Source organism: Tursiops truncatus, chromosome 12 (genome assembly GCF_011762595.2).
Source record: "Tursiops truncatus isolate mTurTru1 chromosome 12, mTurTru1.mat.Y, whole genome shotgun sequence".
In the NCBI taxonomy this organism is placed as follows: domain Eukaryota; kingdom Metazoa; phylum Chordata; class Mammalia; order Artiodactyla; family Delphinidae; genus Tursiops; species Tursiops truncatus.
The window spans coordinates 45,811,371-46,029,743 of record NC_047045.1 but is presented as its reverse complement, the minus strand read 5'-3'; the positions used below and the strand labels follow the sequence as shown (position 1 = coordinate 46,029,743).

Here is a 218,373-nt window from a genome sequence, read left to right as displayed (position 1 = left end):
ACGTGTGCCAGGTACTTCCATCTGTGTCTCATTTTACCCTCACAGGCACTGATGTCAGTATTACTATGTTCATTTGACTGATGAGGAAACAGAGGCTCAGAAAGTTGAAGTGAATTTCCCAAGATGTAATGGCTCAGACCACATATGATTACGTTGTCTGTTATCAAATGCAGGCTCTTCCACTAAACCACTTGGCCCATACTAACTTTTCATATCTAAAGCCCCACTTACAGTCTGTGTCCTGGTCTCAGATGAAAGTTATCCTCCATTCATGCTCCATTGACTTTTGAAACTGATGATTTTTACATATCCCCTGAGTTACCTTAAACTACTGTTGGGCTGCACCCTGCAGGCCTGCAAGCCTTGTAGTTGCCCAGCCTGGAGACCAAAGAAAGAGCTTGGAAACAGTGACAGAGACATCAATGGTTTATTGGACAGGGGATCTTAAGCAAAATGTCCTGGAGGGGCACCCCACTGCCTACAACAGACAACATGGCAACAATCTTCTCTACTCAAGGGAGGAGGCTACTATTTATAGGTGGAATTGACATCAGGTGGGCTCATCAGTTACAGGGACAAATTAAGCCCTATAATTATGAGGTTGGATAGTTGTATGAGAGAATCAGGGACTGGTCCAGCAGGAGATGTACAGGGAGCCAGAGAACAGCCATCTTGAATGGCCTAACCATACAACTACCCAAGGTGTCCCTTACACCTACCAAACTATAGCACTATTCTCTGAAATTACAAAAATGATTATTAATTTTTGCCACATGAATGGATGAAATTAGAAGTTTGTTCTTTACTCAGAGTTATGGAATGGCTCAAAATTTTAAGCATTTAGTATTTTTCTTAAACATGGCTTTTGAGAATTGTAAAGAAATCTGGACATCACTGAGGAATTTAGAAAATAAATATTTATTGAGGTGTTTTTAATTGGGTGATTCAGGTGCTTGGGTAGTACTTAATTCCTCTCTTTTTACCAAACTCTGGCTTTTTCCAGAAAAGTACAACTAGGGAAGAATTGTGTTAAGAAGTTTCTGAGGACAGGTTCACGGCCCAGGAATCTGATTGCCAAATGTCCGTGTATTGTTATGGTCTGTTATTTCAAGAAATAGCCCAATTTCTCTCTTCATACACCCCACTCACAGCCCTGCTGAAGTAGTTGAGTTCATGCCAGGTTTGCACTAGTTTGGAAGCCAAACCTTATGAGGCTTTATGCTCATGTATTTGGGAGACCATAAGGAGTTATTCAGGCAGTATTCTGTAGTAGAACTCTAACCCTAAGGCTGCATATTAGCGTCACCTGCGGGAGTACCTAAAACACACCAATGCTCAGGCTTACTCTCAGAAATTCTTATTTAATTCTTTCTAGGATGACGTCCAGACATCCCATATTCTTTTTAAGATGCCAGACGGTTCCAGTATGTAGCCAAAGTTAGAACCAATACTCCATAGCAGTGCTTCCCAAACTTTGCTGTACTTTAGAACAGCCTGTGGGCTTTTAGAACTTCTGATGCTCAGGCTGTAGCCTGTACCAATCAAAGCATAATAACAGGGTGTTTAAAGCCCTGTGATTCCAATGTATAGAAAGCTTGGAAACCACGGGTCTACAGGAGTATTACTCAATGGGCACTTGAATCAAATGAAGCATTAGATTTAGACGATAGGTTTATTTGCCACACTTGTACTGGTTTAATAATGATATAAAATATTGTGAAGATTGGTTTTCATTTATACCAGTTCACTGATATATTTATTTCTAAATACTTTTGTTGGATATGCAGTTTGGGGAAGTATTACTTGATTTCAGTAATGGCTGAACTAGTGAAGTTGCTTTCAGAATATAAGGTTTCATTTCACATTTCTGCTGCCCAAGTATTATAAATAATGAATTCCAACACCCAGGCTATGCGGGCTTTTTCTTCTACTGGTGAGATTAACTGTATCAGGCAATGAAAATCTTGTCTGCTTTGCATTCATAGTATCTTTTAGATAAGGAATAATTGACAGTTTGCTGATATTAAACCTAAGTATGTGATCCAATGGCATTTTTCAATATCTTTTTCTAACCTGATTCCAAATAATACAGACTTGTTTCTTCTTCTGTGTTTTAAGTTTTAAGACTTTTTAAAATGGTGCAATTTTTGAGTGGCCATTTTTACCCTTTGTGGACAAATGGAAACAAAATTTAAAAGCCCAAGTACAGTCTAACAGAAAACCAGCATTCCTTAGAGGCACTTATGATCTATGAAGCAAGGTAAAAAGAACCTTGGAATAATACCAACCCTTTCCTTTTACAAAGAAACTGAGGTTAACATAGGTGGTGATTGTTACAGTCCCTGCCGCTAATTACTGGTAGAGATAAGAAGTCAGTCCTCTTGGTTCCTAGCCAAGCTTCCTTTCTCCCACTTCTCCATGCTGCATCACTGGCCAAGAAAGTACAACTAACTTCTTTTGAGATTCTCATATCTTACATTAACTGTGGCCATTTATTTAAAAATGTCAAGATACATTTTTTTCCATTAACAAAAGGTCAATGTGTAAGGAGAAATAAGCCTTATTTTAGGGAAAATCAAATGCCTACTCAAAATGTACACAAGATAGCGTGTTTCCTTTATCACTGTTAAACTTGACGGTGTATATTACTTGTGATATAATTTTCCACCGAGTTATGGGCAAAGTAAGCTCAGCACCACATACTTACCAAACCAAGCTCCTGTCCTTGAGGTGAAATTTCAGTAAAATTCTACCCATCTTGGTCATTTATCCTCATTTATGCCTGGGGTTTGTTAAGGCATTCAAAAGTCTTAAATTTTCATCTTTTTATTGCATGAATCAATTTTCTAAGTTTCCTGCTATTATACAAGAAGCATAATGCTAGATAGCAGTGTTTCTGTTCATGGTGAGCAAATTAATATTGTGGTGTGAAGGTCAGCCACATGTATACTCATATACATGTATATGTATATATATAAAATATCACTTTCTATTCAGTCTTTAAGCATGTTGCAACAAATAACAACTGTTATGAAGCAGACGAGGGGCACAGACTACAACATTCTTGGATTGTACTATAATGGAAAAGGCACTTAAAATGAATCTGCCAGAATTAAGCAAATTTTAATGTTGTTTGGGGAAAAATGAGTGGCTTAATACTGGAAACTGAGAGTGCTGGGTTCTAGGACTGTGTCTGTCAAATACCAGCTATGTGAAGAAATTCTTTTTTTCTCCTATAAATTTGCAAAATTCAGCAATAGCATACATGATAACTTGGGCAAATCACTTAACCTGTTTGAGTCTCAGCATCCTAGTCATAAGTTGAAGAAGCTGGTCTTGATCTGTGGTTCTCAATCCTGTCTATACACTAAAATCACCCAGGAAATGTTAAAAAATAATGACGCCCTGCACTACCCTCAGACAAATTAAAAAAGTTTCTGGGGTATGTGGCCTAGACTAGTGGTACTCAAAATGTGGTCCCTGGACTGCTAGCATCAGCATTACGTGGCATATTAGTCAGCTTGGGCTGCCACAACAAAATACCAGAGACTGGGTGGCTTAAACAACAGAAATTTATTTCTCAAAGTTCTGAACCCTGGGGAGTCCAAGATCAAGGTGCCAGCTGATTTGGTTTCTGGTGAGAGCTCTCTTCCTGTCTCCTGTCTTCTTGCTGTAACCTCACATAGCCTTTCCTTAGTGCATGCACATGTAGAGAGAAACAGATCTCTTTCTCTCTTCCTCTTCTTTTAAGACCACCAGTCCTATTGGATTATCACCCCACCCTTACGACTTCATGTAACTTTACCTCCTAAAAGCCCTGTCTCCAAATACAGTCATATCGGGGGTTAGGGCTTCAACATATAAATTAGGGCTGGTGGGGGGAGAAACAATTCAATACATAGAACTTGGGATTTTAAAATTTTTAATTATTTTATTGGGGCATAGTTGATTTACAATGTTGTGTTAGTTTCAGTTGTACAGCAAAGTGAATCTGTTATACATATACATATAGCCACTCTCTTTTAGATTCTTTTCCCATATAGGCCATTACACAGTATTGAGTAGATTTCCCTGTGCTATAAAGTAGGTCTTTATTAGTTACCTATTTTAAATATATCAATAGTAGTGTGTATGTGTCAATCCCAATCTTCCAATTTATCCGTCCCCCCCCATCCCCCAGTGACCATGGGATTTTTTAAAATGTCAGTTCCAAGCCCAGGCTCTGGGAGTAAAGACCAGGAATCTATGTTTTAACCAACTCTACAGGTGGTTCTTATGCACAGTGAGTTTGAGGGTTACTGGCCTAGACCACTTGTTCTTACACTAGGCTGCACATTGAATCACCTGGGGAATTTCTAAACATTTGATGCCTGGGGCCCAATCCCAGAAATTTCGATTTGTTACAGGATGCTCACTCTAAGCAAGTTTTAAAGCTCTGCAGGTGACTCCAATCTGAGAACCTCTGGTGTAGAAGGTCTCTAAGGGTCTTTTCAGTTCTAAACTGGTGTGGATTTTAATACAATGACATATACACATATATATGATATATGTAATATACATAATCTAGATAATGTACATCAAAATGAGGGTGATCAGATAGCTCTTTCTATTTTGTAGTTTCAGATACAAACCATTTGTTAGCCTCTTTTCATTAATCACTTGATTATATGATGCAATAAACAGGAACTTTTTTGAGAATTGCTTTTTTTTTTTTTTTTTTTTAGCAATACGCGGGCCTCTCACTGTTGTGGCCTCTCCCGTTGTGGAGCACAGGCTCCGGACGCACAGGCTCAGCGGCCATGGCTCGTGGGCCCAGCCACTCCGCGGCATGTGTGATCTTCCCGGACCAGGGCACAAAGCCGCGTCCCCTGCATCGGCAGGCGGACGCTCAACCACTGCGCCACCAGGGAAGCCCGAGAATTACTATTTTGATAGTACTATTTTACTAGATATATGGTCCTTTATTCTTCATAAGAATCAAAGATCTATTTGATGGTCAAATGTCTTTCCACTGTATAAAACTAAATGAGGGTTTGGATAGTAGCCAGATGTTTATGAGATATTTTAAAAGAATCTTACAAATTTAGAGTCCAGGGGTAATTCTAAAAAAACAAACATAATGTGATTATTTTGTAAATCTCAAAAAGTTTATTCAACCATATAAATAAAGGAAATATGGGTATTTCTTAGTATTAAAACTTACATTCAAATATAAGTTTATATATATAAACTTATATATAATTTTAAAATCTCTTTTGATACCAGGGTATAAATGGCTCTAGGATAAAAGTTGTATGTCATTTACCCCCAAAATGTACAATAATAGCTGTAGAAAAGTGACATTTTAAAATATCTCAAATCACCAGAGCTCTGACCAGTGAATTTAATTTTAATACTGTCAGCATAAAAGTTAGCACATAAAAGTAGAAAAACACAACCCCCTAAAATACTGTCATTTCTCTTCAGGTACATGAATTATTTAAAAACTTCAAATTCATCAGAGAGGAACAAGTAACTAATGAATAAAAATTAATAATCTTCCTAATAATATTGGGGTTTAATAGAAGAGTTATTAAGAATAGTATTTGAGCACTTGGCTTGATTATAATTCTGTTCTGATGAGGCCAAGGGAGCAACATTTTCAAACATATGGACATGTTAAATATCCATACTAATGTTCACAAAGCACCTGGGGAAATTAACACTAAATTGGTACATCCACTCAAAAATTCATGCTCTATTAAAAGTGGGATAATGGTGTCACCTTTGTTTACAAGTCCTTCAAAAATTAGCTTTCAAATATTTTCTGCATCTTTCAACAAGTAAAAACATTAACAGGAAAACTACAAATGAAATATTAGAAAACATGTCAAGATGTAACTTCCTTTCCACATGCAGATACATGACAATATTCCTTCTCTACAGGCAAGTTTATAAGTAGAACATAATCTGCTGGAGAATTGTTTGAAAACAATGCTGCCGTATTACTTTTGCTTTTATTGGATACCAGTAAGAATGACCATGACCTAGCAATTTAACCTAAGAGATCTTGCCTCACAAGTCAAGAGATACCATTTTATGAAGAAAGCAAACTAAACCAACACTTAGAACCACAGATGAGCTGAGATTAACAAATGCTTGCAGTGAAAAGGAAGTATTAGAGTTCTGATTTGTAATAATAGTGCAAAACTCCCAGCTGTTTCCACTTAACCACATCATCTGTTATCTATACTGTATTGAAATGAAAGATCTGTATTACAGAGTTTCTATTCTGAGTGTGAAAGAATAGTACTAACTTTTGTAGGTCCATGATCTGTCAGATGTCATTCTCTGGAAGCCAAAAAGCTTCTGAACTTCATAGTTCAGGATTAAACTGTATTTGCTAAGTATCAAAATACTATTTGCTATATATGGGAAATAAAATATATGAATATAGTAGCTTAGCCAAAATTATAGACAGGAAAAAGAATGTATTTAAATTTGATCATGATGGTTGACAATGACTACTGAAATCCATAAAATCCTGGTAATAATGGTTGTTAAATTGTATTTTATTACTAAGAATCTGGGTAATATACACTGTTCATTTTCAGTGAGGAAATTGATAAAATGCCACTCTAAACATAATTTTTTTGTTTTATTGAAAGAAGCGTTGTCAGTTAGAACTATATGTTTTTTCTTAGTTCAGAAATATATAAGAAAGTCTTATTTGCCAGCTTCACCAGGAACTGACAGCAGTGTCTGTGTCTTCCTTTCCCCAAGAAGCAGAATAGTTCTAATGAAGGATAAACCAGAAAATATAAATTATTTTTGGCCTCTATCTTTGTAGGTGACTTTTGTTGCTTAGACATTGAGATGACAAATGACAGCTCTATTATTCTGGATTGACAATCAAAGAAGTACCAGATTCTATACCCAGAGTGGATGACCGAAGTGTCAAAATTGCATAGGGAAGCAATATTTCACATGATATCTACTCCTTTAGAAATTATGCTCTGCTTTTCATACCATTGTAAAGTTTTCACTTTAAATTTCTGTTTCTGGTTTGGTGTTCCTATTGCTCAGAAGTTTAAACAAGTCTCATTGGCTATTGACCTCCAAGTACATTCATGAAGAATGATACATGAAAGACTGTTTGAACAGGTGCCTGATTCCTCCACAACCTCTTTCATTTAATGCCCCACTGACAGCCAGTGCCCACCAAGACAAAGGCTTCAAGGAGCTGACATTTTACCTGCCTCTTCTGCTGGATGGCATCAGTGAGGAGGAACAGAAGCTGGATCTGGCCCAGAGAGCTTGGAGCCAGGATTCAAAGGCCTCTAGTAATTTTTCTAGATGTCTTTAAGAGTTAGTATTAGGGCTTCCCTGGTGGCACAGTGGTTGAGAGTCCGCCTGCCGATGCAGAGGACGCGGGTTCGTGCCCCGATCTGGGAAGATCCCACATGCCGCGGAGCGGCTGGGCCCGTGAGCCATGGCCGCTGAGCCTGCGTGTCCGGAGCCTGTGCTCCGCAACGGGAGAGGCCACAACAGTGAGAGGCCTGCGTACCGCAAAAAAAAAAAAAAAAAAAAAAAAAAAGAGTTAGTATTAATCATTATTAATGTCCCTACACACAGTTTTAAAAGGCCAAAAAAAAGAAGTCCCCAAAACTCCCCCCAAAAAATCCAACATGTAGCTCTGGGAGGAAGAAGTTATGAAAGGAGGACATCATCATATACGCAAACTCACAGGAAGTGTTCCCTATTTAGCATAGTAAGAAATCATAAGAATTGTCACAGAATCTAATAATCTATTTCTGACAGTTCCCACAAAACAGATTTTCTTCAAAACTCTTTTTTAACTAGAAACTAATATAGATAGAGAGATGACAGAAAAGAGATGATACATAATAGACAAGCTAGGTAGATAGATGATAAAGATATAGAAATAGATATATATAAAACAAAGTTTCAGAAACCAATGTTTACATTTTTTATTTTAGTCGATTTCATTAAAAAAGAAAGATTTTGATTGCTAAATAGATTTCAAAACTCACTAATGGATTGCAACTTGCAGCTTAAAAACATTGCACTGGGGTTATTATGTATGTGTAGAGAGAGATTGTTCATGTTTTGTTTCAAAGTTTGAGGATGTAGACCTCTAAGAAATATGAAACTGAAACTGTGGCTTCTGCATTCTTTCTAACCTACGTAAATCTGGAAGATGTCTTGATGCTTTAAATAGAGAAGTAGAGACAACTCTGCTTAAAAACAGATACCTTGTGACATTGAGAAGCCTGCTCATAGTAGCAGGAGAAGAAGGAAACAGTAGCAACATAGATAATGTTTAAAGCAATACACTACCTTTGAGATTTTCCCAAGGGTCACATAGATTTTTTTTTTTTTTTTTTTTTTTTTTTGCAGTACGCGGGCCTCTCACTGTTGTGGCCTCTCCCGTTGCAGAGCACAGGCTCCGGAAGCGCAGGCTCAGCGGCCATGGCTCACGGGCCCAGCCGCTCCGCGGCACGCGGGATCTTCCCGGACCGGGGCACGAACCCGTGTCCCCTGCATCGGCAGGCGGACTCTCAACCACTGCGCCACCAGGGAAGCCCCACATAGATATTTTAACAGGAAGAGTGTGTGTTTTTGAGGTACATCAAGAAAAGTTGCGATTGTTAGAGCTGTAAGGCACCAGAGTTTTCCCACACCTTAGAAGTCATCAGTTCATCAAGGAGAAAGTGCACCTGGATGATCATAAATCATCAATCCCTGCCACTGGGAAGAAGGCTTCCAAGGACGCCACATCCCAGACCACACCCACCATATTCCCTCACTACCTCATCTCAGGTTTTTTATTACTAAAGAATAGCTCTTCCCCTCAACAAAGCTAGAGACTTTCAAAAACTCTTTCCACCTCCTCCATTTATAAATAATTGTATGGTAGCATACATACCAGCATAGGCTGCAGCCTGCTGTTGCAGATGGTGTTGATACTGTCATCTCTAAACATGTCATCCATTGATTATTATTCTTATTTCTTTTCACATAGTGACTATCTCTATGGTCAGAAAGAATCAGCAGCAGTGAAAGACATCTATAAGTCACGAGGAAAATAGGGCCATAAAAAGAAATTTTTGCTGTCCCGCATACAAGGGCTTTGGAGTCAGGGAAGGAGAACTTGCCTGCTTTCTGCCAGCAGCAAGGATTCAACTAAATAGTAATGGACTGAAGTTAGAAATCATGTTGTGACCTAGTTCTCAGAAATTCTAAAACCAGATTTATTTACCTAGCTTTATTTTCCTGGGGCGTTTTAATTTATCAGTGACTTGGGTTAATTACTCTATAAAGTCTACACTTGACAGCTCAGCTTAAACCTAAGGAATCCAGAAGAAAAGACATCAAAACGCAAAGACATCAGCCAGGTGTTTCTCTGTGTCTTCACTTTGACACACATATACACACATCTTGGAACATGTACGTACATGGACCTCAACCAGCTTGGAATCATCCGGGAAAGTGGGTCCCTGGAATGCACCATTCAGAGCAGCAGATAATCCTGTTGCAGGGCAATGGATTCTAGAAATATTTTGTATGCTACCTATTAACATTATTTGTTTACATTTCTCAAATAATTTATTAACAGATGAGAAAGAAGGAAAAATATTTTTTAGCTTAAAAAGAAGTCTTATATAAGAAAGGCTATGTTGATGTCATTAAAAAAAAACAAAAAAAAAAAAACCTTGTTTTTATGGCTAAAGGGCAGAAGCCAAGGAGTGGCTCACCACCCATCAGCACTTCATCCTTCTGAAGAGTGAACTACTACTGGAGAAGGAACATTGTTTTGTGGATGCCAGAGAAAATCAAGATGTAGTAAACTTTGGGGGAAAAAATTATTAATGAATTTCAAAGGTTCACACTTCTCAATTAGTTAGAAGGGTTTGTTTTTTTGTTGTTGTTGTTGGTTTGGGTTTTTTGCTTTTGTTTTTCCCAGCCATGCTTTGGAAAGATACCAAGACTTTACTGAAACCACAGCTCCCTGTGGAGTCAAAGCTAGTAATTAATGTGAGATGATGAAAAGGGGAGAAGTTGACTTAAGGCCCATATATGGCTTTTTAGTAATGAATTTGGAAGTACCAGCTAGGCAGACAGGATCTGGTGAGCAGAGACTGCAGCAGGGGCTGAGGGTAGTAAGCCTTTTCATGCCCCAGTGTTGTAGGGACCCGGAAACACTCAGTGTGGCAACTGCAGCCAAACACAGGCAGCATGGGAGGGAAAAGCTACCGCTCAATGGAGATCCAGTTATGTACATCCTGGCTCTACCACCAAGTCAGGGACCTGAGTAAGTCGCAGCAGCCACCTTGGTGCCTGTATCCTCATTTATGAAATGAAAGGTTGTATCATCTACAAGATTCCTTGTATGACTCAAAATTCCTGAGCTGTGGTACAGATGCCTTCCAGATAAGGACAGTCCAGAAGAAATCTAATGCAAGTCACATATGTAATTTTAAATGTTTAGTAACTACATTAAAATATATGAAAACAAACAGGTGAAATAAGGTTTTATAAAAATTTTTACTTAACCCACTATGTCCGAAATACTGTTATTTCAACATGCCTTTGAAATCTCAAGTAGCCATGTAACTTCAAGCGCTCAATAGCCCCGTGTTGGGAGTAGCTGCCATCTACCATTTTGGACAGCACAGCTATAGACAGTAGTGTAAATTTTACAAGACAGAAAGGAAAGGAGCTACATTTCTCTTTGATGCTCTGAGTCATGATTCCAAAGTCTGGCTATTCACCAAGATTACTAGAGGAACTTAAAAAAATATTTCTGAGCACATCCCATTCCTTGAGCATGGGTCATGTCTTTAAAAATCTCCCTAGATAAACCTGATGTGCAACCAGTACATTCCAGTCTGCAGAGCAGTGTTTAAAACCTCTTCACTGACCTAATTGAGGCTTCATGCTGTTCAGAGGTAGGTGGAATAAGGGAAGCAGTGATCATGTGGTTAGCGGCCCCTCCAGAGACTCTCCAGAGAGTGGGCATGAGGACTATCTTCTATCTCCTATGTGAGCTGGAAGATTTCAACAGTAATCCTGACAGCATGGGGTGCTTTCAGTTATTGAGGGCAATTTAACTCTTTCAAGTTAAAATGTATTAAAAACAAAAAACAGTGAGCTGATGTTGCAAAACGAAGGAAGCCAGATTCTATTCTCCCAGGATGTGTCCAGCTGGTGACTTGATGGAGCTGCAGCTGTGGTTATAGATCTATTTTTGAGCCACTTAACATTTGTTTGTAGACTGGTTGCCCTCGATCTAAGACATTGTCACCTTCATATGTGTTCAACTGAGTGATAACAGAGTAGTTGGGAGAACTTATCAAAGTGAAGAGTCCCATAATACTTCCATTTTACTGACAGAAAAAAAATGGGTATACATATTAGAAGGCTCCCTTCTCGACTTCCAAAATCATTTAAGCATGGACAAAGGAGGCTACTAGGGAATTTTCAGAAAACATACGAGTTGAAATTATGTTGAATGAGCCCTAGCTAATGTTATTCCAAAGGAAAAGCAAAGGGGTCTCAAGTGCATCAATAGATGAGGGTATCTGTGGCCTAACTGGAGCAGATAATTTAAAAGTATCAGACAAAAAACAATAGGTGAGACCAAAATGGTGATGTAGGAGAATACAGCCTGCATCCCACCACAAAAATCAGCAATTAGACAGCTATCCACAAACAAAAACAGCTCTGGGAGAGCTCTGGAGTCCACTTAAGAAACCCTAACAGCACAGTGGAATGAAACACCTAAGAATAACAGCACCAGAAGAGAATGAAGACAGCTTCATTTTGCCTGTTATCATCCCATCCCCTGGCTGGCATTGCTCAGCACCAAGAGTGAACTTCCCAGCTAGAGGGAGTTCCCTTTGTCAGGAAAGGAACAGCTGCGTGAGCACCTTGCTTACCCAGCCTTTTGGAACACTACACAAAGGTCCCACTTTGGTTCCCCCTACCCAGGCAGGCAAAGTTGAGACACACAGAGACAGCTAGGAAACAAGGAAACAAAGCAGGGGCTACCAATGGCAGCTATGCAGTAGGAGCAATTGCAGTTACAGAGACCTGATATGCAGACAAACTCAGCTGATTTTGCCACTGAAGAAACTAGTGGCCAGCACAGTCACAACAGACCCCCTGCAGATTTCACTAGCTTTCACCCAACAGATGAAAGGTGTTCTCATTCATTGACGCCAGTCACCTGAGTCCCTCCCTATTACCTCCCCTCTCCCACCCCGACCAGAGCCCAGAAGGACACCAGCAACCAGCCCAGGCCTCTGCAACTCGTGAGTACAAGACTCCCACAGCTGCCCCCACTGCCGTGTGCACATTCAATTCTAGCCCCTCCAGCCATGCACTTTCACCCACTGGCCTGATGCCCATCACAAACCTCCTGAAGGGTGCATACCTAGGGGGAGATTTGGAGACACAGAAGAACATGCTAACAGCCAGGGCCCCTGCAGATTCCAGTGAACATGTCATTGGCTCCTGGCCCCCACCACTACACTACGTGTGTGTTTGCAGCCAACCCTTACCACTACACAGGTACCTGCAGGTGGCCCCCACAGCTGAGTGTGTGCACACCACCAGTTCCAGCCGCCACTGTTGCCTGCCCTGGTCCCTAGCCACTGGACCTAGAAGTACCACTGAGGACCCCAATAGCCCTTGCAGCCACTGTGGACCTCCTGCAGTACTCACTAAGCACTACACCATTGTCAGTGATGTGGACCCCAGCAGCCTGAGGCAAAGAGACATCATCTCCCCCTAAGAACCCAGTGCTGCTACATACCCTCACGCTTGGCACCCTGTACCACTAGACCTGGGGCCAGAGTACACTTCAGTGTGCCCCCACCCATAGGTGAAAGTCTTCCCTTAATGAAGTCAGCCCATAAAACACAGATAAAGTCAGCCCTTCTTCAAACACAGACACCTACCCGAGGCTACAGGGAATGCAAAGAATTAGGGAAACATGACTTCACCAAAGGAATACAGTAAAAGCTCTAATAACTGGCCCCAACAAAATGGAGATCCAGGGATTGCCCAACAAAGAATTCAAAATAATTATCCTACAGACGCTCAGAGCACTATAAGGCAACACAAATAAACAATTTAACAATATCAGGAAAACAATACAAGAACAAAATGAGAAGTTCAACAGAGAGATAGAAACATAAAAAAGAACCAAACAGAGGTTTTGGAGCTGAAGAATACAATGATTGAACTGAAGAACTGAATAGAGAACTTTACAGCAGTGTTGATTGAAAAGAAGAGAGAATCAACGAGTTAGAAGACAGATCAACTGAAATTATTCAATCTCAGGAGAAAAGAAAAAAGAATAAATAGGGGCTTCCCTGGTGGCGCAGTGGTGTAGAGTCCGCCTGCCGATGCAGGGGACATGGGTTCATGCCCCAATCCGGGAGGATCCCAAATGCCGCGGAGCGGCTGGGTCCATGAGCCGTGGCCGCTGAGCCTGTGCATCCGGAGCCTGTGCTCCACAACGGGAGAGGCCACAACAGTGAGAGGCCCGCGTACCGCAAAAAAAAAAAAAAAAAAAAAAGAATAAATAGGAATGAAGAAAGCCTATGAGATTTATAGGACACCATTCCAAGAAACAACGTTCATATCATTGGAGTCCCAGAAAGAGAAGCGAGGGAGAAAGGGGTAGAAAGCTTATTTAAAGAAATAATGACTGAGAACTTCCCAAACCTGGGGAGAGATTTGGACATCTAAGTTCATGAAGCTAATAGTTCACACCAAAATTTCAATCTAAAATCATCTTCTCCAAGACACATTTTAACCATCTAAAATCAAAGACAAAGAGAGATTTTAAAAGCCCAGCTAGGAAAAAAAAATTTCTCTCATATAAGGGAACCCCCATAAGGCTATTAGCAGATTTCTTAGCAGAGATCTTGCAGACCGGGGAGAAATGGAAGATATATTCAAAGTGCTGAAAGAAAGAAATTGCCAACCAAGAATACTTTACCCAACAAAGCTGTCATTTAGAAATGAAGGCAAGATAAAGACTTTTCCTAACAAACAAAAGCTGAGGGAGTTTACCTCCACTTGCAAGAAATGCTGAGAGTTTATAACCACTTGAAAGAAATGCTGAAATAAGTGGATACACAATATAAAAGTAATTTCTATTATAGGTAAACTATAATATCAAAAACATAAAAGGGTGGAATAAAAGGGTAGTGTTGTTCTATGCAATAAATGTTAAGTTGTTATTAGCATAAAATAGACTGTTATGTCTATAAGCTGTTTTATGTAAGCCTTATGGTAACCACAGAGCAAAAACTTATAGTAGATTCACAAAAGGTAAGGAGAAGAGTATCAAAGCATACCACTATGGAAAATTGTCAATTCATAAAGGAAGGTAGCAAAAGAGGAAGCAAGGAACAGGGAACTAGAAAACAGTTAATAAGATGGCATTAGTAAGTCTTTACCTATCAGTAATTACTCTAACTATAAATGGAATGAATTCTCCAATCAAAAGACATTAATGGATTAAAAAAACAAGACCCAACATCTTGCTTACGAAGGACTCACTTCAGCTTTTTAACACACATAGGCTCAAAGTGAAAGAATGAAAAAATATATCTCATGTAAATAGAAACCAAAAGAAAGCAAGGATAGCTATATTTATATCACACAAAATAGACTTTAAGACAAACATGATAACAAGAGACAAAGAAGGTCATTATATAATGATAAAGGGGTCAAGTCATCAAGAAGATATAACAGTTATAAATACACATGCACCCAACATTGGAGCACCTAAATATATTAAGCAAATACTAACAGACCTGACAGGAGAAATAGACAATACAATAATAGTAGGGGACTTTAATACCACACATTCAACAATGCATAGATCATCCAGGTAGAAAATCAACCAGGAAACACTGGATGTGAAACATATTTTAGGGCAAATAGACTTAATAGATATATACAGAACACTACATCCAATAGCACCAGAATACACTTCTCAAGTGCACACAGAACATTCTCCAGGATAGATCACATGATAAGTCACAAAACAAGTCTTAGCAAATTTAAGAAAACTGAAATCATACCAAGTATCTTTCCTGACACGCATGGTATGAAATTAGATATGAATAACAGGAGGAAAGTTAGAAATTCACAAATATGTGGAAATTAATCAAAACACCCTTGAACAACCAATGTGTCAAAGAAAAAAATCAAAAGAGAATTTTAAAAATATCTTGAAACAAACTAAAATTGAAACACAACATATCAAAACCTAAGGAATGCTGAAAAGGCAGTTCTAACCTATATTAAGAAAAAAGAAAAAAATCTCAAATAAACAAGCTAACTTTGTACCTCCAGGAACGAGGAAAAAAGGAACAAACTAAGCCCAATTTTAGCAGAAGGAAGGAAATAACCAATGGTCAGAGCAGAAATAAGTAAAGAATAGAAAAACAATAGAAAAGATCAATGAAATAGATTGAATTTTTGAAAATATAAGATGGACAAACTAGACTAAAAACTAAACTAACTAAGAAAGCAGTCTAAGAAAGTAGACTAACTGAAGAGAGAGAGAGAGGGAGACTTAAAGGATTAAATCAGAACTGAAATAGGAGACACTACAATTGATACTACAGAAATATAAAGGATCGTAAGAGACTACTGTGAACAATTACATGCCCCCAAACTGGATAACCTAGAAGAAATAGGTAAATTCCTAGAAACATAAAACCTACCAAAACTGAAGCATGAAGATATAGAAATCTGAACAAATTAATGAGTAAGGAGTTTGAATCAGTAATCAAAAACCTCCCAACAAAGAAAAGCCCAGGACCAGCTGGTTTCACCGGTGAATGATACCAAACATTTAAAAAAGAATTAATGCCAGAAAAATATTATCCTTCCTGAGGTGGAAAGAGTGAGTTTCTTGAGCTGCTTCCCATTCTGACAGAGTTCTAACTGAAGTTCTTGTAAGGCCTTATTGTACAGCAATTCCATACGCTTCATGGTTCTCTTATTGTGCAAACCTTCCATCCACTCTCTCTTAAAATAAGTTACCCCTTTTGAGATAGCAATGAGAGTGGCAACTCTGTTTCTTGCAACTGAAAGAGCCTGACTTGAGAATGAAAACTGGCCTGAACAGCAGCTGTAGGATCTACATGAGGTTATGTTGTCTAAGACCAAAGCAGCACATAGCACACAAAATGCTTTCAATCAATACATAAAAATTTACTCATTGGTTGGAAATAAAAACGTTTTCCAATCTCCTTAATTTTTTAAAAAAGGGATTTTGATAATTAAATTTATATAGTCTAGGTTAACATTTACTTAATGAATCTCCAATCCTTACCTCACTTCTCAAGGACAAACATGAGGAAGACTGTTCCTGTGTAGACTGCACTAAATATTATATTCATTCTTTTTAAGAGAAGGACTATATATCAGAAAATATTACCTCTACATATTGCTGTAAATATATGTGTATATTTAAAAGCTATCTGAAGTCTACATTCTAGAAAATGACGTTACATCACTTTTTAAAAGCAGATAACCACTATGATTCAGTATCTGAAGGCTGCTTCCATATACTCTAAAACCTTTTCTAAGAATCTAAGAAAACGTATCACTATGTTTAGATTGACTCTAAGACTTTTTAAACTTAAAATAATAATTATCAAATTATTTTACATTAGCCCATTAAAGTTCAGAAAAAACAAACATCTTGATAGAGAAGCCCTCATCAAAGGAGAAAAATTATAAAATAAGCCCCACATCTACCCGAGTCCCTCTATATCACAACGGCAAGTGTCCTATGGATAGAGACAATCAGATCTATGTTCAAGTAACAGCTGTACAATTTATTTGCTCTATAAGCTCAGGAAAATTACTTAGCACCCCCAAATCTCAGTTTTCTGGGGATATTAATGCCCATCTTGCAAGGTTATAAGGATGAATGTAAAGTGTTGGACACAATGCCAGACAGAGTAAATGCTCAAAAGTAGCTATTATTATTAATGAAACAAAGTCTATTTAAAGATTTTACTGATAAACATTTATAAGATTTTCTGGAAATTAAGAAGGCCTCCATGAAGAAAGATATTTATTCAGAGTAACTATCCATGACATAAACAGGTTAATTTGGACTACTACAAAGGAAAATATCCCCAAATTTTCCATTAAATATTACCTAACACACACTCACACACATGATTCGACACCCCGCCACACACACACCCTTAAGTAGTCTTTCCATTTCTCAAGAGGAAAAGTAGAACATAAAGTTCCTTCTGCTTAAACACAAATTAAAGGTCATTGTCAGGTCATTTGTAAAAATATCCATCAGTGTTTATACAAAGACAAACCCACAGAGATATACACTTCCATGTACACACATACACACAAACACATTTACTTATATGTATACTTGAACAATAAATTAGTAAAGACCTAGGTTTTAGTGCTTAGATAACGTAAATGAGTACGGTGGTGGGGAAGCCCAAACACTTATGATGACCACAAGACTCATGCCTCTCTTATTCTTAATCGTCCCGGATGAACTTGTCTGACGAACACATTCCACAATCCCACAGATTATTCTGGAGAAGGGGAAAGAGAGAGAGAAGGAAGAGAGAAGGAGGAGGGAGAGGAAGTGGAGAGGAGGGAGCATGGAGAAAGGAGGAGGAGGAAGAGAATAGAGGGAGGGTGGGAGGAAGGGATGAAGGAAGAAAGAACAGAGGAAAGGAAGGAGGAAAGAAAGGAAGATTCCATGTGTAGGGCATGTGCGTGGGTTGGTTTGGCAAGCCAGGTCAGTTTTGGGAAGCCAACTTTTTTGCCCAGACTTGCCCTAAGGTTATGTTGTAAAACGGGTAGTGATTTCTCTTCCAGGCATGTTATTGGAATGAGTGAAGTCCCAGACCTGACTAACATTTTCTTCTTGGCCCTCTTACTTCTTTAGCACAAACATGTGGGCTGTGGTGGTTTGAAGTGTTCTCCTCAAAGAATCCCAAAGTTCCTGCTTTTTGTTTCTCAATTTCCTACTACCCAGTTCCAAAGCTAGTGACTCTACCCTGTCTAGCACTGACTCTGTAGATTTTTAAGTCCTTTTGCCTTTCAGAACCACCATTCCTGGCACAGCTGCCTCCACGCAGAGCCTAGAAATTAGGATCAATTACCCATGCCAATTCAGTACCTATTGAGAGATTCTTCTAGGGCAGGTACTTTATCATCTGAGGCAGACCTGCGTTTGGGGAACCTTTATGATTGAGCAAAGAAATGGTTCTAACTGGTCATTTTAGTTGAACTTATCCTTGGACATAGTAACAGGGTAAGGTAAGGTCTGAAAAAACTGGTTGTGCCCAGGAAGCTATGTGTAGATAGATAATGTGTAGTTAGATAATAGCTGACTCACACAAAATAACATTCATCAAGGCACCACTGTTTATTGATACTGATTCCAAGAATATATAAACACCTAAAATCATGAAATGTTACAGCTAGACATCTAGTTTGACCCTTTTGTTTTACATATTTATGGACAGAATTGAGGTCTGGAGATTCTAACTTTTCCCAGATGATGGGCAGAGACTGGAATGAGCTTTGGTTACAATCCAGTGGAAACTAATTGTAACCAAGGAGGTTACACACAATTAGTAAAGGCTTAATGATGGGACTTAAAGTTCTCATAAACTAAAAAGCAGCACTCTGGAATAGGAGAACTGCAGTCACTAGAAAGGTGTGTGATAAAATGTAAGAGACAACTCTCCAGGTTCTACCAGAGTTGAGACGAACATTCAAGACCTTTATCTCATTCATAGCTTACTAGGGAGCTTTCTAATTACAAACTCAAATCCCTAAAGCCCTGAAATTAGAATCGGAGTACACTTGATGACAGAGAGGACTATTTTAATCAGCAAAGACTGATCATTTGAATTAAGTTGATAAATCTGTTTCTAAAATTATATACTTGAGGACACTGGATTCATGAAAAATTAATCCAAGATGGTCAATAACCCTTATTCTTTTTCTCTTTTTGTGGAACATTATTAAAAATTTCAGCATATATGTAGCTATTTCATAAGGAGGTAAAAATAATGAAGTTATTAATAAAGAACAAGCATTACTATAATAAAATTGTAGTAGAACGTAGTTGTGATATACTTAGCCAATAAGAATAATAATATTATAATCAGCTATAAAAATGGTTCTTAGAAATTTAAATGTTAATAAGGTTACCAACTTAACACTTTTCTTAAATAAAAAAATAAAAGTTTTAAAATGTGATATGAAGTATCAGATTTATTTTTATCTTCTACTATACTCAAAACACACTGTTTTCTCCCACAGGTACTAGCAAGGGTTACTCTGTTGCTGCCAGGAGATCTGGGTAAGGAACAGCCAAACTGAGATCAGATGACTATTCGGTTAAAATAAGGGTTCTAAGACTGTGGATTCATGAGACTGGGGATTCAGTGAGGAGAAAACATTCACATCTCTGTTACAGGAAAGTTATTAATGATGTTGACTATTTGGAAGAAAAAAGAAAGACAAAAAACCCCCCAAATTCATGCTCAATCACAGCAAATGTTCTACTAACCACTATGTAAAAACAAACTACAGTATTGGTAATATTAGCCAATTTGAGTAGCTTTTAACACAGGAATAAACATTCTTTTCTAAGACTGTAAGTTCTGTGTAAAATAATACAACACAGAACAGAGACTGGGATGTTTCGTGGGACTTTCAGGGCTTTCTTTCTTTCCTTTCTTTGAACAGAAGATATGCCAGGAAAATCATTATACAATAAATACAATAGTCTATCTTCATCATGTCTAAAGTCACGAAAAACACCCAGATATTGCTCTACCTTTTTTCTTTACTTGGAGGCTGATAGTAGTGTACGTGTTCAGTGAAAATACACATGTGGAACGTAACTCCTCTTTGAGAATACCATGACAACAGTGAGGACTTGCCTGATGTTTACAGAGCCCTATACTTTGCTGTTTAAGGACAGTCTTAAATATCATAATCACCAGTTGAATACAGTGTAAGACCTGACTGGATTCTTTGCTCTCTCTCAAAGAGGAGACAATTGTGTCAGTGGATATTTTTATGATTAATGGGCTAATGATGGTCTGTTTAACACTTTTCCCTGAGAAAATGTGGGAGAAGTCAAGACCCTGCAAGTTCTAAAAGTGATTTGCTTATCCAGGCTTCTCTCAAGAAAGCTTTTGTGATATGAAAAAGAGATTCAAGTTCCTTTCTCTGAAGAATGAGTTCTGATATAATCATCCTTCTTTAAAAGAAGTTTTTTTTGCCAGGAATTCCCTGGCGGTCCAGTGGTTAGGGCTCTGTGCTTCCACTGCAGTGGGCCTGGGTTCGACCTCTGGTTGGGGAACTAAGATCCCACAAGATGCATGGCACGGCCAAACAAAAAAGTTTATTGCCACAGAAGTTAGAGAGTGGAAGGTCTCTGCTCTGTGAGGAAGTAAGTATATTGATACTACATTGACCTTCATGCTAGTCCTCAGCTAATCCCCTTGAACAGTTTTTATTAATGCATTTGAAATGGCCTGATCACTTTACAATTTTCTTATTATCCTATTTCTTTAGGACACATTATATCACTTTGAGATAGAGAAAAAGTAAATTATAAAATTTTTAAATGAAACAGATTTGGGTGACTTAATCTCTTAAAACTTATGAGCTCAGAGTAATCTTTTAAAAATTTTATTCATGTAAACATGAAACAGAATTAATATATAATCCATTCTTCTTAAGGCAATAAATAGGTGTGGAGCTTCTAGTAATGAACACTTGAGGAGACTGATAAATCCTCTCTCCAAAAAGCAACCATAGAGCTAGATAAAATCGACAAAAACAATCATTGTAGCAGTACTCTGAAAACTGACCAAAGGCATACAACAATCTGTGAAGTGTTTAGGTTTGAAAAACTGCTGAACTTAGAGTAAGAATAATTAGAATCTGTGCCATTCTGTCCTAAAGGTGCTCCCACCCTGCCCTGCTCTCCTATTCCTCCCCTGCCTCCCACTCTGCCCTCAGTAAGGACAGAAGTTTTGTAGAGGCAGGGCAGCTATGAGGACTGGCAGCCTCTTTGTCAACCTGGAGTGGTGGCAGACAACCACTCCCAGCAGCATTCTCAGTGAAAGTGATCATCTCACTTAGGTGGGTGAACAAAGAAAGCTAAGAGCTCTACCAGTCTGAGCTTGTGGTCATGGTTGAGGCACATTCTTGGCTGTGTATATGTGGTGACTAGAGTGGGCCAAAGATAGTCACCCACTCCTAGCCAACCCTGGAGCTGTGTGCATGCACAGAGGAGATAAGAAAAGGCCCAGTGTAAAGTAAAAGCTGGAGCTGGAGCAGACTTGGCAACAGCCTGAACTTTGAATGAGCTCCCCTACACACACAGAGGTTCACTGGCAGAGGACAGAAGTCTTATGGCTTAAGGTGTTGAACACAGCCTCTGTCCAATCACTCAGCCTTTTGTAGACAAAAGGACATCCTTAGGAAACCAGGCTTAGAATAAAAATAACTGTGTGTGTGTGTGTGCATGTATGTGTGTGTGTGTGTGTTTGGGGGGGTGTAGATACACTATATACATACATATATAACTCTGCTCAGTTTTAAAATATGTATATACATACATAGATATATATGATATATATAATGTATAGATACATATAGATATACATATATTCTATATTTGTATACATACATCTATATATTTTTTAAATTGAGCAGAGGCATCAGCACACGCAAATGGCAGAGGAGAAAATTTTCACAAATTTAGCCCAGGCAAGTTACTTAAACAAGCAAACAAAAATCCACAGCAAAAATAACCTTCAGAAGTAAAAAAAAAAAATCAGAATCCAGACTCATTGAGATATATTGTCTAATACATCCAGTTATGTAGAGCTCTGTGGCACCATGGATAGAACACTGGACTTCTAATGTGTCCAGTTTTCAACAAAATGATTATGAGATGTGCAAAGAAACAAGAGTGTGTGCCCTATATTCAGGAAATAAAGCAGTCAATAAAAACATTCTCTGATTGCCACCAAATGTTGAATCTTGCAAACAAAAAATACAAAACACTTATTCTAAAAAAGCAGCTATTTAGTTCAAAGAACTGAAGTAAACTATGATTAAGAGTTAAAGGAAAGTATGATAGCAATGAATCAACAAATAGAAATTCTTAGTAGGGTGACAGAAATTAGTAAAAAAGAACCAAATGCATATATGCTGGATTTGAAAACTAAAATAAAAAATTCACTAGAAGGGCTCAATAGTAGATTTAATATGGCACAAGAAAGGATCAGTGACAGATTGGTAGAAACTATCCAAACTGAAGAACAGAGATCTGTGGGACAACATCAAGTGTGCCATCATCCAAGTAGTGGGAGTTCCACAAAAAGAGGAGAAAGAGAAGAGAGCAGAAAAATATTTGAAAAAATAATAACTGAAAACATAACAAATTTGAGTAAAAACATTAATCTGCATATCCAAGAGTCTCAATCAACTCCAGGTATATAAACCTTCTGCATGAAGCTCTCCTCCCTGGTTTTTTGTGGTTGTGTACTCTCATGGGTCCCCTCACACATCCATGACTATTCCTCTTGTGTACTTGTCTTTCTCAATCCTTTTTGTCTCAGTGAATGTATTTTAAAACCCCATGCAACTCATCTTTCTATACTACACACTCTCACATAGAAATTCTATCCATTTTCAAAAACTGTCAGTAAAGAGACTTTCAAAACTTCTAACTCCTGTATTTCCACTGCCTGGTTAAATACCTCTTCTTGGGTATTTCACTATCTCCCTAACTGCAGAATGGATATTCTTCTGTTGTTCCATATTTCTACAACAGCATTAGCACTAAGAGTGGGCAACAGGCAACCTGAAACCTCAGTTACCTTTGACTTTCCATCTCCCCCAATTTACTCAGTTGTTAAATCCTACCAATTCTACTGACAATTGTCTCCTTCCTAGTCATTTTCACTACTACTTCCTTAGTTAAGGATTTCATTACTTTCTCACCCAGATTGATCCTACAGCAATAACTGGCTTTCATGACCCTGTTCTCTTCTCTTTAATCCATCCAAAACACAGTAGTCAGATTACTATTTCTAAACCATAGCTCTGATCATTTCACTCCATGTTAAAACAACAAAATGATGGTTTCCCGTGGCTCACAAAATAATATCTGAGCTTGTTAACAGAACATTCCTTTCGAAACTATATTTACCACTTCCTTTCACCAACCTCCAATTCCAGTTGTGAAAAAAAAAATTTTGGAGACTGTTTTCAATTCAACTGAAATAAACAATGATGTTTAAAAGAGAAAAAGGAAAGTTTGTTTTTCAAAAAAACATGAAAAAAAGATTATTATTTGTGGGTGAGTGCATGTTCCCTGACAACTTGTAAATGTTCTAAGTTTTATCATTATGTAAGTTCTTGGAAGCGCGGAGTAGCCACATCAGCTATGGGAGAGGAAAAGTTTTGGACACGTGGCCATGGGATATGGTGAACAGATGGATGGGGCTGGGGTGGAGGATCCCATGCTGGGCTTTTTCAGCCAGTTATAGACAAGAAGACCAACTAATTTATCTACTGACAGAAGCAAGTTACTAGTAAATGGATACAGATGAACAGAGATTCTAGCACAGGGCACATGAGACAAATAAAGATTAGAGGAAATATTTCTGGAATACTCAGTTTTGCTATTTGTAATCATAGAGGAACGTACAGTTCCAGATGGACCTGGGCGAAGATGTCTAGGAAAGCCCTCAGAGGTCCAGACACACTTGACAAGGGGAAGCTGGAGAATCTTGATTAACTGGCAAGAAGCTGCTTTGTTTTATAAACATGCTGCTGCGTGTACAGTACTTTGCTGGAAAATGGAAAAAGCTTTCTATCACTCTACAGCTGTGTGCATAGAATAAGCTACGTGGATTTTGCAAATTAGGTAACAAAAACCCTGCAGATGCTGGTTGGGTGTGGGTCAAGTTGTTTAGCTAAGCTTTCCACTCTCTCTGTATTTATGCCAAAGGCAATTTTTCATTCAGTTTACGAATTATAATGATTTCTGAATTTATAGGATCAAAATTTAAAACATTTCACTATGAAAGGATGCATGTTAATTAAAGATAAATAGAGCCAGAAAAGTAAGGTTAATCAGGACACAAAACAGAGGTGTGAAGAAAAACAAAGCTCTTGTTTTACAGAAAGGAACTGATGAAGTCTACTCTCTGTGGTTATTGTTGTTTCTCTTACCTGACAGGATCAATGTAATTATAAAATTTCTGCTGCAATTGCTGAAGATAATCGTCACGGTTATGCCAAATTTTATTATGTCCCCCCAAATTGCTAAGGGTATTATTGAATACAGGAGTAAAAAGTCTCTATAAATCAGAGCAGACTTAACATATTTGATATCTTCAGAGCCACTTCTAAAAAATAAACCAAATCACATGGGACATTTTAGCTTACAAATAGTGATTAAGAAGTATGTGAAACCATTTCTTACCATGGGGTATCTGAAATCTCAGACTTCATCAAATTTTGTAAATCTTTAGCCTTTATTTGACCTCAGGACTCTCTCTAATCATCAGTAATACCAATGCTTTTCATTTTTTCCAGATTAATTCTGCAATAAGAGCATTTCTAATCTTAAATGATGAATAATGACACTGTTGAAAAATTTAGCTAAAGTAAATCCTGCACAAAGCATCTTTTCTTATATATGTTTTCCTCATATATATGAGGTACTGCATAGCATGTCAGTAGGGAGCAGGGGTTTCTGAGTCACTTTATTTAAATTTATGTAAGCTCTAGATAAGCTCTACCGCTTATCAGCTGTGTGACATTGAGCAAATATTTATTGTGTGTGCCTCAGTTTACTCATCTGTAAAACAGAGATAATGATAGTATTTACACCTCATAGGGCTACTGCATTAACAAAGATAAAATCTAAACTTCGACATTATCAATATATCACTATCATTAGCTTATTCTCTTTATAGTCATAAATATTCACATGTATCACATAGTCATTAATGTTTTTGCATCAAAGACTATGAACTTAGCATAAAATACATACATATTTTGAGCACAGTATAACGACACTAATAGAATTTGATGTTATTCTTTTCTTTAAAACATGCAAGTAAATACAGCAGACCACATGTCACTCAGGCATTTTAATATTAGTTTAAAAATAATGTTTCTTTCATTTTTTAACATCTTTATTGGAGTATAATTGCTTTACAGTGTTATGTTAGTTTCTGCTGTACAACAAAGTGAATCAGCATATGCATACATATATCCCTATATCCCCTCCCTCTTGCATCTCCCTCCCACCCTCCTTATCCCACCCCTCTAGGTGGTCGCAAAGCACGGAGCTGATCTCCCTGTGCCATGCAGCTGTTTCCCACTAGCTATCTATTTTACATTTCGTAGTGTATATATGTCAATGCTACTCTCTCACTTCGTCCCAGCTTACCCTTTCCCCTCCCCGTGTCCTCAAGTCCATTTTCAAGGTCTGTGTCTTTATTCCTTTCTTGCCCTTAGATTCATCAGAACCATTTCTTCTTTTTAGATTCCATATATACGTGTTAGCATACGGTATTTGTTTTTCTCTTTCTGACTTACTTCACTCTGTATGACAGACTCTAGGTCCTTCCACCTCACTACAAATAACTCAATTTCGTTTCTTTTTATGGCTGAGTAATATTCCATTGTATATATGTGCCACATCTTCTTTATCCATGCATCTGTTTTGTTGATGGATACTTAGATTGCTTCCATGTCCTGGCTATTGTAAATAGAGCTGCAATGAACATTGTGGTACATGACTCTTTTTGAATTATGGTTTTCTCAGGGTATATGTGCAGTAGTGAGATTGCTAGGTTGTATGGTAGTTCTATTTTTAGTTTTTTAAGGAACTTCCATACTGCTCTCCATAGTGGCTGTATCAATTTACATTCCCACCAACAGTGCAAGAGGCTTCCCTTTTCTCCACACCCTCTCCAGCATTTATTGTTTGTAGATTTTTTAATGATGCATTCTGACTGGTAAGAGGTGATACCACATTGTAGTTTTGATTTGCATTTCTCTAATGATTAGTGATGTTGAGCATCTTTTCATGTGTTTCTTGGCAATCTGTATATCTTCTTTGGAGAAATGTCTATTTAGGTCTTCTGCCCATTTTTGGATTGGGTTATTTGTTTTTTTTGATATTGAGCTGCATGAGCTGCTTGTATATTTTGGAGATTAATCCTCTGTCAGTTTCTTCACTTGCAAATATTTTCTCCCATCTGAGGGTTGTCTTTTTCTCTTGTTTATGGTTTCCTTTGTTGTGCAAAAGCTTTTAAATTTCATTAGGTCTCATTTGTTTATTTCCATTTCTCTAGGGGGTGGGTCAAAAAGGATCTTGCTGTGATTGATGTCATAGAGTGTTCCGCCTATGTTTTCCTCTAAGAGTTTTATAGTGTCTGGCCTTACATTTAGGTCTTTAATCCATCTTGAGTTTATTTTTGTGTATGGTGTTAGGGAGTGTTCTAATTTCATTCTTTTACATGTAGCTGTCCAGTTTTCCCAGCACCACTTATTGAAGAGGCTGTCTTTTCTCCATTGTATATTCTTGCCTCCTTTATCAAAGATAAGGTGACCATTTGTGTGTGGGTTTATCTCTGGGCTTTTTATCCTGTTCCATTGATCTATATTGCTGCTTTTCTGCCAGTACAATGATTCATTGTACTGGCAATCAATTACTTGATTACTGTAGCTTTGCAGTATAGTCTGAGATCCAGGAGTCAGATTCCTCCAGCTCTGTTTTTCTTTCTCAGCATTGGTTTGGCTATTCAGGGTCTTTTGTGTTTCCATACAAATTGTCAAATTTTTTGTTATAGTTCTGTGAAAAATGCCATTGGCAGTTTCATTGGGATTGCATTGAATCTGTAGATTGCTTTGGGTAGTAGAGTCATTTTTCACAATGTTGATTCTTCCAATCCAAGAACATAGTATATCTCTCCATCTGTTTGTATCTTTAATTTCTTTCATCCGTGTCTTATAGTTTTCTGCATACAGGTCTTTTGTCTCCTTAAGTAGGTTTATTCCTAGGTATTTTATTCTTTTTCTTGCAAGTGGTAAATGGGAGTGTTTCCTTCATTTCTCTATCAGGTTTTTCATCATTAGTGTATAGGAATGCAAGAGATTTCTGTGCATTAATTTTGTATCCTGCTGCCCTACCAAATTCATTGATTAGCTCCAGTAGTTTTCTGATAGCATCTTTAGGATTCTCTATGTATAGTATCATGTCATCTGCAAACAGTGACAGTTTTACTTCTTCTTTCCCGATGTGGATTCCTTTTATTTCTTTTTCTTCTCTGATTGCTGTGGCTAAAACTTCCAAAACTATGTTGAATAATAGTGGTGAGAGCGTGCAACCTTGTCTTGTTCCTGATCTTAGAGGAAATGATTTCAGTTTTTCACCATTGAAAATGATGTCGGCTGTGGGTTTGTCATATATGGCCTTTATTATGTTGAGGTAGGTTCCCTCTATGCCTTCTTTCTGGAGAGTTTTTTCATACATGGGTGTTGAATTTTGTCAAAAGCTTTTTCTACATCTATTGAGATTATCATATTGTTTTTATCTTCAATTTGTTAATATGGTGTATCACATTGATCGATTTGCATATATTGAAGAATCCTTGCATTCCTGGGATAAACCCCACTTGATCATGGTGTATGATCCTTTTAATGTGCTGTTGGATTCTGTTTGCTAGACTTTGTTGAGGATTTTTACATCTATGTTCATCAGAGACATTGGCCTGTAATTTTCTTTTTTTGTGACATCTTTGTCTGGTTTTGGTATCAGGGTGATGGTGGCCTCGTAGAATGAGTTTGGGAGTGTTCCTCCCATTGCTATATTTTGGAAGAGTTTGAGAAGGATAGGCGTTAGCTCTTCTCTAAATGTTTGATAGAATTCGCCTGTGAAGCCATCTGGTCCTGGGCTTTTGTTTGTTGGAAGATATTTAATCACAGTTTCAATTTCAGTGGTTGTGATTGGTTTGTTTATATTTTCTATTTCTTCCTGGTTCAGTCTTGGAAGGTTTTGCTTTTCTAAGCATTTGTCCCTTTCTTTCAGGTGGTCCATTTTATTGGCATATAGTTGCTTGTAGTAATTTCTCATGATCCTTTGTGTTTCTGCAGTGTCAATTGTTATTTCTCCTTTTTCATTTCTAATTCTGTTGATTTGAGTTCTCCCTTTTTTTCTTGATGAGTCTGGCTAATGGTTTATCAATTTTGTTTATCTTCTCAAAGAACCAGTTTTTAGTTTTATTGATCTTTGCTATTGTTTCCTTCATTTCTTTTTCATTTATTTCTGATCTGATCTTTATGATTTCTTTCCTTCTGGTAACTTTGGGGTTTTTTTGTTCTTCTTTCTCTAATTGCTTTAGGTGTAAGGTTAGGTTGTTTATTTGAGATTTTTCTTGTTTCTTGAGGTAAGACTGTATTGCTATAAACTTCCCTCTTAGAACTGCTTTTGCTGCATCCCATAGGTTTTGGGTCATCGTATTTTCATTGTGATTTGTTTCTAGGTGTTTTTTGATTTCCTCTTTGATTTCTTCAGTGATCTCTTTGCTATTTAGTACATTTGGATCATCTTTACTATCATTACTCTGAATTCTTTTTCAGGTAGGTTGCCTATTTCACCTTCATTTATTTGATCTTGTAAGTTTTTACCTTGCTCCTTCATCTGTAACATATTTTTTTGTCATTTCATTTTTTTTTGGATGGGTGGTGCTGTATTCCTGTCTTACTCATTGTTTGGCTTGAGATGTCCAGCACTGGAGTTTGCAGGCAGTTAGATAGAGCTGGGTCTTGGTGCTGAGATGAGGACCTCCGGGAGGCCTCACTCCGACTGATATTCCCTGAGGTCTGAGGTTCTCTGTTAGTCCAGCGGTTTGGACTTGGAGCTCCCACCATAGGAGCTCGAGCCCGACCTCCAGCCTGGGAACCAAGATCCCGCAAGCTTCGTGGCATGGTAAAAAAAAAGAAGAAAGACAGAAAGAAGAGCAGTACAATATCAAAGAGTAAAAAACAAAATAAAACCAGAAAGATAAAAAATATATTAGGAAAAATAAAACTATAATTGAAACAACTGCAATAAGGTAAAATAAAACCACAGCAGAAAAAAGAAAAAAAAAAGGGGTGGGGGCAACAAGCCAAAAAGAGAGATCACTAACAAACTATAAAGAATAAAATAAAATTAGAAAAACAAAAGATTTATTAGGAAAAATAAAAATATAAAAGAATCAACAACAATGAATCAGCAAGGTAAAACAGAATCCCAATCTAAAAGAGGAAAAAAGAAAGAAAAAAAAAGCCTTGGTTATGAGGGCAGAGTTTAGGTGGGGGTGGAACTTAGGCAGGGGCGGGGTTTAGGGTGGGGCAGGACCTAGGCGGGTACGGGTGACGTTTGAGTGTGGGGCGAGGCCTAGGTGGGGCGACGTTCAAATGTGGGGTGGGACCTCTGCTTAGGACCTGCATGTAAGGGGAGAGGCAGCACGTGGAAAGGAGGGCCTCTGGAGTGTGGGTTTCCGGAGTTTGGAGGTAGGGCCATGAGTGAGGGTGTAGGTGCAGGGCTTGGGTTCTGCGTGGCAGGAGGGAGGCTCTGAGGGTACAGGATTAGGCGGCCCAGGATCCCAACAGGCTTCCCAGTGCCTAAGTGGACAGGGAAAGCACTGCCCCGTTCCCTTTTGTTCCTTTGCACCCCTGCCCCACCGTCTCCCCATTTCTTTATTTTTAACACAACTTTTATAAGTTATAACATTCAGATGAGCAAGATTTTGGCTAAAATTAATTCTATCACATCATTTAGCATCTTGTAGCTTGTATATCATCTCCCATTCAACTGTTTATATGTCTAGGTCATCATGAACCTTTTCAACAGGAATGTATTTTCTGTTCATATACTGCAAGATACCCATTTTTAGATTTTTCTCCTATAAAAAGTTGACATCTGAATACAAATGTAGGACATACGCTGAACATAATTCTGAGAGAAATGTTTATGAGTAGGTGCACACAGAAGAGAAGAAAACAAAACTTTCAGTAAACTCTCTGGGTATAGTTGGTGAAACTTAGGTAGTATATGAATGAATAGAGCAACAAGAAGTGGAATTATTTGTGAATCACTTCAAATGTAAAGATGAAGTAGAATCCTTTATCTTTCAGAACATGATTTAGCTTTAATTCTGCTAGAAGGTAGTAGAGTCATTTCAATCTTTCTTTAAAAGAGAAAAAATGGGAATTTGCCCATTCTGAGTCAAAGTGTCAAGGATAAAAGTTCATTCATTCATTCAACAGACATTTGTGTGATATGCTGGGAATATAATGGCACAAAGATAAGAGATTTCTCTCAAAAATATTAGAATCTAATAATGAGACACACATGTGTAAACAGATTAGTGCAATAATGTTCACTAAGTAAATACAATACATTAAAAGAAAGCAGCAATCGTAGAGATCAACACAGCAAAGAAATGAACTTCTTTCACAGATCACACTATTTTCTAAACTGCATTGTCTTATCTCTGGGTAAGCAGAAAATGCATGAAATAATGTAATTAGAGTGATATGTTTTAATTTCTAAAAAGAGAAATTTATATATTTATTTTGAAAAAAGAGAGGATAGCATTTTAAAAGGATGCTTTTATAGATATACTGAAAAGAATATGGCGTTGAGAGTTGCAAAGACCTGGTGTAGATGCTGGCTCTTCCACTTAGTAATTTTATAGATTTACTAAAGATCTTTAGCTTTCCTGAAGCTCACTTTTCTTTTTTGTAAACTAGATATGGTACTTGTCCTGAAGGACAGTTGAGACACAGCACAGGTCAGTGCTTGCCATTTGAATGCATGAATGATATAAATACATGTTAATTCCATTCTCTTTTTATGGACAATTTATCATTTTTTCATTTTAACAGTGAATGAGAATTCTTGTTGCTCCACATCCTCACCCATACTTGGGATTATCCGTATTTTAAATTTTAGCTATTCTGGAGGAAATCTAGTAATATTTAACTGTGGTTTTAATTTGCATTTAATTTAATTTAATATGCATTTGCCTGACTACTAAAGAAATTACAGACATTTTCTTATATTTGTTGGCAGTTGGGGTACCCTTGTTGTGAAATGCCTGTTCTGGTCTCTTGTTTATTTTTCATTGGGTTGTTTTATATATTGATTTGTAGATGTTCTTTATATGTATGCTGGATACAAGACTCAACATATGTAATATATTCTTCTACCCTGTAACTTGACTACAGGTAATTAAAGGTGTCTTTTGATAAATGGAGGTTCTTAATTTTAACATGGTGTAATTATCAGTCTTTTCCTTTTATTGGTACTTTTCGTGTCCAGTTTAATATAGAGACAATTGATTTATTTCAAAGGTGCATCTCCTTCTGGACTCTGATTTGTGCCACTGATCTTTTTGTCTATTCTCACCCCAATACTACACTATCTTAATTATTACAGACATACAATACGTATTAATACCTAGTAGAAAAAATCCTCCTACTTTTATCCTCCTATTTGAAGAGTGTCTTGCCTGTACCCGGTCCTCTGAATTTTCATATAGATATCTTTAGAATATTTTTAAAGTTCCTTTCTCTCTCTACTCATATACACACACACATACAAATACACACACACTGGGGACATCTCTGGTGGTGCAGTGGTTAAGACTCTGCACTCCCAATGCAGGGGGCCAGGGTTCAATCCCTGGTCAGGGAACTAGATCCCACATGCATGCTGCAACTAAGAGTTCGCATGCCACAACTAAGGAGCCCGCAAGCCGCAACTAAGACCCAGTGCAACTAAACAAATACACACACACTTAAGCACACATATAAACCTACTTGGATTTTTATTGAAACTTCATTAAACCTAAAGGTCAGTTTCAGGAAAATTAACATTTTTAAATGCTGAGTCTTCCAACATGTGAATGTGGCATCGGGCTGCTTTAATTTGTTTTTTATGTCTCTCAGAAATGTTTTATGTTTTTTTCCCATAACTCTTTAATATTTATTGCTCGATTTTAAATATTTTTGATACAATTATACATTTTTTCAGTTTTATTTCCTACTGCTACTTGTCATAGAACTGTAATTTTTAAAATCTACAGGTAGATATTAGAATTAAATGAGCTTAACAAAGACAACCTTGTTAAACTCATTTATTCTAATATCTATCTGTAGAACTTTGGGATTTTACTATATACACAATCATATCAAATAATAGCAGTTTTATTTGTTTCTTTTAGTTATTTTTCTTTCCTTTCTACACTGATTAGGACCTCTAGCATAAGGCTGACCAGAAATGGTGATAATTCTCATACTTGTCTTATTCCTGATCTCAGAAGGAAAGCTTTCAATATTTCCATGGTGTCTGCTATTGGTGTTTTGTAGATAACCTCTATTAGATTAAAGAAATTTTCTTCTATTCTTAGTTTGCCAAAAGACATTTTTAATCATAAACAAATGCTGACTTTAATCAACTGCTTTTCTAGTAAGATGATCATATAATTTTTTCCTTTTATTCTTTTAATGTGGTAAATTCTACTGATTAGTTTTCTAATGTTAAACTAACATTGTGTAATTACAACAAACTCAATTTATTCGTGACATATTATTGTTTGTACATGTTGTTTGGTTAGCTGAAATTAAGAATTCTGATATATATGTTCATGATTGAGGTTGCCCAGAAATTTCTTCTTCATAATTTCCTGTTCATGTTTTGATGTCAAGGTTATGCTGGCCTAATAAATTAAGTTGAAGAGTGTTAAATATTTTTTTTTCTGTTTTCTGAAAAAGCATAAAAGATGTCTATTCGTTAAACATTTGCTAGAGTTAAATAGTGAAACTATTTGGACGTATATTGGAAGGTTTTAAATTAGAGATTTCAGTTGTTATGAGATATTCATAATTTCTATTTCTTCATGTCTAAATTTCAACAGGCTGTATTTTTTTCATCCTACTAAGCTTATATGAAATAGTTAAGACGTGAAGCATACATTTATTAGAAATGTAATTATTACCAAAATCTATGGTACATGAGAGCTGTACTTAAGGGTACTTCTATTTCTTATTAAAAGTTTGCCTTATTAAAATGAACTGCTTTCTGGCATAATTTTCAAAAACAAAGTTGTGCTACTAAAAAGATCAAGAATGTGTTTTATTTCTTTTGAGTTAAAATGAAAAGATGGTTGCAGTGGCACGCCTAGTGTATTTGACACCTGAAAGGGACCATTTTTAACACCTCTCCCCCTAAAATATTTTCAGTAATAATCATGAAATAAAATGAACAAAAATTATTATGTCCAGAAAAGAAATGCAGACAGTGCCCATTTTCATTTATTAAATTTTACATAAATAATAATGTTAATAAAAAAATAATAAATGCAAAAAAATAAAGTTTTAATACATTTAAGTACATTGATGTGTTTTTTGGAAAAAGGAGAAAAATATTCATACTTACATTTTGGTCCCCATGGTGGTGGTGATGAATAACTCCACTGTGCTTTCTGCTTTAAGCCTTCACTTCTGCAAATATGTCAGTGGCTTTGTCAAATTGATCTTCACATAGTCATGGTCAATAGAATTGGTGTGGCCTCACTCATGGTTGATTGAAGGACACTATTTTAATTTCAAATGTTTCTTTCACATGAAGAAATAGATACACAAGTAATTAGAAAAGCTTTAAAATAAAGATAAGTTTATCCGAGTTTCATAAAAATCCCACTTCATAGTAACTTTCAGAAACTGCAATACTGTCCAGGTCTTTGTTCTTTGGGATCAGCTCTAGCAGCTTTCAAATGTTTCTGCAGTTTAAAAATTTCCACTAAAATACCTTCACCAGAAAATTCATCATAAATTTCTGTTATATTCAGTAAAAGTCTCCAAAGTGTGTAATGGTTACGAATTATTTGAACTTGCTCAGGCTCAGTTCATATCTCTAACTGCTGTGGTACTACTATATAATCCTGTGTTTAAACATAGATTCAAACTAAATTATAGCACAGTGATTATGAAAATGAAAAAAACAGAACTTGGCTGCTTATTCTTGAAATAAACATGTGTAGCTGGGTCCACGTCCAGAGGAGTTAGATTTATTTCCATGTAGACTACAGTGTTTGTTAAAGAACAGGTAACCAAAAAAATGGTAATTCTCAGCTTACATATATATTATTAAATTTCAGTAATGGCAGCAGTTGTTTAGAATTTAGACCAACAAAAAATTTTTTTTCAGAGAGAAGTAGTATGATTGGCATTGCTTAGAATTGTCAGTGCATAGTGATAATAAAAAGTAGGCTGGGGCTTCCCTGGTGGCGCAGTGGTCGAGAGTCCGCCTGCCGATGCAGGGGACGCGGGTTCGTGCCCCGGTCCGGGAAGAGCCCACATGCCGCAGAGCGGCTGGGCCTGTGAGCCATGGCCGCTGAGCCTGCATGCCCGGAGCCTGTTGCTCTGCAACGAAGAGGCCACAACAGTGAGAGGCCCGCGTACCGCAAAAAAAAAAAAAAAAGCAGGCTTTTTATTATCATTATTTTATTTTAACCCTTTAAAATTTTCTACACACAAAGCATTCCCTTATTGCCTATACTAGGGGTGGACCACTTGCACCATCCCATCTTTGGTACACCACAGGATGGATGAGAAAAATAATGAGGGAAACTGACAAGGAACATTTTTTTCCTTTTAACCAGCAGGCCCAGTATGTTTCAGAATTAAGAGATTCCATGTAATTATAAGAGTAATAAAGTGGTTTGTTGTCCTATTTCTGGAAATACTCATAAATATACAAATTATATTTCCTTTTGCTCCTTCATTAGGCTTGTTTCAATCATTACACTGCCTCAATTTCTTATCTGCTGTCACTGACAGTGAAGTAATAGAATTAATCTGACGTAATGGGGTGGATAACCAACTAATATACTGAGATTAAAAATTTTGGTAAGGCAAACAAACCTCTGAAGTATTTGAGGTATTTCCTGGCCTTATCAGTCATTTTCAGAACCCTATTAAAAACTGAAGGGAGGCAAAATTATTCTGCTCAATATATGCACATCCTCTTGGATCTAGAGGGGAAATATCTGGGAAATGTAATTAAAAACTTGAGAATCATACTGTGAATCTCAATAGGCTGCAGCAAATGTTAAGTCGCTGGTTCACAGTTTAAAAAAGAAAAAATAACTTAAGATATGGTAAAATTCCAACATCCTAAGAATGTAGTATTGCATAAATTGTAGGAAGCAAAATGAAAACCAGCATTAAATCATTTTGCAGTCAGACTTTAACCAAAATGACTACACCTTTTATGTGTTCTATGCTTTACTGACAAATTTTATTCAAAGAACTAAACCACATGTTTCTTCATAGTCACAAAATAAATAGAAGAAATGTCTATTTGGTGCTTCCTGTTTGGTTCTGTTAATGGACTAATGTTCCCTCCTGCTGTAGCAATTGAGGATGTTTGTATTCTTGACCCCTCCCACAGGGAAGCAGGAAAGAACCTGAACTCTGATGACTAGCTGTACTTCTGGCTTTGATATACTGCTCTGGCCTCCGTGGAGGAGGAACAGACTTGAACTTGTACTAAAAGAAGTGAAAATGCCAATCAAGAGTCTGACTTTAGCAGCCATGTCTCTAAGCTTCTTGTGTAAGAACATAATTTCTTAATAACACACATAATGGTTTCAATCATCCTCAAAATTAGGCAGATAAAATATACAATAAGGCATTTTCTAAAAACTATGTAAAATGGCTAATGAGGTATGAAGCATACACCAATAATGGGCCCATTGATAACAAATAGAAATACTTACTGGGAGCATTCTGTAGTCAAGTATTATGAGAATGCTTTAAAGTTCTAAACTCTAAATACCCTGTAATCCCAATGATTTCTATCCCTTGGACACCAGTTATGGTTTTTCCAGCAAATCATTTGTCCAAGATCCTGATGATAAAATCCATCTTCCTCGAATTCTACCTCTTCTGGAACCCCAACACCATACAAGATCATTCAGGGTCAGTTATAAGCTCTCCAGGTCACATATGGAAGTTTAAAAGTTTATTCTAACCCTGTCCCTTAACCTAACCCTCCTCTTTCTTACCTGTTTCACCTTGTGATGGAAGAAAGGGAGAAATCCATGAAACACCTATTTTAATTTTCTACTAGGAGATAATCTCCTGAAGTCTTTAACTCACCTCTTTTAGTACCTAAGAGCTAATAGATTACTCTTTGCGTTGTGCTGGGTAACTAGGTAACTGAGGAAAACAGCGTCTGTTCTGGAGAAGATGGTACTATACCAGCTGAAGATACCTTTCCCTAACTTTTCCCTGTTCTTTCCTCTTCTTACTATCTGCACTGTAAACCCCTTTAGAATCCACCAATCCATTTTCCCTGGAGTGATAAGGCCTACGTAGAAGGCCTGCATATTTGAAGATCATATAAATGACCTCCAACATGAGTCTCAAGGCTACAGTTTAGTAAATGTGAACCGTCATGAAAATCTACCTCCCTGACTGTCATCATTTTGAAGAGTCTACTTAGGGTTATATTTCTATTTGGCCTTTCCCTTTTTCCACTGGAGTGGATTTAGGAAAATATATTTATTTTCTCACCTGTCTAGTAATTTTCTGCTTCATTTTGCTCTTACACCCTATTTCCCCCATTTAGATTTAGATATATTTTACTTTTCTTTCCATGAAGTCTCCATCCTAATTCATGCCCCATGCTCAGCAGTAAATTTTAGGGAGAACTCAATATCTACATTTGACAAATGAAGGCAGAATGTAACAGTTTCCTTGGCCAAGCAAGAGAGACAGAGTATGACTGCTGTGAGTCAGGATTTGGGCACCTCAGCAGCAGCCAAAAGACATCTAGACTGCCACAGCACTAGATGAAAGTACACGGCAGAGAGTGGGACAGATGGTCAAACAGGGTTATGCTGTCACCATTTAAATATTATCAACAAGACCTAAAGAAGTAAGAAGATCACAATAACTTCCAAAAGATTTCATCACATTGGCACAAACAGCTCCTAAGATATTTCAAACATCAAAGGTTTTTCTTTCACAGAAAGAGTTGAAGAGAACCCTTAACTCAGATTTTCCTTTCTTCTGTGTAGGCTCTTGCTTCTCAGGCTTCTGCTTTTGTGTCCTCTGAGCTCCTTCAGGATGAGGACTCTCTCCCAGTTACTATAGTGATGGGCCAGGAAAATATCTGAATGCATGCTGTAAGTCAGACAACAAATTATAAATGGGTTGGCATTTGACAAGGCAGAACTATAAAAACAGAGAGTAGTGGTCTTTACTGCAAGGCAGAGGAAAATTACATAACACGTATCAGAGCATCACACTGTGACAAAACAGAAGTCGTATAAACATCTTAACTTTTTTTTTTGCGGTACGCGGGCCTCTCACTGTTGTGGCCTCTCCCACTGCGGAGCACAGGCTCCGGACGCTCAGGCTCAGCGGCCATGGCTCACGGGCCCAGCCGCTCCGCGGCATGTGGGATCTTCCCAGACCGGGGCATGAACCTGTGCCCCCTGCATCGGCAGGCGGACTCTCAACCACTGCTCCATCAGGGAAGCCCTAAACATCTTAACTTTCAGGAGCCCACCTATCTCCCCCAGTTGCAACACAGTGCGTTAGGTTTTATCAAAAATGATGAAAGGGGCAAGGAATTTGATGGAGCGTCGGAGACAGTACCCAGAAGAAGTCATGATTAAACTGAGATGTGAAGGTGGAGTAAGATTTAGCTACTCTATGAAAAGGTAGGGACTGACTATCAAGTGCAAAGGCCAGTGAATGGGAGAGAAGGACATTTTCAAGAAGCTAGGAATTTACCAACATGTCTGGAGTGAAGAAGGTGAAGGGGAAAGAATCAAAAGAGGTTGAGAAGGTAAGTGAATCAGGCAGAGCCTTACAGGCCATGTTCAAGGTACTGCATATGCTCTATGGGCCACAAGAAGGCATTGTAGGATTTTAAGTAAGACCAAGATATGATCATATTTTCATTTCACATTCCCCATTTTCCCTCTCCGTTTTCTGTCACGGGCTTTTACCCTAATAATTTCTTGCACATTTAATCCTGAATTGGCATCCACTTTTTGTATAATTTATACTAACGTAAACTAAGAGAATTTTTAGAAGTAAATGAGTTAAGATATCTGCACAGTACTTTTTTTCTTAAGAAGCTCAATCAATTTCACAGGCACTTTTAAACACATTGGTTACTGTAATTAGTTTCAGGAAGTCACCTACAGCACAATCAAATACCAGTCTTCCGGGGCTGGATGTTATTTCAGGTCATTCAGCTCTATATTCGATTGCACTGTTGTGGTAAAGATTATCTGATAAATTGAAGGGATAATGCTTCACCAAAAAGTACTTTTCAAAAATTCTGTTTATCTAGTAGAGCGTGGATCATTAATTGAAAACTGTGTAAAAAACAATTTCTTAAGTCCAGCCCCAGGGGAGGGTTGCTGTCCATTTATTGTTAGACACAGATATCTGAAATGGAAGTATAAACTTGAAAATTATGAATTACTATTTTGATAAAAACAATGATAACATTTTCTATCAGAACTTTCCTTATCACTGTTACCTTCTTACTGGGATATTAGAGTAGTAATTTCATTCCTTTGCTGGTGCAAGATTATTGAATTCCTTGTAGACAAGACATAGTATATTCTATATAATAGGGTATTTAGGCAGATGGTTAAATCACTAATGGTTACACCACTGATTTTAAATCACGTAGATCATTATAAGTTAATGATCAGCCTATAGAAAGTCTCTAGTTATGAGTCACAGGCCAATCTGATGTAACATTTAGGACCAGTTGGAAAGTCTTTGTAGAAAGATCCATGATCTCAACCATGAACCCAACCATGAGCCAGATAATGAACCTAACTCAGAAGCAGGCTTTGGTCCTACTGTCTCCCATTTGACCTTCTATTTTCCAGACTCAGTCTGAACTACTTTCAGAATAAATTTCTAAGATTTATAAAATTAAGAGATTTATTGATATAAACTTTAAGCATTGAGTCTCAACTTTAGATGTAATTCAGTGCACTTGAAATTTTCAGACAGAATGTAGTGACTCCAAACCCACTAAAGGAGAATCAGAGTGTTTAATGGGGGATAGTGGCATCAGTATTTTTTAAAGCACCAGATATAATTCTGATGTGAAACCAGCATTATGAGACATGGCTTTGGAAGCTATCAGTTACCTAATTTTATGCAGTATAACATAGTGCTTTAGAGTATGGGTTCTGGCGATAAACAGCCTGGGATCAATTCCTCAGTCCCTTTTACTAGCTTCATGAGCATCAGTAAATTACTTAATGTCTCTGTACCTCATTTATTCAATATCCAGTGTATATTTGTTGAGTGGCAGGCTCTGTTCCAGAGGTACCAGTGAACAAAACAGATGGAATCCCTGCCCTGTGAGGTTTACATTCTAGAGTAAGGACACTTTGGTGGGGGAGGGGGATTGAGCGAGTATGTGAAGATTAAACAGATCTTATATGTAAGGTGCTTGGAACCGTGCCAGGCACAAAATGCTCAACAAATGCTATCTGCCATTTCCTTATTTTACCAATGAGGAAACTGATATCCAGAGAGGGGGAGGAATCTGCCCAAGTAACTAAGAGAGGAGAAGACAGGAGGCAAATCCAGGCTACCCTCACGTCACCTCCCTCAGCTCACTCCTAGAAGAATTTCAGTCTGGGGCTGCAAGACAGATGCTAAAACAATGGGGCCAGAACCTGCCTCTTGACACAGATTCCTGTACCTGAACGGAGCTCTTGCTGGTGCCATATATCAGAAGCAAATATTGCTAAATGCAACTTTTATTTGGCATCCCTGAGGACATGGAAGATAAAGCGCTAAAAGAACTCATCTTGTTTGTAGCACCAGCCAATTCTTTAAGACTCCTTATAACAGTCACTGAGGGGCTATCTACTGTTCTCCATTTATATTATGAATCAGTAAAGAATGACTAAGGAAAAATGTAAAAGGAAACTACAAAATGTATTTTTGATACCATTTAATATAAAACAATAATTATTAAAATCTCCCTCAAATAAAATGGTAATATCTTGTGAATAAAGCAAATCTGATGATTTCCCCTAATATATTTAAGCCAGAGCATTACTTTAAAGCATTTAAGAGTCAGATGGAACTTAAGAAGCTTACAGGAGACCAGAAGGAAAGCAATAATTGAAGAGGAGAAAATGTATTATTGGAATAACTTATCTGAGTCAAACTCTTATGAGACGTCCAAACATTTCTTCTAACCCTTTATTAGAATGACTAATATTTGTTTGCATTACAAGATAACTATAAAGATTAAAATCCATATGATGTGACTAAGCTCAAACTTGTTCTCATGACCCTCAAGTCTTAAAAAAAAAAAAAAAGAATTCAAAATTAATTAAGGGGCTTCCCTGGTGGCGCAGTGGTTGAGAGTCCGCCTGCCGATGCAGGGGACACGGGTTCGTGCCCCGGTCCGGGAAGATCCCACATGCCGCGGAGCAGCTGGGCCCGTGAGCCATGACTGCTGAGCCTGCGCATCCGGAGCCTGTGCTCCGCAACGGGAGAGGCCACAACAGTGAGAGGCCCGCGTACCACAAAAAAAAAAAAAAAATTAATTAAGAATTAAATTTAAAGTTGAGTAAAGTAAGGAGGGGCAATCAATTTAAACATGTTGCAATTCATACTAGAATCTATTTGAAAAACCTAATTTGTTCTGTCTTATGATAACACAGCAAAATTTTCTTTTATCCTTATTATGAAAGCACATGAACTGGAAAAGAAAAAGACAAAATAGTAAATCTTGTTTTAGTATAAGAGATTACGTTGACAGAAAAAAAATGGGGAAAAGGAAATCATCAAGGCAGTAGCTGAGAGCCTTGAAAACAAAGATAAGTAAAGTGCAACTTGATATAAACCATGAGAAAATTGCTCTGTACCTAGGAGGGTTTACATATATGTATCATTAATTTCTCTATGAATTTTATCTCTAATTCAGGATATGAGTTAGCAAAGTTATTGGGATAGTAAGTCCTAAACCTATTATTATAGTCAAGAGAGTAGGTATAATAAATAACCAGATGACAGGCATGTTCATGAACTTAAAGCCAAAAAGTTAGAGTCTGTGCTTTTTAAGAAAGCAATAACTAAATCATTTGATCAACTATACACAGAAATTAATGCTTCAACTAAGAGAAAAGGAAAAGAAAGCCTATTGAAGCTTGAGCTTTTCAACTAGAAAATGAAAACAGAAGGTCTATGTCTGAATCTGGTGGTTATTCACTCTTTGTGGCTTGAATTACTCCACCTCTGCTTGCAATTAATTTGTAAAGGATTTATGTGCAAAGAGCAGTTAAAGACGCTCACACATTTATGGGTGTTATGTAAGCAATCATTATTACTAACCAACAAAAAGATATAGGGAGAGCTCTAATCAAATTCACCAAGTGCTGCCTAAACCCATTTAGAAAGCAGTGTGATGATTTACTATGGTTGGGCTTCACTTAAAAATTGGGTTGTAAAAGTACAAACTATATATTATTTTTCCAGGGCTGCCATACAAAGTACCATAAACTGGGTGGCTTAATACAATAAAAATGTATTATCTCACAATTCTGGAGGCTAGAAGTTCAAAATCAAAGTGTTGGCAGGACTATGCTCCCCCCAAGCCTCCAGGGAGGATCCATTCTTTGCCTCTTCCAGCTTCTGGTAGCCCCAGATGTTCCTTGGCAGATAACTCCAATCTCTGCCTCTGTCTTCACAGGGCTGTCTCTTTAGAAGGACATGAGTCATACTGGCTTAGGGGCCTACCCTACCTCAGTATGACCTCATCTTAACTAATTACATCTGCAACATTCCACCTCCTAATAAAGTCACATTTGGAGGTACTAGGGGTTAGGACATCAACATATTTTTTTTAACACAATTCAATCCATAATAATCTGTAACTGCTGTTTGGCATACATATTCTGTCTACAGAAAAGAAAAAAAAAGGTTAATGTATATAAACCAGAAAAACATAAGAGAGTAAGTTTCTCCATTACTGGCTTTAAAGATTTATAGATTGATGTTCCAGTTTCTATTTCCAGAGTAAACCATATTACAGATGGCAATAGGTTTCTCCTCTTAGAGTCTCCCTCCTATACCTGGGTTACCCCTGTTCCCCCACCAACCACTCCTCACTCCTTCAGTGCTTTCCTGAAATACTCCTTCCTCTTCACCATCAGATCCTTTCTGTCCTTTAAGGGCCAGCTATGTCATCCTTCAGGAAGGCTGCTCTGACCAGTGACTGTGCCCATAGTGACTTACGTTCCTCCAAACCCTTACAGTGTTTATGCCCAAATTATTGAACTGGTTACCATCTTACTGATATTTTTCAAAATGTATTTATGTAGTTAAAACAAAAATGTAATACATTACATACTCCAAAGCTGAAAAAGTAAAAGAAAAAAAAGTCCTCTCATCCCTGAACCCCACATTCCCTGGACCTCCACACATCACCTGGCTCTCAGCTCTGTCATCTCTTCTGCAAAATCAAAACTTGGACTAGATGATCTCTAAGGTCCTTTTCATACTGAAAGCACTAAAGTCCTAACACAGAAGATTTTAAAAATGAGGGATAGCTCATTGTGGTGGTTGATATACTCTAGAATCAAACAGAAACTGACTTAGAAAACTCAGTTCTACCTCTTTCTATCTCATTTCTTGTTTCTAACTTCCGCCAGCCACTGTTCTAGGCCCTGACAATGCAGCAGCAAATAAAACTGTCAAGGTCCCTGCCCTCATGGTGATTACATTCCTGTAGGAGAGACAAACAATTTAAAAAAATACATAAATGTATGAGTAAATAATATGATTTTGGATGATAATTACCACACAGAAAAGTAAAGTAAGGCAAGAGATTAATGAATGAGGGGGTGTAAAAGATATTTTAAATAGTTTGTTGGGGTACATTCTCTGGGAAGTGCTATTTGACAGAGAGTGAAAAGGTCTGGAGAAGTGCATTTCAGAGAGAAGCAGCAGCATGGGTAAAGGCCCAGAGACAGGAAGGCAGATGGTCAGAGCACAGGTATGCTACTTACTCTTTTCATTTTATTTCAGAGATAGGTCATTGTGATCTTTTTCATTCTTTTATACAGGTGGCTTTTTTTTTCTATTGTATGCATGTTCCATGATGTTTTTAATAGTCCTCTATTGATAGGCATTTGGGTTGTTGCCAATCTTTTGTTGTTACAAGCAAAAAATTACAAACATGAAATTGTCAGCACAGCCTGCTGGAATAGAACAGACTCTGAGCTGGAAACAAAGCTCTGTCTTTCTCTCTCTTTTCTTGTCTCTCTCTTTATTTTGACTGTATTTCACTGACTGTTTTAGGTACTAGGAATATAGTAGTGAGCTAGATGTCCAGGTCCCTGCCTCAGGATACTTATATCCTGATGGGAGAGAGAGACATTATGAAAATGAACATACATGTAAAAAAGATATGGTTTTGGATTGTGACAAATGATGTAAAGAAAATAAAGCAGGACAAGGGAACAGTAAATGGCAAGGTTGTGGGTTCTCTTCCAGATATATTGGTCAGGACAGGCTTTGAGAAGGTGGTATTTGAGTAAGACACGAATAATGTGAAGGGACAGACATTCAAAAGCCTAAGGAAGAGCATTCCAGACAGAAGGAGCAGCACATGTAAAGACTTGAGGCAGGAAAGGGCTTGGCACACTGGGGGAACAGCCAGAAGACACAGTGGTTGGGAGCACACCCAGCCAGATGGACGGAAACTGGAGCTGAGGCTGGAGGCACAGGCAGCGTGGGGCACAAAGGCCCTGTGGCCATAGGGGACACTTGGACTTGTTCTAAGGAAGCCATGGAGAGAGCCATTGTAAAAAAGAATTACACGTTCTGATTCATGTTTTGGAAAGCTCACTCTGGCTGTGTGTGGAAAGGACACTATGAAGGGGATGAGTAGAACCAGGATACGCGTCTTGCTGAAGTCCAGGCAAGAGTTGATGGTGGTGTATCTTTATCTATCTATCTATCTATCTATCTATCTATCTATCTATCATCTATCTATCTATCTTATCTACGTCTATAAATAGTGTGGGTTTGATAAATATTGTGAGAAGTGTACACATTTAGGACAAAAAAAAGCTGTTGGTGGACTGAATGCCAGTAACAAAAAAAAAAGAGGGAAATAAAGGATGATTCCCAGGTTTTTTGTTGTGAACAACTGGGTGAATGGACTGAGATCAGGAAAACTGGGGTAGGAGCACAGCTGTAGGACACGGGTGGGAATACCAAAAAGAATATAGTTTAGAGTTAGAAACCTATTAGGCATACAGATGAAGTTTTTGGGGAATGGCTGGATATAAGAAGAGGACCTCGACAGTGGTGATCATTTCGTCATGGATAGAATGAGTACCCACAGGGAAAGGAAACAGTGAGGTAGAAAAGTAATTTGAGACCAGATTATAGGAAGTCCTGAGCATGATGCTGAGGAGCTTAAAATTTCTCTACATGGGCAGCGGGAAGCTGATGAAATTGTGTGCGTGTGTGTTATCAATAAAGTTTGGTGTTTGGATAAAAGTAATACACGTTTACTATTTAAAAATTGAATTTTTATAAGTTTTTAGGATGGAATAATATAAAACTTAGAGAAAGCAAGAATAGTACAAAGAACTCCTGTCTACCCTTTACCCTGATTTACCAATTATTACTATTTGCCACATTTGCTTTATTTTTCTCTTTTCTTTCTCTGTATAACATATGTATTATTTATATAGACATACAGAAATAGACACATAGATATGCATGTGTGTGTATACACACATACACATTTATATATACTCACATGTATATACACACATTTTTTTTCTGAACTAATTGAGAGTAGTTAATCCTTTTACCCCTTAATAGTTCAGTGTGTATTTTCCAAGAATAAAGGCATTCTCTTTTATTACCGAATTACAATCTTCAAATTCAGGAAATTTTAATCCATGTAATTCCAATTTTGTCAATTGTCCTAATAATGACCTTTATAATATGACAATTTTTATCTTGTAGAACCAAATCCAGGACCATGAATTGTGTTTCATTTTCTTGTCTCTTTCATGTCCTTTAATCTGCAAAGTTCTTCAGCCTTTATTTTTCACGACATTGACATTTTTAAACAATATGTTAAAAATACTTTATTATTGAAAAATCACTAAGGTCAATGAGAAGGAGGTGGATGGGTAAGAGACAGCATAAAATAAGGGGCAGAGAGGAGACCTGGAAACAGCTTGAGGTGATGAAGGCTTAGTGAGATGGGAGAGAAGGGGGCCCACATGGGAAATTCAACAGCATTTAGAGCCCATTATGTGTGAAAAGTATAGAAATGAAAGTTTGATTTTAGCTTGGGCCATTCAATGGATGGTGACAAGGATTATAAGTAATAGATTTTGTCCTTTGTTTGATTCTAGGTTGAAGGAGGATAACCAGTTTTGCTTTTGAGTGCTAAGTAGATCTATGTATTATGCAGTTGGAAATAAGACACAGAGCTCAGGTGAGATGTCTAGGATGGAGAAGGATTACCTAAAGAAGAATAAACCTAAATAGTCTATCTTCTGCTTAGCTTTCCATCTCCCAACTGAGCCCTGTACACAGCAGATACTTAGTACGGATTGTAGACTGACAACCATCTCATAGTAGCTTAAGGGAAAGGGAAGGGGTGGCCAAGTTTTCTTCCAGGCAGATGAGGGCTGGGAGGACTCTGGGGATTTCCCTGCAGAAATGAGGAAGCCCTGAGCAGATCAGGTCGGCTCCTCCCCTGCTGCTGAGAATCAAACAGGAATTAACAGGGTGCCAGAGGAACGAAGCTTTGTACCAGGTTCACGATTCCCCATCCAGAATTTCCAAATTGAAAAAACTCTGAAGATGTTTTTGTATCTCATTTGGCAGCAAAACTTGACCTGAAGTGATCCTGAGGCTCTTGATAGTGTTTATTTATCCCAGTCACTGTGAATATTCATACATTTCCCCACATGCCTATTAATGTATTTGATAATTAAGAAGTGCTGCCTCAGAACTCACTGTGTAGTACTCAAGTCATGGTATATCCGCCCTATATACCTCCTTTCTAAAAACCAAAAAACTCTGAATATCAAACTCATGGGACTGTAAAGGTTTCAGATGAGGAAATGTGGAAGTGTATTTAAAAAGTAGGGGTAAATACTTTGCAACCTAGACTGACACCTTTAAATGAACATTCCACCCATGAATGTGTGAGTGAAGCTCACAGAAGACTCCCCAGGCTTTGGCACAATTACATCTGGAACTACCGAGAGGACCTTGGTTTCCCCTGTTTTGACTCACTTCTCCTCACTTCAGCATCTTTGGCTCTTTGCTTGATTTTATCCCTTAGCAACCATTACAGGCCTGGCTCACCATTTAATCCAAAGCCCTCACTCTTCTTCAGGATATGGTTTTGGCTATTTGATCTCTGGCCCTCCTGAATTGTAACTGCCTCTAAAAAAAGGGGCTTAGACTTCCCTGGTGGTGCAGTGGTTAAGAATCCGCCTGCCAATGCAGGGGACATGAGTTCAATCCCTGGTCCGGGAAGATCCCACATGCCGTGGAGCAACTAAGCTCGTGCACCACAACTACTGAGCCTGCGCTCTACAGCCCGCAAGACACAACTACTGTGCCACAACTACTGAAGCCCGTGTGCCTAGAGCCCGTGCTCTGCAACAAGAGAAGCCACCGCAATGAGAAGCCCGTGCACTGCAACGAAGAGTAGCCCCCGCTCGACACAGCTAAAGAAAGCCCGCGCACAGCAACGAAGACCCAATGCAGCCAAAGATAAATAAATAAATTTATTTTTTTAATAAAAGGAGGCTTATCAGCCCCTCTCTGCATCAGCCCTCCTCCACCCTCATTGTTCTAAGCCTTATAGGACCCATCATGTACACCTGTCTCCTACTGTCCTGTCCCTCACATGGGGGGGCTGGGAGGGAGTGTGCAAAAAAGAATCAGACCATCCAGCTGGTCATTTGTTGGCTCATCGTTTATTCATTCATTCAAGAAATATATATTGAATGTCTACAGTGTGCCAGATGCTGTGCTAGGTTCTTAAAGTTTGGCAATTAACAGACATATTTGATGTCATCATTGCATTTACAATCTTCCAAGGGAAACATATTAAATAAATAATTAACTACAATTGTTAAGTGCTACAAATGGGGATGCAGAGTGCAGTGAGGGTGTATAAGGAGGGGGAGGGCCCGACTTGGTGTAGAGGCTCAAGGAAGTCTTCCCTTCCTCACAAGAGGAGGACTTGTGAGTTGAGATGAGAGGGTGAGTAGGAGGTAGCTGGGTGAAAAGGGTGAGGAAGGCAGAGAGGATGGGGTAGAGGGAATTCCAGGCAAAGCAAACTGCATAAAAAGGACCCAAGGCAGGAAGGAACTTTGCCTAAACGTGCAAGTGAAAGCCTTCACTGTAGCTAGAAGGGAGAGAGAGAGGGCCAGCAGTGAGGTCTTTATCCTAAGAGATAATCAGCCACTGGGCAGGTGTGGAGGAGGGGGGTTGGTTAACTAAGGATGTGAACTAATCAGCTACTACTTATCAGGTCTCTCTGGTTGTGAAGTGGAGAAGAGATTGGAAAATCAAGGTTGAATGTATGAAGAACAGAATAATACAGTTCTTCCCTCTTGGGACACATAGACATTTAATAGAAGAGGTAACACAGAAACATATTGAATGAGCATGACCCTGAGCAGGACTTGACCTCCCTGCTCCTGAAACGGTGAGTTACACAGTCTAGCTCCACATGGCTAAGGCCAGGGATTTCAGGAAGGCCTGGCCATCTCCAGGGAAGAAGCGGAACAAGACTCCCTCTCCAGGTGGGTCCTCAGGACGGCCTTTGACCTCCAAGGGAGAAGCCTGCCCCAGAACAGTTTGTCTGCTGTCTCCCTCTTTATGCTGGCACTTACGGCCACTCCAAAACCTTCAGCCTGACCACTTGAGTAATCCAACTACCATTCTACAACCAAAGAATGCTCTATCTCTTAGGACCTTGCTCCATATTTTGTATTTGCACAGTATCTGAATAAAAATCATACTTGGGATGATTTCACCTTTAAGTTTGCTGCCCATAATCACTCATCATTTAACCCAAGAAAAGATGGCCATGAAGTTTGCATTAAGAATCATAATCATATGTTATCATATATAAACTACTTCACTCAAATAGAGCAGGATTTACTCTGGCTTACTTCCATATTCCAAGACTTTAATGCTGCCTGTTGGCAATAGGAACACTGCTGGAATTCATTCTTGAACAGAACTTTTTCTGAACTGGAACTCTACACTAAAAAGCAGTGAAGAAAACTTGTTACCATTCATTTATTTTGGACTTAAATTCAAAGGGTGGGAGGAATGGGGGAAGGACAATAGTTCTTTGACACTAGCAAGTTAGTAGAAGGCCAAAAACCTCATTTTTTTAGACTTGATAGCCTGAGGCAGAATAGTCAGGAAAACATTCTTGCAAAGTAGATCTTCAGCAGGAAGGGAAAGATAAGATAAATATATGTAATGAAGCATATTAAGCAATTGCAAATGTTGTACCTGGACCCTCTGAATTCTAAAAATTCCCAGCTCTTCACTCATGTGGAATTTGATCAAAAAGTGAAAAAATTATATATTCAGAAGTTAAAGGAACTTGCACATTTGAAGTTGGACTTTTTGCTTTCATTTTTGCATTTGTATGAAAATAATATTCAGATATGGCATGAAATGAGTACTGTACTATTAAGGAATATTCAGTATTCCCAAAATAGTAACAGCCACTTAAAATATACTACTTGAAACTTGCTATTCAAACATGACTCTATTACTTTCACTTGTTCTCTAATTGTGACTTGAGGTCCCAAAGGACTACAGCAACCTCTGCAGTAGTTTAGTCTGAATAAAATGTCTTTCTGAAAGATGTGAAGGCGTGTCTACACTTTCTTAATACTGTACACATCTTCCTAAGAAAAATTTACACTTTTTTTTCTGGGCTAAGATTTAGGAATAACTGCCAAATTAAAAATAAATGGTTTGAACAAAAGCAAATTATTAGCAGACCAGCAGTTTATTAAAATTCCACAACTCGATTTCCATGTGATGTTCCACATTATGCCTGCCCAGAGCCAACCACTGCCAAAACACTAGCAATCTCAGAAAACAGCAAAATGTGCTAACTTTCTTTTAGACCATGTTAATTTTACTTTCTCAACTTCAATATTCACAGTATACTATGGAACTTATTTCGACATTAATAACTATTAAAGATATCCACTGAAGGATTACCTTGGACCTCTTAGGTGAGAAAAAAAAGAGTTGTGAATGGTTTTGTTCAAATTTTGGAGATTTTATTCGGTACAAGTTGAATGAGAGGAACCTCCCTCATCTCTCTGTCTCTGTCTCATCTCTGTCTTTATCTCTACCCCTATCCCTATACCTAATCTAGATCTATCTAGGTCTATATATTTATGAATTATGTCTTCTCTGCTTATAATGTCTTCTGACTCATTTAGGAAAAAGGAAGCAACTCACTCACATTCTAAAGTAACTTAAATACATGCTGCTGTAGCTGCTGCATTAGCTAAAAGACTTAATAACACCAAAGAAAAACCCCAGGTAAAAATGGTAACATCCCCAAATGATTTTTCCAAAGCATGAATCCAATTATGTCATCCTTATCCTACCAAAAACTCAGAGGTTCTCATCACAGAATAGAATCCAGCTTCCTTACAGCCGTCAAAGCCTTGCATGGTCTGCCTACCCCACCTCTCTGACTTCACCTCCTCAGTAAAGTTAGTTTACTACTCGAGACACCTACTCTTTGTTGATTAGACTTGTCTCAATCTTAGCTCTTTTGTTCCTTCTGTTAATGATGCTTTTCCCACCTTCTCACCATTCAGTTCTAACTCAAAAATCACCTCCACACAAAGGCCTCTTCTTACTACTTTAGCCCTAATCACTTTTTTTTAAATTTTGGCTGCATTGGGTCTTCTTTGCTGCGCGTGGGCTTTCTCTAGTTGCGGCGAGCAGGGGTTACTCTTCTTTGTGGTGTGCGGGCTTCTCTTGTTGCGGAGCATGGGCTCCAGGTGCGCAGGCTTCAGAAGTCGTGGCACATGGGCTTAGTTGCTCCGCGGCATGTGGGATCTTCCCGGACCAGGGATCGAACCTGTATCCCTTGCATTGGCAGGCGGATTCTTAACCACTGCGCCACCAGGGAAGTCCCAGCCTTAATCACTTTTGAAACTGACTTCCTTTAGAGCATTTAACAGTCACCCCGATTACCTTTTTATATGTTTTTATATTTATTGTCTCTCTCTGCACACCAGAAAGTAAACTCCTAATAGTCAGGGATTTGGCCTGCCTTATTCAAAGCTATATCCCCAGTACCTAGAACATACTAGAGATTTCAGAAATATTTCTTTACTGAAAAAATGTTTCCAAGATTGATGAGATTGAATGAAAGGGCTTATCTGTCTTACACATTGTAAGTATAACTCTAATATACCTTGTTTATCATTGGTTTACAATAATCATGAAGAGATGGTTTGCTAAGAAAAAGCAAAACTGATGAGATTATGGAAAATTTTTCATCAGTGGAGTCCTAGTTTATGGAATTCCACTTCTAAAGAGGTTTCTAATGATAATGTTCTAGCTATTTTTAGAATGAAAATAAAATGTAACTTCCAATTTTCTTATTCCCCTTAAGTAAATCCATTTGTAGCTTTGAGTTAAAATTGTTCTGTTCCAGGGTTTAGTCATGCATTGAAAAATAACTGAAACTAATGGTATCAAAAAACATACCAATTTACAGGAGATAAATTATTGTTTTCTGAAAACCTAAAAGCTTTTCTTGTTTAAATATTTAAATTAAGGCAGTTATATTTTATTTTCCATGTGGAGTTTCCTGCCTTTCCTTTCTACACATAGGCTAATTTAGCCATTGAATCACATCTCATCTTATATAAAGACCCTGAAATTAAAAAATGTTTGGGATAAAGTCAGCAAATTTTAAACAGGAAAAAATAAATGCATGCTGTCAGAGTTCAATAGGACGCCGATGGCAGAACACAGTACTTCACAGTGAGCCTCAAAGCCCCCCAAATACAGCACAACTCACATTCCAGCCTTCTTCCCTCCCCCTTCTTCCCCCTGCCCATGCCACTCAACTTTGTCTATACTTGCCCATTTCCCATCCTCTCCTCTAACACCTTTCTTCTTCCTTCAAGTCCCAGCTCGTGTCCCCTCTTCTATAAAACTCTTTCCAAACCCCCCAGGCAATCACTAGGTCTTTCCCCTGTGCTCAGCACTCAGACTGTACTTGGTAAAACATGCCTAACATTCACCTTTTCAAACTGCAGTGTAATGTCCTCCATCCCATTGGATAATCTCTCGAGCAGGAACAGTGTCTTTATCCTGGAAGCCTCCACACCTACACTTACTTACTGGGAAGTGCTCAATAAGTAGTTGGTATTCAATTCATTTCAGCATACTTCCAGGTTCTGAGAGGGTACGTTCTGCATATATTATTTTATTCTGCATTGGTAGCTGTTAATAAAGATGGGGTGGGAGAAGATTAGGGGAGGGACTTGTTATACTCCAGTCTCCTCTTTTCCTTATATTCTCCCTCTGGCCTCAAGATGGGGCCAGCGACCACTGAATAGACTCTGGGCTGAGGTTCTGACTTGCTCAACTACCTCTAACACCATGAGTAAGGTATTAGCTCTCAGGTCTTTTCACTGACATCTTACCTCCATTTACAAATACTTCTTCCATCTACTCTCAGTCCTCAAGGACTCTTGTACCCTAAAGCTTTTCAAGCCCCCTATTTAGGGCTTTCCTATTCCTTAACACTTCTGTTAATACATTTAGACCCCAAAGTTCAATCTAAGAAGGTTGGTTTAGTTATTTACGTTACTTTAACTAGTGTATAAATATAGGAGCCTTTATATTTTATTTTATTTTATTTATTTATTTATTTTTTTGCGGTACGCAGGCCTCTCACTGTTGTGGCCTCTCCCGTTGCGGAACACAGGCTCCGGACGCGCAGGCTCAGTGGCCATGGCTCACGGGCCTAGCCACTCCGCGGCATGTGGGATCTTCCCGGACCGGGGCACGAACTCATGTCCCCTGCATCGGCAGTCGGACTCTCAACCACTGCGCCACCAGGGAAGCCCAGGAGCCTTTACATTTTAAAAGGAATCGGTTACCTGCAATGAAATTCTAATAAATAATTTTTAACTTGGAAGCTAGCTGTGTTTTTGCTAACTGCAGCATCTCGCTTCTAAGCCTTCCATATAAAACAACTTTTTATAAAAAATAGACATACTTATTAACTATTCACTAATTACTAACTTGCATATTGTGACAGTTAATTTTATGTGTCTTTTGACTGCACTGCTTGACTAAACATTATTTCTGGGTGTTTCTGTGAAGGGTATTTCTGAATGAGATTAATATCTGAATCGATGAACTCAGTGAAATAGATTGTCCTCCCTAATGTGAGTGGGCCTCATCCAATCCATGGAGAGCCTGAATAGAACAAAAAGGAGAGGAAGAGGAATTCACTCTTTTTCCTGGGCCTCATGCTTGAGCTGAGACATCTCATATTCTTCAGCCCTTGGACTGGGATTTACACCATCCACTCCCCTGGTTCTCAGGCCTTTGGACTCAGACTGAATTAAGTAACTGGCTTTCCTGGGTCTCCAGCTTGCAGATGGCAGATTGTGGGACTTCTCAGCTTCCATAATCACGTAAGCCAATTCCCCCAAATAAACATGTCTATAGCTACCTCCTGATGTTTCTGTTTCTCTGGAGAACACTGACTAACATAGATATATTTTAAAAGATATACAGTACTTCAAACAAAAATTACTACCAAATAAATCACCAAGGTCACTTCTAGCTCATTGGTTAAAGCAACCAATACTCCATAATACAGAGGTTCATCTCAGCGAATTAAGTTTCTGATTGAGTTCCAGTTGTTTTAAATTACTCTCTAACCTATTATTGGCCTCATCTTCCAAATTTAAGCAAAAAAAAAAAAAAATCCTCCATTTACCTTGAAATCAGTATCACATTTTGAGCAAGTGTTTTTGCTTCAGCCTTTAAATACCAATCCAAAAAATTATCATAGCAAATATGTTAGTTTATGGTGTTTTCTTCTTTTGAGTGAATACTAAACTCTGTATTTGATCATATAAAGTTAAATTATTTCATCATTTTATGAGAGGGTTTTCTTTAATGTTGTTTGAAAAATATTTTAAATTAAAAGTGCAAATGTTATTCTAATGTCACCACCCCTCTTTAAAATTGCAGGAAGCAAGGAGTTAAAGAACACTTTTCCTTTTCTCATCCCCATTTCCCTGGAGACCACTACTGTTGGCAGCTGGGTACACATCCTTTCCATGTTTATATAGATATATGGGTATCAACTTATATTATTTATTAAAATACAATTATGATATATTTATCTACAATGTTTTTTGTATCTTTCTAATTTAACATGGATACTTTTCGAAGTCACTGCTTTGGATCCGTTTTATTCCTTTAAAGGTTATGTAATATTCAATTATTTGAACATGCCATAACTTATCCAACTTTTCTTCTACTGCCTTTTAGTTTGTTTCCATTTTTGTGTGGAGGGGGGCTGATGCAATGGATTGAATGTTTGTGTCCCCCAAAATTCATATGTTTAAATCCTAACCCCTAAAGTGATGGTGTTAGGAGGTGGGGCTTCTGGAAGGTAATTAGGACATGAAGGTGGAGCTCTCATGAATGGTCTTAGTGCCCTTATAAAAGGGACTCCAGAGAGCTCTTGCCTTCTTTCCATCATATGAGGATACAGTGAGAAGTCGGCAGTCTGCAAATGGGAAGAGGGCTCTCACCAAGCTCAACCATGCTAGCGCCCTGATCTCAGACTTTCAGCCCCTAGCACTATAAGAAAGAAATTTCTGTTGTTTACACGCCACCTAGCCTATAGTACTTCGTTATAGCAGCCTAAATGATTAAGACATCTGGTCTATCCCTACTTTAGTAAGGATATATGATTAGGACTTCCTTTAATTCCACTTCTTAGAAACTTTCTTCCTTCAACCCAACATCTCCCTGAATCAATCACATAGTCTTTCTCCTTTTCTGAACTGCCAATTATGAAAGAACTGGCCTCGCATGCTAGCTATATTTCTTCATTTCTCATTCACTCCTCAACTCTGTAACCATCCTGCCCCTCCACTCTTCTCAAACTGTCCTCCCTAAAGACACCCATGCCCACACGGTTGCCCAGTTCAGGAACTTTTCTTCCCAGTCTTCATCTCACTCAACATGGCTGCATCCTCTTAACCCTGGTTTCCTGAAGTCCATTTCTCCTTGCCTTCTAGGACAACACTCTCTTCTGGTTCTTCTCCTACCTCTAATAGCTATTTCTCAATTTTTCTCTGCTTGTTCCACCTCACCTGTCTCTCTCATGTTGGTGTTCCAGAGTTCTATCCTTGGCTCTCCTTTCCTCTCCTTCTACATGTCTTTCTGGTGTTCTCATCCTCTCTGATAGTTTCAACTATCACCCATACACTGAGGTCCCAATCTACCTGTAGAACACACTCTTCTCCTGACCTACAAATGCCCGAATTTATCTTCCCGTATCTCCAAAGGGCCACCTCAGATTGACAACAAAATTCTCCTTGTCTATAGCTGAACTCATGATTTCTCCCCTCTCGTCAAAACCTGACCCTCTGCATATATTTCATAACTTACATTTCCACCCAGCCCTGTGGTCCAAACTAAAACAAATCAATCTTCCTCAACTCCTTGCCCACCTTCATATCTAGTTTTTTAATCAGTTCTTTTATTATTTCTCTGAAGTCATCTGTTCTGTTACTACCACATTTCTAAAGATATATTCATTAATCCTTGTCTGAATCATTTCAACATTTCACAACTGATCTCCCAGCCTTTAACCATACAAGCTTCAAGCTGTTTTCTTGGCAATTAAGTTATTATCTGATATAATGTATGTTAGTCCCCTGTTTAAAGACCTCCAATATCCTCTAATATTCACAGGGTTTTAAAATGCATATATACACTATATGCATATAATAATGTATATTATACACACAAGTATATAAGAGACTGTTAGTCATTAGACTCCATTTCATTGAATCATCACCCCCACCCCCAACTAATTGCCCTCTCTTTCAGCCATTCCCCAAGCTGTCTGAGCTCCTACTTGAGTCCCAGGTCTTTGCTCAGGGTATTTCTTCAGCCTAAAATTCTCTCTCTCCCTCTTCTTATAATCCTATTTTTCTATTAGGACTCATCTCAAAACTGTCTCCTCTGTGAATTCTTACACAGCTCTCTTGTCAATTACAGGAACATAAACTTCCTGTTCTGTGAATCCACAGCCCTTGGCTCACACCACTCTTGCTGCATTTATCATCTGGCATTATAATTATCTACTTCTCTATCTTCTCCACAATGGCATAAATTCCTAATGAACAAAGTTCACGTCCTTCAGATCTTTGAATCCTATCACACAGTTCGGTGTCCTGCATATAGTAAACACCAACAAATATGTTTTGAGTTTACAGTTTAGAAAGACCAAATAGAGTGGTCAGGTCTCCAATCTATGCATCCAATCTACTGTGCTCCAAAAGGCAATGCAGACCAGAATGGTGACTAGAAAATTTAGCAAATTTAGATTGGGTGCTCTGTTTACTTTTTTGTATTAGTAACACAGTTCTAGGATCAGCATTTCATCAGCAATTCCACTGGGGATAAACCCAGAACACTCTCTCTTTGGGAGAGAAGAAAGCAGTTAAGATGATCCTGTTCGGTTTTTACAATCAGGGAAATGTTTCCAATAATGAGAGACTATATATGGGCAGATGAAATGCTAAGTGGGAAGGATGCAGATTACCACTCTTTTCTCAGGGTAAGTTAGAATTATTTTCAAACTGGACTTCATGCATTTCCTGATAACAAACCTTTACTTTCAAAATTTCCCCCTGAGTATAGTACAGTGAAAACTAATGAAATATTTACAGGCAGAGCTCTTTTTACCCTTGAGTTCATGTATTGCAAATGAACTCTTTGAACCCCACGTCTAAGAATCTGGAAATGCTGTTAAGTTACAAATATCAGCAGTAGCAGGCGGTACTGTTTCTTAAATCTGTCCCACATTTAATAAATGCTTCCACTGAGGGCACTTGTCTCCTAAAAGCCGTATGTTCTGTTTAGATTAATACATTACGGTTGCCATGGTTGTTAAAGCTGTATTTCAGTCCGTAATCATTCAATCAATGCAGTCAACACTGTAGGATGATACTCTGGGTGGTGGGCACTGAAAATATAAACCCTGGAAAAAGCAGTTATCAGGAAAGAGCCTGAGTTCCCTGGTTACCGTCAAAGATTTAAAAAAATCAGAAAAGCAACATGGCATAGCGGAAAGAGCTTGGAAGTCAGCCAAACTGGGTTTATATCCATACTACATTACTTACTAGCTATATAACTTTAGGCAAGTCACTTGATGTCTCTGAGATTTCCTGATCTTTCCAATAAGGTGAATTCTACCTATGTCATACAGGAAGATGAGATAATCTCTATTAATGATCAAATGAAGGAATGATGGTCTCCTTCCAAATCAACCATTCACATTTTTAAGACAGATGTGCACAGAATGGATTGCTTACAAACTCAAGGAAGTTGTAATATAGTCTTAGAGCCAAAGAATTCACAAGGCAGAGTTCTCAGGTAACAGATGAAGTGTTATGAAAGAAAACCAAAGTATCAAGTTAGACACTATAATACAAACTTTTCATATTGAATTAATTTTTATGTGCAAAGTATAAATGACCTTGATGAAACTTGCTTTAAAACAAGAGGGCTGTTTTTCATCATGACAGTCTGGTTGTTCCAATAAGGTTCTTTGACCGTGGGACTGTACTTTAAAAAATTACTGATATTTTTGTAACTTATATATGAGCTCTGGAGTTTTAATTAACAGCCACAGCACAAATTCATGGGAACAATGTTTAAGGAGTTTATCTAGAAAAGGCAAAGAAATATGTTCCCTTGTATGAAATTTCTTAACCTTAGGAGTTTGAGATGCTTTCAAATATAAAAATCATGTTTATTCAATGGGCTTTACTGTCAATTTTCGGTATTGTACCAAACAAATCCCTAAGATTCATAGTAAAAATTTTTAAATCTACATAACTATTTCCATTAATTATTTTTTTCATTTTATTAAAATTTTTTTCTTCTTACTAAAAATACAGTAGGAGTTCATTCACCAAGAACACATTTTATGGGTTATTTAAATGACTAATGTAATTACACAAATTTTTCAACTAACTCTTTCTGAATTTGATTCATTTAGCTTCAGTCCTTTCTCTGAAGGGTAATGGCTCACTTTGGTAAATTATTTTAAATCTGTAAGGTTTATAGTGAAGGACGTGGGTTGCATAATATTTGGATGATCTTTTTGATATTAAGTGAGCCAGTAGATAAGTACTTCCAGTGAGAATACTTACTCCCAATATAAACACACACAATTTTTGCTAAAAAAGTTAACTGAAAGCATGAATTTTAATAAATTTTTTTTTTTTTGCGGTACGCGGGCCTCTCACTGTTGTGGCCTCTCCCGTTGCGGAGCACAGGCTCTGGACGCGCAGGCTCAGCGGCCATGGCTCACGGGCCCAGCCGCTCCGCGGCATGTGGGATCTTCCCGGACCAGGGCACGAACCCGCGTCCCCTGCATCGGCAGGCGGACTCTCAACCACTGCGCCACCAGGGAAGCCCTAAATATTTTTTTCTAAGAACTTTATGAAGCATAAGCCTCTCTCTGTGGTATGGCATTTTAATTCTAGCAAGCCTTTTTTCTACCACCTGACGGTGCTGTATGTCTAGTACAGCATTGTCCAATATAACTTTCTGCCACAATGAAATGTTACACACTGTCCAGTACAGTAGCCACTAGCCAGATGTTGCTACTGAGAACCTGAAATGTGGTGTGACTGATTAAATGAATTTTTTATTTTAATTAATTTAAATTTAAATAGCTACATGTGGCTACTGACCATTATATTGGACAGTGCAGGTCTAGAATGTATGTTGAAATAACTGGAGTAGTGGACAAGTATGCTTACTATGTCCTAATGCCCCATCTCCTTCTCAAGCCCCTCAGCTCTTACCCATAGCAGGATACAAGTCAAGTGTGGTTTCTTCCATGAAGCTTTCACTGACTACTTTAATCCACATGGATGTCTTTCCCCTCTGAACTCCTAAACACTTATCTGTTTTATAATGGAATTTAGTACCCAGTTATTATACCATGGACAATAGTTTAATGTACGTAAGTTTTAGCATAAAAACAATACAAATAATAGTACCAGCTTCTATTCATTGAAAGCTTATAATGTTAAATATTTTACAGTATCTTATTTCATCTTTTTAATAGGCCTCTAAAGCATGTATTATAATCTCTATTTTATCTATGAGGAGGCTGTGACTCAGAAAGATGAAGTTACTTGTCCAGGTCAAACAGCCAGTTAGTGGCAGAGCTGGAACTTGAAACTGGGTCCATGACTTCTGTAATACAGGGTAGGGGCCTTGTCAGAGTAGGCAGGGTCATATGAGATACTTTGGCCTGATTTGATTATGGGAAGCCATTATAACAAACCTAAGCCTGTGTGAGAAAACTAACTTGTAACGATTACAGCTTAGAGGGAATAAAAGATTATGATTCAATCTCAATTACAAGAGTATTTCATTTATAGTGAGAGACCATTCCAAAGTTCTTCCATCATAGACTAGATATACCACTTTCTTAGAGACGAGTTGCTCCCTCTAGTGAAAAGCGATGGGAATACCGTACCCCCAAGTATTCAAAGCAGAAAATCTCTGTAGAAGCGATACCTTCCTAAGGGGTCTCTTGGAAATTTGTGGAGGTGAGTTTTAGATATTACAAAGAATGGAGGTTGTTATTGGCTTTCATTAGGTGGGCCAGGGATGCTAGATATCACACAGGAAGTCCTCATCAACAAGACACTGGTCTATTTCTGGGAGGGAAACCCATTTATATTTATCTATCTGAGCCTGGAATTTAACATAATTTTACATATAAAAACAAAGTATGTTTGCACTGTTTTACTATACAATGAATTTTCCAGGAAGGAAACTATGGCATTTCATCTGACAAAACACTGTCAGTTGTAAAACATAATATTACTTAAATATCACCAAGAATGAGAGGAAGACAGAGAAAAGGGAAAAAAACATTGCCAATAAACTATGACACAATGCATTCTTATACATAATTTTATCTCTATTTAAAGGGCTCCTTTAGACATATTTAGACACAAGTCAAACACACCTGGACACATATAAAAGAAAAAAAAAGCAAAATAAATGAAGGTATTTCTAAAACTTCTTTATATTCAGAAAATTTTTGACTCAGAGTTGTCAACATCCATGTTTTTCAAAACAAAATTATTCTCTTGCTATCGAGTATTTTGATGATGCTGTATTTCTTAAAACAGTGCTCAACTCGTGTCCAGGTTTTCTTCAAAGCCACTGACACCAATTTCGTATGTTTTGATTTTGGCACTTTTTGAGCCTTCCAAAGATATTGATGGAAAGTTTTCAGAGGAGAAAGAAATCCATGTGGATTAAAGTAGTCAGTGAAAGCTTCATGGAAGAAATGACACTTGACTTGTATCCTGCTATGGGTAAGAGCTGAGGGGCTTGAGAAGGAGATGGGGCATTAGGACATAGTAACAACTAGCGGTTATAACCATTCTTCACATGGTCTTCAAAGAGTCTGTCTGGAAATGAAATCGGTAACAGTAACCCGGTTTGCATATGTTCAGGCAATGACAGTAACAATGATCATTACTGACACCTGGCTGACAGTGCTTATAAAACACACCCTGCTTTCAGAGACGTGAAAACGTATTTCTTACAATGGAAGAACTACAGAGCTGGGCAAGCGAGGGGAACTTTTCCAGAACTTAACCAAGATTTAGTCACCATTTCAGAAAATCTCATCACCAAAAATAATGCTACTGATGATATCTGAGCCACCAGGAAAACCTACCTGTATCAGTCTCCATCCATGGTGATTAGAGCAACAGGTGTAACTTTCTAACTACTTTGTCATTTCTTATAGCTTAGGCATGTTAATGCCTTTACACGTTGAAACAGATACTATTATAAATTACTTTTATTTCTCTTTTATATCAGGTCGTCATTATATTGATGTTTTTGTATTTATATGTGTAGGTGGATTACATTATCCATGAATTTCAAGAAAGTAATGACTATTAGAAAATATCTGTTATAAAAGGGTGACATTGGGTCTGATAGGGTTTAGAAAATACTGAATTTAGGTATCACGAATAACTGGTTTTCCTCTAAACAGAAATCAAATTCTTGGGCACTTACCTAACAAATATTAATATGCTTGTGGATAAGGAAATGGGGGAGGAGGCATAAAATTGCATATTAATTTAACACTAAGAGAGGACAGTTTATGCTCTTATTTTAAGAAGTGACTTCTCATTTTGTTCAGAGAGCATGATCTCTTGAGTCAAACTATCCGGATTTAAATCATGGGTCTATCATTTTGTAGGTAATTTTGAGTGACTCAGTCTCTGCCTCATTTCCCTAGTGGGTAAAATGAAGTTCATAACAGCATTACCTCAACAGGGTTCTTATGAGAACTAAATGATACAATGGGATGGTGTTTACAACAGTGACTGGTACCTCAGAAGCAGTAAATATGTGAAAGCTTCATTAATTACAAGCATAAAATATATCATTCTGCAAAACAAAGATGTCTGAACTTCTGCTAAAATCATTACCATCCGAGAAATCTTTCCTGAAGAATCAATGATTCCTTGAAATATGGAGAATAATTTCATAGTTGTGTGAACGTTTCCTCACAGAACCATATTAGAATATATTAGATTCCTTGGGGTAGTGGGGTTTATTGCCAACTGCCCCACAACTGCTCTGTAGTGTACAAATACATCTTAGATTCCAAAGTGCAAGAAGGTAATATATGAAACGTAACCAAAATATATTCCCTCATCAAGTAAAATGTAAAGCAGTACAGACACACTGTTAGTTTTTGTAAGATCATCAAGGTTTTAATTTATTCAAATCAACAAATATCCTTAAGAATCTACCAAAATCTCAGCTCCATGCTATGTTGAGTAAATACAAAGGAAGAAGCAACTGGGCTCCTATCTCATGGGATGATGCTGGGATGCTGAGATGATGAGACTGACATGTATGAAACAACCAGGGTCACTAAGAGGAAGAGTATAATTACATCTAAATTGCATGGCACAGCTCATAAGAGTTGCAGAAGTTCAGAAGAGGAGTGGTAGAGTGGTAAAGGAACTCTACCTTAGGGGTAGAGTTAGGGACAGGGAGGCAAAATGTAGCGTATGATCTTGGTTAAGGCAGTTAACCTCTCAGCATTATTGTTTCCTCTTCTATAATGTTTGACAATTTAATGCATGTAAAATGCCTAGCACAATCTAAAGCAAGAAAGGTTTGTGGTGAGGTCTTACAGAATGGGTAGTATCTGCCCAAATAGAGTGTGTTTCAGAGAGCAGGATAACCTGCCTCATATAAAAGAGACACATATCCCTTTTAAGGTTTTAGGTTAAAAAAGGAAGAACTCACAAGGAATAGCCCTACTATAATAAGTACAATCTTCTGTGGCAAATAGCAACCACATTTCTTTTCCCTGCATGGCAAAATAACTCCTTTAGCATGTGAGACTTGGTGCAGGTTGAAATCCTAGACAGTTCCTTCTGACAAGCAGACGCTTTCTTTAAAAAAAGAAATGGCATAGAACACACAAAGCTGCTTTTCCTTCTAAATCCTTGCTTCTAGCTGCCCCTTCTCTTATTCAAAAGTGAGCACTTACTCCAAAGTGATCATAACCTCGGCCCTCCATCTTCTATAATAAAGAGTTATAATCACAATCACTTCTCTACTGTGATTTTCAGATAATTAAAATTAGAAGAAATTTAAGTTTGTCCTCATTCCTGATTCATTCAACCAAATAGCCCATATCATGGCCTTTTTCAAATGTACTGACAATAAGAGAAGGAAGGGTTCCCCCAAAGTGTCTCAATACTTTTGGGGGAAATTACACTCACCACAGTCCTGATTACATTTACATGCACCACCTATCACTGGAGTCTTTCCTAACATTATCAGTTAGAGTACTAATTAATTATACTTTTGGACATCATAATGGTGACTTGGACAAATAAAGCCACATTTTCTAGTACTGGTCAAAGCCTGATACTGTCTTCTGCTCAAAAACAGAAGGCATGTTAGTAATAAAAGCTTCCACTTTAGGCCAAATTAAATTATTCTAGTTCCAAGACAGAGGATGATTTCATAGTAATGAGGAAGAAGTGGGCCTTGTGGAAAATTTCATTATTCATTCTTATCTATACAAAAGTAATTTCAGCCATGCATTACAGGCTCATATCCATTTCTTGCAGACAGAAATGAAGTAAGGCTTGGAATCATTACCTTGGCTTGTTCAGAAATGAGAGAAGAATTGGAAATACAGTGCTGGTGGTTTGAGGCTTTGCTATGTAGCTCACCCAAATATGTCAGTCCTTTCAGTGTTTGTTTGTCATACAGTGTGACCACACAAATATACATTATTTGTAAAACAAAACTGTTTTCCCTGTGGTTTTTCTATGCTTTCTGAGGCTTTGATGCATATGTCCAAATTCATTCTGACTAGGATTTCGTTACTGAAGACAGTAGAGCAGTCCTCCGGTTTGCTGGTGGCTGACAGGGAGGAGAGCAGGGTGACAACCCATGTGCCCCTTACTTCTGCAAGCACCAAGCTGCAGGCAGAAGAAACCGTATTCTGTCCATCTGTTCCTTTGTTTAACATTCTAATAATCTATGCAACACTGTGGAAGGCAGTGTACCAGGCACTAGGTAAACGGTACTAAACAAAACCATGACCCTGTCCTGGAGTTCACAGTCTTCTCAAACATATTTTATGGTAGGTTTTGGGTTTAACTTTGCCTTTCTGTGTACATATTGCCTAAGTATATTTCTGGACTTGATAGCCAAAAAGACACTCAAGATATGATACATCGTAGCTGTTGGGAAGGACCTCAGGGGAAGCAATGGTGAGGTTGAAGGGGATGCTGCCAGGAAAAACTTGAGCCACACATAGACACAACCAAACCTCAACCCAAGGAGTGTTCATTTCATACTGTTGTAACAAATTACGACAAACTTAACAGCTTAAAACTACACAAAGTAATTATCTTACAGTTTTGGAGGTTAGATGAAATCAAGGTGCTGGCGCAGCTGCATTCCTTTGGAGGCTCTATGGGAAAATCTATTTCCTTCCTTTCCAGCTTCTAGAGGGTACCTTTATACCTTGGATCTTCGTTCCTTCCTCCATCTTCAAATCTGTTTTTTTCTTCTTTCTCCTTCTCACCTCTGCTCTGGTCATCACATCTCACACTTGACACTCCTGCCTCCTTCTTATCATCATAATTACACAGGATCCATCCACCCGAATAATCCAGGACAATCTTTCAATCTCCGGCTCCTTAACCAAATCAAATCTGCAAAGTTCCTCTTGCCACCTAAGATAACATACAGGTTCTGAAGGTTAGGACATGGACATCTTGGGGGGGCCATTATTCAGTCTACTATACAAGGCAAAGCAAATAGAAAAAAAAATGTTTGCCTCTTTTACACCTTGAGGCAACTAACTGAAAGCTGGCATTATGCAGTTTCTTTTCTACTTACGACCATTTTGGTTACCGTTTTAACTGGCTTTTCTTCATAAAAATGGCAGTGGGTGGCCCCTCCACCGGTATTTCTCTGAGGCCTCCTAACTCTCTAACACCAGTTTTCCTCACAACAAACTAAACCTGAGACACTGACATCCCTCTTAAAGTCGGCTCTATGAGCTAATTAACATGGATACTTCACCAAAGCCAACCTTTCCTACCTCCTTGCAGAACTAAACTCGTTAATAGATTAATAGTTTACGGGGCTGGAAATAGCTTTTGTATTTCCTGCAGTGAGGGGCCATGGAGCAAGATTTAGCAAATCGATCCTGACTTAATTCCTGCAGACATTACGCAGGACAAGCTCTTCTTTGATGCAGATTATAAAGGTAAGACTAGCAAGGAACAATATGCATCAGTTTCGTGGTGAAAAGTCGCTCAGTAGCTTTTTCTCCCAGTGATGTCAGAGGCCAGAATATTTTCATTTCACTTCTACTTGAGAAAAGGGAAACAATTTGCTATTCAACTTAGTTTAAAAATAAAGAGAAGATTTTTGCTCCTGGCCATTATGGAATAACAGGGAGTAGATTTACCTTCCTGCCTAGAAAATACCAAACACCAGAAAAACTTGTTTTCAGACGACAGCAGGCAGTGTAGTACTGGGATCCCTACAAGCTGGAGGTACTCTCCAGATGCATCGCAGGGAAGGTCCTCACTGCTTCAGCCTCTGAGTGCGAGCCACATTTATTTACGTAAGTCAAACTACCAGTCCACCCGATTAAATTCATAGGAATAAAACTAAGAAAACACGCTCGGATCGCAGGGTACCAGGTAAGCCGCGCCAGGACTTGCCAATTCTCGCGTCAGGGTGAGATCTACAGCCGTGACGTCACCCTCACGGAGAGGCTCGCGAGACTAGCGAGTGGGTGGAGAGAGCGGTGAGTTTTCGGTGAGAGCAGCGGGTTTTCGCCGAGCGCGGCTTCTGCGGGGAAAAGCAGACGGTAGCCTGACGTTTGTCTGGCTGCTGCCGACATGAGCGGCCCGGATGGGGTCGAGAGGACGCCTCTCCCTGAAACCCCCAGTCTCACCGTCCCCGACCGTGCCCCCGGAGACCTGGATTCTCCCAGGTGCCTGAAGCTCCGTGAGGAAACCGAGGCGTCACAGGTGATGGCGGAGACGGGTGAGGGGAGCTTCGAAGCCGTGGCGCCCGCACCGTCCCAGCTTCCAGAGGAGCGGGGCGCCCCCCGCGCTGCTCCCGCAGATCCGGTCTGTGACGGTAAGCCCCAGATCGGAGGCGGTGGGGATGGCGGTTACGTAGCGCCCGAAGCGGGGCAAGAGCAGGCCCCGCCTCCCAGTGAGAGACTGGAAACGGCGTTTGTATCCCTGGCGACGGACGGCAGCCGGGGAAATGGCTGCCGGCGGGGAGAGCCGCGGGGCCCGGGTGGGGAGAAGGCCCTAGAAACCTGTGGCGCAGAGAGGTTCGGATCTGAGCTGATGGCGGAGGCGAAGGCTGAGGAAGTGAAGACTGAAGAGGGCCCCCTCTTCTCAGTCGCAGTGGATGAGGAGGTGGCGGAGAAGGAAGGAGTGAAGGAGGGGGAGGGAGTGGAGCAGGAGATGGAGATGGAGGAGAAACCAGTAGGTGAAGAAATAGAAATGGTGGAGAATAGAGTGGTGGAGGAGGCAGGGCACCGGCCCTTGCGGATGGATCTCCGCATGAACCCTCTGGAGGCCATCCAGCTGGAGCTGGACACTGTGAATGCTCAGGCTGACCGGGCCTTTCAGCAACTAGAACATAAGTTCGGACGGATGCGTCGACACTACCTGGAGCGGAGGAACTACATCATTCAGAATATCCCGGGCTTCTGGGTCACTGCCTTTCGGAACCACCCCCAGTTGTCCCCCATGATTAGGGGCCAAGATGCAGAGATGTTAAGATACATAACCAATTTGGAGGTGAAGGAGCTCAGGCACCCTCGAACAGGCTGCAAGTTCAAGTTCTTCTTTCGAAGAAACCCCTATTTCCGAAACAAGATGATTGTCAAGGAATATGAGGTCAGAGCCTCTGGCCGAGTGGTGTCTCTTTCCACTCCAATCATATGGCGCCGGGGCCGTGAACCCCAGTCCTTCATTCGCAGGAACCAAGAGGTCGTTTGCAATTTCTTCACCTGGTTTTCAGACCACAGCCTTCCAGAGTCTGACAGGATTGCTGAGATTATCAAAGAGGACCTGTGGCCAAATCCACTGCAATACTACCTGCTGCGTGAAGGAGTCCATAGAGCCAGACGTCGCCCAATAAGAGAGCCAGTGGAGATCCCCAGGCCCTTTGGGTTCCAGTCTGGTTAAACTTTGCCCTTGGTAATGTTCCTGCATAAAGTCCCTTTCCGCCCCTTGCTGGACCTGTGCTTGGGCTACAGAAATGAGTATGCCTTCTACTTTTTTTTTTCCCCCTTTCTTTTTCTGACATTTCTGCAGCCTTTTTCCCTTGGACATTCAGTTCTCTCAGCCTCAAGATTGAGACCATCGTGACCACGCTCCACCACTTCCACATGTGCATTAATATCACATGCTGCATGGCCATGATTCACCCCACTCCTAAGCCAAGTTTGTGATGATGTAAATTGCACTGCCTTTATCTGCACTACTTGGACCCCGTTTGTTCCCAGGGCCTCCGGTCTGCCTCTTATACCTGGAATTCTAGATTTGTCTAGGAGCCCATTCTACCCACTTTGCTCTGCAGTACAGGCATATGGCCTGTGGACAGTTGCGGGCCTTTAATGATACCAAGGGAGAACAGCAGTGGACCACTTGGCCTGTATGATTTATGTGACTCCATTGCTCTTCTTGTGCCTCTGGTCACCGCCTGTCGCTGTCTGCTACTGGCTGTGCCCTTGGCTGCTACCTACTGGATGAACATCTTCTAGACCATTGTCAGCCCCACTCTGGTTTCTGGTAAACAGTCTCCAGGTTTCTTGCCGGCACACAAAAGACCTTCCATTCTCCCCAAAAGACCTCTTCTCTATTCCTCACCCCACCCCGCTTCCTTCCACTCCCTTCATCCAGAACCCTATTAACTGTCAGGCAAGCGGTTGAGGTGACAAGTTAGACTTGTCCTTGTGGCAGGATGGTCTAAGGCTGGTGTCCTTTCAAAGTACCAGGCTTTCTCAGCCTCAACTAGTGAATTCAGCCAAAACCTAGGTACCTCTTTGTGCCTCCTTTTCTCATCGGGAGCGTGATTAAGTGCCAGGGTGGCAGTACACTTTCTCCATTGTCTCTCTCCTGGCTCTTAAAAGAAGTGATAGCTCATAAACATTTGCAGAATCAGGTCTTTTAGTTTTAATTTGGCTCTCCATTATTTCCAGAGACAGGTTGTCTTGTGTAATAGACTACCAGAGCTCTTACTTCCCTCTGCTTTCTTCCCTATCCTCCACCCACTTTAGCAACATCTAGAGGGTTTAAAGGGAGACAGATTTATTAGATTAAATGAAAAGCGATATCTAGGCCCTAATGGATGGAAGAACTAAAGATACTGTGATGGGTGCCCAAAGCATGGGAAACTAAACAGAAGACCACAGGCAAAAATGAGCCAGGTAAAAATTGGGCCTAAAATTAAGACTGAGAGCCTTCAAGGAAGGTTCTTTCTCTGTCATTGGTGATGAGAGAAGTTATTTTTCTCAGGATAAACATGGGAGAATTGAAGGGGGTTGGAATGTTAAATATGTTGTCTAGAGAAGAGATCTTTAAAGAAATGCAACTCAACTTTGAGTGCTTTCTCTCGTTTTCATTTGACTGACTTTATGAGGAGGATTAACACTGTGTCTTTTATTTCATTAGTATTTAGTAAATCTTGTTATGTTATTTCTGCTTACTGGGAAAATTGAGCTGTACAGGCTTTATTTTGCTTTCAGTTGGGAACATTTGGAACAGTCTTATTTTCCTGTATGATATAGAGACTTAAGTGAATATCTATAGCGGATTTCAACTTGTTTCTGTTAAAACCGTATCCTTAGAAATATAATTTGAATAACTAGTTCTTGTCATATTATTAAGACTTTGGAAATTGTTGTCTTCGTGGAAAAATAACATACTAAAAATGTGTGGCTTGATTGTCTTGATAATTTCCCAGTTAACAACTTAGTAATTGATGTGTCTCTTTTCCTAAGTAGCATAAATACTTGTGAGGTTGCTCTGTCTCATTGAAAGTATACCATTGATATATTTGTCTTTCCTTATATGCATGATGGTAAAATAAAAGCATGTTACTCTGCTAGATTTCTTATTTCTCACCCTGCACATAAACACACATGAAGAAATTGTTCTAGGTGATGGCAGGTTATGGAATTATTAAAGTTCTTAAATGGATACAATAGGCGTTATCCCAAAAGTAAGAAAATGAGGAACACTACTGTACTTTCAGTAGGGAGGTTTGTTGTTTCTGTTGTTTTACTTTAAAATGGTAACAATTTCAACTTCTTACTCATGATTGCATTCTTTTCCATACAGCTTGTGTAACACTATCCCCCCTTCACTTCCTTAAAGCTTCCATTTCTGTCTCTATAAATGATATTCTCAGGTCATTCAGGCTCTCTTTATTCATTTGTGCATTTAGTAAGCAAACATTCATAGAGTTCTTATCATGAGTGATACACTCTTCTATCCTTATACTTTCTCAACTGTAGAAACTTGTTTACTTCAAACCTCACCACCTTCTGTGTCAAATCGCCCTGGTGGCGCAGTGGTTGAGAGTCCGCCTGCCGACTCAGGGGACACGGGTTCGTGTCCCGGTCTGGGAGGATCCCACGTGCCGCGGAGCGGCTGGGCCGGTGAGCCATGGCCGCTGAGCCTGCGCGTCCGGAGCCTGTGCTCCGCAACGTGAGAGACCACAAGGGTGAGAGGCCCGCGTACCGCAAAAAAAACAAAAAAATTGGGGAAAGACTGATGTCCAAATAATTGACACAGTGATACAGTAAAATAAAGAGATATACTTTCACATGTTTTTCACTTTCCCTTTCTTTCTAATTTGAAAGCTTTGTGAAAGCAGAGGTAGGGTGTCTTTTACCCTCATTGCTACATCTAGCATAATGTTTTGCCCGTACTTGTCACCAGATAAATATTTATTGAATGACAAAATGAATAACTCAAATGGAAAAAAAGAACAAAATAACTTAGTACCCAGAAAAGACTTTTGATGAGGTAATGGAAAGAAGAAAACAGTTTTCAAGGCATTTGTAAAAGTGATTGTCAACAAATTTGCAAAGCCTTTCTTAAATAAATTTCTTGTTTAATAATTAGAAAAGGTTTAAACACTATAACTAACTTTTCACTTGCTATTTTAACAGGGCATTAATTTTGGATCAACTTTTATGTGCTTTGTTTTTGTACATTTTAAGGTGACGATCACACTGGAGATAGAAAGGGGGTTAGACTCTATAGACATGTTCTGTCTAATACAGTAGCCACTTGTCACCAATGGCTATTGAGCACTTGAAATGTGGTTAGTCCAGATTGAGATCTGCTAAAGTATAAAATACATACTTGATTTCAAAGACTTAGTGTGGAAAAACAGAATGTAAAATGTCTGAATTTTTATATCGATTGCATATTAAAATATTTTTGATATATTGGGTTAAATAAATATTAATAAAATTAATTTCCCCTACTTACCCATTTTTAAAAAGTGGCTGCTGGTAAATTTTATATAGGACAGTGTGGTTCTAGACTTCTTGATGAATATGTCAAAGCATATAAAATATCTGTAGAAGTTTAACATGTTAATCTTTTCTCCCCATGAAATTTTTTGTGACTTTAGGGCAAGGTTTATCTAGCTAAAATTCAAGATGTGTAAAGTATAGCTAGAAGCCAATGGGTAAAAGGTAAAATGATATGTCTTTAATCAATTTGTTTTTGAGTACCTAAGATATACTCAGTACTTCATAAAACGTATTGCGTAAATTAATTTGGGGTATAAGTAGGGTAGATATGGGTGCCAAATTTGCACTTGTAACTGATAGTTACATTGGTTATTTAAGGTAGTCTCGGGCTTCCCTGGTGGCGCAGTGGATAAGAATCCGCCTGTCAATGCAGGGGACACGGGTTTGAACCCTGGTCCGGGAAGATCCCACATGCCACGGAGCAACTAAGCCCGTGTGCCGCAACTACTGAGCCTGTGCTCTAGAGGCCGTGAGCCACAACTACTGAAGCCCGTGCGCTTAGAGCCCGTGCTCCGCAACAAGAGAAGCCACCGCAATGAGAAGCTGGCGCACCACAACGAAGAGTAGCCCCCGCTCGCCACAACTAGAGAAAGCCCGGGCGCAGCAAGGAAGACGCAACTCAGCCAAAAATAAATAAATAAAAAATAAATAAATAGTCTCTAACAACGTTTATGACCTACAGCTTTGTATTTTTCTAGAATAAAATGGTCTGTATTTTTTGGTTTACAGATGTACATGAAGCTCAGAAAATAATTTCAGTCAGTAAACACACCATTTTGTGTATGTTATGTGGGCTCCAAATTTTAACAATTGGCCAGCAACAGAAAGAAAATATCCCAAGCTAGCTTTGGACCAAGTCAATTCAATGCTCACCACTTGAATAAGTATATTTTATTTTATTTTTTAATATTTATTTTATATTTTTATGTTCTCTGTACCTTCCTGAAAAGTGTATTTTAGTTTTGAAAATTAGTGTCGTCTAAAGTGTAGTGAAAATTACAATTTGAAGCAATTACTATTTTGTATTGGATACTATATTAAGGATTATATGGGATAGTAAAGTAAAGGTTGTCCTTGCCCTTGAGGAACTATCTCATTAAGGGGGTGCCATTCTTTGGATGTTTCCTCTTCAGCAAATTCACATCCTCAAACTAGTTATGTGCATAAGAAAACTCGGGGGCTTAATGTGGCCAGGAGGAGGTGTCAGAGATGATCAGGACCATACCCTCAGGGCCATCTTCCTCTCCCTCAATGTTAGTATATAATTGAAGTCCTAGATTGTATAGAAGTGACAGATAACAATCTTTATCCATTCATCAGAATGGGAGGTGTTTCACTTGTGAGCAGTACCAGCTCCATCTCCATGTTTGCTTGAAGTGAATTGTTTGAGCTCTGTAGGGTCACCTTGATCTATTTCCTCTGACTTCAGAGGTTCTCAAAACCTACAGAAGAATTTCCATGGGGCTACGTTAGGAAAACAATGTCTACTTCTTGGCTTCACTTTTTCAGGATTTGCATTCAATATAATTTCCCTGAGAACAGGCCAGGAAGAAATGGTTCTATTAAAAATGTAAAAGGTCAGTTAGGTAAATTGCTAATTTTTATAAATAACCAAATGTCTTATTAGCAACTTGAAGAGACAGGGAAGACAGGCTGGTTTTAAATTGGGATTAACTCAGTTTTACAGTCTACCACCTAGTGCATTAGCCAAAGTAAATACCTTCCCTGAGCCTCGGTTTCCTTGTCCGTAATGCAGGGATGATAATATCTTTATTATAAGCTAATATTCTCCCAGGATATATTTGGAGAATAGATTATATGGTTATAGAGAGGATAGTAACAGCAACCAATTGGGAGCTTACTATGTTCCAAGCACTGTGCTAAAAGATTCCAAGTATTAACATAGTTAATAAAGGTTAGAGTGTGAAAATGCCAAGCACAATGCCTGGCATATAATACAACTAAAAAATACTAATTTTCATTTACCTGCCTCTCATTTTAATTTCTTATTTAGTTCATATCCAGACAAGCAGTCATCTAGCTTAATATTTATCAAACCTGGCTGCCCATTATAAATAGCTGGGGAGCTTTGAAAAAATCCTGATGCTTAGACTCTCCCTGAAACCAATTAAATTAGATCTCAAGGTGCAGACAGGTTTTAGAATCATGGATAACCTTTCCTTGGACTCCTGAAGTGAGGGAATGCTCACTCGTTTTCAGTTTTGTTAAATTTACTCAGAAATCCACTGCCTTACAACATCTAGCTATTGTAAAGGGCCTGGCATATAGTTCCCTTACAGCACATTTGCTTCATTATTTTGACCCCTGTAGTCTTGCAGAATGGAATTAGCCTGATTCCACCAAAGAGTTCTAAGTACTTGAAGATCTTCATTACATCCTTGTCAATGTCCCCTCACCAACCTGGCTATATATCAGTTCCTTCGATGTTCCTCCTCTGTTTTGTATGCTAATTAAACAAGATTTATTATGCCAGTGCTCTTACTAAACTCGGTGCCCAGAACTGAACAAAATAACATCCAAATAACAAAACAGAATGAGATTTTTTTTTTCTGCCTTTATTATGAATAGTATATTTCTTTAAATGGATCCTCGGAGAGCATTAGCTTTTGGGGCAGCAATATTACCCTTTTACTAAACCCTTAAGTTTTAAAGTATTCACATGCTGCTGAGTTTGGCTTCACCATCTTACTGCATTTTATTGAACTTTGTGTCCAACACTTTACACGTATCTATACTAAATTTTATTCTGTTAGGCTAATTCTCCTAACTTATTCACATTTGGAGGATTCTTTCTAATGAGTAATTCTCCTTAATTTCATGTCGTTTGCAAATCTAGTCTGGTAGCCACCTCATTGTTGAACTTCTCCCTCCCGGGATCTTCCTTTCAGAGTGACATAGCATCTTTAAGACAGGATCTTTCCATCAACTGTAGATCCACCTGTTATCTTGTGTGTGTGTGTGTGTGTGTGTGTGTGTGTGTGTGTGTGTGTGTGTGTGTGTGTGTGTGTGTGGTTTTAACTTTGTTCTAGGGCATCAGCAAGCATACTTGGCACCTCTTAAGGAATTAGGGAAAGATGCCCCCTCCAGGCAGAGGGGTTAGAAAAGTGTGCCATTTCCTCCCAGATGCAGTCCATTATAGCAGATGTGCTTTGTCTTTCAAATTTCCTTGTCAAAAAAGAAAATGACTTCTTAGTGATCTTTTTTTTACCTCTATTGATCACTCTGCTTTTTTTTTTTGAAGGCAGTATTAATATTTTAATATTACTACTTCAACTTCTGTGGGTTTGAAATTTTTCAAAATAAAGTTGGAGAAATATTAAAAATGATGTTATAGAGCTTATTTTTAATCAGTCATCAAAATTAGAAAACAAATAACTACAGAAGTGCACAATTAAAAGCCTAGTTTATAGACCTGCTCAATTTCCATCAAAGTAATAAAAATAAATACTCATATTTAAAAGATTGTTCTATAATTAGAGACTATAAGAAGTAAGTAGGAAGCATATATTATTGTGAAGAGTTATTGGTGAAGGTGGGTTATTTCATACAGCTCTAGATAAGACCCAACATTGCCCCAAATTGACCATATATCTAGAAACTTATTTTGGGATTCATGTACTCCTTTACGAAGTTCTAGAAATATGGGTCTTAATGAGGGCTTCAGCACACATTTCTTGAGGTTGAGACCCACTGATGGATCAGAGATTGGCATTGCAGAATCAGCCACAGGTACTAAAAGCATGATTTGTACACAGAAGCCTGTGAATGTCTTCATTTCCAAGTCTTCATTTTTTTTAAGCTTCAGACTCTGATTCCAGAGTTCAGGAAAGCTTAGTATAGGAAAATAGTGTGTTCTCCGCTTGATTTCTAGTCAGTATACATATCCCATTTGAATCAATTTGCATTTCCGTGATCACACTAATAGTGGTTAACACTGAGTTTCAAATATTTAACCCCTACCACCTCACTGTTGTTTTTGCCTCAGCCATTCTCTTTGCTATTTTAAGTGACCAAAGATGTTACCTAATAATAGATTTTGTTTGTTTGTTTTTGGTATTTGTCTTTGTTTTCTTTCTTAAGGTATGATTTACACACAGCACAAGAATGTTCACAGCAGTTTTATTCACAATAGCTCAAAATTGGAGCAAACCAAATGTCCACCACCAAGTGAATGAATAAATTATGATGTATTCATACAATGGAACACTACATGTAGTGTATACTCAGTAACAAGAAGGAACAAACTTGATTATGCAGCAACATAGTTGAATCTCTAAATCATTATGTTAAGTGAAAGATGCCAGATAAAAGAGTACATACTGTATAATTCCATATATGTGAAGGTCACTAGCCCAGGAAACTTACGTATGGTGACAGAAATCCAAAAAGTAGATTGGGGAGAGTAACTAGAAAGAAGCATGAGCAAACTTTCAGAGGTGATAGTAATGCTCCCCGTCTTAATTTGGGTGATGGTAACACAGATGTATCCACTTGTCAAAACTTGCCCAACTGTACACTTAAATTTCATGCACTTTATGTAAGTTATAACCTCAATAAGTAGCAGATTTTAAAATTGCAGATTTTAAAAACATCTCCAGTGTTTTGGCTTCTCTCCTTCTGTGCTTAAAAGTTGCTGACTCTACTTGCAAGACTGTATTTGCAAGTTGTTCTCATGCTGTAGTATAATTCCAATTTTGGAATTACTTTTTTTTTTTTTAACTTTTTCTCCCTTAATTCCAGGCCAAAATTGATCTCTTTGGAGATACCCTTAACTTACAAACTAAGAGGTTCTGTTATCCTCTGGTCACTGAAGAAGTCCAGTCTGCTCAGGGCATATTGTTCTGTAGGTGATACTGATATACTCAGTAACAGTCTCCCTGGGGGCACCCTCAAGAATCCCCCTGAGCTTCCCATTCCATTTCTGCACATTCAGATGCCTACAAGATGCTTCTCTGACCTTCTTTTAATCACAGTTGAATTCCTTGTCCCATGAGTCACAATTTGAGCCTTGGGGATATCCAGTTCTCCTTCAAGTATACATCTCTGTCTCCATAACCTTCTCCACAGATTGTTAGAAATATCATGAATTTCCATGTATGCTCTTGTTTTAGGTTTCCATACCACTATTCCCATTTACTAATAAATAGGGAAATAGAGGCTCAGCAAATTGAAATGTATTCATCTAGATGTAAGCAGCACAGGCTGCATTCAATTAGGGTTTCTTATTTCAAGCTAGGGCACATTTTACCACATTGCAGCAGCTTGCAAGTTTGGCATAAAAACATACATAAAATCCTAGTTAAGTACAAGTATCTTGGCCTTAATTGAAAGTTAATCCTAATTCATTCATAAACGGTTTTAAAAAGGATATATTTATTTATCTTTATATATCTGTTTATCTTCATGTTAAACAATAGAAGGTATCCAGACCCCATCAGATATCTATTTCCTGTATTTTAAAATATAATTTTTGATATTTACTGTCTGAGTTAAATGCTTAGTTTTACTTTTCCTCAGAAGAGCAGAGTGGGCCAAATGTCAAATGTTTTAATATCATTCTGGAATTTGGCAGCTGAGATGTAAAGAACTGTTGATATCACTAAGAAATGTAGAGGATGTATATTTATTGAGGTTTAATTGAGTCAACAGAGTGATTACTTATAACAGATACTTAATACTTATCCTTTTCACCAAGCTCTGCCTTCTCTTAGCACGGTGCAATTACGAGTTGTGTTCAGATGGGCCTAAGAACTGGTGGGTATCTGGTAGTCTAGGTACTGTTGTAGTCAACTATTGTTAAGTAATGGCCGAATTTCTCAAGTTTACTCTTGGGTCAGTTTTGCTGAATCCTCTCCAATTAGCTATTAAAGGTATATATTTCACAAAATTTTTTTCCCTTAAAGTATTGTATAAAGTAATATTATGTGGAAGAATGAGGTAATGCATTTAGTTCCAGCAATAAACTTTTTCTATGAACTGGAAATATACTATATGTCTAGAATCATTTAGAAATAACTGGAACATTGCAGACAAGTATTATTACTACATCCTAATGTTTTATGTTTTTCTCAGATTATTCCAATTATATTTACTTTGTCCAATTCAACTGTCCTTTCTTTCACTTACTGCTTCACCCTTTATGGATTTCTTTCATCTTTGAACTTCGATATACTTATTGTTTCATAACAGAATTTGATGTTGATTTTGTACTGTCTGCAGTGTATTCAATATACGTAAAACAACATAAAAATAATAAAAATTACCAAGTCAGCTTTTATTTATTGAAAGCCCACTGGGATAAATACTTTACACATGTTTCATCTTCACAACAGTCCTGTAAATTAAGTTTTATTATATTCATCTTATACATAAGGAAATTGTGGCTTAGAGAAGTCAAGTGATCTGTTCAAACTGAACAGCTAGTAAGTGGCACAATTGAGATTTAAAGCCAGATCTGTCTGATTCCAACATATGTGTCTTTATTCAGCGTATTAGTAGGGTTTGCCAGAGAAATAGAAACAACAGGAAGAGACTTATTATAAGGAATTGGCTTGTGTGGTTATGGAGGCTGAGAAGTCTCACGATCTGCCATCTGCAAGCTGTAGACCCAGGAGAGCTGGTAATGGTATAATACCCATCTGAATTCCAAGGCCTGAGAACCAGGGGAGCTGATGGTATGATTACCAGTCCAAGGGCAGGAGAAGATTGATGTCCCAGCTCAAGTACTCAGGCAGGAAATAAAAGGGGCAAATTCTTCCTCTACCTTTTTGTTCTAGTCAGGCGTTCCCGGATTGGATGACGCCCACCCCAACTGGGGAGGGCAATCTACTGACACTTTCCTGAGTGCACCAATTCAAATGCTAATTCCAGAAAACATCCTCACAGACACCCCCAGAAATATTTAATCTGCCAAATTAATCCTGTCAAATTGACACACAAAATCAACCATCACACCCAGCATACAAAGGCATGAGGTCACTCAGGTCAGGGACCTTGTCTCTGATTTCCTTTATGATTGGTAAAAGCAAGGCTTTTTTTTCCTGGTGGGGTGAGTGGCTAAATGCTGTCACAGGAAGCCATCATAACCGAACAAGCTTGTCTGAGAAAATTTTAATTTTGTAACAGTGATAGCCTAAGTATAAAAACGATTATGATTCAATTTGAAAAACATATAGAGCATGAAACATTTGTTGAAAACTCATACCATAGTTCTTTTAATGAATGTATGGTTTATAAAATTGGCATAAATATTCTCTTTGGAACAGTTTAAACTTTAAAACCAACGACAAACTAGTCAGATTATTATTAATTTTTTGGTTCATTATTTGTTGTTTTTTTAAAATAATGAAGCCAGCTATTATATTTAAAATTGTCCTATAAAATATTTTAAATATAATAGATTATTTTATAGACTACTTCCTCCCTCTAGTGACCAGGAATGGGAATACCACATTCACAAGCATTAAAAAAACTGATTCTCAATGTGTTTGTGTACCTCCCCCTAGAGGATGCTTGGGAAATTTGCCAGAGTTATTTTGGTTATTATCAATACAATGAATGTGGGTGCTACTGGCATTCATCAGGGGCATTAAGGACGCTAGCATCCTGCAGTGTGATAGACGGTGCCCCATATAAACTAATTATCCATTGCTGAATATTCATGTAGTTGAAAAATTTATTATTTAAGCCTAGAACCTACCACTATCCTACATATGAAAACAAAAATTTTTTCCACTGTTTATACATTCCATTTTTAAAAGCAACTTATTCCATTTACAACATTGATTGTAAGATACATCATTGCCTAACAGTAAGAGTGAAAAGAACTGCCAATTAAACTCTGACACGAAGCTTTTTAAGGCTTATTTTATCAACAGTCAACAGCGTGGAAAGGCAACCTATAGAATGGGAGAAAATATTTGCAAACCATGTATCTTAAAAGAGGTTAATTTCCAAAAAATACACGGAACTATTGATTCTATAGGTATAGCCATCTAACTACTTCATCATTTAATTTAATATAGGCATACCCAAGCATTTACAAATTAAAATAGATATTTTAAGAATTACTTTCTTTTACTTTCCCAGATTTCCACAGCGCATGAAAGGCAGAGCTGGAACTCCAGCCCATGCCTTCTGTCCTCCTCTAGTAAGATGGGGTCTGTAGAACACCAATAACAAAAGAGGAATGTTATATCTAATGGGTTGAACTGTTGATTTAAGGCATGAAGTGAGGATCATGAATGCTTGTTTCTCTCCTTAGTAACTTAGTCTCCCCTTAGTAGTATTGTTGGGGCACTTCCACAACAAGAGTCACTACTTTGTGGATGTGGATGATTTAACATTAAATTTGGATATGATCTTATTTCTAAGAAAGTGCCTTCTCATTTTATATGTTGTGTAGGGTTGAAGAATAATATAATGAATGAGTGCACAGGTTCCTGAGTCAGATTACCTGGGTTCAGATTTTGGCTCTATCACTGCTGTGTGACCTTGGATAAACAACTCAATTTCTCTGTGCTTCATTCAATTCCTTCTGAGGTAGAGTCATTAAATGGAGGTGATAATATCATCTCTCAGGGGTGTTGAGAGGATTAAATGAGATAACACATTTAAGTGTGTAAGTGTCTGGTGTATAGCAGACGCAAAATAAATGTAAGCTATGATGAATATATACAGGCATACCTTGGAGATATCGTGGGTTCAGTTCCAGACCACCAAAATAAAGTGAGTATCTCAATAAAGTGAGTCATACGAATTTTTTTGCTTCTCAGTGCATACAAAATTATGTTTACACTATACTGTAGTCTCTAAGTGTGCAATAGCATTATATCTAAAAAAACAATGTACATACCTTAATTTAAAAATATTTTCTTGTTTAAAAATGCTAACCATCATCTGAGCCTTCAACGAGTTGTAATTTTTTTTGCCAGTGGAGAGTCTTGTCTCGATGCTGACGGCTGCTGACTGATCAACGTGGTGGCTGCTGAAGGCTGGGATGGCTGTGGGCAGTTTCTTAAAGAGATACACCAGTGAAGCCGGCCACACAGATTGACTCTTCCTTTCATGAACAATTTCTCTGTAGCACGTGATGCTATCTGATAGTATTTTATTCACAGTAGAACTTCTTTCAGAATTGGAGCCAATCCTCTGAAACTCTGCTGCTGCTTTATCAACTAAGTTTAAAGTCTTTTGTTGTCATTTCAACAATCTTCACAGCACCTTCACCAGGAGTAGATTTGGCTCAAGAAAGCACTTTCTTTGCTCATCCATGAGAAGCAACTCCTCATCCATTAAAGTTTATATTTATAACAAACTTAATAATAAAGAAAAAGTATGAAATATTTCAAGGATTACCAAAATGTGACAGAGACACCAAGTGAGCAAATATTTGTTGGAAAAATGGCGCCTATATACTTGCTTGACATGGGGTTGCCACAGACCTTCAATTTGTAATACCATCATAGCCATATTATACATTTTGGTAAAACATGTTTAAAATCTTCATTTAGATCATATCATTAAGTTTCACTAAAATCTATGAGATTGTCACCGGGCTACCGTATATATAGAGTAGATGCTAAAGAAGAAGCCACTATGCAGCCATCCTGTCTAGCTGGGATGAGGAGACTGATCTGCATGAAACAACCAAGACAGTTAAAGACAGAAGATAAATAAGTACAACTGGATGGCAAAAGCAACAAGAGCTATAGAATGGTAAGGTGGTTAAGGAAGGTATAGGAGATGAGAGGAGACAATCGGCCAATTAATACGTGTCCGAGCATGGATGAGCTAACTTCTCAGTGATTCCTGGGTCCTTATTTATGAAATTAATTCATTTAAAATGCCTAGTGCAATCTACATGAGGTAGGTTGAATGGAGTTTTAAAGAATGGGCAGGCTGTTATTAGTGGAAAATGATTCTATTGACAGGAATAATCAGAGACAGGGATGTTTCAAGTAGTGGAGATACAAATCTTTTAAAAAATTTGATATGTACCATACACCCCAATGTTCATAGCAGCAGCATTTACAATTGCCAAGATATGGAAGCAACCTAAGTGTCCATCAACAGATGAATGGATAAAGAAGATGTGGTATATACACACACACATACACACACACACACACACACACACACACACACACACACACACAATGGAATACTACTCAGCCATAAAAAAGAACAAAATTTTGCCATTTGCAGCAACATGGATGGACTTGGACGGCATTATGCTAAGTAAAAGAAGTCAGACAGAAAGACAAATACTGTATGATATCACTTATATGTGGAATCTTAAAAATATAACAAACTACTGAATATAACAAGAAAGAAGCAGATTCACAGATATAGAGAACAGACTAGTGGTTACCAGTGGGGGTGGGGGGAGGGGAAATATAAAGATGAGGGAGTGGGAAGTACAGACTATTGGGTGTAAGATAGGCTACAGGATGTATTGTACAACACAGGGAATATAGCCAATATTTTGTAATAACTGTAAATGCAGTGTAACCTTTAAAAATTGTATAAAAAATAGTCAAAAAAAATTTGGTACATACAACAAGAGCAAAAAGTTCACATGTAGTAGCCTTATGTAATTTTCTAATTTTCTGTTACAAATAGCAAACTCTTTCTTTCCTGCATGGCAAGTAACTTTCACTCAGCATTTGCTTCTCTGTCTATTGGCTCATGTTATAATCCAAGAGAATTAATCCTTCAACAGTGAAAAGATTCTTTAAGAAAAGAAACAAGGCAGAGTAGTGTCAAAGAAAAACTCAAAGTCAAAAAGTCACTTAATTGTAGCATGCCGTTTCCTTGTTTATAAGCAGGATAAATAAATAGATTGATTTCACCCCACAAAGGCAAAAACAGGATTTATTAAAAGAGGAAAGAGGAGAGAGAAAAATAATTATAGTCTGGGAAGAGTGAATCTTGTTTACACATTTTTTTTTTAATGGCATAACTGATTAGCTGGCAGCAGTCAATATGGACAGTCTGTCCTTGAATATCTTAAGTGTTTATGGACTCTCTGGAAAACCTTTGTGAGCTAAACTATGAAGCTGGATGACAGGCTGTTTCTCTGTAATGTCTGCCTGTATCTTTCCATCAGCACCTCATTATTAGCTGTACAGGTCTGCACTACTTCCTTCACCAGAAGTCTCAATATAACTGCTGATTTTCTCGAAATCCTTTGCCCCTAAATCTTTACTTCTAACTGGAATCTCTTCTGAGTCCTTATTTGAAAGTGATCATAATCTGGGGTGCTTTGTAGTGGAATTTCTATTACAAAAAGTTATAATCATTTTTCTAATATGAATTTAAGACTTTAAACAAAAATATGCAAATTTAAATTTTCCTTTTTTCTTGCATTTTCCTAAGGATTAACAGCAGTATTTTCACACTTCAACAAACAGAATAGATAGTAGTGATAACACTATCAAATGAAATGTTAGAACGAACTGACCCGAATAAACAAGTTTTCTTACTCAAATATTTTAACATTAACTTTTTAAATGTTACTTAAAATATTTTAATTAAGACAATTAGTAGCTCCGGTGCCTGCAAACAGTTGATCATGGCTTCTGCCCTGCAGTGAATTATCACAGAAGAAAAATTCGGCAGAATTGCTGGCTTCATGCCCACAGCCATTCTGAAGCAGGAACTCTTCAGATTACGATTACAACCCGAGGGTTAGCACTATATAATATGTATACTTTCAGAAATTAAAATCCCCTTTGATTACGTTTCTTCCAGTAATGCTTAATGGCTGAATTTGCACCCTTGCACGTGTGTGCGTCACCTCTAAGTGAGGAAAATACATTTTGTTACTAACATCAGTTGAAAATGAAAATATTGTCCAGTTGCTTCAAAGGTGTTTGCCAAAGTACATATACTTTAAAATCTGTAAGGCAAACTGAAATAATCCTTTATTATGTCTTCTTAGAATAAGAGAAACTTCCCTTTTAGCTGCTCCTAATTTTTTAAAATCATCACATTTAACACAGCAACACTTTCTTAGAAATCAAAACCTGCTCATCTCAATTCTTTGGTAACAGCAATGAATCCGTACGTTAAAGAAGGGCTGCGAACTGCTGAATCCACTTTACTATACAAGAGAAGCCCCATGAGCTGAACTGAATAGACAATAACCTTTCTTAGCAGTTAAGTATTTTATAAGACAGTAGGTGCCTTAGAAATTCATTCAGGGCCTTAGAAATCCACATTCACACGGTTCTCACTTGCTCGAGTTTGGTCTGTATCCATTTATGCAAGCCAAATCTTTTCCAGACTCACGAAATTCATAACATTTTGTAACAAAGACAAAGAAACACCCTTGACAGCCTAGCATAATCATAAGACGCAAAGAACTCTCGCGCGAGGTTGAGACGCTACCGCCTAACGTCACCGGTTGCCATAGCAGCATCCCTCAGAGCGGAAAAGAGGGGTGGTGCGAGGGGCGGAGCGCGGCTTCGGCGGAGGACAACGGACTTTCTCCTCCTGCAGGTCTGACTTCTACCAAAATGAGCGGCCTGGATGAGGGCGACAACCTCCCTGTCTCTAAAACCTGCGGTCTCGCTACTCCCGACCATGCCCCGGGACATCCGGACCTAAAGCAGTGTCAGGGCGAGGAAACCGGGGCCACCCTGGTGATGGCGGACACAGGTGAGGGCGGCTTGGAGACCGCCGCAGAGGGAGGCGCGCCCCGGGACCCCGCGGGCTGTGGCCTTGCGCTCCGCATTCGGGTTGCTGGGAGTCGCGGCCGCGTTACGACCAAAGCGGGCCAGAAAGAGGCTCCTGCTTCCACCGAGGGCATGGAAGCAGCCTCTGCCTCCACCTCGGTGGCAGCCAATAGCCAGAAAAATGGCTGTCAGCGTAGAGAGCTGCGCAGCCCTGCTGTCGAGAAGGCTCTAGAAGCCTGTGGCGCAGGGAGGTTGGGGTCTCAGATAATGCCTGGGGCGAAAGCCAAGGAAATGACGACAAAAAAGTGCGCTGTTTCAGCAGCAGCGGAAAAGGAGGGAGTAGTGGAGGCGGTGGTGGAGGAAAAGAAGGTGATGCAGAAGGAGAAAAAGGTGGTAGGAGGAGCGAAGGAGGAGGCCCGGGCCAGGGCCCCGAAGATCAATAACTGCATGGATTCGCTGGAAGCCATCGATCAGGAGCTGTCAAATGTAAATGCTCAGGCTGACAGGGCCTTCCTTCAGCTGGAGCGCAAGTTTGGCCGCATGCGAAGGCTCCATATGCAGCGCAGAAGTTTTATCATCCAAAATATCCCAGGTTTCTGGGTCACTGCCTTCCGCAACCATCCCCAGCTGTCACCTATGATCAGTGGCCAAGATGAAGACATGATGAGGTACATGATCAATTTGGAAGTGGAGGAGCTTAAACACCCCAGAGCAGGCTGCAAATTCAAGTTCATCTTTCAGAGCAACCCCTACTTCCGAAATGAGGGGCTTGTCAAGGAATATGAACGCAGATCCTCTGGCCGGGTGGTGTCTCTTTCCACGCCAATCCGCTGGCACCGGGGCCAAGACCCCCAGTCCCATATCCACAGGAACCGGGAAGGCAACACTATTCCCAGTTTCTTCAACTGGTTCTCAGACCATAGCCTCCTAGAATTCGACAGGATTGCAGAGATTATCAAAGCAGAACTGTGGCCCAATCCCCTCCAGTACTACCTGATGGGTGATGGGCCCCGCAGAGGATTTCGAGACCCAGCAAGGCAGCCAGTGGAGAGCTCCAGGACCTTCAGGTTCCAGTCCGGCTAACTCCTGCCCCGTGAGAAGCTCCTGCACAAGTTTCCTTACCACCTCCTCTTGGACCTGTGCTTAGCCAACAGCATGCAGTCTTCCATTTACTTTCTCTTCACACTGGATTATTTTGTCCTTTTGTCCTTCTAAATCCTCAAAAATCAGTGGCAAGATAATCGCTTATATGCCTATGCTCTTCTTCCTCTGAGCCTTCCTACTGTTCTGCATCGTTACATGTTCCAAGTGCACGGCCTTCCACTATTTCTATGCCAAGCACATGATACTGTAGATATGCACTCCCTTCTTTTGCATGCCCTTGGCTCTGTCTGACGATAGCCTTCTCCCAGTTTTTAAAGTGGTTGTCTACCACAAAGAAGCTTGATATACCTTTGCAAATACTTAGCTGGGCTTCATACTTTATGCAGGCTGTCCTCCTGATACCCATGTACTCTGTGGCAAGATCTTTGAGTTTCACTGCTGCAAGATGAAGCTTATGTAGATGATGCCAGTCATCAACCCAAACTGAACATTCCAGGCTACCAGTAACTGGTTTCCAACTGTCTTCCTGGGTCCATGCTATCCACGCTGCTGGTTATCGCAGAATCAGCAGCTGGCTGGTGGGTGGCTACTAGGCACGAATGAGGTAACAGATGACAGGTGTTCTGTGTTATCATGTTGGTCTTCTTATGCCTTTGGGCACCCTGCATTGTGATCACATACTGGTGAGTATGAAGGCCTATGATATGGCCCACCCGAACCTGCACTCAGCCTTCTGAATGAGCTTTGCACAGGCACCATCGCCTTCCTCTTCAGGAACTATCTGTAGACTTAAGCTCCTGAGTAGCACACAGGAACTATCCCCTTCCCTGCCCCCCAAATGGCTACCCATAAACCCTGTCAGGCAGGTTGGGCAGTCGTAATATCACAGCGTCCAAAGCAAAGCTGGTGGGGGGGGGGGGGTCCCTTCAAGCAGTTAGCCTTTTTGAGCCCTAGCTGACAAACCACCCTTAATCTAGGCAACTTTATTAGGCATCCCCTTCTCAACCCCTCCCGCACCCATTATGAACATGACAAAGTTGCCAGGGCGGGGGCACCGACGAAGAGGTCTTTCTAGTCTGTGGCGCCTGTTATACATCTGTCTCTGTCTTCGTCTCCCTCCCCGCCCCCCCCCCCCCCACCGCTTCTTCCTCTCAGAAGAAGTTACAGCTCAGAAACGGAAAAGAAAACTGGCAAAGCAGGCTTTTTGTTTAATTTGCTCTCCCTTTGATTGTGTCCAGAAGGAGAAAGGTACTGTGCATCAGACTCCAGATCTCTTATTGCTGTCTTCTGCCCTCATGTCTCCACCTCACTTCCTTTAGCAAAGTCTAAACATTTCAAAGGAAAACCTGTAGGTTAATTGCCTACTTATGGGCATTGTTTTTTGGGGCCAACTCTGACAACCCCATCCTCTTCCTCATCCATTTACCAAAACCTTCTGTGTGTTTTCTTGAGCTTTAGTGCGAGAAGCTGAAGAGAAGACAGAAGGGCCTCACAGTAATGGCTTCAAGACAGACCCAGAGCAGGCTGTGATCCAAGGCAATCAAAACATAGTTTCACTCCACCTTTCTAAGCATGGAAATTCTTTTTTGGGCCTTGGACCACTTAGAAATAACCCCAAGGCAGCATTTTGAGGGTCACTCGTGTCCTCTGTACTGTTCTTTGACTGCCCTGATGTCCCACAGCCTCCATCCTACTGCCTGGCCTTCTTGGCTCTCAGTCCTCAGCTTCTGCATTTCCTTCCCTGCTTCTGACCTAACAAATGAGGGAGCGGGCTGCAGACTGCATTGTGGGAGCTGCCAAGCCTCCCTCCTAGGGGGTAAGGGGGTGTGTGAAAGTCTGCTCTGCGGGGCTTGGGATGTCTGGACACAGAGCAGTGGGAAAGGTGTCCTAGGCTGTAGAAACTGAAAGCTCAGAAAACAAATGAGCTTGCTGTGGATTGGGCTTGAGACGGTAAACAGGAAAGACTGGAACCCTGTAGGGTCAGGGGTAGGAGGGGAGGCCCCTGAGGTTTTTCCCAGGAGAGGTGGGAGAATGAAAGTGGTTGATGTTTAAAGAGGATGGTGGGAGGAGTTCGTTTTCCTTCAGTTTTTCCTAACTCCTCGAATTCACCAGTAGTTTTTTGTACACAAAAATGCAAGTCTAAATGTTTTGTATTATTTTAGAATATGTGAACGATTAATGGTGTATGCTCCTTATTTCATTGTGTTTGAGTAAAGTCCTGTTAATTCCTTTCTCCATTTATGCTTTCTGGCAAAATTGACATTTACAGGCATGCTTTTTGCTTGTAATTGAGAATGTGTGCAAAAATATCAGGCTTGTTTCCTGTGCAGTATGAAGACTTCTGTGAATATTCACTAATATATCAGCTTGTTCTGTTCTCTCTTCTTATATAGCTCTATTCTTAGAAATATAATTGAATGTGACTTTTGAAATTGTGCTGTCTTGTGGAAGTATTCTCAAACAGAAAACCTAACTGTCGTCTTGATATTTCTTGGCCTAGCAGTAAATATTGTACTTGACCTCGTATGTTCCTAACCAGTGTAAGTACTTGTAGAATTGCTCTGTCAAACTAAACAAAGATAGTACTTTAGTCTTCTCCTATGTGCTCTAAGGAAAAATAAATCTGTTACTCTGCTGTATTTCTTGTTTTCACCAAAAAATAAAAATAAATAAGGCTTGTCTGTTTTGTCTAGGCTAATAAGTGGTTGGCAAATCATTAAAGTTATCAAGTCGTCACAGTAAGTATCATCCTGAACCTTAAAAAAAAAGGCAATAGTGCACATTCCAAGATTTTTTGTGTGAAAAATGGTAAGCCCAAGTGCATACTCATAAACATATTTCCTATACAGTCAGTGTAGGTTTTGGTAATTGAAACACCATATATTGATTTTTGTCCCTCACTTAAAATACTGTTTTCAGTGGAAAACTGTTCTCTATGCCCCATAATAGTTTACTTATATATTTATGTTAACTATGTCCCACCTTGGGCTGATTCTTTTATTTAATGAGCTTAAGATAGACTTTTGGAAGAATTAATCATTGGATATTCTTTAAGTACTACTTAAATTGTTTTCCTACAACTGTGTGGTGCTCTATAAAGAAAGAAAAAAAAGTTATGACAGATATAAAGTCTAGAAACATGATATCAGACATCACAATGTCAATTACCAGTAATGTTTTGCTTTTCAGCAGCTATTACATGAAGGTTTGGGAGATACATACTTCCGCATTCTCTCTAGCAGAGAGAACAATGAATGCTGCAAGGTCTCCATAAATGAATCACTGAATATTTTTAGCCATCTAAACAAAGATTTGACATAAATGCCCCCAAATTACTGATTTGAATTAGAGATTGTTAATTAAACATACAGTTAAAACAGACTTGCTGACTCTTGGTGCAATATTTATTTGCAAGCTCTATTTGCTGAAGTATAATTTTTCTAGACCTGGAGAACTTTAAGTATTAGAGAGCTAAGTTTTCTTTTGCATGTTTTATACCTATCTTAGTCCTAAATTCCCTATACAATGTTCATTTTACCTTTTCAATTCAGTGATTAATTTCTGCCTTGTCCACCATCTGTTTCAAGCATATCTCTTTGTCCTGTTCTGGATATAATCAGAAAATCATTTTTGTTGGTTTACTATCAGCTTTAGTCTAACCAGTAGTACTCATTTTTCTAGTAGGCTGATGCTACTCGTTTGTTACAGATTAACATGGTTTCTGTTCTGTTTAGTCTAATAAAATTAGACTCAGTTAACATTGTCTAGGATTCACGTACCACCCGATCGGTTAACTCATAAAGCCTTGCTCCATTTCTTTGCATTGCCTTTTTGTTTTTCTTCCTCAATTCTAGACCCAAATTATTCTTAAATCAGACCTCCAAACCAGTTAAAGAGTTTCTCTCATCCTTTTCACCAAAGAAGTATTACCATTTTGGTCTGCTTGGGCCATTATTGCCCTATGATTAATAGTGGCATACTTCATAATTTCCCTGGCATCCTCTTCTATTTTTCTGGGTATTCAGCTCAGGCCAGACACCCACAAAATCTTCTCTGCCCTTCCTTACCAGGCCCCCTACTCCTCCACATCACTCCTCCTGCTGCTTTTGCTTCTGCTTTACCTCCAGTTGACTCACGTTTCCTTACATCAGTTTTCATCATTAAAAACAAACCCCCCATAAATGACCGATATTCCTAATCATTGAGTTCCCAGTCTCATAGAGTCACAATTTAAGCCTTCGATACCCAATTTTGCGTCAGATATGCATTCCCTGGCTTGACAATCTGAAGAGATCTGAGGTGACAGTAGGTACTTCCATGTTTGTTCTTATGTTACCTTCATAATCCTGACAGTTTTACTGTCCCCTTTTAAACAGTTGAGAAAATAGGCTCAGAAAGTTGAACTAAATTGCCTAAGATGCAAATCACAAATTGTGCTTTCAAGCTAGGGTACCTTCCACTGTATCACAGCCATCTGTACTAAATTTGGCATAACCCTATTTATATGGGTATTCAATTGAAGGTTATTCTTAACCCATTCATGATGGTCTTTGAAGGGTTTTTTTAAAAATCACTTATTTAAATTAATACAGAATTCCATAGTTACAGATTAAAATACTCCTGAAGTTACATATGTAATCATGATGTTTGCTGCCAGATGAAATTAGCAGTTTGTTCCCTTCACTGAAGGGAGTAAATGTACAAAAAGGACTTTTATTTATTAAAATTTTTTTTTAATTGTATATTTTATTTTATTGTACTTAATTTCTGCTGTACAGCAAAGTGATTCAGTTATGCATGTACATTCTTTCTAAAAATTCTTTTCCATTATAGTTTATCACAGGATACTGAATATAGTTTCCTGTGCTATACAGTAGGACCTTATTGTTAATCCATCCTATATATATAATAGTTTACATCTGCTAACCCCAACTCCCACTCTACCCCTCCAACACAGCTCCACCCCTTGTCAACCGCAGGTCTGTTCTCTATGTCTGTGAGTCTGTTTCTGTTTTGTAGATAAGTTCATTTGTGTCATATTTTAGATTCCACATATAAGTGATAATCATATGGTAGTTGTCTTTCTCTTGATTTACTTCACTTAGTATGGTAATCTCTAGTTGCACGCATGTTGCTGCAAATGGCATTATTTCATTGTTTCTTATGGCTGAGTAGTATTCCATTGTATATGTATACACCTAATCTCCTTTATCCATTCATCTGTCAATGGACATTTAGGTTATTTCCATGTCTTGGCTATTGTAAATAGTGTTGCTGTGAACATAGGGATGTATGTATCTTTTTGAATTATAGTTTTGTCCAGATATGTATCCAGGAGTGGGATTGCTGGATCATATGGTAATTCTATTTTTAGTTTTTTTGAGGAACCTCCATACTGTTTTCCATAGTGGCTGCACAAACTTACATGCCCACCAACAGTGTAGGAAGGTTCCCTTTTCTCCACACTCCAGCATTTGTTTGTAAACTTTTTAATGATGGCCATTCTGACCGGTGTGAGATGATACCTCATTGTAGTTTTGCTTTGCATTTCTCTAATAATTACCGCCATTGAGAGTTTTTTCACGTGCCTGTTGGCCATCTGCATGTCTTCTTTGGAGACATGTCTATTTAGTTCTGCTGCCCTTTTTTTTTTTTTTTTGCGGTACGCAGGCCTCTCACTGTTGTGGCCTCTCCCGTTGCGGAGCACAGGCTCTAGATGCGCAGGCTCAGTGGCCATGGCTCACGGGCCCAGCCGCTCCGCGGCACGTGGGATCTTCCCGGACCGGGGCACGAGCCCGTGTCCCCTGCATCGGCAGGCAGACTCTCAACCACTGTGCCACCAGGGGAGCCCCTGCTGCCCATTTTTTGATTGGGCTTTTTGTTGTTGAGTTGTGTGAGCTGTTTGTATTGGGTTGGCCAAAAAGTTTGGGTTTTTCTGTAAGATGTTACGAACTTTTTGGCCAACCCAATATATTTTGGAAATTAAGTCCTTGTCAGTCTCACCGTTTGCACATATTTTCTCCCATTTCGTAGGTTGTGTTTTGTTTTGATTGTACTTTCCTTTGCTGTGCAAAAGCTTGTAAGTTTGATTCTGTCCCTTTATTTCTGCCTTTATTTCCATTGCCTTGGGAGAATGACCAAGAAATATTGGTATGATTTACATCAGAGAATGTTTTGTCTATGTTCTCTTTTAGGAGTTTTGTGGTGTCATGTCTTAAGTATTTATTTTGAGTTAATTTTTGTGTATGGTGTGAGGGTGTGTTCTAACTTCATTGATTTACATGTAGCTGTCCAACTTTCCCAACACCCCTTGCTGAAGAGACTGTCTTTTTCCCATTGTATATTCTCACCTCCTTTGTCGAAGACTAACTGACCTTAGGTGTGTGGGTTTATTTCTGGGCTCTCTATTCTGTTCCATTGATCCATATGTCTGCTTATGTGCCAATACCACGCTGTTTTGATTACTGTAGCTTTGTAGTACTGTCTGAAGTCTGGGTGGGTTATGCCTCCTGCTTTGTTCTTTTTCCTTGTTTTGGCAACTCTGGGTCTTTTATGGTTCCATAAAAATTTTAGGATTATTCTAGTTCTGGGAAAAGTGCCATGGGTAACTTGACAGGAATCACATTAAATCTGTATATTGCTTTGGGTAGTATGACCCTTTTAACAGTATTAATTCTTCCAAGATCATGGGATATCTTTCCATTTTGAATCATCTTCAATTTCCTTCATTAATGTTTTATAGTTCTCAGCATGTAAGTCTTTCACTGCCTTATATGCTGAGTCTTTCAGGTTTATTCCTAGGTATTTTTTTTTGATGCGATTTTAAAGGGGACTGTTTGTTTACAATCCCTTTCTGATATTTCATTCTTAGTGTAAAGAAATGCAACCAATTTCTGTATGTTAATCTTGTATCCTGCTACCTTGCTGAATTAGTTTATCAGCTCCTGTAGTTTTTTTTTTTTTCTTTTGTGGTATGCGGGCCTCTCACTGTTGTGGCCTCTCCCGTTGCGGAGCACAGGCTCCGGACGCGCAGGCTCTGCGGCCATGGCTCACGGGCCCAGCCGCTCCGCGGCATGTGGGATCTTCCCAGACCGGGGCACGAACCCGTGTCCCCTGCATCGGCAGGCGGACTCTCAACCACTGCGCCACCAGGGAAGCCCCAGCTCCTGTAGTTTTGTGTGGAGTCTTTAGGGTTTCCTATATATAGTATTATGTCATCTGCATGTAATGACAGTTTTACCTTTTCCCTACCAATTTGAATACCTTTTATTTCTTTTTCTTGTCTGACTACTGGTGCTAGGACTTCCAATAATATGTTGAATAGAAGTGATAAGAGTGGGCATCCTTGTCTTGTTCCAGCTTTTAGTGGGAAGGCTTTCAGCTTTTCACCATTGAGTATTATATTGGCTGTGGGTTTGTCATAAATAGCTTTTATTATGTTGAGATATTTTCCCTCTATACCCACTTTGGTAAGAGTTTTTATCATGAGTGGATGTTGAATTTTATCAAAAGCTTTTTCTGCATCTATTGAGATGATCATGTAGTTTTTGTCTTTTCTTTTGTTGATCTGGTGTATCACATTGATTGATTTGCGTATGTTGAACCATCCTTGTGACCCTGGGATGAATCCAACTTGGTCGTGGTGTAGGATCCTTTTTCTGTGTTGTTTGATTTGGTATGCTAATATTTTGTTGAGAATTTTTGCATCTATATTCTTCAAAGATATTGGCCTGTAATTTTCTTTTTTGGTAGTGTCTTTGTCTTATTTTGGTATCAGGACGATGGTGGCTTCATAGGCCTGTATGCTAATATTAAATTTAAGTCCTCTGTCCGTTAACACAATTTTCCTGCTTTCTTATTTCATGTAACTTTATTAAAGAATATACAGCTTTTCTTCTCTAATATTCTCTTTTAAATTTTAAATATACCATTTTTGATGATTATTTTTACTCTTCATATACAATTAGAAACACTTTTTAGAAACAAATAAAAAATTTTTAAAGTCTAATTACAGTCCAACAGAAGCACTGACTGACTCTGCTAGAAAAGTGGGAGGAAGCTTGGATATAAACTCTTAACCATCTTTTTCACAGGATGGAAAAAACTAAGGTCAGATTAGGTGGTAACTTGTTCAGATTTCTTTGGTAGCTGCTGGTAAAAGTAGGACTAGAACTTCTGACTTGAGTGAATTTTTTTGACTCTTCAGTGGCCAAAAAAATGCAATTAACTTCTTACCTTGGAGTTCGCATTTTTCATATTAACAAGAGCAGTTTATAAGCATTTAAAGATGTATTATTCTTTGCCATTGACAAAATAAACATGCATAAGGAAAAAGAGCTTTATTTTTAAAAGAAATCAAATGTCTACTGAAAGTTTACATGAAACAGCATCTTTCACTTAAGCCCTAAGCTTGATTATGTATGCTCTTTATTATATTCCAATAAGATTTTGGAATTCAATTTCAAAGACAATCACATTTATTAGTAGATATTGAAGAAAGCTACTGACTTTGAGGAAAAAAAATCAGTAACTGTTTACCTACCCTGAGATACTCATCCCCACAATATATTTGGGATTATCTGAGCACTTAAAAATTTAACAAAATACTTAACTTCATCGCATCCATCAATACGTTAAATTCTCTCCTACAATCCAAGTAAAATGATGGTGACCAGTGTTTTCTGATATGTCCATGATGGACAGGGTAAAATTACAGCATAAAGAGTAGCCAAGAATTTATATTGTAAACATTATCTGGGTCCAAACATCTTGCCCCAAACAGCTACTAATATGACTATACATTAGCACATCGAACACAATAATCCTGGATTGTAGTATAACTATAAAACCTCTTAAAGCAATTTTTCTCAACCTCTCTTTTCATTATCACCCCCCCCCCCGCCCTAGGAGAAAAATACTTAATAAATTTAACTTTAAATTACATTTCTCCCTAATGAGAGAAATTAATACTAAGGAATAAGATTTTATTGAGTAGGGTTGAGATATGGAGGACCATTATCCATTGCGTTATACTAAGATTTTTTTCACCCCAAGAACCGATTTTTGCCCCACTGAGAATACAAGCCTTAGAGTGAAGTAAACAGCCTTTAACATTATTAGGGAGGAAAAAAACCCTAATGGGTAACATTGGAGGCTGAAATAGTTGGCTTCTCTATCATCCCTGTCCCATTATGGCTGTGTAGTCTCAGAAGACATCATGTCTACTTCCTTGCTTTGGTAACCACAAAAATAGCATAGTTAAAATAATTTAATCTTACTAGACTTGGTGTTCTGAACTTTAAGTTGAAACAACAGGTGTAGATCAGTTGTTCTCAATTCTGGCTGCATTTTCCTGGGGCATATTAAAGACATCAATGCTCATCTGTATCCCCAGACCAATTAAACCAATGTCTGGAGGTTATGGTCTAGTCAATGGTTCTTGAACTTTAGTGTGAACCACACTGTAATTAAGCACAGATTGCTGGGTCCCATTCCCAGAGTTTCTGATTCTGTATGTCTGGGATGGGGCCTGTAAATTTGCATTTCTATCAAGTTTGCAGGTGCTGCTACACTAGTGGTTTGGGGAACACACTTTGAGAACCACTGGTCTAGGCAAATGTGTAAATATGCATGTGTATGTATGTATATCCCCAGGTGATTCTAATCTCAGAACTGCTAGTATAGAAAATATTAGTAAGATTCTTTTCAGTTCTAAGATACTGAGATTTTAACATAATGAGAGTTGTTGGGTATCAAGATGATCTCTATAGAAAGGAGACCTATGGAAAAACATACCAATTTCTTGGTCACTTCATTAAGAATTTGTTTCTATAAAGCATTTTACAGTAGTTTTTGAAAATTAACATTTTTACAGTACATTTGCTGTACATATAGTTCTTCACTTCATTTTTCAGTAAACATAGTTTATTTGGTTGTCAGTTTCCCATCATTTGATAAGACCAGTGGAGGGTTTGGATAATAGCCTGCTGTTTTTGAATTGTTTGAAGAGAAACTTGTAAATTTGTAGTCCAGGGGTAATTCTGGGGAAAAAAAAAAAGATTCTGCAGATTTCAAAAGAACTTTCATAAATATAAACAAATCGAAATTTGATAGTCATTGATAATAAAACATTTTTAGTTTCATAATTTTAATATTTCTTTTGTCACCTGGATAGGTTGCATGATGTAACTGGTAAATGAGAACTAATAATCTTCATAGCCCTTAGTAATAGTTACTAAGAATAATCTTTGAATGCTTAGCTAAATAAGAATTCTAATATGCACAATATGGCAACTTTTTCCATATGATAAGCATCACACACACACACACACACACGCACACACACAAACACACAGCCACAAGAGGGGGGAGAGAACATAAAATTCATACTTTATTGATGGTGGGACGCTGTGACATCTTCAATATAAGTATCTCAAAAGCTAGCCTTCAGATATTTTCTTCCCAAGCCTCTTCAAAGAACCATTACCAGAAATATTACAAGTGAAACGTTATATGTCATGTAATGATAGTCATTACACATGCAGATACTGGGTAGTCATCCTTATTTCACAAATTTCACAAGTAAAACATTATTTGGTAGTACTCAGTATTTTGAAAATGATACTAACATAAAAATTATACTTTATATTAAATGCCAGTAAGAGTTATTAAGACCCAAATAGTTAATCCTTATGAGGAGAAAACTAGTGCTAAAGATTGGGCAGAAGGAACACTGCCTTTCTGAGGCCAGAGAAAGCTAAGATTACTATAAACAGAAAAACATTCGTATTAGTGAATTTCACTGGTCTTCACTGCTTCAAATTAGCTGGAGCATATTTTGAGCCACTAAAAAGGCTCATTAAAAGGCATTGGAAAGTACATTGATAAAAACTGAGTTTCTAAAATAGTGCATCTGAGGTCCTGGATTTCTTATAAGCCACAAAAATGATACAGGCTGTGAGCTGACCCAGCCACCTCTTTCTCTGTATTTCCTACACACTTCCTAAAGTAAATGTTTTAAAAGCTGTTATAAGGTTAAAATGATTACATTATCAAAATGCTTATAAACCAACCATCATGGTAATGTATATTGCAAACTTTTATAACATCTATAAAAATACCTCCTAAGCATTTAAATGTCAATGAGAGAACCACATCTAACAGAATATTGACGAATAAAGAAACATTACATGAATACAAAAAAGGGGGAATATCAGGTTTGTTTTTCATTTCCTATCTCATTTAAAACAAAAATTTTATTCTCTCTCCCAGGTAGCAGAAAAAGTCTACTAAGGTTAAGAAATCTGGGTATGGAATAGCCCAACTGAGATCAGATTACTATTGTGTTTAAACAAGTACATCCAGATTGGGGATTCAACAAGAGGGAGACATTTGCATGTCTTAGAAAAGTCACTGTTGGGTGCATTTTGGAAGAAAAGAGAATGGTAGACAAAGAACCAAATTCTTGTTTACCACAATGATGTTCTGTTAAACTCTGTGTACTAAATACACCATAATATCAACCACATTATCTAATAATTAAATGAAGAGAACCAAAATGAACAAATATTCTTAAACAGTAAGTTCAATGTAAAACAACACATAGAGAAACAGAACAACTCTCGGGACTTTTTTTAAAGATACTGGCAGGAGTAGCCGCCGCTGAGCCCACTGCCACCGCTTCTGAGCAGAAGATGGCTGTGCCTCCCACGTATGCTGATCTTGGCAAATCTGCCAGGGATGTCTTTACCAAGGGCTATGGGTTTGGCTTAATAAAACTTGATTTGAAAACAAAATCTGAGAATGGACTGGAATTTACAAGCTCAGGTTCAGCCAACACCGAGACCACCAAAGTGACGGGTAGTCTGGAAACCAAGTACAGATGGACCGAATATGGTCTGACGTTTACGGAGAAATGGAACACTGACAACACACTAGGCACGGAGATTACCGTGGAAGATCAGCTTGCACATGGCCTGAAGCTGACCTTCGATTCATCCTTCTCACCAAACACTGGGAAAAAAAATGCTAAAATCAAGACAGGGTACAAGCGGGAACATATCAACCTGGGCTGTGACGTGGATTTCGACATTGCCGGGCCTTCCATCCGGGGTGCTCTGGTGCTGGGTTACGAGGGCTGGCTGGCTGGCTACCAGATGAATTTTGAGACCGCAAAGTCTCGAGTGACCCAGAGCAACTTTGCAGTTGGCTACAAGACTGATGAGTTCCAGCTTCACACCAATGTAAATGACGGGACAGAGTTTGGTGGCTCCATTTATCAGAAGGTGAATAAGAAGTTGGAGACTGCTGTTAATCTGGCCTGGACAGCAGGAAACAGTAACACTCGCTTCGGAATAGCAGCCAAGTACCAGATCGACCCTGATGCCTGCTTCTCGGCTAAAGTGAACAACTCCAGCCTGATAGGGTTAGGATATACTCAGACCCTAAAGCCAGGTATCAAACTGACACTGTCAGCTCTGCTGGATGGCAAGAATGTCAACGCTGGTGGCCACAAGCTTGGTCTAGGACTGGAGTTTCAAGCATAAATGAATACTGTACAATCGTTTAATTTTAAACTATTTTGCAGCATAGCTACCTTCAGAATTTAGTGTACCTTTTAATGTTGTATGTCTGGGATGCGAGTATCGCTAAATATCATGTTAGACTTCCAGGTTAAAGATGATTCAGCTTTAGAGTGTTACCCTTTCAGAGGTACAGAAGAAACCCAATTTCAAAAAAGTTCCTTTCAGCTGTAGACTTGAGGGGGAGCTTGCTGGCCCCTCTAGAGATGTCAGGTTTCTTTTTTACCTAGAAATGGCTGCAAGTGGAAGTTGATAATTTGCAGGCACTTTGTAATTTGTAAATTCGTATTGAGTAAATGAATGAAATTGTGACTTCCTGAGAATTGAACCTTGGTTTCCTACCCTGATTGAGGAGAAGCTGTTTGATGGTGTACACAAACTCATCTGAAAGGGACTTTTTTAGGCAGGGACTTTTTCCACCCCAATCCATCACCTCTTTTACACCAAAAGTAGTCTGCAGGGCGTGGTAGCTGTTTCTTTTGTGCCATTTTGGGGTGGAGAAGGTGGATGTGATGAAGCCAATAATTCAGGACTTAACTGTGTTTTTTCTCATGTTGTGTTTTTTTGCCCTTGCACCAGAGTATGAAATAGCTTCTAAGAGCTCCAGCTGCAAGCTGGGAAGAGTCTCTGTGACTGTAATCACATGGTGACAACACTCAGAATCTAAATTGAACTTCTGTTATATTCTCGCCACTCAGTTTATTTTTTAGCAGTTTAATGGGTACATTTTAGGGTCTTCCATTTTGTGTGGAATTAGTTCCTCCCCTTCAAATGCTGTAATTAACATCACTTAAAACTTGAATAAAATATTGAAACCTTAAAAAAAAAAAATAATAAAGATACTGGCAGGATAACATTTATATAAAGATCCTATCTTCAACATGTCTAAAGCCATGACCATCACACCATTTTTCTTTCAGCCGTTTTTCTTACTTGGGGGTCAATTACACAGTACTATCCAAATTTACTGAATATGTTACTGAAATAATAAATTTCAAATTCTGTGTGAGATATAATTTCCTTATGAGAATGTGATCGTAAGCAATGAGTGCTAAGTTAAAGAGAGACTAACACTTTGCTTTTTGAGGCAATGTCTTGGACATCAAAATCGACAAATCAAATATAACTTACCAACCCTCTAACTCTCCCCCCCACCCCAAATCGACTCCTTTAGCTTTGTTTGACTACTGGTGAGTCCAAGTATTTTGTCCTAAGAGAAGTTAGAAGACAAAGGCTCTGCCAAATTCTTTTCCAGGGTGCTGAGGAAGAAAGCTTCTGGAAAGTGAAAATGGGAGCCACAGATGTTATTACTGCTTCCTTAAGGAGAAGTGATTACCCCAGAAGACAGGGGATTATTTTCCCATTTTTTGAGAAATATTTAAATCCTGGAATAATGGAGAGTCACTTTTCCTTGGCTCTTTTACTATTTCACAACTATATCCCACTGAACAGTTTCTATCCAGGTACTTTAGAATAATTCAGTGACTTCTATAATCACACAACCCTACTCTCTCACTATAAATTTGAGTCACTTTGAAGGAAAGAAAGAGTGAAATATAAAAAATTGAAAATAATAGTTTAGTCCTGGGCCAGTCCCTCCCTTCAAGTTACAGGGTCCATTTCTTTAATAGGAAAATTGTATGTGAAAGGAAGAAATATATTCTTTAATTTTATGTGTGTAAGCATGGAACAAAATGAAAAAAAAATCTTTTGAAACTGGTGAGAATGAGATATTATTTCAGTGAGTAAGATATATTGACATACTGGATTTGTATAATGGCATAGAGGATGGACCTTTTGGAAGGTCACACATATCTTAGGGTCATCATCATCCTACCAATAAATATCAGATAAATATCTTACTTTACTTTCTCTCATATCCACCCTGTGAGGGTGGTATACCCAGTTTAAGGAAGAAGAATCTGAGGTTCAAAAAAAAGTAGACTTCCACTTCTGAATTGGAGCTGAGACAACTAGAAAAGCTGGATAAAATAAAAACATCAGAGTGAAGTTATTGGAGAGTTGAAGAGGCAAACACTTCCTGGGAAGTAACAAGCAGCAGTGAAGTGAGCCAACATTCTGCCACAGCTTTTCCCTTTAGGCACCAGAATTCTGGCTGGGGGCGGGGCAGAGGCAGTTACTAGCAGCAGAAAAACCAGAAGAGATTTTGGCAGTCTTGAAGGGCTACAGACACAAAAAGTGAGGGGCTGGAACCTGCTATAAACAAAGGGGTGGAGAACCGGATTCTAGACTCAAGCCCTTCAAGGGAACTTCAGGAAACTAAGAAGCAAACAGAAACATACCCCTCTAAAGCACAGTAGATTTTTCAGCAGTCTCTTGGTATTGAGAAAACAGGGAGGGATTAAATTCTGACCTGAGAGAAGAGAGGGTGAATACCTCGGACTTTCAGTGATACTATTTCTGAAACCAGAATTTTTTTATTATGAAGTGATTCTCTTTCAGTTAAGGGATTTTTTTTCCTTCACATTAATAGAGCTAACTCTAACTTTCTTTTGGTTACCATTAACATGGTATTGTCTCTTTCTATCCTGATATTCAAACTTTCTGCATCCATTTCTCCCCATTTTTCTCTCCATTTTTTTTTTGGGGGGGGTTTTTAAAATTATGTTACATAATTAGTTCGGTACATGTATCATTACAGTGCTTTTGGTAGTTATCTTAGAGATTACGAGATGCATTTTTGACTTAATATCTAACATACTCTCATCCTTTGCCATATAATAAAGGATGTTAGAACACATTTAACTCCAGCTGTCCCATTTTGTGATTTATATGCCATTGGTGCTATATGTCCTAAAATTCTTTATTTAAACCCCATAGGATTTTAAAAAATTGTTTCTAACTGTAAATATTCATTTTAATTTATTCATACATCCTTTTGTTGCTGTATATTCACTTCTTTCATCTCCAGTCTTCCAAGAGGGATCATTCTCACTTTTGCATGAAGAACAAGACCCTTTAGTATTTTCTATATAGTGCAGGTCTTCTAGAGATACATTTTCTCCATTTTTGTCTGTCTAAAAATATTTTTCTTTTATTCTTTAATGATATCTTTACTTGGTATAGAATTTCATCAATACTGACAAGCATTTTCTTTCAGCAATTTAAAGATATCATTCTACTGTCTTTTGGCTTCTTTTGTTTCTGGGAAGAGTCAGATGTCAGATGTCTAACACTCTTATGAAGTACTCCTTTGAAATCAATCTGTCTTCATTCTCTGACTGCTTTTAATATTTCTTAGTTATCTGGTCTTTGGCAGTTAACGTTGGGATTTCCCTTTATGTATTGTGTTTCAGTTCTTTGGGCTACTTAAACATTTGGCTTATTTTCTTTCATCATTTTTGGAAAGCTTGTTGTAGCTATTGCTTTTGGCCTATTCTCTCATCTCCTAAGTTTCTAATTATAGGAATCTTATTCCTTCTCATTATATCTCCTGTGTCTCTTAGTCCCTTTCCGTATCTTCCATGCTTTTTTCTCTTCAGGCTTCATTGTGGCTATTTTCTTTTGGCTTATTTTCCAGCATACTAATTCACTTTTCCTGTGTCTAATCTTCTGTTAAACCCATCCATTAAGTTCTTAATTTTTACTTTTTAATATTTCAATTTTAGAATTTCCACTTTTTACTAGTTTTTATATAGCTACCAAATTTCTCATTCCTTTCTTTTCTGTACTTGAACTTGGTTATTTCTGTTAGTGTAGTCTCGTACCCTTGTGTGCCTGGTTATTTTTCATTATGTGCTGAACCTTGTATTGTTTTTTGAAATAATTTGAGTCCTAGAATGATATCTTTCTCAAAAGACGACAGTCATTAATTCTTACCAGGTGTCTTGGGGCACTACCAATCTAGAATCTCCTCAATCCAGTTTTAGGGATTCAGCTGATTTAAAGCTGAGCTTCAATTCCTGTGAATGCCTATTTCTAATTCATCCTTCAGAGTCTCAACAGAGATTGAGAGAGTCCACCAGGCCCACCCCTTCTTTGGCAGGCCCTACCTTCTACTTTCTACCCCTGTAGGTTCATGAAACTACAAAAAGGCCACTCACTTCTTTGAGTGCCTTCTCCTGAGTTAGCAAACAGGGGGAAAAGTAGCCCCCAAAGTCAGGTTCACCTTACTTGGCTTCCTTAGCATCCTGTCCTGGTAACTCTTCCCTAGCTTTCTCCTATGACTCCAGACAGACTTAAAAAAAAAAAAAAAAGTACAGCATTTGTAGTTGGCTCCAGTGGACAGGCAGGTCTTAATTACCTAAACTGCCATATCTAGGTGTTACCCAAGAAAAATCTATAAATGCCATGGGAAAATTTTCTTCTTTTAAAGAAAAGAATTCTAGGGCTTCCCTGGTGGCGCAGTGGTTAAGAATCCACCTGCCAATGCAGGAGACATGGGTTCGAGCCCTGGTCCAGGAAGATCCCACATGCCATGGAGCAACTAAGCCCATGTGCCATAACTACTGAGCCTGCGCTCTAGAGCCTGCAAGCCACAACTACTGAGCCCGTGTGCCGCAACTACTGAAGCTCGCGCGCCTAGAGCCGGTGCTCCACAACAGGAGAAGCCACTGCAATGAGAAGCCCGTGCATCACAACGAAGAGTAGCCCCCAGTCGCCACAACTAGAGAAAAGAACGTGCGCGGCAACAAAGACCCAACACAGCCAAAAAAAATAAAGTAAAATAAATTCATAAAAAAACAAATAAAATTAAAAAAAGAAAGAAAAGAATTCTAGTACTTCAGGTCATTACTGTCCAGCAGCAGGTAAAGCTTTATAAGTATTATCCGCCTTACCTGCTATTGCTTCAATACTTGGAATTGCAATAGTGCTGTAAGTGCTGATTCTCTTACAAGACCATGTATAAATCAAGGAATCTTCTGTATTTTCCAGTCCGGAAACTGAATCAATAAAAAAAGAGCCCCATTTTTTAGATAATCTATTTAGAGGCTTTGCCTTCAGTCCCTGAAACAAGAAATAGAATAACGAAACTGTGATTAATTAGTGTTCAACCTCATTATAAGTTTTTTCCACCAGTAAGTAAATCAAAATAGAACAACTGTGTGGAACAACAATTTCAGTTGTTTAACTTTAACCAGACTATATACTATATAAAAAGTAAAACAAAACTTTGTAGTCCTTTAATGTATTCTCCTCTGGCTTTGTTTGGGAACCCCTTTCTCATCCTTTGGGATCTGGCTTGGATGCCACCAGGATATTTTCCTTGATTTCCCACAGTTGCGTTGGATTAGGTCTCCTCCATTTTCTCACACTCTTGAGTTTATCCCTAATATGGTACTTCTCATACTATCTTGCAATTATCATACTATTTACTTTTCGCCCTGGACAGATTATAAACTACAGAAGGTTAGGAACTATCTCATGTATTAGTGTATCCTTAAAGGCTTAGTGCCTAGGACATAGCAGGCACAGAAATGTTGTAGACTAAATAAGACTCATTCAAAAAATACTTCTCAGTGTTTTATGGGTATAGTATAAAACTAAGAATTGAAAAAAAAACCCTATCACGTCCATAGAATTTGGATTGTAAAATCTGTCATCCTTTTCTGATGAAAACTTCATTTTGGAGCAGCAAAGAGTCCCAAATATGCCTTTAGATTCATGATTCTTTGCGCTGGAACTCACTTTGTGAAGCAAGATGAAAGTATGTGTTTTTCAGGTGATGGTGTTTAGAGATCACTTAGCAAGAATCTATCTGGATTTCACCAAAGATATTTAAGAGCAGTATGGAATATAAATATCTATGCTTCTGTGTGTACATTTAAGGTGTATTTAGATATAATTTCTCAAGGTGTAAAGAGAAGTTTAGTGTCGTTTTTCTTTATTTACTTCATTGTCTTTTCTAAAATAATGAGTGAGAAGAAATGACTCACATCACACAGGCTATATGTAGATAATGGTTCTGCCAACACTGAGTGGTAATCTGGGCTGCACATTATTCCTTTGAAAAGAGGAAAACAGACCTGTTTACCCTTTCTGGTTCAATGTATTATGGATGCTGTTATTGTCTAAATGTCTGTGTCCTTCCAAAATTCATTATGTTGAAATCCTAACCCCCAAGATGATGGAATTATGAGGTGAGGCCTTGAAAAGGTGCTTAGGTCATGAGGGTGGAGCCCTCATGAAGCCCTCATGATTAGTGTCCTTATAAAAGAGATCCCAGAAAGCTACCTTCTCCCTTCTGCCATGTGAGGGTACAGGGAGAAGATGGTGGTCTATGAGGAAGTGGGTCTTCACCAGACAATGAATCAGCTGGCACCATGATCTTGGACTTCCCAGTCTCTAGAACTCTGAGAAATACATGTTTGTTGTTTATAAGCCAGCCAGTCTATGGTATTTTGTTACAGCAGCCAAAATGGACAGATGCTAATCTTTGTTTATTCTGATGCTAGTTTTAATGACTCATTTTCTCAAATATAAAATATATATATCACTAATCGAAAGAATCATGCCATTTCTTGAATATATCAACAAGGAGCACTCCTATTTTCATTGAGCCTTTATCTTATAGATTTCATCCCTTAATGGTAAGTGTTCTCACCAAGTTTCTATCTTCTCTTCTTCTCTTTCTCTCTTGTCTCTCTCCCTTAGACATCTCTCAATTTTCCTCGCTTATCCTAACCTATCTCCCAAACCAGTTTGATCTCATCCTCCAGCTGTTTCAAAGAAATGGGATTCAACATTAAACCAATCACATCTCTCTCCTCACAAAAACGTCTCTCCTCAAAAAACCAGGTCTTTCTCATGACTTCCATATTTATATGAATAAAACCCATCAATTCCAGTTGGCTGCGCTTAAAAACCATCGATGTTGTCCGTCTCAGCTCCTACCACCAGCAGCCAGCTAGTTGTGCCTCCAGAACATCTGCCATGTACTCTCTCCATCTCCTTCTCACTAGTGCCCACTGTTCATGTTTGTATCACCTCTAGCTGGGCTGCTGGGACAGCCCGCCACAGCATCCCTTCCCATGTGCTGAGCCCATCCTTCACACGCTGCTAAACGAAAGCTTCGCCCCTGTTGCCTGCACATCCAAACACTCCTAGTGATGCCTTTGGCTGACAAACCTACACATCTGCTATTTTACGGTCAAGACTGTACTGAAGCCTGTACATTACAATCTCTGTACACTTATTCATGTTACTTCCTGAACCAAGAATGTTATTTCCATCAGTTGAAAATGTACCTGTCCTTCAATGTTTACCTCACATTCTACATTTTTTATAAATTTTTCCCTAATTCTCCTCAATGAAGTATCCATCCTGTCTTGTTTGTAATTCTTTTATAATTTGTACCCTCTGGAGGCAGTTATGCTTTATTTGTATACTCAAGCTCCCTGACCCCTTTTATCCACAGACTAATATGTTCTGTTAAAAGGATCTGTGTATGATTCTATAAGTCCCTGATATTCATAGTAGGGAGGCTTGCACAAATTAAAAACTTAGTATATGTTGAACAAGACAATGGTGTCAGACTGGTCATTTAATGAGTGGCCTTATTAAGATATCTCTGCTAATCCAATAAGCTCTTACTTATGTCTGATAGTTGTGATGAAAGTTTTGAGTACTGTTCTGAAATATGTGTATGTGTGTGTACACCCAACAGAGAGCTACCAAATCCTGTCTCTTCAGTCACAGTGGGTTGATTTATTAAGGACATATATGTTCAATGGAGCAGGGCTGGGGTGGGGAGGTGGAGTGTGATGATAAAGGAACATTATTTCAATTCTATCTTGGGAAATAAAATCTTCACGCTGTTGACTCACTGTTTCCTGTGGAAGAGCCAATTATTAACTCTTTGTTCATGATGTGTTTATAACTAATTAACAAGAAAAGGGGTCTGTGGGAGAAGGATGGAGCTACCGTCTATGGAATGCTAAAGGAAACATTCCCACTGATGCTTCATTTCCTTATTACTGTCTGTGCATTCTCAAATCATTTTGAAGAAACCAAATCTCCTTATTTCTCTTTAGGGGAAACCTCCTCCCAAATCCCTCGGATTAGAAGGCCAGCCTCCTGGAAGGTTATTTTAAAGCTCTTTTTAACTCAGTCCACAGAACTTCCAATGTCACACTGAAGACCAAATGCTACTCAGTGGAAACCTTGTAGAAACCTGACCCCTTTATTCTAATATTCAGTTGCATCTACTTATAGCTATCTTTTTTTTTTCTTGTGGTACGCGGGCCTCTCACTGTTGTGGCCTCTCCCGTTGCGGACCACGGGCTCCGGACGTGCAGGCTCAGCGGCCATGGCTCACGGGCCCAGCTGCTCTGTGGCATGTGGGATCTTCCTGGACTGGGGCACGAACCCGTGTCCCCTTCATCGGCAGGTGGACTCTCAACCACTGTGCCACCAGGGAAGCCCTCTTTTTAAAAAAAAATAAATAAATAGACTGTATTTCTTAGAAGTTTTAGGTTTCCAGATAAATAGAGCACCTCCTTCCCCCCTGAGCACCCACTGGTCTTTTCCAGAATGTCATATAGTTGTATGCAGTATGCAGCCTTTTCGGAACTGGCTTCTTTCACTTAGTAACATGCACTTAAGGTTACTCCATGTTTTTCCATGGCTTGATAGTTTCTTTTGATTGTTATTTTTTGATTGGATATTTGTTTTTTGACTTGTGTTTTCCATTCTTTTTAGATTGTTCCACTGGAATGACTTTAGGAAAATGCATTTTATTTTCTGACCTTTCTTCTTTTCTGCTTATTTTTGCTTTTATACACTATTTTCCCTTTCTAGATTTATGACATATTTTACTTTTCTTTCCCTCAAGTCTTTACCTAAGTTCATTTTGGGTGGCTCAGGAGTAAGCTTAAGGGAGCTACCAATTTTGTTAAGTTAGACCATGAAGTGAGAGCACGAGGGCTTTCATGGCCAAGCAAAAGAGGTAGAGTATAACCGCAGTGAGTCAGGATCTGGCCGCCTCATCATCAGCCAAAACACGGCCACGGTGCCACAGCACTGGATGAAAGTGGAGAACTCGGAAGACAGACATTACAGACCATTACGTTAATGGTCAACAGCATTTATCTTGGCATCATTTAAGAACTATCCACAAGATCAACTGTAGAGCTGAGATGGCATGAAGATCACAGTACGTGCCAACAGATTTCATCTCTCTTGGCACAAACAAGCACTTTCTAAGACACGTGAAACACAAGGCTTTTCTTTCAAGGAAAGAACCAAAGGAGACCCTTACCTCATATTTTCCTTTCTTCTCTAGAGGCTCTGAGTCCTCAGGCTTCCCGTCTCTGTCCCCTCTGAGCTCTTCCAGGATGAGGACTGTCTCCCAATTACTATAATGACAGGCTGGGAAAATATCTGAATGCATGCTGTCACCAAAGTAAACAACCTGTAAGAGAGCAAATTCTGTTTGAGACATGAGAACTGTGAAAGAGTAGTGTTCATTTTATAGAAGGCAGAAGAAAATCCCTCAACAGGTATCAGAGTTAAGTGATGTAAAAGTTGCAGAGACGTCTTAAATTTCCTTGAATAACTTCACAGGTGACCTGTCCTATTTGATTCACAAGGGGTCAGGTTTAAGAAGTTACACAATTCATCTGCAGGTAGAAGAAAGGCAGAAGATAAGTGAATTCAATTTTCTGAAATAAAAATGAAAGAGCCCATATGGTTACAGTTAAACCTGCCCCTGGAATTGAAGAGCTGGTGAGATATTGGAGACAACCTGTTACAGAGGGTTAGATTAGCAAGAATGGACAACACAACCAATTTACCAGTTTCTGGGCGCCACCCAGACCTGCTGAAACAGAATCTCTGAGAGTGGGTGGGCTTGGGCAAGTGGACTCTGGGACCCTTCCCAGGCATTCTGAGGCAAAGCCTCATTGATCTAGTCCACGTCTCTTAATTTACAGATGAGGAAACAAGGTTAAGGGAACATGAACTAGAACCTCCAAGGCAGGAGTCCCCAGGGGGCTGTGACAGTGTACGAGCCAGTGGAGTAGGGCTCAGTGACCCACTGACCCTCCTTCTCATGGGGCTCCTGGCAAACGTTTTTTAGAAGCATCCTGCTGTTAAAAATATACCAACGTCCAACATCAACAATGTGGCCAGGATGTTAAAAGCTAACGTGTCTTCAGTCTATAGTATAATCAGTTACTGCTTGTTTTACACATAAAAATGTTCCTGATGGACAGTTATCAGGATAACATTCCTCAGTAACCCACACACTATTCCATTGTATCTCTCAGGTCTGTGGCCTCCTACTTGGAATATCTGTTTTTCTCTGTTACAGAGAAAGACTCAATGTACATCAACAAAGGAAAGGCTTATTTAAGCAGAAGAGGTAGGCAAGGAGGTTGGCAGACAGGCAGAGGCAGATGATTGCCTCACAGATAACTATGCTGAAGGCATTTAGAGTTATGGTTTCAGTTTACAAGGGCTTATATCTCCAAGCCCTTGTAAACTGGGCTCAGTCAGAAAATACCTTGGGTTCAGGTTTGCCAGTCATTTTCTTCAGAAGTTCATAAAGATGGACCGCATTCCCTTGGGAGTACCAGCCAGGTTTATCCAGAGATGGCAGGGCCTCTTGTTCCTCGTCATTCTCTGAAAGCACAGTTGGACAATCACATACTTTTTAATCAAGTGATAGCACCCAGCTGGACAGACCACACTCTGGCATGGCTGTAGGACACGTACAGGAAGGAACCATGTGGGGATGGGAGCTAGCATTCAGTGATCACCTATATATATCATGAGCACTTCATGGACGTAAATATATATACTTTTCAAAGATTTTTTTTTTAAGAGCGGTTTTACATTCACAGCAAAGTTGAGAGGAAGGTACAGAGATATCCTACACACCCTCTTCCCTCACAAAGGCAGAGTCTCCCCCATTGTTGGTGATAAAAAATGAGTCCAACATATCACAATGATATGAGTGAACTCCTCCAGAACAAGGAATTCGAAAACCACATTTACAGATAATTAAAGCCATATCACAGCAACTGCCAGCTTAAGGTCAAGAGATATTTATGCCTATTTGGTTGACATTTCAGCAGCCACGTTTTAATTCTTCTACACAATCAAATGAAAACCCTACTATTCTCTAAAGAGTAGTTAAAAAACCAACCACGTATTAGCTTAACATTAAGAGTCTAATGCATATCAGACTCAGCATATTCCTGGAGAAACACAGTGAAAACCAATTATTTCTCACGTCTGTCTGTCTGTCTGTCTGTACTTAGCACAGAATGTCTTACCATGTAAATAATGTGGGTTTGATGGCAACTGGGAAATGAGTAATTTATGCAAATATTTTTGAAAGCAAATGTACATTTGATATGTAGAGGCCCACGGTACAGGAACAGTGGGAAGGGCATCTTTCCATTGCTTATTAAAAACAAATCTACAGAATCATAATTTCTTACATATTGGGACTCAGTAATTAACAAAGAGGAAGAAACCCTTCTTTATACAAAGACCAAAACAAAATACTCACTTTACACAAACCCCTCCCTCCCCCTCCCCGTTTCCAGCTCCCACACTGGAAGCTGCTGTGCAGGGTACTGATTCATGCAGGGCAGCTTCCAGGGCTCCGGGAGAACCTCCATAACTGGGAAGCTGTGGGACTCAGAAAACTATTAATTCCAGCAGCAGGGAGCCAGTGTGGGCTGTGAAAGCATCAGAGCCGAAGTGGAAGCGACACAGTCCAAGGGAACAAACTCAAGGAAGCTTCAAGCACAATCTTTATAAACCCAAACATTTTCACACTTCTTTTCATCTCTGGGAAACAGTTATATGAACTTTCATTTTCACATAATATAAATAAATGTGCCCTGCAAGCAGTACAATGATGACACTGATTTGAAAAAGTTTACTTTAAAAGTATATTAGAAGATAATAAATACAATAGATAAAAAACAGAGGAGGACAAAGGGGATAAGAGAGTGACTGTGATTTGTTTCCTCAGTTTTAAAATGGGGATAATAACAGTACTTCCCTCATAGAGTGTATAAGTGAATTAATACAGATGGAGCACACGGAAGAGTGTGGGCCACGTAGGGTTGAAGAAGTCTTAGCTGCTATCCCTTCAATTCACAGGCGCAGAAACTGATATCTGGAGAAGCTAAGGAATTTGCCCAAAGTTACCAAACTGCTACAATCACCCCTCAAAGGACTTCAAATTAGGGGTAGAAGACAAGGAGTAAGACAACAATCAATGAAAGCAAATAGTAAATCAAACTAAAACTCTTTTGAAAACTATAATTTGCTTCTGGATACAGCTGTGTTTTACAATAACAAAGTAAATCTCATTTTTTAACTGTAAGACCATATAGACAAGTAAAAACAAAAAAACAAAACAGTACGTTTTTAGTCAGCATAATAGTTACAAAATTAATATGGGGAAATGACAGTCAAGGCTGTGGCTGACAGCCTTGAAGAAAGCAAGCTCCACGACTCAGATAAGACAGAGAGCCAGAGAACTCATGTGCCTGGGCCTGACTGGTGTGACGTCAGAACTGGCTCCTGCGGCGGCTCCCAGCAGCTTCTCCCAACTCCCAGAGCCTTTGGTGTTACTACCTTACCAATGTTTTAAAAGTATGTATTTGTGTGATGTTTTTGAATCAGTAATACATTTAAGTATTTTTAAAAGACTCAATTTTGAACTCTACCTGCTATGTGCTCACCTCTTCTGCAAAAGGTAATCATTCTTTTATGCATACAAAAGCATATATAAATATATATTCTTTTTCTCTACTTTTGAAATACATTTATTGAGGTATAACTGACATACAATAAACTGCGCATAAAGCATACAATTTGATTAGTTTGGGCACATGTATATATCTATTATGAGCTGAACTGTGGTCCCCTCAAATTCATATGCTGAAGCACTAACCCTGTTCCCCAGAATGTGACTGTACTTGGAGACAGGGCCTTTAAAGAGGTGACTGAGCTAAAATGAGGCCATGGGGTGGGCCCTAATCCAATACTATTGGCGTCCTCATAAAAAGAGGAAATTAGGACACATAATTAGGCAATTAGGACACAGAAGAAAGACCATGTGATGCTACAGGGAGAAGATGGCCATCTATACGCCAAGAAGAAAGGCCTCGGAAGAAACCAATCTTTTTGACACCTTGACCTCAGACTTCTAGCCTCCAGAACTGTGAAAAAAGAAATTTCCTTTGTTTCAGCCACTCAGTCTGCGGTATTTTGTTACAGTAGCCCTAGCAAACTAATACAACACCCGTGACCCCTCCTCCCTTTTAAATGCAAATATCAGCATATTCGGCACACTGTTCTGTAACTTGATATTTTAAAACCTTATTTTATTGATAATATGTTGTGATCTGCCTGTTTTTTTAAATTCCATGATTTATTTAATAGTCTTTTTTTGATAGACATGTGAAATGTTGTTACAAGGAAAAAGTTACAAATATGACAGAATTCGCCTGGTGGGATCAAACAAAATCCCACCAGGATTTCTTTCTTTTCTTCTTTCACTCTTTATTTCAACAATCTTTCACAAACCAATTTACATAGAGGGATATGGCAGTGAACTAGATGGTCTGAGTTCTTGAGCTCAGAATGTTTATTTTCTAGGAGCGACCTCTGACTTGCTAGGGGTTTACTTAACAGTGATTTATGATTAAAATATATTTATAATTGTTTTGGTTTCTAGGACTCCTTCTAATACGAACTTCACTAAACAGTTCATATTTGCTTTATACATCTCTTCTTCAATTTTGAGCTAGAAAAATTTCTCACCAATTATGGATTTTCATACACACTTTCTCCACTGTTTTTGGAATGGGCAGTAAGATACTTTTCAAGTAAAATACCTCCTAAAATGCCTGCCTGTGTTGGGGACTATAAAATGGAAATTATACTATTAAAGGAAATAAATACTTTACCAGTGAGCTGGAGCAAATTTCATAAACAGAAAGTGAAACTCCTACTCTTACCCTTTATCTACTTTGGCTTTGGTCGTTTAGTTAAATATGCTTAACTAACTAGCTCATTTCCACACCTAAAATGATAGGAAGTTTATTTCTTTTCAGAATAACAACCTTCAATTAAATGTACTCACTAAGACATCCTCTTGGTCTTACTAAAGTACGTCTTGGTGATCTGACCAGTAGCATCTGCTTCAACAGAAAATCTGTTTAGAAATGCAAATTGAAGCCTTTTGCCCAGCCCTACTGGATCAGAATCTCCATTTTAACAAGATCCCTAGGTGATTTGAGTGTGAAGTCTGAGAAACACTGATGTAGAAAGAACAGCAGGAAAATAAAACAAAACAAAAACCTGATAGAACAATAAAAGGCATTCATTTCACCAAGGAGACAGTAATGGGCACCTGTGGGGAGCAGTGAGAATGAAGATGAAAAGGTAACCTAGCAACCAGATTTAGCCTTAGGGTGCTATATGGAGTGGGGAGCCAATGAGATTGTGTGTGTGATAAATATATTAAATATATTGTAAGTCTAACAGTAATAAGTGAGCAATACAAAATATATTGAAATTAAAAGCAAGTGACAAATAGAAATCTATGCCAATGAAAAGTATTTGAGGGCAGTGGGCAAGAGATAGAAATAGAGGTATAAAGGGAGGCAGAGGGACGAGGTAGAATGGGGAAGAATGATCAAAGCTTAACGGGAAGGGAGGGGACGGCAGAGATGAGATATTTCTGAGGTAGATTAAACAGGACTTTATGAAAAATACAAGACAAAACAAGAAACAAACAAACCCCCCCAGGACTTGATGCACAGCCTCCTGGATGTGAAAGGGTGAAGATGATGAAGGTTTCCAGCTGGGTTTATTCAGCGGCTGGTCAAGTAATGAAGGTAAGGAATACAAGGTGACCAGCATATTTGGTTGTTGATTGCTTTCAAGGTGGAAGGAGAATCAAGTTTGATTTCAGAATACTGGGTGGAGGTGTCTGGTATACAAGACAAAATATGGTGTGAGGTTCTGGCAAAGACAGCTGGGGCAACATCTGGGAGTCAGTGGATAGGTGAAAGCTGAGGCCAAGACACCAAAGACAGCAAGTTGGGTCATGATTCCCAAATTGGGCGGCGCGGGGGAGGGGTAGTTGGTAGCAGGAGACTGGCGTGGTCCCTCTCCCCACTGAATTTACAATCTTGCAAGGTGGACGGACTCCCTCCCCGCACCAAGCCTTAGCTCTGCTGAGGAGCTGAGTCGTGAGATAACAGATTTTGCCTAGAAGAGGTTCCCCGCCCCCAAACAGTTCTTAAGCCCCTGTAGGGATCAAGCTGAATGGAGCTCAGCCCCCCACCTGCTGAGTCCCCACCCTCCCTTTCGGCGCCTCCATGACAACGGCTGCCATCAGTCCTGTACAACTGCGCAGAGGATGCTGCAGCGCTGGGGTCTCTGGGATTGGCTCACCGTGCCTTCCATCCCAACAAGCTTCTTTGCCTTAATTTTACTTCTAACTTTAATCATTCGGAGCAATGATCTGATTTACGAAGACACTGGACTGTCACGTAAGGGCCAACTGACATGACTTGTACAGTAACATTAACTGCCGTATGTGGGATGTTTGGTGGGTTACAAGGCTGAGAGATCAGTTAAGTACTGTAATAACCAGGACCTGATGTAATACTGTGCCAATTCATACAAGGGATGATAAGGGAGTGGCAGGTGACAAACTTGAGAAAACTGGAGGATAGGTTAGTTGTTAAGGGGAGAGAGGAGCTGAAGATGACAGATTTCCCTAACTTAGGCAAGATCTGTGGTTCGAAAAGTTATAACAGAGTTATGGAATATGGGAAATGAATGAGTTGTTATAGGTAAGTCAATTTTCATGTGATGCCAGGGCTCTGGGGCATGGAAAGCTTAGAAGACAGATAGAAACAGGCCTCTGTAAGTCAGGGAAAAGTGAAACCAAGAATTAAGGAATTAGGAGTCATTAGCGAACAGGTGACAGTTAAAACTAGAGGGTGGTAGAAAGCTGACAACAGCAGGAGAAGAAAGGAGGGTCAATGCAGAATGCTAGAGAGTAGCGACATTTAACAAGAAAGGTGAAGGGAAACCAGCAGTGGAAACAGAGATAGAGCAGTTAGAGGTAGAAGAATCAGAATCAGCAGCAAAGTAAACACTGTAACAGAACACAATGTATTAGAGATTCTTTAATATGAGCAGTATGAACCTCTTATTAATAATAGTTCTGGCAATCCTTTTGCCCTCTAAATGTGAATAAACTATTTTGTATCAGCTCCAGAAACTGCAGGATTCACTGTGTCTTACACCAAAATATGTTAAATCAGAGGACCAGAAAACTAAAGCTGGAAAGTACCTTAGAGAGCTTCTAGTCTAATCCCTTCTGGATGTGAAAAAACGGAGACAAGCTCTATATCTATATAAAGGCATGAAATCCCATACATTCTGAGGTCCATAGGCATTTTATTCTAATCATTATAGACAATGGTGATAGGACTTTGGGTCCTATATCATCCATCCAGACTTTTCAACTCTTAAAGTTAAGACTTATAACATTTTCATACTTTAAATTCAGCCAAGATGACTATCAAGTCTTTTAATGAATATAATATCTGAAAATATAGTTTGGATAACTATTATTATGTCAGTCCTCAAATCCAAATTGATAGTATAAAACCAAAAGAAAATACTGCACAGAGGTTATAAGATAGGTACCTCTACATGGTTATAGTTTTTAAAAGCTTACCCTTATATCTCTGAATACTCTTCAATTAAATAGAAATACTGCACAAAGTACAGTAATTTGTCAGCATAAGTTGATGCGTTTGTGGTCTCCAATATGTTAAAAAATTTGGTATATTTTTAATGTGCATTGTTTTCTGTTACTGGTGTTTGTGTGTCTGAGTAAAATTTTAATAAAAACCTTGGTGAAACGGCATAAGTACTACTGTAGGTACAGAACAGACAAGGATTTTCTTGGAACAAAATATGAAAACCTTGAAGATAAAAGTAAAAATAAACATCTATTGAGTACTTAGTTAATGTATTTAAATATAAGTTTGTGAAGAAGGGAAAAACATTGAAATTTTTTTCCTGGTTTAATACAAAGAGTCCTATTTGACACCTTGATTATTTCTTTTTTTTAAATTTAATTTTTATTTTACATTGGAATATAGTTGATTTACAACGTTGTATTAGTTTCAGGTACACAACAAAGTGACTGAATCCCTGATTATTTTTTTAACATCAAAGATTTATATAAGACATTAAACCAATATATAAAAAACACCATCGATCCCTGCCTTTCTACTAGGCCAGGGTTTCTTAACCTTGGCACTACTGAGATTTGGGGCCAGATAATTCTTTGTTGGTGGTGGTGGGGGTGCTGTCCTGTGTGCTGTAGGTTGGTTAGCAGCATCTCTGGCCTCTACCCACTAGATGCCAGCAGTACCCCCTCCTCCAAAGTTGTGACAACCAAATGTCTCCAGACGTTGCCAAAGCTGCCCTGAGGAGCAAAACTGCCACAGTTGAAATCAACTGTACTAGACCATTCTCATCAGCATAATGCATATTCGAGTATCTTCAGTTAAAAACAATAAACTACAGGTTTTCCTTGATTTACAATGGAGTTACAACCCGACAAAAGCAGCATAAGTTGAAAATACCTTAAGTCAAAAATGCCTTTAATACACCTAACCTACCGATCATTAGCCTAGCCTACCTTAAACATGCTCAGAACACTTACATTAGCCTACAACTGGGCAAAGTCATCTAACACAAAGCCTGTTTTACAACAAAGTATTGCATACTTCATGGAATTTACTGAATCAGTATTCAATTAAAACAGAATGGTTGTATGGGTACAGCATGGTTGTAAGTGTACTGGCTGTTTAACCTCATGATCTGAGGTATTGGCTGACTGGAGCTGTGGCTTGTTGCCCATTCCCAGCATCAAGAGAGAGTATTAAAAGGCATATTGCTAGCCTGGGAAAAGATTAAAATTCTAAATTTAGGGCTTCCCTGGTGGTGCAGTGGTCGAGAGTACGCCTGCCGATGCAGGGGACACGGGTTCGTGCCCCAGTCCGGGAAGATCCCGCATGCCGCCGAGCGGCTGGGCCCATAAGCCATGGCCGCTGAGCCTGCGCGTCCGGAGCCTGTGCTCCGCAACGGGAGAGGCCACAACAGTGAGAGGCCCGCGTACCGCAAAAAAAAAAAAAAAAAATTCTAAATTTGAAGTACAGTTTCTACTGAATGTGTATTGCTTTTGAACCATCATGAACTCAAAAAATCTAAGTTGAAGCACTGTAAATCGGGGACCATCTGTATGCCCTTGATCCTACACTGTCTTCCACCTAAAACCTCAATTGTTTGACTATTTTCATAGCTAAAATTCTAGAAAAAGTTGTTTACACTCATGGGTTCCACTACCTCCAATGAACTCTTCAAGATACTGCAGTCTGGGCTTCCCTGGTGGCGCAGTGGTTGAGAGTCCACCTGCCGATGCAGGGGACACGGGTTCGTGCCCCGGTCCGGGAAGACCCCACATGCCGCGGAGCGGCCGCGCCCGTGAGCCATGGCCACTGACCCTGCGCGTCCGGAGCCTGTTGCTCCGCAACGGGAGAGGTCACAACAGTGAGAGGCCCGCGTACCGCAAAAAAAAAAAAAAAAAAAAAAGATACTGCAGTCTGGTTCTATATCTATCAGTGCTCAAGACACCAGTGATCTCTGTCTTGTCCACTACAATGGACATTTCTCTTTCCTTTTCCAATTGACTTTCAGTAGCATTTGCCCTAGGTGACCACTCTCTCCTCTCCTCACCGGTTTATGAATGTTGTACTCTATTTCCCCCACTATAATCTGTCTGCTCCTACATCACACTCTTTCTTCTCTATCCTTAATGTTAGAGTGTGTCAGAGCTTGGTCTGGGCCTTCTGCCTATCTGTATTCTCCCTCTATGTGATCTCATGTAAGCCCAAGGCTTGAAATACCCCTCTATGAGCTGATGAATCCCAAATTTATATCCTGAACCTACACCTGTTCTCTTGGATTCCAGGCTCATTTATATAAATTTCCTAATTGAGAGCTCCAGTTAGATAACTTACAGTCATTTCAAAATTAATACGTTGAAAAATGAGTGCTTAATAGTTATATTAAGAACCACCCTGCACAAACTTTTCCTCTGTATTTTTCCTCATGGCTGTAAATGGTCCCACCATTCATCCATTTGCTCAATTCAGAAAAAAGAAAAATCAGCAACCTGAAGTCATTTTTGATTAACTCCCTTTTCATCTGCTGCTTCTAAAGCATCACCAAGTCTTGAGTTTTCCATCTGCACAGTGTATCTTAAATATGTCTACCTCTCTCCATTTCCAGTACTGCCGCCTCAGACCAAAGCACCGCAATGTCTCACTTGCGACATTCAATTGCCTGGTCTCCCTCTTTCTCTCTATCCTTCCCCACATCCAATCCATTCCCCACCCAGCAGCGAAAAAGGTCTCTATGTCACTCGTACATCTCAACTGAATAGCTTCAGGTTGCTTTTGGCATAAAAATTAAAACCATTTCCACAGTGTATGAGGCTGCCTGCCTCCCTAATTTCACCCCTTCTCTGGCCATGACTGTGTGCCAGAATCACAGGTCCCTTCTCTGTCACAGGAACGAGCCCAAACTACCCTCACATGGAGGCTTTGCATTTGTTTGTCCCATTGCCAGGGATACACTTCCTCTGCTCTTCTCATTACTCATCCCGCAGGTCCCGCCTAGCAAGTCACCTCACCTGACCTTTTCAGACAGGCGTCCCCTGGCCAGGCACTCTAAGGTGGCCTCCCGGTTTACTACCTCACCAGGCAGTCATTTCCATCTCGACAGGTAACATGACCTGTAATCATATCCCAGGCATTCACCAACTTGCTTACGTGCTTGTTTATGCATCCCAATGAGGGGGAAGAACACCTGGTATCTCTTTTATTCCCCTTGTTGCATCTAACACAGAGCTTTGTACATGGCTGTCAGCCAACAGGTATTTATTGAGTAAGTGAATGAACAAATCTTAAATAGGAGAGTAAAGATACAAAATGTTAACTTACCAAGTGTCCGGAAAGGCCTCTGACTTGGTAAATGAGAGAAGAAACCAGGCTTCAATGCATTTGTAATCACAATGTCAAAAAGATATTCAAAATCATTCCTAAAAAGCAATGATATTTTTCATACATTTATTTTAAGGAATTAGAAAAGGTCCATATAAAACAGAACTTAATCTTTGCCTATTTGACCACAGCATCATTTCTGATCTTTTGATTAACTTCTCTATGCTTTCAATACATTCTAAGGTGAACCTTACACTGGAAATAGAAGGTAGTCAAGCACTAATCATCCTGACACCACCCTGAAGTATCAATACAAACATAAGGGGGAAAAAAAGCATATTAACTCATTAACTCTAGGTGCTAAGCTGGTTTTCTCACTATGGCAATAATTATAGTGTGTAAATTCAATAGTTTCTAACACCTAAAATACTCACGAGCTATGTTTTCAAATTTGGGGCCTGAAATTTGTCTGGATTTATTAGCATCAAGAGTTATTAATAATTTTGTGTGTTACATGGGTCCTACAGAAAGCTAGCATTGTAACAGGTCAGATGACATCTTTCAGAGAGTGTTCAAAATGTGAAGATACCTTATTTTGAAAATCAGGGTAGTATTACAATATGGTAATTTTTAGGCAACAATAATAATTGTTTTTTAGTCTGTATTTAACACGGTATTAAGGATTATTTGGGACAGCAAAGGAAAGATAGTCCTTGCTCCTGACAGACTCACTATTACATTGGGGAGATAATATTTACCCAACATTCCAGAATACTTTTACACAGCAAAACGACACTGCAGAGGAATTAAGATATGAAGAAAAAGTTTGGTAATCTATGCTAATGAAAAAGAAATTAAGACTTCCAAGTGTTTATTCTGAAGCATGGTCCCACTACCAGGACAGCAAATGTCTCTACAAAAGGCACTTTCCGAGGCATACAGGGCTGCAGCCTTAATTCACTTCAAGGATCCCAAACCTATACATTAATCAGAAAGCAGAAAACCACCGACAGACCGTAAGTACACCATAGGCCAATCTGAATCCACATGTGCTGAGGAACATGGAAATCAGGAAGCTAAACAGGTTGGCAAGAGGTCAGTTTTGAGGCTAAAATTTGCTTCATACTCACGGCAATTCAGTACAGTATCTGCTAAAATTTGAGGAAACAGTAGGGGAGGTCTAACAGCTCATTTTAGAATCTGGCTCTGACCATGGATATTCCCTGGCATTGCCCGTAAGAATGCCACAGATAAGTATTAACACTTGCTGAGCCTTACCAACTACTCTCATACTTTTACCTGTATTGTGCTATTTAAACTTCCTGTCACGCCTATGAGATACTACTGTCCCATCTTTAAGATGGTGAAATTGAGGCTTAGAGAGGTCATAGAACCTACCCTAGGTCACGGGGTGAGTTGCAAGGCAGGGCTTGAGCCCACGACTGTCTTATTTTAAGTCTATGTATTTATGCTGCCTCGATGTTCATGGATGTCAATCCCACCCCTGGCCATGTAAATGGGGAAGTGTCTGGCTCCACACGGAAATGGCTACAGAGGGATTGTATTCCAGGTAAGTAACAGGGGCTATAATCTACAACTCAGTGTCCCTCAATAATCATCCAAAGCTGAGAAACCAAATTCACGGAGGACTGCCCAAAGCACATGCGGTCCATCCACCTTTCAGAAAAGCTAAAGCCCAGACTATGAACGGGCTCTGAGCATACTGACCCGGTAATACCGCTCTGCTACAATGTACTTGGGGTGTGTTTCTGTCAGGAGACGTTAAGGGCTGTTATGAGAAATAACCACTTGTCACTCAGCATTGTTTAATATAATGATATGGTCATGGCTAACACTTTTGGAAAAGCACTGGTGTAATTTGTTATCAGCATTTTATAAGATCATGAAAACGAAATGACTCATCACTTACCCAAGGATATATTCACAGAGGAGTCTACAGTAATCACTGTGAGAACTGGTAATTAACATAAGAATTTTCCCAGCATTTTTTAGCTGTCGAAGCCACTTTTTAACAGATTCCGGACAAGTGTGTAAATACCTGCCTGGATCTCTTTTTATTTCTGGAAAATATATTCCACAGTTTTCTGAAAAATAAAAATATCAAGGAGGTTTTTCTTTTTAAAATTTTTTGACTCAGTGTATTCTCGAACAAGTTCCTCTCTCTCAAAGCTATAGATAAAACTAAAAGGATAAAAACTAGGTTCGAATAATCCAGCAACGACGCCATTACTAATTGCTTTTTAAGAATACTTTTCTTGTTCTTAAAAACATGATGATTGAGAATGTCAGTTGAAAATATTTTTTGGTTATTTGACAAGGACTGATAAAGTGTTAAAACAGATAACACGATAAACACAATACATCAGCATTTTCAAATCAAAGAAAATCTTACTGCATTTGCAATGTCAATTAATAAATATTCTTTCAATCATTCAACAAATATTTGCTGAATACGGATAACAAACAAATACATATTTAGATAATGCACCAGGAACACGTCTTTGGCATGATGCAGTGGAGAAGGGAGCTGGGTTCCTGAGTCAGTGTTGTTTCAGATGAAACTGAGACTAGAGGCCCTGGTCTATTACAGCCCCTGGGAGGTGATGTGATGTTAAATGGAAAAACAAGTCATAAAAGGCAGGAAGGGGACTTCCCTGGTGGTGCAGCAGTTAAGAATCCACCTGCCAAAGCAGGGGACACGGGTTGGAGCCCTGGTCCAGGAAGATCCCACATGCCGTGGAGCAACTAAGCTCGTGCGCCACAACTACTGAGCCTGTGCTCTAGAGCCCCCGAGACGCAACTACTGAGCCTGCATGCTGCAACTACTGAAGCCCGCGCCCCTAGAGCCTGTGCTCCACAACAAGAGAAGCCACTGCAATGAGAAGCCTGAGCACCGCAACGAAGAGTAGCCCCCGCTCGCTGCAACTAGAGAAAGCCCGCACAAAGCAATGAAGACCCAGCGCAGCAAAAAAATGAATAAAAATTATTTAAAAAATCATTAAAAATAAAAAAAAAAGAAAAAGAAAAGGCTGGAAGGCAGTGCAGTTGACAGTGAAAGCCGAAGAACCAGAGTCACTGAGCTGGGCTTGCCAGCTCTGTCCCTTTGGGTCTTTAGAGCCCAGGGGGTCAGCCTGAGCTCCGAAGCAGCTGGTACCAACATTTCCAGAAGTCCTGGTCAGATGCACCCACTATGTTTGATATGATGCCTTAAAAGTTATGAGTACTTAGGCACATAATTGCAGATTTGGTTGAAATGCTACTAGATTCATAAAGCACTTTAGAGATACTGTTCTTTGGGCATGATAGCAGTAGTAAGCAAATAAAGAGAACCTGAGTTCCTACTTTCCTTAACTGCTAGGAAAAAGACACAGGCATAAACAAAACAAGAAGTGAACGAGCTTGTAGTGAATTATAAACTCTGCAATAGATATAGGCTATAACTGTAATTCTGTACAATGTCATGCACTTGAAATAAATGAAATGAAAGTTATATATCAAGAATGTCAGGACAGAAGAGTCTCTTAAGAAAAAAAAAAAAGAAGAAACAAAAGCAGAAATGGTAGCAAATACTGTTGTCTGACTGCCCAAATCCACTCCCCTCCTTCTTTGCTAAAGAGTATTCTGATTTGTTTGAGGTTTCATCCTCCTCTGAGGGGCTAGGTGCTCAGGGAGGGTGGGTGTCTACCAGTCTAACCTAACAGGATAATTCCTTCCAATGTCCTGGTCATGTAAAACAACCCAATTTAATGAGCTTAAACATTAAGGATATCTATTATTTGCAGCCTACAGCATCTCTGTTCAGAAAATAATACATTGTAAGAATTAATCATAACCCGATTAAAAAAATTACTTAACAAAATAAAGAATGTTACAAAATGAGAATAATATTCAGACATCAGAACACCAAGAACAAAAACAAAGTTTGTGCTCTTGTATTTTGCCCTACAGAGAACACATGTGTAAATCTCTAGGATCTCTTAATATCCCAGAAGCTATGTAATGGCCCTTTAAAAAATTAAAATATACTTTGTTTTTCAGGAAAGAGGAGGTACTAGTAGTAGAGGACTAATTTAAGGAAGACAAAAGAATAAAATTAAATAACTAAAAATAGAATAGTTTGATGAGTGAGTGGCTATCAAAGCAATGGCAGAAGCTGTGTCTTTCCCAGAATTTATCTAAAGGAATCATATGTAAGATTATTTCACCCAGAAAAACAAAGCTTTTGTAGCAACAGTAATATTATGGGCTGGATAACAAAAGATTTGTAGTATGTAATGCTGAGAACATTTATATACTTAAGCATCTGTATTCAAAAACAATTGCTGAGAAAAGGTTATTTTTCCTTAGCTATATGTGCTTAGTGCCATCTAGTGATCAAAATATAAGTTACTGTTAAAAAGCTACTATTTCATTTCCAAATGAATAAAATAAAACATATACATTTAAATACTATATTTAAAAATTCTTGCCTAGATTAGTATTAGTTTCCCTTAATAAGCCTAATCTAAAAGAGTGCAAACGTAATAGCCTAGTTGGAGAAAATTACTCTCTGAGGAAATAATGGGGTTGTCCTCCTTTTGTTCACAAGCCAGAGTGAAATGAACAAACTAAAAAAGACAAGTCCTGTACAAACAGATACCCCATGGCAAGTTATGGGTCGCTCTTGCTATAAAAGATCACTAACTGTTGTTGGGTAAAATATTTTCATTCCCATGTAACCTTAAATCATTAAAGAAATAGGAGGTATATTAATATGACTATACTCATCTTTTTAAATTCTATTTTTATTGATATAACTGACATATAAACTTACATACTATGTAAGTCTACGGTGTACAACGTGTTGATCTGACACATACATATTGCAATATGATTACTACTATAGCATGAGCTAACACCTCTATTATGTCACAAAATTATCATTCCTTTTTTTGTGGTGGGGACATAAAGATCTGTTCTCTTAGCAATTTTGAAGTTTACAATTTAGTATTGCTGTCTCTAATACACGCTCATATTTTGTTGAAATAAATCAAGCTATTAAACCAAAGGAATTTATGTTAAACATACTACACTGGAATAATAACTGCCTATTAAATTATTTGCCTAAAGGTAGGGAGTCTGCCTTTTTGTTCAGCAGGGAGCAATCATTCAATGAATGAATATTTAAATTAGTTCAGGGACAGACACAGGAACATTTATGTTTATTTAAAATCAAAGTAATAATATGATTTGTAACATATTACCTAACTGTGACAAAAAACTGTATCATTCATGTCCTATCGAAGTCATGCTATCTAAAGTACCTTCTTTTTTTACCCCTATTGATAAAAATAATCGTGTTAAATATATTTTTATACTGATAGAGTAACACTGAATAGACAAGACAAGGAATTGAGACCTAAGGTGGAAAGAAAGGAATGGTCTTGTTTGTTCCCAACTCACAAAGCAGACTGTGTTTTCACTTAACCTCAAAGGAATTCTATTTCACTGCCATTTTATTAACTCATTTTCCTGGCCTTTCCATCCCTCTTCTTTCCTTAGATACTGGTATTTTCTGTATCCAGATGGGATTAAAAGTATAATTTTTAAAAAGCTAGTTCTAAAAATAAAAGTTTTGTCCTTTTATATTAAAAACTGGGTTAATATAGAGTCATGGAAATAACAGCCAAGTGTTGCGACACTCTGACGGGCACTGAAAATGGCCTGCATGTATCAAACATGATTAAGGATTGAGGGACCTCTAGTGGTAAAAAAAAAAAAAAAAAGTACAACTTGAATAATAAAAATACCTTTTTTAGTCTAATAGGTAATCGTGCCACATCACGATTTCTATCATCATGGCGTTAGTAAGCATTTTCCTCACTTACTGTATCACTACTGTTTGTGTGATTTGTGGCTACGGTTCTCAAAGCTGTTGTGCAGGGGGATTAGAGATGCCAGGATGCTAATAACACCTCCACCATCAGCCTCCAAATAAGGTCTGCTGTTATTTCCACTGCAGAACATAATTTAGGAGAGACTGAAATATTTACAACCTTTATAGGTTATAGAAGAGCATGCTAGTGAATAGCTAAAATGTTCAGCCATGAACTGTTTAAATGTACTTGCTGTAAGAGATGATATAATTTTCTGAAATATACATATACTATGATTTTTTTGGCAAAGAGATACTGAAATAGTTTTTGAAGGATGAAGGAAATAAACAATAGATTAAATATGTTCTAGATTTCATTTGTTTATTTATAGAAGGCAAAAGATGAAACTGAAATTTAATATTAAAACAGATTTCTTGTTTATGGTTCCTGTATGATTTGTTTCTATCTAATATATTTGTAAATTAAGAAATCTTGAATGTCTAGATTGGGTAAAGTGAGTATCTATGTGCTAAATATAATGCTTGGAAAAGGACAACAAATAAGAATTGAGGAATGAAGTATAAAATGTACTGAAAAACATAATTTATAAAATTTTACATTAATAGTATTTGACTTTCATCTCTGTATCTGTTACCTACCCCAAAGATTCTGATTTAATTGGTCTGGGCTGGGGCGATGCCACTGATATTTTTTTAAAGCTCCCCAAGTAATTTCAATGTAAAGTCAGGATTAAGAATTATGGCTCTAAGCTATAAGAACTAGAACTTTTGCTATTATTATCTGTATATCTTGCATGCGTCATTGTATATCACTGGCTCTCAGAGAGCAGGGATTTCTTAACTTTACAGTATCTGATTACCTAACATACAGCTTTATACATAAGAGGCAACCAATACATATTAATTACTGGTGATGTGCGATGTCACACATGGGCATGAACACTGAATGAAGAACCTTGCCTGGCAAAGAGAAGACTTGTGTTGGAGATGAGACTGGAGAGAAGGGAAAGCATATGAAATTTAAACATTCAAATGCAAGAGCACTGACAGCTAAGGGACATTGACTTGGTCCACAAGACCTGATAGAGGAACTAGGGGGAGGAAGTAAGTTATAATGTCTGAATCCATGATTCCCAAACTGAGAGCAATATGAATCTGGTGTAGCACTTGTAACAAATATCAATGACTGTGCCCCACCCTAGAGATCTCTGGTGGGTCTCTGGGGCTCCAGAGACTCACACCTGGCCAACAAGACACTTGCAAACCTGTGAAACAGATGGCTTAGATGGACCATTTTATAATCTTAAGTTTGCCTGAGTCTATACCTCATGGTGATGTCACAGGCAGATAACTCTTTAGTCACAATGAACACCCATTTCCACAGTGTTTCTCCTCCTTAACAGACCACAGTAAAGTAAAAACATAACTTTTATATGCACTGGGAGAGCAAGAAATTCGTGTGACTTGGTTTACTGTGATATTTGCTTTATTGTTGTGGTCTGGATCTGAACCCACAATATCTCTGAGGTACGCATGTATGCAATCTCCCCAAAACAGAATTTCTGTAGAGTAGTCGTTGTTAAAATACTCTGAGAGTTTCGGATTCAAGTAGATTAGGGGTGGGGCCTGAATATGTGCATTTCTAACAGTTTCCCAGTTTAGGTGATTAGTCCAAGGACCACACTTTGAGAAACACTGCTATATAACACCCTTATAAAACCAGATAGCTTTCTGAAAACCATTTCGCCCCCCCCCCCGAAAAGCTTGGTCCTCACTATTCTGGCTAGAAATGCAAAACCAGATTAAGCATGTTTAATGTTATCTGATGAAAATTCTCAAACCTATGTCTTATGTTAAAATGGATCTAAACCATCAAGGTTTTAAGTTTTAAAAAATTATTTTCACTTTATAAGCGAAGAATATATGTGACGGTGAAGATGTAATGGAATGTTTTTCATAGTATTATTTTACATTCATTTTAATTTATCAGTCCTGAGAGCAGTAATTTTGTAGGTAAAGCAGAAAAAGCCCAGGTTTTGGAGTTAAACTGGACTAAGTTTGAAATCTAGGTTTGCAACTAACTATATTGGTTATGTGATTCTTGAGGAAGTCTAGAAACAGAGTTAATTTTTAGTAATGCTCGTTGTAACTGGAGGGACATTTTCGCCATCTTCTGCATGTGATTTGTATATAGAACACATGTTCAATTTATTATACATATTACAGTATAGGAAAAATGTATGGGGAGCTCCCAAGATGGTCACAACACTATCTCTCATCGCACATGTGTCTGGAGTCAGAGTCTACTGCCTCACTCCTTTGAATCTGGGCAGGCCCTTTTATTGCTTTGACCAATAGAATGGGGTGCAAGTGACCTTGTGTTACTTCCATGTGTTACCCTTAACTGGCCTGGAAACTTCAATTTCCTGTCTCTAGGAAGCTGATCCCACGAAAAAGTGCAATCAATCTGAGACCACCATGCTGTGAGGAGCAATTCAGATGAACTCATTAGGTGCAGGTGCTCCAACTGCCAGCTCCAGCTGAGCGCTGAGCTGACAGCTTCAACTGCAAGACCCGTGAGTGAGCCCCTGTAGATATCAAGCCCAGTCAAGGCTTCAGGAGACTGCGCCCCCAATGACACCTGACTCCAACCACATGGGAGACACCAAGTGAGAAGCACTCAGAGAGTCCAGAATATAAGTGACAATAAATTTTGGCTTTAAGCTACCAAGTTTTGCAGTGGTTTCTTATGGAGCAATAGATAAGTGAAACAAGATGCTTTGGAATGGAGTCACAATTCCAATTATTATCTCTAGGCAATTCAAAATAAATTAAGAAAACATTTGTAAATGCTTCCGGAAACACCTGAAATAAAAGTAAATAGGCTTTAAATTGTTGTTGTTCACCTCTGAAGAATAACTCCAAGGTTTCTACTGTATATACATTTACAGAACATAAATTTATGTATAGCTTATGACAACATAAATCTTTTGAACAGTTACAGTTTAAAGAAAACTCAAATTAACAAGTTATTGAAGGTAAATTCTACACAGTACTTCCGACTTCTCACGTACTTCAAATGTGAGTTACTCAGAAACGGAGATAATAATAACCAACTGCTGAAACACACAGTGATTACAGCAGAAGAAAGGAATCTTTTGAGATGTTTACCTCCCATTAAGCTCAACTCAAAACTTGAGATTTCTTCAAAAACTAAATTGGTCTTCAAAAAAACATGCATTTTAGGTATAACATTTCATCACAAGAGTGTACTTTTTCCTTAATTACCTTAGTTAAAATGTCCTCAGTGTCTCCAGAAATATCTTTTCTTACTAATAAAGCCAAAGTATGCAGAACTAGGACTAACTTGGAAGAAATCAACTTTGGAACACACACAAAGATTATTGCCACAAAGGATTATTTATTCAATATCTGGTCTCACAGTGTAAAATATAAACAGGAAAGCCCTATTTAGCTATTAGGTCTGTGTCACATCTACAGCTAGGACACACAGCATTTAGTGAAGCAGTTATTTTAATGAGGCATTACTCTGTTTTTCACCAGACTTTTCCACCCAAATCTGTATCGTATCAGTATACAATTGACCCTCTATATGTTTTGGTTTCTTTTTTTTGGGGGGGGGTAAAACACCACCTGGTCAGTTACCCCATGTTGACAATAAAAAAAAAAATACTAAACTTTTAAATTAGTGATATTTTAACTCAGTTAATTGTTTTGGCAGAGGTCTTAATTTTGTAATACAAAATTTGAAATTATGGACTCGATAAAATAGAAAAGTGTTAATTTCTCTTTGATGTAACAGACATAGAAATTATAGCATCTATGTGTGTAACGCCCTGTAACATTGTTTGAGGAATGGTAATGCCCTAAACCAGAATTCTTAACCTAAAGTACATACATGGGTCTCAGTGGGTGAATGGAAACCCAACACTGTTTACAACATTTTGCTCATCAATGTATTTGTGCATTTCTTGGGGAGGAGAGCAGGTGCATACCCTCTAGTTTCCATCAGATTCCCGGGTCTGCGGTCACATGACACCCAAGTTAAGAACCACACATTTTTATTTTCCAGGTTAGGATAGGCCAATTAAAAACACATTCCAGGGCTTCCCTGGTGGCGCAGTGGTTGAGAGTCTGCCTGCTGATGCATGGGACACGGGTTCGTGCCCTGGTCCTGGAAGATCCCATATGTCGCGGAGCGGCTGGGCCCGTGAGTCATGGCCGCTGAGCCTGCGCGTCCGGGTCCTGTTCTCCGCAGCGGGAGAGGCCACAACAGTTAGAGGCCTGCGTACCGCGCGCAAAAAAAAAAAAAAACACATTCCACCCTGAAGGTCCAGTGGTTAGGACTCCAAGCTTCCACTGCTGGGGGCCTGGGTTCCATCCCTGGTTAGGAACTAAAATCCCACAAGCCACGTGGCATGGTCAAAAAAAAAAGAAAAGAAAACCCCCAAACCAAAACAGACAAAACCAAAACACATTCCAATACACTCCCTTTGTCACTGTCAAAAAATAATCTTATAGATATGTTTTAGACAAAGGTGATTCTCTAGAACAGGTGACATAGAATTTTTACACAAATAAATATAATTCCTAGACTATTCTGTGATTTTGTACACTTATACTCATCCTAAGTCTGATAAATGAACATTTATTTAGGATGGCTAATTAATGGTTGCTCCTGTCAATTTAATTTATAGGTTAATTGAAAATTACCAAATACAAAACTTAAAAACATATATAAAACATACTCAACACTGAAAGTATTTTGAAATAACATTATTTGAAGAGATTAAATTATTGCTTTTCTTAACAAATACGATACATTCCTGCTATAGAAAATTCACTGAATTGGGTTTACTATTTTTGGATAACAAACCACCTCACACAGAGAGGGTTAAAACAGTATATTATCGTATCTCGTAATTCTGAGGTTTGACTGAGTTTAGCTGGGCGGTTCTCCCTTGGGGTGTGCCAGTCAGATGTCACAGTCTGGCACCTGGGGCTGGGATGGCTGGAACAGTGAGGGCTGATAAAACATCTCTCCACTTTGCTAGCCTGGGCTTCCCCATGACATGATGGTTTCAAGGTAGCTTGATTTCTTAAATGGCAGTGGGTTTCCCTCCAAAGCAAGTGTTCTAAGACACTAAGGCAAAAGTTGCAAGGATTCTTACGACCTTGTCTGAGAAGTCTGTAGAGTCACTTCTGCTGCCTTTTACTGATTATATGGGGCCATTTCATTTTCAAGGAAAAGAAAAGAGGAGTATAAATTCTGGGAGGCACACTTCATTAAGAACTATTATCTTTTCAGACTAGCTACCCAACACACTAATATTTTGGTGTGATTCTTGCCAGTATGTTTTCTATTCATATATAACTATATGGGAATTTTAAGTATACCACATACAGATTTTTACCTGTGCATTTTGTTCAGTGTCATATTTGAGCAATTTCCTAAGCATTAACAGTAATTTAAAAACATTTTGATAAATTTGCCTTAGTATTTTGAAAGGATTATTTATAATAATTATCTTTACTTATAGTAATAACTGACATACTTTGAGTGCTTATTTTTGCCAATAACAGAATTGCCAATGCAACTATAAGACCTTTACAACTATTAATGTATTTAATCCTTCTAACAACCCTGCGAGGCGGGTCCTGCATTATTCCCATTTTGCAGCTGAGGAAACTGAGATACAAAGAGGCTGAGGAACTTGCCCAAAGTCGCAGAGAGAGAATGTAGTACAGACAGGATTTGAACGCAGCCCGTCTGCTTTCAGAGCCTGTGCAATACCACCTCTCTACTGATATAGCATTTGAGTACTGTAGAACAACTTCAAGGATACCATAAATCCTTACTTTTTTTGGCATACGGTGCATTACTAAATAGTATCATAGTTCAGGGACTTCGGGATTGATTGGAATTAGAATAAGTGAGAGTTTGAAATTTGGACAAATCAAATTAGATTTCTGCAGAGGAAAAAAGTATCTATCGATATGCACTCTGTCTACTTTTCTAGTCACAGCATCTAGAACTGGAAGGGGCTTTAGAAATCATCCACCTCAATGCTGTCCTATTAAAGATGAATTTGTAGAGACCACAGATTTTGCACACAACTATAAAGTTAATAATAAACTTGGGAATGGAATAGAGTGCTCGAGAATCCTACCCCACTAAACCTTACATAACCTCATATGTGATCTTAGCAGTTACACGAGATATGTAACCTCATTGTTTACATGTCTAAATCTTTGTGTTTTAAATCGAACTTATCTGGTGATCAGTGTCTGTTAAAGAAAAATAATGCATTCAGAAGAAGAAGCAGAAGTCAAATGCTTAAATGCTATCCCTATTTTGCTCTGTAATTATTGAATAATGTGCTTTTCCTCAGAATGTCTACAGAAGTTTTTTGTAGTGACTGAGCTCATGTTATATATGCTACTATCTGAGAACTGAGCTTTTATATTGAGACAGGCAAAAAACCCAGAATAAGTGTCTCACATTAAGGTGTAAATATTATCTTCCTTCCTGGAATGCACTGTCCTCTCTTTGCTGCTTAGAAATGTTTGGGGCTTGTCTGTGAGCCCTCTCCAACTGCCTTGCCCAGTCACACCACCTCTGGACATCATTCATCACACTACACGATAATAAACACTTGTAATAAGTGTGTTTACGTATTTTTCTCTCTCCTGAGACGGAGATCTTTTAGGAAAAGAACTGTCTTTACGTTTGTATTTACATTCTTGATGTCAGGCAAACAGTAGAGGATTAATAACTGCGGAAGTAAGTGTGAGGGGAGAGCTACCAAACAAGATTTTACCAGGTGATCATAAAAACCAGAGGTTGGCAAACGACAGCCCGCAAGCTAAGAAAGGTTTTTACATCTTAAAATGGTTATATAAGTATCTACATAAAGCCTATAATCCTTATGATCTCTGGTCCTTTGAGAAAAGTTTGCTGATTCCTGATATAAACATAGTATTTCATAATTATAGGACAGTAACAATAAGCAACAGTTATAACTCAGTTTTAGAAAGTGCCAACAAGATTAACGAAATTGTTCATTTGCGAGATTCTGTTTAAAGGTTACGCAGTCTCTCAGCAGAGTGAATATTAGAAGATCATTTGTGATAAAACTGCTTTTTGGAAGACAATATAAATACTTTCATGTATTTTTTTCGTCACAGTGGGTCCCCAGCCATGATATACTTGCCCCTCAGTTATTCTCCGGCCCGGGTCTTCTAACAGTCTATTCTACGGAGCCAGAAGAGGGTTCTTGTCACTTTGCCACCTAGTTAAAACAAATCTAAATCTGCTTTTGCCATTGCCTTTATGACTCTGATACACTTTATTTTTAGTCTCTGAATAAAATGTTTCCAGGCTCATTTGCTTTGCTTGCTGATACAGCAATAATAGCAGGGGCCACATCACAGCAAGACACTGCAAGTCCAGGCTGAAAGCTAACAGCTGGTAATATTTTCTCTTAAGGTCAGAGGAAGTAGAAAGATCCAAAAAATGCACATGATGACATCATCAGAAGGACCTAAAGAGCTTGTAGCTTGAGATGAATAAAGGCACTATTGCCTAAACACACTCTTACATATTAGCTGCACAAGAAACAGGAATGTTTTCCTTGGTATAGCAAATCAAAGATGCCTCCAGGTAAAACCTTGGACAAATTTTAGGGGTTAGCTTCAAAGAGATGCACTGTAAATTTCGTCTCAAAATAGTTTTTAAATGTATTTGCCAGGCACAAAACCACCTTGCAAGGTTTTGTTTTCACCAGAGGAAGTGGGCCCACATACTATCTTGACTTGAAACCTCCCACCTCCTCCAGAAGAAAGAAGCTGGAAAAAATTAGAACTAAAACGGGATAGTTTGGGGCAAAGCAGGCTCAGAGAGGTGCCATTGCTCACTCCTTTAAAAGAAAGTTACAGTTGACTTCTCTAGCTCCGAGGCACAGAGATCAGAAACAACAATAGGAACAAAGCAGTCAAACACCAGACATTAGGGTTCATTTACTATAAATGTCTTAAGGAAATCTGCCTCCTACTGAAGACTCAAATGCTCAGTTATTTAACAATTCTTTAAAAAACAAAAAACCTGGAGTAGAACTTTCACCGAGTTTCTACCAACCTGGTTTCTCTTCCGGAGTCCATAGCTTAACAGAATGCCAAGACAGCATTTTGGCATGTACACACTATGCTCAATTCAGCTCCCCGGAAAACATAAATAACTAAAAAGATCCATTATGAGAACCCAGTCCTCATTCAACAATAATCCATTATGAGGCAGAAAGTGGAGAAAGCCGGGGCAGGGGGAGGGGGTGGTACAGCTGTCCCAGCCTCAGTACCTAACACAGCTTGCAACCTCTGCACGGAGTGGGCCGGGTCTCAGGTAGAAAACGGTGGGAATGGGCAATGGGCGGGAAGGGTTCCCAGCTGAATGATGCTACATTCGGCTGGCTTCCAGAGAATATTCTATGCTAAGCAGGGCTTTTAATCTTCTCAGTTTCGCTTTTTTCTTCTTTGGCCTGATTCCTTTCACCTCTTTCACTCTGCCTCCTTCCAATTTGCTAATACAATAAGTTTACATATCTTGGGTATTTTTCTGAACTGATAAACATACAGTCATATTAAGATGACAATCGCATGCATTTGTAAAATACTTAAATATGAAAGACTTCTAAAACCAAAAATCAAAAAACAACTCTGCCGGGTTAACATGAAGAATCTTAAAAATAATGTTAAAAATTCAGTAATATACATATAAAATTAAAGATTTTGAAAGGAAGGTATTTTTCTGCTTTCTCCATCCCACTGTCAATCTTAAGCCATTACCTCAAAACCGATTCCTTCTCTGCTTTTCTAAATTCCACCCTGCTTTTAGGGGTCAGCATAATTTCCATTTTTTCTAGTTTTCTCTCTCCTTTTGAATATGCCAACTACTATATGCTAGTTCACATACTTCAACTCTTGTTCATATATTTTTCTATATAGTTTATTAATTGCATAAGAGATTTTTATCTTCTATTTAAGCTCTATAAATCAAATTTCTTTGTACCATTATAGTGATTAGCATTACAACGATTAGATTCTGGGCACAGAACACATTCAAAAAAGGTAGTGTAATTAAACTTTCTCTTAAGGATGTTAAACATACTTGCTTGAAATCTCGGTGACTATAAGGTACTACATGGTTTAATGAAATAAACCATCTCTTCTGTAGTCAAAGGTGAACTTTGATTTCTGCTCAATCTAAATGAGGCCTACTTATAAATTTTAATTAAATGGAACCTCAAGGCTAAAGTTCTTAGGAGCAGCAGTGCATATCTCATTGTTGGTGTATATTTAGTGAATATCTTCAGTTTTTCAGAATAAAGCACAACAAACCCGCTACATGCATACAACAGTTCTAGTGATTAAGGCAGGGATCCTACAAGTTCCCAAAAGACCTGAATAAAACAACACTGTCATAATCAAACTATTCATTACGAAAAATTATATTCTGACTTTCTTTTGCCCTAAGAAGAAATTTGTTAAGCACATGACACAAATGATCAGACTATTTCTTTCTAAAGGAAAGGAGCTGGCAACATAAATCCAGAGAAGCTGCAAGCTTGGAATTACTCAATAACCAAGAATGAAACATTCAATATTCAATTTAAGTGAGGCAGATATCTGCATTTTACTCACAGTGTTTAGCAAATGTTAGCAATAAACACCAAAATGAGCTATGTGTACTCAATGAAGAAAAATGTGAATGAAAAGGAAACTGCACGAGACCTTATAGATGCCCAATAACAGTTCCATTTATCTGAAAACCAAGACAAAGAAAATGTTTTTCCCTCCAGATAAGAACTCCATTTAAAACTTCAAAAGGAGTTAGTTAATCTAAATGTCTCATGCCAGCAAATTAAATCATTATAGAGCAGAGGAGGGAAGGGAGAAAGGAATGCGTGATTTGTAGACGACTTCATTAAGTAATGGCCGTTGCTACTGATGTGAAGAGAGTGGCTACTCCATTCATGCTGAAAAACCTTCAAAGGACAGAGAAGGGGACTTCCCTGGCAGTCCAGCGGTCCAGTGGTTAAGACTCCGCTCTTCCAATTCAGGGGGCACGGGTTCAATCCCTGGCCGGGGACCTAAAATCCCACATGCCACGGTGTGGCTTAAATAAATAAATAAATAAAGCAGTTCTGTGTGAAGTACATATACATACATAAGCACATTACAGGATGCAGTCCTGGGTGATCCTGGGTGGCCTGAATCTGGATCAAACAGTCCTGATTCAAGTCTCAGTTGTACCATTTGCTTGGGCAAGTGTCTCAGTCATTCAGACACTTTGTTGGCTTATCTGTGAAATGATGATAATAGAACCCACCCGATAAGATTATTGTGTGGATTAGACACAATAATATATGTGAAGCACTTGCACAGTGCTTGGCACATAGTAAACACTCTCTGTGAGTCACCCTGGCTTAAACATACACAGTTAATCAACTGTGAAATCACCCTATGGGCTACATTGCATCAGGAAATTGCCCTGCAAGGGTTCAAAATGCAAGGCTTCACTTATCAAAATGGCACTTAACTTCAAAACATATTTGGAAAAAACTTCAAAAGTTCTACTGAGGGGGATGCAGGGAAGTGTCTCTTCTTGCCACTTCCATGGAAAAACGCAGGGCTGGATTGCCTACTGCTCCATTATTTAACGTTTCTCACAGCACTGGGCAGAGAACACTGGGGACCACAAAACCCCATCTCCTCACTGTGCAGACATGAAAGTGAGGCCTAGACAGGTTGAGTTACCTATCATCACACAATGACGTTATTACACCCTGCATGTCCACTAATAAAGTACAGGATCTTTATTAGTCACCATCTTTCATTCCTTTTGCAGTTCTATAATATACAAGGTTGGGAATGAAGCACTCACTGAAGGAGAAAAAAGTCTGTTGACTCCAACTGGGTGAACTGAGGGCTATTTATGTCAAATACTTTATTATAAAAATTCAGCAAACCCACCTGGAGAGCACTTGGCAAATTCGAGTATTATTAACTCAAGTATATCTTACTCCACCAAAAGCCTGTAGGCTCACATCAGTGCATCATTCTCTCTTATCCAACTGTTTCCCTGCAGGACCAAAGGCCACTGTCTTCAAGGTGTTTTCTGGATGGGCCTACAGAAAGTTGCAAGTGGGTACGTTTGATGATCACTGTGTGTGTGTGTGTGTGTGTGTGTGTGTGTGTTTGTGAATCTAGGTGTATCTGTGGCATAAAACTATTGAGCCAGCTGCTCCCTACTGGCTTTTTCCAAAAGTTAAATTACGATTATCATTATAGATATTAAGTGGTCCCACCAAATCCTGACAGTATCATGTATTGGTGAGGATACTGAGAATATAAAGTATCTGGAACTCTCCTACACTGTACAAGTATTTTGGAAAATTGTTTAGTAGATCTACCAAAACTGAACACACACACACACACACACACACACACACACACACACTTAGCCAATAATGCAGCAATTCCACTTCTAGGGATAGATCTAACAGAAGCATGTAAACAGGTACACAAAACACATGTACATGATATTCATGTTTGTGATAGTCCCCAATTTAAATTTACCCAAGTGTCTATCAATTACGTAGAATAGATAAATAAATTGTGATAAAGCCATATAATGGTATACTGTACAGTAATGAAAAGGAACAAATTACTGTTACAGTCAACAACAGGGATGAATTATAGAAACATAATGTTGAAGGAAAAAATAGCCAGATATAAGAACATACATACAGCCTAATTCTACTTATATAAAATTAAAAATTAGGCAAAATTAATCTATGGTGTTAGATATCCCTCCAGGCAAGGGATACTGGCTGGAAGGGAGAATGAGGGCTTCTAGGGGACTGGAAATGGTTCTATTAGCTGAAAATATGTTCATGTTTAACAGTGTTTAACAACAGTAATTACAAAGAACTGACACAATATTTTCATGGCCATAAAAATTAAGTAGAGATAAGTGCTAAATCAGAAATTCAAGAGTCACATCAAATGAGAATCTATGTAACCCAACATTGTAAGAGAGTTCAGTATAGAAAAGCAAGCATTTAGTAAATTAGTTTGTTTAAATTTTCATTAAATAACATTTTAGATTAACTTTACTATTTCCTGTCTCCCAGCACAAGAAGTGTTTTTCTAATATCATAATCTGTGGGAGACAATTGTCTATTAAACTTAATTAAAAAGCCTTGTAGGGCTTCCCTGATGGCGCAGTGGTTGAGAGTCCGCCTGCCGATGCAGGGGACACGGGTTCGTGCCCCGGTCCGGGAAGATCCCACACGCCGTGGAGCGGCTGGGCCCGTGAGCCATGGCCGCTGAGCCTGCGCATCTGGAGCCTGTGCTCCGCAACGGGAGAGGCCACAACAGTGAGAGGCCCGCGTAACGCAAAAAAAAAAAAAAAAAAAAAAAAAAGCGTTGTATTAAGAAGTCAAAAGCCATGTTACAAGGAAAAGAACTTCTAATAAGACAGGACCCCACATTTTTGGGCATTTTATATTACTCCTAATAATATCTGTTACCTCTGTACTTTCCTCACTCTTTGAGAACTTCCAGCCAAGGAACTGTCAGGTAATCAAGAACTGTCAATCTTTCTAATTTTCTCTACGGAGCTTCTGAATTTACTTGTTCAATTCAACAACAGTAGTAATGAAAACAGCTGTCACTGTTTTAATATTTTAATGTTTATCTGCAGTGCATTTTGAATTTATAGACAACAGTTCCCCCTTTCCCAGACTATAATCTCAGAATTCCATTCTTAGCTTAATGGAAACATCATGTCACTGGATTTTTGTCTGGCTCTGTAAATATCACTCAATCCTGATTTAATGCGTCACTGAACTTTGCAGGCTTCAAATAACAGATTTGTATCTGTAAAAGAAAATAGTTCTTTGTTTTTAGAATTAAAGAAATAAACCTCTTGCCAATAATAATTTTCTAAAGGTTCAGACCCTTAAAGGTAGAATCAAGGACATATGGGCTCACTCTCTCATTTCCCCCAAAAGAATATGTAAACTAAAACTCAGTGACTTTTACTTTTTTAGGGTTGATTTAAGATCTCATAACTTTCAATCTAAATGGGTCAAAATTTAGTAGGAACTTTGTTCTGCCAATGGTTATATATTCCAAACATCCTAAGCACAAGAAAAAAAAGTTTCTCAAAAAATAATTTTTCTCTAAAAGAAGGGCCAAATGTGCACAAGCAACTCTGAGAGCTAACATATGAGAAGAGCCTGCATCAGAATGGAGGATTCCTATACTGTCTAGACCTGTGTTGTCTAATATGGTCATTAGCCACATGTGACTATTTAAAGTTAAATAAAATTTAAAAGTCAATTCCTGCAACACCCTCACCACATTTCAAGTGCTTGACAGCAGCATGTGGCTAGCGGCTGCCACACTCGACAGCATAGATATAGAATATTTTATCATGGGAAAGTTCTATTGGTCAGCATTCCTCTAGGTTAACTTCAGCCCATGATTCCTAAAATTTATCAGCTGTGGCTGCATAAAGCTACGGTGTGGCATTTGGGTCAAAACAGCAAGCAAATGTGATCTGGTCCAGAGATAGAGCATTTTAAAAAGCAGAAATAATAATTATAACCATGAAACCATGCCAAGGCTGCAGTGTGGGCTTGCAGGGGTAACAGTCTGCCCAGAATCAGGTGGCTCAGGCTTTATACCTGCATTTCAGCTGCGTGTCCTTGTCCTCACCTGTCAGATGGCAGCCATATGTTGCCTTCCCTACTTCCTGGGTGGGATGGGTGACAAACAAACCTAAATGATGGGGGTGCTCTGGAGAGTGGTAAACACTTGTTGTTTTATTATTATTTTTATGTTAAACAGCACTATTTTTTTTATCAGCAGTAAACCTGACTACGGCAAATGTTTAGCTCACTGAGGTACTTGAAACCAAAAAGCAAAAAAAATAAATAATAAACTTTAAACTTCCGAATAATTTAAAATCTACAGAAAAATTGCAAAGACAGTACAGAGAATTCCCATCCTTTACACTCAGTTTCCCCTATTATTTTATTTATTTATTTATTTTTTTGTGGTACGCAGGCCTCTCACTGCTGTGGCCTCTCCCGTTGCGGAGCACAGGCTCCGGATGCGCAGGCTCAGCGGCCATGGCTCACAGGCCCAGCCGCTCCGCGGCATGTGGGATCTTCCCGGACCGGGGCACGAACCCGTGTCCCCTGCATCGGCAGGCGGACTCTCAACCACTGCGCCACCAGGGAAGCCCCAGTTTCCCCTATTATTAACACTTTACAACATTATGATACATTTGTCACAATTAATGAACCAATATTGATACATTACTAACTAAAGTCCACACTTTATATTTCCTTAGTTTTTATTTAATGTCTTTTTTCTGTTCCAGGACCCCATCCAGGATCCCATATTACATTTAGTGGTCATGTTTCCTTAGTCTCCTCTTGGCCGTGACAGTTTCTCAGACTGTCCTTGTTTCTGATGACCGTGACAGTTTTGAGGAATACCGGTCAGCTATTTTGTAGAATGTACCTCAACTGAGATTTTTCTGGTGAGACTGGAGTTATGTATTTTTAGGAGAAAGAGCCCAGAGTACAGGTGCCATTCTCATATCATATCAAGGGTACATACTATCAACATGACTTGTCACTGTTGATGTTGACCCTGATCACCTGGCTGAGGCAGTGCTTGTCACTGTAAAGTTACTCTCTTTTGCCCCTTTCCATACTGTACTCTTTGGAAGGAAGTTACTATGTGCAGCCCTCGATTAAGGAGTGGGGAGTTATGCTCCATCTCCTTGAGGATGAAGCGTCTGCCAAAATTATCTGGAGTTCATCTGCACAGGAAGGTAGGCTCTTCTCCCCATTTATTTATTTGTTCAATCATTTATTTATATCAATAGATTCACTGATATTTATTTTATACTTAGGGTCTTTGGGTTATAATCCAACACTATTTTGTTCTTAAACAGTTCCAGCTTTGGCCATTGGGAGCTCTATTATTTGATTCCTGTGTCCTTTTAACATACCCTGTCATTATGGTTTTTTTTTTTTTTTTTTTTTGGACCACTTCCCTACTTTCCGGCACTACGAGATGCTCCAGGCTCATCTTGTATATTGCCTACACCAGTCCTAGAGTCAGACATTTCTCCAAAAAGCTCTGGTTCAGATTATTGGAGAATGATCTGGGCACCTTTTTAAAAGTTTTTAAAGGTGTTTTCATACACACACTTCTCTCACATCCACAGCCTCTCTGACAGATGGGTAAACTAAGGTTCAGAGTAGCTGAAGGATCTGCTCAAGATCAAGACTAATAATGGCAGTGGTGGGATAAAATTCAGTCTTCTGATGACAGTTCAGTGTCTTTTCCATTATGGGTGGTTTTTGGATGAGGACCTAGCCTCAAAGACCAGATTCACAACTTGTAGGAAAAAGCAAACGGGCATTTCTAGAACAGTCTTTCCAGGAGGGAAAATATAACAGAGGTATGTGACAGACTCTATCTATCCAGAAGAAACAACTGGAGATTCTGTCTTCTATGGAAAGAGGTCTCTAACTATATTACAGCAGTGGTTCTCAACTGGGGGTGATTTTTCCCCTCCCCCCGCCCCCCGCCCCGAGACATTTGGCAATGTCTGGACACATTTCGTTGGGTAGGGGGCGTGCTGTAACTGGCATCTAGTGAAGAGATGTTGCCAAACATCCTATAACGCATAGAAGAGCGCCCACAACAAAGAATTATCCACTTCAAAACGACAGCAGTGCTCACACAGAGAGACCCTATAGCCAGAGACCACTGAAGAACTTCATCCAATTTTACGCTGTTTCTACTCTTGCTGAATTTTTTTCCCTTTGGTGGCTATGACGGATAATCATGGAAGATTCTGGGGGATTCTGTGACCTCATGAGCTGGTCTATTAGAAGAAAAAGCCCCCCATTTTGATTAAGGAGTGTGGCTCACAATCACATAAAAGAGACTCACCTGGTTCTTATGTGTGGGCCAGAGAGCAAGTAGGGGCGCTCTTTAAAGTAAGCTGCCTGAATCAAGCAGGGCACGAACAGAGCGATCATTTCCGCAAGGGTGAGCACAGTTATATGTCATCAGCCAGAAAAGGGAAGACCTATCTCCACATATGCCATCATTTACCGGCCACGCATCTGCCGTCTTCTAGTTCAGGAATGAGTTGTGCAGAACAATAAGGTGGCTTGGAAAATCTGCCAGTGAATTGGTCAGGCTTACTAAGTAGATGGCGGTTACCCAGAAACTGCTGCTCACTGCTCAGTGACCTCAATTTGGAGAGGAAGTAGGTGACTGAGTCCCAGTGACCACCCAGCAGTCTGACAGAAGAAAGAACACTTTTTGTTTACCAGGACCTCTCCTGCAAGCTTTAGAAAAGTTTGTTCACTTTTGGTACTAACAAGTCAACGATGGACATTTTCTGAGCAAAGCTAGGTGTGCCCTGGGACCACCAACTGCCACTGCCCTTTTTGAAAAAATATAGAAAGCTTACAGGGGCAGTATAATTTGGGGTGATCCTATTTGGGGAGATCCTGATAATGCAGACACGTATATGTAAAAATACTCAATGCACCATAATGTCTGGTACATAGTAACTGTCAGTGGTAGCAACAATAACAGACCAAATGTTTACTAAATGTTTTCTAAGTGTCAGGCCCTGTGCAAAGTACTTTACACATTATCTCACTGAATACTCACAACTAGCCTATGAGATAAGTACCATGATCACTATTATTACCTAAGCCATCAAGGAAGTCAGATGCTTATGGAATACATGATGGGTAAGGAAAGGTTGAAATTGTCCTTCCGTGAGACAATCTGACGCCGGGAGATGACATGAGGTCAGGAGATCACAGGGATAAACAAATGTCAGGTTTAGCTCCTTAACATCCCCACACTACCAACCACAGTCTTACAGTAGGTGCTGAAACAAACACTGGATGGACGGATGGAAGGATGAATGAATAAGTGACCAAAATGCTTGTTATTAAACATGGTTATAGAGTAGAGACTCTCTCCCCATCTCAACTTCCCCCTTCTCAAATTATGGTTCAAAATGACCTTTGCAGTCTCTGAAAGCTAGTGCTAGAAAAGAACTCTCTTTGGTCTTCATCCATGATGTCAGAGTCTGCTCTGTGCACATCACATTTGTTTAGTCACTATTCCTTGCTACTGTTGCTCTAAATCTACCTACACTTTCAATCTTAGTCAATGAATACATCTGGCTGATCAACAACAGAGTCTACTGTTTGCTAAAGATGTGCCTTCTTCAAGCAGAAATCTGGAAGATCGTTCTGGCACCCATCTCTCTAACCCCTGATTATTTGGAGGAAGTGGCAGGGGAAAACCTAAGCAATAATTTCAAATGTGCTCATATCTAAAGGCAGAATATTTGGATTATATTTGGCATCACTATAGTGAACTATTCTTAAAAATTAATATTTCTGGAATGATTTGGTCATAATCTGGCCATGTTCAAGCCAATCTAGTACACTACCACTACTTCTTTAATAGAAAAAAATGTGAATTTAATAAAAATTTAAGATAAACAATAGAAATATACTAGAAAATTTTAAAAAGTGCTTCCATAAAACTGCTAATATTTTGGACAATCAACATACTCCTCTTCTGCAAGATTTTTATAGTGAAATCTTGGTATAAAGTCCTGGCAAGCCATTTTCTAAGCAGCAGATATACTGTTTCACTTACTAACATATACTTGCACTGTGCATTGAATCTGCTTTGTTTTATAGAAACTTACTATCCTGGCACTTCAGTGAACAAGATAGCTAAGAATTTCCACTGATGATATAACATATAGTATGACATAGGCTAACTCTAGGTTGCAAAGCAAAAACACTCCATGCTACCCAGGTATAAGAGCAGGACACAGAAAGTTTAGAAGGAGTGGTGAGCAGGAATAACAGGGAAGAAAGATGACTTCAGGCTTGAAGAATTACAGTATACCTTCTAGATTTGAGGGTGAAAATGAGATATGCCACAGTAGCCATGCACGGCTTTTTGCTGTCACTATATTTTAAAAAATGCTTTAATCAAACATGGACATGGTCAAAAACACTAATTAGAAGAGATATATGCACCCCTATGTTCACTGTAGCATTATTTATTCATTGTAGCCAAGACATGGAAGCAACCTATGTGCCCCAAAATAGATAAGTGGATAAAGGTGTGGTATACCTATCGACTGATCGGTCTATCGATTTATCTAGTGGAATATTAGCCATAAAAAAGAATGAAATCCTAGACCTAAAAGGTATTATGCTAAGTGAAATAAGTCAGCTAGCAAAAGACAAATACTGTATAATTTCACTTATATGTGGAATCTAAAAAACAAATGAACAAACATAACAAAACAGAAATAGGGTTACAGATACAGAGAACAAACAGATGGTTGCCAGAGGGAAGGGGGGTGGGGAGAGGAAAGAAATAGGTGAGGGAGACTAAGAGGTACAAACTTCCAGTTGGAAAATAAATGTTCACAGGTATGAAATGTACAGTGCGGGGAATATAGTCAACAACTATGTAATACCTTTGTATGGTGATACATCATAACTAGACTTACTACAGTGATCATTTTGAAATGTATAAAAATAACAAATCACTATGTTGTGCACCAGGAACTAACATAGTGTTATAGGTCAATTATACTTCAAAACCAACTGACAAACAAACAAACTCACAGAAAAGCGATCAGATTAGTAGTTAACAGAGGTGGGGAATAGAGGATGGGGAATCGGATGAAGGCAGTCAAAAGGTACAAACATCCAGTTATAAGATAAATAAGTACTAGGGATGTAATATACAGTATGATAAATCTAATGAACACTGCTCTGTTATATATGAAAGATGTTAAGAGAGTAAACCCTAGGAGTTCTCATCACAAGGAAAAAAGCTTTTTCCATTTAATTTCATATCTATGAGATGATTTATATTCACCAAACTGTGATAATTGTTTCATGATGGATATAAGTCAAATCATTATGCTGTACAACACCTTAAAACTTATACAGTGCTGTATGTCAATTATATCTCAATAAAACTGGAAGAAAGAAAAAAACAAAAGGTTCTAGCCCTATACATGTCCCTCTTCAGTCCTGTGCTCAAAGGTCACCATCTTTAGCCATTTGTTCTTAACTCTTCTGAAAATTTACATTCACAACTCTAAGTAATATACTTAAGTTCTTAGTTCATAAGCTTTAGACAATATCCACTGACTTCTTACTAAGAAATGAGGATTTACTGAACTCACATTATCCTTCATTATCCTTCTCCTTCCTCTTTACAATATTTATAGTTATATTTAGTTTTATTCTTTTACTGGTCACTTTTTAAATACTGCACTTCAAGCTCTTATTTGTTGTTCCATCAAATTTTAACTCCCCACAACGTAAAACAAGCTATTAGTGACTCTGCTTCCCACCAACTCTCCAACCTCCTTCTACATCCTAACTTCTGACCATCATCTTATTTTTTTCAAATTACCACGAAACCTTTCTATGCTTTGTTTATGAATTGTTTCTAAAAATTAAAGGTAAATAATCTGTGTTTACTGTATTGTGATCTATAAATATTATTCATAGCAGAAACAAGTAATGTTTTAGAATTACATTTCTATTTCCAGAGATCCATGTTTATGAACTGTCATTCAAAAAGAACATGTTACTAGAATAAAGGTCAAATAGCTTTCTTTTTCTTAGTTTTAATAAGTGCTCAAAATCAAGCCACATTTTTGTGGAATTGTGATTGGACAATGACCTTATTGTACACTTTTTATCTGGAGTTTCTAATTGCCTTTACTTTTCTATTGTTCATCAAATCATCAAATTTTTACAGCAAAATTATGTTTGGGTCCAACACATAAAGATGAAAATTTCAAAGTTTATTACAGCAGACTTAAAATGAAAATAAACTTTTGAAAACACTATTTTGTTTTTAAATACTTAAAGATAACCTTTTGCTTATGCGTCCTTTAACATGAAGATGAGATATATTCTATGTATATTAATAAGCTCCATTTATATGGTACTGTCAGTTTATAAAACACTGCTTGCACATATTATTTTATGCTCTCAACCCATGAAGGAGGCAATATCTTCTCTATTTCACAAACACAGCAACTTTACATCAGAGAGACAGAGAGATTTAGCTAAGACTGGACAGCAAGTAAGCTGCAAGTTCCAAATTTGAAAACAAGTTTTCTTTTTTTTCTTTTCAAAGTTCAATGTTTTTTGCTTCTACCACAGCTGCCTACTACCTGGGCTCTTTCTACCTTTTGTTTAGAAATAAAACATCATGATTTTTGGTATAGAAGTTCTGTTATCAGTTAGAGCACTCCTATGGAAAGCAACACAATACTTTCCTTATTACTCCTTACTTATTACTAGATTTTTGGGGCAGGAATTTTGTAAATAAACAATGGAAAAGCTGGCAGAACTAAGAGAAAAACACAAATAAACCAAAAGGACATTACATAAAGAGATGCTACAATAATAAACTGAATAGTCAAGGAAGGCCAAAGATTCATAAGCACTAGCTTTCTCAAGTAATAAATGAGCATCTATAAGGCACTGGAGTTACTACTCCAGCAATATAGCATTGTTATAAAAATGGACATTGATCCCAATCATACTCTAACAAGCCAAGTATATCTCACACAAATAGCTTCTTAGGAACAACTCTGGGTACTGATTCAGAAAGATCAAGGGCAACCAAGGAGGAGAACTGGGGTATGGAGAAGATGCCATGTGAGGAACCAGGGGAAGCTGAGCATAGAGAAGTAGGCTCATGTTACAGTCATATGAGCACAAAGAAGCAGGTTTCAGCTTAACAACAGGAAGATTCCAACAGAGGAAACGTGCCCTCAGAAACAGACAAAATATTAGTATTTGGACCAGGTGGATTTCTGTTAGTTGAAGCTTTAGACTCTCTACACAGGTATAAGGCAAAAGCTGAAAATTCAATTCCAGAATTTTGAATTTCATGTTTACCTTTTATAATAAATAAAATAAATATTCTTTAATGTTATTTAAGATCTTATTTTTGACTTTACATCAAAAAAAATAGTTCAGGAAAAAAGTTTCTTAAAACAAGAACCTACTTAAAGATTAACAGAAACACAGAATGCAATTTGAACAAGAAGAAATGTCCAGGCTTTCATCTGTATATGCTTAAACTCTAATATGTCAACTTTCTTTTTTCAAACTGATGAGGGAAAGTAGTCCAGTTTTTCTTTTGTATGTAGCTGTCCGGTTTTCCCAACACAGTTTATGAAGTGACAGTCTTTTCCCCATTATATCTTCTTGTCTTCCTTGTTGCAGATTAACTGACCATGTAAGTGTGAGTTCATTTCTGGACTCTCTATTCTGCTCCATTGGTCTACATTTCTGTTTCTGTGTCAGTACCACATGGTTTTGATTACTGTAGCTCTGTAGTATAGTTTGAAATCAGGGAGCATGATACCTCCAGTTTTGTTCTTCTTCCTTAAGATTGTTCTGGTTGTTTGGGGTCTTTTGTGTTTCCATACAAATTTTAGAATTATTTGTCCTAATTCTGTGAAAAATGCCATTGGTATTTTAATAGGGATTGTACTGAACCTGCAGAATGTCTTGGTTACTATGGTCATTTTAACAATATTAACTCTTTTAATTCATAAGCATGAACTAACTTTCCACTTGTTTGTGTCATCTTCAATTTCTTTCATCAGTGTCTTATAGTTTTCTGAGTACAGGTCTTTCACCTCCTTCATTAGATTTATTCCTGGATATTTTATTCTTTTTGATTCAATTATAAATGGGATAGTCTTCTTAGTTTCTTTCTGATAGCTCATTGTTAGTATATAGAAATGCAACAGATTTCTGTATATCAATAATGTATCCTGCAATTTTACCAAATCAATTGATGCATTCTAGTAGTTTTTTTGTGGCATATTTAGCATTTTCTATATATAGTATCATGTCATGTGCAAACAGTGATGGTTTTACTTCTTCCTTTCCAATTTGGATTCCTTTTTTTTTTTCTTGTCTGACTACTATGGCTAGGACTTCCAGTACTATGTTGAATAAAAGTAGTGAGAGTGGGCATCCTTATCTTGTTCCTAATCTTAGAGGAAATGCTTTCAGCTCTTCACCATTGAGTATGATGTTAGCTGTGGGCTTGTCATATGCCCTTTATTATGTTGAGGTTAAGTTCCTTCTATACCCAATTTGTTGAGAGTTTTTTCATAAGTAAATGTTAAATTTTGTCAAAAGCTTTTTCTGCATCTATTGAGATTATCATATGATTTTTATTCTTTGCTTTGTTAATGTGGTATACCATGTTCACTGATTTGCGGACACTGAACCATACTTGCATCCTTAGAATAAATCCATATAAACTCAAAATGGATTAAAGACTTAATAAAACTTCTAGAAGAAAGCATAAGCAGTATGCTGTCTGTTAGTCTTAGCAATAGTTTTTTGGATATGTCTCCTCAGGCAAGGGAAACAAGAGCACAAACAAACAAACAGGACTATGTCAAACTAAAAAGCTTTTGCACAGTGAAGGAAAGTACCAACAAAATGAAAAGGCTGCCTACTGAATGGGAGAAGATATTTGCAAATGATATATCTTATAAGGGGTTAATATCCAAAATACACAGAGAACTCATACAACTCGACATCAAAAAAAACAAAAACCAACAAACAACCAGATTAAAAAATGGACAGAGGACCTAAACAGACATTTTTCCAAAGAAGACATACAGATAGCCAACAGGCACAGGAAAAGATGCTCAACATCACTAATCATCAGGAAAATACAAATCAAACCCACAATGAGATACTACCTCACACCTGTCAGAAGGGCTATTATCAAAAAGATGACAAATAACATGCATTGGCAAGGACGTGGAAAACAGGGAACCCTTGTGCACCGTTGGTGGGAATGTAAACTGGTGCAGCCACTATGGAAAAGGTATGGAGATTCCTCAAAAAATTAAAACTAGAACTACCATATTATCCAGCAATTCCACTACTGGGTATTTATCCAAAGAAAATAAAAACACTAATTTGAAAAGATATATGCGCTCCTATGTTCATTACAGCATTATTTACAATAGCCAAGATATGGAAGCAACCTAAGTGCCCATCAATAGATGAATAAAGAAGATGTGATATATATATACATATATATGTATATATATGTATATACACACACACATATATATATATCTATATATGAAATATACAGGGGTTTGGGGGGATGAGAGAAGCAGGTGAAGGACAAATCTCCAGTATAAATGAGTTACAGGTATGAAATGTACAGTGTAGGGAATATAGTCATTAACTATGTAATATCTTTGTACGGTGACATGCTATAACTAGACTTTTTTTTTTTGTGGTGATCAGCTTGAAATGTATAAAAATACCAAATCACTACATTGTGCACCAGGAACTTACACAGTGTTGCAGGTCAATTATACTTCAAAAACAAACTCATAGAAAAAGAGGTCAGATTTGTGGTTACCAGAGGTGGGGGTTGGGGGGAGGGGGAATTGGAGGAAGGAGGTCAAAAGGAACAAACTTCCAGTTATAAGTAAGTACTAAGGATATACTAAGAATATAATGCACAACGTGATAAATATAATGAACACTGCTGTATGTTATCTATGAAAGTTGTTAAGAGAGTAAATCCTAGGAGTTCTCATCACAAGGAAAAATATTTTTTTCTTTTATTTTGTATCTATAGGAGATGAAGGATGTTCACTAAACTCACTGTGATAGTCACTTCATGATGTTTGTAAGTCAAATCATTATGCTGTACACCTTAAACTTACACAGTGCTATATGTCAATTGTATCTCAATAAAGCTGGAAGAAAAAATTCAAATGATAGGGGGAAATGAGTAGAAATCTCCAAAGCAAAAGTATATTTCATAAGAATATTTGATTACATACAAAAAAGGGAATCATCCCTTTCATCAATAATAGTATTAGCTGATATTTATTGAGAGCTCACTACATGTTAGGCACTGTGCTTAAGACATCATATGCATCATCTCACTAATAATAATACAATTTATCCCAATTTTAAGTATTTGCAAATGAAGATTTATAGGGGTTAACTTGTCAAAGTCAAAGACTTAAGTCCAAGCTCACATCCATCTCTTAAACATCACATACACTACCACTAACTACCTAATTCAGTGGATTGGAAGTCCATGTGATAAATTCTTACCATGATATTAATGATTATCAATTTTCATCTGAGTAATGGGCAAAAGGGAGATTAATCAGATGTATTTCATAAGCCCAAATTCTCATTCTCATGTTTGTTGATAATTTCTATTATGTTTATTCTGTCCAAAAAAAAAAGGAAAATCAATGTAGCTCAAGAGTAGCAAAACTAATTTGAATTCATCTCTGATAATGCTTCACTCTCCCTTGCTGGTGAGGACATTAATGAACAATGAGAATCTGGCAGCCTTAAGGTCTAGGGAGTACAAATACTGCATATTGATGATATACACACTTTTAAGAGATAGGTCTTAGGAGAAACATGTCAAATTTTGATGTTGATTGCAGAAACTTATCTAACCTACATTACTACATAATAGTTAGACAGTTTTGTAGAATATTTTCAGCAACAGGAAGATTTTTCTTTACAGATAGTATAGACCAGCAGTCCCCAACCTTTTTGGCACCAGGGACTGGTTTCATAGAGGACAATTTTTCCACGGACCGGGGTGGAGGAGGGGGGATAGTTCAGGCGGTGATGCCAGCGACGGGGGAGCGGCAGATGAAGCTTCGCTGGCTCGCCCGCTGCTCACCTCCTGCTGTGCGGCCTGGTTCCTAACAGGCCACAGCCCGCGACGCAGTAACGATCCACCGCGCAGGGCTTGGAAACCCCTCGTAGACAGACTATTTTCCTACTGCCCTTCATTCCATGTACCATGCAAAATGAATAATCAAGACATGGTTATTCTTATGTATAATTAATCAAATACATAAAAATCTTTTTGAGTTAGACAGTGATTGCTGAAGGCTATTTCATCTTATCAATAAACTATAATCTATCAGTAAGTATTTATGAAGCACCTATGAAGTGGAAATCACTTGCACCATAAGACCTTTTTCTTTCCTTCTGCAGAGAAACAGGAGCTGTGACAGTAAGTACAGCAGGGTTTTTTGTTTACTTATGGTTAACATTTTTTGAAGACCTCAGATGCTCTTCCTTGTTTTGTATCTTGAAGCAACTGGTCTTGTTTCAGGTCATAGGTATAAATTCTTGCTAAACTACAGAAGGAAGAGGCGGAGTTGTTTATTTTCTTTCTTTCTTTTTTTTCTTTACCATATTGACTTGCAGGACTGAGTAACATTAAATGGGTAGAAGCACACATTACATTTCTAAAGAATGGTTTCTCCTATTATTAGCATTTAGCCCAGGAGTTCAGAGACAGGTCGTGGCCCTAGTTCTAACACTTACTCACTATGCAGCTTTGGGGAGGTCACCTTAAGGCCTCTCAACCTCAGTTTCCTTGTTTAAAACAAGGAACTGGAGTTGGATAATTTCTCAACTCCATTCCGGCTCTGTAATCCTAGCATTTCCTTGTAATGGTCTTTATAAATAGGGGTAAACTACTAATGAGGACCCATGTAGAAGCCCCACACAGAACCCAACCCAATGAAACCGAGAACACGTCTCTGGCACTTTCTCGGATTACTGGAATCCAGCAGACCTGTCACTTGCTCCCCAGCAGAACGATTCTTTCCATACCACATGCGTCTGGCAGTTCAGAGAGCACCACATTTTTGGCAGCTTTGCAGGCCTAAAATCTGTCCTATTTGATTTTATTCAAGACCCAGTAAAGCCAAGAATTGTGCAAAGTCGATGCTTTCTGCGCTGGGGGTGTACCTCTATTACCACTGTCACTTTTATTGCTCTTAAATTTAGCATGTAAAAACAGCAACTAATGTGATGGGGGGTTTGTTTGTTTTGTTTTCTCAAGATGCAATGCTACTAGCTCCTTTATCCTGCCTACTGTCTCCCTTAACGCTCACCCGTCCTCCAAGGAACTATCCATAGCTCCCCCTTGCTATATCCACCAATATAAGAACCATCAGAAATTACTTCCTTTTATCTTGTAGCGACAACCTCATTTTTCAAGGAAAAATCCCCAGTATTTCACCTAATAATGAAAGAAAAAACAGGAAGATAATTTTTAAAAATACTGTTTTGGCTCAGGGAGTGCTGGCTTTCCCTCACTGAAAATGCAGTGATAGAAAAAGAAAAAAACATATACTATCTACTACGTGCCAAGCACTTTATATACCTCATCTCATTTAACATCCACTACCACCTCTGTGATAGATATTGTTACACTCTTGTCACAACTGAAGAAAGTCCTGAGGTTGAGTCAGTGGGATGAAATAATTTGCCCATATTTAAACAGAGGCCATGCAGTTTCCATTATACCATGAGGCACATATTACTCTGACACTCTCTGAAAACTATTAAAAGAAAAGCATATATTTCATTTCTCTTGTGAAATCAGTTTAAAAATCTTGAAAGGCAAATGCATAGATACAGCAAAGTATACAATAAAATAATTATGTACTTCCTTTGAAGGGATGCTAATAAGCACTTAGCATTTAATTATCTGCTCTGTCTACCATTACTTCATTTCCCCTGCCTTCTGCATATGAATGGATTTTTGTATCCATCTCTTTAAGGATACAGTTTTATTAAAATAATTTTATTCACCCTCGAAACATTTCACCACAGCCAACTATAAATATTTACTCTCACTTGACAAGCAAGAGGCTTTCCAAAGGAGAGAAAAATAGTCTGCACAGCTGGTTTAAACTTTTGAACTCGATTTCATCCACAAGAATTATAGAGAACCAGCAGTCTCATGAGCACAACTCAATGTCATCCAACATGAGTTCATCTGTTTGTACGTACATTCATGTGTCCTTAACGTAAAAAGGATCTCAATTACTTACACAAAATGTTTAGGAATAAGATCAAGATACAGAAGACAGAATAAACATCATAACCAGAGGAAATCAGAGTAAAATGTCAATACCAGAAAGACAAAAAAATAAAACGCACACATACAATACTGGACTACATATAAGTCACCAACTGGAGTCTGAACTTACTGGCACTCAAAATGGGGAAAATTACATACACACAATTCTAATTGTCTATGAGAGAGAAAACTTCTAGTTAGTCGAGGTGAATCTTTTACCACAATTTACATCTGAAAGAAATTTCTCAAGAGTGAAACTAAAAATGAGAGCAAAATTTAAGTAGAAGGGGATATATGTATACATATAGCTGATTCACTCTGCTGTACAATATAAACTAACACAATATTGTAAAGCAACTATATTCCAATAAAAAATTTTAAAAAATTAAGTAGAAGAGATATTCCTAAACATCCTATTTCAACCAGATTCAATGAATCTTTGGAAGAGTCATTGTAATGATGAGTAAATCGACAGGTGAAGACTTTGCTGTAAGTTGAGAATATGCAAGGCTACAACTTCTAGGGTTTATAAGGTCTGTTTTAAATACAGTAAAGTTCTACTGTCTGAATCAATGTTAATGTTTTATCCATTGCAATTACAAACTCAGACGCCATACTTTAAAATGATAGAGCTATTTAATTAATTTTAAACAAATAAAAACAGAACAAAATGAGAAACAGTTCTGTTCTGATTACATATTTATTTCAAAAATTCAAATTGGGAGCCAAAATAACTAGTTTAGAATGTTTTCTGTTCAAAGTATACCACATGTCTTAACTTGGTTATGTGAATTAAATTATGGTTATGATTTCTTTGTTATAACAAATTCTTCCTCCAAAAGAGATATCACTTTTCTACACTTGTAATTACATAAATATTTCCCAAAAGAAATCCCATGAATGATACTAAGATGTATAAAAAATATTATTAAACTTGAGAAAGTCATTAATACCATGGTAAACCTGTTAGCAAAAGATATCAGCTTTGTCTTATATTGCACGGTGAGAGAACTTCATGGTGGAAGTTCTATCTTAAAGCTGTGCTATAAGGTTTAGTATAGATCTAAGGAGATGCTAATATATGTAATTTTCCTATAGTAGGAAGTTCTTAAGAAAATATCCAAGGAAGAATTCAAATAAAACAATGATTCTGTTAATATCCAAAGATTAAGAATGCAATGACCAGAAAAAAAAGGATCTACCTTAAAAAAAAGCCACTCCCTCTTACATACTACTTTAGTTGATAAAAAGTAAGCAAAAACTAAAAATAATAGAATATTTTAGAATAAGTACAGTATAATAAATTAATTTTCCTCATGACATACCTGAGAGATACTGATGATCAGTAAAATATGGAGGCAGAAACTACAGGGAAGTTTCAAAAAACAGCACAGATGAGAGGGAGTAAATCCTCTTCTTTCACTAAGCCTACTGTGCTTAAATCTGCAAAATTCTTGCTCTTCCTCAAAACACTATAAATCTTGCAATACTTATTCATTAGAGAGCTCCTATCCAATTTTAATAAGAAAACTAATTTTATGTTGCATCATAAACACTGAGTAGGCATTTTCTAAGAATCCACATAATTTGCAAATGAGTATCTTTATTTAGCAGAAAACTTTAGGTAAAATATGGAGTAGCTGAAAAATCATACAAGCTCTGCTTCTGGTCTGGATGAAGAAGGATATGGAAGACCTTTGCTCCTGCTGAAAGAACAACAAATCCCCAGAGAAACCTCAACACACTTCTTTCCATAGAAGAGCTGCGAACACACAGAATGTAAAAAGAAACGTTAAAGAATTAAACGGGAAGAGGCCACTTTCATATCTTGGACCCATCGCTGAGCTTGGAGAGGTGAGCCCACCACAGAAGGACAGTTTGTCAGGCAAGAGGAAACCAGACAGAATATGGATGTATCTGTGGACTTACTGTTAGGATTTAAATCTGTAGGGGCTCCAAATGCAAAGATAATCCTCTCTGCTAAGTCACTGTCCGACACACAGGGATTTTAAGAATCAGCAGAGGTTAGGCATAGGACACATGAACTAGCTCCTTGTGGCACCGCATTGGGGGAAAGGGGTCAGCCACAATGAAAGGTGGTAAGAAGACACTGGCTACAATTTTAAAAAGCTACCCTAGCTAAGTGTGGGACAGCATGTCAGCCTGAAATAGCTCAGAGCACCTGACAGCAGGGGTCTCTGGATTCACTCACAAGGCTTTCCACAGGCCCCCACCAGGTACTCATGACAAGATTGGGGGTGGGGCAGGAGACCTGACAGAGCTTTGGTACAACAAAAGCAAAATACAAAGCAAAAAAGTTACGGGAGCTAGAAGCAGTCCAAATTTATCTGGATAAAAACTCAAGATGGTTTTCATTAAAAACAAAGACAAAAAAAAGCTTACTGAAAGTTATAAAGGGAAGAAGCCAGAATTCTCTAGTGTGTCTATTCGTCATACAAGTTCCATCACTTCTATCATGAAAGCAAGCAAGAATAAGGAATACTTCGCTCACTAAACATTTGTATCTGGTCATGGGCATAATTTGAGTTAAATGTTTCACTGAACATGCGTAACATGTTTTGCATCAGGAGAGAGGGAAAAAATTAACATTGGAGAAGAGTCCTATTAGTAGGGTCAAAAGAGTCTGTTTATAATGTTCTTACAGAAGAATTCCAAATAAGTATATTTTCCCCTGTTCCAAGCAGGGGAGTTTAATTCCTGTCTCCCAACCTTGCATGTGGGCTGGACTTAGTGACTTGTTTCCAAAGAACAGAGTACAAAATGGGGGAAAATAGCAATTTTACAGTAGACAAACCTGGAAAATGCTATGTTGGCTATCAAGGTTAATATCATCAGTAATATTACATTTATAGTATATATCCCGGATATGATGTGATGAGAATACTTTTTCACCTCTATGGGAGTTTCTTCTAAACCTGAAACCCCAGTCTAGTCATGGGGAAAAAAAAATCAAACAAACCCAAATGGAAGAACACTTTACAAAATACTTGGCTAGTACTCCTCAAGACTGTCACGGTCATGGGAAATAAGGAAAGACTGAGCAAGTGTCACAGCCAGAAAAGACTAAAAATTAGACATGATGACTAAATGTAATGTGGTATCCTGGATGGGATCCTGGAACAGAAAAAGGATCAGTGGAAAAACTGGTGGAACCCAAATGAAGTCTGGAGTTTAGTTTGTAGTAATGTATCAATGTTGTTTTCCCAGTTTTGACAAATGCATCGTGGCAATGTAAGAAGCTAATATTAGAGGAAAATGGATGAGGGCTAGACGGCATGTCTTCATATTATCTTTGACACTTTTCTGTAAATCTAGGGATTATTATTGTTATTATTTTTTTTTGCTGTACGCGGGCCTCTCACTGTTGTGGCCTCTCCCATTGCGGAGCACAGGCTCTGGACGCACAGGCTCAGTGGCCATGGCTCACGGGCCCAGCCGCTCCGCGGCATGTGGGATTTTCCTGGACCGGGACACGAACCCGTGTCCCCTGCATCGGCAGGCGGACTCTCAACCACTGCGCCACCAGGGAAGCCCTAGGGATTATTTTTAAAAGTTTATAAAACAAAAAAATATATTTTTTTAACCCACAAAATGTAGTATGTCTAGGAAAAGAGAAGACCAGGGGATTTCTCTGACCTGTGCCTTGCTTCCAGGAGCACACTTGCCCTCATACACCTTTCCTGTCACTGTTGCTGGAATGGAACACTCCACGTGAATGAAGCTCACTTCTCTAAAGTGGACTGACAGACTGCCTATCCCCTCATACCACAGCACTAGAATATTCTTTTCTATTATCTAAAAGGCACAGAAGTAGAAGACACCTTCAGTGTTTTCACTAATGCTCCACATCATTCCACCACCATCCCAGATAGGTGCAGGTATTTTGGTTTCAGGCTGTTAAAGGCAAATGCACCAATTTCTTCCTATTTTTTAATCATAATTTTTAAAGTTTCAATTTTGCTGCCCTTTAAAACAAAATTTTGAGAGCTTCAATGTGTATTTCAAGTGAGTGGTAATGAGCAGCCTTGAACACAGTTACATAGTCAGTTGATCACTCAGATGGACACTGCTAAGGGCTATGGTGTGACACTTACATAGTGTCTTTAGTTATTTTTAATACACTGTGTTTAATTTACTCACATAATGGGCCACTGGAAAAAGATCAGAAGCATAAAGACCACAAATTTTGAACTTTAACAAATTATGGAAGACTGTAAAAATGACTAATTCTACAGGCTCACCCCAAAATAATAATATCTATGAACGACAGTCATCTGGTCAAATGTCTTATGTAACAAATCAAAATATCTCTGGCATTTCAGTAAAAAATGTTAAAAGAAACAATATAAGGATGATTTTATCCTAATTGGTCATCCACACCTGCATGAGAAATTGTAGAAAAGTGCTTGCAAATAGAATCCTGAAACATTCTTTCTTATCTCATCATTTAGAAACCAAATAGGAACAAAGAGATTTTCCTAAAGGTCAAAATTCAAGAATTCCAAACATCCAGATATGAAAATAGTTTTTGACTATATTTGATGTCTTAACACATAAAAAATATAATAAACACTTTAAAAATTCTCAACAAATAATTTTTCTTACGTTATAGTATAAATATTACCAAGGATTATCTTAAAATGAACTTTACAGTATATTTAATAGTATGCTAATCTAATAATTTTTAACTTTAAATCATATCCTACACCATGTAAAAATGAAAAAATAATTTTCAAAATTTCTATGAGGGAATCATATTACTTAGGAAAGGGTTCACAAATACACAAAAGGCTACGAAATGTTCAACAAGTTCAATTATCCTGATTTACAGATGGAAAAAATTAACATCCAACATTTGTTTAAATTCCTATAGAGTTTGGAAGAAAGTGATAGTGTTCAGGGAAGAACTGACTTCTCTCTGTTCCTCACAATCTTTCCACAAATAACTTCTCCTTTAAGAAACTGCAGCCTTCATCTGGCTGCCATCCATCAAAAAGATCCTCACCGCTAAGCAAAGTGGGTCAGAAAACTCTCCCATTCTTGGACTTCTCTGTGTGTCGGAACTGGATTTAAAAACTCTTTAAGCACATCGCCAACATCAAAACACAAGGCTTAGAAAATATACACTCATACCAATGGTTATCCCAAGGCTTCTTACTGAACCCCAACTTCCCAACACAGCCCCACTATTCCCACCATGGGAGGAAAGCTAAAAACTCAGAGTTCTAAAATGATCTGTAAAATCAAAAGCAGAATAGAAAATAGCAGAGAAAAGCAGAGGGGTACAGAGGATCTCTAACAGAAAATCCAGCCAAATCAAATGTGGAATAAGCTTTCTTCTTGCTTTGCCCTCCTTCCACCTCACTGCCTGCCCCATTCCAGGTCCCTCCCAAAAGCTAGTTCTCAAGTTACATGACATTTGTGATTTAAACAAGTATTTTGTAAGTACAGGTCTAAAATCTGATTATTATTATAATCATCATCTTCACCACCACTAACACTTGCACAGAATGACTTGTTTTTGAAAGCATATTCCAAATTTCTGATAGCTAGAGCATAAATGGCCTTTTGGAACAGGGTCTATTTGTAATTCCCTTTCACAAAATGCTCTTCTAAGCCAGAGCAAAAAAACCACATCTTTTTTTTATTTTTTATTTTTTTATTTTTTTCGGTATGCGGGCCTCTCACTGTTGTGGCCTCTCCCGTTGCGGAGCACAGGCTCCGGACGCGCAGGCTCAGCGGCCATGGCTCACGGGACCAGCCGCTCTGCGGCATGTGGGATCTTCCTGGACCGGAGCACGAGCCCGTGTCCCCTGCATCAGTAGGCGGACTCTCAACCACTGCGCCACCAGGGAAGCCCACATCTTTATTTGATTTTATGACTTGTATTCTTTGTAAAATAATAATCTTGGCAAGTAATTAACAAATAAATCAAGTGATGAAAACACTAAAATATGCAAAACCATACAAGTGGTGACAACTATATTTTAATGGTTCACTCACACATCTATTAATTTATTCAACAATCATTCATTGAGCACTTAACTGTGGCTCAAGGATTGTGCTAGGGATAAAAGAAGATGAATGTTCACTACTTTTAAGGATATTACAGGGCAGTAAAGAGAGACAGCTGTGGGAACCAAAGAGTTCAAAGAAGAGTGGTAGGGTAATCAGTGGGTAGAAGGAGGCCGTCGAGGAGAAAGGGTAGGGGTCAATCACAGAATTACGTGGGACAGGATAAGTGTCAGGAAAAGCCTCAGGGAGGGGGTGACCCTGGAGCTGAAGTCTGAAAGATCAGTAGGCCCTGGTAGATAATGAAGATGGGATACCTGGAGGGTGGGGGTGGGATGCTGACCTTCCGAGCTGATGCACTGAAGTACAGCATACAGTTCTATGAAACACACGGGAAAACAGCAAGCAAGCACTCGGCAAGGCTGGAATTTGAGGGAATGAGGTCCAGCAACATCCAAGGCTTAGCTCTTGTGAAGAAATATAACTCTATCCATAAATTGTTCTTAATTGTGTCTGGACACAGATCCTTTCCAGAATTTAAAGGTAAATAAAAAACCAACAACAACAAAACTCAAGAGCTAAAGCGTACTGATCCCTTACTATGAGTGAGGCATTTTACATACATTTCTCATCTAATATTATATTCTCAACAACCCTAGGAATAGGAATGATTTAATTGTTTCTGAACACAGATATTTTTCAGCATTTAAAGGTAACAACAATAAAACTAGTAGCCATAGTGTATGTATTACTTACTATGGGTCAGGTACTTGACATACATTTCTTATTTAATTTTATAATTTCAACAACCATAGGAATAGGAATTATTTCTGTCATTCAAAAAAAAAAAAAAGACAGCTAGGTAATTCGCCCCCAAGCACCCAATTAAGTGGCAGGATGGACTTCAATCTCAGTTTAATGTAAGCCTGTGCTCTTTGTGCTCTTAGGACACTCTCTCTGAATAACAATTTTTAAAAAGCACATGTATCTACACCATTATTTTCTTCTTCACATTCAGACTGAACTCCCAATCATGGGGCAGGGGAGTGAGATAATGTCCTTCGATTTCACATCTTCCTTTAGCTACCACTCCCTTTTACCGCTTCACAGCAAAAGCAATAAAAAGTTATCTACACTGGTCATATCCATTTTCTCACTTCCTGTTCTCCTTTCAAAGTAGTCTTCTTGCTGAAGAAAGTAGGAACCTGTTCTGGACAATGCCAGCTACAGCCTCCATATTGCTAATTCAATGGCCAACTGACTGTCCTCATATTACCCCACAGCTCAGCAGGTGATTACTTTTCTTCTCTTAGCTCCTGGACACCATTCTCCACTATTTTTGTTGTTTTCCTTTTCTCCTTACCTTATCTGCCCTCTTCTCAGCAGCTCTTCTGCCCTCAGGAACTCTAAATGTTGGACTGTCCCTTGCTCAGCCCTGCATTTTTTCCCTCCTTTTATGAAGTTAAATACCATCTATATGCTGATAATCAGTATATTTTTTTAAATTCATTTATTTATTTTTGGCTGCGTTGGGTCTTCGTTGCTGTGTGCGGGCTCCTCATTGTGGTGGCTTCTCTTGTTGTGGAGCATGGGCTTCAGTAGTTGTGGCACGCGGGCTCAGTAGTTGTGGCACACGGGCTTAGTTGCTCCACAGCATGTGGGATCTTCCGGGACCAGGGCTCCAACCCATGTCCCCTGCACTGGCAGGCAGATTCTTAACCACTGCACCACCAGGGAAGCCCTAATCAATACATTTTTATCTTTAACCCTGAGCTCCAACTAGTTGTCTAGTTGTCCACTCAGCCTCATTTCTAGGACATCAAATGGGTATCTGAACATCAACAGAACTTAAAAGAACTCTTCACTCCTCATGTTTTGTCCATTTAAAAAAATTTCCCAATGGAAAAAAATAAAGCTTAGCATACAAGGATACTATACCCTTCCCCATGGCTAAAGAGGTTATGCAGTGCTGCGTGTATTCCATCAGTATGCAATATGAATAGCCAGGATCCCCACAACTGTGTTTAGATATATATGTTCCTATCATGTACACTTTCATAGAGGACTTAGGGTGCCTATCATGATACTCTGGATAATCACTTTGCTTACTGTACTTACAGAAGTGGAAATTTAATAAGCAATGGCTATATATCAATAATCTTAAACAGGAAACATTATAACACGTTTTATTTTTTTTTAATGTACAGAAAATTGGTCTCCTGCTGCTCATGGTGGAAGACTATGCAATTTGAACCAAGAGGATAACTAGAAAAATAGGACAAAGTTTAAAAAATATATGCTGAAAGGCACTGGAAACTCAAAAAAAATCAATGAAGATTTAAGGGGGCAAGATGAGAAAGACCAGAGAGGTGAGCCTGATACCTGGGGCCTCTATGATTTCCCTCTTAAAGCCTCTGCAGTAAAATGTGCCTTTCATCTCTCCACCCATGTTCACTTCAACATCCTAATGCAGTTTGACTTTTTCGTCTTGTTTTGTTAAAAAATGGGCCCTAATAAGGGAAGGACAGGGAGATACCCTCTCTTGTGGTTCCATATGCTTTTTTGTTGTGGTCTACTGAAAAAGAGTAACTTAAAAAAACCCTGCAGTTTCACATACACTTGATCTCCCTTTGGAGTCAAATCTCTCCAACAATTCACGTCAGTACTTTTCAGATGTGAAAAACTATTTAGTTTTAAGACTTCAACACTGTTTTTTGGCAGACAGCTTTTCAACATGGTTTCAACTCTTTGAACCTGTCCCCAGAGTTCACTTCCACTGTCTGGGCTTCCAAGATAGCAGTGACTAAAGGATTTAACTGAGTGTGGATGCCCATAGAAGTTATTTGTCTAGGGTTCCCCTACACAAGTTACACTAATAACTGACTGGTCCCACACAATTTGACACTTTTACAGAACCTTAGAGCACTGCAATTAGTTCAAGAGATGGAGTGGGGGGATCCTCCTTCTTAGACCAAATTAATCAAGAAACCATGAGACAAACGGAAAAGGGGCAAAATATCTGGGATACAAATAAGTAGAGTTTCATTTTGTTTTTCCCTACCCCACCCCAAATAATCCAGGTAATTGCAGCCCAAGGTTAATCTCCTCCCTTCCCTCTCTTATTTGGTTAGAGGGGAAGTGGTGTTATGGAGTGAGTATATTTAGGCAAAGAGAAAAAAAAAAAACAAAGCAGAATGAACAAGGTGTAATGAGGAGAGATGCAGCAACTGTCTTCTCAGGGAGTAAATGGCTCCTCCGTGGACCAGGGGCTAGATGCATAGATTGGGGTCCTGAGAACACAAGGAATTGTGTTGTGACAGGAGACTGGAGTGGGGTAGGGTGGGGAGAGGACTGGAAGCACAAAGTCACTGTCATCTAACCTGTATTATCTTCATATCCATAGTCATCTTTGATAACAACTTCAAATGTAGTTTTTACTCAAGATATACTGTTAAAAGCAAATATTATTAAAGGGTCATAAGAATATCTTTAGTGTTGTCCTACCTGACTTACCCCACGCCTCTCTAGTTGATCAAATTCATCTCTCAAGGCAACTTTAAATTACCACTGCTTCCAGGAAGCCTTCCTTATGCCACCCTCATCCATCCCCAATTAGGAAACAGTAATCTCCCTCTCTCTTACTTTACCCACATCTTTTTTATGACAGGTTCCTTTCTGCTTTGTATTATATACATAGCATGATACTCCTTTAACAGACAGACTATAATAAGCTGATTTAATACTTCGGGATTAAAAAGCAGAGATCACATAATACTTCTTTTCAAACCCCCAAATCAAAGCTCATTAATTTTGTCAGAAACTTAGAGGGACAGGGACTAAGGAAAACACTATAGAAAGTAAGTGTGAAACAGGAAAGCAAGAGGCAAATGGAAAATACTCTTTATTTTACTTATTCCTCCCCAAAATAAAGGACAATGGGGAACAACAGGCCGATAATATTGTGTTTTCAAAGTAAACAAATATTATTGACCTTAACATAACTTCAAGATTTTTATGCAATGGCATAATCAGAAAAGCATACTGGCCACTATCATGAAATTTCATTACAGGAGATAGTTCATTACTCAACTTGATTTAAGTCAATGTAATTTTTTCTAGCCTATTCCCAACCCTAGTGCCTTTAGGTAATTGCTAATTTTAGTTTCTTGCATATTCTTCCGGTCTTTAAAAAAAAAAAATACTCAGTTGTCCACCCTCTACTTATGTTTATACAAAAGATAGCATAAAATATATACAACTCTGTACCTGGCTTTTAAAAAACCTTATGTATCCTGTAAATCCTTCCATTTGAGTACATGCAGAGCATCTTCCTTCTTTCCCTCTCTCTCTCTGTCTTTTTTTTTTTTTTAAGGAGAAGCACATTATTTCTCTGTGTGGATACACTGTAGCTTATTTAACCAGTCCCTTTTATGGATACATGCCTTGCTTCCAATCTTCTGCTTTTATGACCAATGTTGTAATGGAAAACCTCATTTGTATGTCCTTTCATTGATGTGTAGAATACTGATAGGTAAATACATTGGTAATTTTTGATTGATTCAAAATCATTTTAAACTGTTCACTTTAGCCTTTAAAGGACATATTCAAACTTCTTAAACTGGATTTAATGTATATTATTTAATCCCCAAATATGGTCTTGGGCAAAGGTTGACTTACAATAGTCTTTTAGGTGACCTAAGCAAGTGCCATTGATTTCCAGAAGAGGTGTCTGTGCTGATAAGTGACAAGAACTATAAATGTGCTGGTAAGTGACAAACACTATAAAATGAAAACTACCACTATAAAGCACTAAATCAAAGACTGTTATCTTTCTCAGATTGTCCCAGACTGCATGGAGAAGTTTGGAGAGGTTAGGAAACTCCATAATACACAGCCATCATGACTGTATGTTTCCTATAGCTCTGAAGCTTATAAGTTAAATATTTGTACCCTTAACTAATCCAGATGGAGAAATATTTCAGTGCCATATTAAGTTGGCCACATATAAAGTCTATATAATCCCTATCTAAATGAAGTTCTATTCTATCATAACAGCCTCACTTCAAACCTGCACAGGGAGTAAAAACAAAACAGATAAAGAATGATGTGACTGTAAGTTTCTTTTTTTAATCCTGAATGATGTTTTCTATTTTTATCTCATAAAGAAATATTATATTTTATTCTCAAAACAATTCGTTATTTTTCCTCATTTACAGGACATTATAGCCAAATCAAGAAATGTAATAAGATGCCCCTGCTAAGAAGTACCGCTTAATTATTAATCCTGATTTAATAAAGCATATCAAACATTGCTTTATTTTGAGTTTGATGGCTAAAATAAAACAGAACAAATACAGAATTATTTAATTCCATCACCAAAAACATCCAAATACTTCTCAGGGAGGATCTCTCCCTTTCATAATTAAATTAACCTGTAAGTTTACCAAATAAACACCATGAACAGGGTACTTTCAAATGGTTATAACACTGCCTCACTGTCCTAGCATTTTTTAAAAAAGCAAATACAAAGTTTTGTGTATTTTTTAAATCAACATTTTGCTGGAAGACTTAAAATAAGGTTGACATAAAAATTCCAAAACACCAGTCAGATCACCTGTAGCAAGGAGTACATGTTTGGGTGAATCTGGTGTCAGAGTTCAGGGAAGAAAACAAGTCACAAGCATGCCTGCCCTGAGAGGAAATTGGGTTACCATGGACAGTGTTAGGATATAGGAATAGGAAGAGATTCAAGGCCTCAGTGACAGCAACTTAATTTAGCCCAAAACAGCACTTCAGATGTTTTGCTCTTTTGTTAAAGTATTAAATGCATTTACCAACTACTTAAAAATTTCATATAGGGGCTTCCCTGGTGACGCAGTGGTTGAGAGTCCGCCTGCCGATGCAGGGGACACGGGTTCGTGCCCCGGTCCGGGAAGATCCCATATGCCGTGGAGCGGCTAGGCCCGTGAGCCATGGCCGCCGAGCCTGCGTGTCCGGAGCCTGTGCTCCGCAATGGGAGAGGTCACAACAGTGAGAGGCCCACGTACCGCAAAAAAAAAAAAAAAAAAATCATATATTTTAAATGTTAACACTACCACTAGGTAACCAAAAATGAAATCATTAGAGTATTATATTAATTCTATTCCAAGGGAATAGGGAGAAAATACATTGCAAATCAATGTTGATCCGAGACCCACACTTTAATATCTTTTTGGTTAATCACTTCAACTAGCACATAACCAAAACAAACCTAGAAATAGTCCCTTTAGACATGTATTGCACATCCTAATTTCAAAGATGCACCCTGTACTTTCTGAGTGCAATAAATATAACTTTACACTAAAATGGTCCTTGGAAACTCTCTTTGGCATTTAATAAGATCTACTGACATCCTGAAGGTCTGTGCCAAACTGCATTTCTGTGCATGTAACTTCCGCAGAATGCCACAGAGAAGGTGAAGAAATAATCCTGTCAAGGTCATACCTTTCACTTACCAAGGCTTAACAGCCCCCAAATGACAGGAACTATTCAGTAATGCATGACATGTAAGAAATAAAAATTACTGGGAATTCCCTGGTGGTCCAGTGGTTAGGGCTCCACGCTTCCCCTGCAGGGGGCCCAGGTTCGACCCCTGGTTGGGGAACTAAGATCCTGCAAGCCATGTGGCGTGGCCAAAAAAAAAAAGAAAAAAAAAATAGATTGAACTACATGAAACTGCTGATATTTGACTGGTTTTGATATACAAAAATGGCAACCTCATGTGGTTCAACTTAATATATTCCTAAACCCTGACCAAAAAGAGAGACCAAGACTTGATTTAAGGAGACTTAAAAATTGGAACAAAGTGTTTTACAACTTAAAATTTAAATGAAGACATGGAATATTATTATTTTTGTTTCATTTTGAACTCTAGTTGAACACAGACTCTACAAAACACTATGCTTAAACATAAACTGAATATACTCATCTGACAACAGATATTATTGAATATTTCTCTAACAGAGTTAAATTCACTTTCAAGGTATTTGTGAAACTTTTAGAGCTGATGTTTGTGGATATTCTGTGCAAGAATATGATTTTAAAATATACTGGCCTTTTAAATATCTTACCAAAATATAACATTTTACAAATTAAAGCTAAAATCATACAAGGTCATCATTTTAACAAGTTTTTAAGAAACAATCCTTAATTCCAATTAGGTCAACTATTCAAGAGTACATTATTTATGTGTGTATATATATGTATGTATGTGTAAGCACATATACATATTTATGTACCACACACATTTTGTTAAATATTACATATTAGGCTACTTCAAGGGATTAAGATTTTACTCCTTTTCCAAAAGTAATGTAATTCAGCCATCTAGTGGTAAAGTATAAAGCAATCATTTCTCTGTATTTTATTATGCTATGAAAATAAGACTAGCAGTATGGAGGGGGATTATAGGTTATTTAGATTTGCTGTTTCTTTCCTCTGGTGAGGCCACATAGCCTAATCAAGAAGTCAGAAGCATTTTCTTTGTAGACCTTAAAATGACGTTTAAACATTAACATGGCAAAGCATCAACTTTTATTTTTTATTGTACTGTAATGAGCCACATCTTTATAAAATATTCTACCCAAAATTCTATTACTTTGACAAGTAGATTTGGCCCGAAACTTGCTGACACAAGTCTTAAGGCTATAGAAGATACAGTCTAGTGGGAATGGGATACATGTGTAAGTCACAGGAGAAGAGAGATCTTAAGCAGAGACCAGAAAAGGGAGAAATAAGCATCCAAATAAATGGTGAAGTTATGACAATGAGTGTGGCCATCCAGGTAGCCCCTGAAGTATAAAGAAAGGACTAAACATAGAATCTTTAGGAATCCCAACATTCATGGGTTGAGCAAAGCAGAAGAAAAAAATTAATAAAGCAAAGAAGGAAGTCAGAATTGATGGGGGAACCAGGGAGAGAGGTAGTAAGAAAGTCAAGAGGATAGGGTTTTGAGGAAGAGTGATTTATAAAAAGTCAGATGTTTAGAAGGTAATATGACTACTGAAGATAGATCACTGGACTTAGCAAGTAGGAGTTTCTTGATCTTATTAAGAACAGTGGAATGATCTTACTGATCTTATTAAGAACAGTGGAATGGGGCCAAGAATTGTATGTGTTGTAAAAGGAAACAGAAAAGTATAGGACAATTATCCAAGAAGTATGGCTGTGAACGGAGAGAAGGGAAGAGAAGAGAAGGAATCGTAGGCTGTAGGAAGGTTTCTCTTTTTATTTCATAGCATTCAAAGTCTTGAATATGTTAAGGGGCTTTCATAAGACTACAAAGAATAAATGGCAAAATAAAAGTCCCATTGAGATAGAGGGAGATGAATCCAGTGTATATAGGAGTTGGACTGCCCTGGAGAAAAAGCAAGGCACCTCATTCTCTGACATGGTAGTATGGGTTATTAACATAATAGAAGAAATTAAAGGTAGAAGAGTTGAAAAAGTTGTTATCTAATGTTTTCTTTTATTTATTTATTTATTTTTTGCGGTACGTGGGCCTCTCACTGTTGTGGCCTCTCCCGTTGCGGAGCACAGGCTCGGGACGCGCAGGCTCAGCGGCCATGGCTCATGGGCCTAGCCGCTCCGCGGCACGTGGGATCTTCCCAGAACGGGGCACGAACCCGTGTCCCCTGCATCGGCAGGCGGACTCTCAACCAGTGCACCACCAGGGAAGCCCATGTTTTCTCTTATTTTTGAGACAAGAGGCAAAGGGATCTATCTCATGGTGTAGACGCAGGGGCCAGGATAAACGGGATGGAAGGTAAGTAGTAAAAGAAGCTGAAGAGTGAACTCCTGTGTGTAACTTTAAGGTGATAAAACCCAAATCATTAACAGACAGAGAAGAATCAAACAGTTCCTATATTTGCCAATCATATATGCCCATTTCAAGTTCCTAATCATCAAACTAGTTTAACATTTGCATTTCAAAATTAACTGAACTGAAAGTATAATGAAGACAGTGTTTCCTTTTAAAGAAGACTATGAAACACAAAACTCACAAACTCTATCTCCTCCAAAATTTCCATTTCTCCTTCTCCTTTGTAAGGAATAGTGTACCAGAATAAACCAGGTCACTGTAATCCTGCATCTTAGTCAAAGAAGTAGCTTAGTAAAATAAAATAGGTGTTTTCGATTAAGTTGGCATCAATTACTCCCCAAATAACATGTCCTTAGAAAGCTTCAGAAGCCAAAATAAACTCCTCAGTGCTCCAGAAACAAAGGAATATTTGATGAGACAAAATGATCAGATTATGAATGTTTCAGTCATCAAGAAAAGAGCTGTTATTATTCACAGGCTACAGTGAAGTATTTTATTGCTGCCTTTTTATTATTTAAAGTTTTATTTGCTGTGCTAGACTAAACTGGTATTTATTACAGAAAAGCTAAAATGGCCAGACTTTATTCCCATTATAAATGGGAAGTAGAAATAAAAAGTAATGTTTTCTAACGTTTGTACTATCTATATACCTAACCCTAAATTTAACAGCCTAATGTCACATTTTTCAATATTTACATGTATTGTTTTCTTGATTAACACTGTGAATTCTAAAAGCATACCAAGAGACCACATATAAATTATTTACATTTCATAGCCTTATATTAACAAACTTAAATAACGAACAGCATGCAAGAAAGTAAAGTGACAGAAAAAGATCTCTCATGCAAATGGAAACGACTAAAAAGCGGGGGGTCATTATACTCATAAGAGACAAAATAGACTTTAAAACAAAGGCTATGAAGAAAGATAAAGGAGGACACTATATAATGACAAAAAGGAACAACATGCAAATGCTCAATATATTTCAAGTGAATAAGCAAATTAACAGAATAAAAGCCTGTTCTACAAGGCTTTTAATCATATGATAATTCTGGAGGGCATAAGCCCAAAACAGTGTAAGTTGAAAACATTTAGGATTTTCCTTCTTGAGTAATTTATTTTGAGAGAAAATTAGCTGGGAAAAATATGCATAGTAAAAGTGTATTTGCACATATGAATGGGGTTCATGATGGCTGATACACTCACTGAAAGGTGCACACATTCTGACACGACAATCCTTCATTGTGTAGGGGGAGGGGAGAGAGAAGAGGGATGGTGCAGGCACTCAGGGCAGTGGGAAGATGGGCAGGATACTGTACAGAAGCAAAAAAAAGGGATGAGCAAGTGATACAAATTACAATTAGGAGATGCAAACCCTACTCCCTGATCAAATTCAGAAACACAAGTAAATCCAGAGATGCCAAGACTTCTGCAGACGAAAGACAACATTTTTAAGTGCCGTAAAAAGTTGTCAAATGTCATGTTATCAAAACTCCTAAAATCACATATAACCTGAAACTGTTTCTATTCATAAAATTTAAGTGCCAATCATAATACCTAAATCAATTTATGTAATATTTAAATGAGAACTCTGTATATATTACATATAATTGTAAGTGGTATTCCCAAACTCACCACATTTGATGTTTACTAAATATAATATTCCAAGACTCTCCAGTTTCCCTACTGATATTATATTAAATGACAAGAATATATGACAGAGAACTACAATAGCAAGCAACATGAATAAAAATAAGCTTATCAAATACTGCAAGATGACACTCCAATCTCTCAAAATTAGCATTTAAATATCACTTTTACCCAGCTACTTCACTCCAGCCACACCACACCATTCTAGTCCAAGACACCATTTTCTTAATGACCTCCCAGCGACCACTGACTCCCCAAAATTCTGCATATTGTAGCCAGAGTAATCTTTTAGAAACACATATTTAATAGGTCACTTTTCTGCAAAAAAATCCTTCAAGCCGTGGCCTCTCACGGTCTTTGTCAGAGACCAAGCTCTTTGGGTCTTCACAACTACATGATCTAGCTTCTTTGCTTCTAGTCTCATCATTCATGGCCCACAAGCCTTCTTACAGGTCCTTAACAGTAGTTTGGGGGCAATCCTCAAAGGGAGCTATCCTAGGAAATATCATCCCTGTGAGGGGGATACCAGACTTTAGATAAAAAGCCACGGGCCCTAATCCTGATTCTCTGTATAAATCAGATTCCTTCTCAATTTCCTCATCTCTAAAGAAAGGAGACTGGTCAAAAAGATCTCTAAGAATCTTCAAGCTCTCCAATTCCATAACTCTTTCACCACTTATTTTACAGAGAGCATTTATTTTACAGAGAGATTGCAGACTCAAAGGTTCTACCCCAATTTCTATACTGATTTGATGCACTGAGATTAAGTTCAACTATTTCAACTATTTCCTTTTTAATTCAGTGACTGTACTAAGCAATGGGACTCTTGTGGAAAACAGCTCTCTCTCCACTTACAAGTCTAGCCACCCTTTTTGACAGCTATCCTTTGGTTCACTTTTGTTAAAAGCAACTGTGCTATATTTTTCACTATTCACTGTTTGGAGAGCTCCATCTCAGACTCAACTTACTTACCCTACTAGAGCAGGCTTTGAATAGGTCAGTGTTCTGTTAATATTGGCAAGGAAATCATTTAGAAGACTATAATCCTAAAATGCAAAGTCAGTCTAGTATAGAAACACACTGTCTATTCGATTTCCTGTCACACATAGTGGGAAGAAACATAAGTTAGTATATAGAAGTGGTTTATAAAGCTCTGAAATTTTGCAGTGACGAACACAGCTATTTACGCTTTTAATTATGAAAAAGTTCTTAATGTTTTAGAAGTCACTGAGTAATTTAAATTGTGTTGAATATGCTAATAATATCACTTACACCTTCAAATTCTGACCCAAATGTGTAATTACCCTAAAATGTCCTGCCAGGAAAAAAATATTTTGAGAACTCTGTTGGTTCGCTGCCCACCTGTGTTTGTCCATGGGCTATGTATCTGTCTTATAAGAAAGAAAGAAAAATTTAAGAAACTTGTGAAATAGAATGAAAATCCAAATGTCTAGGAAAGTCTGAGAAGAATGGTCAATTTTCATCACTTAAATTTTCAGTATGTTCTAGTGATAAAAAGGATTGGCTCCTTCAAATAAGCTGTAACTTATAAATCCATGTCATATAATATATATTTACTGAAAATATTTCTTTGGCTAGATTCTTATTTTCCCTGTTATGCTTTCGGTTTGATTTACTTATAGAAATGACTGCCTATAAAGGTACCCACTCAAAATATGAGTTTAAAAAGTCAGTACATTTAAGTATATCTTAATAGTAAACATTATTTTCCTAATTATTTTGCTCAGTTTTCCCACAGAGAAAAACAAAAAAAAAAAATCTCAAAATTTAGATAATAATGACTTTGCTATACGAACCATCTAACTTCTAACCATTTCTTCCTTAACAAAAAAACTAATGTACTGAAAAAATACATATAAAATTCTGTTATCATCATTAATACTTCTATTAATTAACATGTCCATATTTTGAGAGTACAATGAAAACTGATATTCACAAGGATGGTCCTAAGGCAATGTAAGATTCAGTAGTATTAGTAAAAAAAAAAATTAACTATAACTTTAGGATTATTGTTATCTACTACTGTATTCAAATGCTCAGAAATGCAGGAAAGGAACTCTTGGGATGGCAGGTACAGTAAATTCAATGAAAACAAATGCTTCATTCTTTTCTCTTTTGCTTTTTGTCTTTTTAAAAGATGTATTTTGGGATATATTATACTTTTACATGTTACAACATTCAAAAGGTAAAAATGGGCATACAATGGAAAGTCAGCCTCTCTCCTACCCCATCCAATTCCCCTCCCAAAAGGCAACCACTCTTACTAGTTTCTTGTCCATCTTACATAAACCGTGATGGTCCGTGATACATATACAACAATTATATGTATTTTACACAAGGGCTGTTTACAATATACTCTATTCTATACACATTTTTTTCTACTAAATATATTCTGGAGGTCCTTCCATATCAGTCCCTAACAAGGTGGCTCCATCTTTTCAATGACTACTTAATGTTCCATTGCACAGATGTATGAAGTTGTAGCTGGTCTTTATTAATGTATATTTGAGTAGCTTCCTTCTTTTGCTATTGCAAATGGTGTAACAAGTAACCTTATATATACATGTCCTCTGCACATATGCAATTATAATTATCTGTAGGATAAATTCTTAGAGATGGAATTCTTGAGTGAAGGTCATGTGCATTTAAAAATTTTAAAGTATGTATTAATTTACACTTTGTGCAGCAGTTTCTATTTGCAACTTCTTGTTATGAATGAAACTGAACATCTTTGCACAAGTTTAAAGCCATTTATATTTCCTTTTCTGTTAACTGTTTATATATTTTGTCCATTATTGAACTTTTTTTTAGAACGTTTTTAAAGAAACTTTTATATTTTAAGACTATTAGCACCTTGTCCATTACATGAGTTGGAAATTTTTCTCCTGGTTTTTCATTTGTCTTTAATTTTGCTTCTATTTTTCTTCACATGCAGAATGTTTTTTAAATGTTATCAGATTCATACATCTTTTCTTTTATGGCTACACTTAGAAAGGTTTTCTGACTCCAGGATTTAAAAAAATACATATTGGTCTTACATTTATTAATGGCAATTTAATGATTTCTTTTTAATGGTCAGACCTTTGATCTCTGGAATATATTTTGGTGTTAGATATATTTGGAGGTAGGGCACAACTTTACTTCCAGAAAGCTACCCATGGGTTAAACAGCATTTACAGAGTAAACCATTTTCCACTGATTTGAACTGCTTTGATCGTATACTAAATTTCCTAATTCTTTTGGGTCTATTTCTGGACTATCTATTCAGTTTTAATAATACTATGATTCGTAAAAAAATATTGATCAGGAAGAATTTATAGTACACTAAAGCTTAAGAAATATGCTATGTTGTGTCATAATTACAGGATACAGGATAAGATACAGATAGTATAAATATTCTTCTTAACCCTAATTCTTACTTGTTAATTCATTTATCTTTCTTCTCCCCCCGGCAATTCTTTCTTTCTTTAAGGAGAAAATTTCCAAGTGGCCATCTGAGAATATTCCTAGCTTTAACCCAAAGGGATTTCTTTTCCCCATCTTGAGTGAAGCAACTCCAATTATTTACTTATGCCATATAGCTGCAGAGATATTCCCTTTCCCCCCCTTTTCTGAACTTGAAAGGTCAAAGTATGATCAAGTCCATTTAGGAAGCTACCTAGAATCACAGGATGATGCCACAAAATAAAACATTTTTTCTACAGCCTGGATAACTTTTTATTTGCTTTATTTCTGTTTAATTATATACTGGACTGGAATCTCAGAATATCCACACTGCTTTATCATACCTTAGGGACTCTCTCTGCCCCAAATTCTATCCACCCACACCCACCTCAACTTCTGTCCACTACAAAGTATGAAGTTCTTCCTAATCAGCGCTAACTATAACCATAACCAACAAGCTGGGCTGTGCAACATGTGGCTGGTACCTGGGTAGAGTTAGGAGAAGGAGGGATTCTCTCCACTTTTGTGCTGCTCTCCAGAAATAAGAGAAGACTTCTGCCTGGTACAGTGCTCTGTGAAAAGCCTAGATTGCATACTAAGTTAGGATAATTACCAAACACAAAATTCTGTGCAAGTGTTCGCTGCTCTTCAATACTGTTGAATAAATGTTAAAAGAAGGTGAGAAGGTACCCAAAACTCTATTTAGTTGGTTTACAAATAGAATTTTCAACTCAGCCACATAACAGCTACTGGTAAAAATGAAATCGTATTCTAAATAACAGAATGTTATTTAGAAAATAAAATGTAAAGTGGGAAAAAAAAGAAACAAACCATTTTCATATTTTATTGGATGGAAGACACAAATTTGATTTTTAGATAGATCTCTGGCAATACCTAAGACAAAGCTCTGAAACATTAAGAGTAGAAGAATGTATAAAATGGTAAATAAATAAATACTGGGTAAGAGATGAAGAGAAAATAGTAAGATGACAATGACAGGACTTATAATAAAGTAACAAAGAACCCATTTTAATGTCTTAAATGAATGTGAAGCTTGTGGATTTATTCTCAAGCAATGATGTAACCAGTCTCCTTACTAAGAAATAGTAAAGAACAGAGAAAACTGCATTTTGAAAATCAGCATTCCTTTTTAGCCATCAATTTAATACTATTTAATTTTTTTTAGAAACTCACAATGGAGAGTTATTGAACTCAGATCTTATGATGTAAAAAATCCAAATATTTTGTTGCCGACTCATATCATCATATATCATCTTTCAAAACAAATTCATTTGGAGACATTTAATGGTAAGCAGTTATCAGTATCCTTTGTATTATAACACACTTTGCAGAGGGAGGGGAAGATCCTAAAGAACCTTCCAGTCTATTACAAAGCTTCAAACCCATAGGAAGCTTTTACGTCCTATTACTTTGCTCACATACTAGACTTAAAAGGCACTCTATTTCTCATGTGTCAATCTGATACAAGAATCAAACCTAAGAGTTCATTCACTCTGAGAATATTTCAACATCATACTCCAGCTGAATCCTTTTCCCTTAGATCACGTCCCCACTGCTGGCAAATAGCACATTTTAAAATAAATCCAGGAACTTTCAACAGAGTCATGCAGACAAGTCAATGCTGTCAGTCTAAGATCCCTGGGTTAAAAAAAGTCTCATTTTGAACCATATGCCGAAGAGAGGTCTTATTCTCCTATCATGCATATTTGTGGCTGGGATATGGGTGAACTAGCTCAAAGTTGTCAGAGACAACTGCAATCACACCCAGTCCCTCTCAAGACTGTATTACTGCTGTGAAGTCTAGGAAATAGTCTGGTGTGTCCCAAAGTCTGGTGTGGATTAAAATTAGCTCTAAGAGTCCCTTTACTAGCTTATTGGAAATCAATGTTAATTCAAATACACCCAAATATTTGTGTTCTAAACTTAGAATCCTATATTTAAAGTAATATAGAAAACTAGAAAAGACAAGTTCAACAAACATATTTAGCAGCTCAGTGTATATGAATGGAAGTTGGTGTTCTGTAAGTTTACATTTTAACATTGTAACAAGAATAAATGTTCATTTTCATAGTTTCTGTTATAAAAATGGATTCCAATTATATAAAAAACCCTAGAAGTTCAATAATGTTCAAATGTAGAATGGCCAATACCAGGAATAAATTAGCTCTGGATATCCTCATCATTAAAAAAATCAACGACCATACTTATTTGGCAATGACTGTGAAAAATCATAATGAAAAAGCTCCTATCTCTCTAAAATTTTCCCCAAGTTGTAAAAAAGGCTTAAGACATCCCATTCACACCTGCATTTTTATAAAGGGTTAAAAATTTCTTACTGTTATAGATTAAAATCTAGTAGAGAAAATACATCACAACCAAACACTGATATAAATTCAGCCATGCTGCAATTAATGACAAAGTAATAATCCTTCTTGATTTGATTACAACAAAACAAATCATTATAGTTAATTTTTTAAGTAAATGACTTACTTCCTTATAGGCTTATCCATAAAATGATCACTTGTCTTAGGAAAAAGGGCACACTCCCATTCCTTATCTACGGCTAACAAGGATAGTGTAACTTGTTGGCAGTTTTCATAGGGAGAAAAAAACTATAAGTAGTAGAATTAATTCATTCTAAACAAAAAAATCAGAAAAAAATGTAGCAGAAAAATGTAGCACTATTCCTTCTAATGTTATTTATGTTGGTGGAAATTCCTTTAATTATTATCTATGCCAGAGGCAAATTTAGTATGAGTGAAGTATCAGGCATTTTGATATTACTCCTGAATATTATACAAAATAACAAAATCATGTCTCTGGAATTTCACAGTAATAGCAAAATGTGTATGACAGAACCACAGCCTTCTTCCAAATAAGATAAAACCATAATATCTATGTTTTTATCTACCAATTTTCCCACCATAAAACATAAATAGAGAATAGTTAACCTAGGTTTTTTGAGGCATTTGCTTGATTTCCATGTATTCAGACTGACACATGTGTGAAGAGCTGAAGCATCTGGAATAAAGGCCTTTGAATAAGAAAACATCTCCTAGAGCTAGTAAATACAGAACCTTGCATCTTCAGCCTCTGAAGAAGACAGGTGACAAGAAATGAAAAGAAACAAGAAAAGCAGTGCCAAATTATTTTTCAAGGTTTGAAGAACACTATACATTTATTTCACTGATTCCACTGCCATGAGCCTCTTTGAGTTATCATTCTATCAAGATGCCCAGATCGCTAAAGACATTTCTTATTATAAGCACAAAACTTAGTTTTCACCACACACTATAATCTCATTTTCCTGTACGTTTGTTTTCGATTCCAACAGATTTCAACAAAATTACTGGAAACAAGTTACAAGCTCATTGAACATGTTTTAAGAGTAAAAAATGAGTTTGAGAGTGGAATTGGCATTGATGATATATAAAATCCTTAAATATAAAATATGAAACCTGAAACTAAGCAGGAGATACTTTTTCAGTAGACAAATTAGGTTGTGGTTTTGATTTTTATGTTAGTAAATTTTTTTTTTCAACTCAATGCAACCTCTACTACTTTTTCCTAAGATTTTTCCAGGTTAAAAAAAAAGCAAAAATGATGTTTAATAAAACAGAGTTTGTGGTATTCTTGTCTTTTAAAATTAAATTGCTAAAATCGGTGCCCAAAATTCTAAAAAATAAAATGGAACACCTGTGAACTGTACTAACATTAGTTTCATATTTTGAACGGGTATCCATTTAGCCCCCTTAAAATGTTTTATAATTCTATTTGTATCATGCATTACAAATCAGCTATGAAGTGAAAATAAGGTAGCAAATTTTTTTTGATTTTTAATCCAACTAACTTCAAAATTTTCCTGTAAAAGGAATTCCTCTTTATTTTTCTAGACTACAGATATACCACATTTACAGTATTTTTCTCAGAAAACCACTTACTAACACAATTAGGACCTGTATGAGGATTTTCGGTAATTAAATGCTGATCATAATCCTCAATTGGAAACATTTTCCTGTTGGAAATCCTGATAACACAAATGTGGTACTAGTTATTATTGCATGAAAATAACTTCTCCTTGAATTCAAATGTCGAATATAAACTTTTGTTAATGATTTATGTAGAACTTTTTCAAGTAAGCCTAGAATTTCAAATTCTGTAAAGAGAATGATCACCTATCTCTATTACAGAAAAGAAAGTCATCAAAAGAAAAATTTAGTGAAACCTTCTCTACCATCATTCAAAGAGGCGCCAGGTCTTTTCTTGAATATACAATGGCATAGAGTCCCACTGGAAAGTTGGGAAAAGAATAACAACCATTAATTTACTGTATCTCAATGAGCTATTTTTTAAAATAGAGTTTTTCTTGGCTAGATAGCTGTAGACAGTATATAAGATGCCATGTATCTGCAAAACACATAACTAATGAAAATCAATATTCAAAATATGGAAGGAATGTCAAAAAAACCAATGACAACAACAGACAACTCAATAAAATATGGGCAAAGATACAAACAGGCATTTGAGAGATGACTAAACACAACCGGCCAATAAACATGAAAATATGCTCACCCTCATTAGAAATCAGGAACATGCAAATAAAAATCTAATGAGACAGCATTTTACAACTACTGATTGATAAACCTTAAAATCTAGATGACACCATGTGGTTGTAATTCTTATGCTCTGCTGTAAAACATAACATGACTTTAGCAAATAATCTAGCATTATCTAGTAAAAGAGAAAATATGTATATTCAGTATTATGCTCCTAGTGTACTCCCTAGAAAAATTCTTTTGTGGGCAGCTAGGAAATATGTAAAAGAATGTTTAAAGCAGCATGATTTTTAACAGCAAGCAAATAAAAATAAGCTAAAAATCCATCAGCAGATGAACAAATAAATTCTGATATACCACGGGAAACTATATAGTAGTAGAACATGAACAAACGACAGCCACACACATAATATAGACAAATCTCAAAAATCATAATGTTGCATCAGAAAATCAAATTGCAGAGGCTCACACACAGTATAGTTCCTTTTAAACAGAATTTAAAAACATGCAATAAAAAAAGTTATTGTGGGCTATGTATGTGTGTGTTTTGGGGGGTGGGATGTGGGAGGCTATCCTTTCTATGACGACAGAGGAATAATAGACACATAATTCAGCAGAGTTACCTACAGGGGGAACACAGGGAATAAGTCAGGGAGGTAGGCACAGGTGCTTCAAGAGTAGCGATAATGTAGGTTTTCTTTAGGTGGGTGGCAGATACATATATGTCCACTTTGTTAATATTCTTTGCTTTTTGTATAAAAGAATTATACATACTATATGTACATCAAATACATACATATATATATATACTGTATATACATTATATACATTAAAACAAGGGGTCCTTGTTCTTGAAAACTGTGGAAAGCAATGATGTAAGGCAGGAAGGGGAGACAGGCATAATGTGGCCAGAAGAGCAAAAGAATTGCTTCTACCCTGAGAAAGTACAGCAGCCAAATGATGTAAAACTGCTACATTAGCATTTCAGCTAGCTTATAAGGGATGGAACTTTAGCATAAGTTGATTGATTTAAGTAACCATCAGAGGAAATTAAACAAAAGAGGAGTATTTAAAAATACATGATTGCATGCTCTTGTGGAAAATGCCAACGTAGCATCTGAACCTGGCATCCAAACTCTCTGCTCTGCCACCTACTGGCTTATTGAACCTGTGCAAGTCCTTTACCTGCTGGGCTTCAGTTTCCTTATGTTGGAAGAAAGAGTGATAATATCTGTCACATGAAGTTCCGTGGGTCAAATGAGAAAAGTGAAGTACATGACACACATAAGATACAAAACAAATTCAAGGCCAATCTGATGACAAAGTTGAATCAGATCTAATTAGAGTGTTGATAGGGGAATGCTATTTAAAAAGGGACTGACAGACTCTAGGGCTTTACTAGGGTCTCACAGACAGACAACATTTATACAAATGGCCCTTACCTTGAAGAAGATGACTTAATATTTATAATGTCTCTTAAGAGAAACAAAGTTAAATTCTTATTTCTCACTTTCCTCCCATGACAAGAAATATCTAAAGAACCACAGCTCATTAAAGTGACCCACATATGCACTTTTCAGTTGAAAAATCAGATCCTAGACTAAAGTGCTATGAAGTTAAATTTAAAAAGACATATGGGCTCTTTACTGTCATATGCAATGTTTTAAAAAATTATGATAAATTTATCAACACTGCAAGTCAAGTACATTTTAAAAGCAGTTCAACACTGTTATACTGTAGCACACAATACGCATTAAAATGTACAAGAATTTTGATGTATCAGTACTGAGGTAAAATAAAGTCTAAGTATAGATGGCTCTCAAATACAATTATTTCTCAACATTACTGTGAAGTCAGCTTTTAAATGGTATTATCCAAAACATAATAATTGTATTACCCAAAATCTACATGAGTTTAATCAACATTTGTACCAGACAACAAAATTTTAAGTCTTTAAGTTAATCACTCACAAATTGTTACTAGTAGACTGAGCACTTTTCCCCTCACCAAAAAACATACAGTATTTCGTAAGGTTGGTTGTTTCCCACAGGCCACAAAACTCTTAACATTTCCCCCTTAAATTCTCCTACCAGAATTTTTGCCAAATAATTCTTTTCTCATTATACCTGTATTTTTTTAAAGTAGTGCTACATAAGCATACATCTATTTTTTGTAACTGTACTATTTTATCTGTCATCTATGATCAATATGCCTTTTACTAAATTAATCTTTAAAAGCTTTTCTTGGTTACAATACACAAATCCTACTGGTGGCAAAGCTAAAAAGCAATTATAAACTAAATTTACCAATGTGAGAAAGAAAGGTTTATGGGGAAATCAAGCGAAAAGTAGAACTGCAGACAAAACAGAAAATATCCCAATATCTACTCTTACTCTCTTAACATCATATTTGTAGTCAGGTGCAATTCCCCATCATTTTTACCTCAGCCTGAATAAAATATTTTATACAAATATGAAGATCAAAAAATGAAATTCTAAACGTATCCCATTAGAGTATGTAAATTAGTGTACTCTTTACAAAACCAAGCATAGATTCATTCTAATGCTACTCCACCAGCCCCACTCAAAAATTATATCTAAATATTAAACACAAATAGTGAAACTGCTATGAACTCAGAATTAAGAAGAGGTGTTATATCAATGAAACTGTATACTGGAATACAACTTTCTATATACACAATAATGGACTTACCTAAATTTGAAGAAAAAAAGATTATTTGATGAGCATGTTAGTCCCAGTTCAAATAGGGTAATACTAAATTTAAAATGTATTTTATGGCACCAACATAATCACATGACACTTGAGTTCTTTATGTTGTATTTGACAACTCAAAAATAATTTTTCCATTTGAAGGGCAGGAGTGAACTAAAGACAGGACTTCAGTTAAGCTTTAGCTCAGAGTTGAGTTATTCTGAGCATATTAAATCTAAAGAAATAACAGCATTTGAAGAAGTAGGTCAGCGGTCACCTAGGATATATCAACAAGAGAATTCAAATAGCAAGTCAATTCATAAAAAGCTCTCTGCCTTTTCTTTCTTTCTTTCTTTTTTTTTTTTTTTTTTTGCGGTACGTGGGCCTCTCACTGTTGTGGCCTCTCCCGTTGTGGAGCACAGGCTCCGGACGCGCAGGCTCAGTGGCCATGGCTCACGAGCCCAGCCGCTCCGCAGCATGTGGGATCTTCCTGGACCGGGGCACAAACCCGCGTCCCCTGCATCGGCAGGCGGACTCTCAACCACTGCGCCACAAGGGAAGCCCTCTCTGCCTTTTCTTTTAAAAACCATCAAACTCTCTGAAGTTGAGAATCCCACACTAAGGTTTCCCCATTTAGGGATCTCTTTTTACAGAACAAAAAGCCCTCACAACTTTTACTACAGCTTATCCATTGTTAGGATTAAAATATTAGTAATAATTCAAACATCTCCCAAAACACTGAGAATTTTTTAGTAATGCCACCCTGCCTTTCAACCATTATAAAAGACCATGATGGGCTAAAAATAACCATATTAGACACTTCTTCAGGATAAAAGCAAACATATTAACATTAGCACTATTTGCTTTTTAATTAGCTTCTTTTTTTTATTTATTTATTTATTTATTTATTTTTTTAACATCTTTATTGGGGTATAATTACTTTACAATGGTGTGTTAGTTTCTGCTTTATAACAAAGTGAATCAGTTATACATATACATATGTTCCCATATCTCTTCCCTCTTGCGTCTCCCTCCCTCCCACCCTCCCTATCCCACCCCTCCAGGCTGTCACAGAGCACCGAGCCAATATCCCTGTGCCATGCGGCTGCTTCCCACTAGCTATCTACCTTACTACGTTTGTTAGTGTGTATATGTCCATGACTCTCTCTCGCCCCGTCACAGCTCACCCTTCCCCCTCCCCATAACCTCAAGTCCGTTCTCTAGGAGGTCTGCGTCTTTATTCCTGCCTTACCCCTAGGTTCTTCATGACATTTTTTTTTTCTTAAATTCCATATATATGTGTTAGCATACTGTATTTGTCTTTTTCTTTCTGACTTACTTCACTGTGTATGACAGACTCTAGGTCTATCCACCTCATTACAAATAGCTCAATTTCGTTTCTTTTTATGGCTGAGTAATATTCCATTGTATATATGTGCCACATCTTCTTTATCCATTCATCCGATGATGGGCACTTAGGTTGTTTCCATCTCCGGGTTATTGTAAATAGAGCTGCGATGAACATTTTGGTACATGACTCTTTTTGAATTTCGGTTTTCTCAGGGTATATGCCCAGTAGTGGGATTGCTGGGTCATATGGTAGTTCTATTTGTAGTTTTTTAAGGAACCTCCATACTGTTCTCCATAGTGGCTGCACCAATTCACATTCCCACCAGCAGTGCAATTTTAGCTTCTTTTTTAATTAGCAAATTCTAAACTAACCAATTCTAGAACTGAAACAACATGCTCTTTCAGTGGCAAAGAATGAAAACAGTTTCCTTAAATTTGAGAAGCTGATCTGGAAAGCAAGCATAATGAGATTACACTGTCATACAAATTCCTGACAAAGAACAGCCAGCACAGTAGTTCTGAATTTACCAGTGCTATAGTTAAAATTATACTGGGTCCCTTGTAAATCCTTAAGAAATATATCCATAGACAATAATAACTTTACCATCACCTACTGTGTGATCTTGGCTAGGATGCTTAACCTCTCTGGGCCTCAATTCTTTATGTCTAAAGATGGGGATAATAATAGTACCTACTTCATGGGGCTGCTACAAGGAGTAAATGAGATAAATAATGCAAAGTTCTTAGAACTGTATCTAGCACATGATAAACGCTTAATATATGTTAGCTATTCAGGTGGACACTTTCTAACAGATTTCAAAATTCTAAAAGACACTTGATCCTCCATACAAATTTCAGGAGCAGTAAATAAGAGTATTTGTAAAAACATGACCAGGGATGAGCGTAGAGCTAAAGCAGTGCCTGAAGTACAGCTAAAAAATACCTTTCAACTGAATTAAAGTATAATGAAGCTAGAGTAAATATTAAGTATAACTTGTGGAAAATATGTTCGGTAATATGTTATATTACCAAAATTATATTACATTGTTCATTAAATAATGGAGTGATACATTACCTATGGTTTTAATGGAAAAAAGTGAATTCTGCTCAAACATACCTTTGCTAAATACAGGTGTGTGTGTGCATGTACGTGTGTATGTTACTGTTACCCAGAGGACTTAATTAGAGTCATAAAAAATGGGTTTATGTCCGCTTCAGACAAAATTTAAATGTCAGTTTCTGGTACTTACTAAGATTAGCATTTCTTGTAGCTCAAATATTCATTTTTTTGTGATACTGAATGTGATTCTCCAATTTTTCATCTTATAAACTCTAATGTTCTAAAATATCTATCCACTGCCCACCTTCCAAATAATAACTTATTTTCCCTTTAAAGGTCACATATTTCCATACAGGAGGGAAGATGCTAACAGGTAGTTTGGGCAGGGAAAGAATTAATAAATGCTGTCAGTAGTCTATGAGCCCATTTGTATTTCCTGGCATATGTGTTTAATACAGTGAGGATTTGAATGAACGGATATATCAACAAGTAAATGAGGTATGGATGGGTGAAGAAATTTGGAAAATGAAGCACAGGCTTGTCTAAAAAGTTATTCGTTGCTCTAAAACTGTACAGTTCGAGTTTCTGAGACATTTAAAGAAATCCCTTTAAATTCTCGAGAGTATGGGCTCCTCTTCTTTTTCTTTCTCTCTCCATTCAGCCCCTCTCCTGACCTATCCACTTAACTCTACACCTCCAACCATGGCTACCTTGAGAAACACTGTCTTTGGAAAATCTTACTCTGAAATTCTAACTCGATTACCAATAGGACACTGGAAGGTACACAGTCACTAGAACAGGAGCCACAGTCTCTTTTGTGAAATGGCTTTGGAAGCAGTTGTTGATGCTGTGACTTCTCCAAGAATTCCGAGTTATTTTAAGGTAAGACACAGACTGAAAATACCCCAATTCAAACCAACACTGCGCAAAAGGACCCACCCCTGAGTGCCCACAAGTGTGAGGCAAAATGCCCACACTCAATAAATATTGAAACCTGGTCTCCTAAAGCTCTTCATTCATTCATTCAGCAAATATTTACAAGGTCCATGCTTTGTACTAGGCACTACCTGTACAGAGAGGAGTTTCAGTGGTAAATAACCAACAGTCCTTGAATTATATTCAGGAACAATTAAAAAGTGTGATAAGAGGACACCATTGATGATTTGAAAGACGGTTTCACGCCAGAATCCACGACTTCTGCATTCTGAAGAAGCCAGAGTGTTTGGTATCTGTCTCCTCCATTTCACTAAGATCACCAGTAGCAGGTTAGCAGCATCTAACCCAGCAAATGGCACACAGTAGAGACTCAAAGTTTGGCAAACATTTGGGAAGACTGGCGCTATAAAGAGATTCAAGTATAACGTCAGAGGTGTACACTCCTTCAACATCATGGTGGTCATCACCAACACTCACATTTACTGAGCATTCCCCGACACTGTTCTACCACTTCACATATATCTTATTTCATCTTCCAAGGTTCCTAACAAATAAAAATCAGAGAAAACAGGACAGGACCATAGCATGTCTACATTTCAGTCTTACTGGTATCAGAAGTGGCAAGATTTATTTTGACATAGGTGATTAAAGATAATTGATAGAAGCTTAGCACTAAACAGATCATTTGTGGGGAAAATACCACTGTTAATAGTTATTATACCTCCGTGGTGTATAAATTTTATTTTCTATTTCCTACATTTTCTCTAAGTAGTAATTACTTTAAAAATCTGAAAGCAAGTAAGTAGACTTTAGGGATTTTACTAATGAGGAAACCAGGTGTAAGAAGGCAGAAGCCAGAGATGGCAGGAAGAGTAACCCTTTAGCACTGGTCCACAGTCAGGGGCAGAGGTCTGCCGGCCAGGTAACAGTTGATTGATTAAAGGTAAGCAGACTGGGGCCCAGCATTACTTAAACTAAAAACACCAGGATGTATTTTAATTGTTAATATGAGTAAGTTACACAGCTATAGGGCATCAGTCTTGAAGGAAGGTTTCTTGGTGGTCTGGTTGCCACCCACAGAAACTGTGCTTCATACCCTCTAGGTAGGTAGTGATCGTGGAGCTGTTCTATGTATTATAATAAGCAGGGGGGCAAAGAGATTTAAATAAAAAGCATTACCCTGTGACTACTCCAATTAATACTTTAATTCTCTAATTTCTCCTTCCAACTTAGCAGACTGCACATGAAAACTGAACTTGTTAATAAAGTAGGAATGTGTTTGAACGGCCGAGACTCTGCTGGATGGCCAAGATCCTTGAAGATCTTAGGTCAAAGAGTCAAGAAGCTCTCTCTATTTTTTTTTATTCTTTTTTTATTTTATTTTATTTTTGCGGTACGCGGGCCTCTCACTGCTGTGGCCTCTCCCGTTGCGGAGCACAGGCTCCGGACGCGCAGGCTCAGCAGCCATGGCTCACGGGCCCAGCCGCTCCGCGGCGTGTGGGATCTTCCCGGACCGGGGCATGAACCCGTGTCCCCTGCATCGGCAGGCGGACTCTCAACCACTGCGCCACCAGGGAAGCTCCAAAAGCTCTATATTTTTAACTTGGCAGGTTACTATGGAAAGACGATGATGTCATTAACCACCTGAAGCACAAAACTATGAATTCTTTAAGTAATGTAGCAATTTATTGTGCAACAGAAAATAGAATACAAAGCCCTTGTTCGAACTTTCTAAATGACTGTTTTTCTTGACCTGGCCTGAAGTTTCAGGGGTTTTCATCAACACCTGTTTTTTGCATGAATTTCTCCTTTCAAGCCCTCAGCAGGTATCTAACCACTAAACCACATTAGGTTATTTACACAAATGGATCATTTTTAGCTCTTGGGTTCTATAATAGCACCTATGAATGTTCTTTTAAAACCTTTTCAAGAGGAATGAGGTGCAGCTAGGTGGTGGTGGAAGCTGTGGGCCTCCAAGGGCCCTAACTAAATTTCTGGGCACCTTCCTCATTTCCGCTGTTAAAGACTGAAGGATGATTGGAACGGGAAAGTCAGTATCCTGCTAGGGTAAGGAGATGAACACACCAGCTTAGTCTGTGGAGTTTTCCCTCAATGGGCTCCCTCACCAACAGGTCTTTACTTCATAAATTTAACGCAATTAAACATTAGGGAATGAGACATTCATAACAGAGGAACTAGTTTCCTCCTCTGAAGAATGAAATGATTGATCCAGATAACCTTTAATGTTCCTGAGAGCGCCGAGTCTGAAAGAACAATAACATTCTGAATCAACAGTTTATGTACCTTAAGAGAAATTTTTAAACGTTAAAAAAAACCCTCATGGGTAAACTAAAAAGACAAATGACAAACTGGGAAAAACATATGCAAACTATATCATAAAAAAGAGGTTTGTTTACAGGATACAGAACACTTCTAGGAGAAGTGGGCTAGAAATAAAGTCTTAACTATATGAAAAGATGCTCAACCACACGCTTAGTAAGAGGAATGAAAATTACAAGTAGACCAAGATTCCAATTTTCACTCTAAAATGAGCAAAAATCTAAATGTTCAACAAAAATGAGCAAAAATCTGAAAATTCAACAAAATCTAAACAACACATCCTGTTGGCAAGGCTGCAGGGGCAGGCACTCTCACAGAGTGCTGGTGGAAATGCAAAATGATACAACACCCATGGAGGGGGATTTAATAATATGTAACAAAATCATATATGTATTTACCTTTTGACTCATGAATCCCAGTTCCAAGAATCTCTCCCAAAGATTCAGGCAAACATATATATGTGTATGTGTGTGTGTGTGTGTGTCTACACATATATACACACACAGCAGAAGCAACTGCATTAGCAAGAAAGAGGAAATAACACAGATGCCCATCAATAGGGAAATGACTGAAAATACTACAGTATATTCATATAATAGAGTACTACGTAGCTGTAGAAAGGAATGTGGACCATCTTTCTGTAACGTTAGTCAATGATCTTCAAGATAAACTGTTACATTAAAAAAGGTTAAATAAAGTATATATATTAGGATGTGACTTATCAAAGAAATTGGAAGGGGATATGAATGAGTACTTATTTTTATTTATTTATTTATTTATTCATTTATTTATTTATTTTTGTGGTATGCAGGCCTCTCACTGCTGTGGCCTCTCCCGCTGCGGAGCACAGGCTCCGGACACGCAGGCTCAGCGGCCATGGCTCACGGGCCCAGCCGCTCCGCAGCATGTGGGATCTTCCCGGACTGGGGCACGAACCCATGTCCCCTGCATCAGCAGGCGGACTCTCAACCACTGCGCCACCAGGGAAGCCCGAGTACTTATTTTTAAAAACAATTGAAAGATAAACCAAAAACTTTTTTTTTTTAAAAAAAGCTTACTTACAGAAGGAAGGTGAAACACAGGGTGGGTAATAGGTCAGTAATGGAGACCAGATTTCTCTGAATATTCCTCGTTTTGTAAATCTGACTTGGGAAATATGTAATGCATGTCGGAGCTGGCTTGTACTGGCTCTTGGTAAAGGTTCAGGTGTTTTGCGAGCTGGTTGTCTTTACCCTTGTGGTTTGCAATTGGCCATGGTGGGAGTATCTACACCACTGATTACAGCACACAGACCTCCCTAACCCCCAAGAAACATTTATCAGCACACTACAGGAACTTTAGGAAATTACCAAACAAAATTAAATTTTAAAAGAGCATTCTTAAAAATTGAAAGCAAAACAAAACAAACCTAACAGTGAATTGACTGGGTAGCATTACTACATTGAAATGAGCCATTTCAAGGGACCATAAGGCACAGTGATTTGACTATACAGCTATAGTGGAAATACCAAAAGAATTAAAAAATAATCCTAAACCTTTTTCAATACTGTGGTGTGAATGTTGGTATTGTCATTCTAAGAAGTCAAAGTGTTAAGGAATAAAAAGCAAATAAATAACTACATTACTGTCATGAGAATGAGATTTTTAGTGTAGTACTAAGGAGCTAGAAATACAGGTTGCAGGTCACTAAGAAAACACCCTGTGGTCCTCAATCTGAATTAGATGTATTAGTATGAAGTTATGATGTCTAATATTTAATTAACATTACATGAATGAATCCCCTAGCTCTCTCCACTAAAAAAGCCCAGAAACAATCATCGAACCGGGAACAATGCACACCCTTAGGACCCAGGCACCCAGATTGTGGTCTCCAACTTCTATGTCCCACAAAAGGAACCAAGACTCCCCAATTACAGTTCTGGGTCAGGGCAAGTACAAAATATTGGACGGAAGAAGCTATAAAAGACTCCTCGATCATACCAAAAGGATTCAGAAGCCAACATGAAAAGGTTCCTGCTGACCAAAGATGGAGGAAAAATCTGAGCAATAATAACAACTGCCATGGACTGAAAAACATAAAATGCATTTAAATCCATGAGTTTATAGTGATACTCAAACACCTCACTGTGCCACCTCTGAAGAATGCTAGGAAATATGCTTATTGTTTTATACACTGGTAAAGGTATCTATCCTGCTTTTTCTATACAAACTGTACTTCAGGGTAACCAAATAGTTGGAGTATTTTTCTTTACAGAAGTATTCTAGCTAATAAGCAAAGGAGCAATGGTAGAATTAAGTTACCTAGGTAATGATCATTCCTAGTAATATCACAAAGAGAAACAACCAGCAATAAAAGGTCTCCTGATTGAAATACACCATACCACTGTCTATAAAGTATTCTTGGCCAAAAAGTATTTGTGTGTGTGTGTCTCAAGCCTGAATCAGATTAAACCTCTAGATCTAACTACCAATTTACAGGAAAAACAGGATACAGAGAAGCATGTTAAGTGACAACAAAATCCACATTGTAGGAAACTGTACAGGAAAGATGACCCAGTTTCTCAACAAATAAGCTGTAAAGGGAGAAAAGAGACATGGATAAGAAACCTACATTAACAGGGACATATCAATTAGGGGAAATTCATGAATTTAAGTTGAACAAACAATGAACAATCAGTAAAAAAGTATGAATATGTATGTATGCTACACATGTGCTTGTGTATCTCTACATATGTTTGTGTGTATATATATATGTGTATATACGTGTGTGTATATACACTTACGTGTGTGTGTGTACACACACAATTGGGGAAATCTGAAGTGAACTAAAGCATCTGATAAAATTAAGAAATAACTAATTTTTTATGTTTGATGAAGATACTATTTTAAAGGAAAAGAACTTATCTTCTGGAGAAATATACTGAAATTTCACAGGTGAATTGGTACAATATATGGGATTTAAAAATATGGGGGGTGATGAATGGAAGAAGGATTGAGTGACAGTGACTGGAGATTAGTTTAAGTTGGGTAGTGGGCACAAAGGCATTCACTGTAACCATTCTCTCTACTTCTATGGATAAGACTAAATTTTTCTATAGTAAAGTTAAAAACCATATGAACAAAAACAACAAAAATTATGTATCTAATATTAACAAGCTGGTAACAGAACACTGATAGCAGACTAAGACATTCCCACCTAGAAGTCCCTCATGATCACCTGAGAAGCTTTTTCTAAATATCGTCTCTGAACCACCATGATTTTAATGAACCCCAAAGACAGAAGGAACTGTGTCATGTACCCCAGGACTGTGGAAAGAAGGTTGAGAACCACTGTTTAAACACTGTAAGGGGGGGCGGCTGTACATCATTCGTCCAGTTTTTTATCTCCATGCCTGACATGCAGAAGGTACTCAAGAAATATTTGGTGAATTAATGATACCCTGGGAAGTGAAAATGAACATGCGAGCTTAATAGCAGCTAAATGCTAGATGTGCAAAAAACACTGATATTTGATATTAAAAAGCCACTTAGGTTACTGAGCTTAAAGAGCATGACTTTCTGTTCTTTAAGTACAATGGGTTTTTATCATAAAGCCACAGACTAGTCACTTCCAACAGCTACAAGTAAACTCTTAGGATAAAAATAGTTTTAAATACACAATTGGGTGGGGTGAGGCTAGCAAATATTCTGATTCTACAATCTGTTTTGGACAAGACAGTGTTTCTTATGTGACTAACAAAGCAAACAGTAGTCAGATTCCTTGCGCTGAAATAAGTACACTGTTTGCAAAAAGGGTTGAGCATCCAAGGCTTATTCAATAAAGACACCACATTTTCCAACGTTAAATGGGAATATAGAATGACAAATACCCACATATATTTACATACCCCCCAAAGAAGGCATATGACCACTTGGTATGGATTTTGTCTTGTAATTACTAAATGGAGCCAAGCCCACTGTCTCACCACAGGAAACAGCAAAATACCTCAAGCACAAGAATAATCTAATTTTAAAGCTGGGAGGAGTTTAGAAACCTAATACAAACTTTTCATAGTGTTGAGAAAAAACAGACACCTAGAGAGGTTAAGGTGAAAAGTTCTGGAAATAGAGTAACCACAGAGGAACACTTGGTCTACACAGGTGCACAGAATGAAGGGCCAAGAATTAATCTTTGAACTTTCACATGAGTGATGTCTAGCAGGGTATCGGTCTCAATTACAAACAAATAAGTGTATGCGTGTGTCACCATATATACACACAAAAATACTAGAATATGCACTTCTAATAAATACTTTTAAAACAAATTCTACAGCCTAATATTCAAGGGCATCCATAATGTTACCTCACCTACTTTTTCAAAATCTTTTCCAAATGAACCATAATAGATAGAAGGCAGCCACTTCTCTCACTTATCTTTGTGGTCTCTTACAGATGTAGTAGAGTAATAGTATAATTACAAAAACTATTGCATAGATCATTTTCAATGATGAAAGAATGATCAGAATATATAGAATGGATAAACAACAAGTTCCTACTGTATAGCACAGGGAACCATATTCATTATCTTGTGATAAACCATAATGGAAAAGAATATTAAAAAAGAATGTATATATGTGTATAACTGAATCACTTTGCTGTACAGCAGAAATTAACACAACACTGGAAATCAACTATACTTCAATAAAAAAAGAATGATTAGAAAATATAATCTTTCCAAGTCTTCTGTAAATCTGAACTGATATAAAAGCCATATTTCATATATATCTGTGACTATTATATAGAGACATATAGGACATTGTAAATTTTTAAATATGGCAACCAATAACATTGTAAGTTTTTAAATATGGCAACCAATACAAGGTTTAAAAGTGAGAGAAGAAAGGAAGGCAGTGAGATGAGTTATCCACTTACATTTCTACAAGGTGCTATGCAAGGCTTAGTTCAAAATATATACAGAAAATTATATGCAGGGGAGGAGGAAGGGAAGAAAAAGAACAAACCCTTATTTCACCTACTGGTCAAACATTCAATTACTGATCAATCCGGAATCCATACCACTTTAATTCTGCAGAGATTTTTTAAAAAGACGTATCTATACCTATTATGGAATTTTCCTTCTCACCTACTTTATGTGTACAGTTGATGTGATTTAGCTCCAAAATGATGAAATTTAGTAAGAATCAGAATTTGGCCTCTCAACTTCCTGTTATTAGACTCTTTAGGATCCTGAAAACTGATTTAAAGAGTCTCCTAACATTGTTAAAGAGAATACTAACCACTGAAAATTACAATGATAACATTTACTTTCATCTTTGGGGGAAAAAATGTTTCTAACTGGGCTGATTCAAGATCCCTGAACGAAACTGCAAGGTAAACCAATAATACTTTTAAAAAGCCAAAAGCAAAGTCTGAAGATTATTTTTCTTATGAAATGAATACAGCAACCTTATTTAAATGGACATGACAGGACCTTATCAAGTTAAGGGTTTTTGTAATCTCCACTGCAACTCTAAAGTAAAACCCAAAATTAAGCAATAAAATCTGAAGCCATTTACTGAACACAGTATAGTGTTGTAAACAATGAATTTAAATCCTTCAGGGTGCAATACAGCAGCTTCCCACTAGCTAGCTATTTTACACGTGGTAGTGTATATATGTCAATGCTACTCTCTCAATTCATCCCACCCTCCCCTTCCCCCCCCCACCCCGTGTCTACAAGTCCACTCAGCTTGGTGCTCTGTGATGACCTAGAGGGGTGGGATGGGGGTCGGGGCAGGGGAAGGGAGGCTCAAGAGGGAGGGGATATATGTATACATATAGCTGATTCACTTTGTTCTACAGCAGAAACTAACACAACATTGTAAAGCAATTATACTCCAATAAAAAAAAAGTCACATACTCAGAATAATAAATAAATTCTTCAGGGTAATTATTGCTAACTCTACTATCAAATTCATGGATATTTTGCCTCTGTCTAAAAAATTTTAAATAGTATGCAAACACTGAAACATTTATATGCTAACAGTTAATATTTCTCTTATTAATGGCTGAGGACTTATATTAAAATTCTGAAATACAGGACTGCATATCTACATTTTCACTCGTGTGTTTCTCTCAAGCCTAAAAATAAGAATTGGAGTAAGCTATTTTCATAAAAATTTAGAAACATTCACGGACACATTAATGGCTTCACGTAATAACCGAAGTAAATTTAGATGATGGTTTAAATCCACACTCCCCTCCAAAAGACTTCTTCCCCTACTTTTATATACTACCAAGTATTTTCAACCAACGAACACAAGAATGTCCTTTCTAAAAATATAAAGGGGATAGGATCATCCCATTATGAACTAACCTAAACATCTGAGTAATAACTTCTAAAATAAAATCACAGAAAAAGATGGTGCATGGTTAAAACTATTAATATATATTTAAGACAAAGAGTTTATTTTTCAATAAGAAAACAAGGAAAAAGAGAGCCCAACCTGATCTTGTATGCCTGCCCAATAGAACTTTCCATCATAATTTGTGCTTTTCACCTCTGGGGCAGGGGGAGGAGCTTAAACTCTGGGTAACCTCATGTAGTAAGGGAAAAGCAGCATAAATACTGCATGGCAGCTCCCCCCGGGCACAGAGGAAGGCACAGAAAGCTGGTAAGAAACCAACTTCAGGAACTTCCAGCATCCAGGTAAGTCTATGACTGGTGGACTTCCATGTTAGCTTATTTGGAAACAAGCTTCAATTAATTATTTGTTTTTTGTGATTTAAAAAGATGGCTTTCCACTAAAGTGCACTTAGAAAGTTTAATTTGAATCAGTCTATTAAAAATAGTCCTAATTAAACTATATTTGTAAAAACATGTCCTAATCTGAATTTCAGTGTATTTGAGACTATTGGTAACTTCAGTCTATATCAAAGATCTTGAATTATTTAATACAGACATCCAATTACAGTTTCTGTGTTTCTTTTATTCAAATAACTTTATTTTCACTTGATTACCTGAATGTGGTTTTCAAAAACAACTAAGACATATACTTGTATAATTAACAAAATTATAACTCTCATTAATTTATTGAATATATTCAGAATATATAGGATAAGGTTAAGAAAAGTAGATAACTATTTAAAGAATTCATCTGTGAAACATCAGAAAAACAAAACAGGTCAGTCATGAAGCTATATGAAATTACTGTTTTTCAGACTCCATCTGAGAACATGCTGCCACAAATAGCCCTTCTGCTGCTAATACCCTTGAACTTGGCCCATGGAGTATTTTATACTGACCGATACCAAACACCTACAGGCATAAAAGGCCCACCATCCAACACCAAGACACAGATCTTCATCCCTTATACCATAAAGAGTAAAGGTAAACTGACCTATATGTTTTGCTCTATTAACTAGTGGGTTTTTGTTTTCTACAATCTTAATGATCTCTTTAACAAAATGTTTTAAATTTTATTTGGCGTTAAATTTATCTTCAAACTTCTCAATTAGCCCAAAAGGATTTATGGAAAAAGTAGGTCTATTCAAGAACATTCATATCCTTCACACAAGTATAGCAGAAAGATATACCTGAAGAATATTAGGAAATTTTAGGTATAGAAATTTTTTCCCTCAATGATGCTTTTGCACAAATAACTACCCATAATCTAGACATATTAATCCAATCAAATTAATGTTTAAGATGTTTTAACTAAAAATAATTGCCAACTGTATACAAAAAGAGTAGCAGGTTTATATATCTAAATGCTTACACATATTTACTTTTAAAATTTATTTTGCTAGCTTAGAAATACATACAAAATTGAGTCTTATTATCAAATGAGATGCTCTCCAAAGAAATTTAATAGGCAAACGAAGTAGCAATTCTCATAATTTTTAAATGCATTTTTGTTAAGTTTAGTAGTTAAGTGCACAGACCTAACTGCTTCAAACTAGCTATGCAACCTTGAGTAAGTTATTTATCCTCTCTGTGCTTTAGTTCCCTCATTTGTAAAACAAGGACCACCTCTTTCAAGGGCTGTTCTGAAACTTAAATGAGTTAATATGTAAAGTGCTAAGTGTTAGCTATTACTTTTACTACTACTATTACTACTACTTCTACTTCTCATACTACTTCCATTACTTCTACTTCTATTTCTACTTCTCTCCTCCTCCTCCTCTTACTACTACTATAGTACTGGTGGTGTACTGGTGGTGTAGCCTTAGACAAGTTTTAACTTTGTTCTTGAATCTATCCTTCACCTGCTCAGCTTTCTTGGCTACTATGAAGAGTACTGATATAATGTATGTAAAGTACTAACAGATCCTCAAAGAAGGGCAACTATTAGGTTTCATATTCACTAATTCCACTTAATAGCTGTCTGGCACAAACTGCCCGTTACACTACAGAATTACACCGAGTATTATGAACTGATTGTAGGATTCAAATTTCTTTTCCATAGTATTTTTTCATTATGCTTACATATTTTATACTGTAAATAAAGCTATTTGCCATAAAAATTTTTATGCTTTTGGAGACAACCATTTTTAGCAAATTCAATGTATAGGATTTTCTTTTTAAAAAAGAAAGATGAAGGGCTTCCCTGGTGGCGCAGTGGCTGAGAGTCCGCCTGCCGATGCAGGGGTCACGGGTTCATGCCCCGGTCTGGGAAGATCCCACATGCCGCGGAGCGGCTGGGCCCGTGAGCCATGGCCGCGGAGCCTGCGCGTCCGGAGCCTGTGCTCCGCAACGGGAGAGGCCACAACAGTGAGAGGACTGCGTACCGCAAAAAAAAAGAAAAAAAAAGAGAAAAGAAAGATGAAATTTTAAATGTTTCTTGAAAGGTAGCTTAATGATCAAAACTAAATGCACAAGTACTCAACAGATTCTCTTGAATTTCTCAAAATACAAATAAAACATAAGAAAGAAAAAAGTTAGGAAAAAAGAATAAAAAATAAGAAAACATGATACTTTACTCGAAGCAACAAATGAAATTTGAAATGCTATAACAAACATATACTCTATGATCACAAATTCAGACTCTTTGTAGCTTACAAGACCATAAGGAACAGTTGTGAATTAAAATAAAATGCACCACCACTTTTAGAAGGTTAAAATATTTTCTATCTTTTCACCATAATGTACGGCACCATTTTTTTTGTAGAAAAAAATGAAAATGTATATCTTGTTAACAAATGAAAAGTTTAGAAACTGTATTTTAACTATGAAATCCACCTTAGTCTACTTGACAATACAAGGTAGAAACTCAAAAACATTATTATCCACTGGCAGTCAAACGAAGATAAAAGCCCACAATTTATACAAGCAAAACACTGAGTTGATAACAGATGTACAAAGAACTCCTGTGCAATTCCTAGGCACATCTGTTCAAACAGGTTAAAAGAGAACTCAGTCCAAAACACACTAAATTATGCTGCAGAGGGTTCCACAACTGGTGGGCACACAAGTGCCACATTCTGACACAATCAACCACTTCGTGGGCATTTAAGAAACTTCTCTACTGGGTAATCGTTATTCTTTGAGGATGGTGCCACCCTATCAAGCTACAAACAAGGGCTTGTGTCCTTCAAGAATACAACAGAAATCACATTCTTTCATGTACTGGAGAGGTGGAGCACCTATTAGGGTAACATTCTAAGTGATAGAGATCACTGTCTTTGGAGTTCCAGTCTCAGATGGTGCTCAATGCAGTCATTCTCAGTAAGACTTGCTTGCTTTTCCTCTCTACTTTAACAGTTGAACAGATTTCCAACCAGACCAAGACAATTATTTTTAGTACAGACATGATCTTTATAAGATTCTGAAGCTAACCCCAATTTAATACGGTTTGCATTTTTTAAAATGTCCTATTTTATTCCAAATCATTAAAAGAAATCCTTTACTTATTCATTTATTCTATTTGCAATGTATCAATGCTCATTTATACATACAGACATATCATATATGTACACTAAAGTCAACCAACAATACATGTGTAAACACATGGAAATCTCTTCCATAAATTAATTTTTTCATAGTCTTTTTCCTGATGTCATTTTCTTAAAATCTATGAGTAAATAAAACTCCACACATTTGTTTGCAAATGAAATATAACTTCTAGTTAGTACAAAATATAAAGATACCCAAATGAATTTCCTATTTCAGTATATCTGTTTTAATGATTCTGCTCTGTATTTTGTTTCATTTGTTATCAAATGTTTTTCAAATATCATGAACACCTCTACCCAAGACTATAATATTCTCAACTACTGTTGGCTGACTACTTCTTACATGCCAGTTAATTAATATGAAAGATTTTAAATGTGCCAACAACTAATAGTTAAAAGAAACTATACCCATGAAAATACATTTTCAAAGGCAATTTACAATTCAATTCATTTAATCTTAATTCCATTTTAGTCTTCATTTTGATATTTAAAGCCATTAAAGATTTAGTTAAATGGAGTTTAAGCATATTAATACTTTCTGTACAAAAAAGATGTAGCTCGAAAGTCATAGTTATAAGTCATTTTCAGGGTTTTGACCAAACTATTTGACTACTGCGACATCTACTAAAACTATCATTACTATGAACTGTTTTCTGACAGCATAAGAATCTAAATAGTATACACAGGCATTCTAACTATATTTCTGAAAATTTATTAAACATTAAATTAATTTTAATATAAATCCTGCAAGTAGATATTTAGAAACATAAGCAATTTCATTACCATCTTTGCTAGCTATCAAAGAATTTCTCTGAGAAAAAATAAGACTATTTTATCTAGAGGCTTACGATAATGCTGCCTAAAGATTCTTTGACATAGTAATGCTTCCGTAATGGTATATCCTAATGCCAGCAATGTCTGTTACATCCCACCTTAGACTGACTAAAACTAAAACCCTGGACACCTCTTAAAGCACTTATCAGATAGACACTTGTTTTATTCTCTTTGTGATTAAAGTTCTCATAGGAGGTGTTTTGAGCTTTTCCTATACTTGTTGCTCAATAGCATGCTTCGCATCACAGTCACTGAATAAGTAATTTTTTAGTTTAAATTTATTATATCAGTATAAGTACTTAGCTCAAATGAACCCACAGATCTATGAAATCAACAATATTTGCGTTAATCAAAGAAAACTTTATATAAGCACTTTAACACTACTGTATGTACCTTGCCCATTAATTCTCTAATTCCTTGTTCCAATGTTAATAACGGAGAATGTATGAGCTCACGGTATGTACTGAGGTTAAAAAAAAAAAAAAAGTCATCCTAAATCTAAACTGTTCAGCAGGGTCATGGCAGACGTAAATTAAAACAGACTGCATCTCTCCCTTATCTTATAGGATAGCTTTTTTGAGGGAAAGTTGTTATTCTTGTTCTTAAACTTGTTCCCATTTATTCTGTACTTGCCTTTTTCTTCTTTATCTGTCAAATGCCTTTTTTTCCCCCTTCCCTTCTAGGTAGATGATTTTCCTAAAATAAATGTGATAAATTTACCTCCAATGCGCTCTTATTCTAAATGAATTCTTCAATCCCAGCTTATTTTCACGGATCGTTAGGATGCAATGGAAGTACCACGGTAGCCATGATCTTGGGAAATCATCTTCTCTAGCAGTGTTTTTTAAAACAATATAAAATGTATTGTCAAACCATTTAAGACCAGTCTGCCAAAATGGTCTGACTGATACTGCAATGTCCTGTTCTCATTTATATTTTGAGAAGCAATGATTCCTTAGCATTACTAACCACCCCCCACCCGGACCCGGTATGTGTACTGGGCATGTCTTATAGGTATATCAGTAAGAGGAGAGGAAGGTATTCCTGGTCCACCAGGCCCTGCTGGACCTCGAGGGCACCCAGGTCCATCTGGACCACCAGGAAAACCAGGCTATGGAAGTCCTGGACCCCAAGGAGAGCCAGGGTTGCCAGGACCGCCGGGACCATCAGCCACTGGGAAGCCAGGTCTGCCAGGACTCCCAGGAAAACCAGGGAAGAGAGGACCATACGGACCAAAGGGAGATATTGGACCAGCTGGTTTACCAGGACTACGGGGCCCGCCAGGGCCACCTGGAATTCCCGGCCCAGCTGGAATTTCTGTTTCAGGAAAACCTGGGCCACAGGGACCTCCAGGAGCCCTGGGACCCAGGGGCTTTCCTGGAGAAAAGGGTGCACCAGGAGTCCCTGGTATGAATGGACAGAAAGGGGAAACGGGATATGGTGCTCCTGGCCGCCCTGGTGACAGGGGTCTCCCAGGTCCTCAGGGTCCCATGGGACCACCGGGCCCCCCTGGAGTGGGGAAAAGCGGTAAAAATGGGTTTCCAGGACAGCCAGGTATCAAAGGTGATCGAGGCTTTCCAGGTAAAAGGGGGCCAACTGGCCCACCAGGCCCCCAAGGTCCTCCTGGGGAACAAGGACCAGAAGGTACTGGAAAGCCAGGAGCCCCTGGAGCCCCAGGCCAGCCAGGGGTTCCAGGGACAAAAGGTCACCCTGGGGCTCCAGGAATAGCTGGGCCCCCAGGGGCTCCTGGCTTTGGGAAACCAGGCTTGCCAGGCCTGAAAGGACAAAGGGGACCTGTAGGCCTTCCAGGGGGTCCGGGTGCCAAAGGGGAACAAGGCCCAGCAGGTCATCCCGGAGAACCAGGTCTGACTGGACCCCCTGGGAATATGGGACCCCAAGGACCAAAAGGCATTCCAGGCAACCACGGGATCCCAGGCCCTAAAGGTGAGATGGGGCCAGTCGGGCCTGCAGGATACCCTGGGGCTAAGGGAGAAAGGGGCTCCTCTGGGTTAGATGGAAAACCCGGGTACCCAGGAGAACCGGGTCTCAGTGGTCCCAAGGGTAACCCAGGGTTGCCAGGCCCAAAAGGTGACCCTGGAATTAGAGGACGTCCTGGCCTCCCAGGCCCTGAGGGCCCAACAGGAGCTAAGGGAGTGCCTGGGCACAATGGTGAGGCTGGGCCAAGAGGTGCCCCTGGAACGCCAGGTACTAGAGGTCCCATCGGGCCACCAGGCATTCCAGGATTCCCTGGATCCAAAGGGGATCCAGGAACTCCAGGTCCTCCTGGTCCAGCTGGCATAGCAACTAAAGGTCTCAATGGACCCACTGGGCCACCAGGTCCAAGAGGGTATGCTGGAGAGCCTGGCCTCCCAGGGCCCCCAGGCCCCCCAGGCCCCCCAGGCCAAGCAGTCCTGCCAGAGGGCTTTGTGAAGGCAGGCCAGAGGCCTTTTGTTGGTGCCAACCAGGGAGTAACAGGAATGCCTGTGTCTGCTTTCACTGTTATTCTCTCTAAAGCTTACCCAACTATAGGTACTCCTATCCCATTTGATAAAATTTTATATAACAGGCAACAGCATTATGACCCAAGAACTGGAATCTTTACCTGTAGGATTCCAGGAATATATTACTTCTCCTACCACGTGCATGTGAAAGGGACCCATGCTTGGGTGGGCCTGTATAAGAACGGCACCCCTGTAATGTACACCTATGATGAGTACATCAAAGGCTACCTAGATCAGGCTTCAGGGAGCGCCATAATCGATCTCACAGAAAATGACCAGGTGTGGCTCCAGCTGCCCAACGCAGAGTCGAATGGGCTGTACTCCTCTGCGTACGTCCACTCCTCCTTCTCAGGATTCTTAGTGGCTCCAATGTGAGCATATTCCCACCGAGCTAATATGAATCTGCCTGAAAAGGCGTTCCCCAACTCCACCCCACCCCACAAAATGCATATGGAGGTAGGCTGCAAAAAAGTGACCAATTTTAGTTTTCCAAAATACAGATCTGAGCTTTCAGACATAGTGTACAATATGTGAAAACCCTCTCAAGTTTCTAGTCAGCAATCCTAAGTCTCTCTAAAGTTTTCTGTGAACTCCTTCCGTATTTAAAAATTCTACCATAAAAGTACTGCTAAGCTAAAAAAATAAAATGATCTTAAAAAACCCTGAAATGTGATGCTAAATCATGTTAAATTTGATTTTAGAAATTCAGCATTTCCTTTTAAAATAAGCCTGTTTCTAACGATTAACAGGAGAATTTCTAGGAAACATTCAGGAGGTGTCATGTATATTTATGGGACTTAAATACTTGAATATCCAAATTTAAAAGACATTGTATACCCTAAGATCTTTCTGATGGCGCATTACTCAAAGGCTTACGTGGTCCCCTTCATCAATATCTATTCAAGTACACAGGTGCATATAGACTTTCTACAGCTCTCATAAAAAACCCAAAATATTATGTTAAAAATAATCTGAAATGCAAGGTGCTTTAGTCGTGAACCTTTTCAAACTTTTCTGTGGTTGCAGGAAAGCTTTCTGTATACCATTCACAACTTGGGTAGTGAAGAGTATACAGATGATGTCTGTATGAATAGGATAGGTCAAACAAATGATGTCTGACCTATTCTATTTATTTGACAGAAGTGTGATTAATTTGCTTTAATTCCTTATTCAGTCTTATGTAATATGATTTTGTGGGTTTACAGAGCATTAGCATATGTACCTTGGGCCTTCCATTCCAGTGAAATTATAATTGATGTGAAGGATTTCAAAATGTGACTAGAAATGAAACGATGTTATTTATTTATGCTCTGTACTGTATTTTTATGTTGCTGTTTAAAACTTTTAAGCTGTGCCTCACGGAATGTTTTATCTACTCCTTATTTACAATGCAATAAAATAACATGAATAGATTATTATGCTGAATTTATCTGACACCAGCAATTTGCTATTCTCAACCATTTTTGTAAGGCTTTTCATTTTACAAAGTTAATAAAAAGTAAAATGATAAAGTGGTGGGTAGCTTTTATAGGTGTCATGGTTATGCCCTCCTACCGGAGATGGGCATTCCCACACACCCAAGCACTCAGTGTGGACTGTGAATAGCTATCAAACAGCCACATGTGATCTACAAGCCAGGGTGAAGGGCTGGTGGCTGGGATTAGAAAAGTAAGACAATCACCCAAACGTAGTGATGTTTTTCTAGGAAGGAAAGAAGGAGGCAGCAGAGAAATATGTAGTCTGAATAAATATTCTGTAGTTACTATTTATTACCTTGACATGTTTTTAGTCATAACATTTAGGATTATTTTGATGGCTTACACTACATTAAAAGGAAGGCAAGCAATTTTTATGTCAATCAAAAGGCAACATTTTTCTCAGCTGAAAAACACTGCTCTTGAGCAGCCATCGGCCCATTGGCTGAATTAGGGCAGTCTGGTTCAAATAATCAGGGTAACATACTATAAAGGCATGTCTTAATTCCTTAGAAGCAATCGCTCTGTGTAACCCAAGCAAACCTGTGGATGGAACCGTAAAACCCTAGGCTTGGGTTGGTGATATCTCTGCTCCCATTCTAGGTGAGCCGGTCCTGTTTTTAAGCAATAAGAATAGAATTTTCACTTTCCCTATCTGTCTATAATTACAATACTAATGATTACAAGTGTCACCAACCTTCATTCCCAAGCCAGGAAACAGCAAATTCTGGGGAACCCACAAAATGACCCTATTGGTAAGCATGTAAAAGACGGCATATCTTAGGATACTGGCCATTATGGCCACGAAACAGAAATGAATAAAAGAACCTCTTAAAATATAACCAGTATCAACTTTATGGCAATATTTAAAACCAAATTAAATCTTAATTACGGAACACAGAAAAATAGGTAACTTCTAAGTAATTCATTAGATACACAGCATTGAACAAACATCTAAAGTCTCTCTTCACGTTACTCACCTTTAAAAGCTGACATTTTATAATTATGTTGTATACCAGCAACTATGTCCTTCCAAAAATCAAATGGTTTTTGACCATTGTTCTGCGAAAGAAAAAAGAAAATCCAAATGTGATACATGTAATAGTTTTGTTTTTAAGCATAACAGAAAACACCTGACAAACAACTATAATATCACTGTATTGTAAAATAGGGATTCATGTTTTAGAAAACATAACAGATAAAAACTTCTCGTTTTTCTAAATGTGATTTTAGAAAGAAATCTTCCATGCAAATCACTGATACAGAGATATATACATATGACTAAATATTAATATAACTCACATAACCCAAATAAAATAAAAATTTCCACTCATTATAAAATCTAAACATTATAGAATAGTTTTAACACATGAGCAAATCTACAATGTTATAGCCTGTGAGGTACCAGAATGTGTCACTTCATGTACCATGGCATCAGTGGAGCTAAGAGACCTGAAGCCTTAAAACCTCAAAAGCTGGTTACTGTAGAATTCTGTGCACATTTACTTGAGTTTCAGTATAAAAGAGGAGCAAGTCTCTATTATTAAGGAGGTTCCTAATCCAAAATTCAAATCATTTTTACTAAGATTTTTTTTAAACCAGAAAGCAAGTAAACAATTCTACAACGTTATCACCCTGTGCTTCCTTGGAAACATTAACCAGTGTCCTTCTATCTAAACAAAGACCAACTACTAGATATTATTAAATTATATAAAGTCCAATTTAAAGACTGGTGCATTTGTATATAATCACTATAAAATGAGAGACTGACTCCATCTCATAATAACTTCTATAAGCCAGAACTATTGCTCAACAGAAACTTTCACAAACATACAAATTAATTCTGATTCAAAAATAAACCATTATCTAGTCCTATCAGAAACATTAACATTGTGATTTTTAAAGACAATATATGCAAAAAGGAAAGTGATTCTGCCATAAAACCAGTTTCTGTTCATAGGTCCTAAACTCTAGGTATAAACTGATATAACCAGAGATCTATTTAATCCTGATTCATAGGATAAGGAAAAAGTCTATATGCATTAAACTATGCCCAGAATGATGAATTTAAAAATTTCACCTCATTTTTCTGGTTTTATACTATTTACAATGCTTAAAAGGACACATGGAATTTCCTTAAATTTCTTTTATTTATTTTTAAAAATTCTGCTAATGAAACCAAGAAATATTCTTTCCATACGCAGGTTTGGTATTTTCTTTTTCTAGACTATCGCACCCCCTGCTGCAGAACAGGTTGATTATTGGTGGGGTCGGGGAGGGAGAAGGGATGGTCGCTATTTAATTTTCCAAAACTATTTTGACCAAATACTCTATGTTTTTCCTCCTCGGTCACCTCTGAAACCACAAAGAGGAAACTAAGTAAAATCTCAACTCAAAAGACATATATAATTAAGTCCTCTGACTTATAGCTAAATACACTGCACAGTTTCTAAAAAATGAGTCCCCACTCACCTTTGTTAAAGAGTCCACCACTCTGGCACACAGAAGAGCTCCAGGCAGGTCAAAGTAGTTATCATAAAAATAATATTTTCCTAAAAAGAACAAAAATTTAAACTGGGAACAAATTGATGCCTCGTTTATGTGACATACACAGAAACTTGGCTGAAGAGAGACTAGATTTTGGTTTCGCTACTTAAAGGGGCTTTTATTTCAATTCAGAATCACTCCACTACAGCCTATCATCACCTGTTAAAGAAGGCTTCAGCTACAAGGCTACTACAAGAAAGTCAAAAAAGGATATCCATAGTTAAGCACTTTATTAAAAAATATTTATTTTTTTAATGTGAAAATTAGACCATATCCCAAATATGAAACAGATTATGAAAAAGTCACAATTTAAATTATCAATGTCACTGAATTATCATCAACCTGACACTGGAATACCATGAAGTGCTCCACACAACAGTGCCTTTGCAAATCTGTGCTCTGGTCCCCTAGAGCCCCGCATTCAATCTTCATACAATTTCAGACAAACTTCAGTACAATGTTAAGAACAGCCAGGGTGAAGAGAAGAATAAAAAAATCAGATCACGTGAGGACACAGTGTGCTTATCTTAGAGAAACTCGGAAGCACAGGCCTGGCACACTCTAGGGTCTCTGGGAGGAGAGGGATTTGATTAATCCTGTTTGGCCCTAGGGTAGAATTAAACTTCAGCCCTTCCTTGGCACCGATGTCATTTTTGACTCTGCTGTGCCCGGGCAGACGCTTTTGAGGACCCATATCACATCCCCTTGGTCCGCGGCTGACCCCAGCCACAGCTGTGCTACACAGCAGCAGCCTACCTCAAGCTCACCTGTGCCATTCCCTTTCTCTGAGAGCCTCTGGAGCCCACACGGCAAGCCTCAGTCAACAGGGTCAGGAGCCAGCGAACGAATGCTCCAGCCTCCTGTCCCCTGGACTGACAGCTCTGAGAGGTGTTCTCTGCACTTCTCCTCAGGAGTCCCGGTGGAATCCAGCTCCTGCTGTTCTTTCCTTCCACGTCACACCCTCACAGCTATCTCACTCCCGCACACTGCGATCAGGAGCAACCGCTCTGCTCTGAGGGGGAACGTAACCTCAGAGTCCTCTAGAGAACCCTCGGTACAAGGAGGAATCCAACAGAACCAATACATGGAGTCAGATTTCAGTTTAATGTTAAGAAAGTACTTTTCAGATGGTCATAATTACTCTTGTGCAGAGTATTGGTAACTGCCTGATTCTGAGTCCCCACTCCTCCCATTTGTAAGCTGTGTATGAGGTTATGCAACACAGCTGCCTGGTTCCTTAGTGTCCACCAAGCACAATGTCCAGCATATTGCAGGCACTCAATAAATGTTTGTTGAATGAATGATCTAAAAATAGAGCGGATTACTGTCAACCCTTGAGCAACATGGGTTTGAACTGCATGAGTCCACTTATACATGTATTTTTTTCAATAGTAAATACTATAGCAGTGCATGATCTGTGATCTGCAGTTGGCTGAATCCACAGATGTGGAACCTCAGATGGGGAGGAACCCCAGGTAGGGAGGGCGACCATAAAGTTATACTCAGATTTTTGACTTCACGAGGGTAAGTGTCCCTAACCCCTGAGTTGTTCAAGAGTCAACTATATTTTGGAATGAAGAAGTGTCACGGGTGAATTAGGAGAAAACTCTCTGCAAGGGCCAGATGTCTATCCCTTTAAATGCTACTTAATGCCCCTCACGTCTTCATGTCAAATTATTAAGGATATATAAGGAATAAAGTCAAAGTTCTGTTAATTCACAAAATGGTTGCATAGGTTTGTATGTCCTTTCCCTCAGTTAAGAATATTTTGGTTAGCATAGTCTTCCTGTTTTTTACTCTCTCACAGCTGAAATTGTTGTGGGAACATCTCAGACTCATTCTCATTCCCAAGAAAGGTTAAGATGTCTTTGTCAGCGTGAGGAAAAGCGGGAATTTGGAGGAAAGGGAGAAGCTATTCCATGTACGCTTCTGCCCACACTGCTATGCTATGAGACCAAACACTCCAGTGCTGCAGGGACCAGGACAGTGGGCACCGGTTCCCAAGGCTCACTAACCTGCACCGTATCTAACCTCTTGGCCTGTGACACCAGAGTGACCTGCCTGAACCAGACAGCCAGCTGTCTTGGGCACTGTGGGAGCAGGAGGTGTGTCATCGTTGTACCCTTGCTTTTCCCCTCCCCTTTTTCTCCTTTTGTGGGCATTAATAGATGAAATTCAGTTTATGAGTTGAAATACGGATTATGAGCCTTGGTTGAGGATCTAATCAAAGAGCTCAGGGGTTGGATGAGAAGGACGCATTGACTTCCATCCTCAAGGCAAGGGGCTGATGTCACTCGACTATCAAAAATGGGCTAGATGACCACCGCGTGGACATAACAGGGTTTGTGCAGCTGTGACATGTTAACAGTGCCAGGCTGCTCTCGATGTCTCTCCCAACATCAAACTCACAGACTGTGCCCATGAAAGCTTTGGCCCTCCACCTCCTTAGAGGGCAGACAGCTCACTGGGAATGAGGTGATTACTGAATTTAGTTCAAGAGAACAAGCCTCTGAATCAAGATCGAGTCCTATAATCATTAAGCTTTACACACAGAAAAACTGTTGCACCAAAACCCACTGCCAACACCTCAGCCTTGCAAACCTGTGTTCTCTTAGTGATGGAGGAACAAAGGCATATGAATGACTGAGGGGAAGAGAACAATTCATGATAGTGTAAGTTCCCACGTCTCCTGCAGACAAGTGATATCATCTCCATTTAAAGATAAGGAAAGGGATGCTAAGAGTGGCTTAGTAATTGACCACATCACTTTAACCAGCAAGTAACAGAGTTACTATCAACCAGGACCGTCTGGCTCCAAGCGCCTTGTGATTTCCACTAGACCAAGCTGTTTCTGCATAATCTACCAGTATGGGAAGAAAAAGATCAAAAGGACTTGCTCTCTGGAAATTGGCTGGTAAGAAAAACCATACTCATGCCAAGGCAACCACGTGAGAAGTGCTTATCAAATAACCTGTCAATAAAATGTCTGTGTCCATCAGTGCTTCAAATTCCCTAAGTGTACTGGTAGGGATTTGTACTTTACAACTCTCTGCTTAACTCTGAACACGAATATACTCATTGTAGAAAGAAGTAGCCCATAAAGAATCAATTGGAGTTCCTGAAAATAAAGGCCTTATTTGGCAATATTTTAAACCCACATATCCGTAGAGCAACTATATTTCTAAAAACTTACCCTGGATATATTTACAAAAGTGCAAATGATACATGTATGAAAACGTCACTGCAGGCTTGTTTGTAATGGTTAAACACCGCTCACAACATAAATGTGCAATGTGAGGACACTGATGAAATACATCACGATGTAGGCCCTGGATGGCAGAGCATGCCTGCATCGGAAAGAATGAAGTACATCTGTCTTTGTGCTATTGTGACGGAATCTCCAAGATGTAGATGAAAAAAAGCGAAGTACAGAAAAAGTATGATTCTTTTTGTATACTTAAAAAAATAAGCTTCGGAGAAAGGGGATTGTGGGGGACAGGGGTTGGAAATAATTACTCTTCATTTTACTTCTTTCTATAATATTTACATTTCCTGATCATATGCTCCCATTATTTTTTTTAGTATAAACAAAGTTTAACTGGAATCACAGGCCATTTTTTCCTTCTTTTATGTCTCTACATTAAGAAAAAATGTGTTATGTTTCAAAGGCATTAGCTTTCTCTTACTATTTTGCAGAAACAGTAGGCTTCTATTTATGTGTCACAGCCCCATCACTGGGCACCTGGAGTGGAAACACTTCCCTAACCAGCCCAGTTAGGAGTAAATAAACTCCAAGACCATACTCAGAGCAGCGCTCCTGCATAAATTACGCACCACAAGGAAGTCTTGATCCTGCGTAAATTACGCACCACAAGGAAGCTTTGGATTCTAGGAGGCACTGCTCTCTAGTGGGCAGAGCAGTGGGTAAACAGGCGTGTCGTGTTGGGTGAATGCTTTCTTTTGTAGCTGGGAAATACTTTACTTCTTTAAAATACTCCCGATTTCTGAATGGATGTCAGAATAAAACACTTAGCTGGGTGCCTACCTTTTCTGGGAGAAGGGAAGAGTTTATAGTTAACCCATGAACAATGTGGGGAGGGGAGGTTCGTGGCTCTGACCTCCATGCAGCCCAAAATCTGAGTATAATTTATAGTTAGCTCTCCTTACCCGCAATTCCACACCCACGGGTTCCATGAACTGTGGATCGTGTAGCACTGCAGTATTTACTATGGAAAAAAAATCCACGTATAAGTGTATCTGAGCAATTCAAACCCGTGTTGTTCACGTGTATTTACAACTGCCTACATCTGGACAGACAACAGGCGTTCCCTATCACTTGAGTAAAAAGGAAATCCATCCATTTAACTTCTAGCTATTCTGAGTTGAGATGTGTGAAAGCATTCTATACCCAACCCCAAGGTGAAACCTCAGTTTTTCCTATCAACTTATTTTATCAAGATAACACACATTTCCTGACATTTTCATCTCACTACAATAATAATTAAAAAAAACCCCAAAAGATAGCAAATGTAATAAACAAAAACACAACAGTAATAAGGAATAACTCCAACTGTTTTCCGGTTACTACATTTTCTAAATGAAAACAGGTGCATTTCAAAACTGTAGTGTAGGAGAAAATGGCAAAAAAAAATTAGAACAAATGAAAAACTAACAATCAGGACTTTTAATAAGGTCCATGTGTTTATAATAATGTTTTAATGATTCTTTACTAATTTATGCACACCCCTGTTTATAAATAATTTTTGAAAAATCTTTTCATGTTTACTCACGGTGAAGCTCTTTAAAGAGAGTTGGAAAAATGTGTAAAACCACTTGGAATAAAGGGGAAAAAAAACCAAAGGCAGAAGGTACTAGAAATGGCAGTAAAGAAAAGAACTCTAGAAAACAGGAGAGATGAGTAATGTGGGGAGAAGCGGGGGACAGAGAAACGAAAGTAAGGATTGTGCATGTAACAAATTGATAAAAATACAGAATAAGGAATGTATTATTCCTTGTTCTTTACTCCAGAACAAGTGCAACTAGAAAGGTGAATCAACAGAACATTAAATAAAACAGAACCAACTGCCAAAGAGAAAATCAGACACGTGGGAAAAAATACATCCTATTCCTATGAAACCATAGCAGGTCCTTTGTGGGTCCTGCCCAGCAGGGTGCAAGGAGGGTCTTCTTTGTGTCCTGACGTCCCAGGCTCAGGGTCCAAAACAACAGGGGAGGGAATGGCAGTGCTGCCCCACACATGACCCATACCTGACCGGCAGGCCATTCCCAAGTCTGGCGTGAAGTGCTTCCACTCCTTCCTGCCGTACTCCTCCGCCAGCACCTCTGGAGCCAGCATCTTTGTGCCGTGGCTTGCCCTGGTTTGGGGAGATAAGGCACGTGACTCATCAGTGGTTCTCCTGAACACCCCCTCCTCCAGCCTTGTTATTGTTAATTCACCCTGATACTATGAAAGGATTTTTACAAAAAAGGTTTTCAACTGGATGACTTCCCCATTTAGGGTCCTATATGGCATTTCTCTTGACAGCTCTTATTCTTCTCCATGTCACCCATCAACCAGCAAAGTGATCAGGGGCAGCTCACTCTGAGGTCAACGCTGTGGCAGTTGCCCTGGACCAATACTATAAACCACAATTTCTCTGGAAGAAATATGACGACTTCTTGCCTAAGAAGCTGTCAATTAACCACGCAGATAAGATTAGCCTAGCTGGAACAATGAGGAAACACTGCAGGGACTGGGTGGGAAGCTGGGCTGGCAGCAGGAAAGAAAGAGCAGCAGTCAGAGCACGAGCTGCGTCAGGCCCGCAGGAGCAGGGAGGTGCCTGGCACCCAGGGCCAGCGGCTGTGAGCACAGGGGACTTATGAAGATGAAGGTGGGGTAGTAACATGCCACTCAAGGACACCACAGAGCTGAAAACACAATGGGAAACAGCAAGACGAATGGGGCAAAACTTGGAACAGGAAGACAAGAAGGTAGCTATTTTTTGTACTCGAAATACTGCTTTTGCATCCGTTGGGCCTGGTTAAGAGAATCTTACCCTGTAGAGAAACAGTTGATACTTTACGTTGTTTACTTTGAGAAATTATAATGCTAGGGAGTATTATTAGTCTTCTCTTGGTGTTATATTGTGGTAGCAAAGCAAAATGAAGGAAAAGGAAATGAAATAAGAAGGGCAAATGCAGGAAAATCATAATCGGGATCCTATTTATAAACAAGTTAATATTTACATAAAAGCTACTATATGTAAGGGTGGAGGAACCTTGAGCAAGAAATACGATCAGAAAAGGAATCTACTGTATTGTTTGAAAGCAGGCATCAAGGACATAACCTTGTAAATTCAAGAGAAGCTGCAGGTTGGCCAGAACTTGAATGGAGACGGTCAGACCTTGGGAAAAGGGTGTTGGGAATGGGGACCAACAGACAGACGTGACAATAAAAGAAAGAAGCAAAACTGTGGAATGTTTTCCATTCTTTTAACCGTGATTGAAGACAGCCAAATACACTGTAAGAATCTGAAAGTGGCATTTAACGTCATGGTCAAAGCTGCATTCTGTGTGTGTGGTGTACACACACAAATCAATACACACACTCTATCTCTAGTTGCCTGAGAAAAAACATGCAAATGAATTATAAAATAATCAGAAGTGGAACCACACCTGGCCTAGCTAGCTACACCTTAGGGGCCAGTCTGGGGTAGAGTGTGAGTCTGTACTGTGCAAAAAGAATGATGTACCCAAAGGGAGAGTGTGTACAAGGGGTAACCTGTGCTGAGCATCCTCTTCGTGAACTCTGACCATGTCAGCATAAATCATAAATCGTACAACTGCACAGCCACGTTAACTGCCTGTACTGTCAGCAGTGGGGGGAAAATAGATGCTCACTCCATGGTACCCTCTGTAAGACTAAGGGCAGCGATGGCAGCTGCTTCTCAACTGCCTGCCCTACTCCTACTAATACTCAAAGTGTTGGACTCACCCTAGGAGGAGGGAAGGAAAGGGAGTCAGCACTAAGTTTGGGAGGGGGGGAGATACTTATGAAGGTTGGAACAATCTAGAAACACTTCCAGAAGGAGCTGAGACACAACATGGGTCCTGCATGATGGGGGCGAATTTGGATAAATGGGGGAAGAAAGAGAGGTGTGCCTAGACCACCAATCCCCACCCAACATCCATTCTCTCCTTCTTCCTTAATAAAGACAGCTTCAATTTTACTCCAGGTTAGCACAATATAATTCCCAGGCTCTGTGGTCAAAGACATAAAGGAATTTATTAACATTCTACTGTATTTCCTGAAAATATTTCTGATGAGCTAAATTTAAAGAATTAGACCTTTCAATCTAATGCTTCCAGATTTGTATTTAAACGGCTCAAATGATTCACACAAAGACACGCAGGCACATAGATAATCTGCCATCTGATTGACTAAAGTAATAATCTTCTTTAACCCATACCTTAACTATCAAATGCTATATGATAATAAAATGTCCTGGAAAGAGTGAAGCTTTGACTTCACAACTAAATTTTATTACCTGAGCACGGTGCCATTATCTGCAAGTTTAATGAAGTTCCCGTCTTCCAGATCCAATGCCAAGCCCTTGCAACTGAGATAGAAAATTCTGATTACCAGTCAATTCACATAGTTACCTAACCCAAGAAATAAAAATTTATATTTTAAAAAAACTCACAATGCTAAAAAAGGACTCTCCCACCTAAGTGAATGCTATGTTAATCAAACAAGTAAGAATATCAATTCTAAAATTAAATATCATCCTCAGAGCAAGTACATAAAGAAAACTGTTATGTGGGCAAACCAAGGACAGCATATTCAGTGTCTAAAATCTTTGAGCTTTTAAAAAAAGGAATAAAAAAACTCACAGAGAACAAAGAATAAACACCATTGTATGCCTCTGTTAAAATGTACAAATGCTTTCCATTAAATAAAACACACACACAAACACACATTTGTATTCTACAAGTTAAGATCTTGGCCAGAATCTTTTCTGTACTCTTTAGAATCTGCCTCAGTTTAGGTCGGGTTATAAGAACTAGCCCTCTGGACTACGCATACTATTGAAAACCACTAAAACAAAGTCAAATACTAAGTTTTGGGTTGTTCACTGTAAAAGACTTACGGGATTTGGGAAGAAAAATGGGTACAGATTCATTATCATGAGTAATAAAAGCAAGAAGGTAAAACGGCCACCAAACACCAAGGGAATTAAAAAGAAAACGACATGGGGCTTCCCTGGTGGCGCAGTGGTTGAGAGTCCGCCTGCCGATGCAGGGGACACGGGTTCGTGCCCCGGTCCGGAAGATCCCACATGCCGCGGAGCAGCTGGGCCCGTGAGCCATGGCCGCTGAGCCTGCGCGTCTGGAGCCTGTGCTCCACAACGGGAGAGGCCACGACAGTGAGAAGCCCGCGTGCCGCAAAAAAAAAAAATAAAATAAAAAAATAAAAAAAATAAAAAAAAAAAAGAGAAAACGACAGGGTACTTTAGAAACATTATTTACTTTGGTCCACAGTAAAATTTCCAGAGTCGGTGGTTTCATACAGTAAAATATTTCTGTTTCTTCGTTTGCTAAAAGGGATAGATCAAAAAGGACTAACCAAACACTGGAAGAATGTATAACAGATGAACTCTGTTGTTCCAGAATTATTTCTGTATGTATTTTTCATGCGTTTCAGGACTACTGTTATTTTTCAACCGAACAATTTAAAGTGGTTTAATAGGACTTTTGTTTGTTTTATTGTTTAAATGAGGAAGAAGGACAAAGGAAGCCTTGGAAAGTTCAGACTCCTAAGCCAGGAAGGGAGTAAGCAGTCAGAGTCTCAGACATAGGGGTATCTACCCAATTACAGAAAAACAAATGTCCCAATTCAGACACTTATTCAAAACATGATGATTTCCTCTTTTCTTACAGTTCTGTATTTGAAGGGCAATAAAAGAAAATTTTTTAATAAAAGATGTAAATTTTAGACAGCTCTTAATAACCTCTCAAACTCTTAATAACGACAGACTTAAACCATGTAAAAATACTCAAATTAGTCACATATGCTCTTAGCTTATTTTCATACTTAAACAAGTCTTAAAGTAGAAAGGACTTTAATTCATCAAATGTAAAACTTTTTAATACAGAAGGCATTTTGTCCTTTGACTCAACTTCACATTTCACTTTGTTTCCATAGCAGAGGAAGCATTAAAATTTTATCCACAATAATTAAAAATCAGAAGGAATGTGCTGACCTTAAAAAAGCTGCTTACCAGAAATCCCAGTCCTCTGGAGTCACAGTGAGCAATTCCTTGTCATACCCTTTCTCCTTGACCAGGAACTGAGCAAAGCTATTATAAATGAGCTGTTAATAAAAAGAAGGAAAAAAGACAGATTAAATGTAAAATTCACTATTCATTCTTAGCTTCAGAGACCTGAAAACCTAATGGAATCAGTCATGAGACAGGTGGGAGGGAATCTGTAGTATCTGTAATTGTGAAGCTCTGCAGGTTAACACTCCGTCCCCAGCAATTTACCCACTCCTGAGAGCCCCAGGGAGCTGCTGTGTCTTTTTTATTCCATCAGCATACAATTATACCACCAAGGACAATTATTAATCTTACTCCCAAAGCCTAATGGGTTGGAGATCATTAAGACTTGACAAAGCTTTGTAAACTGATTTAACAGATCTCCAGAGGATAAACATAATGACCACTCTATCATCACATCCATCCTCCATCCACCCTTGCTAGAAAGGCCCCATGGCGGCTGATAATGCTAATTCATATACTGGGCCCCACAAAATGGAGGCCACCCCACTGGCCCAGCTCTGGTCACAAATCTAAACCTAAGACAGTGTGCGCTTACACAAAACCCCTGTCAAGGAGACCTAACATACACCAATCACAATCCTCCACGTCAGCTTTAGCTCGCTTACCTCACCCTAGAAAACAGGACCTGCAGTGCCTATCAGGGAATCCCTGACCTCCTAGCCAATCATGCCCTATTTCTGTGGTGCCTCTTCTAACACTCTATAAAACACGGTCTTGCCCAAAATCTCTGGGGGAGAGTACTCCACTGCTTGTGGGGCACTGCACTCTCCCAATCTGTGGATTATCTTCTCCAAAGGAAAGACATCAAACTCATTACTTACTACCTTATTTTACTTTTGTCATTTGACACAGGGGAGTCTCAAAGAGAAATACACATAGGGACCAGGCAGGTACTCTAAAGAAGGAATCATGGTACCTCCATCAGACAAAGTGAGTATCGTTTTTTCCCACCATAAGAAAAGCTAAGGAAACAGGAAAAAGGAAGCCTCTGGAAGCAAGCACAAAGACAAATGCTCTGCTGATGGCTGACAGATCTTTTCATTCTCAACAACAACAAAATGACAGGTTTTCTGAGACTGAAGAGTGTCCAAGGAGACACACTGAGCAACCTGACCTTCCTTCTCCAGATGTTAACCCATGACAGGTTTTGATAGCATTGGAATGGCACAAGGGGGAAGCGAGAATAGATACAGCAAGAGTTGTAGGAGGGCTTCCCTGGTGGCGCAGTGGTTGAGAGTCCGCCTGCCGATGCGGGGGACATGGGTTCGTGCCCCGGTCCGGGAAGATCCCACGTGCCGCGGAGCGGCTGGGCCCGCGAGCCATGGCCGCTGAGCCTGCGCGTCTGGAGCCTGTGCTCCGCAACGGGAGAGGCCACAACAGTGAGAGGCCCGCGTACCGCAAAAAAAAAAAAAAAAAAAAGAGTTGTAGGAGAAGGCCTCCCTGAGGAGGTGATGTACACACTGACACCTGCAAGATGGAGCAGTTAGCTGGGTGAATCCAGCGGGGAGAGGGCAATCCAAGTCCAGGGGGGCACACAGCTGAAGCTGGGGATTGGGGTTAGTCACTCAGGTACAAAGTACTACGGACAACAAAAAATACACATCATGATCCTGCCTGCAAGGTACCAGTGCCCTGGGATTAAGAGATGTAAATCCCATGTTAATGAAAATCCTCAGATGCTTAGAGCAGTGCATGGCATACAAGTAAATTCAATTTAAGTATTGCTATTATTATCAGTCGGGCGCTGGTTAAAAAAAAAAAAAAGGTCCTGACTTGTAGCATTTGCTCATTTCCATGGTATAGTTACCCCCACCATGGCCAGTTTCAAGCTACCAATAGTTACTGCACACCATCAGACTTGCCTCTGGTCAAAGTATTTATTCAAACTTGGACAACTGGAGTGTCTCATCCCTTGGCAATACTGATTAACATATGGGCATGCGATTCCAATGAGGTCAGATTCCTTCCCAAGAGAAAGGGCCCTTTCTAGCAGGGATGCCACCAGGGGTGTCCAGAGCTGCGTTCCTTACCTCTCCAAGGAGATGGTTCTGTAATAGGAGAGAATGGGGTCAATGTGTAAAGAGGAGCAGAGAACAGAGGTGCTGAGAAAAGCAGGGAATCTGTGCCTTTGAAAGCCCTCTTCTTGGGGCTTCCCTGGTGGCACAGTGGCTGAGAGTCCGCCTGCCGATGCAGGGGACACGGGTTCGTGCCCCGGTCCGGGAAGATCCCACATGCCGCGGAGCGGCTGGGCCCGTGAGCCGTGGCCGCTGAGCCTGCGCGTCCGGAGCCTGTGCTCCGCAAAGGGAGAGGCCACAACAGTGAGAGGCCCGCATACTGAAAAAAAAAAAAAAGTCCCAAGGCCTTGGTCCTTGAAGCTCTTCCTCAAATTATGTTGAGTCACCACAGAAGCCTTCCTGGCACAGGGCCTCCACCACCCACCCCCTTGCTCTCCCAGCCTTAACTGCCACTTACTTTCTCAACAGTCTCACCTGACAAATAATCACACACAATCCACAGTGGGTGCAAACTGGTGCCCCGTGGGTCCTACGCAGACCACAAATTATATTTGGTTCCCACTGAAGGCTGCCAGATAAAATATGAAACACCCAGCTCAATTTGATTTTCGGCTAAACGACAGATAATTTTATAGTATGAGCTTATCCCAGGAAATATCTGGAACACCCATATACTAAAAATGTTTTTTTTATTTGAAATTCAAATTGAACCGGTGTCCTGTATTTTTCTTTGCTACATCTGGCAACCCTATAATCCTGCTGTGTTCGAAAATGAGCTGGTGTTTAAAAATTGAAAGACTTCTCATACAAGCTTAGATTTCTAATTTGTCTTGAGAGAATTAGATCTGACAAGACTGAGCCTCTACCTACGCCCATGGCAAATGCTGGCAGGAGTTGAGCACAGCTGCGCTTGAGAAGGGGCGTGCGCGCACTCTCCCAGCCGCACGTTTAAGTTAACTGCCTGGGTCCAGACACTCCTGAGTCAGCAACTCCAGGACAGCACAGGTGTCATCATTTCTACGATGCTTTTCCTGAGCCCCCCCCCGGTGAGGCGACGCACCCAGTTTCACGTTTGCACGACACTCTGCACTTAACTAAATGCCTATGAGACTGATATGAGAGGCACGCACAGTGATCCATGATGCAGCGCCACTGCCATCTCCGGCATCTTCTCCTGCAACGCCCCACCTTCTGCTTGACACCCAGCAGATCCAGGCGCTGTTTCTCACCTTTAGGTCCTTGCACTGGCCATACTTCCTCTGCCAGAAATGCTCCTCTCTGCCTCCTCACCTGCCACTTGTAACTCCTGTGCTGGGACCCAAGCATCACTCACTCCAAGGACTCTCCTCTGGGATTTGCAGCACACATAAAGCCTGGTGGGAGGTAGCAGAGACCTGCCAGCTGGACCACCTTGCTGGGTGACCCTGGATAAGCTACTTATCCTTTCTGTGACTCAGTGTCCTCATCTCTAAATGATGATAATAACATCTAATTCACATGGTTGTAAGGGTCAAGCCAGTTTATATAGCAGAATGCTTATTAGAATACTTGCTGTTAGTGCTATTTTCAGTTACTAAAATACCTATTATTTATGCAATTGTTCCACAATTATTTATTGAATCCCGTACGTGCACGCAGTCAGCTTGGCACACAGAACACACAATAAACTGTCACATATACTGATGTCAAGGGGTCATGGCTCTAGGATCTAGGGAAAGATTCCAGCAAGTAAACAGGAAAATTTAAGGCAGTGTGTAAGTACTGTGAGAAATTAAGGTTTTTATGGAAAACTGCAGATGGGATAGGGACAGAAAGGTAAACTTTAGGGGGCCAGGCTACTTAAGATGAGACCTGCCAGCTGAGAAGTTTGTGTGATGAAGGGAGGAGGGCTCCAGGCACAGGTAACAGTCAGTCAGCAGCAAGGACCAGGCAATGCTGCCCTCAGCACAGGGGACCAGAACTAACCTTTCAATACCTTTACCCATTACAAGGCCACCTGAAGATCTGTGTTATCTCTGTATCCCTAACTCTATTATGGTGCTCAGCACATTGTTGGTACTTAATAAAAGATTTCTGAACCAAACAGGATATAAAACGCACTAGGTTAATGTTTTCAACCTTTAAATATCACTTACATTCGAAGTTTATAGCAAAGAACTCTTGTCTTTTAACGAGCCTGTATTCTGAAATTTTATGCTCACTCATGCACAAAAGTGGCTCTAATGACAATGGTTTTAACAATATTTCCTTCAAATAAAGGTGACTAGGGAGGAAATGCAAGAAAATGTTAATCAGGAGAAGATTTGAAAGGCAAAGGGAAGGAAAATATGAGTCAAAGACCTAGAGGAACCAGTGGCCAAGGATCAACAAGTAAAGTCTCCTCAACTCTCAACATGACTAAGGAAACACCTGTACAGCAGGAAAGCAGGAAAGTATAATAGAAGGAACAGTACACTTCTTTTTTTCCACCATGTGTACATAGAGAACATGAGTAATTCACTGTTTTGACCTTTGAGGGGTACCTGAACTGCTGATTGGAGCACTGACCTCACCATACTGAGGAGCAGCCCTTGCTGATGCCTGCACCAGCGGCCAGGAGCTCTATTCATAAGTGGTCAGGCTGGGGAATGATATGGGTGGTGACTATAAAAGCAAACACTTGTATGTGTCCAACACAGCTCTAAGCATTATCCATCCTTTACCCTTTTAATCCTTTCAACAACCTTTCCAGGCAAATCCAATTATTAGCCCCATTTTACAGATAGGGAAACTGAGAATAGACACGGGTTAAGTAACTTGCCCGAGGTCATAGAGCTAGGAACAGAGGAGCTGGTGCCCTCTGTCTGCAGTCCGGCTGCAGAGTCCTCGCTTTGACTACCATAACCAGCTTATTTCGCTTGGATATTTACATATTTGACTAAAAAAAAAAAGTTAATTTTTCAAAATTAGTTTCCTTGTGAAACCAAAGGAATGGGGGAGGGAGAACAATTCACTTCAGGGTACAGGTGTGGAATCATACACACCCCACTTCCCCCTCCCTCCCTAAGTGCAGTGAGGACCCAGGCTGTTGTCAGGATTAGACCTTACTCGAGGTGCATGGAGCACGCAACAGGTGAGCAAAATTTATTTCCTTCTCTTGGCAAAAGGCAAAATTAGGGCTAACATATTAATGACTTTTCGGTTAGTCTTCCAATACACCACACAATTTCTCCCGGACTGCAGTGTTTAAAAACTAACAGGCGGTCTCACGGACGTGCAAAAGAAAAACGCAGCCAAAGAAAATACAAGTCGTTAACCAGGTGGCTGTATCGGCGCTCTGCTGGTGGCCAGAACGATTTGCTGAGAAGTTCCAAGGCTGGGGATATGCAATGGACACCCCGAGTTCCCCTAGCCCCACCCTTCCTCTGACCCAGGAACCGTTTCCCTAGCCCAGTCTTGCACGACTTGTCCCTCCTTCGCCCCTTTTCTTCCCTACCCATCTCTCAAACTTGGCTAAGGGCTGGGCTAAATAAGCCGGTACCCACAGCACGGGCGGGGATGGGGGAATGCACACTTCCTTCCGCCCCGCCTCGCCGTGGGAGGCCGAGTTCTGCGCAAAGGCGCGGCGGCTGCAGGGCCCCGGCGACGCTCACCGCCGCCTAAGCCGGGAAGAAACTCGAGCCCCAGCCGCCATGAAGACTGCATGCCGTGCGCCCCGGCAGCCCGCGCCACTCACCCGGGCGCTCTCAGGCAGGTTGTAGCGACACAGAGTGTGGTCCAGGTCGAAGCCGACCACGTCGCAGGCGGCCAGGGAGAAGTGCTGAGCCATAGCTGCCCGCGGACCACCAGAGAGCTCCTAGACGCCGAGAGGCGACGAAGAGCGCGCGGGCAGGACGTTGCGGTACTACCGGGCAGGACGCGGCGGGGCGGGGCGGGGCTGCGGCCGCCCCCTGAACGCCGCACCACTGCCCCTCGCGCTTCCCGCGCCCGCCAGCCCCGCCCCCGGCCGCGCTTCTGCCCGCCCCTCGCGGCCGGACTTCCCCGCACCCCGACTGGCCGGTTCGCTCCCCAGCTTTCCGCTGACACTCCCAGGCCGGCTCCTGCCCCACTGTCACCACCCTGACCCCCGCCCCGAAGTCCCGAAGGCGGGATGTGACCAGGAGCGGAGCCGCTGCTGCAGGAATTGGAGGCGGCACTAAGCCCCTGTTGGCGCAAAGCCTTCGCCGCAGAATTAACCGGGCCTCCCCTTGGTTTTCAAGGCGCCAGGGAAACCAAGAGAATGTCAAGGTACACCTGACCCTTTACTCTTGTGTGTGAAATGATATAAGATTATGGAGAAAATTTTATCCACTAATATTCCCCTGACCCAATTAGCCTATAATTTGGAAGATTTTTTTTGCCCATGAGACCTCTGACTGGATTCAATCAAAAACTTTATATTCTTTAGTAAATTCCTAAGTGTATTTGTAAGCAGAAACATTTCACCCCCTGGAGCGCGTTGGAAAATAAATTTATTAGAAATCGTGAAGGACCGTTTTGCAAAATGACAATGATTAAGGAAACCAATATTGGCTGTTATTTGATTATCCTATTTTTTATTGTAATGCATTTTTTTCTATGAAAGGATATTAGAAACTTCATAGAACATACTACAGAAGAGAGAACTTTATGCAAACAGAAAGGTTTAAAGTTTATAGAACACAATAATTTGAATGACAGTGTTTTCAATTCTCTCAAGGACTGTTTATAGCTAGTATCATTTTAGATGGATGAAGGGCTAGGACTTTGAGATCTTTAAAATAATTTAAAAGAGAAAATACAAATTATTTAAAAGAGAAAATACAAGTCATTTACAAGAGAAAATACAAACATTGACGTTAAAAAGAGAAGATATAAATGTATTATCTTTGTACTGCTTCTGTTTTAAATTTAAAGGAACACTTCACCCAATAGAAAAAAATCAATAGTCATGACATAATGAAAATATAATTGGTTGAGAATTCCATTTAACCCTTACAAATACTAACACTTGTGGGGCTAATAGACCAACCAAGGAATTGATTTAGTACAATGAATAGTTCAATCTAGTAAGACACTTATTATACGTAGTGGACCCATTTGAATAAATTGGTAACTTGTTCCGTTATGACTTGTAAAAGCCTCAAACATCTCTCTGGAAGAGGACAGGAAAGAATCCTCAAGAAGATTGAGTGGGGACTTCCCTGGTGGCCCAGTGATTAAGAATCCACCTGCCAACAGGCGACACGGGTTCGATCCCTAGTCCGGGAAGATCCCATGTGCCGCGGAGCAGCTAAGCCCGCGCATCACAGCTACTGAAGTCCGGGTGCCACAACTTCTGAAGCCCCGGTGCCCTAGAGCCCATGCTCCACAACAAAAGAAGCCCCCTCACTGCAACAAAAAGTAGCCCCTGCTCACCACAACTAGAGAAAGCCCATGCACAGCAACGAAGACCCAACGGAACCAAAAAAAAAAAAAATTTATTGAAAAAAATAAGATTGAGCTGTTCACTGATTGGAGCCCAACACCATGTCTTTAATGTCTGTGAATCAAAAAAGACAAAAGCTGGATTGTATCATAGCTTGTACCTATTTCCCTTTTGTGAGTCTATTGGCCATAGAACTGACCTTAGCATTCCTCTTTGGCCCCTACAGTAGAGTGCCTGCCAAGGTCAAACTTTCAGGTAGACTACACATTGAAGGCCATAACTCTCCTTGGAGGATATCTTGTTTTATTGTGGGATTAGGCACGTTAGGGACTTCCCTTAGTAATGTAAATGTACAAGCGCACTCATTGTTAGAAGGAAGAGTATGAAAGGATGGTTTTTTCATGGCATAAGTGTCCCTTGGACTGGAGAGTTGGCCCTTGGACCTGAACATGCTTAACAACAGTTGTATCTCTGCTGAGAAACAACTGTTATACATCTTATATTCCTCACGGTCTTGTGCTAGACAGCCTACAACATTTACACTTTGTAGGAGGGTTTAGAAAATTATCGGATCCCATCATCCTGAAAGATCTGCCACTCCTCCTGGAGCTCCACTCACATTTCTTGGCCACTAACCTCAAAGCTCAGTCTAATTCCTCTAAGAACACATGGGATGGTTTCCCTCTTTCCCTTCACTCCTTACATAACCCTGAACTTAAATACAGACATTAGCTTTGTTTCACAGGCTTATTTTCAAATGAAGATATTTTCTTTTTTTCTGTACATTAAACTTTTATCAAATGTAGTGGTATATCACCTCTTCTATTGTCAACCAAAAGTTCAATGTTCTACTCAGATTCCAATTAATTTCTGTTTCTTTGAGTGATATATAAAATATGCCAGTGTTAGGGACTGAATTGTGTCCCCCAAAGTTCATATGTTGAAGCCCTAAGCCCCAATGTGACTACATTTGGGTATATGGACTTAAGGAGGTAAGTATGGTTAAATAAGTTCATGATAGTGGGGACCTATCAGTATGGCTGGTGTGATTATAAGAAGAGGAAAAGACACAAGGGATGCACATACACAAAAGAAAGGCCACATGAGGACATGAAGAAGGTTCAGCCTGCAAGCAAGAGAGGTTTCACAGCAAACCAGCCCTACCTACACCTTGATCTTTTTTTTTTTTTCCACATCTCTATTGGAGTATAAATGCTCCACAACACGGCGTCAGTTTCTACTGCACGACAAAGTGAATCAGCCACACGCATACATACATCCCCACGTCCCCTCCCCTCCGACACCCCCACCCTACCCACCCCATCCCTCCGGGTCCTCACAAAGCACCGAGCTGAGCCCCCTGGCATCACGCAGCAGCCTCCCACCCTACACCCAGTACTGCACATTCGTCAATGCTACCCTCTCACTTCCTCCCAGCTTCCCTCCCCTACCCCCTCCCCTACCCCACCCCCCTCAAGTCCTTCCTGTACGTCTGCGTCTTTATTCCTGCCCTGCAACTAGGTTCATCTGTACCCCCTTTTTAAAATTCCATATATATGTGTTAGCATATGGTATTTGTTTTGGGGTTTTTTTTTTCTTTTATTTATTTTCCCAGAATTTAATTAGGCTGATTTTTTGTTGCAACAGCTTTCGAATTCTTTTTTTATTCTTTTTTTAATGGAAGGGTAGCAGATGTACAATCTTATATAAGTTACAGGTGAACAATAGTGATTCACAATTTTTAAAGGTTATACTCCATTTATAGTTATTATAAAATATTGTTTATATTCCCCATGTTGTACAATACAACCTTGGAGCTTATTTTATACCTAAGTTGATTTGCATTTTTTTAAACATCTTTATTGGTGTATAATTGCTTTACAATGTTGTGTTAGTTTCTGCTGTATAACAAAGTGAATCAGCTATATGTGTACGTATAACCCCATATCCCCTCCCTCTTGCATCTCCCCACCACCCTCCCTATCCCACCCCTCTAGGTGGTCACAGAGCACCAAGCTGATTTCCCTGTGCTGTGCAGCTGCTTCCCACTAGCTACTTTACATTTGGTAGTGTATATATGTCCATGCCACTCTCTCACTTCGTCCCAGCTTACCCTTCCCCCTCCCCATGTCCTCAAGTCCACTCTCTACATCTGCCTCTTTATTCCTGTCCTGCCCCTAGGTTCTT

The 218,373-nt window shown here is 38.5% G+C and overlaps 5 protein-coding genes and 1 long non-coding RNA gene across 7 annotated transcripts; 5 read left to right on the top strand and 1 right to left on the bottom strand.

Moving 5' to 3' along the window:
• The first annotated feature begins 64,619 nt into the window (after positions 1-64,619).
• TSPYL1 (TSPY like 1) lies at positions 64,620-68,241 on the top strand. Its single transcript, XM_019929617.3, has one exon. The coding sequence runs from the start codon at positions 65,010-65,012 to the stop codon at positions 66,318-66,320; it is 1,311 nt and encodes a 436-aa protein (XP_019785176.1). The 5' UTR covers positions 64,620-65,009; the 3' UTR covers positions 66,321-68,241.
• Positions 68,242-82,131: 13,890 nt separating this feature from the next.
• On the top strand, positions 82,132-86,169 carry TSPYL4 (TSPY like 4). Its single transcript, XM_019929604.3, has one exon. It carries the CDS (start codon positions 82,228-82,230, stop codon positions 83,467-83,469), a length of 1,242 nt encoding a protein of 413 aa, XP_019785163.1. The 5' UTR covers positions 82,132-82,227; the 3' UTR covers positions 83,470-86,169.
• A 5,645-nt stretch (positions 86,170-91,814) lies between these two features.
• On the bottom strand, positions 91,815-214,757 carry NT5DC1 (5'-nucleotidase domain containing 1). 2 transcript variants are annotated; one of them, XM_019929603.3, is made up of 12 exons: positions 214,477-214,756; positions 208,687-208,778; positions 206,953-207,024; positions 204,674-204,780; positions 199,331-199,410; positions 197,839-197,920; positions 118,035-118,209; positions 116,105-116,202; positions 106,537-106,655; positions 105,292-105,444; positions 100,871-101,039; positions 91,815-93,530 (listed from the first exon to the last, which is right to left on the bottom strand). In XM_019929603.3, the coding sequence occupies exons 1-12, from the start codon at positions 214,567-214,569 to the stop codon at positions 93,415-93,417; spliced, it is 1,356 nt and encodes a 451-aa protein (XP_019785162.2). In that variant the 5' UTR covers positions 214,570-214,756; the 3' UTR covers positions 91,815-93,414. The 2 variants fall into 2 exon arrangements, with proteins under 2 accessions (XP_019785162.2, XP_073645623.1); XM_073789522.1 differs by lacking the exon at positions 100,871-101,039 and having other exon boundaries at positions 214,477-214,757.
• On the top strand, positions 95,124-96,909 carry LOC117314486 (non-selective voltage-gated ion channel VDAC1). Its single transcript, XM_033867646.2, has one exon. The coding sequence runs from the start codon at positions 95,184-95,186 to the stop codon at positions 96,033-96,035; it is 852 nt and encodes a 283-aa protein (XP_033723537.1). The 5' UTR covers positions 95,124-95,183; the 3' UTR covers positions 96,036-96,909.
• On the top strand, positions 136,750-147,258 carry LOC141276094 (uncharacterized). The gene is made up of 3 exons (XR_012325036.1): positions 136,750-136,932; positions 145,848-145,898; positions 147,248-147,258. It is a non-coding gene; the product is annotated as an uncharacterized lncRNA (long non-coding RNA).
• COL10A1 (collagen type X alpha 1 chain) lies at positions 189,331-195,838 on the top strand. Its single transcript, XM_004316779.4, has 2 exons — positions 189,331-189,484; positions 193,897-195,838. Exons 1-2 carry the CDS (start codon positions 189,331-189,333, stop codon positions 195,756-195,758), a joined length of 2,016 nt encoding a protein of 671 aa, XP_004316827.3. The 3' UTR covers positions 195,759-195,838.
• Positions 214,758-218,373: the final 3,616 nt, after the last annotated feature.

Bases quoted from the DNA above. Each gene is read 5' to 3' on its own strand.
- COL10A1 (XM_004316779.4), top strand. From the start codon at position 189,331: ATGCTGCCACAAATAGCCCTTCTGCTGCTAATACCCTTGAACTTGGCC. The intron at 189,485-193,896 runs GTAAACTGACCT...CATGTCTTATAG, and splicing joins TTATACCATAAAGAGTAAAG to GTATATCAGTAAGAGGAGAG.
- TSPYL1 (XM_019929617.3), top strand. From the start codon at position 65,010: ATGAGCGGCCCGGATGGGGTCGAGAGGACGCCTCTCCCTGAAACCCCC.
- LOC117314486 (XM_033867646.2), top strand. From the start codon at position 95,184: ATGGCTGTGCCTCCCACGTATGCTGATCTTGGCAAATCTGCCAGGGAT.
- TSPYL4 (XM_019929604.3), top strand. From the start codon at position 82,228: ATGAGCGGCCTGGATGAGGGCGACAACCTCCCTGTCTCTAAAACCTGC.
- NT5DC1 (XM_019929603.3), bottom strand. From the start codon at position 214,569: ATGGCTCAGCACTTCTCCCTGGCCGCCTGCGACGTGGTCGGCTTCGAC. The intron at 204,781-206,952 runs GTAATAAAATTT...TCCCCAAACCAG, and splicing joins GATAATGGCACCGTGCTCAG to GGCAAGCCACGGCACAAAGA. The intron at 116,203-118,034 runs GTAAGTGATGAG...ATTGCTTTTTAG, and splicing joins CTCTGTGAATATATCCTTGG to GAATGATTTTGAATATCTTT.